Genomic DNA, 246512 nt, shown 5'->3' on the forward strand with positions numbered 1-246512 from the left:
TTCTGGAATGGAAAAAAATAATAATAGACGGCATATAAGAAACTCTATGGCCTGTCTTTCTAAGACAAGTGAAGAAAACCTTAATCTTAAAATGAATTCAGAGATTAAGCCAATCAGGAAGGCCAGCCAGAGAATTCAAGTGAAGTGTTCATCTACAGAAGAGGAACAAACATGCTGCTTTAAAAGTAGTAAATTAATATATGTATTTCTTCATCTTCTCTTCCAGAGCTACTGCTGCAGTGACCAATGTTTCATTGAAAGACATGTTAGAAAAAAAAGAAGAAGAGAAGAATGATTCACTTTGAAAACAGCAGAAAATACATAGTCAAAGTGATGTCTTAGAGGACAAGGAATCAGGTACAAAAGAAATAACCATCAAAAGAAACTCATTTATTATCAAGACATAAACTTGCCAATGTTTTTTTTTAATCCAAAATTAAAGTTCAGTTTTGTTGAAACTGTGAGGAAAACTAGGAGCAACTATGTTGTAAACTGTATTAAGGGAAAGCACACAAAAAAACCTCCACGTATGGAATATAATTATTACCAGTACAAACACGGAATAGAAAAATAATATATAAAAAAAGTACAGCACCTTCATCTCTGAATTTATAAAGATAGGAGCAAAGTTCAACGAATAATAGAACTGCAAAAAAGTTAATATTATAGCTGTATACATAACTTAAGCTAAACCTTAGTACAATTTATTGATTTTTGTCTGAGCGCAATATCTATAGCCAGCCTTTGTTGTTGTTTATTGTTCATAAAAATGACGTATTTAACCAACCACTGTTTAAACTACTGATTTAACTTAATGTGTGTGTTTGGCCATTGGCTATAAATATATATACACAATGTTAAATGTGGTTAGCAAACAATAGTGTTGGATCCCCTATAACCATAATGGATGAGTTCCCATGTCACACTAAAACCAAAATCAACAAACCACTTTATGATTTAGCTCTATGCTATCCTAATATGGAATTCAAAAACTATTTAATTCTTGCTAAACCAAAGTTTATAAACCTGGATGCCTTTGGCTAAACATAATCACTAATTTAGCTAAATTACATTTCATATGGGAACAGAGTTATCATGGCATTGCTTTATTATGTAATTTGTATATTTCTTAGAAGTTAAATCCACCTCTTTTTTTAAGGAAAGGGTTTTTTTTTTTTACTCTTCTGATTTTATTCCACAACCACAAAAAAATTATTTTCCCAAGTATTTTCTGGTGGGGGGTGGGAGAAACAGAGCATTTACTTTTACACTTTTATGCCTTCCTGTCTCGTGTGAATTATTAGGTGACAAAATTTTAAGTATTCGACATTGCAATTTATAGAAAGAATTTTATTTACGCGGGAACATAAAAAAATATATTACCAATTACAGAGTCTTCTGAATGCTTAATCATGCAGCTGAGTGGAACTTTTTTTATTTTTTTCAGGAGATATGTCCATTTAACCATCATGACAAGTTCCCTGGGAAGTACGTTTTTAATTTTTGCAACCTTGTTCCCAGCATCTAATCTTGCTCTGTGTGCACTCAGCTACTTCCTGTTAACCTAGAGAAATTCAGGTGAGGAAGCCAGAGAAGCTTAAACTGCATCTTTTAAATATTTACTCACTGATCTGCACTTAACAGTACATATTGTGATGCTAAAGTCAATTTCATCCTCCAATGTCTGGCAGACAATTTGGGCAGGCTTTACTGAGAGCTGCAGGATGCCTCCAACTTCTTTCAAAAGAAGTCATTCTCTTATCATAAGCGCATTAAGGTGGGCAGCTTCTCCTTCTCATTTGATATATCAGCAAATCACACAGACCTGATTTATTGACAGCTTACTTAGTAGTCTCCATAGGTAACTAGCAGACAAAGACAACAGGTGGAAAAGAGAGTGAAGTTGTGTTGAAACACTTCAACAGCAATACAAGAAGAGCAAGTCCATGGAGAGATTGGCCTTTCTTTTTCAACATGAGAAGAAACGGGTTATTAAGGATCAACAAAAATGGCAATAGCAATGGCACTTAGATTTATATACCACCCCAAAGTGCTTTGCAGCACTCTCTGGGAAGTGTACAACATCAGTATATTACCCTCAACAAACTGTGTCCGCATTTTACTGACCTCGGAATGATGGAAGGCTGAGTCAACCTTGAGCCCCATCAAGATTGAACTCCAAGCTGCAGGCAGAATTTGCCTGCAGTACTTCTATTCTAACCACTGTGCCACCAGGGTTCATTAAATTCCTTAAAAATAGATGCTGCAAGAACTTTTTTGTTCCAAACATGAAGATTTGCAGCCTTGGTTTCCCGGATCCTGTTAGATACCAATTCCATTTTCTCTGGCTGAAAGTTTCTTTGCAGTTTCTGATGATGGAATTTGTAATTCAGTATCTTGGAACTCAAGACTGGAAACTGACAGTGGATTACAGAGTTTATAGAAAGCCATTGTTAACTAGATTTAGTCAATGGTCAGCTCAGTCAAGCCAAACAATACATTATGACTTAGTGTGATAGTTAGATTCTACAAATGATTGTGTCTTAACAGTGAAAATTTTCAGGTATCAATTGAGAAGCAAGTTTCACCGATTGCTATATCACTAATTTAAGTATGTACCGTGTTTCCCCAAAAATAAGACCCTACCTTATATTTTTTTGAACCCCGAAATAAGCGCTTGGCCTTATTTTTGGGAAGGTCTTATTATTTTGGGGCACCTGGAGGAAACCAGAGGAAAGGCGGGGACCAGCTGTGCATGCATTTAAATATTTTCGGGGAGGGCTTATTATCAGGGAATGTCTTATTTTAGGGGAAACAGGATATTGTAGTCAAAGTTACTATAATCTTACCATGACTGAAGCATAATCAGAAACATGGAATATATAAGAAGGATATCCTACACCCCAATTAGCTAGAGCAGTGGCCACTAACCTTTTGGGAACCAGGGACTGGTTCTGTGGAGAGAGATTTTTCCACAGACTGAAGGGGACATGGTTTCACATGCTGCCTGCATCCTACAGATGGAGCTTCACTTGTTTGCGCAGCCCGGTTGCTGGCATGCCACAGACCAGTGCCAGTTCACAGATTGGGGGTTGGGGACTCCTGAGCTAAAGGTAGTCCTCAATTTATAACTACAGTTGAGACAAGAATTTCCATTGCTAAGCAAAGCAGTTGTTAAATGAGTTGCGTCGAGTTTTATGAACTTTTTTGCCATTGGACATTAAGCGAATCCAGCTTCTCCCATTGATTTTGCTTTTCAGAACCCAGCTGGGAAGATAGAAAATGGCAATCAAAGGACCAGCTTAGAAGAACTAAGAATTTAGACCAACTTAGAAGAGCAAATAAGATGATTAAAGGCCTAGAGACAAAAACATATGAAAAACGGTTGCAGGAATCAGGTATGGCCAGTCTAGAGAAAAGAAGGACTGGGGTGACATGATAGCAGTATTCCAATATTTGAGGAGCTGTCACAAAGAAGAGGGAGATCAATTTATTTTCCAAAGCACCAGAAGGCAAGACAGGAAACAGTGGATGGAAACTAATCAAGGAGAGTAACAACCTGGAATTAAGAAGAAACTTCCTAACAGTAAGAACAATTAACTACAGGTTGCCTTCAGAAGTTATTGGTGCTCCATCACTGAAGGGTTTTATGAAGAAACTGGACAGCCACCTGTCTGGAATGATATAAGGTCTCCTGTTTGAGCAGGAGGTTGGACTAGAAGACCTCCAAAGTCCCTTCCAACCCTGTACATTTAATGATACAAGTTGGAAGGGAACAACTCCATACCATTAAATATAAACCTCACAATCTATACAAAAGCTACGTGTGGCACAAAGACCCATGGAAAGATACATGTTCGGCATTACAAGACAAGATAGAAAGACCCACACATGGATTAGAGCACAAACGAAAGTATACGATATCCTCAAGAGAGGAAAAGAATTGAAATGGAAATGGGCTGGTCACATAGCAAGACGAACTGGTGGCAGGTGGACCAAGGCAGTCATAGAATAAATCCCACTTGATAAAAAGCATCCATGAAAGAATCCTAAAACAAGATGGTTTGATGACATCAGCCAACTATTGCGGGCCCAATTGGCAAAAGAAAGCTCAGAACCGTATTGGTTGGAAACATGCAGAAGAGGCCTTCATCCTGCAGTGGATAGACAAAATGTGCTGATGACTTGATTTCAGAATTAGGGAGCTAATCTCATTATAGAATCCTTCCTTATACAATATATCTTTTCAACTCTGAATGGAATGATGAAGGCCAAACTAGAATTTTTATTTTATTTATTTATTATATTTCTATACCGCCTTTCTCCCGTAGGACTCAAGGCGGTGTACAGTCAAGAAAAAATATAGATACACAAACATCATAAAATTGCTAATTAAAATTATTATTATAACATAGTTTGGCCCAATTAAATAGAACCCAAAATTAGATAACATTTTAAAATCATTCACAATTTTAATATTCTGTTTTAAGTTTGCAGTTATTTCTTTATTATGTGGGAAAGAATTGTTGTCTCTATCATTTTTTTACTTGTAAAATTTAGTTAGTTACATGGAAACTATTCATTACTTTCTTAGTTCTTTTCTTACTTTCTGTGGCCTATCATTTGGAATATTGCAGATCTTGTACAAAGATTTTATCCTAGATTTTATTACTACTTTCCTGGTTACATCAGTTTGAAATATAGTTAATCTACCACTTTGAAACTAAGCATGATAACAATAAAAAATATATATCTTCTTTTGAAGGAAGATTTCCAGTGCCTTGTAACTAGCTGCCCCAATAGCATTCCGTATTTATGGATAATTTTCTATTTATTACTTTCTGTAACAGTGGCTACACGTAAGGCATATAACCTGAGCTAATTAGCAAGCGAAAAAAGCTTTAAAAGGATAAAACATTAAATCTTTTTTTCCAGTTAAAATGCTCTCCCATTATTAAGACTTCTAAAAAAAATGCTGTAGTTATTTAGAAGAATTATTTCTGTAGTCCTGCTATCTGCAGAAATTGTTGTAACTAACTAGAACACAGTAAATGGCTACCATAAGAAAACAGCTTTTTCCCTAGTCCAATGCGGTCTTCTAAAACTACATATCTGGGGAACAATATATGTTCAATTATTTGTTGTTGCATGGCAACACACCGTACATTTATCAAATGGTATCTTAAGAATATTTAAAGATAAAGTTTCATCAAATATTTCATCAAGGGTGCCTTAGAAACACAACACACAATAGATATTGAATAGATTTGTAAGAGCAAAGGAGGAACAATTCTGAATAATCTGAAACAGATTATCCAGTTTCGATCAAGATATGTTAGGACATTTGTCCATGGTTTACTTGCAGGAAAATAGAAGTAGTTTAAGTCATCAGAAACACATTTACAGGTATTCCTTCACTTACGACCACAATTGAGCTCAAAATTTCCGATACTAAGCGAAACATTTGTTAAATGAGTTTTGCCCCACTTTACAATCTTTCTTACCACAGTTGTTACGTGAATCACTACAGTTATTAATTTAGTAACATGGTTGTTATATGAATTTGGCTTTACCCATTGTCAGAAGGTCACAAAAGGTGATCACATGACCCCAGGATACTGCAACTGTCATAAATACATGCCAGTTGCCAAGCATCCAAATTTTGATCATGTGACCATGGGAATGCTGCAATGGTCGTAAGTGTGAAAAATGGTCATAAGTCACTTTTCAACGCCATTGTAACTTCGAACAGCCACTAAACGATTGGTTGTAAATCAAGGACTACCTGTACTTGCAGGAAAATGGGCAGAAGTAGATTATAAGTTATAAGAAACACATTTACTTGTTGGTTTAAGGTTCCATTTTATTTTATTTTATTTTCAACATCTATTTTTCATCTATGAGATAGATGCCAAGCACACACATTTCACAGACACAGTTAAAGGCAGACCAGCACTTACAGAAACATTTAAGCTGCTTCTGTCCATGGCAAGAAGGCAAAACTACGCAGGTCTTAGTCAGAAATTGTGGTTTGAATAGAACCCACACCTTCTACAAAACAATAGGGTCTTTCACCAAATGTTCCCCAGCGCCTAACAATTTTAAATTTCTTCCTCCAGCATTAGCTTCTATTCTTAATGATTCCAAGAAACACCATATCCCAGTACAAGGCTTTTTCCTTTCTCATTTTGCATCTCAGAAATAATTGTCAAAGAACAGATGTGTAGCATTTTCTTTATGAAAGAAGTCCAAATACATCCCAGAAAAAGAAAGCAGGCAATTTGAATATAAGCAGCATTTCAAATATTATTTTCCCTTGTTCTGTCAAAGATACAGCCTATCGCTTTCCATCTCTGATTTCAGCTTTAAGACGTAATTAACATATATGCAAAAAAAATAATAATCTTACAGCCATTATAGAGGCATTCATAAAATGTAATTACTTTCATGTCAGCAGTCCTGAAAGTCCAGCCTCTTGCTTCTGGACTGTAAAAAATGCTGAGCTGTGCCCATATACAAAGATACAGATCATTTGCAGATCTTAGCCCAAACTGACTTTGAATGTTACTAAATATAAAAATTCTTGCTCAGAATTTTACTACCGAGACATATATGTATATGTATATGTATAAGTATATGTATAAGTATATGTATATGTATATGTATATGTATATGTATATGTATATGTATATGTATATGTATATGTATATATATAATTGCAAGTGATCTTCTCTCAAGGCCAGCTTCATTATTGTATTATGAAACCTAATAAATTTTGTTGTGCATTCTACAGTGCTGCGTAGCATCTAAACTTACCTGCAAAAATATATTTCCTTTCTTCTCAGCAGAATAAAAAACCAAAACATTACAGGTAATCTTTGATTTATGACTGCAATGGAGCCCAAAATTTCCACTGCTAAGCATGAGAAGTTGTTAAGTCAATTGTGCCCCATATTTTGACTTTTCTTGCAACGGTTGTTAATAGCACTATCAAAAGCATGCTGACATATATATCATTTGATAGTGCTTTACAGCCCCCTCTAAGCAGTTTGCAGAGCCAGCATATTGCCCCCAACAATATGGGGTCCTCATTTTACTGACCTCGGAAGGATGGAAGGCTGAATCAACCTTGAGTCAGTCAGAATCGAACTCCTGGCAGTCGGCAGTGAGTTAGCCTGCAATACTTCCTTCTAACCACTGCGCCACCAGGGCTCAGGGTTAAGTGAACCACTGCAGTTAAGGCAGTAACACAGTTATTGAGTGACTCTGACTTCCCCATTGCTTGTCAGAAGTTCGCAAAAGGTGATCACATGACCCTGGGAGACAGCAACCGCTATAAGTGTGAAAAATTGTCATGTTACTTTTTTCAGTGCCATTGTAACTTCAAATGGTCACTAAATGATAGTTGTAAGACGAGGACTAGCTGCAGACTAAAATATTATTGACGGAAGAATGCAGATAAACCACCCATCAAAGATAGCCAAAAGTGCTTTTTCAAGAGGCAATTGGACTTTCTGTTTTTTCTTTGAAGACTTTTCGCTTCTCATCCAAGAAGCTACTTTCATACACAGTATTGATTTCCTTGAGTCTTAAGTCAGTCTGTTGCAGATTTTTTTTTGAAACCACATCCAATCAGACTCAAGGCAGAGACAAAACCACCTAGTCCAGTGTCCAGGGTTTTTGTATCTCTCTTGAGTCTGCGTCTATGTATGGTTTCAAAAAGAATGCACTATAACACACCCACATACCATTCCCTGCCTTTACATCACTCACAGCTGACCATGAGGCCAGGAGTACCGTCCTTCCAGACCTATTGAGAATGTATCAGTCACTGCTGCTGTAACAAACATAAAATATAGTCTGTTAATCAAAAACAGCCCAAAGCAGTATGTTAATTTTAATTGCATATAGTCTACAACACTGTTTCTCAGGCTCAGCAGTTTTAAGACACGTGGACTTCAACTCAGCATGTTTCCCCAGCTAGCATGTTGAAGTCTATATATCTTAAATCTGCTGAGATTGAAAAACACTGGTCTATAGTGACTTAAAATACCGTACCTTCATAGCATCACCCAGGAATTGTTGAATGGTAGGTATTGTATAAAACCTGTAATCCTGACACCACAATGGTTGGATGACTCTAGATTTGGCCTGTGGAGTGCTTAAATCTGGCCCATGGGGGCCACCCTGGAAATAGTGAAGGACTGGCCCATGGTGCCTCACCTAGCAAAAATTGAGCTCGAGAGGGCTGCATAAGGCCCTCCCAGGCTCTATTTTCGGTCATAAAGGCCTTCTGTAGCCCTCTACCAGCAAAAAGGGAGCTAAGGAGGACCGTACGTGGCCCACCTAGGCTCCATTTTCGGCCGCGAAAACAGCAGAAAACTAGCAGAGGGCTGGAGGCCGTCGCAGCCAAAAATGGAACTTGTGCGGCCATCCCAAGCTCCATTTTCGCTGGCAGAGGGCTGTAGGAGGATCCCCCCAGCCCCACCCAGGCTACCACAGGTGCCCCCGACACAAGTGACGTTGAGCTGGCCACACCCACACTGGCCACACACACCCCACCTCCCCCAAGGTGAAACACAATCCTGATGCAGCCCTCGGTGAAATCGAGTTTGACAGCCCTGCTCTAGAAGATATTGCAAGTTACTCGAGGAAAATACTTTTTGTCTCCTTCTTGGAACCAAACTTGATACTTAAAACAGGATTCATAAATGACAGGCATGGAAGGAGCGTTCAAAAGGTTGCTCCACAATGCTAGAGGTAAGGAGATACTCCTTCCCATGAATGACCTCCAATGATCTCCTTTCATAGCATCATGTAGTCAACCCTGAGGTGATTTAAAGTCCATCTTCTTTACTATTATTTTGATAGAATAGAACATTTGTAGCTCAGGATTGAATTGTGGGGTCCTTGGTGCTCTTTAATCTTGCCGATATTTCATTACCAAATTAAATGATATCATCAGTGAATCATACATGTACTGGATGATGTTATCTAGTTTGGTAATGAAACTTCTGTAAGAAAAAAAACCAAGTTTAGAAAACACCAAGCATCCAGGGGTGAAATTCAGCAGGTTCTGACAGGTTCTGGAAAACCAGTAGCAGAAATTTTGAGTAGTTCGGAGAACTGGCAAATACCACCCCTGGCTGGCCCCAGAGTGGGGTGGGGATGGAGATTTTGCAGTATCCTTCCCCTGGAGTGGGGTGGGAATGGAGATTTTGCAGTATCCTTCTCCTGCCATGCCCACCAAGCCATGTCCACAGAACCGGTAGTAAAAAAAAATTGAATTCCACCACTGCAAACATCCCATGCTTGCTATTATTTTGGTCCAGCAATGGGAGGAGGGGGATGATGGGTAGTTACAGTAAAATACTAATGGGGAAATGACCTTAGAGTTTGTAGTAGGAGCAAAGATTTCTTCAAACAGCAGGTCATTTGTGGCAGCTAACCTGAGCAAAGATAAGGCAAAGAGGAAGAAAGAAGAGGTGTAAAGAAAGAGGCAGGGAAGAGGGGAATATGAAAGCAGTGCCCTCTCAGGCATTTTACTTTTCAAAGGCAGCGCAAGGGCAAAAAGCTTCCTGTAAAAGAGAAAATTACTTTGAAAGATCTGCATGTAGAAAAAGTCAAGTTAATTATTCAAAGCAGAGGCCCACAAATTCCCACAATTTAGTCATTCTAATCTGACATATTCGGGCCCAGTGAGCTGCTTCTTATCACTAAGACTTTGATAATTGGCTTAGACATATCAAATAAACTTTCTGGAGAATTCAGCAGTAAGCAGGTATGACATCCTAATAGGGGTTTTATTAGGCATTTCTCTGTGCAGTAATGTGTTAGCAATCAGTGTGACATTTTCTGCTCCGAGGGGTTTTGGCCTTGCTCTTTTTTTCTTTCTTTCTTTCTTTCTTTTTTTTACCTGGCTGAAAAAGAAATGTATTTACAGCCCAAGATCTAATCCAACTCACCATTGTTTACTCAAGTTTCTGAAGGTAGTGGCTTCTCAAAATTAATGAAAAGTGACGCATACATCATAAAATAAAATGCAGTATCTTCAGTCAGGCATAACTGACAGCAATAATCGTTTCTGATTCTATAGATAGACAAGACATTTAGACTTGGTCCTTCATTCCCTCCATTGGGATTGAAATAAAGAGACTGGACTAAATCAAAGGCTTCCCTCCGAGCAGCCCCATCCGTAACTTTATCTGATGAAGCAACCTTGCCATCCTTGTCTATGGAGATTCTCCTTCATCCAGGCCTTGGTTGTCCCTTTCAAAAGGGATTTTGTTTTTCCTGTGTTGTAAACACAGTCCTTTCAGCAATTCCAAAAAGGTTCCATACCTATTTGCACTATTCAGATGACCCCAAAGCCACAGATAAACCTTCCAGTGGCCTCAATGACTCTCAGAGAGAGTGCTAACGACCAGATGACTGCAAGGAATATAAATCCTTCCATCCTCCACCATTCAGTGAGAACTGAAGAAGCTTCTTGGATGAGAAGTGAAACGCCTTCAAGGAAAAACAAAGTCCAATTACGTTTTGGAAAAAAAAAAACCCACCTTTGGAACTTGTCATCTTTGATTGTTTCCCTATTGTATTCTGCTCCTCTGCTGAAAAGGCTATGGTGGAATCTGGCCTTTAGTGGCCTTGAAACCAAGTTCTCCTAGCCTCTCCTGGCCTATGGGTCTCTTCTTCATTCTTTATCCATTCATGTTACAAAATATGGATGAAATAAACAGAATATAACTAGGGCTATCAAGTCTAGGCTACAAAAATCTGGAAACCTACTATATTAAAACCCAAAATTTATTTTGTTTTGTTTTGCTATATCCAGCAGCCATCTTGATTTTTGCACCTAGAGCTGGGAGTTCTAATATAACCTGCATTTCAAAAGCATCTATTTTTTTCCTTTGGGAAAAAAATCCATCTCAACTATTAGCTAATAATATTATTTTATTCATATTTTTATTTCCTTAAAATGATCTACCCCAAAGAATCAGATGCACTGAATCATATCAAAAATGTGTGTGATTAACATAGAACAACAATCAGGAAATCACAGATAAAGTACTACAGAGAATATGGAGCTCCAACTGCAACAGTTTTTCACAAATTCTGAAAGTCAGTGAGATTTATTGCATGTACTGTATACACCCTGTAGCAAAATGGCTGCAGAGATAAGGCTTCAAGGCTCACAAAAAAGTGGTGAGGAGGGTTGCCATACTACCTATATTAAACCACGTATGTTGATTTAGACATACACATCGGTAATACAGAAAACATTTGCAGTACCCCAAAGATCCAAAAAACTAAAGTTCAAAAAAATATTTTCTGAGAAATTGTTTATTGAAATTATTCCCTTTCTTTTCCCCATCAATACATCAAGAATGATACAAAACAAAAACCTAGTTGACAATATAGGTAATTCTTCAGTAAGGAAAACGCCAAAGAATTAGTTGTCCCCATGCATACAGTAAATAACACAAACAAGATGTTGGATAGAAGCTTGACACCTACTACCATTCTACCTTGTGTACTAAGATAGTGCTAGAATGTGATTTACAGTATTTTTCACAGTGTAAATAAAGATCAAGGTAACTTGTATATTCATATCAAATACTATCTCTTCTTTTAGCATGGCTAATTCTGATTTTACAAATTCTCTGTTCCCCATAGGTTCTGTTACTAAATCCATGAATAAATTCTACCTAATCATGCCCATTATTTTGGAATCAGACCTACCAGCTGTCGGTACAATAGGGCTACAATCTTAAGCTATATTATTATTTTCTTAACAATCACATAAGACCATTGTTGCCACATCTGAGCTTCAAAAATCCAGAGGACCACTAATATATCAGCAAAGAGTCATTGGCCATCCAAGCAAATAAAGTAAAAGTGGAGGAGAACCTTAACATTTAGTCTATCAGGGGTGTCAAATTGGCAGCCCACGGGCCAGATGCATCATGCCCACACCATGGTCACCCCAGCTCTGTGAAGACAAAAAACTTGCAAAACATCATGTGATTGCAATATGACGCTGCAAATTTGACACCATGGTCTAGTGGTCATTCTAAAGTCATTCTTTAGCCTATAATACAGTCCTGAACCACAAACCCAAACCTGTTTGATGTGTCATCCAGTCTACATCCAGTCTATATCTATATTCATTTCTGGTATTTGGAAATTAGATAGATAGATAGATAGATAGATAGATAGATAGATAGATAGATAGATAGATAGATGGATGGATGGATGGATGGATGGATGGATGGATGGATGGATGGCTAGATAGATAGATGGATGGATGGATGGATGGATGGATGGATGGATAGATAGATAGATAGATAGATAGATAGATAGATAGATAGATAGAAAGATAGATAGATAGAACATACATACACATAAACACACATACAAACACACATACACAAACATACAAAGTCAATTGCCTGAAATCCAGGCTGCTGCTGTTATAATGGCTACTTAGAGAGCTGAAAGATCAAAAATACACCCAAGAGGAATAACCTTTTCTTGAATGTTATTTATTTCCACCAGTTCCCAAGAGCTATATCAGAAAGCTCAGAGCGAACCTTTCCCCATCTGCAAGATTATAGCTTAGCATTAACATTTCTTCATTAAGAAGAAAGAGTTATTGAATCCAAGATTCCTTGTTTTTGTTTTACTGAATGAACAGGATCAGAATATACGAGTTACTTCTTCACTTACGGTCCTGGAGTAATGAAAGGCAACAGTCGCCAGCTCTTAATCTGGAGACCAGTCTGAGCAGTGAATAAATTGTGTTTCGCATGTTAATTTGCTTTATGTCAAAGCAGTTGATTACCATTGTGTTTGTGTTTTTAGAGCTGACACTTTAAGAAGGCAGATATTGAATCTCTGTGCCTGCACTTTTGACCAAAGAGATAAAAGATAATCCATGGCTAAATAATTTGGCTCTTCAGATAAAAATCACCATTTAAGTATGCTGTAGGGAATAGGAGCAGTCAGCCCTGTCCTTAAAAATTAACTTTCTAATTTTGAAAACAGCTTTTTAAAACAACAATATACTTTGAAATATTCAAAGGGGGTAAGGTGCGTTTTCTAGCCTTAAAAAAGAATATGAAGCATAGCCGGGACTTAGTTTTATTTCCCTTTCTAAACGATGCAGAAAACTGAATAACAACAACTGCAATAACAGCAACGTCCATTTTGTTTCACACTTTGAATGCCCTATAGCTAAACCCACATTAGTACTAAAAAATTATTCAACCTGGATCTGCAGCCAGTTGTGGATTTCTGACAAGTACACAATCACAATGGTATAAACGAAATCAACTAAGAGCCCATTCACAAAACTCTTTTTTTTAAAATGCTGCAATAAGTTAAGCCTCAGGTTGTTGTTATAATATAGCCTGTGGCCAGAAAAAGCTGTCATCCCTTAGTATAACCCATAGCCTATGAATGTGACAAGAAAATACAATAGAACATCTCCAAATCTACACGATGATGATGATGTTTCCATTCAGTCGTGACTGACTCTTGGTGATTCTATGGGCCAGGTCTCTCCACATCTTCTGACCCTGCATTAATTTTTTGAGCTGTTCTATGCTCTGGCTGGTATCAGCTTTGTTAGTGTCCAGTCACCGTGTTCTTTGACGGCCTGGTTTCCGTTTACCGCTAACTCTTCCAAGCATAATTGCTTTCTCCATCAAATTCCCCTGCATGATTTGGCCAAAATAACTGAGACACAGTTTTGTGGTTTTGCCCTCCAGTGACATGTCTGGTCTTATGCGCTCCAGTACTTGCTTGCTCAAAGTTGCATCTAAATTACTGTATACAAGAGAGAATGGCTCTGATTTTATCGTTTGTTGGTCGATAGTTTAAACAAAGGAAGTTGATATGCATTTAGATTTGAACTTCATAGACAAAACATGAAGTGGAAATTAGATGGCAGAATCAAACGGTTCATTGTTCAGATGTAGATCAGGTCTTTTGAATGCTCCCAGATTTGAAGTTTCTACTGGGGCTAGAAACCTGTATTCCTTTTTCAACGTTTTTCAACATTTTAAACACAGAGGGCTGTTAAGATTGGAAATTCAGAAGTGGTGTTCCCATATGCAGGCTAAAATGGCACTATCCATATTTTCTTCATATGTACAAGCCAGGTTACGTAGGGGGTCTTGGAAGGAGTCAGCTAAAGCTAGACAGGTCCAGACACATGACTAACATTAATGTCAGGATTCAAAATCAATCTGAACTTCCCTCAAACTCATTTTAGATGAGAAGGTGAATTCAATGCAATATATTTTATTCAGTCCCTTAATAAGCTACCAGAAGGAACTGTGTTACCACAAACTATATTGAGCAACATAAATCACTGCACACAGCTATCAGATCATAATGACTTTGGGCTGCTACTGACAAGGGATTGATTCAGATCAATGACTTCGAAGTGAGAGGTTGTTCGTCCCATTATCAGCCCCTTGAGCCATCCTATATCCACAAAAGTATTTAGAAAAAGTAAATTACCTGTGGATATTGCGGTACGATTAAAAAAAAAACTGTTCTCATTTGTTCCTACAAAATTACATAATAAAAATCTATGAACTGTAATTTACTATGCTAATGCCAATATGAACTACGTATGTAAGTGTGTATACACACACACACATATACACATACCATAGAGGGAATGTGATTCCTTGTGGTTCATCTCTCACAATTACAATGTACTCTAACTAAAGAAAATTGGTACTTGAACCTGTAGTTAAACAACTCAAATAATTCCCCTGAGGTAAAAAGTCTCTGCTTAACCACCTAAAAAGAACTATCACTACTCAGAGAAGACCAGAAGAAGGCAATCAAGATAAAACAAACCCTGCTCATAGTCGCCCGCAATCAAATCACTTCCTGTCTTGTCTACTGCAATACGCTTTACATGAGGTTGCTCTTGAAAAGTATCTGGAAGATTCAGTTGGTTCAAATTGTGGTGGCCCACATGGTTTTGTACAAGTCTAGATTTTCACATGTGTTACCTCAGTTGCGGGAGCTGTATTGGTTGCCAATTTGCTTCCAGGGCCAATTCAAGGTGTTGGTTGTACCTTTATAGCTCTACATGGCTTGGAGCCAGGTTATCTTTTTCCAAGTTACATCTACCCAGTGGTGGGATTCAGCCAGTTCGCACCACTTCGGGAGAACCGGTTGTTAACTTTCTGAGCAGTTTGGCAAACTGGTTGTTGGAAGAAATCATTAGGGCAGAGAACCGGTTGTTAAATTACTTGAATCCCTCCACTGCATCTACCCAACCCATCTGAGTGGGAAGTGGTGAGGTAGGGCATGTTATTAAGGAGATTCATCTGAAGATGAATGAAGAAGAAAGGCCTTTGTGGTGGTTCCCTCCTTGTGGAACATCATCCCTGAATGCCCCCACCTTGATACTTTTTTGAAAAGCCCTGGTTTTGCCAGCAGTATTGGGGACCCCCGTGTGATATAGAGCCCATAAAGCTTGTTTGATTGTTGTTGCTGCGTGTGCATGTGAGGGTTTATTGGGTTTTGTATTTAGGGTTTTACTGACCAAGTCATCGTGAGTGGGTTGGGCAGCCATATAAATGTTCAAAATAAACAAACACAGGTGGGCCTCAACATATGACCATAATTGAGTCCAAAACTTACGTTGCTAAATGAGACAGTTTTTATTTGAGTTTTGCCCCATTTTGCAACTTTTCTTGCACAGTTATTAAGTGAATCACTGCAGCTGTTAAGTTAGTAACACGGCTGTAAAGTGAACCTGGCTTCCCCACTGACTTTGCTTGTCGTAAGGTCACAAAAAGGGGATCACATGACCCCAGGATACTGAAACTGTTATAAATACATGCCAGTTGCCAAGTGTCTAAATTTTGATCACATGACCACAGGGATGCTGCAACGGTCATAAGTGTGAAAAATGGTCATAGGTCACTTTTTTCATTGTAACTTCAAACAGTCATTAAATGAACGGTTGTAAGTCAAGGACCACCTATAAATGTGAAGAAGTGACTACCTTTCTGTTTTTAACAAAATTCACTAGATTCTTAATAATATTAAGAATAATATTCTCTTTAGCAGGGACATGGTGGCTCAGTGGCTAAGACACTGAGCTTGTCAATCGAAAGGTTGGCAGTTCAGCAGTTCGAATCCCTAGTGCCGCGTAACAGGGTGAGCTCCCGTTACATATTTCTGAGAAGCGAATTGTTTGAATTGTGTAGGTTTCGTTTTTAATGAATGCATTGTTTTCCAAACAAGTCTTACATGAAAACAAATATAAACTAATTTTATATTTCCAAAACTAATAAAAAAACGTAATTCTAATCTCTATGAGTAGGGACATGGTGGCTCAGTGGCTAAGACGCTGAGCTTGTCGATCGAAAGGTCGACAGTTCAGCGGTTCAAATCCCTAATGCCGCATAACGGGGTGAGCTCCTGTTACTTGTCCCAGCTTCTTCCAACCTAGCAGTTTGAAAGCACTTAAAAAATGCAAGTAGAAAAATAGGGACCACCTTTGGTGGGAAGGTAATAGCATTCCATGCGCCTTTGGTGTTTAGTCATGCCGGCTACATGATCACGGAGATGTCTTCGGACAGCGCTGGCTCCTTGGCTTTGAAACGGAGATGAGCACCGCCCCCTAGAGTCGGGAACAACTAGCACATATGTGCAAGGGGAACCTTTACCTTTACCTTAATATTCTTTCTGCTCCTGATTGGGTGAGCTGCTGATTTACTATATCAGTGGATACACACAATCATCCTTCTTTACTAAACTTTAGTTATATCTGATTATATCCAAGGTCAAAGATGAGGACAAGCTTGTGTGGTTGATTAGACATGGACATGATTGTAACCCAAGAGATTTTGTTACAGTGCTCAAGCCAGAGTCCAGCTGGAATCTCTTTCTTTTAAGAACTGTCCTACCACATTAAAAATTGTTGTTTTATCTGGCAGGCCTAAATTACTGCCTTTTTATGCTTCTTCATAATAATGCAGATCTCTTTACCTCTGCAGGTAACCCTTTAAACAGTTAAACGACTAATCTCTAAAGAGTTCTTCAGTGAGATATTTTGGTGGGGAAAAAATGGAAATGAAATGTAAACAGCCAGAAGCATATGTTCGTAGGAAATGATTCTTTTCCTTTTTGCATCATAAAGCTAAGTAATTATTGATTAGTGTTCCTTGAGTTTGTTTAAAAGCATGATGTTAATTAATCAACAATTAATTGTTGAGGATTTTTTCCTCACTTCAAAGTTCACCCAACAACTTGGCAAAACATGTTGTTGCCCACTTAATGAACCAAAAACAAATGTAAATCACTGAAAAATGATCCTGTTGGTACATTCCTCATATGTCTTCTCATCAAAGGAAAACTAAAATTGATAAGAATAGTAGGAAGGGTATAAAATGAAAAAGAGGATTGGGATAAGAAATTTTTGCTTTCCTTTGTCTCACAGCCTGATTTCTTGGCCAGCCACAACAGGGGATATTTTTTAAAAAATGTTAAATATTTCTTGGCCACTTTTCAGTCAATGGGTTTTTTCAAGGCAGGGTTTGACACAAAGCATATTTAAATACCACGAGCAAAACAAAAAAAAAACCAAAAAAAACAACAACAACCAAAAATGGATATGTAAGTCTTAAGACATGATCACAGATAAAACCACTCCAATTACAGCCTCATTCTTAATAGGATTAAAATGAAATAAATAAGCAAAGGAACGTGATTTATTGCTCGCTGACAAATGCCAAGGTAACAAATGTAATCTCTCCAGAGAAAGCGTTCCACAGAAAGGGTTCAGCTACAGGGAAAGGTGCTTCTGCGTTTGTATCATTTTGGTAATGGCTAGATGAAGAGTATAAATTGCCAGCCAGGCTCATTATCACTGGCTGGCAGAGAAATTATAGATCTAAACCTGCCAGATAACCAAATGTGATCCATAAAAAAAATAATTTGCCGGGAGGATAATTTTTACATATAGGGAAAAACCACCCTGGTCTCTCAAATGGCCAAAATAAATATTAAAGAATTGCTTAGCAAGAGCAAAGCAGAAGCAGAGTGTGAAGGAATGAACAAAAATAAGACGTAATTGGTTAGTGACAGTCTATCTTTTCAGAATGGTATTGCAGCTTACGGCAGAAGAAAAAGTCTTAAGTATATATTAGCCTAACTTTCTACTCCCATTTCAGAGCCGCTTCTCATGTAGGGCTTGTATTTATTGCCAATTAACCTGGGGTGTGAAATCATTTGCAAATCCCAAAGACATAGAAACAGGCCATCTTTGGCATTTACCCACCTGTAACTCAGCAGGTCTAACTCGGGCAATCCAGAGCCCATGTGGCAAATTATACACAGAGCAAATAAGCTTCTCTAGGGAAAGGGCAATATATGAACAACGTAAGAAAAAACAAGGATTAGAGCACCTTCAGTTAAACATTTTTAGAAACTTGCTACAAAGCAACCAATTTTACTTTTTAAAGGATATTTAAAAAGTGGGGGTTCTGAAGAAAAGCCTCAAAAATCATGCGGCTTCTGTGTGAAAAATTTCTGGAGTTGCAGTGTAAATGCATAAATACGTATTTTTGTAAATTACATAAATACCAGGGGTGAAATCCAGCAGGTTCTGGAGAACCAGTAGCGGAAATTTTGAGTAGTTCAGAGAACTGGCAAATACCACCTCTGGCTGGCCCCAGAGTGGGGTGGGAATGGAGATTTTGCAATATCCTTCCTCCAGGAGTGGGGAGGGAATGGGGATTTTGCAGTATCCTTCCCCTGGAGTGGGGAGGGAATGGAGATTTTGCAATATCCTTCCCCTGCCACGCCCACCAAGCCACCAAGCCCACAGAACCGGTAGTAAAAAGATTTGGATTTCACCACTGATAAATACATAATTGTTACAGAAACTGAGAATGAACTGAGCTCTTTTTATAGGTCACATTTCAGAGAAATCAGGAGAATCTATTCTTTTTAAGATACACATGTTCTTCAGAAAGGCAATTTTATTTTATTTGATGAAAATGTAAAGATGTAGCGGCTTGAATCCATACTTGTTTCTCAGCAAACATGAGATGAAATGTTTTCATGAACAAACATGAAGATGTTTCTGGAAAATGAGCACAATTCTCCACCTGTGAATAGTAGCAAAGGTTAGGATTCAGTCAACACCAATTGTAGAAAATACCAACTGACGAACATATCTGGAACTATCTGGGTGAAATAATGAAAATGTGATTCCAAATCCATCTAATGTTTTTCAATTGATGCATTTGGAAAGGTTTAAGTGAGCTCTGGATGGATTACAACAAAATAGAACAGAAAAAATAGCAATGAATCTGTCAGATGTAAATGCCTTATTCCCTAATGTGTAAATAATGTATATATGGGATATCAGGGGTTAACTTATTCTTTGGTTCTTAATGTATTCATAATTCACCACTCCCACTCTTGGCTCCACCCTTTGTATATATAAGGAGCCACCTTCACCATTTTCTTTGCTTCTATCTGTGAATATTCAGTGAATATAGAATGCCTACTATAATTAAAGAGAAATATATTTAAACCTCTAACTCTCATTATTATTATTGAGTCTGATCCTAAAAATATTGCAACAAACTGGTAGCAGAGGATGGTTAATTGACTCAATAAATAACTAAAAATGTCTAAGAAAGATAGGCCCAACACCAGGGCCTACAGCAAAGAAATAGAAACTGAACAAGAAATAATCAACGAATCCACAAACGCGATTTCGAGAGAATCCGAAGAGTACACCACTGAAGAAGAAGAATTAATAAATGAAAATGATGGCCAGGAGAAAATCGAAATAGAAAATAACGAACTCAGGTCAGAGATACTGAAGCTATTAAAAAGTCAGAAGAATGATGAAAGCCTCATCGCGAACCTCCAAGAAATGCTGAAGAACAGCGGAGCAGCGAGAGAGAAAAACATCGCTAAAGAGAAACCCAAAGACCAAAAAACTGTGAGTGATATGACTACAGAGAAAGTCGTTATGAAAAAGAAAAGATGTGATCCCGCGCGAAATTTTGAATGGCAGCCATCTTGGTTTCAACAAGCCTCCAAAGTGAGCGAAGCAGAGCCAATCAAAATGCTCAGTTCAAAATTTCTGGCGCGAAAAACGTTATCAGACAACGAAAGTGAAAAGGAGGATTCAAACTCTTCGGAAGAGCCAGAATCAGAAAATGAAGACGACTTAACGAAATCCCAAGTAAAGTCAGCAATGAAGACGCTTTTTGCTGCATTTGGGCCAAAATTAAAAATTTCCAAAGCGCCAACGAAGAAGCAAGCGAACAAGCCGATACTTCAAGACCTGCACGCTCCCATCCTGACTTCGAGAACGACGACGCCCGAGCCCAGAGAGCCATGTCGATTCCGCCCTACACCGCAGACCGAAGCAAGTGCCAACGCACCCAAAAGAAAGAGAAGAACAGTCGCCGCCATCAGAACTCCTAAGACCGAGCCAGAGACCGACTCGTCTGAAGAGGAGCGGAGCGAGCGAGCTACAATGGAGAGAACCTTCCACGACGACGTCAAAGAAGAAATGAACAACGCGCATGTGCGAAACTACGTAGACGGTCTGGAAAGACTTGAACTGGCCAGAGAACCGCGCAGACTCGTTGCGAGCATTCCCATGCCGTTTTGCAATTTCCTACACTTGCGAGACCACGGACTACCTCAGGTTGTAAGTAATGGACAAAATAATGTGGGTAACTTACCCAGTGACTTCCCAAAACTTAGGGTTGATGGCATTAATTTACAAGAATGGTATCAACAGCTCCAGGTTGTCTTTATGAAAGAAAATTTACTATTTTTTATCACTAGTCCCCCAAGAAGACCTTGGACTTTAAAAATAGATTGTTTACACCATAAGGCATTTTTCTTAATAATATCTAGCGTGTCTCCTGCAATGTATCATAGCATCAAACCAAATCTAACTGTTTCAGAAATAATTCAATGCATGTTTAATTTGTTTCACAGCGATAGTGTAGCTACCACCACAAGAATGTCTAAGGACTTCTTTTCTTCCAGAGTAAAACCAGGGGTTTCCATAAGTGAGCATTTAATATCTTTAAACAAAATAAGAGCTGAGCTGCATTTGAGGGGGGAAGTGATTTCAGATCAAACAATGAAAAGTGTTATTATCAACTCACTTGATTCATCATGGGATAGTTTTATGTCACACTTAGACACCATCAATCTAGGATATTTGTCAATAGAAAGTCTGTCTAACAAATTGATAGCAGAAGACAATTCAAGAAAAAATCGTTATAGCAATCACACAGAACACAAATCTTTTAGGAAGGTAGCTTTCCAAGAAAAATATAATGAAACTTTTAAATGCCACAATTGTGGGTCCAGAGAACACAATAGAAGAGATTGTCCCAAAATTTCAAAGGAAAGACATAGGTCAGAATATAGGAATAAATACAATTATAGACAGTCTTCCACAGATAGACATAAATATAGAAGCCCACCAAATTACAGAGAAAGTAGAGGGGGCAGAGAAAATTCAAAAGAGAGAAAATCTGGTTCACTGAATGGACTAAATAAACAAGACAGCACTAAAACGCAACAAAATGAGAACAATAATTGGCTTATTGATTCTGGAGCAACTAATCACACCACTAATAACAAAAATATATTGTCTTCATTTACAGAAGATAAGTTTGTAATAAAGGTAGCTAATCAAGAAAAAGTTCAAGTATTAGGCAGAGGGAATGTGACCTTGCCTGGTCTAGGAAAAATAGAGGGGGTATTGTTAATACCAGAAATACCTCATAACATACTAAGTGCCATAAAACTAAGCAGAGATTCTGACATCAATATAGTTTTCTCAAAGGGAAAAGCAACTTTAGAGAAGAATAAAACAAATGTAGGCACTGTGATGATTAAAGGAGGCCTACCCTATCTGATAACAAAAGAAAGATGGTTACATAACATTGATTCAAATATGGAAGATTGTATTGAGGCAGATGATGAAAATATTAGTAACAGTGACAATGATGAATGTAAAATATCTCATGATCACACAGATACACACAATGAGAAGAAACCAAAAATAGGTAAACCAATTCATGACGAGTGTGCTCATATCTTACATAGGAAGTTAGGACATGCAAGTTTTCCTGTAGTACAAAAAATGACTGAACACGCAGAAGGTGTCAAAATAAAAAATTGTGAAAATTATTTGGAATGCTCAGTATGTAAATCTACTAAATTAAAAACTAGTCCCAGGCCAAAAAAATCCACCAGATCAACTAACAAAATTTTTGACTTAGTACACATGGACTTAGTTGGCCCACTAACTCCATCAATCACTTATAGAAAACGTTACTTCCTAACAATAGTAGACGATTACAGTCGCTATGGTTTTGTTTACACATTAAAACACAAGGATGAAACCTTTCAAAAATTTAAGGAATTTTACAAACGCATAGAAACACAACATAATATCAGAATAAAACAAATTATGACAGATAGGGGATGTGAATTCATGTCTAAAGAATTCTCCCAATGGTTAAAGGATAGAGGAATGCTACATTACACGTCTAGTCCATTTTCTGCGTTCCAGAACGGGATTGCAGAGAGAAAGAATTCCACATTACAAACCATGATTAGATGCACATTAGAGGATGCTGGTTTAGGCAAACAATTTTGGTCAGAAGCCCTACATTATTCAAATTACACTCAAAATAGAACCTGGTCCAGTATTGTGAATAAGACACCATATGAGGTGATGTATAATAGGAAACCAAAATTAGCACACATGCACATATTTGGGGTCACTGCAGACGTACACATACCCAAACAGTTGAGAAGAAAGGGAGAAAACGTATCCAGAAGACTAAGATTTATGGGATATGAAACTGGCACCAAAGGGTACAGATTCATTGATAATAATAATAAATTTATAGTTTCCAGAACAGCTGTGTTCCATGAACAGGCCAACTGGTCTAAATTACATCTTAATGAAATATTTCCGAATAAATGCAAAGATACCAAATCTCGTGAGGAAGGGACAATAGAAAATCAAAATGTTAACAAAAATAAAAACAAAACCAAAACATGGACAAATAGTCAACACAAAATAAAGACAGACACATTAACAAAAAAGGAAGCAAGATATTTGCATGACTACCATAGCAAACCAGAAAGAGCTATTAGGAACAACAGAAATCAAATACCAAATAAATACAGAGATTACATAATGCATATGGATGGTGAACAAATAACACCTAATACATATGAGGAAATATTAAAACTACCTCGTGAAGAAAAGGAAAAATGGGAACTAGCTATGAAAAAAGAGATGGAAAGTTTGCAAGGATTAAATGTATTCACACCTGCGATTGCACCCAAAGATAAAACAATTATTGGTACCAGGTGGATTTATAAAATTAAGAACCTAGAAGGAGGCAATACCTTATACAAAGCTAGATTGGTTGCACAAGGTTATGCACAAAAATATCCGGAGGACTATACTGACACATACTCCCCCACAGTAAGAACAGAGAGTGTTAAAACAGCTCTAGTAGTAGCATCCGCACTCAATCTTGATGTATTTCAATATGACATACAGACTGCGTACCTACACGCAAAACTAGATAAGGAAATATATGTAAGAGCACCTCACAGTCAATACACTAATAAAAATGAAATTTGGCTATTGAACAAGAGTTTATACGGATTAAAGCAATCTGGCAAAAGATGGTACGATTGCTTGGTAAAAGTACTTAAGACCATGGATTTCAACGCTACCACTGCTGATAACTGTTTCTTTGTCAAAAAGAGTGATGATCACATTGAATTTGTATTGATTTATGTAGATGATATTTTATATATAGGAAAACACAAAGAGAGAAGAGAAATCTTTGTAAACAAGTTAAATGAACATTTCTCGTTGAAATCTCTAGGTAAAGTAAACAAATACCTTGGTGTACAAATTAACAAAACTAGAAGGGGATTCAAACTTACTCAGAAAGATAAGATTATTGAACTTCTAAACAAATGCAATTTAAACAACGCCAAACCCTGTGACACTCCTATGCAAACTGATTTCCTTAGAAATACTGATGAATCTTCCCCTGAATTCAGGGATAATACATTTTATAGATCAGTCATAGGTTCACTTCTTTATATATCTAATTGGACCAGGCCAGATATTGCATTACCACTCAATTTATTATCAAGGCACGTTAGCAAACCAACAATGTATCACTGGGAAGCTGTCAAAAGAATTTTAAGATATCTGAAAAGTACATTAGACTTTTGCCTAGTATTAGAACCTAATGATAATAAAGAACCAAGACTTACATGTTACGCAGATGCGGATTGGGCTGGAGATATATCATGCAGAAAAAGTACTTCTGGTTATATTTTTCTGTTAAATGACTGTCCAGTTTACTGGTACACTGGTAAACAAGAACTGGTAGCCACTTCAACCACAGAAGCGGAATATGTTTGTTTGTCCAAAGCTGCAAATAACCTTGTATGGTTTAATGATTTAATTTCAGATGTTTGGAAAAAACCTGCTTTGCCTTTTGTTATGCATGAAGACAATAAAGCGGCCATTGAAATATCTAGATCCGATGCCATTGGACAAAGATCCAGGCATATAGATATAAAATTTAAGCATGTGAGACAATTGTCTCAAGATGGATTTATCAAAGCAGTGCATTGTGATACCTCTGAACAATTAGCTGACATATTGACGAAGCCTTTACCTTCTAAACAGCACAAATACTTAACTTCCAAATTGTATGTCTTATATTGTCCTGAATCTGAATGTAATTGGTGTTGTATAGCGAACCGGCATTTAGAGGGGGATTTGTCAGATGTAAATGCCTTATTCCCTAATGTGTAAATAATGTATATATGGGATATCAGGGGTTAACTTATTCTTTGGTTCTTAATGTATTCATAATTCACCACTCCCACTCTTGGCTCCACCCTTTGTATATATAAGGAGCCACCTTCACCATTTTCTTTGCTTCTATCTGTGAATATTCAGTGAATATAGAATGCCTACTATAATTAAAGAGAAATATATTTAAACCTCTAACTCTCATTATTATTATTGAGTCTGATCCTAAAAATATTGCAACAGAATCAATCCAAGATGGATGCTTCTAACAATCAATTTCATTTGAGGTCTGTTTGGAACAGAACTGTTATATATTCAGTGAACTTTACAATGAAATGAGCTGCCTTAGTCCTTACACAGCACTCTGATTGGTCACTGCAGTACTACAAAAATGCACATGCAGTGCGTGGGTTTACACACTAGATGAAACTACGGTTTGTTATAGCCATAGCTTGTTGAGTATATCACCCAGGTTGATCCCCTACACTGTAATGGTATGGGATTGATCTTGGGGGAACAGGAAGTAGAAGTTCATTACATTCTGTATCAGACTTATCAAACTGGCGGTCCGCTGGCCAGATACATCACACACAAACCATGCCCGAGCTGGCTCCACAAACGCAAAAAACATCACGATACATCAAGTTTGACACCTATGCCTTACATTAAACATAGAGCTGGTGTTCATTGTTATTGCTTCCTGTTTGAACTACCTCAATGGGATGGCATCAATCTTGCAAGTCTATTGTAAGGTTAAATTAACAGAATCTTGCAAGTTGGAAAGTGTTTCTCCCCTCCTTTTCTTTTACTCTGTGTAAAGCTAGGGAGCATCCCTTCTGAGATGCTTTCCACTTCCCTTCTGCATCTGAGGACTGAGATTTTTTTTGTATGGTAGTTGTCTAGTCTACAGCTATTCTTCCTGTTCCCCCAAGGTCATTCCATATACCACTGCATGTCCAGTTTTAAGCAATGAGCCATGGTTTGCAAACCATAATGGTTGAATTCACACAACACTTCATGCCAATCCCAACAAATCAGCATGAACTCAAGTAGAGGCAAGATAACTATCGCTTGAGGATGCTTTCATTTGGATTTCTGCATTGCTCAGGTGGGAAGCTTCCTCCTAATTATGTTTTGATGATTTAGCATCAAATCTGTGCTACCCACATTCGTGCACAATGCCTGGGTCCACACATTGGGCTATGCCATTCTGTCTCCTTTTCCCCCTCCAACCAGGCGTTCATCCTCCAAATGAGCTAAGGTTGCGAGGAGGTGGGGGGGGAGTGCTGGAAGAGGAAGGGAGGATGGAAAAGTTTATTAGAAACTAAACTCAAATGGTAGAAAAGTTGGAGAGAGTTAGGAAATAGAATGCAGAGGAGAGTTTTGATCTTCCTAAGACCATCTGGCAGGTTGCGTAAATAAAATATAATTTTGCTAATATAAAATATATCTTGGGCTTTAATGTACATCCTCCCTATGATGTATAGAAATGTTTAAAGATAAGCCAATCTCTTTGCTATCAGCAATTCAACTTCTAACAGCAACCAGAAGATTCCATAAATGCTCAAAGCCGCCAGTGATATAACAGTTCAAACTATTTAAGTCAAGGAAAGGCGGGGTGACCACCTTAACTGATATAGCATCTTTCTTCATCATCTCCTCCTCCTCCTCCTCCTCCTCCTCCTCCTCCTCCTCCTCCTCCTCCTCCTCCTCCTCCTCCTCCTCCTCTTTCATTTTCTTGCCAAATGCAAATATTTAACCATTCAGATAAGTTATTACTCTCCTGCTGTTCTGGTTGAATTAATTTCCCCAATATTAGCTGGCAATTCATTTTATCCCCCCCTCCCCATATCACAAGTCCAACTGAAGAAGATAAGTGGCTGATAAAAGATCTTTGAGAACAGTTACAAATGATTCACTTTCAAAAGAATAATAAAGCAGCTGCTTGGAAGAGTGCTGTAGAGCAGCCATACATTACATGCAACTAATCTCCTTTTAAAACTTCAAGAAATTAGTCAATAAGCTTCAGAGTCGCCCTGCTGTTTGCCCAAACTTTGATGCCAAAACTTAATGCTGAAATGCAAATATTTAATTAGTTTTTAATGACAGGGTTTATTTTTACTAAATCTGGTCATCTGTCTCCATTATTTCCTTCATTTTTTATAGTTAGCCACTAATTGTCACTCTCAGGATTGTGCTTCCCACCAGCACCTCTGCTCTCGTTGTTGTGTGTGCCTCTTTCAGAAAGAATGGGGATTGTCAACAGCTTTGCCTTTCCTGGCAAAAAGGACCATGCGAAGAAAAGGATGCTGTCCATGCATCTGAACTGTAGTACTAATAAAACATCAGAGTTCACCTTGAAAGCTCTTCAGGCCTACTTTGCCTCTGAATTGTCCCTCGGTGTGCTGAAAGCAGCTTTCTTCTCCTACTTCAGCTCCCTTCACTGAGAACAAAACAAGGGTCACTAGTCAACCACTCAAGTCAGGGGTGGGTTCTACTTAACTTTACTACCGGTTCGCATCGTGCCCACGCGCTCTTCTCCCGCATGCAGATCAACTTTGATGACGTCCGGGTCAGTGGGAGGAGCCTCCTGCCAGTTTTACCACTGGTTCTTGCAAACCGGTCCGAACCGGGGACAACCCACCTGGAGTGGGGAGGGAATGGAGATTTTGCAGTATCCTTCCCTTGCCATGCCCACCAAGCCACGCCCACAGAACCAGTAGTAAAAAAATTTGAATTCCACCACTGGTTGGAAGGGACCTTGTAGGTCATCTAGTCCAACCCCTTCCTCAAGCAGGAGACCCTATACCATTTCTGACAAGTGGTTGTCCAGTCTCTTCTTGAAAGCCTCCAATGATGAAGCACCCACAACTTCTGAAGGCAAGCTTTCCATTGGTTATTGTTCTAACTGTCAGAAAATTTCTCATTTCTAGGTTGAATTTCTCCTTGATCAGTTTCCATCCATTGTTCCTTGTCTGGCCTTCGGTGCTTTGGAAAATAGATTGTCCCCCTCCTCTCTGTGACAGCCCCTTAAATATTAGAACACTGCTATCATATCACCCCTGGTCTTTCTCTTTACTAGACTAGCCATGCCCAATTCTTGCAACCATTCTTCATATGTTTTAGCCTCCAGGCCCCTAATCATCTTTGTTGTTCTTCTCTGCACTCTTTTTAGAGTCTCAACATCTTTTTTATAGTGTGGTGACCAAAACCGGATGTAGTATCATAGGTGTGGCCTTACTAAGGCTTTATAGAGCAGTTCTAGTACCTCACGTGATCTTCATTCAATCCCTCTAATGCAATTTAGGATTACATTGGCTTTTTTAGATGCTACTGCTGCTGCTGCACACTCCTGGCTCATTTTTAGTTGATTGTCCACTAGGATTCCAAGATTCCTCTCACAGTTACTGCTACTAAGCCAGGTTTCACCTAATCTGTAGGTGTACTTTTAGTTTTTCTTGCCTAAGACTTTACTTTTCTCTATGTTGAATTTCATTTTGTTAGATAGGGCCCAATGTTCAAGTCTGTTGAGATCCATCTGGATCTTGAGCCTATCATCTAGGGTGTGGGCTATTCCTGCCAGCTTAGTGTTATCTGCAAATTTGATGAGTTCCCCTTCTATTCCCTCATCTAAGTCATTTATGAAGATACTAAAGAGTACTGGGTCTAAGATGGAACCTTGTGGTACCCCACTGCTTACTTCCCTCCATGTAGATGTAGTACCATTAAGGACTACTCATTGAGAACAGTTTGTCAGCCAGTTACAAATCCATCTGGTGGTGATGCTATCTATCCCAGATTTTTCCAGTTTACCAAAAAGTAGGTTATGGTCTACTTTGAAGGAAGAGGGATGGATGGATGGATGGATGGATGGATGGATGGAATAAATGTCTTCTCTAATGTCCGAACATGCAACTTAACTATTGTTTTGCTTAGCAACAGAAATTTTGGACTCAGTTGTGGTTTTAAGTTGAGGACTGCCTGTACAACAGATAACGTGCAAACATCACTGTTTAGAGAAAGCAATTTAGAGGAACAGGTTAGAGAAACTAGTTTGGGTGGCCAAAGTATAGCCGAGGGCTGCTTGCAACATCCTAGAGGCCAGGTTACAAATTCGAGCCAACCTGAGATCATGCTGTTGAAACTGAACAACCAAATGACCCATTTTCAGTGGCACCATTTATCTATTTTGCAAAAATTCCCCAAAATTCTTAAGGGAGTTATATAAGCAGTCTGTTGACTCATAAACTGCAATCCCCTGCTATGTCAGAGGATTTTAGATTGAAAATTATCCAGCGTCAAAGTTCTCTTCCCCTTTATTGGTGGCACAATGCTGATCATAATAGTGGCATCTTATAATACATCCATCTGCAGAGCCCTATAGAGGTTAATGTTGAGCAGTTCAACATCATTTACGTGAATCTCCTTACTGGCAAAATTTAAACTTAGTTGGTTATCTTAGTTTCATCAGATTGCAACATCAGCTCCAGAGGACCAAAATAAAATAAAATAAAATAAAATACGGTCATGACATCAACGCTGGAATACAATTAAGGGACTTTGGAAAACAGATGCCGTGTTGATTCACATTGAACTGGGGGCGGGGGTGTTTGTTTATTGGCAAATCTATTTTATTATATATTAAAAGCCTTTCTGCCAGTATCAACATCTCAAGTTATCCATAATTTGCACTGCATTGATACTTGTGACCAGAAATTTTGGTATCAGAAAATAACACATTGCTTATGCATCTTGTATTACTTATTGAACAATTATTTATAACTAGCTGATAACTCGGTGTTGCCCGGGTATTTATTTATCCCAATCCTGTATTAGACAGGAAGAGCAACTTCACCCTGAGCCCTGATTTCAGCAAGAATTAAATTAGTTAAAAATGTTTTCCCTGTGCCCCCAGAAGCGTCAAGTAAAATGATACCACCTTGTTGTATTGCTAGCTGATCCACGATCATTTGGTATGCTTTTTTCTGATCTTGATTTAGAAGTGGCTTCTTGTCCGTGATATGTGCACTAAGCTGTTCAATGTTGTAGTTCTTTTCTCTTATGTAATCTGCGTGAAATACATTGTGTCGGTCTCGTAGTGGTGCAGGCAGGCCGAGTTGCAGTAATGTTTTATTGATCATCAAAGCCTTGTTGAAAATGTCCAGATCAAACGTAATTTCTAATGTTGGATTTTGCCCCTTACCAGAGGGAGCCCCCTGTGGAGTACTGTGAAGCCTTACCATGGCAATTCCACTGTGCTGTACAGTAGTAGCCATTTTAAGGCAGACCAGTAGAAGCCATTTTAAGGCACAACAGGCTGTATCTTAACAGAACACACACCCCGAGGGGTGTTAGGGGTGTTTTATCCCCACAGTATTTCTTTCCAGAGAGTAAGTCTGTAATTAATAATTAAGTAATTAATTATTTGGATTAAATTATGATTTTATTGTACTTGTTTCTTAACTTGTGTTCGCCGCCCTGAGTCCTTCGGGAGAATGGCGGCATATAAATACATGTAATAAATAAATAAATAAATAAATAATAAATAAGTCATCTGTGTAACAAGTTTGGTTGAAATTGCTCGAGGGGTTCCAGAGTTATGCTGGAACACACACACACACACACACACACACACACACACACACATCCATTTTTATGTATATAGATTGTAGTCTTGTTAAAAAATTAATTCACCCTAGCCTGTTTTTGCCATACAGTACCACAAGTAACCAAGGCTAAATCAGCAAAAGTGTCTCCAGTTTTAGACTTTGCCATGAGTGTTTCCTCTCTCCATTTAATCACCCTAAAAAAAATAGGTAACCATTTTATGACTAGGAATTGCAGAGTTCTCCAAAGTTTGTCCTTCTTTTGGTTTACAAACATGGAGGATAGTAAAAAAGAAAAAAAAAGTCAAGTTGGAGGCCACAACCATGGAATTGAAGTCTTGCCTCTTTTTAAAGTATGTTTACACATGTAAAAAAAAGGGGACAAGGCTTCATTGCATAATTCTAGTTGCCATCATTACATTTTTGATCCATCTCATCCTCCTTATAGGTATCTTGCTTCCAAGGGCTCCAATGGAGCAGGCATCAAACTTTGACATAATTTGTCTGTTTGAGTTGGCTTTATTTTTCAGCAGAACTATGAAGCTCTGATTATTCAATGACAAAATAGGTAAAAATTCAGAGAATCAGAAAAGGAGGGAATACCTTTTCAAAGAACTGTAACGGAAGAAATAATTACAAGATTTGGAGAATGTAACGGGCCTTAGAGTAAATCAAAAAGGCAACTTGACTTACAAATTTAATTTTACTATTATATACCAAATTCCCACAAAAGGATTTATTATGGTTCCTTGAGCAGTAGATTTTCTGCTGCAATATTGCTCCATGGTAGAAATAGTAATATATATATATATATAAGGTAATCATAATCAACAACCCAGGTATAGGATTCCATCTTGCTTTGATGGTGAGGCTTTTGTGATCCAATAACATTGAAAGGTATGGTACTATCACATAGCCATCCAAGCAGATTCAATAGAAGCAGTGATAATTACCCATATTTTTCAGATTATAAAATGCTCCAAAGTATAAGACACACCTAGCTTTTGGGGAGGAAAACAAGAAAAAAAATCTGCCTCTGCCATCCAGCAATTTGCCTCCTTGCAGCAAACAGCAAATAGCGTGGTCAGCTTCAGCACAGCCTGATTTAGCACAAGCAGCTGATTGGTGGTTGGATCTGCCTCCCGGAGTACCTATCAGCTGTTCCAGACTGTGGGGATCGCCGCTGCCCATCGCTGCTGCCACCTATCGCCGCCCATCGCCGTTGCCACCTATCGCCGTTGCCACCTATCGCTGCCTCCACACACCCTAATTTTGGCCTCCATGCATCCCATTTTTGGCCCGTTCCAGGAGGCGGGGAGCACTGGAAGGACCACTTCTGATGCTATAGCTCTTGGGCATCAGATGACAAGTAAGTCAGGACAGCATCCTTAGTTCCTCTACTAGACAACAGGGAATAGAGTTGCAAAGGGACAAGAAGACATATAAAAATGGAAATTCTGGTCAACTGATGAATACAGGATGCATATAAAATGCTATTTTGAAGCAAAACTCATGTATAGGTAGTCCTCGACTTATTACCACAACTGAGTCCAAAATTTCTGTTGCTAAGTGAGACATTTGCTAAGTGAATTTTGCCGCAGTTCACAACCTTTCCTACCACAGTTGTTGAGAGAATCACTGCATTTGTTAAGCTAGTGATATGGTTGTTAAGTGAATCTGGTTTCTCAGATTGACTTTGCAGAAGTTCACAAAAAAATTCCATATGACCCCAGGATACTGCAGTAGTCATAAACATGAGTCAGTTGCCAAGCATTCGAATATTGATCATGTGATCATGGGGATCTTGCAACCGTCGTGTGAAAAACAGTCATAAGTCACTGTTTTCAATGATGTAAATTTGAAGGGTCGCTAAACGAACTGTTATAAGTTGAGGACTACCTGTACAAGAGTTGGGGAAAAAAAGAATCAAGATTCAACCATTACTGACCAGGATTGTGGGTAGGAGTTTTCCCAGAGATGAAAGAATAAAAATGAAAGCTAAATCCTACAATGAACAATTGAGGAAACTGGGTATGTCTGGTCTTGTGAAGAGAAAAACTAAGGGTGACATGATAGCAGTCTTTCAATATTTGACGGGCTGTTCCAGACAAGAAGGGGTCAACCTATTCTCCAAAGCACCTGAACACAGAACAAGAAGCAATGGAAAGAAACTAATCAAGGAGAGAACCACACTAGAACTAAGGAGAAATTTCCTGACAATGAGAGCAATTAATTAATGGAATGATTTGCCTCCAGAACTTGTGGGTGCTCCAACACTGGAGGTTTTCAAGAAGAGACTGGAGAGACATTTGTCCAGAATGGAATAGGATCTCCTGCTCAAGCAGGAGGTTGGACTAGAATACCTCCAAGATCCCTTCCAACCCTATTAGTCTATGTTATATGACCAATGTTGGTTCATACTACAAACCAAAGTCTTTGCTGAAGCAGAATTAGAAGCTTTGGGTTGTGTGTTGTATAAGGAGTTGGAAAAATCTGAACAACAACAACAAATGCACAATAGAGGTTTTGTCAATCTGTCAGTAGAAATAAAAAAGGAGAGTCATGATTCACAAGGGAAAGATCTCTTTTAGGTAAGAAAATGCAGCAATTTGCAGAAACAACAACCAGAGTTAACTGAAAGTCAAAAATAATTGACTGCAAAAGTCATAAAAGTTATCTGACTTGACAGCAAGAATGAGAGCGCTTGTCTTCAGTAAGAAAGTGTTATCTGAAATTCTTTAGGACATAAGCAAAATACTGCAAACCATTTCAACATCAACACTTGGTGAAACACTCCAGCTAATATATTGTGCTGATTACACTGTCATCAAAGAACTTGAACATGAAATTAAGGAACAAAAGCAAGAAAAAAAAAAGCTAAGCCTAAAGGAAAAATGAGCTTAGAACTGAAAATGGGAAAAAACTGCTTGTGGATCTAAGCAAATTAAAAAAAAACAAAAAACCTAAAACTAGTAAAATCAAAACATGAACAACAGAAAGTGGATTAAAAAGTTATATAACTTCAGAAGATTATGGAGATTTGCAGTCATCCAGATCATGGTTGTCCCAAAGGTGCTTTTTGAAGAGGCAACTGGACTTTCTGATTTTTTTTCTTTGAAGATGTTTCACTTCTCATTCAAAAAGCTTCTTCAGCTCAGAGCTGAAGAAATTTCTTGAATGAGAAGCGAAAAGTCTTCAAAGAAAAATTAGAAAGTCCAGTTGCCTCTTGAAAAAGCGCCTTTGGGATAACTTTGGAACTAAAACCATAGCTGAAGTCCAAGAAGAATCAAAACAGAGCATTTTGACATTATCAGGAAAATCGAGGGATATGATGCTTGTTTAAGTCAATATGTTCAAAGTTTAAAAATTAGTATCACTTCACTATCAACTGCAGCTTTATTCGTATATTTAGTTATTTAAAAGACTTACGTCTATGGAGATTCTCAGTTATCCAGGTCATAGTTGTCCCAAAGGCAATTGAACTTTGTTTTTCCTTGAAGAGGCTTCACTTTTCATCCAAGAAGCTTCTTCAGTTTTGACTGAAGGTGGAGGATGGAAGGATTTATATTCCTTGCAGTCATCTGGTCGTTAGCACTCTTTCTGAGAATCATTGAGGCCACCTAGAGGTTTATTTGTGCCCTCAGGGTCATCTGAATAGTGCAAATGGGTGTGGAACCTTCTTGGAACTGCTGAAAGGACTGTTGTAAATAGGAGATAGGTGGCATCATATTCCTGGCCCTCTGTTGAGAGAGGAGTTAAAAGACTTATATTGCAAAATACAACAAAATTAAAACCAACACCAGTAATAATAAGTTTCTGACTCTCCATTTCAACAATTAAATCCTTGGACTTGGAATATTGGCTCCAATATTGCCAAAAAGGAGGAAAATGAAAATTGGCAATGAATTTATTTCTGGGGGGAGTGTAGGATTTATCCATAAGATGTAATAAGAAGACAGAATCAATTTACATTGCAGAGAATTAATTAAAAGGAAAAACAGTGGAAAAAGTATATGAAACATGAAGAAAACGGAATGATTCAGGAGTAATGAAAGAAAATCAGGAATTGAAGTACTTCTGGAAGTGATACATAACATAAAATTTTGCCTGAATGTCAAACCAGAACAAATTAAGATTAGATGACAACTGGAAGATCCGTTTTAATAATGAAAAACATCTATAACTGAAAACAACAGGTCAATGCCTTGCTTATTTACCAGATTAAAAATGCTTTTCACAATAATCAACAATTTCGGTGCATGGAAAAAAAGTTCTTTTATTCAACCAAGGAAAATGCAAACATTAATTTGAGCCAAAGATCCATTATTTGTTGATAAAGCAATCCTTTAAAAAAATCAAAACAAAGAAAAGTTAATTTATCAATGACTTTGATTGGTCAAAAGAAAATATTTGGCTCCCTTCTGCATGGCTAAATCCTGAAAAACGTGGACATTTTTGGTATCAGTCAAAACATCTGAAGTTTTGTGGAAGTCTTGCAAAAGCCCAGAAGACAAAGTTAATGCTTAATGGTGATAAATTAGGTGAACTCCAAATAAAAAGGAGGATCTTTCAAGGTGATTAATTATCACCTTTATTATTCAATCTGGCAATTTTCCCATTGACATAGATGCTAAATAAGACAAAATATGGTCACCAATTTTCAAAGCATAGAAAGAAAAAGATCACCCATCTTTTTCTCATGGATAATCTAAAATTATATGCCAAATCAAAAGCTGATCTGGAATCATTACTATATACTGTACTGTTCGGATATCTAGGAATAATATTTCAATGCAATGTGGATTTGATAAATGTGTAATCATTGAAGTAAAGACAAGAAAAACCACTAACTCATAAATGAAACTATTATCAAAGGTCTAGTATCTAAACAAGTTTATAAATATTTGGGAATGTTGGAAACATCAGATATTTTACACAACCAGCAATGATTAAGGAAAATCCTAAAATCTACCCCAAATGGTGGCAGTTAATCAGTATCATCAATTCATAGCCAATACCAATGATTCAATATATTGCAGGAAGTGTTAACTGGACTCAGAGGTCCTTGATAATCCTGACCAGCAAGCAAGAAAATTGATGACTATGAAATAATGACTTATATCCTTATAATGATGTCAACACATTAATCTTCAAACAAAGACTGATGAGTAAAAAAGAAATTGTAGAAGAGTTAAACAAGGGTTTAAAACAAGTAAAAAAAATGTTACTGAAAGTATAACGTTGGAACAATGTTATACTGACATTTATATAAAAAGTACAGATTGACAATCAGTACGAATAACTTGAAACAAAATCACAAATAAAGTCAATAGAAATGATAGGAAAATATGAGTGTATGTATGTATATATATATAGTGTGTGTGTGTGTGTACACACACACACACATATATATAATACATACATACATCTATATCTATCTATCTATCTATCTATCTATCTATCTATCTATCTATCTATATACAGAGAGAGAGAGAGGGAGAGGGAGAGAGGGAGAGAGAAAGAGAGCATATTATACAAGCCATCACTGTATTGAAAAGAACCATATTTGACTGATGTAGACATTTCAAGAGTTAGTACTGTAATGTTGAAGATAAATAAATGAAAAATATTACAAAATAATTTGGAGGAATTTGACTCTGATACTAACTGTTATAGGGACACTAGATGCAATACTGCAAAGAAAAAATGTACTGCCTAAATGTTCAACTTTTAGTCCAATTACAAAGAATTGTTTGGCACTTTACACTCAATTACACTTATTATTTCCAAAATCTTTGGCTAGGGCTAAAATCTTGAAGAAAATCAGCCAACATCAGCTGTGGCACATTAGTGGAACTAGAATTATTCTTATTTAGATATGAATTCAGTCTCCAGAAAGATTTTGAGAGTGTGAACTTGACATTAAATCTGAAATGCTGCACAGCCTTAATCATAATAGCAGTAATAGTAACCTAGAAATGGATTACAATGAAGGATAAACATTTCCTAAACTAATATTGAGATAAATAAATTTATTTATTTCTGGCCAATTATTGGAGAGTGGGGGGAGGGTTACTCTGAAGGAAATTAGTTTTTCTTTCTCATTAAATTCTGTATAAATAGACAAAGAAAACAAAAAACAAAAACTCAACAATCCTTTGTCATTACTTTGCAAATTATTTTTTAACATGAAGCAGTTCATCATCAGCAGATACTGTCAGGACTTGATGTTTGAGTCATTATACTTATGTGACTTAATTTTTAATGATGCAGAACTTATGCTTGGTACACAACTCATCTTCTTTGCACTTGAGAAACTAAGATCTGGCTGTGGCCAAACTATAATTTAAATGGAAGATAACCAATTTGTATATTCCCAGGACTTCTCCATTCTGTAAACATTAGTCCTGGGACCAACATAATCTGATCCCATGAATGAAAAGTGATGCTAGTGAACAAGCATAAAGCTTCATATTAGAGTTAAGATACTTCACACACCTGGCTCTCCAGATATTCCTGAACTATAGTTTTCCACCTGTGTCACCATCAACTATTCTAGACTATATATTGCTTGGAATGCTATTTCACTAGACAGATGGATGAATTGTTCAAGCTCCTGCTTCTGCTAAGGTCCATTTCTATCATGGGAAGGATAACTTTAGGCTGAAGACCACTATATTTGGAGTGAGTTGAAACATCGACAAGAATAGTCAACAATGTTTAGAATTCAGTAGCATCTGTAATATTCAGTATTTTATACTCCCCTTCTCACTGTCAAAACCAGCCTGGGAAAGTGCACTACCAAAATTAAACCATTGTGTCACAGCCTTTTGGTGTTACAATCAGAGGTGGTATTCAGCTGGTTTGGACCGGTTTGAGTGAACTGCGACTGCGGATGGACCCGGCCACCCGCCCAGATGTAATGCCTTCCTATTAGCCATGTTTTTGAGGCTGGATGCCTGCGTGGAAGGCGCATGCCAGGGGTGGGTTCTACTTACCTTTCCTACTGGTTCGCAACAGGGCCGCACACGCGCACTTGCTTTGCTCATGCATGCATGTGCTCTTCTGCGCATGCGCAGAAGCGTTCTGATGATGTCGGGGTCGGTGGGCGGAACCTCCCTCCGGTTTTACTACCAGTTCTATAGAACTGGTCTGAACCAGGGGCAACCCACCACTGGTGCATGCGTGAGCAAAGCACATGCACGGAAGTCCGGGTCAGGGGTGGGTTCTACTTACCTTTACCATCATTTCACAACGGGATCGTGCACATGCGCTTGCCTTGCTCATGTGCATGCCTTGCTTCTGTGCATGCGGAGAAGCTTCTGCGCATGCGCAGATCGCTGATGATGACATCTGGGGTGGTGGGCGGGGCCTCCCGCTGGTTTTACTACTGGTTCTTGTGAACCAGTCCGAACCGGGGGCAACCCACCACTGGTCCCAGTGCAACCATAGTGAGCATGCAGAAGGCTGGACGCATGCGTGAAAGGCGCATGCGCAAAAGCGAAGAAAGCTTGCGCACACAGGGCGAACCGGTGGTAAGAATATATGAAACTGGTTACAATGTTGGGAATACAGAGAGGAACATGAAGGGCTGATTAACTCTGAGTTTTTTTCCAAAATCATCACCAATCTATGTCAGCACATTTATGAAACCAGGACTTCATAAATTTAAATAAAGTTGTAACTGTAGTTATTTGGAAGGGAAAATCTTCTCTGTCCTTTCAAAGGCAAATTTTGTGAATTATCATGTAGATCTTTCAGGCATGAGTTTGCTGCCTCAGTGTAAATCTCTTATCAACTTTAAAGAAGAATGTATCTGTTGGCATGAGGTGGTCAGGATTTTTGTACTGACAAAAGGAGAGTTTTCAGAGAGTAGAAAAGCCCAAAGTTTTCAAGAAATAAGCCAGGTAAGAGTTTGTAAACTACAGTTCTTCTAAAGAAGTTTGGACAGTTTTCTTGACCATTTTCCAAAAGGCCTGATATTTCTATTCAGCTATCCTGAGAAATAGACTTTTCTCTTTCAAAGATTCTGAAAACTTTGGGTCATCTTCCCTGACCCAAATATTAGAACAGAGCTTGCAAAGGAAGAACTCAACTTTTTATAGCTTTATTCATAGAGGTATATCTAAAGTACAAAACCATTTTTTGATCAAACTACTAGCTTCAGATTTTCTGAAGTTCATCATCTTTATCAACAACAAAACAATCACAACCAAGGAGAACATTTATTCTTAGAAGTTACTTAATACTGTTTAATAATAGTATGTGTGTATGTACCCTGTTTCCCCCAAAATAAGACATCCCCTGATAATAAGCCCAATCAGGCTTTTGAGCGCATGGCAATAAGGCCAAGCGCTTATTTCAGGGTTCAAAAAAACATAAGACAGGGTCTTATTTTCGGGGAAACACAGTATGTGTGTGTATTATATATGTATCATTCCTAGCAAGAACCAGCTAAAACAATGGTCTTTTTACTGACCAAAGTAAGATGAGATGTGGTTATAGATATTGGACACTGGCCAAAAGCAAGACAAAAAAGACATCTGTTTTTCAATTATGGAGTTTGAGATACTTAACCAGAGTCTTATAACCATCAAGAACCTTCTATCAGTCCTGAATCAAGTCAGCTTGGCTGATTCCATGGGACAATGACAAACAAACAAAAACTCAGTATTTCAGACATGTGAAGTCAGTGGATCATGCACTAAAAAAAAGAATTAAATTTGGCGAAGCTGAGAGAAGTAGAAAAAGGAAAAGTTAAAGGATAAATTGGATGGGCAATGTAAGAGTAATATTGGAGAAAACATTTGTAAGAGCTGAAACCAGTTGTTTTATCAAACAACAACTTCTGTTTTCAAGAGTGAAAAGCCCAAAGCAAAATCTCCATGAAGGCACAGGAATAAGCAGGAAAATGGATTATTAAAATGAAACTTAGACTAGTTTAAGAGAAATCTCTAATTCATGTTGACAGGGGGAAATCACCTATTAAGGTAGCTACATCCTAATAAGAAGATTCTTATGTAGGTATGCCATATTATATCAGCTGTTTGGGAAGCTTTTGCTGAGTTCAAATCGGGCAATCTGACAGATAGGATTGAGAACATTACTGGTATATCCTTAGAGGATAAATTATTCTTGAAGTTATTCCTGAAGACAAAAGGAAATTACTTGTATCTGAATCACGTACAGGCAGTCCTCAATTTACAACCACAATTGAGCCCAACATTTATGTTGCTGAGACATTTGTTAAGTGAATTTTGCCCCATTTTACAACCCTTCATGCCACAGTTGTTAAGTGAATCACTGCAGTTGTTAGGTTAGTGACACAGTTGTTAAATGAATCTCGCTTCCCCATTGACTTTGCTTGTCAGAAGGTCACAACAGGGGATCATGTGATCCCAGGACACTGCAACCATCATAAATATGAGCCAGATCCCAAGCACCTGAATTTTGATCAGGTGACTTTGGGGATGCTACAACCATCATAAGTGTGAAAAACAGTCATAAGTCACTTTTTTAGATGCTGCTGGAGCAAGAGCACTTAAAATTTATATATCGCTTCAAAGTGCTTTACAGCCTGCTCTAAGCGGTTTACAGAGTCAGCCTATTGCCCCCAACAATCTGGGTCTTCATTTTACCAACCTCAGAAAGATTGAAGGCTGAGTCAACCTTGAGCCAGTCAGAATCGAACTGCTGGCAGTGAGCTGAGTTAGCCTGTAATACTGCATTCTAACCACTGGGCTACCATTGTAACTTTGAACAGTCACTAAACGAACTGGTTTAAGTCAAGGACCACCTGTACTTACTTCTTCTCCATATGACATTTCAGGGAAGTCTCGATAAGACTGTTTGAATCAGTAAAACACCAGCTCCAATTTACTCTTTCTCTTACTATTCACTATTATAACCCTTTTTTCAAAGAATCATTTCTGACCATCTACATTTATATAGACTTTTAATATATGAAAGGTTTGTATATATCTTCCCCTAATTTAGGTAGCAATTAATTTAAATTGTATCTTAATACTTTTTTAGATGCTAAATTTTTTGCTTTCCTTCTTTGACCAGACCAGAGGTGGGTTTCAGCAAGTTCTGACCAAACCGGTAGCGGAAATTTTGAGTAGTTCGGAGAATCCCAGATGATTGGGAGGAAATGGGGATCTTGCAGTATCCTTCCCCTGGAGTGTGGTGCGAATGAAGATTTTATGGTATCCTTCCCCTGCCATGCTCACCAAGCCACGCCCACCAAGCCATGCCACTCCCACCAAGCCACACCCACAGAACTGGTAGTAAAAAAAATTTGAAACCCACCACTGGATCAGCCTTTCTAAAGTGTATGTCCTTACTGTAGATTTCATTTTTAATGCATGTATGACTATCTATGCATCATTTTCAGTGCTATTTCCTCTTTTTAGATTTGATTTTGCTGGAAATCAAAGAAGTTGGAAAAAGATGGAAAATAAAATCTACAATCTGTTCCTTCTTTTAATTCGTCGTTTGTCCCAGGTCTCGTATGGAACCCTTGGCAACATTAGCTTTTCTACTTTTCCTCCACTCTTCCCTTTATTTCAATCCCAATAATAAAATGTTTACTTTATGAAAGCTTCTGATATATAACATTTAATATTCTGCTGAAGCTTATGAGGCAATGCATTATTTCTCTGAAGGCCCCTGACAGGCAAAGAAAAACAGCAATCCTTTTGTGACAACAACCAGACTGCTATCAATTTCGGTCCCTTCGGCATTTATATTAAGCAACTGAAGCAATATTAGGTCACTGACCCTATATCTTTCCTTGCCTTTATTGAGTTGCCTTTACTGGGTCTTTCCAATCCTCTAAATGAATCTATCAACAGAAATGAAAAGGAAAGTCTTCCTCTTTTTTTCCTTGAATGTTCTTATAAAAAAAATGCTTGTATCTAAGTAAAGAAAACCCTTGGATTTAGCAGATACTGTTTTTATAGCTAGAAGGCATGAAGCTGTCACATTCTGATTGGTCTATATATACTTAATAAATACATGTCGGTATATCTAGCAGCTCCTTTAAAAGCAAGACATGGACCTATTTTTTGCTCTAAAATGATACCCGACAAGAATAAAGGAGAGTAAATGACAGCTGCCACACATTCTAGATAAGGATACGTGGTTTACCCAGAATGATACAGAATGCATTTCTCTGGTGGGCCAGGGCAGGCAGAATCATAACAAAGTACAGATAGTCCTCAACTTATAAACATTCATTTAATGACCATTTGAAGTTACAATGGCACTGTAAAAAGTGACTTATGACCAGGGGTGAAATGCTCCTGGTTTGGACCGGTTCGAACGAACCGGTAGCAATGGCAGCCGGTGGTTCAGAGAACTGGTAGCGATGGCGGCATGAGGCTCCGCTCACCCGCCAGTTGTGAAGGGTTTGTGCATGCACAGAGGGTCCGCATGCGCACATGACACGCGTGCATGCACTTGATGCGGCGTGTGCACTTGACGCAGCGCGCGCACTTCTGAACCAGTTGGGAAGGTAAGTAGATTTCACCCCTGCTTATGACCGTTTTTCACCCTTCCAACCACTGCAGCATTTCCCATGGTACACGTGACCATAATTCAGACCCCGTAGCAACTGGCATGTACTTGTGATGGTTGCAGTGTCTTGGAGTCATGTGATCACTTTTTGCGACCTTCTGACAAGTAAAGTCAATGGGTAAGCCAGATTCACTTAACAGCCAAGTTGCTAACTTAACAACTGCTGTGATTCATTTAATTCTGCCAAGAAAGGTCATAAAATGGGACAAAATTCACTGAACGGCTATCTTACTTAGCAATGGAAATTTCGGGATCAATTGTGGTCGTATGTCGAGGACTACCTGTAATGTGGCTGGCACTGTGCTGATTGTTTCAATGTACTATTCCATGTGCTGATTTGCTTTATTCCCTATGCCATCCGTCTGGTAAACTTGCAAGATTTGTTTTACTCGCCATGTACATGTTTACATCTGAATTAGATTGTGTTGTTTCTCTGTGTCACATAATATATGTGGTTATATATATATGCCTAATTTTGTGTTTATTTATTTTGTCATGTTTTATGTAGTGTATATTGGAGATGGTGACCCTTTGAGAGCTGCATGCAATTAAAATTTCATTTTAATGTATGCCAATAAGTGTACATTCAAAGTGACAATAAAGTTACTCTAAGCCACGGTGGTGCAGTGGTTAGAGTGCAGTACTGCAGGCTACTTCTGCTGACTACTGGTTGCCTGCAATTTGGCAGTTCAAATCTCACCAGGCTCAAGGTTGACTCAGCCTTCCATCCTTCTGAGTTGGGTAAAATGAGGACCAAATTGCTGGGGGCAATATGCTGACTCTGTAAACTGCTTAGAGAGGGCTGTAGAGCACTGTAAAGTGGTATATAAGTCTAAGTGCTGTTACTATTGCTATTGCTAAGTCTAAGTCTAAGATTCTCACCTAAAAAACCCTATGTAGCTTAGCGCCTCAGTATCTTCAAGATTGCCCACTGTACATAGACTTGAGCCAGGGGTGGGCTGCTGGGGGTTCGCAGGGGTTCGGGAGAACGTCTAGCTAAGATTCTATGCAGTTCGGAGAACCCCCAAATCCCACTCCTGACTGGCCCCACCCACCCTGCCCCGCCCCTCGCAGGAGTTCCCATGCTGCCCATTTTGGATGGAGGTAAGTGCAGGGCATGCACGGAGGCTGGAGATGGTGAAAAATGGGCATACTGGAAGTTCAGGAAGGCCAGAAACAGGGCCTCCAGAGCCTGGGGAGGCTATTTTTGCCTTCCTGGAGGCTCGAGGAAAGCCTTTGGAGCCCAGGGAGGGCAAAAACGTCCCCCCCCGCCATGGTGCAGGAGGCCGACTAGGCCACACCCACCATTGCCACGCCCATCCAGCAACCGGGCAGAGAACCCCTTGCTAAAATTTTTGAAGCCCACCCCTGACTTGAGCTATCAAGCATATGCTTTCTGTCTAAGAGTGCCACCCCCCATGTAAGATTCAAGGAAAGGGAACAAGAAACCAACATTTCTTATTAATTATCTTGCACTTTGGGGGCTCATCCCATTTTATTTCTTATAATGCCAAGACTGCAAGGAGGTTGTGTTGACAAACAGTGACTGCCCCAAAGTAACTCAATCTATTTCCATCAGGCTTAGACTTATCTCAGGCCAGGATCTTAACCACTCTATCCCATGCTCACCATATGGCACCTTGATTTCTGATGCACCCTTTCAAAATCTGAAAAAATGATTGGAATTGATGAGTGGGAAGGAGGGGGGGAAAGTCTCCAAACTTTATGATAATGACTTTTGGTGCTAAGCAGGCTGCTTTCTGATTATTTCCAAAGGCAATGAACAGGTTCAAAGTCTTACATTACTGAACTTTAATTAGGAATGCAGCTTGCATATGCTTTAAATGTTAATCACTGTTCAGGCAGCTAGGGAATTTTGATGGGTCACAACCTGCCTGTGATAGGAAGAGTTTGTATCTTTCAGGTTTCAACTGGTACTTTGTGACCACAGCGAAACAGAATAGTATGTGCAATGGATTCTATCAGGAAGGAAGGAAGGAAGGAAGGAAGGAAGGAAGGAAGGAGGGAGGGAGGGAGGGAGGGAGGGAGGGAGGGAAGGAAGGAGGAGAGAGGGAAGGAGGGAGGGAGGGAAGGAAGGAGGGAGGAGGGAGGGAAGGAAGGAGGGAAGGAAGGAAGGAAAGAAGGAAGGGAGGGAGGGAGGGAGGGAGGGAGGGAGGGAGGGACGGTTAAGATAGAATATTTTTAGATCATAAGTATTAGTTTTTAATAGAAAATAAACTTCCAGAAATAAGGTTGTAGATCAAAGCTGAGCTTATTCATGTTCAACACCAGGCTATTCCCAGTTGCTGTTTCCAAATATATATTCTCTTGTTTACTAATATCTATGTTTCTCGTGATCTACTGGAAGCACCATAGAGAAAACGAAGAAAACTATCTTTGATTATAACGAACATATATAACAGGTTGTTCCAGTAGTGATTTAGTATTGGGGCTTGGCTATGATCAGAAGGAAGAATAAAATGTAAGATCTAAGAAGTCATGTGAAATTTGTTATTTTTCTGATAGTAAAATATTAAAATGAAATTATACTGATGGACAAATAATATTTTTGGTTTTCGCAGAAGCAGAAGTTCAGATAAGTGAAAAAAGTTAGGAGTGAAAAATATGTATTAACATATATGCACGACACGCATACACCTTTTATAATTACCTCAGCCATACGCTAAATAAATAAAATCCTTCAAAAACATCAAGGCAGTTGAGAGAATGAAAGAATTTCCAAAAACTTTCACAGCTAAGTGTGAACTTGCCTTTAGGTACTCAATGAATCACAAATGGAAATGAACTGACTTTAAAAAAAAAAAAAAATTAAACCCCATACCTAGGGACTAAAGTACAGGTAGTCCTCGACTTTCGACCATGATTGAGCCCAAAATTTCTGTTGCTAAGTGAGACATTTGTTAAGTGAATTTTGCCTTTCTGACCTTTCTTGACACAGTTGTTAAATGAATCGCTGCAACTGTTAATTGAATAATATGGTTGTTAAATGAATCTGGCCTCCCCGTTGACTTTGCATGTCAGAAGGTCACAAAAGGTGATCACATGACCATAAGACACTGCAACTGTCATAAACACGAGTCAGCTGCCAAGCACCCGAATTTTGATCACGTGACCTTGGGGATGCTGCAATGGGCATAACTGTGTCATAAGTCACTTTTTTCAGTGCCATTGTAACTTCGACTGGTCACGAAATGAACTGTTTTAAGTTGAGGACTACCTGTAATTCTTCAGTGTTTTTCGAAATAGGTCAATATTAATTATGCCCAGATAGATAGGAAGAATAAGGCCAAAAAGGATATGAGTTTCTCTGTGAGTTTGTGGTTCAGTTTTCATATAAGGAATACTCAGTTCTCATCTTCACCCATTCCACCCTAACAGAGGACGCTAATATTTTTTTTTCAGTGGGCATTATAATTAAAGCATCACCAAAAAAATTGTGGGGCTGACAAAAATTAATATACTCATTAATTAGCTATTAAGTGCTAATTAACTAAAAAAATTAACAACAATTAGAAGTGAACAAGTCTAATCCCTCTAAGAGCCTAGGATTTCCCCTGGGGCTGGTCTAACCTTACTAAAAAAAGCCCTATTCGACATCTTCCATTGCCAATAGTTTTCTTGGAAGTGGAACTAGTTGATGTGTTTGCAGGAGATGATAATATCTGCATTAGACTTTTGAGATGGTTTGTTAATAGTATTGTCACACCGTGGATTTCATAGTCAAGAGGGTGAATCTGACGATTTTTTTTAATGAATGGAATGGGTTTTCTAAGGGACCCTAACATGGATTTCCAAAGAGTAGGGCAAAAATAGCAATAGCAGTAGCACCTAGATTTATATATCGCTCCATAGTGCTTTTTAGCCCACTCTAAGCAGTTTACAGAGTCAGCATATTGCCCCCAACCATCTGGGTCCTCATTTTACTGATCTGGAAAGGATGGAAGGCAGAATCAACCTTCCAGTAGGATCAAACTCCTAAATTGCTGGCAGCCGGCAATCAGCAGAAGTAGCCTGCAATACTGCATTATAATCACTGTACAATGCATTCTTAAATGAACAGTGCAAAGAAATAGAAGAAAACAATAGAATAGGGAGGACCAGAGATCTCTTCAAGAAAATTGGAGATATGAAGGGAGCATTTCATGCTAAGATGGGCATGATAAAGGACCAAAATGGCAGGGACCTAACAGAGGCAGAAGAGATTAAGAAGAGGTGGCAAAATTACATAGAAGAACTATACAAAGACAAGCTTAACATCCCTGATAACCACAATGGGGTGGTCATTGACCTTGAGCCAGACATCCTAGAATGTGAAGTCAAATGGGCCTTAGGAAATCCGAACAACAACAAAGCTAGTGAAGGAGACAGTATTCCACCTGAGCTATTCAAAATCTTAAAAGATGATGCAGTAAAAGTGCTACACTCAATTTGCCAGCAAATTTTGAAAACTCAAACTCAAGGATTGGAAAAGGTTAGTTTACATTCCAATTCCAATTTACATTCCAGTTTACATTCCAATTCCAAAGAAAGGCAATGCCAAAGAATGTTCAAACTATCGCACAATTGAACTCATTTCACATGCTAGTAAGGTTATGCTTAAAATCCTACAAGCTAGGCTCCAGCAGTATGTGGATCGAGAACTACCAGAAATACAGGCAGGATTATGAAGAGGCAGAGGAACTAGAGATCAAATTGCCAACATACGCTGGATCATGGAGAAAGCTAGGGAGTTCCAGAAAAATATCTACTTCTGCTTCATTGACTATGCTAAAGCCTTTGATTGTGTGGATCACAACAAATTGTGGCAAGTTCTTAAAGAGATGGGAGTACCAGACCATCTTATCTGTCTCTTGAGAAACCTATATGTGGGTCAAGAAGCAACAGTGAGAACTGGACACGGAACCACTGATTGGTTCAAAATTAGGAAAGGAGTCTGGCAAGGCTGTATACTGTCGCCCTGCCTATTTAACTTATATGCAGAGCACATCATGAGAAAGGCGGGGCTAGATGAATCAAAAGTTGAAATTAAGATTGCTGGGAGAAATATCAACAACCTCAGATATGCAGATGATACCACTCTAATGGCAGAAAGTGAAGAGGAACTAAAGAGCCTCTTCATGTAGGTAAGGAGAGTGCAAAAGTTGGCTTGAAACTCAACATTAAGAAAACTAAGATCATGGCATCCAGCCCTCTCAATTCCTGGCAAATAGATGGGGAAGAAATGAAGGTAGTGACAGATTTTATTTTCCTGGGCTCCAAGATCACTGCACATGGGGACTGCAGCCAAGAAATTAAAAGACGCTTGCTCCTGGGGAGGAAAGCTATGGCAAATCTAGACAGCATTCTAAAAAGCAGAGACATCACCCTGCCAACAAAAGTACGTATAGTCAAGGCAATGGTTTTCCCAGTTGCAATGTATGGCTGTGAAAGTTGGACCATAAGAAAGGCTGAGCGCCAAAGAATTGAAGCCTTTGAACTATGGTACTGGAGAAGACTCCTGCGAGTCACTTGGACTGCAAGGCGATCAAACCGGTCAGTCCTAGAGGAGATCAACCCTGACTGCTCTTTAGAAGGCCAGATCCTGAAAATGAAACTCAAATACTTTGGCCACCTAATGAGAAGGAAGGACTCACTGGAGAAGAACCTAACGCTGGGAAAGATTGAGGGCAAAAGAAGAAGAGGACGGCAGAGAATGCGGTGGCTGGATGGAGTCCAGGAAGCAGTCGGCGTGAGCTTAAATGGACTCCAGAGGATAGTAGAGGACAGGAAGACCTGGAGGAATGTTGTCCATGGGGTTGTGATGGGTGGGACACGACTTCACAACTAACAACAACAACAATCACTGTACCACCACAGCTCATGATGGTGGTTTCAAACTTCTTTTCTTTTTTATGCTTCAATCTCATTGTTGCACTTGCCATCTTGACTTTTTTAACTTGTGGACAAGCCTGTGAATATGTGAAAAAAATCTTATGGCTTAAACAAAGAGTGAGCTCTCCATCCCGATTCTTATACTTGTACTGCTGAAATCACATCTATGCAAATATTTTCCAGTAGAGAGAGCTTCAGTACACTTAATTATAAGGTGATACTTTGCAACAAAACATTTCCATGGTTCTTACCGCAGTCTACCCTACTCAAAGATTATATTGAAGGACAAACACTCAAAGAAATACAGTTACACAAAAAACTTGAAGCTAGGCACAATTTCCTTAGAGTGGCTAATCATGCTTTCAAAAATTTACTGTACCTGATGACTTAATCACATGAATCATAGCAAAATGTTAAAGAAGAAGTTCAATTGCACCAAATTATATGGGAGGCTCCTTCAAAATGGATTAGTTCCCATTAAAAGGAGCAGCTTTTTTTCCCCCAAAGTATCTCCATTTTTCACGAAACATCAAGGACTGAAAGCCACTACAAGTTAAATCAGAAATGTAAACAGAAAACCCATCTCTGATCCTGCCTAAAATTATTTCAAGGATCCTGCACTATTTTGCTATAGTTATTATATTATAAGTGCCTAGGAAGCTGCCATAAAGGGATTAGATCACTGAGCCTTCTCAACATTAATTGTCAACATTTCTCCAGGATTAGTAGTAAGAGTTTTACCAGTCTTCCCTGGACAGGACAAAAGTTGGACCCGCTTTCTATACACGTAGTCCTTGATGTACGACCTCAATTGAGCCCAAAATTTCTGTTGCTAAGCAAGACCATTGTTAAGTAAGATTTGCCCCATTTTAGGACCTTTCTTGACTTGGTTGTTAAATGAATCTGGCTTCCCCCCCCCCACATTGATTTTGCTTGTCAGAAGGTTGCAAAAGGTGATTGCATGACCCAGGACACTGCAACTGTCATAAGTACCTGCCAGTTGTCAAGCGTCCAAATTTTGATCATGTGACCTTGGGGATGCTGTGTGAGAAATGGTCATAAATCACTTTTCTCAATACCATTGCAACTTCAAACGGTCACTAAACGAATGGTTGTAAGTTGGGGGCTACCTGTATCTTAAGGTCCCTGCACTATTTTGTTATGGACATGTTTCATTTTAGCCATTCTGCACATTCTCCACAAGAGTTATTATGTCATAAGCACATAGGAAGCTGCTGTAAAGAGATTTAGACCACTGAGTCATCTCCATTGATAATGTTGACATTTATATGATCTGGATGACTGAGAATCCCCATAGACATTTACTGTCAACATTTCTCCAGGATTAGAAGCAAGAGTTCTAACAGTCTTCCCTGGATGTGACAAGACTTGAACCTGGCACCAGCTCTCTACATCTATCTGTAATCCAATTCATTCTTTCTCTCTACCTAGCCCTCCCTCGGTTCTGCTGTCATATTCCAAAGATTGGTTAGAAACCATGAAAACGCTTTCTTCCTGATGATGCATTAAATTTGCCAAACAAAAGCTTTATAAAAGTCATGTTTACAGAGATTGCTAAACTCAAGAGCATTAGCATCTATTTATCTACCCTACAAGAATGAAATACGGCTTCGACTTTAACGTAGCAAAGAAAGCTATTTCCGGATTATATTTATATATTTTTTTCAAGTTTAGGAAATTTCATGCTATATTTCATAGGTTTTTTTTTTTACAAGCATGGACTTTGCCTTTCATCAGAACAGAGAGGGAAAAAATATTTACCAAGTCAGAGGTGGATGGCTTATTAAAAGAAAAAAGGTTCAGAAAACAAAATTAGATTTCAAGAGGGCTAGTTTTAAATTTTATAGATCTAAATAGCCAGGCCCAGCTGACTTTAAAAATGGTGAGTGATGGTGAGTGATGTATTCATTCTATATATTTTTTGCTTCAAGCAAGTCGTTGGATTCACTCAGTCTTTATGATTCTGCTATCAAGTCCCTTCCAGATGTTAAAATCTTCTTTATATGAAAAATAGAGAAAAATCCCATTCCAAGAGGTTCAAATATGAAAGAGTTAGCCCTAAATGACAGCAATATTTTTGGCCTGGTGTGCATTAGATCCAGGGATGTCAAACTCAAGGTCTGGGGGGTAGATCTGGCCTGTGGGGTGGTTAGATCTGGCCTACAGGGCCACCTAGAAACAGCAAAGGACCAGCTCACAGTGCTTCTGCCAGCAAAAATGGAGCTTGGGAGGGCTGCATGTGGCCCGCCCGAGCTCCATTTTCACAGGCAGAGGGTTGCAGGAGGCCAGTTTTCCTCCCCCCTCACTTCCAAGAAAGTACGAACTCTTGAGATCTTTATATTTCAAAAGGAACCATTTATGGAAAGGGATGAAAGCAAGTCAAAACTCAAAGCAGGCTTTGGCGTCCCTCAAGGCATGCAGTTCAGGTTAAAGGAAATTAGGAACCCCCTCCCCACCTTCCGATGTGGATTCCAACCAATCCGCCGGTGTGAATGCGAATTGCACCAGCCTCTCTGAGAAACAGATATGAAGAGCTTCTCAGGGTCATCTTACAATCCACTCCTTCCCCCAACTTCTCTTTCATTTCCAGAGGTGTGAGAATTCTCCAGGCATTCCTGGTGCCAGGCAACGATTATAAATCAGGGTAAAGTTTATACAAAGAGGATCAGGCAAGAAATTACTTAGGACACATAGGAAAAGAACTAAATGTGACAACTCCAAATCCCCCCCCCTTCTTCCACGAAGAATGGCAAATACACGGATCTGACAATCCCAGCCAAAAACAGAGTTTGGGAGCCTCTTTTTGCTGGCAGAGTACTTGGGCCTCCACAGGCGCCCCCAACATCAGTGACGTCAAGCTGGCCATGCCCATCCTGGCCACACCCACCCTGGCCCCCCAAGGTCAAACACAATAAAATAACAAATAAAGAAAATAATAAAATAATAAAATAATAAAGCCCCTCTAACACCTATCTAACTAACTGCCAGAGCAGTTTGAAATAGGTCCCTACAAGAAGACTGAGCGAAAACAACTGGGGATCTAGGAGGCAGAGGAGGCGTGGCCTACACAAATTTAAAGAAATATTACACTCAGTCCCTGACAAGCAGGCGACGAAATCCCACACATGAATTGACTAAGCAGCGCAACGGAAAATAGGATCTAAGCTGGAAAGGTAGATCCATATATCTTTATTTATGCATAAACAAGGGAGACAAGTGAGAGACCGATGAGAAAGATTGGGAATCACTTTATATGCAATTCAAAGATATTGGATTTGGAATGTGTTCTTTCATTTGTTAGTATCATTTAATCCTCTGTGATCTAGTAAGCTTGCTCAGGAGCCCTATATGTACAGGTAGTCCTTGGCTTATGACCACAATTGAGCCCAACATTTCTGTTGCTAAGTGAGACATTTGTTAAGTGAATTTTGCCCCAACCTTTTTTTTTGCCACAGTTGTTAAGTGTGGCAACTTAACAACTGTAGTTGATAAGTTAGTAACATAAGTTGTTAAGTGAATCTGGCTTCCCCATTGACTGCTTGTCAGAAGGTCACAAAAGATGATCACCCCAGGGACACTGCAACCGTCATAAATATGAGTCAGTTGCCAAGAGTTTGAATTTTGAACATGTGACCATGGGGATGTTGCAATGGTCATAAGTTCATCAGTCACTTTTTTCAGTGCCTTTGTAAACTTCGAACGGTCACTAAATGAACAGTTGTAAATCAAGGATTACCTGTACTATGTAACATTTCTTATTATCCCCTAATATTCTTAGCATGATCTTGTTAATGCCCAATTGCATATTCCGGACGTGTGTTTGCCACGTTATAATGAATTTTCAGGCTACTAAAACTTCAGGTCTTTGGGCAATTCTCGTCTCTGGCCAGTCTGAGTCGTTTCTTATCAGAATTTCACATTTGTGCTTGTTACTTCAAAGAACTGGAAACATTAATCAAAGACATTCCCAGTTACTGAAGATAGTTATTCAAAGAGGACCTTCACTCCTGCTCCTATCAGAAGAGCTAAAGGAGCATTTAAACCTAAATCTGCCAGTTTAGATAGTGGGCTGAAACCATCAAAGACCAGGAGAATCCAGCTATGAGGAACCAATCAGGAGCAGGAAAATTCTTCCTTCAAATGGATGGGACAGGTTCATTTTGTCTATCTTCTACACTTGTCTCTCATGGAAGAAATGAGCATCCCTTCTTGAGCAGAAAACACGGATTGGAAATCTAGTTGAAGTAGAAGAATTAATGGAAGCTGCCGTGTTTCTCAACCTTGGTGGCTTGAAGAGAGTTGGACTTCAGCTCCCAGAATTCCCCAGCCAGCTGTGCTGGCTGGGGAATTCTGGGAGTTGAAGTCCAACCCTCTTCAACCCACCAAGGTTGAGAAACACTGAAGCTAGATGCAAAATTAAAATGTTGACATGAATGTTGAATGTTTTCTGGAAACAAAATTGTGGTGCTGTTGCTAATCTTTTGTTTTTTAGTTTATTTATTTATTTGTTTGTTTGTTTGCTATGCTGTGTTCGTAGTGTTTTGAGCTGATGAAACAGTCATCCAAGAAACCTTTTTTCAAATTATTCATTTCTCCTTTTTGGTTTTCCTTTTGCCATTTATCAAGCACTCCTGTTAATTTGGTAACCCTGATATACAGAATGAAAGCCATGACATTCTTTATTGAATCATCTTACTCTTTTTTGAAAGGATTAACTTCAGCAAATCCTTCTTCCTCATTATGTTAAACGTTCATTGAAGCAAAGTATCCCCTTGAAGGTTTTCAGACTTATTCAGTATGCAACTATTTTAATGAAATTGAAGCTATTATACGCTAAACATATACATATGAACAGTCTTAAAGATTAGCAACTGACTTCACAAAAAATATAATAAAGATAAACTAATGCACATGTGAAATGTTATGAAACTTCTGCATTCTGCTTTTTCAATCCAGAAGCCACCATTTCAACTTTCTAAGAAATCCACTGACAAATATATATATATATGTGTGTGTGTGTGTGTGTGTGTGAATCAGGCCAAATGTAGGGCCATTCATTTCAACTGTTGGTAGGAATCTGCATATCGTTAAGTATTGGTTTGTTTTACTATCTGCTATGACAATACAATTTTTCAAATTGGCTATTTTTTCTTTAAGAAACATTGGGGAAAAAACATGATAGATAGATATGTTTTATCCATTTTTCACCTAATCACATTATTCAGATAAACAGGCAAACAGACAGAAAAATAAACAGGCAAGCAGGCAGACAAAAAGATAGACTTGAGATAACATAACTTTGGGTGGGTGCAAGGTATTTTCATGAAACGCTAAAAGAGGGATGAAATCAGTGGTGGGTTGCCCCTGGTTTGGACCGGTTCTCAAGAACCGGTAGTAAAACTGGCGGGAAGCTCCGCCCACCGACCCCAATGTCATCAGGAAGCTACTGCACATGCGCAGAAGTGCACACACGCACGATCAAAGTAAGTGCAAGAGTGCGGCCATGTTGAGGACCAGTAGTAAAGGTAAGTAGAACCCACCTCTGGATGAAATCTATGACAGAATAACCATTTCAGCCATCTTGCATATTTTAATGGTAAGTGCAGCCTCTCCTGTTTGTTTTCATTTTTAGGATAAAGTTAACATAACCTGGAATTTGCTTTTTCTAGTGTTCATGGCACAATGAATGAGCCACTGTGGTATAGTGGTTAAGGTGCTGGCCCAGAAACCAGGAGTTTGTGAGTTCTAGTCCTGCTTTTAAGCATGAAAGCTGGCTGGGTGACTTGAGCCAGTCACTCTACTTTGAGCCAGCCCAGCCCTTACAGATTTGTTGTTGTAAATAAAATAGGAGGAGGAAATTGTGTTAGGTATGTTCGTTGCCTTGATTTATAATAATTAATAAAGGTGAGATAAAATCCTAAAAAAAAAAGAAATCCTTCTAGGAATGATAGATAAATTTGCTTTCAGAGTCAGAATTCTTTAAATCCTTGAATATGATTACTGATATTAATTCAAATGTAGTGTATTGGTTCAAGTATTGGATTAAGAGTGGGACAAAACTGGTGACTTTAGACCAGGCATTTTTTCTTACCCCAGTTTGTTTCATATTTAGATTGGTTATCAATTCCCATATAAACCATCTTGAGCTCCTGAAGTAAAGGCACACTATTAAACTCTCTAAAAATACATTACAATAGATCAAAATAGGAAAAAATTGATCTAAAAAGGAAAGAGGGAAAGATTCATTTAACTTACACCGAACTTTTCAGTTGTGATACCTTAGCCTTGTTAGAGATTCCAGATAAATACTCAATTTCTCTCAGAATTTTGGAAAAAGAAAAGTAAACTATTTCACTAAACAATTCCAAATCTGTTTTGATAATCCCTTTAGAAGGGCTCAGCAAAAATGCCACTGTGTTTGGTACAAACCATAATCATGGAAAAGCAAAATGACAAAGTGTGTGTTGTGATATCATAATACCAATTGCACTCTTTTCTACTCACACCTGATGTGAGTATTTAAATCATGTGGTTTGCATCACAATATCACATCTTACTTTTTGTCACTTGCCTCTTTGCTTTCCCCATTGCAAATGACCTATGAATGATAGAAACAAATGTGCAGGCTTTTGAGTTTTACATAACACTTCATCAAAAAAATATTCCCCCCCAAAAAACAGACAAGGGAGAAAAAACAAAAATGAGACTAGATAGTCTAACTATAAGGTCTATTACTCAGATTCAATCCCAAGACACTGTTTGTAGATAAATACATTTGTCAGATGAAGGTTTCACCTAATAATTAAGGCCAAAAGAAACCGTGGCTTCTTGCCAGCTTTGGAGACATCAAACCCATTAGATAGTGCTCGCGCTCTCTCACTCACACACACACACACTCTCTCTCTCTCTCGCTCTCTCTCTCTCTCTCTCACACACACACACACACACACACAAGTTGAGCAAAATATGCATAGACATTTCTAGAGTACTTTAAACAAAAACTTTATCAAATGAAAGAAATGTCTCAACAAGGTTGCCAATGAAAAACATACACATATATGCACCACAGTGGCAGATTCAGGATAACATATTTCAAATGTTAGCCACTATGAATGGTTAAAAAGAAAAAAATAAGCTTTTCAGATTTGTTTTTCACACACCAGAAATACCATTGTGGAAGTAACACTACAGATTAAATGTTAGAAAGCAAACATCTGCTAAAACTGGGTGATCACAATATGCCGTTTTCCCTCACAATATGCTTCTTCAATTAAAAGAAGCAACTTTCCCTTGGATTATTCTCACATTTCAAAGCTGGAAGGAGGATAGTGAAATGAATTCTGCAAGTGTTTCCCACTCAGTCGCCATCTTGGTCCCTACAAGCTTTATGAGTGACCTTATCAATGTGGTGAGCTCTGAATCAGCAGGCCATCTGCATTTAAAAGACACAGGCCACTCTTTTGAAGACAACAAAGTCCATATTTTGGACAGAGAGGATTGCTGGTTTGAAAGAGTGGTTAAAGAGGCCATCTTTGTCAAAATTGAACAGCCCCCTCTTAACAGAGAGGGGGAGGGATATGACATCATCTATCTCCAATCTACAACACAGTCCTTTCAATAATTCAAAGAAGACTCCACACCAATTTGCACCACTCAGGTGTCCCTGATGACACAGATAAACCTACAGGTGACCTTACCAACCCGCTAAAAGAATGCAAATGTCCAGCTGTCTGCAAGGAGTATACATCCTTCCATTCCCCACCATCCAGTCAGAGCTGAAGAAGCTTCTTGGATGAGAAGCGAAACGTCTTCAAAGAAAAACCAGAAAGTCCAGTTGCCTCTTGAAAAAAGCACCTTTGGGACTTAGTTCTGAATTATTAAGTAGAGATAGTCCTTGACTTACAATTGAGCCCCAAATTTCCTTTGCTAAGGGAGACAGTGGTAAAGTGATATATATATATTTGCCCCATTTTATAACTTTTCTTGCCACAGTTGTTAAATGAATCATTGCAGTTCTTAAATTAGTAACACGACTGTTAAGTGAATCTGGTTTCTCCATTGACTTTACTTGTCAGAAGGTCACAAAAGGTGATCACATGACTCTGGGACAATGCAACTGTCATAAATGTGACCCAATTGCCAAGCATCCAAATTTTGATCATGTGACCATGGAAATGCTGCAATGTTGTAAGTGTGAAAAACACTCATAGGTCACTTTTTTCAGTGCCGTTGTAAATGAACAATCATTAAATGAATTGTCGTAAACCAAGGACTACTTGTATTATCACTGTGGCGTATGAAGTACCAGAGAGTATCAGTTTATTTATTTATTTTTATTTTTATTATTCATATTTCTATGCCGCCCACTTTCTGAGGACTCTGGGTGGCTTACACCAAAGACAGTATACTAAATAGCATATTGCCCCCAACTGCAATTGCCCCCAATTGTTCCCACTGTAACTGCGCTACGATTTAGGAGAATAATTTTTAAGGTGGAGTACCGTATTTTTCGGTACTCCAAAGTCAAACAAAGTCAAATCCATAGCACTTTTTATCCAATTTGAACCTTTTTTTCAGTTGCTGACAAATATGTTTGTTTTGATAGCTACGGGAGAAGTGGATGAATTACCATATTTTTCGGAGTATAAGACGCCTATTGCTGAGCACATTGTAAGCCGCCCTGAGTCTTCGGAGAAGGGCGGCATATAAATCAAAAATTAAAAAAAAAAAAAAGACGCACCTTTTCCCCCCCTAAAAGGGGATGAAAATTTAGGTGCATCTTATACACCGAATGTAGCCCCGCCCACCCACTGGCCCCCACCCTTTGGCCTCTGCCTTGCAGCAGTTACCTCCTTGCAAGCAAACAGCAAGAAAAAACAGCTCCTTTCAGCTTCAGCACAGGCTAATTAGCACAAGTTGATTGGATCGGCCTCCCAACTCTCAGCTGATTTGCTCTCAGCTGTTTTGCGAAGGGCTCTGCTGCTTGCTGCAAAGAGGTAAATGGCTGGAGCAGATTTTTTTTTCCTTGTGCTAATCAAGCTATGCTGAAAACGAAAATGAAAGTAAGCAGGCTGTTTGCTGTTTGCTGCAACGAGGCAAAATTGCTCAGAGACAGAGGCAGAGGGAGATTTCTTTTTCTTTTTTTCCTCACCAAAAAAGGTAGGTACGTCTTATACTCCAGTGCGTCTTATACTCAGAAAAATACAGTAATTTTCAAAGAGATGGCATGATTTTTTTTTTTAAGTTCTCTTGTGTAAACTTTCTTTTCAAAAACAGTAATATCCTGGAAGCAGTTCGCTACTATTGACCCAATCTTCTTGCATGTCTTCCTAAATGTAGATTTTTTTTCCCTTCTGAGCATTTCCCTCAAGGTGTCATTACTGTATCATCAGATTAGGTCTTGTTTAAATGTGTTTCTTTTGCCTTGCTACAGGAATCCCCAGAAAATTTACAGTTCTCTATGAAATCCAATTGTCAGATTGATTAAACCGAGTTCTGCCATTTTGCATATCAGAATCATCCCGTCAATGTGGGGTTTATGGGCATTAAAAATCTATATACATTACACCTTTCAATTTTTGTAGCTCCTGACCTGGGAATTGCCTGCGTTTAATAGTTTAATGCATCTTGCAGCCACTGATGTAGAAAAATTAATGTAAATGAAAATAAATTGGGTATTATGCCCAGTAGGAAAAGCCCCCTAAATGATATCCCTCATCTAATTTATTCCTCCAGCCAAAAAACAGCATTCTAATGCAATGCAATTTATTCTGGCTACTGTGCAAAATATATCTTCCATTAACTACTTGCTAAAGAAATAACCAATAGCATCAGCTCCATAAGAGGGGAGATCGATGTCTTCTTGATAGAGTTTTAAAATTCTTAGTTAGAACATATAGAAAATACTAATCTTAAGGGTTGGATCATCTGTACCAAAAGCTACCAAATCCCATGGTCTTAAGCAGCAGATATCTATAGGAAACAGCTTTTGGTATGAAGTCCATACCCTCCACCAACAATCAACGCTCTCCAACTTCAATGTTAACATTAACATCAGCTGCCTGCAATTACTGCGAGTTCAATTCTCACCAGGCTCAAGGTTGACTCAGCCTTCCATCCTTTCTAAGGTAGGTAAAATGAGGACCTGGATTGTGGGGGCAATAAGCTGACTTTGTATAAATATACAAAAGTATGAAGGCTATTGCTTAACACATTGTAAGCCGCCCTGAGTCTCCGGAGAAGGGCGGCATATAAATCAAATCCAAAAAAAAAAAATGTTTCTACATATCAATTTTTGGTATTCCAGGCCAACCTGGCTTCTAGATGGGAGTTCATTTTTGCTACATATTCTCATATGGTTAATAGCCAGGATTTCTACTACAGGTGGTCCTCAAGTTATGACCACAACGGAGCCCCAAATTTATGTTGCTAAGTGAAACACTTAAGTGAGTTTTGCCCCATTTCACAACTTTTCTTGCCACAGTTGTTAAGTGAATCCTTGCATTTGTTAAGTTAGTAACATGGATGTTAAGTGAATCTCGATTCCCCATTGACTTTGCTTGTCAGAAGGTCGCAAAAAGGGATCACGTGACCTGGGGACGCTACAGCCATCATAAATGTGAACCAGTTGCCAAGCATTTTGATCATGTGAGCATAGGGGGTGCTATGCTCACATAAGTGAGTCATAAGTGTGAAAAACGGTCACAAGTGCCATTGTAACTTCCAACAGTCGCTAAATGAGCTGTTGTAAGTCAAAGACTACCTGTATTGTTTTAGGAAATTTAATACAGTGGTATAGATAGAAAATGGTATTGGAGAAGGCTCCTGTGTATTCCTTGGATAACAAAGCTCACCAACAAGCAATTACAGGAGCACATAAAACACTAGTCATGTCACTGGAAGGCAACATCACAGAATTGTGTCTCTCTTATTTTGGCCATGTTGTGTGGAGAAATTCACCAAATAAAGCATTTATGCTGGGCATTCCTTTTAGTGATAAAAGGAAACCAGCCCATCAAAGAACACAGTAGCTGGACACCATCAAAGCTGACAGCATAGAAAAAACTCAAAGAAATAGTGCAAGATCAGAAGATGTGGAGAGACCTGGCCCATAGAATCACCCAGAGTTGGATATGACTGAACGGATAACGTCGTCATCATCATCCTCAATAGAAAGGTAGATATGAATTTCTTGAAGTGTTGATCTAGGCTCAGGAAAACCTAAGTTTAAACCTACTATCACCGTGAAGCTGTTACTTCATAGACCAGTCTCCATCACTCAACATAATATACATCCACATGGTTGCTGTGAAGACAAAATCAAGAAAAAAGAAGCTTGTACCCCATCTTGAGCTCTCTTATGAATGGACCTATTAAAATGTGATAAATCAACAACCAAAAAATGGTTATCCAAACCGTGCTGCACCTAAAAGGAACCATATATTGGGAAGAGAAACCAGCTAATCTGTTCCATTCCATGAAATAATTATGGATTATAATTTCATAATATCACCTAGCATGGCTAATCCAAGGTAATATAAGATTTAACGAAAAATGTCCGAAAGTACAAAGGTGGAAAGAAGGCTAAGAAACGCTAGTTAAAATTGTTTATCTTCAAAATAAGAAGGAAAATGACATAAAACCAACCAGATATCATTTAAAAATTCACTACAGCAAACATTCTAAAATGTAAATATTTCTTCATTAACAATATGGTGTATGGCGTTTCAGTGTACTCTGACCATCCTCTCCTTATCGGCTTTCATTTACTCTCAATTCAATTCCTTTAATTAGCTCTCTTTTTACAGCAGAATTGAAATGCTAGTAAATCTCCACAGCTTCTGGGTTTTTTTTTTTTTTTTAATTCCCTCACAGCGCTTTGAAGTCCATTTTCCTGCCATTATTCAATGGCATTATGCAATTCTTTCCACCATTATTCTCTTCAAAATTAATACTTATTCATAGTGTGTTCGGCGACACATTTATTCATTAATTATTCACTCTCCACTGTGCAGTGACGGCTAGAATACCTTTTTATTTAGCTTCCGTCTCAGACAGGGAAGATCTATGTATAAGAACCTTCAGTGGAGCTTATCATTGTAGATTTCCATCAAACCAGACAATTGTGTGAGGGTTTAATATAGAGCCAAAATTGGAGGCATATACACTGCCCCCTAAGTTGTTATTGTTGTTATCATCCTTTTCAAATATAATTCAAGGCAGCAAACTCTTCTAGAGATTTCTGCCTTCTCTTTTCCTCACAACAACCCTGTGAGGTGGGTTGGGCTGAGAGACAGTGACTGATCATCCAGCCAGCTTTCATGTCTAAGGCAGGATTAGAACTCATGGACTCTTGCTTTCTAGGCCAGCAGCTTCACCATTACACCAAACTGGCCACACATCCAAGTTCCACATCTTAGATATAGTACAGGTAGTCCTTGACTTACAACCACAATTGATCCAGTGGTGGGTTGGCCCCAGGTTCGGACAGGTTCGCAAGAACCAGTAGTAAAACCGGCGGGAGGCCCCATCCACCGCCCTGGATGTTGTCATCGGCGATCTGCGCATGCGTAAAAGCGAGTGCGCGGGCACGATCCCGTTGCGAACTGGTAGTAAATGTAAGTAGAATCCACTCCTGAACTGAGCCCAAGATTTGCTAAGCAAGACAGTTATTATGTGAATTTTGTCCCATTTTACAATCTTTCTTGACACAATTGTTAAGTGAATCACTGCAGTTGTTAAAGTTGGTAACATGGGTTGTTAAGTAGATCTGGCTTCCCCATTGGCATTGCTTGCCAGAAGGGCTCAAAAGGTGATCACATAACCCCAAAACACTGCAACCGTCATAAATATGAGCCGGTTGCCAAGCATCTGATTTTTAATCACATGACCACGGGATGCTGCAACAGTCATTAAGTGTGAAAAATGGTCATAAATCACTTTTTTCACTGATGTTGTAAGCAGTGGTGAGTTTCAAATTTTTTTACTACCGGTTCTGTGGGTGTGGATTGGTGGGCGGGGTGGGGCTTGGTGGGCGGGGCTTGGTAGGCAGGGCAGGGGAAGAATACTGTAAAATCTCCATTCCCTTCCCAATCCAGGGGTAGGTTACTGCAAAATCCTCATTTCCTCCCGATCAGCTGGGACTTGGGAGGCAGAGAATAGATGGGGGCTGGGCCAGTCAGAATTTTTACTACCAGTTGTCCCAACTACTCAAAATTTCCGCTACCGGTTCTCCAGAACTGGTCAGAACCTGCTGAAATCCACCTCTGGTTGTAAGTCGAGGACCACCTGCCCAACAAACTGGCCCTACATCTAAGTTCTACATCTTAGTCATAATACACCTGAATTCTACAACTGCCTCAGGATTCACTTCTCCTGACCTCCGAGTTGGGATGGGGCATCTAAGAAGGAGTTGTCCATGCCTTAACAAATGTAAATCAGCTCACCCAGTAAGCTAAGGGCACATTAGCACTGCCAAATTGCCTTGATATGAATACAAGTAATCCTCACTTACCAACTTCAACTGGCATTGGCAACTCCATTGCTAAGCAACAGTCATAAAGTGCAGTGTCCTATGACTGTGCCGGACTTACCATGCCAGTTCCACTGCAATTGTTAAACAAATCACCATTGGTTGTTAAGCGAAATATCACATGACTACAGCTTACAATTTGCTGCCGTCGTCCCCATTGGCTTTCTTTGTTGGAAACCAGCTGTGAAAGTTGCAAATGGCAATTATGTGACTGCAAGAACACTGTGACTGTCGTAAATGTCGGCCAGCGCCCAAATCGTGATCTTAACGACTTGGAGATGCCATAATGGGTGCACATTTGAAGAATTTGTCTGAAATGTTTCTTGTCTGAGTAGGGGGTTGGACTAGAAGACCTCCAAGGTCCCTTCCAACTCTGTTATTCTGAATGCTTGTAAGCCTACTTTTTCAGTGACATCATATCTTTGAATGATCACTGAATGAGGCAGCCAATAAGTGAACCTGGAAGGGGACTTTAAAAAAATTAAAAGATCCCTGGTGCACCATTTTATCATCTTAGTCATTTGCGGGGGCTAACTCAAGAAAACAAAAGCAGTAATGAAAAAAGGCAAATTTCAGCCAGGTTTCAAACTGCTTACCTTCTGTATGGTAAAGCAAGTATTTTAACTACAGATAGTCCTTGACTTACAACAGTTCATTTAGTGACCAATCCAAGTTACAATGGCACTGAAAAAAAATAACTTATGACCATTTTTCACACTTATGACCGTTGCAGCATCTCCATGGTTACGTGATTCATGATACATTCAGATGCCTAACAACTGATTCAGATTTACGACGGTCGCAGCATACTGAGGTCATGTGACCATCTTTTGGCAAGCAAAATCAATGGGGAAGCCAGATTCACTTAACAACTGTGTCATTAATTTAACAACTGCAGATGCAAGGATGTGATTTTCACTTTAAAACAGGTTGTTCTGCCTACATATTTATCCACCCTTTTCATTTGAATGTAAAAATTAAATTTAACTAGGTATACATTTATCTTTATGTATGTGTGTATGTGAGTAGATATGCCCAGTGAGACCTGCCCATAAAAAGCGCTTGCTAGTTGCTCTCCTGCAATAAAAAAAAATTGAGGACAGCAACAAGGAGAATTTTAGTGAAGAGCCATAAAGTCGTTCAGCCCATCTGGACTAAAATCCCTTCAAGTTGTTGCCCGAGCATCTCAGTCCAGGCGGGTTTTTCTTAAGCCAGTTTGAAGCCAACAACAACACAGGTCGGGAGCAGCTAAAAGACGCAGTGCAGATCTTTTCTAAGCCTCTACTTTACTGAGGATCAGCCTTGTGTGCACAGAGCTAAGCATACGTTCAAGTGAACGCTGGTACAATTCCCTTTTAGGCCTCTGCTCTCGAGGCAAGAAAGATGGTGATAAAAACAGATAGCAGGTACAGCTATGAAGTGCACCTTCTTTGCCTGCTTTGCTTTCAACCTTACAGCATTTGGCACACATAGAAGCAGTTCAGACCAGTTCAGGTGAATTGGTAGCTCCGATGATCAGCTGGGAGCGAACCGGTTTGCTCCGACGATCAGCTGGGCCTGTTCACCCGCCCCTACGCTTTACTTACCTTTATCTTCATAGCTGATTAACGCGGCAGAGCGGATTGCCGTGTTTCAGTTGTTTTAATTCCCTAGCGCTAACGCAGAAGGTAATTTTTCTCTGAACTGCGCATGCACGCACATGCAGCGAAGCACGCGATCACCGAACGGGTTGTTAAACCGGAAGGATCCCACCACTGTGTAGAAGATTTAATCTGGCAAACTAGTTAGGTATAGAGACTAAGGTACTAGCCTACAAACCAGGAGACTGTGAATTTTAGTTCTGCTTAGGCATGAAAGCTGTCTGGGTGACTCTGGGCCAGTCAACCTCTCTCAGCCCAATTAACTCACAAGGTTGTTGTTGTTGTTGTGGGGAAAATAGAAGAGGGAATAGGATGTACACTGCCTTGGATTGTAAAAACTAAAGGCGGCATAGAAATAGAATAAATAAATATGGACATTTCAAGCAACCATAAGGTTGAAAGCAGAAGTCTGCCTATTTCTTCATGAAGAGATCCTTTTCTAGTTCTTGCACTGCGAAGTACAGAATGTCTGTGGGAACTTCTGTTGAGAAAAGTCTCTGGGCTGGCATCCTTGCATTTTAAGGCAGTGTTTTTCAAACTTGGCAGCTTTAAAATGGGTTGACTTCAACTCCCAGAATTCCCCAGCCAGCATGCTGGCTGGGGAATGCTGGGAGTTGAAGTCTATTCATCTTAAAATTGCCAAATTTAAAAAACACTGATTTAAAATAATTTCTTAGGATTTTTTTTTTTAGTCATTAGTACCATTAATTTTGATGTATGGAGAGTATCTTTGTATCTTTTTAATATCTCTATTTGAGCACAGGGCAGCACCGAAGCCATCTTTGGCCAAAATGAAAAAGCCAAAATGGAGACCTGATTAATATTTGGATGGGCGAACCCCAGGAACCCCAGAACTGTAAATATAAAATTGGAACTTGAAAAAAAAAATCTGAAGGAAGGCAAGACCAAACCATACAGCTACCGAGAAAACAATAGGGAGCTCTCTGTGTCATCCTCAGCAAAAGACACTTCACTTAACTGAGACATCATGTTCACACTGAAATTTTGTGAGCCAATCTGAGAATTTTAGTGAAACAAGCAAAGGTCTACAAATGAAAGTAAAGAATTGAAATAAGAATTGATGAACCTGCATACAAACAGAAACAGACTTAGATTGAGAGAGAGAGGGAGAGAGACAGAGAGAGAAAAATTACTAAATATTAAATCAAGAAACTTTGCAAGCATAGTTGTTAAATTATAAGCATTTGGGGTCAAGAATCTGGATAGTGGAGAGAAATATTTTTGCCCAAAAGAAAGTCTAGCCATGTAACAGGGATGTAAACCACAAAACTGCTCTGGTTCTATATCAGGGGTGTCAAACTCAAGGCTCGTGGGCCAAATATGGCCCATAGGGTGCTTAGATCTGGTCCGCGGGGCCGCCCTGGAAACAGCAAAGGACCAGCCTGTGGTGCCTGTGCCTGTGCCAGTGAAAATGGAGCTCAGGAGGCCTCCCAGGCTCCATTTTGGGCCGCAACAGCCTCCTGCAACCCTTTGCCAGCGAAAACGGAGCTCAGGGGGAAGGAAACTTGAGAGGGAAATAAAGAAAGAGGGGAGGGAAAAAGAAAAGGGAATGAAGACGGAAGGAAAAAGAAGAAAAGGAAGGAAGGAAGGAAGGAAGGAAGGAAGGAAGGAAGGAAGGAAGGAAGGAAGGAAATTATGAGAGTGAGGGAGGGTCTGAGGGAAGTCCTGCCTTAGCACTTGGTCACCACAGGTGCCCCCAACATGAGTGATGTTGAACTGGCCACATCCACCCTGACCACACCCACTCTGGCAATGCCTACCCCAGCCATGCCCCCCTGCCCCCCCCCGAGGTCAAACACAACCCTGATGCGGCCCTCAATGAAATCAAGTTTGACACCCTTGTTCTATATGAACAACTACAGGAATTTTTTTCAAAGCTTACCCCCTTTATTCAATTCACAACATGATATCCACACAGGCACCCCACCCCGCTCTTCATATACATCTCTGCAGAGCAGAAATTAAAGTTTTCCTTGATCTCCTATGTTGTTAGACTCCTTCATTAACATTCCAGTCCTACAGAGTTTAGTGACCTTCTCCACAGGCATCTTATTCAATATTGAAATTGATTTTCTTCACCTTCTCATACGAAAACCCAGGGGCATATACTACTCTCAGTCATACCTGTGTAAAACTGAGAGAAGCATCCCTGTTTACCCTGGTAATTAGAACCGAATATGGCCTTTGGTGCAGCCGGTGATGTGAAAGGTAGACCCCCAATGGGACTTTTCTACAAAGTGATACAATAAATAATACCAGCTTGTATTTCAAAAGGGACAGTTTCTTCTTTCGTGGTTTTTTTTTCTTTTCCCCACCCCATGCCCTTTTAAAAAAAACAATAAAGGTTTCCCCATCCTGTTTATTGCCAAAAGCCCCAGAAAGGAAATAAAATGTAATATGCCGGAAAAGTTTTGTGTTTGTGGTCAACAGCCAATCTGTATTGGTTCGAAAGCGCTGCAGCAGCAATTCTATAACTATGGGTAAGGAGACCATTTTCTTTGAATCCACTTTTTTCAGGCTCTGGGCATTTTGCAGGAACACAAATAAATACAACTGAGGTTAATTTAAAACAAAAAGTGAGCCCAAAGGTGAACAGTTTTGAAAACGGAGGAAAACAAGCAGGCAAAACCAAATATCTTTGCAATGATATGTCTAAATTTATTTTAAACATGCATTTGGTGGGAACTGATTGTTTTTCTAGATATGCTTATAGCTCTGATTCATTTTTCCTTCGTTTCTGAGGAAAATAATGATTTATTGCACCCGTGGCAGAATAGTTCAACAGACCTCCAGAAGTAGAAGGGAATTGCCCCCATTCTGTGGGAAATATTCATGGAGGAGCAAATGTGACAGACCATGAGATCCAATAATATTTAATAATTGTAATTGTAATATAGAATAGTTGTAAGCTAGAAGATAGGTGTGAGATGGATCTCACCCCACCCCTGTCCACTTCGCCCTAACCTTCCTGCCTTCATACAATTTCTAGCTATGGATGATGTAGTACTTTCCTATTGCCATCATCCACCCATTCCTCCTTTGTAATAGAAGTTTGTGAGAACAAAAGGATTGTCCCAGCCTGAGCAACCTACTTGCCCATAAACTCAACCTCATCACAATTAGAGCGATAATTATGATGATAACAAGAACAACAATAATAATAAACAAGGAAAATTAAGCTCTGTACCATCATCTACAGCCCTGTCTTTCATAGCTTTGAGGCGTGTGGCCAGAGAACAGCATCCCTGTCTCCTCTTCAGGAGACGAAAACAAAACCATCAATCATAAGATTCAAACATCATGTTTATTAAAAAAAAAAAAAAAAACCTCAAGAAACAAAGGAGTAAAACTTTATTTGGGCTTTTGTTAAGAGGAAAGAATTACGAGTGGATGGAAAAATATGGTCTTTAGCACTGGTGAAAGTATAAGCAGTATCTCAAGCATCCATCTTCCTCAGCATGCAATGAAAAGATGGGCCCAGATCCAGAAAGGCAGGATCTGATGTAGTTAGATAGAACAACAACATCCAAGAGTTCTGAGGGGAAAATCGAGAGGCAAATTTCTTGAGAATTTTACCAGACACTTGCCAAATATCATACAGGCATGCCTGAAGATAAAAATCCAAACACGAATCCTTGCCAAAATCTTTTACTTCACGGCAGAGACCCTAGATAATTTCTTCACTAGTTGTTCCTCATTCATCCCACATATCTTCTGTTTTGGAAGCTGAAGTCCACATATCTTCAGTTTGGAGAGTTGAAACACTGTTCTTGGGAGTCAAGAGAAGCTAAGAAGTGCTTTGAAAACAGATTGAAGTTTGCAATAGCAATAGCACTTAGACTTATATAGTGCTTCACAGTGCTTTCCAGGTTTACAGAGTTAGCATATTGCCCCCAACAATCTGGGTACTCATTTTACTGACCTCGGAGGATGGAAGGCTGAGTCAACCTTGACCCTGGTGATCAATAAAGGCAGTTCTCCACTTATCATCAGTTGCTCAGTGACTATTCAAAGTTCCAACAGACCTACTGGGTGTGTGTGTAACTACAACCTGATTTGAAGATCTGATGGTCAGAGAAACCCCCCCCAACCCCATAGCCACATGGCCAACTTTATATGCTCAGCAACTAGGCCACGTTTATGACTATTTGCAATACTGCAAGATCATGTGACTGCATTTTGCTATGTTTTTCATTGAAGATATGTGGACTTCAGCTCCCAAAACTGAAGATATGTAGACTTCAGCTCCCAAAACTGAAGATATGTGGACTTCAGCTCCCAAAGCTGAAGAAAACCAAATAGTTGTCCATTTGGGGAAACTTTTCAGGATTTTATTTCTCCATAGCTCCCAGTTTAATCCAGTCTATTTTCAAACGTTTGTCAGTTTCTCTACCCACACCAGATTTGGTCCTTTTCAATTTTGCGAGACATGATGCTCAGTCACTGAGAGACAGATTGACTCTGACCCCCTTTACACAACTTTATTTATTTGGTTTGTTTGTTTATATCTCACCTTTATTTTTATATATATATAAATAAATACAGGTAGTCCTCAATTTACAACCATTTGTTTAGCGGCTATTCAAAGTTACATCTCTGAAAAAAAGTTACTTATGAAGTTTTCTCACACTTACAACCATTGCAGCATTTCAGGGTCACGTGATCAAAATCCGTACTCTTGGCAACTGGCTCCTGTTTATGACGGTTGCAGTCATAAATATAACTGGTGTCATGTGATCACCTTTTGTGACCTTCTGATAAGCAAAGTCCATGGAGAAACCAGATTCACTGAGTGTACAACCATGTTATTTAACTTAATAACTGCAGTGATTCACTTAATAACGGTGGCAAGAATGGTTACAAAATAGGACAAAACTCATTTAACAACTGTCTCACTTAGCAAGAGAAATTTTGGGCTTAATTGTGGTTGTAAGTCAAGGACTACCAGTAACTCAAGCTGATAAACATACCTAATACACAGTCCTCCTCCTATTTTCTCCCCAACAAGAATTCTATGGAGTTGTTGAGACGACGTGGCGCAGTGGTTAGAGTGCAGCACTGCAGGCTACTTCAGCTGACTGCTAGCTGCAGTTCAGCAATTCAAATCTCACCGGCTCAAGGTTGACTCAGCCTTCCATCCTTCCGAGGTGGGTAAAATGAGGACCCAGATTGTTGGGGGCAATAGGCTGACTTTGTAAACTGCTTAGAGAGGAATGTAAAGTGGCATATAAGTCTAAGTGTTAGTGCTAGTGCTAGTGCTATGGGTTAGTGCTAAAAGAGGGTAACTGACCCAAAGACACCCATCTAGCTTTCATGCCTATGGTGGGACTAGTACTCACAGTTTCCCGGTTTCTAGCCTGATGCCTGAACTGTCTCTCTATTAATCAAAATATGCCAATATTTCGCATCTTTTATTGGAATCTTGGAAAGAATAACAAAGAACTGTCAATAACAGGGCATTAATCTGATGGCATTGAAATAAAAAGGGACTTTTGCATCAGCTTCTTCTGCAAATTTAAAGACATGGTTTCTTCCCTGCAACTCAGATGGGCCTGTTTTGATTCTTATAAAAGACTTATGATTTATCTGCACATCTGTGGCTGCCTTGATCTCTATTCATCTTGTGGTTTTAAGAAAGACAAATGAAAGACAAAACTCTCTCTTATTTTCATTTCTTCAATTAAAAGGCTACATCTGAGATCAAAAGATTCATAATACAAATATATTCAATTTTGCTTTCATTCTTTTTAGCTCTATGGGAGGCTAAGCCTTCTTTCATTCTTTCTTAACATTCTTTTAATAAAAAAAATGTTTCAGTCACAAGTAATGGATTGAGTTTTTTATTGCGATGGATTCATTGTGCCTGCTTTAATTCTTTCTTCCTGACTGGATAAACTATTTCTTTCTTATTTTTCATATACTCTAAGGAAGGAACAGTTCCAACTGACCTCTACAAATCTTGAACATTGTAATGATTGGTGGGAAAAGTCGCAAATCCCTCCTGAACAATGAAGCTCACAGGGCGGACATGGCAAACATAAATTTCTGAGCCTTACATCTCTCCCAGAGACACAATGGGGCAACTCCTGTCTCCTGATGATATGGGACTATCCTCCACCAAATTCTTTGGAGCAAGGGTCTCCAAACTTGGCAGCTTTAAGACTTGTGGACTTCAACTTCCAGAATTCTAGGAGTTAAAGTCCACAAGACAAAGTTGCCAAGTTTGGAGACCCTTGCTTTGGAGGAAGCATAGGAGTGATTTATTCGATCGTTATTTGACAGTAATTATGGAAAACCTTCATTTGAGGAACGCTGGTCATAGGTTGGTCATCTGTCAGTGATGCTTTAAAGTAGCAGACCCCAAACATTTTGGCAGCAGGAACCAATTTCATGGAAGACAACTTTTCCACAGACTGATGTGGGGTTCTTTTGCATGCGCAGATGAAGATCCTGCACATACACAGATGAAGCTTTGCTCGCACTCCTGCTGCTTCTGCGGCCCACTTTTTAACAGGCAATTGGAACCCATGTTCTAATGCAGGGGTGGGGAACTATGGTGCTTTTATGACTTGTGAACTTCAACTCCCAGAATTCCTGAGCCGGCCATGCTGGACAATCATTTTCGACAAATTTTAAAAGCCTCCCGTGTTGGAGCACCCACAACTTCTGAAGGCAAGTTGTTCCACTGGTTGATTGTTCTTACTGTCAACAAGTTTCTCCTTAGTTCTAGGTTTCTTCTCTCTTTGTTCAGTTTCCATCCATTGCTTCTTGTCTTGCCTTCTGGTGCTTTGGAGAATAGGTTGACCTCTTCTTCTTTGGGGCAGCCCCTCAAATATTGGAAGACTGCTATCATGGCTCCCCTAGTCCTTCTTTTCACTAAACTAGACCACAATAGTACCACAATGGATACCAACCTTCAGTCCAGGGGTGGGTTCCACTTACCTTTACTACCAGTTTGCAGTGGGAGCATGCACGCTTCTGCGCATGCGCAGATCACCCATGATGATGTCGTGGTGGGTGGGCAGAGCCTCTCACTGGTTTTACTACAAGTTCTATAGAACCGGACTGAACCGGGAGCAACCCACCACTACTTCAGTCCTATGGCAAAGATATGCAAATGGTTTTCTACATGAAAGAAACCTACATTTTTCATTAATTAGCTTTGTGACAACTGACTACAATCTATTGGTGTAGCAGCATAGATACAGATACATTGAATTCCTTTATAGTACATGTTGTATATGCACACAATAACCTCTCTTTGCACAAAACTGTTCTATGGTACCGTCAAGGCATAAAATCAAGCTGCAGGGATGATTTGGTTCCTTGGAAGATGACACAGAGAAAAACACAAGACATGTAGCTGCTGTTAGGAACCGATTGCTGGTTTAAATTATCCTTCTGTGCATGCTTGGTTGGGTCATCAGCCTATTAAGACATTAACAGGGTCTTAGTATTTAGCATTACTAATTTTGTACAGGACCAAAGATATGCCCAGCCATAAAATTGAGATATTTGTAGAATGTTAATTCACATCTAGTGAGCTCTTTTCAAAAAGTATTTTCCGGTACGTGAGACATTTCAACATTTTATCAATCAAAGCAGAATGCCTGTGAAATGCCAGGGTAGTTTCTGCTAATTGAACAAAGTTCTTCTGAATTTTTTCTCCTGATTTTTTCCCTTCAAAATTATTAAAATAGTTAGAGGATAGAACACGGGTCATAATAAGATTACATTTTTGCCCCAGTTATCTTCCATATATCTGAGCTGCATTGTTCTCTCCTCTAGCCAGCTAGAAATCTAATTATTTTTTTCTCAGAATGGTATTGCGTGGGATCCTTGCTTGTGGTGCCTGAGCCATGAAAGCTTCTGTAAAGATAAGTTTGTTAACTTCTAAGGTAGTACAAGTTTCTTTCTTTTTGTAGTTTTCTTTGAGGTGCATAACTCATCTCACTTTCGTTGCTGATAACAAGTTTCTCAGTGGCTTTGTTCTTTAGCTGTTGTGAAGCAAAAAAGACCATGTGGGAGGCCATGAAGAAGGTACTCCAGACTTCAGTGAAGCCAAGAGATACCTCCTACTCCATCAACCGAATCGACAAAATGATATTCGTTTTTGTCCCTTTCTCCATCTGGTTTTCTTAACTGAAGTCTCTGGGTAAAGAAAATAACTTGTACTTTTTCCCCCCCCACCTTTGAAATGGAAATATTACCTCAGTGACATTCAGATATCAAGTTCCTCCATTCTGATATTTCATTTGGTAGCTGAAATATCATTCAGGCTGTGAGAGATCTTATCTGTTTAAACAAAACAAAACAAAAAAGAGAGGCTCCTTTCAAATGATAAAGAAAGATGGCATTCTTTCAAAGCAATAATTCAGAATATGTTTCATTTCTGGTCTATTGAAAAACAGAAAGGGGCTAATGTTGGAATGAGAGAAAGATCTTCATTTTCACTTTTTAAAGCAAGTCCTAAAGTAAGCCACGTTGTTATGGTTGAGTGCACAGTCAGCCAGATGTTTAGACTGGATTTGGCATTTTTGTCCACCTAGGACTGTGATGTGAACCTATGGCACGTGTGCCATAAGTGGCAGGTGGAGCCATATCTGTGGGCATGCAAGAGTTGCCCTAGCTCAGCTCCAGCACTCATGCCCCTGCTGGCCAGCTGATTTTCGGGCCTTCGGGGCCCACCAGAAGTTGGGGAAGGCCGTTTTCACCCTCTCCAAGCTCCAAAAAAGCCTCTGGAGCCTGGGGAGGGCAAAAAAACGGGCCTTCTGGGTCCACCGGAAGTTGGGAAACAGGCTGTTTCCGGCCTCCAGGGGTGTTTGGGGAAAGCCGTTTTTGCCCTCCCCAGGCTCCAAGAAAGCCTCTGGAGTCTGGGGAGGGCGCAAAAACAGGCTTACCAGGCCCACTGCTAACCTTTTTGCCATCACGTGCCAAAAGCGGGGGAGCATGGGGGGTCACACACGCATTCACGGAGGGCAGGGGACATTGAATTATGGGTGTGGGCACCCACACGCACGACCACCCCACACTCCTTCCACTTTTGGCACGCAACGGCAAAAAGGTTAGCCATCACTGACCTAGGACCTGGGATACTATAGGGAGATGCTGCTTGGAAGTGTTAAAGGTACCATTACAGGATGTAAACTGGTCCAACCAAAATTGCCTTTTGAAATTGACTGGTGGTGATATTGTCAATACCGACGGTATTCAAGTGGTAGTCCAGATAGTCTGGAATTACACCCAAGGCACTTATTACAGTTGGTACTATCCCTGCTTTCCTTTGCTATAGTCATTGTATTTCTATTTGCAGGTCTTTATATTTTATGATTTTCTCTAGTTTTTTTTTTCTTTTCTATTCTACTATGTCCAAGTATTGCAATATCTACTATCCAGAATTTTTTTCCCCCTTTTTTTTATCCACAATGACAGATGATTTTCTGTTTGAATTCTAAAGTCCCGGATCGCTTTAGCTTCTTCATTTTCTAGTCTATATTGTGATCCCATCAGTCCTTGCTTGCAGAGAAATGACGTTTCTCGATATTCCAATGAACCTTTGTTGCTATTCTGTCATGCCATTGTTGGTACTCAATCTATATAATCCTTTGGCAACAGATAACTAGGTGTTCCACTATTTCTTCAGCTTCTTTGCAGAGGCAGCATTTGCTGTCTGCTGCTGTTTTCTCAATTTTGGCTTTGTATGTACAGGTAGTCCTCAACTTACCACAGTTCATTTAATGACCGTTCAAAGTTACAATGGTATTGAAAAATGTGACTTTTGACCGTTTTTCACAGTTATGATCTTTGCAGCATCCCCATGGTCATGTGATCAAAATTCAAATGTTTGGCAACTGGTTCCTATTTATGACCATTGCTGTGTCCCAAAGTCATGTGATCTCTTTTTGCAACCTTCTGACAAGCAAAGTCAATGGGGAAGCCAGATTCACTTAACAACCAGGTTACTAACTTATCCACTGCATTGATTCACTTAACAACAGAGGCAGAAAACGTTGTAAAATGAGGCAAAAGTCAGTTAACAAATATTAACAACAGAAATTTTGGGCTCAATTGTGGTTGTAAGTCAAGGACTACCTGTATTTGTTCTTAAGGCTTGGTCTTGTGCAGGCAGAATTACCCTCTCTGTCTCCATCTTCAAATGTCCTGCTTTTAGCCATTTCCAGGTCTTGTTATCTACTTGACCTGCTATTTTATTTTATGTACCAGCCATGTAACTGCCTTGCCTTGTCTCTTTTCTATTTTTCATTTGATCTTTCTTGTAGGCCAGTTTGGTCTCTTTGGTATTCAGTAAACCTTCATGGTGTATTAGTTTCACTGCATCTTCTTCACTGTCCTTCAGATATTCTTCCAATGTCCATTTTTCTTCAACTGTCTGGTATACTTGCAACATTCCACAGCTACCGATTCTCCTTGGTAAATAGTGTCTGTCAACATTGCCACGTGGATGAAGAGCAAGATTCATTGTCATTATTTTTCTGGTCTTCCTATCCAGGGCTTCTACTTCAGCTTGAGTTCAGTCCACTAGTCCAGCTATATATCTAATAACTGGAATTGCTCCAGTGTTACTCCCCTTGATGGTATTTCTGCCACTAAATGTGGACTTCACTTTTCTGATCTATTCACTACTGACCTTATTATTCACTTCAGTGTGCTTGATGCTCTCAGCCTGAAGGATGCCCAGGTATTTGTAGGGATCTTCTTCAACCAGATTCATCCAACAAATAATTACCTCAACACTGTCAAACTAGTTACTAAGTCTGCATTACTATTAATCTTCTCATTGTTCCTCCCAACTTATGACTGTATGACTGTTACATGTTGCTGGTATCCTTAAGATTTATATTGACTGTTTCCCTATGACTATCATTAAGTGTTGTACCTTATGATTCTTGACGAATGTATCTTTTATGTACTCCAAGAGCGTATGCACCAAGACAAATTCCTTGTATGTCCAATCACACTTGGCCAAAAAGAATTCTATTCTATTCTATTCTATTCTATTCTATTCTATTCTATTCTATTCTATTCTATTCTACTCTACTCTACTCTACTCTACTCTACTCTACTCTATTCTTTATATTATTTCCATAAGATCTCTTGATTCCTTCCATTTTTACTATTTTTTCCTGTTGATGGTAAGATGGTGGCACATTTGTCCAGGCCAAATATCTTGACTGTATTTTCAAACAGTGGTTAGCAACTATTCTATTTCAGATGTTTTTCTATGCAGATTCAGATTGTCCATGTAAAGGAGATGGAATGACCTGGCAGATATATATTTTTTGATGTTTGATAGCCATGGTCTGATTGGTTCAATATTAATTGATGTAATGACAAACTGTAGGTCAACTCTGGCTTTGTGGAGTGCTCGCTTCTCTTGTGCTATAGTTGTTCTTCTGCCTTCAGATGTCTGGCAGCCTTGGTGGATTGGCGTGCACCATGTCGATCAATCTTGTGCCAGGATTTCCCAGGAGGTGGTGTCGATATCCAGGGACTTGAAGGAGGCTTTCAACATGTCTTTGTATCACTTCCTTTGTCCCCCATGCGATCGCTTTCCTTGAGACAGCTCACCATAGAGGAGCTGTTTGGGGATGCAATGGTCTGGCATCCTTGCAACATGACACTATCCAGCATGTCTGGGCTTTCATTTGCAGGGTGTGAACTGATGGCAGGCCTGCTCTGGAGAGGACTTCTGTGTCTGGCACCTTGTACTGCCACCAGATCCTCAGAATTCTACGGAGGCAGGTCGTGTGGACGTGATTCAATTGCCTAGCATGCCTCCTGTATACAGTCCAAGTCTCACTGGCATACATCAGGGTAGTCAGCACTACTGCTCGGTAGACTTTGAGCTTTGTAGCAAGGCTTATTCCACGGCAGTCCCACACGTTGGTCAATAGTCTGCCAAATGCAGAGCTTGCCTTGGCAATTCTGCAGTTGACCTCAATGTCAATTGTCACTGCACGGGAGAGGGTGCTGCCAAGGTATGTAAATTGGTCCACTGCTTGCAGTTTTTGTCCCTTCACTGTGATGGTGGGCTCTTGAAAGACTCCTCTCTTGTTGTTAACCTCTCTCAGTTTGTCACCGTTGACTAGCAACTGTGCCTTCCACTGTGCCATTGGTGCCACAAAACGTCTGATGTTTCTACTGACTCCATTTTCTTTATCCAAGCTGCATTCTTATATTTCTTTGGATTACCCTCTAGCTGCACCAAGAATTGCACTATTTCTTCTTTCTCAGGTCTTCGGGACAGCATCCATTGTCCCTAGCCAGTGTGACCATAATTTTCATTGAGCATGGCCTCTTAATCATCCCACTATTATGACAAACAAGACAACCCTGTGACCCATGAGAGAAAGGTCATGTAGTCCCATGAGACAAAAATGAGCATTAAATTTTCCTGAATGATATTGCTATCCATTTGCTTTGAAAATTAAAGAAAACGTCACTGTATTAAAGAAGAAAGATACTTAACTTGAGGAATAGCCCTCCCACGGCCACATGATCATGATTTTTCACTTCCTGCATGCTTCCCCATTGACTTTGCTTGTGGGAAGCTGGTAAGGGTGTTAGAAATCATGATCACATAACCTAAGGTGACCAGATTTTAACATTGGTAAAGAGGGACATTGTGGACGTGGCTTATTTTGTGGGTGTGGCTAGCTGGTCATGTGACTGGGTGGGCGTGGCTAGCTGGTCATGTGACCCAGTGGCCATGGCTATGTGTATAGGGTAAGGTGAACAGATTTTAACATTGGTAAGAAGGACACCATTGTGGGCGTGGCTTATTGTGTGGGCATGGCTTGGAGGCCATGTGACTGGGTGGGCGTGGCTAGCTGGTCATGTGACCGGGTGGCCATGGCTATGTGTATAGGGACTACTCAGAGGGCTGAAAAGTCACTTCTGACAGGTCCTCACACTTTTGACTGGTCTTCACACTTATGACCATCCTCACATTTATGCCCGTGCAGCATTCTTAACAACCATGTCACTCATTTCACAACTGCTTCTCTTCACCATGGTGACAAGATAGGGCAAAAACGTAAAATGTGAGGACAGTTGTAAGTTCGAGGACTGGTCAAAAGTGCGAGGACCAGTCAAAAATAACTTTTTCAGCCCTCCGAGTAGTCCATATGCACAAAAGGACTAACCAGAGGGCTGAAAAAAGTCATTTCTGACAGGTCCTCGCACTTTTGACTGGTCCTCACACTTATGACCATCCTCACATTTATGCCCGTGCAGCATTCTTAACCATGTCACTCATTTCACAACTGCTTCTCTTCACCATGATGACAAGATAGGGCAAAAATGTAAAATGTGAGGACAGTCGTAAGTTCGAGGACTGGTCAAAAGTGTGAGGACCAGTCAGAAATAACTTTTTCAGCCCTCTGAGTAGTCCATATGCATAAAAGGATACAGTAATAGAGAGGGATGAAGGAAGGGAAGGGAAATTAGAGTAGGAGTGACGGTAAGAGAGGGAGGAAGAGAGGAGGAGAAGGAGAAAGGAAGAGGAAATAGGGAGGAGAAGAAGAGGGTGGGGGGAAGAGAAAGTAAGAAGGAAAGAAAAGAGAGTGGTGGTAGGTTTGAGGAGAAAGATTGCTGTACAATAAAAAAGATGAAAGGGAAGAAAGCCAACCCCAAACAAATATAAAGATATTAAGATAAAGAATGAATTGTTAAACTTTAAAGAATAAAAGAGAACAAATATGAATAAATAGCAATAATTAGAAACACACATACAAACATACAATGTATTTTCTTTGAACAGAATATTTGGCTGGTTCACAAATTTAAACAGTGTTTAGTCATTTCAATTAAATTTACAATTTCTATATTTCCTTTTTGCCATATTTATTCCTCATCTATTTTTTAAAAAAAACAATATTACCCTTCATCCTCATCTCTAATCTTAATCAAATTCAATTTTTCCCTTCTATTCTATATTATACCCCTTCCCATTGTCATCTATTCTTATATCCATCCTCACATTGGTTAATTATGTAATTATGTAATACAGTTGTTTAATACAAATTCAACATTTTAATATAAATCAATTAGTTATATAACTATCTTTTTGTATATTAATCAATATGAACATGAATATTCCAATTATTTCCATGCAATCCAATTTCTTACAAATCAATTAATTATATTTACCAATAATAATAAACCAAATAATTTCCCCCATATATTCCTCCAAACCACAACTTAACCATTTCTGCTTTCAACACAGTATACAATTAATAGTATCTCAATTATTACAATTCCCTAGTTAAAAAGAGCTTTTTTTTCTTTTGTGTTTTAAAATCTTGAATCTAAAATCTTGAATTTAAAATCTCTTTTGCCCTAAATAATTTCCCATTGTTTGCACCTACCTTTTTTGGTGAGGAAAAGGAAAATAAATCTGCTGCCTAATTTTCCAACGTTGCAAGCAAACAGCAAAGCCAACAGCCTGTTTTACTTTCAGTTTCGTTTTGAGCTTGGTTTGCACAAAGAGAAAAAAAAAACTGCTGAGCAATTTAGCAAGAGCAGAGCCCTGCGCAAATCAGCTGAGAGGGGGAAGCCGAGCTAATCAACGTAGGGCGGCCCTTTGAAGCCCCGCGGCAAGAGTTTAAACAGGTTTTTTCCCTCTAGCCATCAGCGGGGACTCAGGAGGCAGAATGAAAAATCGGGACTTTTTTAAAACGCCGCGGGACGCGGGACAAATTGCTCAAAAGCGGGACTGTCCCGCCAAAAGCGGGACGTCTGGTCACCTTAACATAACCACAGAGACACTGCAATGGCCATAAATTTGTGAATAAAACTCATCTGAACACCCTGGAAATTTTAGTTCAATTGGAATAATGAGTCTCAGATTTTTTTATGCATTCTTTAAATGAGTGGATTTGGGGTTGTGATATAATGCATTCTCTGGGTTAGCTTGAGGGTACATATAGACAAACAGATAAACACAAAGTGATTTTGTAGTATATAGACCAGTGATGGCTAACCTTTTTGCCACCGCGTGCCAGGAGGAGGGGGAGGTTCGCGCGCATGTGTGCCCACACCCATAATTCTATGTGTCCTGCCCTGCGCATGCGTGCGCAACCCCCCCTTCCCCGCGTGCTCCTGGCATGCGATGGCCTGGTAGGCCCATTTTTCTTTCTTACCTGGCTCCAGATCCTCTCTATGCATCTGGGAAGGGCGAAAACAGCCTTTCCACTCCCTTGGAGGCCTGAAAGGGCCCATTTCCCAACTCCCGGTGGGACAGGAAGTGACATTTTTTGCTGTCCCCAGCCTCCAGAGCCTCTGGGTACAGCAAAAAACGAGGGCTTTCGAGGGAGTGGGAAAGGCTGTTTTCGCCCTCTGGAGATGCATAGAGAGGATCTGGAGCCAGGTAAGAAAGAAAAACGGGCCTCCCCTCCCCCCCTGGCCCTCCGGAGGCAGGAAACAGCCTGTTTCCCTACTTATGGTGAGCCCAGAAGGCCCGAAAATCAGCTGGCTGGTGCGGGCATGCACGCCAGAGCTGAGCTGGCGTGCCCACTGATATGGCTATGCATGCCACTTGTGGCACGCATGCCATAGGTTCGCCATCACAGATGTAGACTATCAGTCTCTATTGTGATTACAGGATCATATATATGTTGGTTTCTTGGGTGTCTTGACATACCCACTTCAAACCCTACTTGTTACCTATTACAGATTGCATTGTTTTCTGCTTCAACAAAGCACATTGCTGTATCAATTTTTATAACTCTTTGATTACAATTTCAAGAGGTACAAAGGAAGACAACTGAAAGTGAAATTTTATCATCCCGTTTGTCTGGTAGGCTACCAACTCCACAAAATACACATTTGCAAACTAGTAAAACTCTTGCAGTTAGATGAGGGCTTTTCTCAGACTTCGACTGGGGTCACAGCTACAATGGCAAGCCAATTGAATTGGCCTTTCGAAATTTAAATTGAGAAGTGCTGCTTCATTTCAAGAAGCCATCAGTCCTCCTGCAATTCCTTTCTCTCCGCCCCCATTATTTTCCTCATGGGTCTATGAAAATGTACCAGAAAACAACGATTAAATGCCACAAATGCACAGCTGTAGCAAAAAGCCAATTTGCAGAAGCCTTTGCCAATTCAAAATTTGCCTACAGCAGCTCTGGGGAAACCAGGTGTGATACTCTGACTCTTGGCATCCCCATACCTTTCTCAACCTGTATTTGCTTTCTTTGTTAAGTGTCATTTATTCATTTAAAAAAAAATTGTTTCAGTATGGTACCAATGGGTGCAGTTCACAGAGATATCAGAGTTGCAGCTTATCATGTGGGCAAGCCATCTGCTACAATCTTGAGCCAAACTGCTACAGGTAGAAAAGACGAGGAGTATAGCAGACAAAAGAAAGTCACAAGGAAGTTACAGCTTTACGGTCTTCTCTAAACGGTTTACAGAGTCAGCATATTGCCCCCAACAATCTGGTTTCAACCTCGGAAGGATGGAAGGCTGAATCAACCTTGAACCAGTCAGGATCAAACTCTGGCAGTCGGCAGAATTAGCCTACAATACTGCATTCTAACCACTGTGCTATCACAGTTCTTTGGCATCATGCATGCCTAATAAATTTGCTCACAAATCTCCTGCACTTATCAAGAGGGGAAAGAATATAGAGGCCTGTGGAGAAAAACACAATGGCAGAAACATGGCTCTCTTTATAACGGTAAGAAATCTGCTTAATCTGAAAACAAAATCAAAGCAGAAACAAACCTGGGATGCATCTTTTCTTCTCTCCTTCCCTCAGTCTGTCCCTCCTTCCCACCCTCCCCAAAAAAGGTCTAATAATATTGGCAGTGAGGGATTCTTAGTGCTCTCTGAGCTTGCTTGTTTTCTTGCAGACATTTTATTATCCAATCAGTGCTAACACTGAAGATGTTACCTAGTTTTGGTAATGAAACATCTTCAAGAAAACAAGCAAGCTCAGAGAGCACTCAGGAATCCTCATTTCAACCCTGAGCTACAGATATTTTCTTTTATTGGTAATGTTGGCTGTATTATGACACTTGGGATTCAATTTACATGACTGACCCGAATCTCTTACTCTGCCCTTGATACACAAAATGCAAGTGGTTGATTAATCCTTGGAGGCATTGATCCCTTCAGTGTTTCTTAAATTTGGCAATCAGCAAGGGAATTCTGGGGATTGAAATCAATGTGTCCTCAAGTTGCCAAGTTTGAGAAGCACTGGGTCTGTATTTCTACTTCTATATTAGACTACAGAATAATCGGCATAACACATTTACATAAACAGGCTTTAGATAAAGGAAGTAACATTATAATAAACGGCTGTAGAAGAAGTTTTATTAAAAGGCATTCACTTGTATGAATGGCAAGAACCAGATTTTTTTCTGAAATAACTTTGCTTGATTTCAGTCATAAGGTTTTGTAATTTCCAACCTGTCAAATCCAAGATGTAATCCTTAAAGCACTCTTTCCTTTCACTTTAAGTGTTAACAGATATTTAAAAGTGAAACCATGAAAAAGAGGGAGAAAAGGAAGAAAAGAGAAGATCTAAAAAAGTTGTACAAGCTGTATAAAACTGATAAATTTCAAATAAAATTAGATTAGCGCTGCATATAACAGTGACCTTATTTCAATTCAGCACTTCAAAACCATTGTCAAGTTCAAATTAATAATCACTCATTAGCAGCAGCAGCCAATATAATAGGAATCATCAATCAGGATAAACAATTAATTGTTTAATTAATTAATTAAACACTTATCTAATCTGAGAAAGCCTGGTTTTACTTTAACAAATCAGCCAAAATGTAATATTCCCTTTGCTGTTGAAACTAGAGAGTTTTGGATCCAACTACATTCTGTAGATCACATAGCAGTGTAGGAAGTTAGCACCCACCCCTCTCCTAGAAAAATGAAATATTCTAGGAAATATATAAAAAAGGCAGAATATTTCCCCTAAAAGAGCAATAGAAATCTTAAGATACAAACTCAGCCCCAGCTCCCTACCCCTAGCAGATACTTTGGTTATTTACAAGACAAAAGGCTGGGCCAGCTTATCTACAACACAAAAGACCTTCACCCTCGGGACATAATAGGATTAGCCCTTTACCCATCTCATCACATGGCCCCATGGGAGTCTGACAACCAATCAAAATACATTTCTTAGACAGGAACAGGAAGCTCCAAGGCGGGGCCCAAGAGAAGGTATAAATCTATCTCTCTTTCTCACCCATGTGCTCTTTTTGCCCAGGATCTCAAATGATGTGGTCCTGTCCACCATTAAACCATCTTTCCAAGCAGTCTCCATGTTTCCAGTGTTTTTCTTCCCACTTGGAACTGAGCCCAGATGGACATTTCTTCCAACAGCAGCTTATCCAGGCCTTAGCTACTTTAGCTAGATAAATTGGTTATTTTATCTAACTATTGATTGTAGAGCCAAGGATCAGCTGTTCCAAGCCTCATTAGAGACCTTTCACATGTGTGACTTGGACTTCTTCTTTGTCCAAATTGCCACTTGTATTACCAACTTCTGTTTTTTTCTATGGACAAGCATCAGACATTAATCCGGCAGGGAGTTGGTGAAATTATTTCATTAAAATGATTCGTGTTGATGTTAAAATTTGGCTTTAATTTTTTAAAAAAGGAATTTTTGAACCTTTCAGAATAATGATCCATGGATACGTTCCTTCAATTCTTCACTGATATTTTGTTTTCACCATTGATTTATAAGTCTGGTGGCCTCCAATCATTGTGCTGATATAAGAGTAATAGAGACAGGCTTTATATTGCCTTAATGATGGGTGGGTAATGCTATAAAATGTTATAAGTCTCTAGTGAGGATGAACACTAAGAATCACAGATGTCATCATCTCAATTTTTTCTTTATCCTCCCTCATGTACTGTAATCTGTGAAAGAAATTGCCTGGTGAAGATATGTGAAGAACCTGCTGGATAGTTCAGCAAAAAAAACCAATAAACGTGCAGAGAAGCCCTTCCAGATTAAGTACTGCCTACTACAGATCATCCTCAATTTATAACCACAATTTATGTTGCTAAGTGAGAAATTTGTTAAGTGAGTTTTCTCCCATTTTATGACTTTTCTTGCCACATTTCTCAAGTGAATCACTGCCGTTGTTAAATTAGTAACACGGTTGTTAAGCGAATCTGGCTTCCCTATCGACTTTGCTTCTCAGAAGGTCGCAAAAGATGATCACATGACCACGGGACACGTCATAAATGTGAGTCAGTTGTCAAGCATCTGAATGTAAATCACATGACCATAGGGATGCTGCAATGGTCGTAAGTGTGAAAAATGGTCATAAGTCACTTTTTTTCAGTGCCGTTGTAACTTCGATCGGTTACTAAGCAAACTGTTGTAAATCGAGGACTTATAACTCCCAGAATTCCCAACAGGGACCCCAAATGGGGATCCTTTATGTGGACTTTTCTTTTTCAGATTTCATAATAATTTTCATAAGGAATTACAGAAACAAATGCATAGAACACATGAAGACTGATGATGTAAACATGCCAGGCGCAAGGAATCAAGAGTTAGGATAGAGTTCAAAAGGCACCACAAGTTTATTCCATGTAACCTATTCACAAGAATCTGATCTACTAACTATCAAGGCAATTTGGTGCCAGATACAAGCCAAAGGACTTCAAAGCGGGCTGGACTTAGGTCTTTTACAGAAGCGTAGAGACTCCAAACTGACAATGCATTTGACCCTGCCCTCAGGCTCTATCTGGTCATCTCCTATAAAACATTGACATGTGCAGTTGTTTCAAGGGCATTTATTTGGATCTGCAGGCAGATACTTATTGAAAATATGAAATAAAAGGTATGCCCAGCTGATTAATCTGAAAAAAAATATTTTCAGAGTAGAGAATATATATAGCTCACAGGCCACCAACACCTAAAAATAAAATTGGTGTGCACTGCTCTAAAATGTTATGTTAACATAAACAAATAAGTCGCTGCAAAAATAGAGAATATACTGCATAATATTTAGAAATGTTTCTGAATGTTATACAATATATTAATCTAATTAATAAAATCCAGTTAAAGACCATTCAAGATTTGGTATAGTCAAATGAATAAATTCCTCAAGCATGAAATAATCTCCTCCAAATTAAAAATTATCTATTATTAGTAATTACATTTAGCAGATTTTGCTTGTTGCAAGGAAGTTTGTGTCTTTGATGATCCTGCTTACCTGCCTCTGATAGAAAATCCAGAGCCCTTCACATTTTAGCCCTAGGAATGAAAAAGAAATTGCTTTAATAGAATTCCTAGAACTAAAACGTGAGAAAATTGATTCATTTTTCTGGTAGCTACTACCTGAGAGGTCATAATGCATACGCAAACAGCAATTAAAATGGCTTCTTAGTAAAAGCAGATGTCTTAGTAAATGCAAATGTTATGCAGATGTCAAAAATGATTTGGAACCTGGGCTTGGAACTCACGTAAGCACAGCACCTTCTTCCTGATCATTAAAGCAGCCTGTCTTTTTTCAGCCTTCCAAACAAATTAAGGGGAGAAAGAGGATGTTTTTGGAGTAATACAGCCTCTGTACCTTAAAGCAGCCGCACCTTTTCTTGGCTTTCAGCAGAAGCTTGAAAAAAAGATGGCTGCTTTAATAAACAGCAGAGAGATCTTGTGCTTGCACTCATATGAGCTCTAAAGCACATCTGATTCATTTGAAAGCATGCATAGCCCCAGCATACATTCCCAACCAAAGAGAATAAAGGTAAAGGTTTCCCTGTCCAGTCATGGGCACAGTACTCAACTCTGTTTTTTAGCCAAGGGAACCAGCATTGTCTGAAGATACTTTCCCAGTGGTGGGTTGCTACCAGTTCGCCCCAGTTCAGGCGAACCAGTAGTAGCGGTGGCGGGAGGCTTCACCCACTTGCCCGGATGTCATCAAATATGGTCTGCACATAAGCTGAAGTGGCATCCAGAATTATAGGCTGGGTGGGGAATTCTGGGAGTTGAGATTCACTGGTCTAGACCAGGTGTGTCAAACTCGATTTCATTGAGGGCCGCATCAGGATTGTATTTGACCTTGGGGGGCAAGGGTGGCCAGGCTGGACTGCATGTCACTTGTGTGATCAAATGCCACTTTTGCTAGTAGTTTGTTTTGCTAGCAACCCGCAAAAATGGAGCTTGTGAGGGCCACACACGGACTTCCTGGGCTCTGTTTTTGGCTGCAATGGCCTCCTGCAGCCCTCTGACAGCAAAAATGGAGCTCTGTTATTTCCCTCACGAGCTCTGTTTTTGCTGGCAGAGGCACCAGAGGCAGGTACTTCGCTGTTTCCTGGGTGGCCTCGCGGGCCAGATCTAAGCACCCTGTAGGCTGGATCTGGCCCACGGGCCTTGAGTTTGACATGCCTGGTCTAGACCGTTTCTTGATTTACAATGAGCAACTATTTTTAAAGATTCCTAGGGACAGAAGGGAGCTCTATCAGTTCAAATCAATGTGAAACCTAACTTTAAACATAGCCATCATAGGATCCCAACACCCTCCGTTCCTTCCCTAATTCAGTTCTTATACACGATATAAAGCATTTTCTAGAAATAACTCTGCTAATGAAAATTTCAAAAGGAATGCCATTTGTTATTCACCATATTTCTGGATAGAAAGGGTTGTGAGCTGTGGCTGGGACAGAGTGACTTACAACAGCCCTACAAGGGAGTTCATATTAACTAACACAGCACAGGTTCTGAACACATTATACTCTATACCAGCAGTGTCAAACTTGTGGCGTCATGGTGTCGTCACATGATATATTGGGAATTTTTCCCCCTTTGCTAAACCAGGCATGGGCATGACCAGCACGTGATGCATCCAGCCTGCAGGCCACGAGTTTGACAGCCCTGCTCTACACACTTCCCATTACAAGTTGGGAACTGATCTAAAACAGAGAAGTTTTATTTAGATTGTAATATATTACTTTTATTCCCACACTATAGTAAAATAGAATCAGTTTGGTGTCATGTTTAAGGATAGAAATTGGGAGTGAGCGTAGTAGAGCTAGGCAAAGTAGTAGAACTAGGCAAAGCTTCTTGGAGTTTTTTTCTGTTTCGTTTTTGTGATTCTCTCAAATTCAGTTTGTCAGACTTGATATTTTTTCTAAAATTTCCAGTAAAAGTTTAAGTATTTTGATATGCATTTCTGCAACCATATTGTGCATTTTTGTTCAGAATGGAGATACTTTCTGGAAATGATTTCCCCTCAGTACTGATTTGTATTTACACACACACACACACACACACACACACACACACACACACACATATATAGCCCAGAAACTAGTGAATTGTGATTTCACTGAACTAGGGCTGCATAATATCTTGGTTTACGTAGGTAGAACCTGGCTAAAGAGAAAGACACATAAAACCTACGAAAAAGAAAGAAAAACAAATATTGTACCTTTACAGGGAGGATACATGAGATGAGTGTGGCTAACTGATGAGGCCTTATAAGGCCGAAATAGATCTATCTTAGTCTCCCAATGGGCAGCATTGGTGATTTCACTGAACTAGGACTGCATAATATCTTGGTTTACGTAGGTAGAACCTGGCTAAAGAGAAAGATATATATATATATATATATATATATATATATATATATATATATATATATATATATATATATATATATATATATAGGTCTTTGGTTATTCGGGTCTTCTCCCACGTAAAATTGGAAGTGTCTTGGCGACGTTTCGACGAAGTCTCATTCGTCATCTTCAGGCTGGTGTTCTCGGCTTCGTGCTTCCAGGAGCAATGTGAGATCGCAGCTGTCTCTTCCTTTTAACTGCTAGTGGGGGTGTGAGCTGATTGGGTGGGAACTTGGCTGTGTTCTGATTGGGTGGAGGTGTGTTCTGATTGGTTAGGGGCTTGGCTGTGCTCTGATTGGATGGGGGGTTGGTTGTGCTCTGATTGGATGGGGGTGTGTTCTGTTTGGGTGGGGGCTTGGTTGTGCTCAGCTTAGTCTGAGTTGCAGGGGGATTTGAGCTGGTGAGCTGCGTTGTTGTTTGGCTTCGTGTTTGTGGCCGTGCGAGCTCTTCATGGTGGGTGTCAGTCTGCTTCATGTATGGATTGGAGGGGTTTAAAGTGGCTAATGATGCAGCTGCAGTCTGGCTTCTGGTCCTTGGTCATGGCTCATTATCGGGGTGGGTTTGAGTCTTTCTGCGTGGATGTGTGGTGGTGACATCAGGTGTGGCACTCGTGAGTGTGGGTCTGGTGTCATTCGTCATGTTAGGGACTCGTTTGTCAATAAGGGCGTGTTTCCAAATGGCTGGTAGGCGGGAGGTATCGTCTCGTTTGTTCATGCTGTGTGGGCGTTTTTCTATCTCGATGGCTTCTCTGATTATTCTGTTGTTAAAGTGTTCAGTTTTGGCGATAGTTCTGGTCTTTTTAAAGTCAATATCATGTCCTGTGGCTTTAAGGTGTTGGACCAGGGAAGAAGTGGGTTCCTCTTTTCTGACTGAGTTCTTGTGTTCTTCTATGCGTGCACTTATTCGTCTGTTGGTTTGTCCGATGTATGTGGTGGGGCAGGCGGTGCATGGGATTTCATATACTCCTTGATTTTCTAACTCAATTTTGTCTTTGGGGTTCCTTAGGATGGTGGATATTTTTCGGTTTGTGCAGAATGCTGTCTTGATGTTATGTTTGTGGAGGATTTTGCTTATTCTGTCTGTGGTGCCTTTTATGTATGGGAGGAGGGCTTTGCCAACTTCTTCCCTAGTCCAACACCTTAAAGCCACAGGACATGATATTGACTTTAAAAAGACCAGAACTATCGCCAAAACTGAACACTTTAACAACAGAATAATCAGAGAAGCCATTGAGATAGAAAAACGCCCACACAGCATGAACAAACGAGACGATACCTCCCGCCTACCAGCCATTTGGAAACCCGCCCTTATTGACAAACGAGTCCCTAACACGACGAATGACACCAGACCCACACTCACGAGAGCCACACAGGATGTCACCACCACACATCCATGCAGAAAGCAGACTCAAACCCACACTGATAATGAGCCACGACCAAGGACCAGAAGCCAGACCGCAGCTGCATCATTAGCCACTTTAAACCCTCCAATCCATACATGAAGCAGACTGACACCCACCATGAAGAGCTCGCACGGCCACAAACACGAAGCCAAACAACAACAACGCAGCTCACCAGCTCAAATCCCCCTGCAACTCAGACTAAGCTGAGCACAACCAACACACACACATATACATACATATACATATACATATACATACACACATACATATACATATACATACACACATACATACACACACACACACACACACATATATATATGTGTGTGTGTGTGTATGTGTGTATGTATATGTATATGTGTGTATATGTGTGTGTGTGTGTGTGTGTGTGTATATATATATATATATATATATATATATATATATATATATATATATATATATATTAATGCATTTCTGCAATTGTGTTTGTTTTCAGGAGCTTATATTTTTATTGGGAAACTTTGACAAACTGTGCCTAAAAATTAAACATTGTTTTGTACATTGATTAAAAATGCAAATTTTTTAAAAAAACAACAACAACCTTGCCTTAAAAAATTAACTCAGCTAATTCTCCCCTGTCTCTACATTCCTTTATTCCAACTGGTAATTCAAATACCATTGTAATTTGGAGGGTTGTGTTGATAATTTTTAGAATACACTTTTTCCTGAAATGTAGGGTAATGTGAAGAATGATGCCTACAAAGGGTGAGGTAGTGTGATGGAGTACATTTAAGCAGTAGTTCCTCATGAAAGAAGGAGCATATTCCAAGGAGGGAGGATAAGACAAGAGGCAACACAGCCCAGAGCTGAATAAGAGACAGAGGACAAGAGTTAGGATAGCTACTGCCTAGAATCTCCTGGGTATCTCCATTAGGGGGAGAGTAGTAAGAATTTAGCCTGGCAAGACTCTGTCTACTGTGTACAAGCAAATAAAGAACTGAACTTTGACTGGATTGTTTTATGTCATGCTTGGGCTGGGCCTGACAGATAGATTATGTCAACCAGTGTTGTGGTCTGACTTGTGGTCTGCAGTAGTCTAAGAATAATGAAATTCACTCCACAAATTGGGACAGAGTCCACAAAAAGTAGAGGGAAGCAGAGAAGACAACCAGAACTACCCATTTCAAATAAGCTGAGACACACACACACCCATATCTGGGACTAGAGTGGCATCTGAACAGCTGGGACTTAGAAGCAAAAAGAATTGTACCAGTATTTTTTTTCTACCAATGAGCTTTCTTTCATTACTTTATTGTACTTTTGGTTTGGGTTTAGGGGAAAACTGCTCTGACAATCACCAGCATTGCATCATCCCAAGTTATTTGAATCATTATTTATTGATTCATTATTTATACTCATTGTTTAAATGCATTTTAATTAGATTTAGGAAATCTAGCTAGTTAGCTATCTATCCCTATCTCTATCTCTATACCTACTTCTCTCTCTCTCTCTCCCTCCCTCCCTCCCTCCCTCCCTCCCTCTCTCTCTCTCTCTCTCTTTCTTTAAAAAGAGTGGATTTTTTGCTTCTCTCTTGATGATACCCAAGTTCTTTCATAAAGTGATTGGTGGGACTTAAGATAAAAAAGTTATATAATGCATCTATTTATTTGCCTCCAAACAGTTCCTCCTGAGACAAATCAAGCAAGTAGCTACACACAGAGGCATCATACCCCATTGATTTATATGCAGACCAGTTGCATTTGTCAATGTTAAAAAGACTAAACAAAAAAATAAAGATGAAGTTACAGCAGCAACTTTTATCTTTTTTTTTCAACGATCTCAGGAACGTGGGTTTTTTGCAGCCAAACACACCTACTTCAGAGATGTTTTGCAAGATTTTATTGCTGACATTTCCCACTCCCCAGGTAATTCTTAAAGAAGCTTTTGCTAGGGTTCCAAATCTAGGCTGCAAAAAACCTTGATGACTGTTAGAATGAGAATAAGAAGTTAATCTTCAATATCTCTGCTGCCAATGGTCATATGGATACCTGCAGCCTGGATATGTTAACCCTGTAGTTGTTAGCCAGTAGCTTAGTTTTAATACCTAAAATGTAGGTATTACAAGCACAACACTGCAGGAGAGCTGCATTGGCCGATAGCAGCCAAAAATCAGAAGGAGTCTGTAGCATGTTTTCACACTGACACATTTTATTAAAAGGCCTAGACTTTTGTGAACTAAGGCTGACTTCATCAGGGCACGCTGTAGCTCATGAAAGCTTAAACCTAACACTCAATGTTATATTTCTGCAAACAAGCTTCATCTGATCATTTTTGTAGCTTATGCTCCTCAATGGCACCTTTATTTTTTTTCCAAGTTTTTATTTTTTATTTTTATTTTTTATAAAGGTATCAAATCAATGCGTGAACAGTGTGGCACCTGGGTGTCATACATTCTAATACAAATAAAACTAATCAGGTTAATAATAATCATTACATTCAATCCGCTTATGTATTTCTAATAATAATACACGCTTGTATTAACTTATAGTCTATCATTGTTCAATTAGTCCATGTTTTCTCTTGTTATTACTTTCATTTTATGATATAAAAATGTATACAGTAATATTCCCCCTCCTCTTATTTCTATCAATGGCACCTTTAGAAGCCCTCTCATTCTTCCCAAAGACTGATTTTGCATTGATTAAGTCGATTCAGAGACATACATTTGCCTCTGTAAATGACATCCTCCCTTATTTTACTTCCTATGAGAAATAAAATGACAGCCCACATTGTAAATGCATTAAATCTCTAATGGATCTTATATTTACTAGGGACAAGTTTCCCCAGATAAGTACAGTCTCACAGGACTTCAATGCTAATAAAACCGTGAAATATTCAATGCTCATTTTAACAGATTTAACAGATTAACAGAGTTGGAAGGGACCTTATAGGTCATCTAATCCAACCCTCCGCTCAAGCAGGAGACCATTTCTGACAAATGGCAGTCCAATCTTTTCTTGAAAGTCTCAAGTGATGAAGCTCCCACAACTTCCGAAGACAAGCTGTTCCATTGGTTGATTGTTCTGTCAAAAAGTTCTTCCTCATTTCTAGGTTGAATCTCTCCTTGGTCAGTTTCCATCTATTATTCCTTGTCTGGCCTTCAGGTGCTTTTAGTTGCACAGATCTTTTTTTTTTTAATTCACTGTCAGTCTTTTTCCTAATAAGATAAGAGCTAACAACTTCCTTGCCTGCTGCTCACCATGAATGATTCCAGGCATAGGATCAGTATTATTTCTGCATTTTGCTATTTATTTATTATTAAATTTGTTTGCGGCCTAGCTCACCATAAGACAACTCTCCAGTCACTGGGCAGAGAACACCTTAATTAGCAATTTTTTTCATTTACAAGATTTGTATGGCCACCTATCTTAAAAGACAATTCTGGGCACAACCCTTAGGAGGCAATCAGAGCCTAAGGATGACAATTCTCTCTTTGCTACCATTTTGTGATTTTCCGCAGCCAAATACATTATCCCTAATCAATTCATATGGTAATTTTAAACACTGAAGCGTACTTGGAATGACTCCTGCTTCCCATGTGGAAACCAATATATCACACCCACACCCACACACGCATGCCCTGCAAGAAGCAACATCTCACTGTTTTCACGTCTGTGTTCTTCTCAACAATTTCGAATTGCTGCTGTTGTATGAATTCAATCGTTCTTCCAAGCAGAAATGTTAGTTCAACAAAGGAAGGGCTCCTAACAGTGGGTTCTATGTCAATCTTCCATACTTCCGAGATGCTCATACAGCTGGCTACAGGAGGCATCAGCTCCGTCTATGTTTCTTCATCTTTGACCCAAAAAGCTGAAGCAAAATAAGAACGCACTGCGGGGAATGCAAAGATAACACCAATCCCTCTGCAGGTACATAAAAAAAGAGAAATGCTGGGAATGTGATGGCTCAGTGAGCAGCCACAATGGAAGGGAATCCTTGTTCCCCCATTCATTGGGTCCTATTGTTGGGGAGAAGAGGGGGAGCAGCGAGTGTTTTCCTGCCAGACATCCAGCACTAAAAGTGTTAAACTAAGAAAGCCTGAATGTTTAATCTGCCAGAAACATATGAGAAGAGCAATCATATCTGGGATAAGTAGCTCCGAATGAGGTATGCCTGATTGCTTTGGGCCATGCTGTTTGTCAGTCTTTTAAAATTCAAGTCATTACCAGCTGCTGATCTGCTATAATATTGTGATATTTTATCTGATTACACTTATCTGATTGTGCCATATCTGCTATTTGCCTTCCCATTTTTCCATGTATATTAAATGCAGGTGGTTTTATTATTCCGAGAGCTAGAAAGTGTTGACTGCTCTGAATATAAATGGGGATATTATATCATTAACTTGCTCTGAAAGCCAGGCCGTTCAGTGTGTAAATCACATCCAAGGTAGCTTGCAGAGACACAATAAACCATAATGTCTTGAGAGAGAAAGCAATGAGGAAAAGATAAGGAGATAAAAATTTAAGGCATTGTTAAAGAAGGATAATCTTCATAATCCTATTTAGTTCTTTCCAGCTACTATTTGTTGATAATAGAACCTTTTCTATTCAGAACCTTTTTCTTCTCTTTTTTTTCAAAGTTCATTAAACATCTCTTGGCAAAGGTGGTGCGAACAGAATGTTATCAACCAGATGACTGAAGAAAAGTCAGTCTTGGTAGAACGTCAAGTGGCTTTTCCAGCTGAATAAGGGGATGGCAAGAATATAAAATAGGGCAGTTCTTCTTACCCAGAATGTGGACCTCAGCTACTTGGAATCCTCCCGCCCTATGCTAGACTACACTGTTAAGCAGGAATCAGGTGTGGCTTGGTGCGTACAGAGAGACAGAGTTCAGATCTCGCTTGATAAATGGACGCGCTTATTCAGCTGAACAAAGATGGGTCCTCCCAGTAAGATTGGAAGAACCTTGAGTGCAGTTTGAAGCAAGCATACATAGATTTCTCATTTTTACTTAGTTATATAAGATGAAGCCAGCACACAGAAGATAAGGTATAGAAGTTATTAAAAAATTCTTATGTATGCCTTCTGTGGTTTGGATCACTTGTCTAACCTACAGGCTTGGTTACGTAGGGAAAACCTGGCTAGAGGAAAGTGAGCACTTATATATATATCAGTGATGGCTAACCTTTTTGCCATCATGTGCTGAAAGCGGGGGGAGTGCGGGGGGATCACACGCATGCGTGCCCCCACCCATAATTCAATGTCCCCCCACGCCCTGTGCATGTCCGCATGACCCCCTTGTACTCCCTCCGCTTTTGGCACATGACTGCAAAAAGGTTACCAGTGGGCCCAGTAGGCCTGTTTTTCACCCTCCCCAGATGCCAGCAGCTTTCTTGGATCTGGGAAGGGTGAAAATGCCCCCCCCGGAGGTCCCCACCACCACTGCATAATAGGATAAAAGATTGTTTATTCTACTATTTAAGCCAGGGGTCTCCAACCTTGGCAACTTTAAGATTTGTGGACTTCAACTCCCAGAATTCCTCAGCCAGCAAAGCTATGCGAGTTGAAGTCCACAAGTCTTAAAATTGCCATGGTTGAAGGCCCCTGATTTAAACTAGTTCTATGACTCCTGGAACAGTAAGTCAAGAGACAGGGGATTGGTGAGATTTCCTCTTCCAAAGTCAGTGAAAGACTCCATCTTGGGAGATGAAAATCCTTACTTGGATTCCCTTTCCATATTCCTCATAGCAGTTTTCAGAAACTGCATCGGAAAGGGAACATAGAGAGGTTCATGCAGAAAGTGGAATGGATGGATGAGGATATTTCCACCATGCCCACATGGAAAGTTACAGGCAATGGAAGTTGAACAAATGAGCATACAGAGTGAGGAAAAGGCAAACAATTCATATCCCTTAATCCTCATTTTTACCATATTAAGTTATCACCAGTATGGCATAATATAAAAGCTCCGGCTTCAGATCTTTCTAAGACCATATTTTTTGGATCATCAAATTGTTTTATTATGATTTTATTCTGATATCAAGAAGGTGGAGATTTAATTTCTCCAGGGATAAAATGGTTTGGCTAGCCTTGGGTGTTATGTAACTTAATATACTGCTCAAAAAAAAATAAAGGGAACACAAGCAGAAGACATCCGAGATCTGAATGAATGAAATAGCCTTTTTAAATACTTTGTTCTTTACATACAGTAGTTTATACGCTGCTCAAACAACTAAAGGGAACACAAAACTACTGTATGTAACAAACAAAGTATTTAATAAGGCTGTTTCATTCATTCAGATCTCGGAAGTCTTCTGCTTGTGTTCCCTTTATTTTTTTGAGCAGTGTATATAGGGCTTGGGGAATTCATTATATCATTCCAACAGTGGTGGGTTTCAAATTTTTTTACTACCGGTTCTGTGGGTGTGGCTTAGTGGATGTGGCTTGGTGGGTGTGGCAGGGGAAGGATACTGTAAAATCTCCATTCCGTCCCCACTCCAGGGGAAGGTTACTGCAAAAGCCCCATTTCCTCCTAATCAGCTGGGACTTGGGAGGCAGAGAATAGATGGGGGCGGGGCCAGTCAGAATTTTAAATGTTAGAAGAGGATTCGTTTCAAACTGAGTTTATCTTGTAAAAATGTTCACTAACACATTGGTTTAAAAATCCAGATGAATGTATCAAGAGATTGAAGCAAGGAAGCGCTACTTGTTTAAATGGGCCAGGCTTTTATGCACTGTTTTTCCAAGAACTGGTATGTGATCTTAAAATGCCATTATTGTGTTCCATTGTGTGGACATCAAATGTATAAGAGGATTATTAACTGGAGTGAATGCCATTTTTCAGTAAGCACTGCTAAGAAATGTGTTTTCAAAAACATATGGCTGAGTAACCTATTTTAAATTCATATTAGAAATAAAACCTTACTTTTTCACCTATAGTCCTTACAACACCATTTTTAGTAAGGCATTGACAAATATCTAACTTTACTTCATTGGAGGAAATTACATTAGCTGCCGAAATATCTGCACCTTTTAACTCCATTATCTGTGTTTATTTATATGCTAATGTCCTTCAAAATATATTGTAAATACATTTATTTTTTTTCATTGTCAGCCATGAAGTGGGATGCTCATGAAGTGAGCTCACAAGGAAATCAGATGGCGTGACCAAGCAAACATTCACTGAAACAATAATACTTACATTATTACGCTTCTACAACAAATCAGATGCTATCATTAGTTAGTGATATAAGCAGAAAGTATCGAACGTAGTTCAAATGTCATAATATAAGAGACAGCTTTTATAATTTCATTATCAAGCTTGCTACCTGAATTATTTAATGACCCCTTGCTTTCTGAAATATCACAGGAAATAAGGATTGCTGCTTGCAAATAATGCCAGCAGTTGATAGTTAAATAGAATGGCTTTGACCAAATTTTACCCAGTCATTTGATGGCTCCGCCATTATGATTGAATGAATTCTACCAGCTGTATAATGCATTGCACTAAACGGTTTATCTAAACCAGTGCACTTTATATAAAACAGGCTGTAGGTGAATTATAGTTAAAATTTAGAAAAAGAAATTATCTGCCTCCCAAGGCATTATTTTTTTTTAAAAAAAATGTATGGCCTTATTGATCATATTGCTGTACACAGATAGATTGGGATGAGCAATCTATTTTGAATTGCAGCCATATTTGCCTCGTGAATCAGGTTGGGGTCTGCATTTCAAAAAGTGGTAAGGTGAAGTGTGGCCAGGGTTCAGAATCGTTAATATGCCAACAGTATTTCAGCAGTCATAGTTGCCTGTCAAGATCATCATGAAACTCCCACACCAATGAATTATCAGTATTCTGAATTGTTGTTATTGTCTTTAGTAGTAAATAAAGGTCAATAAATAAAGGAAGAAATAGTTGAGGGGTCCTTGGTGCTCTCTGAGCTTGGTTGCTTTATTGCAGATGTTTCATTATCCCAACTAAGTTGAGATAATACCTAATATACCTAATTTGGATAAAGAAACATCTGAAACAGGGGTCGGTTCTACTTACCTTTACTACTGGTTCGCAATGGGATTGCGCGCACACCGAGATTCTGCGCATGTGCAGAAGCTTCTGCGCATGCGCAGATCGCCTATGATGACATCTGGGGCAGTGGGCGGAGCCTCCCACCGGTTTTACTACCGGTTCTTGCGAACCGGTCCAAACCGGGGACAACCCACCACTGATCTGAAAGAAAACAATCAAGCTCAGAGAGCACCAAGGACCCCTTATTTCAACCTCAAGCTACAAATATTTTCCTCTAACAAGTAAGTAGTTGTCTCCTGAAACAAAAAGTCTCCAGTAAGTAAATGATTAGAATAACTGTTAGATATAAGTGTTGTCTGTTTTGGTTTTTAAGTGGATATGTTCAGTGGTGGGATTCAGCCAGTTCGCACCACTTCAGGAGAACCAGTTGTTAACTTTCTGAGCAGTTTGGCAAACTGGTTGTTGGAAGAAATCATTAGGGCAGAGAACCAGTTGTTAAATTACTTGAATCCCACCACTGGATACAGTATGTTGCATAATATCTTAAATCCAATATGATAATATAATATGAAGGATATAAAACATTAAATTAAATTAAATTAAATTAAATAATTAAATCAAATTAAATTACAGCTGGACATCAGCTGTGTGACATTGCAAAAGAAATGGTTTAAATTCTGTTCATAAGACATTTATTCTGTATTGGAATGGATGGTCAAGCATATAAGTTTAAAACAATACACACCACTAATACTGTAATCAATGCAGGAAGGAAAAATGCTGCCTGAAGAAGAATATCAGGGAATTGTGGCATCTGCTTCTTTCCTCCCCACAAAGCAGCATTTTGTGATCTCCCTTCCTCTTTTCCAGGGGTTTCTGAGAAAGAGTCCATCCCTCGAATTGAATCCAGTTTTCCAATCCTAGCTAAGAGGGTGTACGAATCAGGGCATGTACAAAAGCCACACCTTGAAGCTTCTGAAGACATGGCTGTAACTCTCCTGCAGGCTTTGAGACTGAAAAGGCTGATCTCTATAGAAGAACATGATTTGGATTCGATTTATATGCAAGCCCTCACTCCCATTCAACCCCTACATGCTTCTGAAATGAGGGAAACGATCTTCCAGAGCTGGAGTAATGATTAAACAAGCTGGCTGATATTTAATCACTGTCCGGCCATTTTGGAGAACAATGATTTTTTATTGCAAAATCAAAAGCCTGATTTTCAACCAATTTAATTGTTTTCCATGGGGAGGGAAGGGAATTTCCTTTAGTCTTTTTCACCCAAGAAAATCAATGGGAACCAGCTCATCAGTTCTGCCATCCTTCCGTCACTTTTTCCCATGCAGAAACATTCTCTCTCTGTAGAGGTTTCCCATATCACCTGGAACTCTCAAAAGATCGGCATATTTCATCGCCTGGGGAATCCTCCAAAATTTAAAAGTGCATCTTACTTTTTATAATTGCCCCCCTGCCACATGGAGTAAGAAGGAGAGCAAAGGAACACAATCACCCCTGCTATTCCTTCTCTCAAAAGCTCATAAATGGCTGAGTATCTTGCGAACGGAGCGACGGTGAATAATTTAGCTGCCGTGTTTCTCTGAAAAGAGCAGGTGGCCTTTTCAAACGCCATCCTGAATACTGTTGTGAATCACACATTAGACTGATGGACACTTTTAAAAGCAACAGTTGATGGATTTGTTTTGATTTTGCTTTCTATCCTGAACCAGCAGAAAACCAAAAATTCAATCTTCAGAAAATAAGATTATTAGATCTGAGGACGCACACAGGTTTTACGATATATAGTTAAAGCGGGTTTTTTTTTAATGGAGGTTTTGCAACCTACAGAAAATTGTGGTGTTCGAATTTTTAGATGACCAATTATGTCTTCCAATATTACAACTCGAACTCGGTTTGGTGCAGAGTCAAGGCATAATTTTCTTTATTGAAATTGATCCTGCATTATATAGCTAATCCTCTCAACGTTCAGAAACTGATAGCCCTTTACCAGCTAGTTTGACTTCCATTCTTTTTTTCTAGTATAATTAGGACTATCGTTAGGTTACAGTTATACTTGAGAAACATCTACTAAAAAGGTAATATTTATGGATCTTATTCCATGTGATCTCAGAAAATGTTAAATGAGGAAATTACATTTGATTGATTCCATTGACTGAGCCCAGAAATCCAGATTAATTAATAAAATCCCAAGCTTTCACAAAAACTCAAAGGAACGGAGAGAATCACCACTTTTAAGTAAATCAGATTTAAGTCTGCTTGCAAAGGGAGAATTAGACTTGGGCAAATCAGGAAGCACCTAGAAAATGTACCCAAATAAACAATATGTCACAGGCATAAATGGTGATGATGAATGTCTGTTCAGCCCGATCACTAACTTCATACAGTCACATGGAAACAGGATCCCCCAGCTTAATCAAGTCATTTGTACTGGATGTACTGAATGCTATGGCTATGAGATATCAATAGGTAACTTAATACAAGTAGTCCTTGATTTACGACCACAACTGAGCCCAACACTTCTGTTGTTAAGTGAGACATTTAAGTGAGTTTTACCCCATTTTGCAGTTGATAAGTTATTAACCGGTTGCTAAGTGAATCTGGCTTCCCCATTGACTTTGCTTGTCAAAAGCTTGCAAAAGATGATCACATGACCTTGGAACATTGCAATAGTCACAAGTATGAACCAGTTGCCAACCATGTGAATTATGATCATGGGGATCAGAGGTGGTATTCAGCCGGTTCATACTGGTTCGGGCTAACCGGTAGTGGAGTTCGGGGGTGGGCCTCTATGCCGTCCTATTTAGGTACGTTTCAAGGCTGGGCACATGCACGGAAGGCGCGCGAGCGAGTAAAGTGCATGCACGGAAGGCCAGGCACATGCACGGAAGGCGTGCGGGGTGAACCGGTAGTAAGAATATTGAAAACCCACCGCTGATGGGGATGCGACAAAGGTTGTAATTGTGAAAAATGGTCATAAGTCACTTTTTTTCAGCGACATTGTAACTTTGAATGATCACTAAATGAACTGTTGTAAGTTGAGGACCACCTGTAGCTGAGCTTTCATTTTTCTTCTTTCTCCATGCTATATTTTTAGTAACATCTTGCCTGAGGAAGTCTTATAGAGATCTCAAAAGTTTATTTTGGGTGGATCTGGGGTTAGTCTACGGTTAACCATAAGATATTTTAACACAATGGGTGAACTAAACAACTACAAAATTCCAGTTTAGAGAAGGGGGGGGAAATCTCCAAAAGAGGAATACGCAACGGGGGAAGTTCCTGTGGTGAGCTGCCAAATGGATAGATGTAAATTTGCCCATTAATTTTTTTTTTTTAAATGTAAGCAGGATGGCGTCACCACCTATTGTGATCATTTGGCTTCCATAAAACAAATATGCAAACTTGGAACGCTCTTCTTTATTTCCTTTTTAATTTCTTGCTAGTAATCCCAGCAACTTTAAAAGTCTGTGGCAGCTTCAGTGGAAAACAAAAAGATGGTTATACTATTAAATATTTCTCCTAGTAGCTGACAAAAAGCTCTCTCTTAACCTGATGGCAATGAAAGACAGAGAATGAATCATTGCTCCAGGAAACCAATTTATTTAGTCACTCCGTTCTGCTGTTATTTATTACTTGTCAGCACATGCTGTTAGTTCAATTAAATATAAAACTCTGATGTTCTCTTCTGGCCCTTCCCTTCTCCCTCCACAACCCCCTTATTTTTTGAAAGCCCCCACAACAAAGAAGAAAAATGACAGAAATATGCAACACTAAAACAAAAACCTTTTGGGTTTATTGTGCTTCTCTTGTTTTAATTAAGCATTGTTTATTAAACCTTTTGCAGCAAAGGTAAGAGGATTATTAATCTTTTTCACCAGCTGAAGATAAAAGTTTGCAGGGGAAAAGGACATTATAAAAATATAGTTTAGAGTTCCCCACTGAGATAAACACAGGGGGAAAAAATTAAAATGAGGTAGCAAGACAAAGTGTTGATTATAACACTTTATCAATACCAACATGAGAAGCCACAAAGAGCAAACTGCCATAGTAAAATATTTCTATTGCTTTAGGTATACAGCATCTTGGGGAATTGAGAGAGACACAGTGAGGGAGAGGGATTATTCGATTTTGCTTTATGTTGGCTGTGTACATCCATGTGTGTAGATAAGGGCACGTGTGTCACATATGAAGGAAGAAAGACAGGCAGGACTAAAAGCGTCTTCCAGCCTAGATATATTTAGCTGGCAGTAAGTCCTATTGAAATAAAGTGAGTTTATCTCTGAGTAATCATAGATAACAATACACAATTAATTACTTAGATATCTACCCTATGGTCCTTGGGACGCGGTGGCTCGAAAGGTTGGCAGTTCAGTGGTTCAAATCCCTAGTGCCACATAACGGGGTGAGTTCCCATTACTTGTCCCAGCTTCTGCCAACCTAGCAGTTCGAAAGCAGGTAAAAAATGCAAGTAGAAAAAATAGGGACCACCTTTGGTGGGAAGGTAACAGCGTTCCGTGAGCCTTTGGCGTTTAGTCATGCAGGCCACATGACCATGGAGACGTCTTCGGATAGTGCTGACTCTTCGGCTTTGAAACAGAAATGAGTACCGCCCCCTAGAGTCGGAAATAGCTAGCACGTATGTGTGAGAGGAACCTTTACCTTACCTACCCTATGGTGGTCTTTCCCCCCCTTCTTAACAACTCAGAAGCCAGCTGAAAGTCCACTACGGCAAGTGTTGTGACCCTACAATTCTCTGATATAAGTCATTTCTTTATAGAGCAGGAGTGTCAAACTCACATCGTCATGGCGGCCTCATGTGGCATATCGGGACTTTTTTCTCCCTTCGCTAAACCAGGCATGAGTGTGGCCAGCCTGTGATGTATCCGGCCCACGGGCCGGCAGTTTGACAGTCCTGTTATAGAGCATTGCTATTTTGACAGTTCTTATGATACACACAATTGAATGATTATTATACCTGTGCTCTCCAGGAAGTGCTAGTGAAAAGGGAGATTTCTGGAGAGCTGCTTGACCATGTGTTTTTGTGTGTGTATGTTTTGTTTGCTGGTGCCTTTGAATCAGTATTGACTTCTGGACTAGTCCCAGCAGTTTTCTTGGCAATATTTTCAGAAGTGGTTTGCCCTTATCTGCTTTTTAAGGCTGAGAGGGAATGACTGGCCCAAGATCATCCACCTGGCAGGACTAGAATTTACAGTTCCTGGTTTCTGGTCTGGTGCCTTAACTGCTACACCAAACTGGCTTTACTATTGAAGAAAGTTAGCACCCACCCCTCCTAGAAGAATGAAATATTCTAGGAAATATTAAAAAGGCAGAATATTATATTTCCCCGGATGAGAAAAGGAGAAACATGTTTTTAAAGACAAAGCAGCTCCCTGCAGCTCCCTGCCTCCAGCAGATATTTTGTGCCCATTGAGGACTGGGCTAACCTATCTACAAAACAAAAGACCTCAGCTCCAGGCTGATGAGATTAAGACATGACCCTCAGGACATAATAGGATTAGCCCTCTACTACCCATCTAGCAACAGAATTCACCACATGGCACCTGGGGATATTACATCAGCCCAAGGTTCAACCAACCTTAATTCAGACAAACATGGCTCCACATGGGAGTCTGCAACCAGTAGGATACATGTCCTTGCCACAGGAACAGAAAGCTCCAAAGAGGGTATAAATAACACTCACTCTCCACTCCATGTGGTCAGCTACCCAGGACTTCAAACCCATGTGGGCCTGTTCACCATTAAACCATCCTTCCAAGCAGCCTCAATGTCTCCAGTGTCTTTCTCCCCACTTGGAACTGAACCCAGATGGACATTTCTTCCAACACTATGGAGGTGGGAGAGGCCAGAGATGAATCTTCCTCAGCTTTTTCCAGAAGCATCGCAAAGTATGTGTTATATTTTACATAAGCCATGCTGATGAAGGCTTATGTAACCTATAGTCTGCTCTAGCTGACAGGAACCACTGCTGAATGAACAATGCTAGAAAGTGGTAAATATCAAGCAATGATTTATGCTCTGTATATTACTTACGTTAGCTAATAAGTGGAGAGGCCATTCTTCAGAGTTTAATTCCAACATCTGAAATTCGGAGATAGAATGCATCTATACAAGGAGTTACATTTAGCTACAAAGCATAACCCAGGACTCCTTTTTCTTTTTTGGGCATATGTGTATGTGTGTAGGAGGGTGGGAGGGGCAGGGCTACAAACAGAAATTAAATATAAGCAAGTACTGTAGAAGAAATACCGCAGTCGTCAAATGTGCATTTACATGTACGAATCACCGTCAGATTTTTTGCAAAGAATTTACAACTTGGAATTTAGACTTGGTCTCTTGTAATGTACCAAGCTGTATGTTAGGAGGAAAGCAACACTTTTTACATTTAAAAAAAATGATTTTCAGACTTAAGGCTTATACAGAAGGGGGTCGGCTGCAGATCAGGACAAAGACGCTTGCTGTGATTATTCGTGCACACGCAAACTTGCCTGAATAAAAAATCCAACACAATTTATGGCTTGCAGAAAGTATTCACTGTTCACATGGAGCCGTTTAGTTACACTAAATGAGAAAAGATCCTAGAAAATTTGTCTGCATTTACATGTATTACAGGAGCAGGAAAAGGGTAGAATAGACACAGTCACCCTCCCTGTCTGGTCTGCATTTTTGTCCACTTTTTTTTTTTTTAAAAAAAGTTGCCTTTTAAATTAAAATTGTTATCATCTTTATATATCCAATGTATCAAACTCAAGCCTGCTGATTTTTCAGGCTGATTACGGCATTCAGAGAGAAATATAGATTATATCTTCCAAAGCCATTCTCCAAACAGCTTTATGAGACAGCTCTTCATCGACTATAGATCTGACTTGCATCAGGTTCCTCCCCTTCGGCCTATTGATATTTAATGAACAGGAGTGACAACGTTATCGGCCTTGGCAGCAAAACGGGAACAGAAAGGCCTCTAATGGCTGCTCAGTTCTCCCCTCTCCTTCTCCTTTCCTTAAAAGAAGAGGACAGGATTGGACCATGGCCAGGTTTTCAGAGAGTCTTTACCTATAAATCCTCCATGAGGAAAAAGTAAGGTTTGGAGCCCTCCCTTTCAAAGCTTGTTCAGACAACAGGGCTGGTAATTGTGGAGCAGAGGGCTCAGTGAGTAAATTATAGATTTCATTAGATGCCCTTGTACAAGGCCGTTAATTGGAAGTAAATGCTATTACAGGCTTCTCTGTCTCCAAGCTTTAGGAAATTCCTACAGCAGCCTTTTAGAGGGTGGTTTTCTTGCAGAGAGAGAAGACTGCCTCCTTATTAAGTTTATTGGGTTTTGTTCTTTTGCAAAAACAAAGGAAAGCTGAGGAGAGCAGGCAAGCAATGGTCAAGTTCATCTGACGTGGCAAAGCCTCTATACCTGTTGAATAAACTCATCGCATCGGCAGTGAATCAGTCAGAGATATTTTACTAGCTGGCCTAGGAGACATTGAGACCATTTTTCTCTCTCTAAAATTTGTCACTTCCTCTAGCATTGTGGTATGATCCAGTTGGATGGAGGCAAGGCAGCCTTACTCACTCTTTTCCTAATGGGGCCCCAGTGGGTATATGGGAGTAATGTAGGTAGCCACAAATCATCATCATCTTTTTTTAATGACCCCATAATCCTTTGCGGGGTGGAGTCTGGGCAACTGAAAGGAGCTGAGTGTTTACTGGCCGGATGCCTTTCCTGTAACCAATGCGGAGTTATATTCAGCAGATATATTCTCATCCTGCCCAGAGAGAAAAATATCTGCCTTTACCTAGGATCAAACTCACAGCCTCCTGATTGTGAGGCGAGAGCTCCACCTCTAGGCCATCACACCACTCGCAGGTAGCCACAACTGAGATCAGAATTTCCATTGCTAAGCAAGGCAATTGTTAAATGAGTCATGCCCAATTTTTACAATCTTTTTTGCTACGGTTGGTAAAGAAACCACTGCACTTTGTTAAGTGAATCATGTAGTTGTTAAGCAAATCATGTTTCCCACATCAACTTTGCTTGTCAGAGATGGCTGGGAAAGTTGCAAATGGTAATCACATGACCTCGGGATGCTGCAAACATCATAAATGCATGCTGGTTGCCTAGCGCTCAAATTTTGATCACGTGACAAGGATCCAGTTGTAAGTCACTGTTTCAGTGCCGTTGTGACGTCAAACAGTTGCTAAATGAATGGTTGTAAGTCAAGGACCACCTATACTATAAGATGATAACTGATATGGAATGCTAGAGTAACCCCATTCTCATGAAGTTTTGCTAAGCTTGCATTTTGATCGGAGATGTCATCAAGCATCAGGATGTGATGGGGAGAGGTAACTGACAGTGAGGAGTTAATTTAGTAATTCCTGGATTTTTCAGGCTAAACATAACACTCTCAGTGTTAATTATCTAGGACCATGGGAACTATGGCCCCTTTTATGATTTGTGGACTTCAACTCCCAGAATGGCTGACTCAGGAATTCTGGGAGTTGAAGTCCACAAGTCATGAAGGGACCATAGTTCCCCACCTCTGATCTAGGCCTTTTAACTGAGTAGCATTCTGTCACCTTCCTGTTTTTTGAGAAGCAATTAGTGGGCCATCTCTGAACTACAAATAAAGGGAATCAGCCAAATGTGAGCAAAGTCAATTTGGCAACTGGTGGCACATCGGTAAAACACAATTTTATGAGGATTGTTTTTCCACCATTTCCACCTTATGGGTGAGATGCCATTTACACATCAGTTGTTAACAGTTCCTGTGGATTGTGGGCAAACAAACAGATCGCCCATATCAACCGCGTCATTCCAATTTAAAAAATCTAGCAACATGCTTCCAGAATAAGAACGGAAGACGGATACATGGTGTTTACAAAATGCAGTTTGGAGCCCAATCTGGAAAGCAACCAGTTTTGTTTTGGATTGATTCAGAGGCTGCCCAGTCCAACTTGGCTAGAATTGGAAATTAACAAATGGCCATCATTTTTTTTTTTATTTATTTATTCCATTTGGTGAATAAAGCCTTGATAAACTACAGGCGATCAAGTGAAAAACGTTTGTGTTATAAATACCCCTTTAAGTTTATTTAGGCAAAATTGGAAGACATTTGCAATCATAGTTGCCTTTTGCGATAGGGTCAATTTTCAAACAAATAGTTTGGGAGCTTTTGACATTGCAAGAAATGTTCCAGAAAAGGATGTAGTTGTTCCCTGCTTGGAAAAATCTTGGAGTTTTTTTCCAAAACGGTTTTGCTTTTTAAATTTAGAAAAGCTGCCAGTTAGGAAAACATTAGAATTTAAGGTTTTATTTTTTTTTTTCATTTGACTATCCAGATTAAATAGACTAAGCATTATCTACATCTAAGCCAGGGGTGGGTTCTACTTACCTTTACTACCGGTTCACAGTGGGACCGCGCGCATGCGCAGAAGCCTTCTGATGACGTTGGGGTCAGTGGGCAGAGCCTCCCGCCAGTTTTACTACCGGTTCTATAGAACCGGTGCGAACCGGGGGCAACCCACCACTGATCTAAGCCCACTAATTTATTTAATGAAATGTATTTCAATGCTTAACAATAAATACTTAGAACTATAAGTTTGCGTCAAGCACCTTCTTAACTTCCCTGTTTAAATCAATGCCTGGAATCTGTTCGACTGCCTGACTTTGACTGGCCACATATGCCAATTCACTGAAGGTTTGCACCAGATTAGAGCAATGAAGTCTTTAATCTTTATTTCAAAGTCCTTACATTTAAGTGCAAATGAATGAAATTAGAGAAAGGAAGTTGAGATAGATGTGACAGTTGTATCTTTCAAAGAGCAGGAAGCATTTAAAGATTTCTCAAAGCTTGCCATTTTTCAGGGATTAGCCATAAAAAAAAAATTGAGTATGGGCCAAATTGGACCGTGCATTTGTAGACAGGGTTGTTGGACCATATGACGATGCATTTAAAACTAGAGATGATAACTTGTCCTCTACAGTTTAATAACCATGCAATATTTATAGTTACGCTCTCTGGTTCCTTCCCCTTCTGCCTAGAGAGTCACTTTGATTAACTGGTATGCAGCAAAAACCTTTTTACGGGCTTCAGACTTTTTCTTCACCTTTTATGTATCCTGTTTACATATTTTAATATTAATGGAAAGAAGCAACCATAAAACACGAGTCTTGACAAAAAAAATGGCAGTATTTTAACATTTAAATTTGGCCATAAATAAGGTAAACATAATAAACAGGGGTGGTTGGTGGGGGTTTTTTTTTCCCCTCTCTACACATATTGCAGATTGAGTTAGCCATAAACACGAAGCTTTATATTATCATGACTAAACTGCAGGGTTTAATAATCAGATTTTAATTTGGGACCTGCACTCCTAAAGTTATCTATGTTTTTTTCCCCCCATTGTCAACACCTCATGCCCCCTTGCAGGCAGTTCGGGAGGCTTCAAGTCCCAACTAATCTTCTGTGCAAGTTCCTGCCTCAGAGTCCAGCTGCTATCTGCAATCCTCCTCCCTCCCTCCCTCCTTCCTGATTTCTCCTACAACTTCTCCCATCTTTCTTTTCTTTCCTGGAGAAAAGAAGAAGAAAAGAATCCACCCAGGAAAAAGAATGGACCGACGGGTTCAAATATGTCGACTGGCAATGTTAATCAAACTGAAAGTAGGTAGTAAGGCAAAGATTGGTGACAGCCATGATTCTAGGTATACTGATCTTAGTATATTTGGCTGATCTTAGTGTCAGTAAAGGAGAATATTTGTAGCTCAGAGTTGAAATGGGGCAGTGGTGGGTTGCCCCCAGTTCGCACTGGTTCTATAGAACCAGTAGTAAAACCGGCAGGAGACTCCGCCCACCGACCCCGACATCATCAGAATGCTTCAGCGCATGTGCAGAAGAGTGCACGTGCGAGCGAAGCAAGAGCGTGCACGTGGCTCCATTGCGAACCGGTAGTAAAAGTAAGTAGAACCCACCCCTGAAATGGGGAGTCCTTGGTGTTCTCTGAGCTTGCTTGCTTTCTTATTTATTAATTCATTAATTCATTTATTTGTTTGTTTGTCAAACATGTACAAGATAACAAGTATAGGTATGAACATAAACAAAGGAAGTACAAATAAATGGGGACAGTAAAACAGGAATGGTAGGCACGCTGGTGCGCTTATACACGCCCCCTTTATGGACCTCTTAAGAATGGAGTGAGGTCCACTGTAAACAGTTTGAGGTTTAAACTGTGAGGATTTGAGGCTGTAACAACGGAATCGGGTAGAGCATTCCAGGCGTTGACCACTCTGTTGCTGAAATCGTATTTCCTGCAATCGAGTTTGAAGCGATTTACCTTGAGTTTATATCGATTGTTTGCCCGTGTACTATTGTGGTTGAAACCGAAGAAGTCGTTGACAGGCAAGACGTTGTAGCAGACAATTTTGTGTACTATGCTTAAATCGGACCGCAGGCAGCACAATTCCACATTGTCCAAGCCCAAAATTTTAAGCCTGGTGGCATAGGGGATTCTATTGTGAGTAGAGGAGTGGAGTACTCTTCCCGTGAAATACCCCGAATTAAATGCTTTTTTAAAAAGCATTTTTAAAAATGCTTTTAAAAGCCTCTGACGATCCCAGCTGAGTTGCCTGATTGTCAGAGGCTTTTAAAAGTAAAAAAAAAAAAAGTTGGCCATGCCCACCCAGTCACATTACCCCCACCACCAAGCCCTGCCCACAGAACCGGTAGTAACAAATTTTACATTTCACCACTGATCCTTACCCTACCACGCCCACCAAGCCACGCCCACAGAACCGGTAGTAAAAAAATTTGAATCCCACCATTGATGTGACAACATAAAACTACTTTAGAGGATAAGGGAGTCGGCCCAATGGTTCTGTGGAAATGCCTAGAAATTATTTCAGACTAGCCATTATCATCAATATTACCCAGCTTCATAACTGAATAGTTTTGTATGGAATTTGAAGAAAAAGGATTTGCAGATTTGGTTCAAAAGTATTTGCATTTTTTAATTGTTGGTAATATTTTTATTATGCAGTCTTTAAGAAACTTCATCTAATTCCTTGTTCATGTGTATTCTTTGCCACCTTTGCAGTGACTAAATACCTCAAAAACCGCAGAGATGGCAAAAATCTCAAATGTATTTGGAAGAAAGTCAACCAGGTCTCTAGTTTCCTAAAACAATTTGGGCAAATTTTTTTTTTTTTTTTTTGAGAAAGCAAAATACTATAATGGGGGGGGGAGGGTGAAGTTTTCGAAACAACCTGAAGTGTATGGAAGAGTTGTCTATAATTTGTCTTTTAAAGTAACATTCTGATGTTTAATTATTATTCTCATCAAATCACCATAAAAACAGCATTAAAGCCTCTTGCCAGCAATAATTGGTACTTTCAGTTCGCAGGGTGTCACACCATTTTATTTCAATAATTTCAGCAGCAATCATGCCAATAATGAAACAGCAAAAAAAAAAAAAAAAACCATTTCATGGATTGGTATTCCTCTGCTATTTGAGAGGTGTCAACTCACGGCCTGCGGGACAGATGCATCACAAGCTGGCCACCCCCACCCCCAGTTTAGCAAAGGGAAGGGAAACTTAGTCATATGACGGCAACGTGACGCCGCAAGTTTGACATCCCTGTGCTAGATGATATGGGATGATTTTCCTTGTCACTTGATCAGTACTTAAAGCTGCTCATTCCTTAGGTCAGTGTTTTTTTTCAATCTTGGCCACTCTTAAAGTATGTGGACTTCAACTCCCAGAATTCCCCATCTGGGATTGCTGGCTGGAGAATTCTGGGAGTTGGAGTCCACATGTCTTAAGAGTGGTCAACGTTGAGAAACACTACCTTAGGCCATTTGCTATTCTGATCCTAACCAACTACTGGACTGGTGTTTGGATAAAATTGGGGTGGGGAGAAGATAAAATAAGGAAGAAAGAAGGATTATAGTAATCTGAGCTGAACTCTCCAAGTAGACAGATCTAGGTATGAATTTATCTGGACTTTATACGAGATGCCTCATGGTCTCCCAATGGGATTGGGAGTTCTATACAGGTAGTCCTTGATTTACAACTACAATTGAGCCCAAAATTTCTATTGCTAAGCAGTGCAGTTGTTAAGTGAGTTTTCCCCCATTTTATGATTGTTTTAGCTACAAATCACTGCAGCTGTTAAATTAATCATGTGGTTGTTAAGCTTACCCCATTGACTTTGTTTGTAGGAAGCCAGCTAGGAAGGTCTCAAAATGTGATCACATGACCCTGGGACAGTACAACTGTCATAAATACATGCCAGTTGCCAAGCACCCAAATTTTGATCACGTGACACAGGAATTCAGAATCAGAATAGAGCTGGAAGGGACCTTGGAGGTCTTCTAGTCCACCCCCTGATCAAGCAGGAGACCTTATACCACTTCAGATAAGTGACTGCCCAGTCTCTTCTTAAAAATCTCCAGAGATGACGCACCCACAACGTCTGAAGGCAAACTGTTCCACTAGTTAATTGTCCTCACTGTTAGGAAGTTTCTCCTGAATTCCAGGTTGAAATAATTCTTAATTATTTTAATTTTAATTAATATTTTAATTAATTCTTAATTCTGGGAGTTGAAATAGACAATTGCACTTTATTCATTAAACTCCTGCTAAATAAACCATGGTTCTTCACAGCATCTGAACCCAATCACTATTGTGCCACATTCCCGAAAGCTGACAAAGTCTGACATCAAAATAAATGCAACAATCGTTAAATTTGAAAATCGGTCATAAATCACTTTTTTCAGTACTGTGGTAACTTTGAACAGTCACTAAACAAGTGATTGTAAGTTGAGGACTACCTTTATTAACAAATCAATAATTAAATGTTACTAGGTCTATTATTGAGTTTTGCCCCATTTCTTGCTATAGTTGTTAAGTGAATCATTGCAATTGTTAAATTAATGACCTGGTTGTCATGTGAATCTGGCTTCCTCATTGACCTTGCTTGTTAGAAGGTCACAAAACGGGATCACATGATCCCCGAACTGTCATAAATGTGGATCAGTTGCCAAGCATCTGAATTTTGATCACAAGGATGCTGCAGTGGTCATAAGTGTGAAAAATAATTACAAGTCATTTTTTTTTCAGTGCCATTGTAACTTTGGACGATCACTAAATGAATTGTTGTAAGTTGAGAACTACCTGTAGTTTATATTACAGCAATTGTATTCATTACTGGCCACTAGAAGGCGCTATGTGAGTGGTTTCATTCTTGTTAGAATTGGTTACAGCATTATCCAGAGTTTTCTGGGGATTTTTCAAAATAGCAGTAATGAGAAAAGCTTTCAATTACTGATGCCACGGGGACTCTATAAGTCACTAATGTAGAAAGGACTTACCAGAAATGCACATCAACTGAGAAAAAAAAGACCAAAAAAAAAAAGGTGACCTTAATGCCATCCCTTTTGGTCAGCTTTAGTTTATGGGCAAGCAGCCTTTCTTGCTAAACTACGGGTAGTCCTCAATTTATGACCATAATTGAGCCCAAAATTTATGCTGTTAAGTGAGAAATAGAATAAGTGAGTTTTGTCCTACTTTACAACTTTTGTTGCCACATTTGTTAAGCGAATCAGTGAAGTTGTTAAATAAGTAACATACTTGTTAAGTGAATCTGGCTTCCCCGTTGTCTTTGCTCGTCCGAAGGTCGCAAAAGGGGATAACACGACCACGGAACGCTGCAATGGTGATAAATGTGAGTCAGTTTTCAAGCATCCGAATGTACCGTATTTTTCAGAGTATAAAACACACCAGAGTATAAAATGCACTTTAGTTTTTGGGGAGGAAAATAAGAAAAATGCTGATTGGTGAGTGGATCGGCCTCTCGGAATACCTCCAATCAACTGTTTCCAGAGGTGAATTTTAGCAACAGGTTCGTTGGTTCTGAGCGCTGTGCCTTGCTTTTTTTTCTGCCTCTGAAACTTCTGAAACTCTGTTTCAGAAAAAACTTTTTTTTCTGCCTCTGAAAGCCGGGGGGGGGGGGAGAGGCTTTTTTTCTGAAGCTTCTTTCAGAGGCTTTTATTCTGAAGGACTATCTGTACTCTGTTCAATCTCCTTTCTTTGGTATTGGTATGTAGATTAACGTCTTCAGATCTGTTGGTTATTGTGTCATTCTCCAGATTTGTTAACATAGTTTGGTTAGAACCTTTACTGATTCTTCTTTTGTTGCTTGCCATATTATTTTAGATAAAAGCCTTTCAGAGGCTTTTTTTCTGAAGCTCTGTTTTGGAGGCTTTTTTTCTGAAGCTTCTTTCAGAGGCTTTTTTTCTGAAGCTCTGTTTGGAGGCTTTTTTCTGAAGCTTTTTTTCTGAGGCTTTTTTTCCGAAGCGTCTTTCAGAGGCTTCTTTCAGCCTCTGAAATATCCGTTTGCGAGGCTGGGCGGGCTACATTCAGAGTATAAGACGCACCCAGATTTTCACCCTCTTTTGGGGAGGAAAAGGTGTGTCTTATACAGTAAATCACATGACCATGGGGATACTGCAAGTGCAAAAAATGGTCATTAGCCACTTTTTTCAGGGCCATTATAACTTTGAACAGTCACTAAACAAACTGTTGTAAGTCGAGGACTACCTGTATAGCTTATAATGTCCCATGGGGAAAAAAAAGAAAATTAATGGGATGCTATCAACTAAAAGCAACCACAGCAGCAACAGAATTCGCTTTCAACTGCATCCATCTGTTTTGTAACCAAACTCATGTTTATACTTCCAGATCAGAGATACCCAATGTGATAGCCACATTGGGACTATCTCAAAGCTTTAATTATAACTCCAAGAACCTATGTAGTCAGAGAGGTGCTGACTTGAACCTGGGAGACTAAGTTTGGATAGCAGAGGTGGCAGTACCTGAAAATAGGAGAAGAGAAGAGGGGGAAAAACCTGCATATAGGTTAGTTTTTATAGTTGATTACACTGTCAGCCAGATGTTTAAACTGGATTGAGCATTTTTATCTACCTATCGAGCCCTGCCTATCAATTTGGAGAAAATCACAAAATATAAAGACCTGAAATAGAAGTAGAACGACAGTGACAAAAGAAAGCAAAGATAGTACCAATAATAATAGGCGACTTGGGTGCAATCACAAAACATCTGGAGCACCACTTGAACACCCTTGCATTGACAAACTCACCACCAGTCAATTGCAAATGGTAGCTTTATTTGGAACAGCTACATCCTGCAATCTAGAACGCCATCAAACAGCATCTGCTTATCCCAGTCCTTGGAAAGGACTCGATGGGTAGATAAAAATGCCCAGTCCAGTCTAAACATCTGGCTGACTGTGTAACCAACCATAAAAATGTCCCTAACTGCAGCTCAGAAAAAGTCAAGTCTGTTTTCCAAGGAAAAATTGCCATGTGAACCCAAAAATTATAAAGAGTTATTTGTGGCAGGCAAAGAAGCAATTTAAATCTAGCTCTCTAATTTGCATCTCCAGTTTTGTTATTACTGTATATTCTTGGAACAAGTAAGCGCACTAACGGATTGCTATCAAAATTAAACATACTTGTTTCTAGTTACAGAAATTTAAATAGTTGTATAGGGGAACCTGCTCCTATTTCTTTTCCATTAGCAGATACTTCTGCGTGGGGGAGCTTTGTAAAATTTTTAAAAATGTGACTGGCTATTTTATTCATACGATGTTTGGAACTTTTCAAAAGCTATTCTAATTTGCTCGTTTTTCTTTACCAAACGGAAATGAAATGTCCAGACTGTTTGATTGACAGAATCTAATTTACACAATAATACCTACAATACAGGGGTATTGGCATATTTTTGCTTGATTTATTAAATAATATTTTTGCTCACAATCCGATGTATTAAAAAGAAAAGGCACAGCTCAGCTTTTAAACATTGGATATATGTTATGGGTTTTAACCCCAGATTATTTTAATACCTGTTTAATGACATTATTTTCATTAAGTTTTTTTTTTTTTTTATGTACCAGTTTTCATCCTGTCGGATGCAGAAATGGTGAAAAGAATAACCATACAAATAACCAAAAAGAGTGGATGGTAAATATTCTAACTCTTCAGCTGTTGGTTTTAAAACAGTATAAGCAAAAATACCTAATATTCAACTGATAATATTCAGCCAATTACCAATGAATCCTTAGATTATTCCTAAAATAAGAGGCTAAATATAATTAAGAGGGGTAAAGTGGTCCTGTGGATTTACAATTAAGCTCACAAACAGCAATTTAAATAAACACTGCACGAGATTGGAAAGCAATAGAAATGCCTACATTTTATAGATTGTTGCATGGAAAGTAGGAATTAGCATTGTTAGCAAATTAATTCCTTTCGTTACAGGAATTAATACAAAAACTGGTCATCGCTTAGAAACGTTGGGAATGAGGATCATCAGGACAGAATACAGCACTTATTTTCCTTTCTTAGTGCTTATTTTCTTCTCATCTTTCCTTTCTGTACGCATTTATAATATTTGTAAGATAAATGAAGGTGTTATAAAAATAATTAGTGCAGAGAACAAAAGCCAAGGTGGCTCAATTTTTTAGATGGGGCAACATATTACAAAGAATAGAGTAGAGTAGAGTAGAGTAGAGTAGAGTAGAGTAGAGTAGAGTAGAGTAGAGTAGAATAGAATAGAATAGAATAGAATAGAATAGAATAGAATAGAATAGAATAGAATAGAATAGAATAGAATTTTTATTGGCCAAGTGTGATTGGACACACAAGTAATTTGTCTTAGTGTTAAATAAATAATATCAACCAATCCCAAACTTTTCATGGTATGGAGCAGTGTTTTTCAACCTCAGCAACTTTAAGATATGCAGACTTGAACTCCCAGAATTCTCCAGCCAGCACTGAGCATCGCCAAGATTGAGAAACACTGATCTAGAGGAAAGGACAAGCAAGACAGTGAAAAGCTATGTCATTCTAGACTGAAAATACCTGCACAAGAGGACTCTAAGCAGCCCTAAATTTCTAGAACCCATTCAGTTGATTTCAGCAGCTCAATCAATATCTTTTGGTTCAGATGTGGTGTAAACCAAATTGTTACACCCCCCCCATTATTATTATTATTATTATTATTATTATTATTATTAATAATAATAATAATAATTAATTATTATTAATTATTATTATTATTATTTTGACAAGGATGTACTATAGTTCTACAAAGCTCATGAGTCATTTGTTTCTACCAGGGGAAACTCTCCATTTACCTTCTGAGCTTCAGAAGATGACAGGGTTCTGTTGGGTTCTGCCTCCTGGGATGAGGACCAGAAGATTTGCAAAGCACCAGTTTGCTTAGATTTTTTTTTTTCATTTCTTTCACGTGGAATGTCTCTGTGTGGGTGTGGGTATGTGGGTGTGGGTGTATTGGGGAGAGGGATTTGGGTTATTCCAGTGAGTAAACGATGACAATGCAGTTGGGTTTTAGCCATGAATTGTAGTTCCTAGAAAAAGCACTTCTAGAACTATGATTGTGTAGAATTGTGTAGAATTCCTATACAATTGTATAGATCAGTGCTTCTCAACCTGTGGTCCATGGATCTCTGGTGGGGCCACACAGGGGGAGTCTCAGAAGGCTTGAAGAAATGTTATGATTTAAATTTTGAGTTAAGTCTTGGGGGTTGATGGCCACAAAAGGTATTTAAAAGGGGGTCCATGGTGAAGAAAAAGTTGAGAACCACTGGTACAGATAAATTGTATAGAACTTATCACCCTCCACTCTCTTTCTTCTTCCACTACAGCCGACAACCATAATTAAGCAACATGAGAACAGTCACTTTTTTCAGTGCCTAAATGTCTGTGGAGATTCTCAGTCATCCAAGTCATGGTTGTCCCAAAGGTGCTTTTGCAAGAGGCAACTGGACTTTCTGATGTTGTTTTTTTAAAGACATTTCGCTTCTCATCCAAGAAGCTCCTTCAGTTCTTTTTTTAGTGCTGTTGTAACTTCGAACAATCACTAAATGAATGGTTGTAAATCAAGGAGCCTTGATAGTACAGTGGTTTAGTGCACCCTGTCATTAACACAGCTGCCAGCAATTTCTGCTGGTTCGAATCTCTCCAAGGCTCAAGGTTGACTCAGCCTTCCATCCTTTCTAAGGTAGGTGAAATGAGGACCCAGTTTGTGGGGGCAATAAGCTGACTTTGTATAAAATATACAAAAGTATCAAGGCTATTGCTTAACGCATTGTAAGCCGCCCTGAGTCTCCGGAGAAGGGCGGCATATAAATCAAATTAAAAAAAAAAAAAGGACGAGCTATAGCCCAAGACACTATGAAAGGATCCTTCCTAGATGTTTGCCGTGCTCCCATTCCTGCTACTGGCTAAGCCAGGGGTCTCCAATCTTGGCAACTTTAAGATATGTGGACTTCAACTCCCAAAATTCTTCAGCCAGCTTTGCTTTTATCTGACCTTTCCCCTGGCTGTGGTTCTTCCTCTAATCTCCCAAGGTCATTCTCATATACCATTGCAGATAACTTTTTTTTTTTTGGCAAGCTCTTCCCAGCTGTCTTGGATTGGCTCATATTGCTCCCAGGTTTCTGAGATCGGCAGGAGTAAAAAGGCATTCAGAAAGACCCTTCCAAACTGCTTTATCGAGCTTATGGTAGTGTCCAGAGTGTCAATTTTGACTTCAGTGCTAATGAAAGGGCAGAATCCCCCACTGTGTGTGAGAACAGCAGGCTATGGGGAGCCCAGAGCAAGTTGTCTGGCACACGATCTGCAATCTGTCCCTGAGCACCTTATGCTTGAGGCAGCTGTCTTGTTCTGCCTAATAATAGAACTGTCCGAGCCATGGGAGAAACAGCCCATTTAGCGAGGTCCAGAGGCTCATTAAGTGCGCATTGCCGCCATTTAAATCCCCAAATAGATAACGGATGCATCTTGCCATTTGCATACCTCCACTGAAACGCACAGGCCAAGGTTATGCACCGCTTGCCACTCCGCGCGTGCTGGTGGGACCCGTTTTGAACAATTCATGATAGGCTAATTAAGTTACTCTAGCCTATCTTTTTCTAGAAAGGAGGGACAAAAACCTTGGCTTCAGAAGAGAGCCGAAGAACCTATTACAATGAAGAGTAAATAAGGCAGCAGATGGAGCGGAGCCTTGCACAGGGCGAATGGTTCCTCGGGGAAGATTGAAAACGGAGCACTGATCTCTGATACGGGATGATGTGCTTTCGAAGCAGATCCCTGTTTTCATCTGCAAAATCAGAGGCAGCGCGTCTCCCAATTCCAGTTTATGGGCTGAGCTTAGCATCTGGTCAGGTTCTGCAGAAATAGAGTGACTTTAATCTGATCCTACACATGATTTATTTCACTTTCGGGGGGGGGGATACGTGCATATCAATTGAGACATGCAGCTTCAAAACTGACTGCATTAAACTCTGCTGGAATTTTTTTCCCCCTGGTCCCGAGCGTCTTACGTGGCCACTCAAAGCAAACATCAATGGAAACTATCAACTTCTATGGGCCCAACCCTATCCTTAATACCTGGGCCTGCCACTCATTAAATAGAAGAACGAACTGAAACAAAACACAGGTAATCTTCGGCTTTAAGAGCCATGGTGGCACAGTGGTTATAAGGCAGTACTGCAGGCTAATTCTGCCCACTGACGGCCGTTCAATCCTGACCAGCTCCAGGTTTACTCAGCCTTCCATCCTTCCAAGGTCAGTATAATGAGGACCCAGATTGTTGGGGCCAAGAGGCTGACTCTGTAAACTGCTTAGAAAGGGCTGTAAAGCATTGTGAAGCAGTTCAGGGGTTCGAATCCCTAGTACAGGTCTCCTACGTGAGCAGGGGGTTGGACTAGATGACCTCCTAGGTCCTTTCCAACTCTGTTACTTTTACTGAAGTGGTATATAAGTCTAAATGCTATTGCTATTACAACCATTCGTTTAGTGACCATTCAAAATTACAACAGCACTGAAAAAAATGACTTATGAACATTATTCACATTTACGACTGTTGTACCATCCCCATGGTCAGTCAATCAAAATTCAGATGCTTGGCAACTCGTTCATATTTATGACGGTTGCATTGTCCTGGGGTCATGTGATCACCTTTTGCAACCTTCCGACGAGCATGATTGATGGGGAAGCCAGATTCACTTAACAACTGCAGTCAATCACTTAACACCTGTGGCGAGAAAGGTCATAAAATGGGGCAAAACGTACTTAACAACTGTCTCGCTTAGGAACAGAAATTTCAGCTCAATTGTGGTCATAAGTGGAGGACCAGAGGTGGGTTTCAGCAGGTTCTGACCAGTTCTGGAGAAACGGTAGCGGAAATTTTGAGTAGTTCGGAGAACCGGTAAATACCACCTCTGACTGGCTCCGCCCCCATCTATTCTCTGCCTCCCGAATCCCAGCTGATCGGGAGGAACTGGGGATTTTGTAGTAACCTTCCCCTGGAGTGGGGAGGGAATGGAGATTTTACAGTATCCTTTCCCTGCCACACCCACCAAGCCATGCCCACCAAGCCACAGTCACAGAACTGGTAGTAAAATAATTTGAAACCCACCACTGTGGAGGACCACCTATAGGCAAGATCATACCTCCATGTGGCTTGGAGTTGCTTTTTCAACAATGATTCGCCTTTGCCCATGCTTGGCCTGAGCTGGTGGGAGTTAGTCCAAGTCTTGCTGGTTGTGATGGAAAGCAGTGATGTATGACTTTGAAATCCTAAATGTTTCTGGTGGCCTACATGCAGAATTCCTGTTAGTCCTAACCAGTGATGGGATTCAAGTAATTTAACAACCGGTTATCTGCCCTAATGATTTCTTTCAACAACCACTTTGCCAAACTGCTCAGAAAGTTAACAACCGGTTCTCCCGAAGTGGTGCGAACTGGCTGAATCCCACCACTGCTCCTAACCATTGGCCATATAGTCTAGGGATGAGTGGTGACTCAAATATAGAAAGGGTAAGTTGAAGAGACATCGGTGGGATTCAGCCAGTTCAAACCGGTTCGGGTGAACTGGTAGTAGTGACATGCAGGTGGGCCTGCCCACTCGCGCTCATCCGCTCTGGTGCTATGCCATCTTATTTAGCCACGTTTTCTAAGACGTGTGCATGCGTGCAAGTCCCGTGCGCGAGCAAAGCGCATGCATGCTCATATTTTCGGTGCTGGGTGAACCAGTTGCTAAATTATGTAAAGCCCACCTCTGAGAGACATCCAAAACTGAAAGCAATGAAAAACTGTCTGGAAGAGGGGGGGAACTGATGCAGAAGCTTGCAGAATGATGATGGATAAAAGCCTCAGCAGTGTTGCTTTTAAACAAGTGGTTGCTGGTAAAGCCTCAAGCACAAAGCAGAATCAGTTAATGTATTCTTTGATAAATGTCTTTATTTTTTTTAAAATTTGATTTATATGCCGCCCTTCTCCGGAGACTCAGGGCGGCTTACAATGCGTTAAGCAACAGCCTTCATACTTTTGTATATTTATACAAAGTCAGCTTATTGCCCCCACAAACCGGGTCCTCAATTTACCTACCTTAGAAAGGATGGAAGGCTGAGTCGACCTTGAGCCTTGGCGAGATTCGAACCAGCAGTAATTGCAGGCAGCTGGATGTTAATAACAGGCTATTAGTCTGCTGCGCCACCAGGCTCCTTATTTATTGCCCTGAAGGTAATTTATTTTGTTTGCACAATCAATTTGTCAGTCATACATACATACATACACACACACACACACACACACACACACACACACACACACAATATGAAGGAAGCCTACACCTCTTTTTAGTAGGCTTTGCTAGTTTTAGATTACTGCAGGTGAGATGTCATTGACTTTAGTTTATTAAATGCCAAATGCCAACAACAGAAAATCAACTTCAGCTTTGCTGCTGGCCTTGGAATTCTGGGAATTGTAGTTCCAACACATCGGAAAGATGCCAAGAAGTGAAAGGCACATCTGAGCTCAATGCCCTGCCAACATTTTCAAAAGGGAACTGCAATGGTAATCCCTTTATTGGCTCTGGACTGCATAAATGCCTTAACCTCCTGCATTCCCCCTCACAAAAAAAATCACTGTAAACATTTATATGAAATGGGTCTTTAAAACAATTTACAAATACTTGGATTTTTTTTTAAAAAAAATTTTTAATGTACCGTATTTTTCGGACTATAAGACGCACCAAGATTTTGAAGAGGTAAACCAGAAAAAAAAAATTTTTTTTTGCCCTCCCCTGGCCCCAGGAGCACTCTGCAGGCCTCCCAAACTCTCTGTGCGTCCCATTTTTTTGCAAAAACAGGGCCTGCAGAGGGTTTGGGAGGCTTGCAGAGTGTTCCTGGGGACTGGGGAGGGCAAAAACATCCCCGTTTGAAAAAAACTGCCCGTTTTTGACCTCCCAAACCCCCCATGCATCATGTTTTTGCCCTCCCCAGCCTCCAGGAGCACTCTGCAGGCCTCCCAAACCCTCTGCAGGCCCCGGTTTTGTGAAAAACAGGTCTGTTTTTGGCAAAAATGAGATGCGTGGGACGGGGTTTCGGGAAGCCAAAAATGGCTGTATTCAGTATAGAAGACGCACCAACATTTCCACCCTCTTTTAGGAGGGAAAAAGTGTGTCTTATTTTCTGAAAAATACGGTAACTATCAATATTGAATTGCTGTAGAATCTGAACTAAAAATAATCCAAAGGAAAAATCCCAACTCTGAGATTGATCCAATGGCAAAAATACTAGCAGGGAAGAAGTTTGCAAATACTGCTTTCATATTTAATCAGGTCTTCATATTTTGAGTTTTTCAGGACTGGAACAATGAAAAGTGATGTTGCCGATTTCTTATTTGAATAGAGTAGAGTAGAGTAGAGTAGAGTAGAGTAGAGTAGAGTAGAGTAGAGTAGAGTAGAATAGAATAGAATAGAATAGAATAGAATAGAATAGAATAGAATAGAATAGAATAGAATAGAATGGAATGTTATTATTCACGATTAATGTCAGTATTATTTTTAATTTATTGTATGTCTATTGCTGGTCGATGACCGTAATAAAGTTTATATTCTATTCTACTCTATTTTATTTGAATTCTCGGTTGGTTGGCTGGTTGGTTGGTTGGTTGGTTGGTTTGGTTTACTGACATTTATCCTGTTCAGCTTCTGTTTAATCAACAGGTTTTAGTGGAACATTGAAGCTTGTACATTAGAAAACTGGAAATCTCACATCTCACAAAAAGCATGGAAAAAGCATGGTGTGTCTCATCCTTCTGGTGAGAGAGAAGTTCCCTGAGGATGGACTCTAGCACGAGTTCGAAAGCTCAGAAAACTAAACCTCTAGTTCCGGTGACAGATTGGATCCTGTCACATCCTTGTCCTGATTCCTGCTTTGAGTTATTGGTATGGTAGTTCCTGCAGCCAGTTCTGGCTGAGGAACTCTGGGAGTTGAAGTCCACAATTCTTAAAGTTGCCAAGGTTGGAGACCCCTGACCTAGAAGCATTCATTAGAGTTTTCAGTTCTTCTTTTCCTCCTTGGTAGGCAGAACAATCTAACTGGTGAGAAACATCAAACTTTCTTTAAAAAAAAATGGTGCAGTACAGGTATGTAGTCTTTGACTACAATAGAGGCCAAAATTTCCATTGCTAAGCAAGACAATTGTTATGTGAATTATGCCCCACTATATGATCATTTTTACCATGTTTTTTAAGTAGATTACTTACATTTTTAAGTGAATCAGGTGGTTGTTAAGCGAATCTCGCTTCCCGATTGCCATACATTAAACGAATAATAAATAAATTCTCCCATTGACTTTGCAAATGACAATCTTGGAACGCTGCAACCATTGTAAATACATGATGGTTGCCAAAGATTGATCACATGATTGTGGGGATGCTACAACAGTCATAAATGTGCAAAACTGATCATTAAGTCAGTTTTTTCAGGGTTGTCGTAATTAAATGAATGCTTGTTATGTCAAGGACTATCTGTACAAAAGGTAACTTATGCAGTTCCAGGTAGACGACTAGATTAGTGGTGGGTTGCTACCGCTTCACCCTGGATCGGGCGAACCGGTAGTGGCGGTGGCAGGAGGCTCCGCCCACCTGCTCAGATGCTTCTGCGCAGAAGCGTCGCACGCGCCCACAAGTGAACCAGCAGCAATGGATTTTGAAACCCACTGGACTAGATGGTAGCTTTCCACATATGAATTGCAAATTAATATACACATGACCAGAGGATTATAACTAAAGTTAAAGTCAGCCTGAAGGATAGAAGGCAAGGCTGGAATACACTCAATTTTCTAATTTGTACAGAGGAATAAAAATGTTAGACTTTAGCACAGACAATTAAAAATAAACTTAGCACAAGGTTCCTAGTGATATGTTTTTACCTATTTTTTTTTTCCAGAGATAACCGTTTCATGAAACAAATATTCTGTCTGCCTTAATTATTCCTGGGCTTCCCATTTCCTGAGAATTCTTATAAATTAGTACTGAGACTGCTGAAGAGATAGACAGCATTTTTTTGCCCTATCTGTAGCTGCTGTTCTTGTTTAAAAAGACGTCACATTTTTCTATTTCCAGCAAAGAAAGAAAGGCTTGGGTAATTTGTCTCAGCAAATGACCAAATGACATCCCTGACTCACTGAAGGTTGAATAACTAGCTGGCATGAGGCTGGCAGTTTGAAGAATTGTTAATGTAGGCTGGTATCCACAGCACATGTACAAATCTCTCTGTGTGTGTGGTGCACTTTTTTAAAAATAATTTTTATTAAGGGTTTTAGTTACAACAGTAAGAGATAATAGCAAACTAAAAAAGGAAAAGGAATCCCCTCCAAGGAATCAATTTCCCACCCTCATCACATTGAATATAAACAATTTCATAATCTCTTCACCTGCTCTTAATTAACAAATATAAATTTCTTCATTCCATCACTCATCTCTTAACTGTAGGCAAATCCAACATCTTCTCCAATCCAGGTGCCAGCAAAAAAACTCCAAAGCCCCAAAATCCAAACAGACCTCTAAAATATTAATTTTAATAAACATATATAAAACTCAACATTCCACATCTGAACTCTTAAATGTAAGCAAAATCACATTTAAAAGGCATAAAGTGGTCCTGTAATCCTATTGTAAATAAACAAACAAACACCTACAGTTAAAAATGACAAAGAGGGACCATTTTTCCTTTTAAAAAATCTCATAAACATCCTTTTCTTCTAGAGCAACTGTAGGGAAAACACCATGTTAACTGTAAACAAACTCAGTACACATTTCTTTCATTCCAAATGCCAACAGTTTTGGAAAAGAATCCCTCCAGATAGCAACATATCCCGTTCAGGTAATCATTCCATGTCTTGGTTCCTAATTATAAACACATCTAGCAAAGGTAAAAGTAATCCCAGTGCCCTAATATGAACAAAAACCCTAACATTTAACGTAACAAAGAAGGATAATTTTTCCTTTAGAAAGAGCAAGTTCTCCAAATTTCTTTACTTTTTAAATGCACAGCCAGTTTAAATGCAATCAAATTAAGATATATAAAGTAACTGTAAGGGAAAATGTTAAACACTATATTAAATGTAAGCAAATCCAGTACACAACATATTTGTAGCCCAGATATCAGCAAATCCAAAAAGAACAGCCCAAATAGAACATGTCCCACTTTAATTCTGGTTAAATAAACCAATGTTGTGTTCCTTCTTTTTACAACAACAGTCTTGGTCTATAATTCCATTCAGATGGTTTATCCTTGTTACGAATTTCTCCAATATTTTAAACAGCCTCTTTTGTAAGTCCAACAAAACAAATTCTTCTGATGGAACCGTTTTGATTTACTAGCATGTCCTCATGGACATTACAGCACCTTTAGAGAAGAAATCTGCTATATTAATTAAAATGAGTTTGGCTAAGAGTGACTGGCCCAAGGTTACTCAGCTGGCTTTCATGGCTAAGGTAAGATTAAAACTCACAGTCTCCAAGTTTCTAGCCTGGTGTCTTAACAAATTGGCTCTATATTATTGCAATTCCATATTTGAGAAAGAAATGAAGAGCAGGCCTGCTGAACCAGCCCAATATCCGTTGCAATCCAGAATTTCATTTTTCACAATGGCTAAGCAGATGTGTCTCAACTGGTGATAAATAAGAGATGGATAAATACTTCCTACTGATATTGGGAGGCACCCTGCAACTAATATTGGGAGGCACACTGCTCTCAACCACAAAGTAAACCTGAATCTCAAAACTAGTAGTCCTTGATAGACATGCTCTCCATGAATTTATTGATCTTTTCTTAGAGCGACCCAACTTAATGGTTATTTATCAAGTTTTGTGATGGTGAATTTCATAAATTAATTTTGCCCTGAGCGAAGAAATACTTTCTTTTGTCTGCTCTCAACCTCCCTCCAAATTACTCCATGGATGATGTTTAGAGAGGAGGCAAAACTGTCCATTTTCACCACAGCATGTATTATATTATGCATCTCAACCATATTCCCCCTCACTTGGCTGTTTCCTAAACTAGAGTCCCAAACATTCTAGCTTTTTCTCACAGAAGAGTATTGAGCCTTCAGTCACTTTGCTTGCCCTCTTCTGTACTTTATTTCACACACACACACACACACACACACACACACACACCCAAATGTGGTATCTGAGAACAGCATACAGAATTCTGGGTGCAATGTATCATCTCTTTTTGAAAAGGCATGACAATTTTGACAATTTTCTAGAGCAGAGGTGTCAAACACGATTTCATTGAGGGCTACATATGGGTTGTGTTTGACCTGGGGGGGCAGGGGGGCAATGTGGGTGTGGCCAACTCAATGTCACTCGTGTTGGGGCACCTGTGGTGGCCCGGGCACTCTGCCAGCAAAAACGGGCCCCTGGGCTCCGTTTTCAGCTGCAACAGCCTCCTGCAACCCTCTGCCAGTGAAAATGGAGTTCGCAGCCCTCCCAAACTCCATTTTTGCTGACAGAGGCACCACGGGCCGGTCCTTTGCTATTTCCATGGCAGCCCCATGGGCCAGATTTAAGCACCCTGTGGGCTGGATCCAGTCCCTGGGCCTTGAGTTTGATGCCCGTTCTAAAGACTCCTATCATGGAATTTGCCTTTTTCACAGCTGCCAGATATTGAGTTGATATGTTGTGCCATCCATTGTAACCCTAAGAGCTTTCTCCAGGATGACAAAAAGAGAGCTTGGACCCCGTCACATATGTGTATACCATTAGGGCATTTTATTTCATCAATCATTTTTCACACTTACTTAAATTTAACTGTATTCGCATTCGATTAACCATTCTTCAATTTAAATAAGATTGTTCTAAAACTCTTCTCACACACGTTTGGTTTTTGAGATCTTGAATAGTTTAGTATCATCTGCAAACTTGGTCAGTTCTGTTTTCCCAGGTCAAGATCCATAGCTGTATCTTCTGCTATGTGATACACTGTAAAATAGATAAGATGCACTGCGTGTAATTTTTCTTTAATTAAATAGGAGCCAATCTGGTTCCAATACTCTTTATAATACTACTACACATAATGATGGTGGTTATGGGATGGAAAAAGCGATTTGTTTCCTCATAGGAACAAATGATGATGGTGTTATCCATTCAGTTGTGTCCAACTCTTGGTGATTCTATGGGCCAAAACTCTCCACATCTTCCAATCTTGAGTTCTTTCAATTTTTTATACTCTGGCTGGTGTCAGCTTTGATGGAGTCCAGCCACCGTGTTCTTTGATGGCCTAGTTTCCTTTTACAACTAACTCTTCCAAGCAAAATTGCTTTCTCCAGTGATATAGAAACAAAATGTAAATGTAAATGTAAAAGTAGGAAGCACTGTGAGCTAGGAGGAAAAGGTTACCCACTCATTGTATTCTTTTAGACATCAGTGAGTCTAAACCTGACTTTTTGAAAAAACAAAGTCATGAACTGTTTAATATACAGTTGCATAAAAGAAGATGCTGCAATAAAAGTACTTAACAATAACGAGCTTTAAGGCTTAAATATTATTTAGATGGTTCATTAAAAAAAACTTTCACGAATCAGGTGATTAAGTACCAAAATAATGTTAACACTGAGCAAATACAAAATTAAATAGTCCTAAGCTCCTACTACATATTTCTAAGAAGCGAATTGTTTGAATTGTTTAGGTTTCGTTTTTAATGAATGCATTGTTTTCCAAACAAGTCTTACATGAAAACAAATATAAACCAATTTTATATTTCCAAAACTAATAAAAAAACGTAATTCTAAACTCTATGAGTAGGGACATGGTGGCTCAGTGGCTAAAACGCTGAGCTTGTCGATCGAAAGGTCGACAGTTCAGCGGTTCAAATCCCTAGTGCCGCATAACGGGGTGAGCTCCTGTTACTTGTCCCAGCTTCTGCCAACCTAGCAGTTCGAAAGCACGTAGAAAATGCAAGTAGAAAAATAGGGACCACCTTTGGTGGGAAGGTAACAGCATTCAGTGCGTCTTTGGTGTTGAGTCATGCCAGCCGCATGACCACGGAGACGTCTTCGGACAGCGCTGGCTCTTTGGCTTTGAAACGGAGATGAGCACCACCCCCTAGAGTCAGGAACGACTAGCGCATATGTGCGAGGGGAACCTTTACCTTTTACCTAATCTCTATGAAACCATTCCAATCACATATGCTTATGTGATTCCTTCTATTGTTCACAAGGACTAGCTGAAATTCCCTAGTCAGAGGTTTCTACTTTTTAAATTTCAAATGTTGAAACCAACGTTACCTAAAACTATAGTCCATAAACGTGGCTTCTAAATGCCCCTGATATGTTTGGCTCCCTGATCATTTCTGCAAACTAAAGGCAGGATTTGCTGAAACACCAGAGGGTCAATTTCTATTCATTCCTCTCCTAGATTTCTCCCTCGGTCAACTGCCCTACACACTTTAGGAGAGAAATAAACCTATTTCCTTCTTTTCGACCCATCTTTGTCTCTTTACTCCAGTTTATGATGTTTACCTGATTCCATTATCTTCATTTTTCCCCTGTAAGTAAAATAACCAGGCTTAAGAAGATGGGAGAATACAGGGTAATATAAAATGGGTATTTCCTGACCAGTCTGTCTTCATTCCTTCTCTGTTTTGCAGTAACATAGAGCAGCTAGACCCAAACATTTTTATTGGGAAAAAAAGTCCCGAATCTGCACTTAAGAAATCAATTTATTGCCAGTCATTTGTACATGTTGATTTTCCACCTGTGTTTTCAAACTGTTGTGCTTCATACCCTGAACAAAGAATTACAAAGCATTTGCATGTTCAAACAAAATCACTTCTTTTTTTTTAATATTTCACATCTAGCCTTACTCTTCTCTATAGTTCACAATAGCCAAATATTTAAGAAAGAAACACAACTCCCTCTAAACTAAGTGTAAATATAATTTCGCTTTGCCAAAGAGAAGTTCCAAAACATTACTGATAAAGAACAGAAAAGAACCTTACAGGTCAAGAAATTAAGTACTTCTGTATCACTTGTTCTAACAGTCAGGTGCCTCTGTAGCATCCTTTGAGTTTCAAATTTTACTTTCATCATATTGATTATGCAATCTAAGCCATGCTGAAAGGTTTATATTTAACTATCAATTTATATTCTACAATTTACACAGTTATCTATTCTCAGCCACCAAAAGCTGCTTTATAGGGTTATGACAGCAATTGGGACTGGTATTGCCATCACTAAATGTGTGACATCATGTGACATCATTTAGGATGACAATCCTAGTAATCCCAGTTGCCCTTGTAACCCTATGTAACCTTTAATGACTATGCAGGTCATTCAGTGGGAAGAGGCAGGAGTCCCAGGTAAGGAGCATGGAAGGTACTGCAGGTGGGCACCAGAAAGTAAATGGGCTGCCTAGCAGGAGCTAGGAGCAGGCACTGGAGAGGGTGGTTGGGGGAATGCTATGGAGTACAAAATCCCTGATATCTCATACTCCCTAGTGGGGTTCCTCAGGAGAAAAAGCAGCAAGAGCAACTTGCAAAATTATTTGTGACCTTCCCTGCCGGCTTCCCCGTTGACTTTGCTTGTGGGAAGCTGGCAGGAAAGGTTGCTAATGGCGATCATGTGTGACTGCAGCTCGCCCAGGTTCTTGAGCACCCACATCATGATCACATGACCACAGGGATGCTGCAATGACTGTAATTTCATGGACTGGTCATAAGTCCCCCTCATTCAGCACCATTGTAATTTCGAACAGTCACCGAGCAAGTGGTCATTATGCAAGGACCGCCTGTATAGAATTTAAGATAACACACAGATTTCCAAAGTCACCATTAAGAGGGACATGAATTAAATTTAATTTCAAACCATAGAATTATGAACATTTGTTGCTGGTACCAAAGCAATCACAAAGCATCATAAATGATGATGATGCAAGATATTCTTGTGGTCTGTACTCTCTTAAAAGTGTGGTGCTTCTACGTTTTACTTCCCTGCAGTTATAGCTACTACCTAAAAGCAACCAAAGCTTCAACTTCTCAAAAGCTAGAGCTAACCCTGGGATTATTATGATCTGTAAAGCAACAGGGCTTAGCTGCATCCATACTGCCTCTGACTCTGGTTTCCAATTCACTTTGGGAAATAATCTAACCTGGACTGGAAAAAAAGGACAGCTGGGAAAAAAAAAAACCCAGCATCAAACCAATCCATTTACATAAGTCACACAAGCAGACTGATGGCCCTGATAAACCGCTGCCAACTATTTCAGCTATGAGCTAGAATACCCAAAGGGCTTGAATGAGGAATGTCAAAACTAGTCCAAATAGACCGTAGAGTGGAAAGAAGCTGACCCTACACTCATCAGAGCAAATCCAACTATCTAACAAATGAAACAGCCTTGCGGCTATTTTTTTACATCTCCAGCTTTCATAAGGGCCTTAATAGCCCTCGCTCGCATCTCAAGCTCCAGGAGTTCCAGCTGCTGTGCTGATGGCTGAACATCATCTGTTGGAGGAACTGCTAAAGCTGCTGCCTTGGAATCCTTTGGGGAGGATTCAGCAAGTCCCAGGATTTCGTTGACGCTTTTCTCAATGTCTTTCTGAAGGTCATCTATCTGACCATCTCCGCTTCCAACCGTCCGTTCTGGCACATCTGGATTATCTTCTTCGTTGCATGGTCCTTCGATGTCGCTGTCATATGCATCTGCATTGATGCTGAGAATATCACTATCTTCTCCTTTGCCTGCAGCATAAAATGAACAAATTCAGAAGGCTCATCAAAAAAAGGATGAGCTGCTTTTCACCACCTTGCAGTTGCTTCTGCACACAAATATTCCCTTGCCCAGATTTAAAGTATAAGAAAGGTCATCTATAAATTAAAAACAAGTTTCTCTCTTTCCGGCCCTCTCCCTACCTTAAGACTGATTTAATTTAGACGAGTTTAATGCATTTTTATTCCAATTTACAAGAACATGCAGTAGTCCAAAGCAGCAGTGCTTGGAAAATTTATTCCATCGTATGGAATTGCATGATCTATTTTCCTAATTAAAATGTCATAAGGTTTTATATCATAAGGACGCGTCTGCATTTCAAAATGAAAGTTGATGTGGGAAGCCTCTGGGACTGACTACTGTTTATTATTTTAGAAGTAAATTTAATTCCTAAAGTGCAGTTTAAAAGTACTCTTAAAATTACTTTATGTACTGTAACAAAAATACAAAAATAGTCAGGAGGGCTTTTGTGCAATGGCTAGTTGTACTCCTGTTACGTCCTTTCTTGGACCAACAATCTCTGCTCATAGCCACCCATGGCCTAGTCACCTCCCATCTGGACTATCACAGCACATTCTACATGGGACTGCCCTTGAAAAGAATCCAGAAGCTTCAGTTGGTTCAAAATGCAGCAGCCCACATGGTTTTGTGCAGACCTAGATATGCACATGTGTCATCACTTCTGAGGGAGCTGCATTGGCTACTGATTTGTTTCTGGGTCCAATTCAAGGTACTGGTTGTCACATTCAAAGCCCCATATGGCTTGGGACCAGGTTATCTTAAGGACCATCTTTTCCCAGCCACATCGACCCAACCCATCACAGCAGGGAATGTTACAGATCCCATTTAATAAGGAGGTCCATTTAGCGGAACCAAAAAGAAGGGCCTTCTCCATAGCCGCTCCCTCCCTGTGGAACATCATCCCCATGGCATAAGATCGGTCCCCACTTTGATACTCTTTTGCAAGATCCTGAAGATCCAGTTTTGCCAATGGGCCTGGGGTTCCCAGAATGGGACAGAGCCATCAAACAGTTCATTTGATTGTTGCCACCGGGAGGGGGCTTATTGCTTTTTTTTTTTTTTTTTGGTTTTGTATTGGACTTTTATCCTTGTAAGCCACTGAGGTCACTGAGAGTGAGTTGAGAGGCCATATACAGTTTCTTAAATAAATAAATAAATGAAGTACACTAAAATTTTACCCCAGATATTCATAAGGCCATTACACCTTGCTCCTACAAATGTCTATTTTCACTTCCCAATCTTTAGTTAACCTGTATGTAGTGATCCATGGTTTGATAATGTCTATATTATTGTAAAATGGGATTGTTTTGGATAGTCCAAAAGCATTAGGTAATATGGAACTATGTTATATCTATTCTTGGTTACTTGTATTAGTCAGTTATTGGTATGGATTTACAAAATCCTAAACAGCATAGTGCCAAATAATTTGTTGGAAAGCCTCTCTCCTCTGATATATCATCTTATTAAGATTTACAGTGACAGTTTTCCTGTGGTGCTGACAGTGACTGCATATGTTCCTGATTCTGTTCTATAGTTTTAATATATTAATGTTTTACAGTTCGTATTTTAATTGTTATAAACTGCCTTGTGACTGATACACAAATGTAAACAACTGCAGGGTGGGCTTAGCCCAATCTGAGCATGCACTAAGGCTCAGAAATTTTAGAAGTGATTTCTATAAATACTAGAGTCCCATTTTATAATTCAACCTTCTCCAGTATAGTACTTTCTGTTACATAGGACTTCTGATACTAATTGAGGACACCTGTTTGGGCAAATCTGTTTAAGTTATACCGCCTTTGACATTTCCACTAGGTTTAAGAATAATGCAACAAGATAACTGAGGTACTAAAAATGTAAATCCCAAATTCTCTTGGATGTTCAAAACCAGCTGTGAGGATCTTTTAATCCAGAGAAACTGATGTTCTCAACGTCGGCAAGGTTAAAATGTTTGGATTTCAACTCCTGGAATTCCCCAGTCAGCAGTTGAAATTCACATGTCTTAAAAGTTGCCAAGGTTGAAAAACATTGATCTAGAGTGTGGATTTTAAGAAAGTTGAACAGGATATGTACAATACAAGAAGTACGTATTCTGACATTACTATGCTTTGATACTAAAAGAAAATATATATTTATATGATATTCAGTCATCAGGTACTACGAATGTAGAGTCATTTATACTTTGAAGCTGTCTATTAGTGGTGGCACAGTGGTTAGAGTGCAATTACTGCAGGCCACTTCTGCTGACTGCAGGCTGACTGCAATTTGGCAGTTCGAATCTCTCCAGGCTCAAGGTTGACTCAGCTTTCCATCCTTCCAAGGTGGGTAAAATGAGGACCCAAATTGTTGGGGGCAATAGGCTGACTCTGTAAACCACTTAGAGAGAGCTATAAAAGCACTGTGAAGCTGTATATAAGTCTAAGTGCTATTGCTATTGTTATTGCTATTAACTATTAACAGAGCAATTTAATACTATAAAACAGTACAATGACAGGTTTTGTAAGCAGTAAAATACAGAGACAAAGAAAGAATATCTTTTGCTGGATCAGGTCAAAGCCCCGATTAGTTCAGCATTAACAGTACCATCTACAGAAAGCCAAATGTCCTTTTGAAGCTACTAATGAAGATACTTTCAAGGTCTCATGATTCTGTTCATAGCTATTATGGTTAAACATCATAGTTTCTGCTGTGAATTTGTTAAAACAAAGTTATTTAAACACTTTTAGAAGTTATTTTCACCCTTTCTGATATAATTAGGCATTATATGAAACTTTTTTTTTTTTACTTACAATGAACTTCAGCAGGTTTAAACAGTTTTATGACGTGTATAAACACTTCTATAACCTTGCTATAAATGTTATACGCTTTCTACCTTTTTGTCTTAATCACTTTTAAATTATTCTTTCCTGATTTTTTTCCGGCACAGAAGTTTCCTGATGACTTTCTACTCAAGGATCCAAGCTGGCTTATCTTTTCTCAATGCAGCACCTCTGACTGGCTGTTCGACTTGGTCAAAGAACAAATAATGAATTGCAATACTTAATTGTTAATACTTAAAAGAACTGGCAAAATAATCATGTCAGGGTCAATGTACCTCCATTGACCTACTTCCCCAAATTAGAGGCTGCTATTACTTATCAAGGAAGTAGCAGGACTTTTATGTACCTTGGGGAATGTAGATCTGTATGGGGTACACCAGGGCACCATGTTGCCAATTCTCTAGAATGATTGTAAAATTGCTGTGACAATCTGGACTCTGATCTAGTAATCTGAAAATTAATTTTACTCTTCTACAAAGTAACATAATTGCTATGTAACTAACAATGATTGTAAAGTTATTGATAATCATTAAAGCAACAATACCTTAACATTTAATTCCTTGACCATTCTTTAACCAATTTATTCCTGACCCTATTTGCAGATTAAATTGTAAGAAAATATGGGAAATCCTAACTAAGGTAGTAGTAGAAATGGGCTTTGTCCTGCATCAATCCAGCGAAGCAACTCTTCAAGGCATTTTGAGTGAATGATGCAGACAACACAGATTTAACTTTAGTACCACACACTGAAGGAATTTCATCTTGGGTATCAGCACATATCTAAGCACTTCAAAAACATTCCCACAAGCAGCATATTTTGTAAGATGGAGGGAGGAATTTTTAAAGAAAAATATAGCAAGATGAGACAGAGAGGTGAGAAAAAGAAAAGAAAAAAAGTGCATGTGAATGGATGCACTTGACCATGTATGGAGATTCTAAATCATCCAGGTCATGGTTGTCCCAAAGGTGCTTTTTCAAAAGGCAACTTGTCTTTCTTTTTTCTCTTGAAGATGTTTTGCTTCTCATACAAGAAGTTTCTTCAGTTCTGCCTGAATGATGGAGAATGGAAGGATTTATATTCCTTGCAGTTATCTGGTCATTAATCCTCTCTCTGGATTGAGGCAATTTGGATAGTTTCAACCCATCCTGAGGCCACTTGGAGACTGCTAACAATCAGATGACTGCAAGAAGTATAAATCCTTCTCTTCTCCATCATTCAGTCAGAATTGAAGAAGCTTCTTGGATGAGAAATGAAACGTCTTCAAGAAAAAACAAAAAAAGTCCAATTGCTTTTTGAAAAAGCACATTGGGGCAGTAACAATCCCAATCTCAATAATCAGAATGAAAATCCCAGATATGTCTATCTAATCAGACTTTATTGGGACAGGTACATTAATTCTTAGAATTACCATACTTTTTGGAGTATAAGACACACTTCCCCACCCCCCCAAAAGTGGGTGAAAATTGCGGTGCGTCTTATACACTGAATGTTGCTGAAGCCCCACCCACCCGACAGCCCCTACCCTTCGGCTGTTTTCGGCTTCTGTACATCGTATTTTCGGCCGGTTCCAGGTGGCGGGGAACGGGCCTTGCTGAACGGGCCGCAGCAGTGGCAAACAAGTGGCAGTGAATGGGCTGCGGTGGTGGCAAATGGGCCGCAGCAGTGGCAAATGGGTGGCTGCAAATGGGCAGCGGAGAATGGGCCACAGCAGCGCCATATGAGCCACAGTGAACGGGCCAGATGAATACCGGATGGATGCTGGGAGGCAAAGGCAGATTTTTTTCCCCTTGTTTTCCTCCCCCAAAAAGGTAGGTGCATCTTATAGTCCGGAGCGTCTGATACTCTGAAAAATACAGTAAATGGTTGGCATTATATGTGGTGGTACAGTGGTTAAAATACAGTACTGCAGGGCTAACTCACTGCCCAAAGCCTGGAATTCGATCATGACCGGCTCAAGGTTGACTCAGCCTTCCATCCTTCCAAGGTCGGTAAAATGAGGACCCAGATTATTGGTGACAATATGCTGACTGTGTAAACCGCTTAGAGAGGGCTGGAAAGCACTGTGAAGCGGTATATAAGTGCTATTGCTATTACTGGGCTCTTCTCAAATTACCCAGATACTGCAATTTGAAGGTTGCTTGTCATTTTTACATAATAAAAAAAGGCCTGCTAAGCACTTGCTCTTTTCCCACGAGTGCTAATCTCTGTTCATTGAGAAGGTTTCAGAAACCAAAGCTTCTATAAGAGAGTTGCTACCCTAACTATTCCACTGTTTGGCAATAATAATATATGAGTTGGCAACATGAATACTTCTTTTGGAAAATGGGATAGAGAAATAAAAACTTTTATACACACACAAAAAAACTTAATATTCTGCATTTGATCTTTATACCAATTACTTTCCATTCACATCAAAGTCTGTCCGAAGACTGAGCAGCAGAATACATATTACTGAAATTAATCTACAGCAGTTCCAAACAACTTAAAGCAAGACTACTTTTTTTTTCTCTCAAGTCAAAAGTAGAGTGAAAAAGCCTTTAAAAAAACTATTCTGGTTTTAAATCTTTTCTGAAAGGAATGCCATAACTTTCATTGTGTGCGTATGTGCGTTGGGTCTTGTGTTTATGAGCTAGGAAGAAAATCTTTAGAAAAACATACTTTCTTTGACTTTTTATGATATAACTGGTATCTGGAGGGAGAAAAAAATCAATACTGAACACTAAGAGAAATGTATAATAAATGCTCTTGCCCATAAAGTAGGAAGTAGCTTTTCTTTTAAAAAAAGACCCTGGAAAGTAAAGCATTGCACAAGTAATTTTACAGATATTAGAAATATAGATAAATAGACAGCTGTAGTATATAAATATTATGATTTCATCAGTAATATCAAAATGGCAAAACCAAAATAATCAGTTATGCCTATTCAACTGCACAGAGCTCTATTTGCAAGTTCTGATTTCAGAAAATGTTACTTTAAGACTATTTTTTTTGTCAAACTATATACCTTTCTGATATATTTATTTTGTGTGTGCGTGTGTGTGTGTATCAGGTTTAGCAGAACCAGGAAAATCAGATGAAGAAGACATTAGGTTACTATATTAAATGCATCATACGTAAACTGGGCATAGAACAACACTTGCAGTGTAGGAAATATAGCTATGATTGTGATTTTCTATTTCTTAGTTACATCTGATTATGTGCCATCAAATAGTCATGGAACCTTAGCGACCACACAAATAGATATGCTCCAAAGGGATCCTTCCCAATCTGGCCCGTCAAATCCTCCAAAGGTCAACCTATTGTTTATCTGCCTTGCTGATAGATATCCACTTCTCTTTCGTTTTACCATTAACAGCATTATAGACTTTTCTAGAGAAAAGCTTCACATAATGGGTCTAGTTTGATCATTTGATCCTGGTCCCTTGCATCTTGAGGGATAATTGTGGGTTGATATTTTTGATGATCTATTTGTCAGTTTTCTTGACTATCTACAGCAGGGGTGTCAAACTGGCAGCCCCTGGACTGAATGCGTCACACACAGACTGCTCCCACCCCGGCTCCGCAAAGGCAAAAAATGTGATATATCACATGATGAGTTTGATACCCATGATCTACAGTATTCTCAAGAATCTTTTCCAAAGTTCAAAACTGTGAATACTCCAAAATTGAAAACCATGAATACTCTTCCTATTCTGTTTCTTCAAAGTCCAACTTTCACTTCCCTACAGTATCACATGTAAAGTCACTGCTTGTATGATTCTTGTGGGCATACAAAGCCCAGCATCTTGCTATCTTTTTCAAGGTCTTCATTGATACACTACTAATCTGTTTGGGCAATTTGAAATTGAATGTGATCATAAAAACTCACCAACCTCCTTCTCTTCTACATGAGTGATTGGAGCATAAACTTTAAAACTGCCATATTAAAGTGTTTTCCATAAAGTCTAATTCATAGTACTAGGTCGCTTGTTGGGGACGCGGGGGCTCAGTGGCTAAGACACTGAGCTTATTGATCGAAAAGTTGGCAGTTCAACGGTTCGAATCCCTAGTGCCACGTAATGGGGTGAGCTCCAGTTACTTGTCCCAGATTCTGCCAACCTACGTTCGAAAGCACATAAAAAATGCAAGTAGAAAAATAGGGACCACCTTTGGTGGGAAGGTAACAGCGTTCCGTGTGCCTTTGGTGTTTAGTCATGCCGGCCACATGACCACAGAGACATCTTCGGACAGCTCTTCGGCTTTGAAACGGAGATGAGCACTCCCCCTAGAGTCAGGAACGACTAGCACATATGTCTGGGGGGAACCTTTACCTTTACCTTTAGGTTGCTTGTTGAACTGTAGTCACGCTATGGTTAGGAATGGCTAAGTGAACTGTTAGCCATTCCTAACTATGAAAGCAATGTTGTTCCTTATTTTTCATGTCTTGAGTAGTAAATAGTATGATGCTCTGACTAAAAGTATTCAGTCCCAATCCATTTCCATTTGCAGATGCCTAAGATGTCAATTTGTAGTCATTTTATTTTACCTTTCATGGTGTTGGTTTTCCTGTGTTCATATTTTTTACATTCTATATTCCCACTGTAATTCTATTTTTGCTTGTTTGGGGTTTTTTTTTTTTTTTTGTCTGCATGGCAACATCAGCAACTAGACATCCTGAAGGCTTTAATCTAACCATGTCATAAACACCACTGAGCTCTTCCTCAATAGCACATTAAGTGCATCTGGCCTTAAGGGCTCATCATCTGGTGCTGTATCATCAATCACTTTATCTTACGCATCATGTGCATATGTGGAGGAGGGAGTTTTGGTAAAATGCAGGAGTCATTTTCCATTGCCTTCTCCTGCACAGCCTTTGCCACTGTCACTAAAGGGATCATCAGATATCTTCCTATATTACTGCTGCCCAATATAGCTGCCTGCATGCTTTAACTGGGCAGCTGGAATGACCTTCATGCTCTGATGACCGTGTTGTGATTATATACTCTTGGTGTATATTCCCAACATGCTTTGCTCATTCATGAACTGACACCATAGAGCAGTGCAGCAGGATAGGCAGAGTGTAGGGTGAATTATAACTACTACAGTTATAAAGCAAAAGTTCAAAATCAGTAATTTGGAACCTCTGAAAAATCTAGCCATCGATATTGCCTTCTGAGAAATAGTTGTCAACATAATAATCAAATATTCACCTTGTACCTACGAGATGCAATATTTAATTTTCTACCTAAGAAAAGCAACCAAATATCATACAGCCAGAAACAAATGAGAAGTGTGAAAGACCAAATGAAATGGGAATCAATAGGATTAAGGAATGGAAATTTTTTTGCCTTGCTACAGGGTAATAGTCCATACTTATTTAATATATTGTTCAACTAATCAGAAACTCTTCAGTGAGAAATCACGTTCCCCACTGAATAAGCCTAGGTCAAAGATCAGAAGTTATGTTCTGGCATACTCATCTCTTTTTGTCAAAGGCCAACTATTCCAAGTGAAAGAAGAACTGACCTGAGGGACTGAGGCAAAAGTATTTTTTAGAGAAATCATTTCTCCTTTTCCTCAAGAATGGGAAGTTATCTGACTCTGAAAAGAAGTGTTATCAGCCTGGGTTTTTTCTTCAGTGCTTGAAATCTCCACAGATGTATGCTACACAATAATGACGCGGCTATAATGGCTTAAGAAATGTTTAATTAGTTGAGCTGCTTTATTCTCCTTTTTTGCATCCGTAATTTTATATAGTAATAAAAGTCTCTGGTGGTATTTCTCTCATTATCTTTTGCATTTATACTTTCAACTAAAATGGTGAAATTTATTTCCGGGTTCTTAATTTCTCTCTCTGAATCACTTTTTCTTAGATTTTGTAATTTTCATCTTCAGCATCACAGTGTAGAATAAGAACAGTTACTAAGTTCTGCCATTTTATGCTTGCACATTCTCCAAAGCTCCTTAAAACCTAACATCCTGACTAGCACTGTTGTCATTGCCTAAAGCCATCATGAAACGGTGGCTGATAAAGTCATAAAAAGGACAAAGAAGTAATCATCTGCAAGAAGTCATCAATCCCCCCTGATAGCAGAAAAGAAAGGGAGCAAATCTGCAGGAAACACGTCAATTCAAAGGTCATACCAGAGTGCAAAAAAGCAGTATTTAAACTATTCCTTAGAATGTCACAGCATTTTACTAAAGCTTGATTGCCTCATAATTCTATTCTATTCAAGTCAAATTTTCTTTATTGGCTAGTACAGAAAAACAAAGCATTTGTTTCTGAAGAAATAATTAGTGGGAATATGTATCCTAATAAGATCTTATTTGATCAAATCCTATAGTTTGTTGCACATACCTATCATCATCACAGAATAGATGGGGAACTGTTGAAATTCAAACAGACCCATAGATGGAATTTTTCATTGAATTCATAGCCAATTTTTTAAAAAAATTTGATTTATATGCCGCCCTTCTCCGAAGACTCAGGGCGGCTTACAATGCATTAAGCAATAGCCTTCATACTTTTGTATATTTATACAAAGTCAGTTTATTGCCCCACAATCTGGGTGCTCATTTTACCTACCTTAGAAAGGATGGAAGGCTGAGTCAACCTTGAGCCTGGTGAGATTTGAACTTGCAGTAACTGCAGGCAGCTGATGTTAATAACAGTGCTTTAGTCTGCTGCGCTACCAGGGCTCCACCAATTGCCACCAACAAATAAGTTATCCTGTTCCCTACAATTTCTAACGCACATTGTTCCTGTCAACTTTCCAAACTCTAGGTCAGCCTTCTACAAATCGGAGGTATCAAATACGTAGGCTTCAATTTTAAAATTTCTACAGGAGATAAGATAGGTCATCTGATGAAAATTCTGGGTGCTGAAATCCACACAACTGAGGGACAGAATAAAGTCGGACCTATGTCTATGAAGTAGTAAAGGATGGAGTTTATCTTTATCACAACTGTGAGTTTAGGAACACCATTTTCCTTTTCCTGTATGGTTGAATGAAAACCATTCATTAATATAAACCGACAACTGTATGAACTCATAGTCAAAACCATGGTTAAAGAATTGACATTATGAATATTGAGTTTACCTGATGGGAATGTGCAATCCATCTATGCCTGTTCTTCTCCTTACCTGACAACTAAAAACTAATTCAAAGTTTTATATCATATAAATATATTTTTCCAAATAAATATGTAGTTCTAATGGGTCTTTACAATATATTTATATACACGGATGAAAATTCCCCACCCACCCAATTTTCAGTCACATCATATCAGGATACTTAACACAAAACAGTTCGATTTTCTCCAATCCCTACCTTGTTTTGAATCCAGCCCTTCCAATTTGTTTTCTTCCTTCAAAGAAGACGTAGAATCTATGCTATTGTCTTGCCTGAGAACAAGAACACATTTAAATTAGTTTGTCTTTTATAATTATAAAATAAGCACTTCAAATATATCAAAACCTGCTTAGCACTCTATTTTATTGCTTGATTTATGTAATGACATAATCATAAATAATAGTAATACAATGAAGCATATACGGTATATTGACAGTTTTCAGAAAAAATTACATTAGTTTCCCTAGCCTGCTACTTTTCCCTCTAGATCTGATAGGGCAAGTACTTTCAGAATTCCAAGCCAGCTTGAGAATTAGGAATTTATGGTCCCAAAATACCTGGAGGGAACCAAGCTGGATAAAGCTAAACTTGATGCAATGAATCTAAAGAATTATTTTAGAGGTTTCTGAAGGCATAATATATTTTGATATTATTTGGGCATAAGAAGAAGACCCTATGTCATTGAAAGTGCACTATATGAACTATATTATAAAATAGCCCAAATTTGTAAAGCCCAAAATAACCCAAAATCTGTTAAGAAGGACAGGTTCTTGTCTTTTTTTTTTTAATAAATATGAAAAAGAAGGAAGTGTGGCTTCCACTCAAAATCTTTATTTCAGATAACAGTTAAAAGAGAGGAAAGTTCGCCTTTCTTTGCAACTACACAACCTAATGAGTCCAGGAACATAGTAAGCTTATTTTACAACTCGGAGTATTGCCTGGTTGTCCATACTCCCTGCAAGGGATGACAATCAATACTTTCAGTATTTTCTGCATAGAGTAATATGTGATATATTGATCATTGGCCTCACCCCAAAGATATGTGCTACACCTATTGTTGATTCTCTGAATGGGTTATGACCCTTTCTAGAAAAAAAAATCCATCTCTGACTTCTTAATAAAATGCTTTCCCAGCTCCATCTTCCCAGAATGGCCTTCAGCATTTTAAGTCCTAAAGAAGTCTGACTGAAGAACTCAGAAGGACTAATAACCTACAAAACATCTGAAAACAATTACCTTTATGAATGGCAGGCCCACAAAGCCTCCAGCAGTGAATCTGTCTAGTGTTACTACCTTCAGAAGCAGAATCTGAAAGTTAATTCTTTCTACATTAGATAGGATTAAAAGGTTCCCCAGCAAGCAGTTTTAGGATCAAACTAGGATGCCTCAAAATAAGCCCACAGTGTTGGATAAGAACTAAATGTAAAACACACTTGAGGGTTTATTCTCAGAGAACTGCTGCATAAAGAACCAAATTCAAACCTATGCAGTGCTGCTCAATGCTACATTTGCAATTGCTAAAATCATTGCTACCATCACAGTGATGATAAGAAATATATTTTAACAGTAATTTAGCCTATATTCTCAAAACTGAAAGATGATTTCAGGAAAGACAACTATACAATCTGCAACAAGGAATAGCCTAGCTCAAAACTGTGGCAAGGACATCTCTTTAAAATAGCCATATACATTTGACAGTTTATACAGAACTGAAAGAAAAATAACACATTTTCTGAAGAGTTGATGAGAGGCCAATTTAAGAGATTTTTACATGCTTTCACCTTCATGTGAAAATGTCTACTGTACACTGAGGGGAAACTGCTAAATGGAGGCACCTTATCTGTTGTTTAATTGTCTTTATACAAAGCAGTAATGGAAAAGAAAGACTATAAAACTCACTTGAGAAAACAGGATACAGCTCTCCACAGGATTTTGAAATCAAGGCAGACTAATCCAGTTGCTGAGCTTAATGAGCATTTTAGTCATAAAATTATTTTATATTTATATAAGTAATTTCACACCTGAATTATTTTGTCTAACAATTGCAAAATACATATTATGTTAATATACATACACAATCAAAACACTCAATGACACTGCAGGTCAGAGTTAAACAAAAACAGCAAAGAGTCTTCTGCTCTTCAAACAACTTTATCATGAAATAATCTTGTACCATAATATTTCTGGCAATGTTTTAGATGTCATAGGATTCCTTGTTTGTAAAATAACAATATCATACACAATACCATACAATTCACAGGACTTTTACCTATGTCTACCTATTTTAACTATGCAAAACATCAATGGTACATACAACGTTGAAATTATCCCACAGCTGGACATGCAAACAGTTCATTAGAATTAAATTCAAATTGCAATGTCCTTAAAATTGCAATACCCTTCCAATACAAAGTTAAATACCAGCTTTTCAAAGTATATTACAATCAGACTAAAAATAGATTTTTCATACATGCTGGCAAACAGGAGAAGGGTACTTGACAATTATACCCCTAGTTTTTTATATCCTTTTTTCTAACTGAACATAGGATAAAGACTTCAGTTCCTGAATTAGATGGTAATCCTATAATCAAGCACTCCTCATCAGCAAACTAAAAGGATGGTTGGCCAAAATCTACTTTTATTGAGGAAGAAACTACCCAAGGGTATAGGTTTCAAAATAATACAATTTTTTCTTCCTTGAAACTTGCTGGCAAATTTCATTTGGGACTCAAAATTGTTGTTCGGCAGGAGCTACACAGTAACTTCTTTAGTTCTAATAACATGGCTTGTAGTAGAGGTCATGGAAATGGTTACAGCCAACCTATTTAGCTCTGTCATTTTTCTGACAACTGAAGAGTCTGATACAAAACCATCTGGAAGAAAAATGTAGTACCTGGTTTCTATCAACCACTTCAGCAGAACAGAACTGTACATATACTAATAAGACAATGTGTTGTCCAAAACACTAACGCTGAGCAATTCTTTGCTGTCACATACAGAATTTCTGATGTAGGGCTGCAATTGGTCTTTTAATATGCATGCATTTTCTGCCATCTTGTGGCTAAATAGTATAAATTTTAGGGACCACATTTCCCATTTAATTTTTATTTTAACCAAACTACGCCAACTGATAAAGTCATTATTACAGCATACCTTTTTACATAAATGAAGATTGTTCGAGATTTAAAGGTCATATCGCACAATTCATTTCTAACTGATAGAAGATAGAGATTCATTACATATATTTATTTCTGGGAAAACGTTGCTTTCTCACAACCTACAATATTATAAAAATATTATCCCCCATTACCTATTTACTATCAAAAGACTTTATTAAATATTGCCTGGTCGCTTTTTTTTAAAAAAAATAAAAAATAAAAAAACAGATCATTTCGAAGTCACTTATGGAAAAGCCAATGAAAGTAAAATGCCCTCGATTAGGTTGATTTTTCTTCCTTTCCTGCTATGATTTTACAATAGCATTATAATTGTCCTATTAGCATATGTCTGTATCTTTTGAAGTTTTATAACTCCCACTAAACAAGTCAACTATAAGTTTATATTAGATTTGGGGGGGAGCAGAAAGAAATATTAGATCTACAAAAAATGTATTTTAGCAAGGACCTCAGATAACTCAAAATGATTACCATCTGAGAAGTAACACAATCTCTTTACAAGGGATACTGTTGGAATGTACACCTTTCTGCCTCCCAGGTGTATCAAAGCAGGTTACAATTCAAGATCAAGTCCAATACTTATAATGCCATTCCCTCCTATGAATGCAGTTCAGAATGCAATGACTCTCAATTGAAGCCTGCAATTCTACGTACGTTCAGAGAAACAATATTAAAGATTAGGATTTACTTTGAAATAAATAAGTTCATTGTATACATGTGCAATCAAGAAAAAAAAGTTGTTCTTAAAGGAAAAGCATACGGCATACATGAAGAGGTGATTGATGTATTTATCATATTTGAATGCGGCCTAATTCCTAACAATTCTGGACAGCTGATTAAAATACCCATGAGGAATATCTGAATTCTAATATTTGAATCTAGTAGATAGGCAATTTTACTTCTTGATTTAATAGTATCTGCTCAAAGTTCAATTAAAAATCACTATTGGAAATACCATAAAAATAAAAAATATGCAAAATGTTAGTAGGTAGGGCTCCATTGTGCAAGATCAATATTTTTAAAAGTACTATTTTAACTGAATCACAGCAAATACTCTCAAACTTTTACTATTTCTCACATTTTAGAAAATAACAGAAAAAAAATTACTGTATAGAATTAACCATCATTGCAGTCTTTTATATTTTAGAGTATTTTCATCTGGGTTTCACAATATTTTGTCATGCAATATTGTGTTTATTTGCACATCCCATAGAGCCCACTGAGGCTTTTTATGGAATTTTGCAGGCTTTCATTATTTGATTTTTGCAATATCCACAACAGTTGTTCATTTGTCATATTGCAGCAAGATTTCATACATTTTCACCAACATTTCTACAGTTCATCCAATGTTTTGACAAAGTTTTAGCTGGAATTTTGCTGACATTTTACAAGTATTTCCAACTGAAGTTTTAGTACAAGACAAAATTAAAACAAGCTATCTAAGAACAAATATAATTAATTTATGGAAATTACTTACTGACTGGCTGATTCGACTATTGTCTTTTCTTCAGCACCATTGGTCTCATCATCACTGTCAGAATCCACCCCACTCTCACCTTAAAATAAAATGTCAATATGAGATGTTATGTTTTGGTAGCATTTTTCACCAATGTTATTCACCAATATATACTGTTATTACTGTCAAGGAAGAAAAATTGTTTCTACTGTTTCAGAAGGGAGCTTGAAATAAGCAATCTCTAATTGTAGTCAGTAAAGGAAATATCTGCATTTTATAGACAGTTGGCAATAAAAGCCACTGCAAGCTCCAAAGGGGTATTCTTTCCTAGAAGAGTAGCAGGCTGTTTTAAGATAAGCATCGTCTGTCTAGAAGTTGCTCCATATTTACACACAAGAAAAAAAAATACTCCACATTTATGTTAGGAGCCCTGGTGGTGCAGTGGTTAGAATGCAGTACTGCAGGTTAATTCTGCCAACTGCCAGCAGTTCGATCCTGTTGGGGAAAATATGCTGACTCTGTAAACTGCTTAGCAAGGGCTGTAAAGCACTGTGAAGCGATATATAAGTCTAAGTGCTATCGCTATTCATCATGCACAACAGCTCTATTATCTTCAATGTGGAACCCTGCAGAACCATTGCTAATTAGCACAGGCAAAGTTTTATCTTTGTGTAAGCTATCATCTAACACTCAAAACCTGCAGCTGGTCCAGAATGTGGCATCATGGGAAGTTATGGGCATACTTTGACATGCCCATGTTAATCCACCTCTCTATGAGCTGCATTGGCTTCCAATAACCAATTTCGTTGTATACATGATGTACAATGACAATAAAAGCTATATATATATACAATAAGCTTCCAGGTTCAATTAAAAATGATGCCATCTGTAAACCTCTTCATAGCACAAGGTTGAGTTATATGAAAACCACCTGTCTCTTATTAATTCTGTCTGTCCCATCATCAGTGCGCGAGCTGCACTGGCTCCCTGTGGTCTTCCGGGTGCGCTTCAAGGTCTTAGTTACCACCTTTAGAGCGCTCCATGGCTTAGGACCGGGGTACTTACGAGACCGCCTTCTGCCACCAATAGCCTCTCACCGCCCACTATGCTCCCATAGAGAGGGGCTTCTCAGGGTGCCATCAGCCAAACAGTGTCGACTGGCGGCCCCCAGGGGGAGAGCCTTTTCTGTGAGGGCACCCACCATCTGGAACGAGCTCCCCCAAGAGATACAGAAGATTCCGGATCTACGCACTTTCCGCCGTGCCCTCAAAACATTCCTGTTTCAGCAGGCCGGCCTGGCCTAACTTTCCCTTTATATTGCTTTTTTGATTTTATTTTAAACTGGGATGTCTTGAATTATCTAGGACCAGAGTGTTTAGTATATTTTAATTGGTTTTTTTTTTTTATTAACGTTTGTATTACATGTATTTTTATCGTTCACTGTTCACCGCCCTGAGTCCCTTAGGAATACGGCGGTATATAAATTAATTAATTAATTAATTAATTAATTAATTAATTAAATAAATAAATAAATAAATAAATAAATAAATAAATAAATATAATGGAATGCATTCTTGAGAAAAGGGGAGAAGAGATGCTGCCTGGGAAACTATCAGACAAGAAAGACAGAAGCCCACAATCATTGAATGGTCAAAGAAAGAAACTTAGAAAAGACTTGCCCTAACAGGTCTAGCAGTTAAACGTGGCAGGCAGGAAGTCTGCATTTTTAGACTTGCAAGATTCTGTTAAAGTAGCCTTACAATAAAGTAGACTTACTCATCTAGTTGTGCTTCATGTATGGTTTACCTGGGAAGTCCAACCCAACAAATCCAACAGAGTTGGCAGATACCAAGTCCTTTCCATCAAGCAATGCTATATGATGGACTCAGAAAGAATGTTTTCCCTGCCATGGCGCCTGCTTACCTCCTCACCCCACCCCACCCAATAGGGAACAGCTTATCTCCCAAAATACAAATGGAAATCCTGTTGGCCTTTCAGAAAGCATTGAAGAGCTGGCTATTCCCATAAAAATTGGGCCAGGACACCAAGTGAGACAAAATCTGAGACATCTTTAGAGTATGTTTTATGGCACTGAGTGATTGTCCCTTCTTGTTTTTAAGATTTGATACTGCACTTGGTTCTAAATTTGCTCTTAAACTGCCCTGGTATTTTAAACTGTGCAACCATGTAATTTGAATAAACAAAACCAATCCTCATTAAGATGAACATAACAACTTCCAATTTTTAATTTGCAAAGTAAGAAAAAAGTATTACATTTGTGAGCAACTCTGATTCTGAAAATATTAATCTTAAATATCCCCATATTTAGAGAGATCCCAGCTACATTTCCCTACACTTGCTAGAAGTGTCTTATTCTAGTTATATTATAGACAATTGCTGTATTTGTCTGCTGCATATGCAAACACACTTTTTTGCTTAGTGTTCATTGGGGATCCACAATTTCAAAAAAGACTCCACTGCTTTAGGAATATATAAATGTATCACACAACAAAAGCATAGTATAATTAATGCATGTGCTTCTTTAAATGCCCATATCTATACATTTGGGACTACTGAGCTATTCAATATCCAAACAATGTCTCAGTAATCACATCTACCATTAGTGGGAGGAGCTGCCCTTGATGCCAAGTAAGGGCACTGGCAAATCTCTATTCATACTGCAATTACAAAATAGAATTTATGCTTCCTTCATAAGGACAAAGAAAATGGATGTTTGATGTTTATATTCTAGTCCTATCTTGCTTTCCCTAAAATAACTGACCTTCTCTATCAACACCTGTCATCACTTCACTTCTATTCAGACTTTGGCTTTATTTCATCCAAATCATATAATATCTTCCTCAAATCCCAGCACTGGTTTCTCATTCTCTCCTGCAATACAATTTCCTTGTCTTTATCTGTAGGTCTGGCAGAAGATTGAGCTGGTTTATATACTTGAGGAATGAACTGAAAGGCTATTTTCATAGACAGACAATGTTGATGAACAGTTGGAAGATATAAAAAAATGGGAGTTGCTCTTCTTTCTGTAAGACACAGGAATAAGGGAGAAGACACTTTGCGTGAAAATTCAGTGCTTTCTGCATACTTTGCATGAAAAAAAGTCCTAGGTTTCAATCCCTGAAATGATCAGTTGCCAAATCTTGAATTAGAAATTGTAGGGATAGTTATTACATGTCAGTACAGGTAGTCCTCGACTTGCTACACTTTGTTTAGTGACTGTTCAATGTTACAACGGCACTGAAAAAAGTGACTTATGATTGTTTTTCAGACTTATGATCGTTGCAGAATCCACATGGTCACATGATAAAAATTCAGACACTTGGCAACTGGTTCATATTTATGACAGTTGCAGTGTTCCAAGGTTATGTGATCACCTTTTGCGACCTTCTGACAAGCTAAGTTAATGGGGAAGCCAGATTCACTTAACAACCGTACTACTAACTTAACAACTGCAGTGATTCACTTAACAACCTTTGATAACCTGTGGTAAGAAAAGTCGTAAAATGGGGCAAAATTCCCTTAACTTACTTGTCTCACTTAGCAACAAGTTCTCGCCCGTTAGATGTATGAACAACTTCAACTCCCAATGACTAAGCTGTCCAGATAATTCTGGGGATTAAACACTATAAATATGGAGGGCATTCATGGTGGAATAAACACCACTAAGATAGATAAAGTAGAGGCTTAGCTCATAGGACAAGGCAATGCTCTAGGGTCCCATCTTTAAAATTTTCTATAATTAAAAAACAAATGACTTATTTGATAGTTCGTTCCTTCTACTTTTCTCCAATACAGCATAAATAGTTCTACTTCCATTTCACCAAATCAAGAGACCATGGCAGTTTCCTAAACTTACATAAAAGATAAAATAAATAAAAAACAACTAATTATTAATAAAAATGCACAATTAAAATAATACTAATCATAAAAATGAATAAACTACCGCATTTCCCCAAAAATAAGACCTTGTCTTATATTTTTTTGAACCCTGAAATAAGCGCTTGGTCTTATTGCCATGCACTCAAAAGCCCAATTGGGCTTATTATCAGGGGATGTCTTATTTTGGAGGAAACAGGGTAATAACAAAATCAATACTAAAATAACATAATTAATCAACTTAAATAATTTGAAGATAAACTAAAAATGACAATAGAGAACTATTTACCAATCAGTCTTCATAAGAGTTCCATTTTATTTAGTTTCTGGATTGTTACAAATATGAAACAAACCTCAGAAAGACTATTCCAATAACAGTGACAGAAAAACATTGTCTCCTGGCCTCCATTTCTCTAATTTCACTTATATCCCCTGCCATGTGACATTTGTTCTTTCCATCCAAAGTGCTAAGCTCCTACACAGGATAACTGAGCTTTTGGGCAGGCAGATAGGATTTGCTAGGTTTTTCATATAGCCAAGCAAGAACAATGATGAAGCAGAGACAGGATTTATCATCAAGCAGCAAAATAACTCAGCAGAAAAGAACAAGATTAGTATACAAACCACATTACAGGTCCAAGTAATCAGTCTTAGAAAATGAGGCAAAGATTCTGATAACTTGGTCAAGAAAAGAAATTATTTCAAACACTAAGTTACTTCCAATTCAAGTCTCTTTCCTAAATCAGATGGTACATATTGGCTCATGTCACAGACCCAGTTCAGCTGGGAACAACAGTGGGGTCTAGGACAACTCGGTGTGGGCAATTCGGCATGGCCAACTTCCCATGACCAACTTGCTGTGGCCAACTTGCTGCAGGACAATTCGCCACAGTCAGCTTGCCGCAGGAAAACTTGCTGTGAGACAAGAGTTACACTAATATTGAAGAAATGGTGGAATAGAATCATTAAAAAATGGATGCAAATGGAGGGACAAAACGAAATGTGAATTTCAGATATTAAAATCTTTTTTTAAATATTTAAAATATTTAAAATTGAATTGTTGAATTGTCCCTCAGCAAGTTGGCCCAGGGTGAGTTGGCCACGGCAAGTCATCCCGCCATGAATTGGCCATGGCGGGTTGGCCACACCAAGTTGTTCTAGACCCCCCTCTTGTTCCCAGCTGAACTTGGATTGTGACATGAGCCAATATGTACCATCTGATTTAGGAAAGAGATTTGAATTGGAAGTAACTCAGTATTTGAAATAACTTTTTTAATAAATAGACCCCTAAATTCCAAAGAAAACTTATCTGCTCCTTCACCTGCCTATGCCTTTCAGTCTCACTCTTGCCATGGCTCACATGGACTTGGAAAGTGCTTGGAGGAGCCCTAAGCGAGATCAAAAGATAACCCAGCAGTAGGAGCCACTTCTTTCTCACTTTTCCTGCTGCTGTTCTATTTTGCGGTACCATCAGTCTCCAATTCTCTTCTAAATCTTTTTGTTCTTCTTCTGCAGGAAAGGTAGTTTATATGATCCTACCTATGACTTGACAAAAACTAAAGATGTTTCTTTTTTCAGATGATGCAAATGTACCTAAATACTCATAGAGTTAAAATGATCAAACTTTGTAAGGTTACTGATTCCTTTTGGTATGAATTACTCCATAGTTTGAAGCGCAATAATTAATCTAATGGCACCACATAAAATAGAGGGCTTTAAACTCTTGTTGTCTCTAATTCAGATATTTAAATTCTGATTTTAGTAGCTATAATTGATGTCTAGAAAGACACATAGGTTTTAATCATATATGTATATTTCCAGACAATATATATGATTTGCAAAGAAATCCTGGTGAAGTCAGTAAAAGTTACATCTTAGTAAACATACATTTATATATTTATTTATTTATTTATTTTATTTATTTTCAATTTATATACCGCCCTTCTCCCTGAGCACTCAGGGCGGTGCACAGCCAGAATTAAAAACATGAAATACAAATATTAAAAACAATTAAAATCTATATAAATTTATATAAATCTATATAAATTTATAAAATCTATATAAATATAGTATTTAGTTCTTTACTACAAAAATATTTCTAATTTTCTTAATTGAAACAAAGCTGTGTCCTCATCTAGTCTTCAATAGTTGTTACTCTCAAATTTTAGAATAAGCAATCCAAATGTTAGTTCAGTATATATGTTATTTACCTTCAAGAATTTTCAGTAACTTCTTTTCAGACATAAGGTCCAATTGTTCAAGACAAAGCCTTTTAATTTCTTCTATAGAACAGTTCTAAGGAAATTAAATAAAAAAGAAATGTTTCTATACAATAATTAAAACAAGAGATACTTTAGATAAGCTAAATTTAAACATGCTTGAAACAAACTAAAATCTCATAATTAATTACTAATTAAACCTAAACTCACTAAAACAAGGAACTGAAAAGTTGACTTTGAATAATAGTATTAAAATGAAATAGTGTATAAAACAATGTAAAAATAATAGAAATCCAGATATGCATGATTTGGAACATGAATATTATGTTTTGAATAGAAGGAGTACAATTAAAATGATAACATACAAACCTAATACACTATTAAATCATGATAAATATTCATTAAACTATTGACCAAAAAGTTAAACATATATTTAAGTAATTATATATTATTTTTATCAATCTAAAATACATATATTGGATTAAATTAGAAAACTATAAAATATAGTGAACTATGCTCAGTATACTGGAACTCCACTTGTACTGCTGTTTTTAGATGATTTTAAAGAGTTTTCTAAAGTGGCTAATTTTTTAAAAAATATAGTCAATAATTTATATTTATTGGCATAAGTAATTAGCATTATGGATTAAACACGTTTTACATAAACAATCCAATAGAATCATAAGGCTGGAAGGTCCCTTGGAGGTCTTCTAGTCCAACCCCCTGCAGGAGTCCTTATTCCATCTCAGACAAATGGTTGTCCATTTTTTCTTGAAAACCACCAACAATGGAGTAGCCACAACTCTGGAATGCAAGCTGTTCTATTGACTAATTGTTTTCACTGAAAACAGAATGATCATGTGGAGTTATATGGAAAAATTGGCAGTTTATGTATCAGTAATATACAAAACAGGGATGCGGTGGCTCAGTGGCTAAGACACTGAGCTTGTCAATCGAAAGGTCGGCAGTTCAGCGGTTTGAATCCCTAGTGCCGCATAACAGGGTGAGGTCCCGTTACTTGTCCCAGCTTCTGCCAACCTAGCAGTTCGAAAGAATGTAAAAAATGCAAGTAGAAAAATAGGGACCACCTTTGGTGGGAAGTTAACAGCGTTCCGTGCACCTTTGTCATTTAGTCATGCCGGCCACATGACCACAGAGACGTCTTCGGACAGCGCGGGCTCTTCAGCTTTGAAACAAAGATAAGCACCACCCCCTAGAGTCTAGCACATATGTGCGAGGGGAACCTTTACCTTTACCTTAATATACAAAACAGAGAGAATGTGTTGGGATCCACATTTGATGCAAAAAGATACATGTTGGGATGTATCTTATATATCAATCGTTGATCAAAGAGAAAAAATGTTCTTGGCTAACTACAAAAATGAACTATAAATTATGTTCAGTTAAACTGTTTTGTGGTCAAGTTACTATTTTTTCAGCCCTAGTAATTTGCCCTTGCCTGAAATAGATTTGGAACTTGCAATCATCACCATAGCCATTTTATGAATGGACATCATAGGTCAGCCATTCTAGATATTCCATTGTGTTTCCTGGCCCCAAAGCATCTCCAATATTAGAGGTGTAGCTTTTTTTAATTGTGTGAACAGTTAAGGGGTCAAGAAATCCCACAAATGTCCAGCAGTTTCACTCATTGAAACCATGCCAACCATCTCAACTTTTTCCTAGTAGTCTTCTAGGAAGACTATCTCTATTGCAGTCTTCTAAACAGGCATTCCCCTTGTTTTGGGGTATGCTGAAAAAATTTACAATTACTGATCTGTCCCTTTAAAAAAAAAATAATTTAAAAATATTTTTGATTTTTTAAAAACAATTTTACAAAAGTAATTATTTTAAAGAAAAACAGAGATAGATTTAGGAAATCACAACTGAACATCAGTGCCTTTCTCACCTACTGAAAGCTTCATCAATATTCTTAAGAAGCACTGAATAGTAATGTTGTTTCCGTTTTATTTTTAAATCCTGCTTGCTTCTGATTTCTAGTTAGTTATTTCCAGGCAAAGATGTCAAAAATCCTTTGGGAGTAGTATGTTCTTTAATTATAAATGACTTATTTATAAACTGCCAGGTTGCCACATTCTTATCTGGTGTTATGTCCAATTAAAGAAAAATTTCAATATCCCCTTGGAAAAGCTGTAATTATATATTACATTATTCCATATGCCACAGTAATTAACATTATTTACATTTCCAGTCTGATTTATCCCAAGGACTGTATATCAGCATTTATACCACAGAATTTATTAATATACATCCATATACAAATATATAAACATTAGCTGCCTTTACAGCAGTCTTAATAGCTGAACTATTTAATCCATATAAACTACTACTCAACCATCTTACAATTATATAAGATACACACCAAATAACGGTGCAGAGTTTAATTGGCAGGTTAATCAATTACAGCTTTCTTGATGAATCAGTGAGAACTTCTTTAATCAGTAAAAAAAAGGCCTACTATAATTGGCAGGGTTGTAAGACTGAGATACAGATGTCTTGTTCTAAAGATATTCAAATGTTGGTGTGATATTGCAATAAGGAATAGAAAACAAACAGAAAACATTAATTTCCTTTCAAAAATATATGGTAGGTAAAACCTTCTCTAAAATGTGCAGAGTTGGGAAACAATTTGGAGGAAAATAAACTGAAGCCACACCTGACTTCAACTGAAAAAAGGAATGTCACTCACAGGCAGAGAATGCAAAAAGCTACTTTTTGAATATGAAAAATGCAATAATTTAAAGGTAGTCTTTCCAGATGATGATGGAGGTTTAAAACTGATTTAAATCAAATTGGCAAATCTTACATTCTATACTCTTAAATTCTGGCTTACTAAACTATGTTATTTTACCCAATTTACCATATTTCAAAAAGGTCCCTACACTAAGGTGACCAGACGTCCCGCTTTTGGCGGGACAGTCCCGCTTTTGAGCAATTTGTCCCGCGTCCCGCAGCATTTTAAAAAAGTCCCGATTTTTCATTCTGCCTCCTGAGTCCCAGCTGCCTCCTGAATCCCCGCTGATGGCTAGAGGGAAAAAAAACTCTTTAAACTCTTGCCGTGGGGCTTCAAAGGGCCGACCTACAGCTGATCAGTGTTAAAAAAAAAATGAATAGACCCATGCCTGCAAAAATAGAAAAAACAGCCCCTGTTAACAGCTTCCACTAGGTTAATTAGCTGCAAAAAGCTGCAAAAAGTTCCTGGGGCAGATTTTTTTCCCCCTAGTTATACTGAAAACAAAGGCGAAAGCGAAAGTAAAGCTGCAACGTGACAAAATGAGGCAGAGAGAGATTTCTTTCTTTTTCTTTTTCCCCACCAAAAAAGGTAGGTACAAAACTGCAAACAATGGGAAATTTTGGGCAAAAGAGGAGAGTTCAAGATTTTAAAACACAAAAGAAAAAAAGCTCTATTTAACTAGGGAATTGTAATAATTGAGATACTATTAATAATTGTATGTTGTGTTGAAAGCAGAAATGGTTAAGTTGTGGTTTGGAGGAATATATGGGGGAAATTATTTGGTTTATTATTATTGGTAAATATAATTAATTGATTTGTAAGAAATTGGATTGCATGGAAATAATTGGAATATTCATGTTCATATTGATTAATATACAAAAAAAATAGTTATATAACTAATTGATTTATATTAAAATGTTGAATTTGTATTAAACAACTGTATTACATAATTACATAATTAACCAATGTGAGGATGGATATAAAAATAGATGACAATGGGAAGAGGTATAATATAGAATAGAAGGGAAAAATTGAATTTGATTAAGATTAGAGATGAGGATGAAGGGTAATATTGTTTTTTTTAAAAAATAGATGAGGAATAAATATGGCAAAAAGGAAATATAGAAATTGTAAATTTAATTGAAATGACTAAACGCTGTTTAAATTTGTGAACCAGCCAAATATTCTGTTCAAAGAAAATACATTGTATGTTTGTATGTGTGTTTCTAATTATTGCTATTTATTCATATTTGTTCTCTTTTATTCTTTAAAGTTTAACAATTCATTCTTAATCTTAATATCTTTATATTTGCTTGGGGTTGGCTTTCTTCCCTTTCATCTTTTTTATTGTACAGCAATCTTTCTCCTCAAACCTACCACCACTCTCTTTTCTTTCCTTCTTACTTTCTCTTCCCCCCACCCTCTTTTTCTCCTCCCTACTTCCTCTTCCTTTCTCCTTCTCCTCCTCTCTTCCTCCCTCTCTTACCCTCACTCCTACTCTAATTTCCATTCCTTCATCCCTCTCTATTGCTGTATCCTTTAATGCATATGGACTACTCAGAGGGCTGAAAAAGTTATTTTTGACTGGTCCTCACACTTTTGACCAGTCCTCGAATTTATGACTGTCCTCACATTTTACATTTTTGCCCTATCTTGTCATCATGGTGAAGAGAAGCAGTTGTGAAATGAGTGACATGGTTGTTAAGAATGCTGCATGGGCATAAATATGAGGATGGTCATAAGTGTGAGGACCAGTCAAAAGTGCGAGGACCTGTCAGAAATGACTTTTTTCAGCCCTCTGGTTAGTCCTTTTGTGCATATGGACTACTCAGAGGGCTGAAAAAGTTATTTTTGACTGGTCCTCACACTTTTGACCAGTCCTCGAACTTACGACTGTCCTCACATTTTACGTTTTTGCCCTATCTTTTCACCATGGTTAAGAGAAGCAGTTGTGAAATGAGTGACATGGTTGTTAAGAATACTGCGCGGGCATAAATGTGAGGATGGTCATAAGTGTGAGGACCAGTCAAAAGTGTGAGGACCTGTCAGAAATGACTTTTCAGCCCTCTGAGTAGTCCCTATACACATAGCCATGGCCACCCGGTCACATGACCAGCTAGCCACGCCCACCCAGTCACATGACCAGCTAGCCACACCCACAAAATAAGCCACGCCCACAATGTCCCTCTTTACCAATGTTAAAATCTGGTCACCTTACCCTACACTGAAGTGCTAACAAAATGGATGCACATCTGAACAGTAACCAAATAAGTATCAAATAAAGATACTTATATTGCATTGCACATAGTTCTCATACTGAACATTTTGCTATTCATATTTACTATGAAATGGATATCTATGGATATTTTTCCAGAATATCCTACAAACACAATTATTATATGATCATATAAGTAACATTTTTGCTCTGATTATGTCATGGTTATGACTCATTAAAAGAATCATACATAAAATTTGATGTGGGAATCTTTTACCCACCCATCACCAAAGGATGAAAACCAACATATCCTACAGACCACAGATTACCTGCCCAGTCCCAGATTTGCAGTTTAGTCATAGTAAACTGATACCATTTCATTTCTACTCTTCTTCTTTAATTTTTTTTGTAGCAATGCCATAAGCACTGTAATTTCATCATTGTGATAAAACGATATAGTAAGAGTTTTAAATTATTACATTTAAAATCAAACTGTATTTAAATTTTTATTAACTTGTCATATCTCATTCATGTGTTTGAATATTCACACATACATACATGCATATACTCAGTCTTCTCTTAAATGTGATAACATAGATATTCACATGAAGTACTTTTTTAAGAACAATTTTAAAAGCTACATCTTTTTCTAGGCTCCTGAGGCTAATTTCAGAAGTTATTCTTGGCATGGGTATGCACAACTAGTACACTTCATGGATAAAAACATATTTGCTTTTTAATCATTTTTTTAAAAAGTATTTCATGTGTGTTCCAATGTATTGTGAGGCACCGTTTTTTAAAAGAATTTGCACAGCTCTAATTGATATACTTCAATACCTTTAAAACATCAGGCAACATCTTCTGCAATTTCTTCTCCCCTATGATATAAAAGCATTGCTGAAGCATTTCCTTCTTGTCCGTAATATAGAAACTGACAGGCTTTAATTGCACAGTCAGATCTAGTCCACCTTCTTCTATGTCGCTGGGCTCTTCTACCACATCTTTCTTTTCTGGAACCTGAGCAATACACTTGGTTTCCTAAAATATGACACACACAAAAATAACCAATATATACTTGATCGACTATATGGTATTCTCAGCAAATAAATTATGACAAAGAACTGACAGTTCAGTCTCATGGAGTTCAGTATAGATTACTCACAAGTGAATCCATATAGAATTGCAGTTTGAATCAATGAAGCTTCTAAAATTGCTTCCTACTGTTGTATAGTCTAAACATCATAACACTCTCTAAGTTATGACACATTCAGTGACAATATTTTAATATGGTTCATTAAGCTGCTCAATTTTGCATGTCAACATTATTTGAAAGATCATAAGGCCAGCAAAGGAGTTTACAAATGAATGTTGGAAAGGAAGACTAATAGAATAAGGTTATCATTATATAAGACTAATTGGCAGAATAAAAAAGCAATAATAGAAACCAATAATGTTTTATATATAGTTTTGTTATATTGTTGCATATACTCCAAGGAACAATTTATATGTTTTAAGAAATAAATGAAGGATAAAGTATTGGGTCATTTAAGGGAGACACAATATTTTTGAACATCTAAGGAGATGTAGAGAGAGTCACAAAAAATCAGACCTATGTCTCAAAGAAAATCAAACTCTTTCAAAGTTCCCTGAGAGAGGAAGAAAAATTGAACCAGATATTGGAAAAAAGAGGAACTGGAGAAAATTAAGGAGAACTATTATATTATTTGTTTACTAATTATTTTGATTATCACAAAGTGAAAGATTTTCTGCAGAGAAATGCTCCATACAGAAAGATAAGGCAATGAATGTAAGATTAGAGAAGATTATAAAACTTGAAGATGACCAGGATAAAAAGATCCAAAGATCCATTACTAGAGGTCAGAAAAAAGTCACAAACTAATAACCATTTTAGCTCCATAATTTAGCAAAGGACTGAACATGCAGGACAAAGCAAGCAAGCCACTAAAGGAAAAGCATTTTAAAACATTTGAAACATGAAAAGCATACATTTTAACAAGCATTGAAATAGGGTGAGTTGACCTCAAAACAATAGTAGCTCACACAAGCAAAAATAGCAGAGGGTAGCATAAAATGTAGGACTGGAAGTAATTACCACTGGAAGTTCTCAGGTACAGTATTTTCAATATATCAATACTGAGATCCATAAGATATGATGAAGTCATTTGGAGCAATGTGTTTTATAACTTACTAGCTGGACACTCGTGCTTCGCTACGAAACTATGTGATTGGGCTTGATAAATTGACACTTAAAGCCTGAAACTTAATGTAGAATATGTAACTCCTTAGCATCAGAGCATATGAATATAATATTGTATATGAAATACTAATGCTCTGATGGTCATTTGGAAAAATACTTTCTTAGTGAGCACTTAGAAGCCAAGAGAAACATATGTGGCAAATTTCAAGTTGGTAGGCTTTACTGTTCTGGAGATTTTGTGATTATGGCATGAGTGGTTTTCACTTTTATATACATAGATTTTGGAATGCTATGATGCTTAAAATATGTTTTTTCACTGATACTTAGAATATAATTGTTGGATATAATATCATTCCAAAATGTAATCTAGATTTTGCAGTTAAATTTATTAAAAAGTCACAGAGTTATTAACATACTGCATAACAATATTCATTCCTTTTTTAATGATGTACAGGTAGTCCTCAACTTACAGTTCATTTAGTGACCGTTCAGTTACAATGGCACTGAAAAAAGTGACTTGACCGTTTTTCATGCAGTTGCTGCTACAACCATTGCAGCATCCCCATGGTCACATGATCAAAATTCAGATGCTTGGCTACTGACTCAAATTTATGACAGTTGCAGTGTTCCTAGGTAATGTGATGTGATCTTCTGACAAGTAAAGTCAATGGGGAAGCCAGATTCTCTTAACAACCGTGTTACTAACTTAACAACTGCAATGATTCATTTAAAAACAGTCATAAAGTGAGGCAAAACTTAAGGCAAAACTGAGGCATTTCACTTAAGAAATGTTTCACTTAGCAGCAAAAATTTTGGGCTCAATTGGGGTCATAACTTGAGGACTGTTTGCAATAACACAAATTATATGTGCTATTACTTAGACATCACATCATGCTCAGTGGTATTCTTTCCAAGTAGGAAGACCAAAATCATAATTCAAACATATAGAAAAGGCCAATAGATCATAAGACTATGAATGAATACACATGGAACAGGGATTTGCCTCCCATTAGATGTGTATTATTTATTATTAAATAATAATTTAAATTATTAAAGCGCTCCATGGCTTAGGGCCGGGGTACTTACGAGACCGCCTTCTGCCACCAATAGCCTCCCACCGGCCAGTACGCTCGCACAGAGTGGGCCTCCTCAGGGTGCCGTCCGCCAGACAATGTCGGCTGGCGACCCCCAGGGGGAGAGCCTTCTCTGTGACGGCGCCCACCCTCTGGAACAACCTTCCCCCAGAGTTACATATAATAACAGATCTCCGGATTTTTCGTCGGGCCCTGAAAACCTATTTATTTCAACTAGCTGGGCTGGCTTGAGCTAAATTTTAAATTGATTTTAAATTGGGTTGTTTTAATTTACGCCCAAAATATTTAATTATTTTAATACTGTTTTTTAAATTTTGTATGCTCTGTTTTTACTTAGGCTGTGCACCGCCCTGAGACCTATTTGGAGAAGGGCGGTATAGAAATTTAATTAATAAATAAATAAATAAATAATAAATAAATTTGTTTGATTGTTTTTATTTATTTACTTACTTATTTGATTTATTTTCTGCCCATCTCATTTAGATGTTATGCTGGGCCGCTTACAACATTAAAACCATAAAGGATAAATATTTCAAAAATGGTAAAAATGGAATTATAATGGAATTGTAATCAAAGATAAAGTTATAATTAAAAGATGGGGAGGGATGGAGCAGGATGCGCAAGGTGGGGAGGTGGATTGTCTCTTAATTCATCAACCACCTCCAGTGTGGCACTCCCCCATTGGGAGCCAAATTAGTTTACAAATGTGGCCACCACTCAAAAAAGACAAAGTAAATTGGAGTAGTACAGTAGGATATTCTGCAGAGACAGCTCTCTACTTGCCTTGCAGGATTGCTTCTACCAGATATTAACTTCTGCCTCTATATCCTAATCTCAAATTATACTACGGTAGTAAAAACACAGTAATGCAGACCCCTGCCAGTTACAGCCACCACCTCACATTTGCAGGAAGACCGTGTTTTTACAATTCTTAAATGTTTTCCTTTTGCGCATTCCTTGCTCAAGTCAAACCACCACATCCCATCATTCGATGTTCAAAAGTTTTATTTGAGGCATAAGGCAAAAACATTGGGAAAGGTTGCATAGACGTTTTCTGAGTAAGAAATGCTAATTGATGCGGTGAGCATACTTCACAATCTAATCACTTATTTGATTGCCACCCCACTTTTGATTTGATTGAACTAAAATACGGATTTTCCCTTAGTGGCTTTTCTGCTCCCCCCCCCCTTTTATGTGATGCGAGTTTTAAAAGAGGTAAAAAGGAGACAGCCGTTATCCCGCCAAAACAGGCGCGCGAAGGGAGAGGCTGAAGCCACGCCTCTTTGTCACGTGACTCCGCTAACTGGACTCCGCGCCTGCGCGATTCAGCCGCTCTCCCCTCGCAAGGCTGATGGACTGTTAAAGATACCTCCGCGAGGCCGCGGGTTGCCTCGGTACTCCGCCGTTTTCTTTCGCTGCCACCTCCTTCCTCTGGGCCGCTTAAACGGGAGCGATGTCGCTTCTTCTCTTTAGAGAATTTACGGCCCGTCATGGCGCCCGCCACCCCGAAACGGTGGCAGTTCCTTTTAAAGCGTCTTGAAAAATAAATAACCGCATCAAACAGCCATCTCGCGGACTGGTGGGGGTCAGCGTTACGCTCAGCTGGACACCTGTCGCAGTTTGCTTACGTCATTCTTGCGACTTGTTCGCCATAGAGATAGAAATCTGACAGAGAGAGAAAGAAGCATCTTTTCTTTGAAAGCAATTGGCAAAGAGGTTTTGTTTTTTGTTACTGAGCCTTCATGTATGGTACGTTACAGGTAGTCCTCGCCTTAGAGTTCATTTAGTGACCGAAGTTTACTGAAAAAAGTGACAAGACTTTTTCAACGTGACTGAAAAAATGACATTTTTCACACTTATGATCATTTCAGCATCCCAATGGCCATGGGATCAAAATTCAGACACTTGACAACTGACTCATATTTATGACTGTTGCTGTGTCCCAAGGTCATGTAATCCCCTTTTGCAACCTTCTGACAAGCAAAGTCAATGGGGAAGCCATTTTAATTTAACAATCGTGTTACTAACAACATCAGTGATTCACTTAACTGTGGCAAGAAAAATGGAGCAAAACTCAATAAATATCTCACTTAGCAACAGAAATGTTGGGCTCAATTGTGGTCATAAATTGAGGACTACCTGTATTATCAGTCCAAAGCTGACCTTAAAACTATTCGGGCTTCAACAATTGCTCAGGTTGCTCCCATCTAGCCCACATCCAGTACTCTGATTCATCCTAAATTCCCCAGGCTCATTGGTTATCATACAAGTGAAAAGAATAAATGCCAGCATTTTATAACGAACAGGGATCTTTTTTGAAGATCTGAAATAAGCAGTCGTACCATGAAAAGGGAGCCTAGATAGGATAGATAGAGGGTCTAAAGAAACATGCAGGTTAATAACAACTTCCGTAATATGATAACCTACAAAAATTAATAAATTCTGCTCTTCATGGAACCATCCAAATATATAAAAGCCTGACATTCTTTAAGAATCCATGTATTTATTTAAAATGGGTATCTTCTTGTGTTTATGTGCAGTTCAGGGCAATCAACAAAAACCCTGTATCAAATTTGATTTCACTTAAGTGATTTAATGAAAATAAATACTCTTCCTTGGGTCAATTTCATGGTGACAAAGCATGAATTACTTCATGGATTCAAATATATTCTGTGAATTGATGGTAGTTTCATCTGGAAGCAGTATAAAAATAATGAAAAAAGAGAGATTTTGTGGGTCAGACTGAGGTTTTGGGGCTCAGTGAAGCCAAAAATAGATCCTTGATTGTTATAGTACACTCCCCTTGGACAAATCTGATTTCTGTACTTTAACAATCATGGATGATTAATTTTTCCCACTGTCTCACCTAACAACTGATCTTTTAAAGTCAGTTATTAATCTTGAACATAATTATGAAAGCTGACATTTGTGTGTTCCCCTGTAAAATATAAAATTTTATGAGAGTCCTCGCTTTGATTTATAATTTTGCAATGTTGGTATTGTGAAAAGTAGGGTTCTACAATTTGTATGATTTAGTCGATCACAATTGTGATCTATAAATTTCAGTGGTTCCAGTCTAAACAGTATTTGAATCTATGAACACCATGCTCAGATCTGTTATTTGTACTTGTTGCATTATAATTGAAAACATAAATGTAATGGTATTTCCTTTCAATATAAATTGCTCATTTTTGAGAAAAATCTTTGTAAAAATCCTTAACACTCAAAAAGATTCATGACTGCACCTTTTCTTTCTTTCTTTTTTTTTTGGGCCCAGCAGTTAAGAGGTTGGCTTGTTGACCAGGTTGGTACTTCGAGACCCAAGTACCATGTGATTGGGTGAGTGCCTGTTCTTGCCCCAGCTCCCAATAACCTAGCAATTCGAAAGCATTCGATTGCAAGTAGATAGAAGAAGATAGAATAACAGAGTTGGAAGGGACCTTGGAGGTCCAACCCCATGCTTAGGCAGGAAACCCTAACGCCACTTCAGACAAATGTTTATCCAACATCTTCTTAAAAACTTCCACTGTTGGAGCATTCACAACTTCTGGAGGCAAGTTGTTCTACTGATTTAATTGTTCTGTCGGGAAATTTCTCCTTAGTTAGATAAATAGGTACAATTTTGGTAGGAAGGTAACGGTGTTCCATGTGCCTCAGTATATAGTCAATGCCAGCCATTTGACCATGGAAGTGTCTTCAAACAATGCTGGCTGAAGGAACTAGGAAATGGAGATGAGCACCATTCCCTAGAGTCGGATACAACTAGGTAGGGCAAACCTTTACCTTTTCAATATTGTTTAACAGAATATCCATGATTTTAACTATATAGTCCATGAGCTCAGATGTATTCTGTGACTTGATAATACATTTGGTAAGGTCCCATAAAGTAGCACAGAGCCTGCTGGCCGTTAGGAAGTCCCTGGAGACTTGGTTATGTTTTCTGCCCATTTCTTGTAGGGGAATGCAGTATTCAAATATTTTTATAGGGTTGGAAGAATGTATCTGCCAGGTTCCCAGGTAGTTGCTTTGGCCCTCCAATGAGAGTAAATCTATTCTGCTTGAAGAGCCAAAACATCTGCCTACAAATGTTCTCTCTTAATCCTAGTAGCTTTCTAAAACTATTTGCAGAGAATATTGAAACACTTTGAATGTGGAACTGACAGCAAGGCAAGAGGGCAATTTTATAGCAATCCAAAGCAAACATTTGTACCTTTAACTATAGATACAAAAAGGTAGATACCAGCAGTCTCTCTTAAAAAGAAGAGAGGTGAGTGTAATGTGTTCATCTTAAATGTCTATGATTTTTAGAGTCAAAGGTCCCATCTTCATCATCATCTGATAACTGTATAAAGCAAAAGAACTACAACCATCTAAAGCAGTAAGATATACGCCTGCTGAACCACTCACATTTTTGTTATTTCCATAACTTTGAATGCTCTCAGCTGCATTATGCAAACCAAATCAATTATAGATTAATATCTGATGCTAAGATATTATTTGTTATTCAAACTTAACCTATGACATTCTGACTGTTTTGCATATAGGCACCAAATCCAAGACAGAAAAGTTTGAGAACACTCCTTTTATACCACACTGAGTCTAAGAAAACTTTCTGGAATTTAGGGAAGTGTATAGACTCCCAGTGATGATAAGCACGGATGATGTTTACTGAGTTTGGGTAATGAAACATCTATAAGAAAACAAACAAGTTCAGGGAGCACCAAGGACCCCTCTGACGCCCACTCACATAATTTTTTAACTACTGTCTTGTTCATTGTGATCAGAATTAGTCAATTTGGTTGTTTCAAATATATCACATTCATATGGTAGAATGATTTGGGGGTTGTTTGAGTACAGGGAAGCAAATACAACATAGGAATTGTTGTATTCCTACACTAAGCCATAATGGCTGGAGCTACTTTTTATGCTACAGTAGATAATTGACACATTTTCTCAACCCCCAACATTGTAGTTTGCAATCTGTTTATGTCTTAGCAGGATATATGAAATTTTGAATAATTTATTAACCCTGTTAAATATGATATTCAGACTTTGATTTTTAAACTTGATAGGTCTCACACAAAATTTACTTATAATTTCCATTTCAATAAAAAGCCACCTCCTATAAAACTTCCCAAAATAAATTGAGAACATTCCGAATGGAAATAATTATTTGAATATTTAGCATTGCAGCTGCATTTCTAAATCCACAAGAAATGATAAGCATAGGAGCTGCATGTTTCTGATAAGGAACTAAGAAATAATGCTGACATTTAGGTATAAGGGCTTAGACTTTAGAATGAGCATTTCATCAATATGAATGAGACAGCTCATACTTTGCAGCATTATTTTTGCAAATCTGGCTGGCTGAAGATAACACTGCACTCAACACTGGGAAGGTTATCACTGAATTCAGAGAAAGATAGCACTATATGTATTCTGAAGAAACATTCTATAGAAAGACAACTAAAAATGAAAAAGAGCACAGTACACCTGGAAATACAAAAGACTTATTTCCTGGTGTGCTAGATTTTTCTGGAACAGTGGTTAAAAAGACATTTTCTGTGTGTGGGAAGTCAACTTTCTGATATATCCCAGTTTCTTAAAGAATCAAGACCACTATTAGTAGTGTCATACAATGTAAAAGCTCACAGAATAAGCAAGGAACTAATATCAAAACACATTGCTGCAATTTCTTCCAAAATAGAAAAATTAAATGTAGTTAACTTTTCCTTCCAGTGCTCTCAATGGATAGTGAGAAATTTTTTGCTTGCTCAAGAGAACTTTTCAGTCCCCTCTTCTTTGCAGCCCTGTGGATCTAATCCCAGATACAAATAGTTCTAGATGGTTTTACCAAAATGGAGGCACTTAATGAAACACGAATCCATTCTGCAAGTGATTTCTGCCTGATGAAAAGCAGCAGTAAATGTGTCACACGTCAATGAATCAAAATTTCCTTAGTAATTTTTGTTACTATTAACCCACAGAAGCTACTAAAATTATCTTTAAAATAAGCACGCACTTAACAACTTCGAAGAAAAACACTTTTAAAATCAGTGCAAAAAAATTTATTCAGATCATTTCACTTCCAGAGAGTTTGTCCACAATATTCTTTTTTCTTTTTTTATTTGTAAAATACGAAAATGGGTATCTTTGATATAGTCCTAGACTCCCAAGTGGTTTGTTTTTTTTAAGGGAGGGATTTACAGCAAATTAAGAACAAATCTACAGCATTCATTTACTTTAGCTGGTTCTGATACAGAGGAATACTTTTTAATTTGAGAATCAACTCCTAGGGACTTGGCTAATTGTACAGCATTTGAATCATCACTGATCAATGTCCCAAGAGCCACAAGCAATCTAAAAATAGCTTCAAGGTCTTGCACTACCTCTATGACTGTGCTGATCACTGACAAACACTGAGCTTTGCCCTCAATGTTGTTACTCTTATGTAGACAAACGGCATAATTTAAAGCCAACGTAGCCAGTGCAATGTGAATGTTCTTATTGCTGCTCAGTTTCAGTTCTATTGCTTGTGACATTATGGAGTCCCCCTGTGCCATCATGAGCTTTTGGCCAACTGGGTGAATAAAACAATTGCATAAAATTCGCAGAGCCAGCATCTGGTTGGCTTGCTTTCCTCCAGTGTTCAGGAATTTGATGAGATGACTACAGAACTGAAGGCCATCCTTTTCGCCACAGAAGCTTTCGTTCACGTTGGGGTGCCTGATTGCTAATCGAAGAATATCTAGTGCTGGAAAGACAAAGTCTAAAAACAGAAATATAGAAGCAGTTAATGGTTTTCCTATTAAATTATACAGAATTGTCAGTAAATTAGTAACTCTCACTATTCCAATAGCTGAGCAGAATTAACTCCCCAAAGGTTAGGAATGAAATGGTTTTCTCAGGAACACATTTCATATTCTCACTGGCAAAAATGGAAAAACTAAACATTATAGATATTAAAATGAACTCATACACAGGGACTCCATTTAGAATGTCTAGGCTGATGACCATGTTTAGGCTCAGAAGCTAAGCAGCACCAGGCCTGACTGGAAATCTATTCCGCAATCTGGATATAAAAGGGAAGCAATGGTTTGAAATACATGTGGTGCGCACATAGTATCTCCGTTATTTAGTACCCATACATACTCTGAATCTAAGTCTTATTGGTTAGGAGAGCTATTAAGGAAACACTAAACTAGGCTGGGAAATTAAGAAATATTTCATAAGAAAGCTCTGGCAAACTACTTCTGTACTGTTGCCAAGAAAATTAGGTATGTCTTCATGAGGTCAACAGGAATCAAGCTCAACTTGTAGGAGACTTGAATTTAATAAGTAAGATAGTTGGCTAACCAGAAATTAATCTATATATGTTTGTACTAATATCAAAGTCACAACATTTGCAACAATGGACTGAATATAGGATATTATGAAAATCTAAGTTAACCTGTCTGTAAGATGATATAGCAGTATACTGAGTTCCCTGAGGATGGGCTCCAGCACGAGCCCAAAAGCTTGGAAAAATAAACCTTTGGTCCCGTTGACCAACTCAGATTGGATCCTGCAACATCCTGGGACACGTATATTTGCCTTACTTCACTTGAAAATTAAACAATTCTGAAAGATGGCTTAAATAAGAGCCAAAAAACCCAGAATGGATATTGCATCATAACCCTCAGAACTTTACTGTTGCTTTCCATTCTTAAAACATATTTCTTCTCAAATAAATATCAGCAATGGAAAATTTGAGAATGTCACCCCATCACCAACTAATTCACCCATCTGCTCATTCTTGCCTACAGAAGATGGGTTATGCCTTGAGCTTTCTAAATTGTCCAACAACTGATTGCAACAAGAAGCAACTGTTTATAACAACAGTCACATTTCGGAAGATGGGCAGCTGCATGAATTTCCTAAACAAATAAAACTATTCATGAGCAGGAAGCTCTTAGAAGATAGGAAGAACTGCAAAACTGGATACACGATTAGGCAAGAAATGGAAAGCACACAAGCGATTCATCTTGTAAGTGAAACCTACATCCTAGTGGCCTTAAGGACATAGCCATATAATTTTCTTGACAAAAATACAGACATATGCCACTGCTGCTTTCTGCTTTTTTTCTTTTTAATTACCCTAACCTTAGAAATCACAGATAAAGAAAAGGCCCCAAACATTTTTTTTCCCCTAGAGGAAAACAATACTAGCATTATATAAACATAAACGTGTGTTCATTGTGTGCGTTTTCAATTAGTCAACTACGTAGCTAAACTGAACTTCCAGCTTTTAGTTAGTTCTAGTACATGGATTCCCCATTTTTCTTCATTGGTAGATATGCCATGAATTTTGTCAAGCAATTCTACGAAGTGGAAAGATTTATGCAAAGACCTGCATATTCACACAGTGGCAACTATGGAATATAATGAATAATAAAGTACCCATTTATCAGAATAGCAAAACACTGTGCTACAACTACCATCATTCTTAATTTCTAAGAAAGTTTATGGCATCCACTCTTATTTGAGAACTATAATCAAATTTTTAAAAATATGCATTATAAAAGCTTATATCGCTTCATGAGAATTCGTAAGGCAATTCACATTTCTATGTAGCTTGTATTCATCATCATCTGAAAGTAAGATTAAACTCTTATCAGAAACCAGTGATGGTTATCAGAAACTGATGAAACCAGTTTTTGTGATTTGAGGAAGGAGGGGCTCCTGGATTTGTGGTTCCCGCTGGAGCAAATGGTGGAAATCATGGCTAGGAGGCCCAGCTCTAACAGATACATCAGTTACAAACCTACCTGGACAAGGAAGTCTCAGCAACTGTAACTCCTGCCTTGATCACCATGAATGGAACCTGCAACACATCCTACATGGGGCTGCCTTTAAATACAAGGACTTTGTCTACGTGGGATTAGTTCTAACTGCATCCGAATATTGCCAAAATGGTGGTCCTATTAAATGACTGTATTCTTTTGAAGTTTGGCTCATGGCTCATGAATTAATTAGGGCATCTTTCAGAAACTTCACAGACTTGGAAGGTACGACTTGTATAGAATGTAGTGGCCATATTTCTAATCAGGAACATCAATTATAGTAGAGTCACATTTAGCAGGTCATCTGCTAAGGATGACCGAATCAGGTCATCTACGGAGGGCTTGCTGAAGGCTCCAATTCTGGAAAGACCAGAAGGCGCATTCTTTGGTAATTATCTGTACAATATGTAACAGCAGCCCTTGGAGGCATGCATGGCTTCTATCCCTCCAATGTTTTAGGAGGTATTTTAATCCATTCTTTTTTTAATGAAAATTTGGTTCATGATGAAGATTCTGAGAGGCAATTTTATCCAATATAATGTGGATTTTAATTGTTCCTTACATCTACACTGCTTAGAGTTTAACTGTATATATTTGGGGCTTTCTGTAAATATTATGAATGGAGAAAGAGTTGAGAGGAAGGAGAAGACTGAAAACAATTATGATTGGATGGAGATCACATCCTCCAAAAGAGAGAACTAAGAATTTTAAAGGGAAAAAAAAAAAGCAAGGTATGAATCAGCATATAATATAGTAGAAACAAGGATGGTTTGTAAGGACAGGAAGATGTGGAGGGATAAAATGAATGGCTTTAGGGTAAAGTAGCTTTAGCTAGATTCTCTTTTCTCCTTTCTCATGCTTTGAATTTCTTTTGCATATTATTTTTTATTCCTTTTTTAATACTCCGCATAATGTTGTTTACTCCAAAAGGAAAGAGCATATTGAATATGCATGTAGCTATACAAAAAATTCTCAACTTTAAATACGGAGTGTACCGATCTAAGGTAAGTGTGGGATAAAAATGGCTTACTTAAAAGGATGTATTAAGACACTGCCTTTAGTCCATATAATTTGTGAGATCTGTCCTCAACAATTACTGCATACCATTTGGCCAGTTAATCGCTTTCCATAAAGTTTTCAGCTGCTCTCGTGTGGGTGTTTCCATGGATACACTGCACATTATAGATAGCATCTTTTCTAAAACATCGAGATCATCTTCAGTTAACTGTTGTTCTTCAGGTACATCTCCATTTAGTTCTTTCATCTTACCTACATGGGAGTTATGAAATAATTTGAAATGAGTTTCCAGTTATCTCTACAATGCATTTAATTCCTTGTTATAAAAACATTGCATTATTTTTCTTGTAACTATTGAATGGATCAAATTCAATCTGGTATGAGCATTCCTTAACATCAACCTGTGTGCATTCATTATATAAGTTAATGATTTTCAGTTTATAAAACACATTTTACTAACTTTCAAAAAAAAAAGTTTAAAAACTGAGATAGCCTAGAGACAAACCCATCATACTTCATCCATGCATGACTTGTTGGCTTTTCCATCGTTATGTTCAAATTAGGTGTAACTTTAGTAATCTCCACACACTACGAAACTGCCCACAAGCAATAAATTTGCTCTAGATATGGAATAGTAATATATCTACAGTCTATCAACAGTTTCTAATCCAAAATAGCTTATAAATTGTCAGGTGTTACATATGTAGATGCTTGGTCCCAGGCATACTTACCAGGGAAAATAAGACCCAGTAGAAAATATTTTCAAACAAATATATTTAAGATTAAAGTACAAGTGAAAAATTATGAAAAGTAATTGAAGAAGATTTATAATTGCTTTAAACTTGTATTAAATATTGATAGAAAAACAGGCTTTGGGTTCCCGAGTACCAGCAAGGATCTTACAAGGATCTGGCAAAAATTACTGCTAGTCAAGGCAGTCTCTACTGGGATAATAAATTATGCTGGTCAAAAACTGAAATAAAAATGTTTATTGAGCTAAAGCTATGACTTTCAATGCAACGCTTTCTGAAATCCTGAGTCCTTGAAAATAACTTCATAAAGCTTTGATTTCAGACTTTGGTATTGTGGCCTTGAGATACTTTCCACTATCTCAAAACTCTAGATCCATTCTTAATGTAGAAGGTCTTATGAACACTTTGGAAACTAGGAATGGTTATAAGATCAGGGACGTAATGAGTAAAAACCTAGACAGCTTTTGAAAACCAATTTTTTACCATTAGCATTGATATTTTTGAATATAACTGATATATCAGAACCACAATCTAAGTTGTGATGATGCAGCAAATAAGTGCCCCACCTAAAGAAACTAGTTGTGACAGAGAAGATATCATGAGCTGGCTAATTCAGATTTATTGGAATCCAGGATTTCAGAAAACTATTTGAACTATTTTTTGCAATAATTAATGCTATTCATGTGGTAACATAAAATTAATTAACTTTGATGTTTCAAGAACAAAAATGGTTTATATTCTATTGGTTGTCAGATAAGAACTCATTTGATTGTAGTTCACCGCGTGCACACTTTAGCAAATATTTCAGCTATGTGTCAGGTGGCACCTTTCCAACTAAGAGATTTTATTAAAAGGGACAAACTTTCAAGAATTGCCACTCACTTTATACAGAGAGTGCACAGAGAGCTAGTTTGGTACAGTGTTTAAGGCAGCAGGCTAGACAACGGGAGACCGTGAGTTCTAGTCTTGCCTAAGGCAAAAAGTCTGTCTGGGTGACTTTGAGCCAATCGCTCTCTTTCAGCCCAACACCCCTCAAAGAATTGTTGTTGTGGGGAAATCAGCAGAGAGGAGTTTTAGGTAAGTTTGCTGGCTTGAGTTATATGTAAAAAATAAAGGCGAGATATAAGCCTAAAAACTCAAGGCATCTGATGAAGTAAGTGCAACTCACAAAGTATTCTCTTTTTATAAAACTTGGTAGTCAGAAAGGCTGCTCCTTTGGAATTTTTTATTTTATTTTATTTTTGCCACCATGAATTAACACTGCCCTCCTCTTACAATGTCTTCAGCTTTGTAGAGAGGAGAAAATAGGCAGCGCTTTTAATGCTGATAACAAAACAGTTACCCAGGGAAGATTATGCCTGATGCCTTATCAGAAAGACAAAAAAGTAAACACAACAAATTTCGCATTACTCCAGTCCAACATTTTCTCCAATAGGAGAAAACAGAGCATTGTTGGGGAAACAGAAACTCTTGGAAAAAACTGACCTGCAACACCTATACTTTATGTGACGCGAAGAGCAGCTTCATTCTATTAAAAGCATAAATTCTCTTTCTATATTTATACTCAGACATGTAACTAAAGTGAAGAAGTTTATAAGTACCAAGGGATTAAAGTTTTTTTTTTCTTCAAGGCTAATATGCCAAAAAAAAAAAAAAAAGATTTTTGCACAAATTGTTGAAGGAGGTCATTACAAATATACTTACCCAGTATTAATGAAGGGTTGGCCTGATCAAATGTAACAGCTTCTTTCTTTGGAAAGTAAATATTTTCAGTGTTAGCTACCACAGATTTGGGACCTAAAGAATAAAGGTAAAAAGAGAAGGAGAGATTGCCACCAATTTAGCAGAGAATAGATTATTGCTGATATACTGAATGAAGAGTAAATTACTTGATTGCCAACCACAGGGGTACTTAAAAGTTTCTGAGCTTTTTTGAATTTTCAGTATTTTAGTAAATATGACCTAAAATGTGATCTATTCTCCACCTTTTCTCCTAAAACTAGATAAAGAGAACACATTTAAGCAAATGAGACAAAAAATATTATACTACTTCATGGAGAAAAATGATCTAAAGCAGGGGGGTTAAAGTCAAGGCCCATGGGCCAGAAGGGTGCTTAAATCTGGCCCGTGGGGCTGGCTGGAAATAGCATAGGACCAGCCTGCAGTGCCTCTGGCAGCCAAAACGGGGTGGGGGGGCATGTGTGGCCCCCTTTCCCCTTTTTTGGCCTGGATAGCCTCTTGCAGCACTCTGCCGGCCAAAACGGGGTGCAGGGGGACGCACATGGCAGGGGGCCATGCTGCGGCCCACAGAGGATAAGTACAATGCTGATCCAGCCTTCAAAAAAATCCAGTTTGACACCGCTGATCTGAAGCTACAAATATTCCTTGTGTTCAACCGTTTGTTTAATGATGCTTCAAAGTTACAATGACCAGATTTGTGACCTATCTTTGAAGTTATGACTGTTGTACCACCTCCGTGGTTATGTGATTGCAATCTGGACAGCTCAGAGCTGTAGCATTCTGCAGTCATGTGGTTGTGATTTGCAATCTTCACAGCTGGTTTCCAACAAGCAACATCATTTGGGAATGTCTACAGGAAAATATCAGTGTTATCAGTCCATGAACTGAAGCTCAAGAGAAAGTGGCTCATGCAGCAAGACAATAACCCAAAAGATACAAGTTGTATGACCAAAGAATGGCTAAATCAAAAGGAAGTTAATGTTTTTGGATTGGCCATGTCAAAGTCCTGGTGTTAATTCTATAGAAATTTTGTGGAAGGACATGGTGTAGGCAGTTCATGTCAGGAAGCCCACCAACATCCGTGAGTTGAAGCTGTTCTGTAAGGAGAAGTGGGCTTTTAATGGACTACAATTCCTCCAAACCAAACTTAATGACTGATCAACAGTTAACAGAAACATTTAGTAGCAATTATTACTGCCCAAGGGAGGGAGACCAATTACTGAAAGCAAATGTCCAACTACTTCTGCCATAAATATTGTATTTTTCGGAGTATGAGACGCACCTTTTTACCCCCCAAAAGGGGGTGAAAATTTAGATGCGTCTTATACACCGAATGTAGCCCTGCCCACCCACTGGCCCCTACCCTTTGGCCTGTGCCTCGCAGCAGTTACCACCTTGCAAGCAAACAGCAAGAAAAAACAGCCCCTTTCAGCTTCAGCATAGGTTAATTAGCAGAAGTTGATTAGATCGCCCTCCCCACTCTCAGCTGATTTGCTCTCCGCTGTTTTGCGGAGGGCTCTGTTGCTAGCTGCAAAGAGAGGAGCAGATTTTTTTCCCCGCTAGCTATGCTGAAAAAACGAAACTGAAAGTAAAGCAGGCTCTGCTGCAACGTGACAAAATGAGGCAGGGAGAGATTTCTTTTTCTTTTTGCTCACCAAAAAAGGTAGGTGCAAACAATGGGAAATTTAGGGGAAAAGAGGAGAGTTCAAGATTTTAAAACACAAAAGAAAAAAAGCTCTATTTAAATAGGGAATTGTAATAATTGAGATACTATTAATTGTATATTGTGTTGAAAGCAGAAATAGTTAAATTGTGGTTTGGAGGAATATATGGGGGAAATTATTTGGTTTATTATTATTGGTAAATATAATTAATTGATTTGTAAGAAATTGGATTGCATGGAAATAATTGGAATATTCATGTTCATATTGACTAATATACAAAAAAGATAGTTATATAACTAATTGATTTATATAAAAATGTTGAATTTGTATTAAACAATTGTAATATTACATAATTAACCAATGTGAGGATGGATATAAAAATAGATGACAATGGGAAGGGGTATAATATAGAATAGAAGGGAAAAATTGAATTTGATTAAAATTAGAGATGAGGATGAAGGGTAATATTGGTTTTTTTTAAAAAAAATAGATGAGGAATAAATATGGCAAAAAGGAAATATAGAAATTGTAAATTTAATTGAAATGACTAAACACTTTAAATTTGTGAACCAGCCAAATACTCTGTTCAAAGAAAATACATTGTATGTTTGTATGTATGTTTGTCTAAAAAAATAAAAAAACTTTAAAAAAAAACAACCACCAAAAAAGGTAGGTGCGTCTTATACTCCAAAAAATACGGTATGTTGTTTTGGACAATCAACTATAAATCAATGAACAAGTATGTGTTTGACTCATTTGTTTAATTGGGTTCTGTTTATCTAGTTTCAAGGCTTGTATAGGGAACAGATTACATTTAGATCATATTTATCCAGAAAGAACAAAAATTCAAAAGAGCTCACAAACTTTAAGGACCACTGTATGAACAATATAAAAACGACAACAAAATTATAGCTTTAAAAAATTCTAGGCAGTAAGCTTTATGAATCCCACATAAAAGTTATATACCTGAAATGTAATAATATTTAGAAGATTAGCATGAGTGAATCCATGTGCACATAAACACATATACCATTGTTATTGATGTAGCCTACAAATGTCAAAAGTAAGTCCATTAAGTTTATTTTTATAATTTGCTTTATTTGCCATTGCCTACCACCTCTGCTCGTCATACCCTGATCTGCCTACTACATTTGTTATAAACCTCATTTACTATTGCAATAGAATATGAGTTTTAGTTCCGCCTTAGGCTGAAAAGCCAGCTGGGCCAGTCACTCTTTATCACTCCAACCCACCTCACTTTGTGGTTATTGTGGAGAATATAGAAGAAAAGAGTATGAGGTATGTTCACCCCTTGAAATTTATAATATCAAAGGTGGGATATAAATAAACAATAATACGCTGATACATAACATCTGAGCTTCTTGGGAAGAACTTGATGCATATGAAAGCTAATATCAGCTGAAGAACTAAGAGCTGTGACTTCCACTGCTGTGAACAGATAATAATAATATCCCAAATTCTTTGATATGATTCACACACTGCTGAAAGCAATGTGGTTTCTCGAGTTCAGGTTTAACATGTAATATAAATCCGATTGCTGTGGTTTGTAAACCATCATTTATAACAATGAATGAAGCCAGTTGCACCATAATATAGCTACCCTTCTCAATATATATTTTTAAAAGACCAATAATATTTCAAAGCCTGGAGAAACTGTAAAATAAAACATGATTTATATAAAATAAGATTATTCAGTGATATCTTAGCAGTGGTTCTAGCTATAAAAAGGTAGCCAAATAGGTAAATGGCAACAAAGGAATTGTATTTGTTGACTGTGACAAATAAGGAAGAGAATAATGAATACAAGTTAATCTCTTAACTGTGAAAACCTGTCCACTTACCTGAAAATGGATGAATTCCACTTTGAGGAGTTGAAAGATCAGATGTAGCACCTGGGACGTAACGACCAGTACCTTAAAAACAAAACAGTAACAAATAAAAGTATATTCACAAAGCTTACATAGACATCTATAATAGAAGCTATATATATATATATATATATATATATATATATATATATATATGTATGTATGTATGTAGGTCTTTGGTTATTCGGGTCTTCTCCCACGTAAAATTGGAAGTATCTTGGCGACGTTTCGACGAAGTCTCCTTCGTCATCTTCAGGTTGGTGTTCTCGGCTTCGTGCTTCCAGGAGGGAAGTGCTTCGTGCTCTCCTGGAAGCACGAAGCCGAGAACACCAACCTGAAGATGACGAATGAGACTTCGTCGAAACGTCGCCAAGACACTTCCAATTTTACGTGGGAGAAGACCCGAATAACCAAAGACCTACATACAAACACCCACGAAAACCTGAGAAAACATATATATATATGTGTGTGTGTGTGTGTGTGTGTGTGTGTGTGTGTGTGTATAGTTAATATTTCGGGTTTCTTCCCGTGTAATTGTGGATATATCCCTAAAAGGGTAGAAGCGACGTTTCGGCAGAATCCCATCTGCCATCATCAGGCTTATGCCAGTAGTGTATATGTGTGTGTGTGTGTGTGTGTGTGTGTGTGTGTGTGTGTGTATATATATATATATATATATATATATATATATATATATATATATATATATATAGAGAGAGAGAGAGAGAGAGAGAGAGAGAGAGAGAGAGAGAGAGAGAGACATTCAATTTTGATCCCCAAAAAATCAAATCCATATTTCATTCTTAATACAGTCATCTAAGTTCGTTGTACTTTCTAGACTATGAGTTCTAGTCCATCTCTCAGCCCAACTCACCTCACAGGGTTGTTGCTGTCAGGAAAATAGGAACAGGAAGGAGTACTAGGTATAATCACCACCTTATTTATAAAAATAATTAAGATGGGATAAAAATAAAACAAATAACACCACCAACTGGCAGTAACTTCTGAATAATATAAGGAACAGCCTATTGACTGATATAAATGAAAGAGGTATGAAGTGAAAACAAAGCAAGCAACAACAAAAAAGAGAACAGCAGCAAACAATTCTCATTCCCTTGGTTAATACTATATTTATAGCCTAGTACACCTATTGATAGGCACAATTACAATAACGCCACTAGATGGCAGTCAAGAACCTAATTAAATTTAAAAGCTAAAAAAAGGCCAAGAATTTACTAAAATCTTGCAGGATCTACAGAAGACCTCATAAGGTTTGAGCTATTTACAAAAGCTTGTGGCTCCCGCCCTTTGGAACATCATCCCCTGAAAATCAGATTGGTTTCTGGCCCTGAAAATATAGTTCTGCCCAGAAATGGGATTCAAATCCCAGTGCTACTGGTAACACACGAGCGTGCGGCGCTTCTGCACATGCGCAGAGCGTTTTTGATGACATCTGGGTGGGTGGGCGGAGCCTCCTGCCGCCACCGGTTCGCCTGAACTGGGGTGAACCAGTAGAAACCCACCCCTGGTTCTGCCACAGGCATGGGGACTCAGGAATGTGGTAAAGCTTGTGCTGTGTTGATTATTATTGATGGATGTTAAGACTACTACAGCTATAAATTTGGTTGCATGATTTTTGTATTGTTTTTATTTTTCTTATATTGTTTTGGTCTTTTAGATTGTTTTTTTATTTGTGAGCTGCCCTGAGTAATATATTTGAGTAATGAAGTTGTAATGAAATTGAAATAATCAATAAATACATAATAAATATCTAAACATTATACCTGATGTACCATGTGTAATTGACTGAATTACACCGATTCTGGCACATTTCTATCTACATTTTTAAGCTGAATATAGGCTAATAGTGTTATTCATAAATATGAGGACGAAATATAATCCATTATCTTTTCTGACTTCAGTTACATAAATTTGCATCTGAAGGTATAAAACACTGCTTTATTAGGATGGGTTTCAGCTGCTCAAATTGTATACATTCATGCACACATTTAGCGGTATAGTCTCTTCCTTTTTTGTCAGGAACGTTTGTCTGACCCCAAATGCATGGAGTCAACACTGTATTTTTCATATTGTGAGCCATTTTTTTAGTGACTTGGAATAGAATCATACCTGTAAATGGATCTGTGGCAAGTCTTTCATTAGATTCTGAGGAAGAACCTGGAACATAGCGACCACTCCCTGTGAAAAGATGTACCCAACCGAAGAAAGAGGTCATTATCATATTGAATGATTGATCATGCACTACCAAGCTAGCATCAATTCTTTTTTTCTTTTTTTGTAATAAGTTTTTATTTTATTTTATAACATACAAAAATTCCAATTTCAATTGAACAGTGTGTTGTCTGGGTGCAAGTCATTTTAGGAAATAATAATCAAAGTGTTTACAACAATATTCATTGCATTAATATCAATTATAATAATATTAATAATAATCACCATATTTGTTTAACCAAGTTAGTATACCTTCCTTATATCACTAATCCTTCCATAATCCTTCCGTTTCTAGCTCCTGTTTTTATCAGCTAACCATTGATAAAATAAGTCCAAAGTCAAGAAATATTCAGGTTTTTTCCTTTTCAGTTTTACTTATCCATTTCTTCACATTCTAACATTTTTCTAATCAGATCTTCATCTATTGGGATCTTTTCACTTTTCCATTGTTATGCAAATACTATTCTAGCTGCAGTCAATACATGTAAAATCAAATATACATTCCCTTTGTTGTACTTGTCTGGTAAAGTGCCCAACAAAAATGTCTCTGGTTTCAAATCTATATGTTGTTTTATCATTTTTTCCAGCCATGGATGTATTTTTGTCCAATATTTTTTCACTTTTTTACATGTCCACCACATAGGATAGTACAAACCAGGTGTTTGGTGGCATTTCCAACATTCTGCAGATTTATCCTTCAACATCCTTGCTAACCTTGAGGGCAGAAAATGCCATCTATAAAGCATTTTATGAATATTTTCTTTGTATGCAGTAGACATTGTTAATTTATAATTTCTATGCTAGCATCAATTCTTAATGGCCACAAATTATGGACTATTTTGAGATAGTCTATCTTCAACATAATCCTTCAGGTCTTCCAATGAAGCATCTTATCTCTCCCTTAATTCCTCTTGCTGCTGGTCATCAACTTTTTCTCATGCCAGCATCATAAACTTCATATGAGAGCAGGATCTTCATGCACAATATGTCCAAAATATTATCTTCATTGGTGTCTTGGATGAGAATCTTGTATGTTCTATTATCTGATTGTTTTAATTAGGCAGGGCACTATATATTTCATAAAAGACATATTTTACATTAGTGCACTTTCTTTTACAATATTTTATCATCAGAGGTGGCATGGCTTGATTGGTTCAATCTAGAACAGGGTAATTTATAATAAAAAGTGTTATACTAGTTTTCTTTTTGTTTGTCCCTTGTTATGAAAATCAAGGTAATTGAATTTTTTGGCTGCTAAATTCTGACTACACACTTTGTAGAGTCTCCGGCAGGCACATATTTAGGGCTACACAGACAGTGAAATGGTTAATATTTTTGATTAAGACCAAGAAGTACAGGTTTAAGCCCATATTATTTTATAAAGTTTGAGGCATCATTTTATTTTCAGGAAATCGCTGCTTGGTCAGGTCTGGATTGAAATTTGAACAAATTAGTGCTGGCTGAACATGGCTGAAGCAAAAGAATGCCAAGATCTGCATTGCTTATATAAAAACGAGTCAGACTTATAACTCTGTCATGCTTTTTCCAGCAGTTCAATTTTTTCCTTACCTGTGAAAGGATCTGAAAAGTTAGCCTCTGTGTGTCCCAGCGTTTGCCCTTTGGTGTTATCTATTATGAACTTGGCCACTTGATCCAGGAACATGGGATTCAGATCATTCTTTTGCAGGAAGTTGTATGCTGTCAGCCATGGATCGTCAGTAATACTATATGGCAGCTTATAAGAGGGGCCACCTTCATTTACGTCAATAGTGAAAACATAGTCGTATTCCTTTCAACGGAAGTCAAAATAGAAACAATGATTTTCCTATATTTTCCTTCAAAGCACACAGTTGAGTACACTGAACAATTAGTCATTTAGGAAAAATGATTTACCTTTCCTTCAAACAAAACTTTTCCAGATGTCTCCTGGGTAGCTCCAGATGAGCCAACAACATCTCCAATTTTGATCCACTTGCCTTCACTACTGCTCCATTGGTAGGCTTCAACTTTTCCATCGTCTTTAATAAGTCTCGTTTGCCCATCTCTTGTACCTTAAAATGTATAGAAAAGAACATTCACTGTATGACCACAGAAAATAATTTAAGAACCAACATGTTTTCCTGCATTAAAATGTGGTAATTCTGGAAGGTTTGTCTTATCCTAAAATATAGTAACATGTATAATTTGCCTTAGACTCTACTCATTCATATCTTCCTACTATGTATACCTCCTAGCTTGGCTTACAAATTGGTCCAAATCAGCCTTTCTCCATTAGGGTTGAGGTTACTAGGGATTCCACAAGATGTCAAGATGAAAAAAATGTATACTTCTTGAACTTTGCAGAATGCCACCACTTGCATTGGTGGAAATTCTTACCTGTTATTGTTATAAACATTGTAAAATGTGGATTAGAAGTTAATTGTATAGTGACATTTTTGTAAAAAAATTTCCAGTATTATGGAGGAGCTCTCTTGAGGTCTAAAGATTATTTCAAGGGTTCCTCTGGGGTAAAAAAGGCTGAGAAAACCTGCCCTAAATTAAAATTTCTATCTTGCACAGTATAGTGTGAACATGTTTCAGGGTAAAGTATTGATTATGCCTCTGGTATACCCGCCAATAAATGTGATTTTGTACCATTTGTACTGTGGAGAATGCTGTTAATGTACAACTAAGCCTTGTAACTTAATCTATACCCTCTTTAGAAGAAACCGTTATACGAAAGCCCTGATTGACCAAAGACCAAATAGTTCTCAGTGTCTATGGGCCCATACTGAAGTGCCATATATGTTGTTGTGGATGCATATGGGGAGGGAGGAAACCATAGATTGGTTACAGTTTTCTTTTTGAACGTAAAAGGCACACCAATACCACTGCTGACTGCAACAGATAACAAATAAATAACCGGCAAAGAGCATAATTTAATAACTTGGCAAAACTGGCCCACAGCAAACCATGTCATAACTCACTAATTCGCTTAGCGGCCAGTCGTAAGTAGAGGACTACCTGTATTCATGCCTCTTGATTTCCTTGACTATTTCTTATTCCTTTTTTTTTTTTTTTTTGCATTCTGCATGTTGCTTATATCAAAACAAAACACTCCTGTGATCGTATTCAGATGTCTGTAAGAATTCTGTCATAAGGAGTTCCAATAAAATTCACTGATTCATCTTCCCAGAGTTTAAGGCTTTAAGGCTTCTAATATAAAGTAGCATGCTTAATGCAAACATTTGATGTAGCTTATGACAAACCCTTGATTATTCATCAACTAGAGGCAGCTTTAAAAGCAAATAAATACGTATGTACAAAGTGCTACACAATTAGCCAAATATAATGCATGCATATATAATAATATTAAGTTTCTGAAAATGTAACTGAACATGACTGATTTGAAATCAAATTGGAATTTGTGGCACATTCTCTTGTCACAAATTGGAACTTGTGTAAGAGACTCTCAGGAGTATAAATTTCCACATGTCTCTAATCCTACACAACTGACATGTATCACAAAATACTTCCTACTTCAAAAATGTATGTATGCAAATGCACAAATCATCTTGGATCGGTCTACATGGGGAGGGAGGAGGAGACCATCTACTCCATTTCTGTAAACTAAAAAAATAGCAGCCAGTTATATAAATTAAAACCATTAAAGTGTATAAGCCATGCTTTACAATTTAGCTTTATATGTGAATTGGGTTCCAATAGGTTGTTCAACATGCCACAATTCAAAACAAATTGTGGGTTTGCCACAATCTGTGAACTGAGATATAGACTCCAAAGAATAAAGATTTAATTGTTTCTATTGGGACTGGTTGCAGCATCTTTTAAACATTAGCTGAATAATAACTCTAACTTACTAAACAATTGCTTAAATAGTAGGCAATCATGCAGCAGCAGCAAAGAAACCAACAAGGCAGTAAAGAAATAAAAAGTTAAGTTCCCATTTTTAAATAAAATATATTTAAGACTGAATACTTTACTAGAGTTAAATTGGTTCCATCAAAACTAAAGATAAGAAAGAAGAACAGAACAAATCAGAAAGACTAAACAAAACTAAATTTCAAGAATAGCAACCTTGCTATCCTTGTTTTATTTTTCCATAAACATGCTTAAGTTTCCAGTCTGCTGTAACTCTGTATATGCTGGATTACAGAGAAGCTCTCTTCCAACTAGCTGTGTACACATAATGGAGAGAATGGTATTACCATAGCTAGGCAAAAAATAATAAAAATAATAATAAAGCCTTGATCTCATTATCTTGTAATAGTGTTGACAAATAATAATGACAAATCCAGACTTAAATGAATTCAGAGATTTTATTTCAAGGATCGAAAGCTATTTTGTTATCTGACCTTTCTTAAACTAAGGGGCTATTCCCTAAATTTTGAACTCAGCATGTGAAAGTTACCTCTAAATGCATTCAGTTGATCACATTTCTATTTATTTTTTATTCCATCATTCAGCACTTCACTATAGCATACAACAGTGCCATACCAGGTTCATCCAGATGTTCTCTACCAGGAAGCTCTTCAGCATTGATGTCCCCTAGGTCACCAGTTTTAGACTCAATGGTTGCTTGAGAAAGCTCATTTTCAAAAGCACGAATCTCCTCCAGGCTGGCTGTGCGCTCCAAAGATTCTGTGAACACTCTGATAATTCCATCACTGAAGGAAGAGTCAAAATTGTTCTGGTTATCCAACAAAGTAGTTTCCATCATTAGTTTTCCATTTACTGCTATGTTTGTGTCTAAAAGGTCCAGCTCACAAAGAACCCCATTTTAAGATTTTTTTTCCCCAATGAATTCAAAATAAGGCAATGAAATATCATAGAAACTGGCTTATTTTAACATTTCAGTCTATTTTTTAAAAACATGGAAACATTAGATTCCATGAACCCGACGATGTGTCCTAAAGTCACAAAACAAAAAATTCATTTAAAAAAACCCTGTGTTCAATGACTTCTTTGATTAATATAGTTTGAACTAGAATGAAATTCAGAATAGCTGGTAGAATATCTCTAAGAACTTTGCTGATTCAACTATAGAAAAATTTTCTCCAGTATTTAGAGTTCACTACTTTTGAATATTGAGTTTCTGTTTTAAATTGGGATGATCAATGGCTATTATAGAGTTATTACTTAGGGAAAAAAGGAAGAAGGCTAAGGCATGGTGCATTTTTCAAATACAAAATATCAGCAGGCAGTGCCTACTACTAATTTGCTCTTTAAGAATTACTGTCCATTCTGCTGGCCACTGAACTTTCTCAGCAGTTTACAATTAAAACTTAATTTAAAATCAAACAAAGTAATTAAAATAAACCTAATAAAAACAGGCAAAGTACATAAAATAATTAGATGTAACAATCACCATTTTTTTAAAAAAAATTAAAAAAAATGAAGATATTGGGGCCCTCAATATGGGTTGGGGCATATTCAAAAGAACTATGGTAGCAACAGAGAAGGCCCAGTGCCAATCTATTGCCAGAAATTCTCATGGCGACTATAGGTGAACCTCCCCAGATGATCCCTGCAAAAGTGAAAAGTTCACAGAAAAGGGACATTCTCTCCAATGGCTTGAAGGCTTTCAACACTTTGGGTTTTGGCCAGAACCAAACTGACAGTCTGCGGAGTGCTTTAAAGCCTGTGCATAATATGGCCTCTCTGTTTCTTCCCAGACCAATCTGGCTGCTGAGCTTTGTACCGGAGGAAGTTTCCAGATTAGATATAGAGGTAGCCCCATACAGAGTGCATTACCATTATCAAGCCTGGTGGCTGCCAGCACACACATCACAGTTTTGACATCATTTTTTTCCAGAAAAATCTGATATCAACTGAAATTGATCAAAGGCATTCCTGGCGGTTGCATCAAACTGGGAAACCAGAGAAATTTGGGTCTAGAAGCACCTCCAGACTGCGTACCAGCTCCTTCTGGGAGAGGATAATTCCATTCAGAACAGACATATTTACATCTCTCTGGAATTATGGTCCCTCACAATGAGCATCTCCATCTTGTTTGGATTCAGTTTCAATTTATGCTATTCTTCATTCAGCACATTATTGAGAGCCACACCATTTCCTGAAGATGTTATTGAAAAAGATTGGGGCGTCAGTAGTCTATTGCAGGGGTCTCTAACCTTGGGAACTTTAAGATTTGTGGACTTCAACTCCCAGAGTTCCTCAACCAGCGAGCCAGCTGAGGAACTCTGGGAGTTGAAGTCCACAAGTCTTAAAGTTCCCAAGGTTAGAGACCCCTGGTCTATTGGTGGCATCTACTTCCAAACTTCCTGATAATCTTCTCTAGGAACAGCACCAAACACCTCATCTGTACATTTTATCATGGAGCCCCGCTGAAGGTATGATCCTTACCAGTGTGGGATTCAAAATTTTTTACTACCGACTCTGTGGGCTTGGCTTGGTGGGCGTGGCTTGGTTTGGTGGGCGTGGCAGGGGAAGGATACTGTAAAATCTCCATTCCCACCCCATTCCAGGGGAAGGATACTGCAAAATCCTCATTTCCTCCCAATCACCTGGGACTCGGGAAGCAGAGAATAGATGGGGGCAGAGCCAGCCACAGGTGGTATTTACCGGTTCTCCGAACTATTCAATATTTCAGAACTGGTCAGAACCTGCTGTATACTACCTCTGGTCCTTACCCTCATGTCACCCATTCAGTGATTACACAAAAGGGCCCCCAACACCCTTAATTACTGCCTTTCCCTTGAAACAGCCAATAGCTGGATAACACCACTCCCAGGGAAGGGCCCTCTAGCTGGTACTTAATTACCAGCTATGAAACCCCTGCCTCAAAGTCAAGCAGGTTGCTGTCCAAGTGATGGGAGAGGAAGGGAGTGAATGTGGTTCTGGAAAAAAATGATGTGATGTCTTCTGTTTCATGTGATACTTTGCTGCTAAACTTCGCCTTGCTATTTAAAACTCACACGCTCCCCAATGTATTTTAAACTCTCACTTAATGTGATACTGTACTTATTTTCATATTGTAAGTTTCACCTATTCCTGCTGCAATACGACTGAAGCTCGAAACTTCAGTTTTAGAATATTGGAAGCTTACCATAGTAGCTGAAATAGTGACCATAGTAACTGAACTCTGACAAATTGTGACTCTTCTTATTTATGGCTTCTTGAAGCCAGTTTAGTTGATCTCATTAATCAAAAATGGAAACAGAAGCTTCCAAACACTTCTCACAGCGAAGCTAACTAAGAGGACAGAGTGTAAACCTAACTGTGCTAAGGATCATGAAGTGATACATAACTGCAGCCAGTATTAGTAAATACAGCAAATTATTTAATTACATTGTATAAAACTGATAAATCTTGTTCTTGCCTAGTGCTGTTACTAATTTATCTATTTGTGTGGCCAGATACCTTGTTCCAACCACAAGATCTCCATTGTCTAAAATACAGCAACACCAAACAGACTGAGCTGGAAGCCTGATTGTTTGTACACAATCTCCTTTTCTCCAAATTCTGAGTGATCGATCTTCACCACTTGTAACAAAATCTGTAACGAGGCAACAAAGCATGACTATATAAAATAACTCAATTTAACAGTTGCATTATGTCCATACGAACATTAACATATTGCAGATGTACGATAATCCCACCTTAATATTTTCTCATTTGAAGCTGTGATTTCCTACACTGTGTACAATGGCGTACAAACCACAACACCATTATACAATCAGGAGCATTTGTTCTCTTACAGTTAGATTTACATAGTGGGTATAATGTGTTTGAAAGCATGACCAAATCCCTTCACCTAGCAGCAACTGCTGTGCTACACATATTAGAAGAGGTTCTCTGCAGCAAAGTATTAGGAACAAAATTCACCACAATTGAAGCAGCACTGCACAAAAGAAGTTCTTTGGAGCCAAGCTATTAACCTGAACAAACTCAGGGAAAACTACCAAGAAATCTGATAATTAAACCACACCAAGCTTGCTTAGCTAACGAAATTTGTTGGTATCGTATTGCATGAGAATGAAGTATAGCATCAATTATTAGGCCTCTAACTTAAATGCCTGCTTAGAGAAACCTTCAAGGACTGTGCTGTGCTATGCTATGCTATGCTATGCTATGCTATGCTATGCTATGCTATGCTATGCTATGCTATGCTATGCACATTAACATTAGTATGAGCCCAACATTTCTGTTGCTAACGAAACGTTTGTTAAGTGAATTTTGCCCCATTTTACAACCTTTGCTGCCACAGTTGTTAAGTGAATCACTGCAGTTGTTAAGTCAGTATGATGATGTTAAGTGAAACTGACTTCCCCATTTGCTTGTCAGAAGATCACAAAAGGGGATCACATCACCTATTGCAACGGTCATAAATATGAATCAATTGCCAAGCATCCGAATTTTGATCACGTGACCATGGGGATGTTGCAATCATTGTTAAGTGTGAAAAAATGGTCATGTCACTTTTTCAATGCCATTGTAACTTTGAATGGTCACTAAAGGAACTATTGTAAGTCAAGGATTACCTGTAATTCTATAGTATAGAATTTTATCAATCTTATCAAGAAGGAATGAAAGATGTCTGTCAACAGTCATCATTAACATACGATACATATAGGATAGGATAGGATAGGATAGGATAGGAGAGGAGAGGAGAGGAGAGGAGAGGAGAGGATGAAAGATGTCTGTCAACAGTCATCATTAACATACTATACATATAGTATAGTATTAGTATAGTATTAGTATTAGTATTAGTAGTGTATAGTATAGTATAGTATAGTATAGTATAGTATAGTATAGTATAGTATAGTATTAGTATGAAAGAAGATGTCTAATAGTCATCATTAACAGTTTTTATTTATAAATAAATAGCAGTCCTTTGTGAATTATTAGCTCAGGTGAGTCAAACAAAAGGTGAATTATTAGCTCAGAAGAGGTAAATGAAAGGACTAGACAAACCCAGACAGCACACTGTGAACACTGCTAGGGCTCACACGTTAAACTGATTTATGATCTATTTATTTATTTGTAGCACAACTGGTTGAATAAATCATGATGACATAGTTCACACAACATTAAATCATAATCACTGTGCTCCCAAACTGCTAAATTAAAATCAAACCGCATTATTACTTGGCATTATGTATTCATTCCTCAAACTCTCCCACTACAACTCTTGCTGCTTCAGAGTTTGTGACAGGTGGCCAGGAATGTCCCGGCAGATGGAAGAATTCATATTATATTAAGTAATAAACTTGAACTATTATTCTAATGCTAGGGAAGGAACCGAGATTTTATTCAATAGTAATTCTATCCTAACGTTGACAATAATCTAGAAAATAAAATAATGATGTCGCCATTTGTAAAAGGAAAAAAAAGTGGAGAGAGTTATTTTGCAGCCCATGTCTTACCTTTACTTTCAGGGAAGACAGAAATACAATATATATAATTGGTGTGGCCATAATAAACTTGAAGACATTCACCAGATGTATGCCATCTTCGAATGCTGGCATCGTTTGCACAGGAAAGAAATTCTGTTTCACTTAAAATAGCTAGGCCTCTTACACAGTCTTCATGTCCTTTGAGGGGAAAAAAAGATTTGATAGATTAGAAATCCATTTCTTTAATAACTTGTTCAAAAGTATATATTCTCCCTATAAAAGAGCCATGCCCCTGTGTTCAGCTCTACAAAGAAGGTGTGACTCTTTTAAACGACAGTAAGCAAGCTTTGTAATCCGGTTTACAGTAATTGCCATCAGTGCTCTTGCTTTCCTGATCATTTAGTGAGATCAGTCTTTTAAATACAGACAATATCCATAATATATGGTATATAAAATCAATATTGCTATTCTACCTGAGTTTTCTCTGAGACTAGAAGCTAAGTTGGCACATAAGCTGCAGTTAAATGGAGAACCATATACTGATGTATTATGTATACTACATGCATCTATGATGCAACTTAATACATGGAAAAGCATTTTTACTGATACAAAAATTACAGCAGTCCTTTCAACATGGGCATTTACGGTATATATTTTTTCCATATATTAATATAGATTGGAGTCTCTTCATATTCAAAATACCCAGCTAAAGCCACACTGGCTCATGAAAATATCAACAACATTGGACTATTTCTAAAACTTAAAGAAGACTTGCATTAAGTTGTAAATAGCAATACTGTACAACTTTTTATTATAAATGAACACAGAGGAAGAAGTTTTCTTGCTTCTTTCTTTTGGCAAGAAAAACTAGTTTAAAAGTTGACCAATAACTCATATTAAGAATCAATGCTGAAAATCAGATGTAAACTTCTATTATTGTATGGTGATTCTTATGACTCCCTCCTCAGAATAATTCACAATTTTTGATATTTTGATAGATTCCAAGTATTAAGCATAGTCAAGAAGAACATATGCTTCTTAACACACAGCATTAAGTTCAATCCATCCCTGCAGCTTTCTATCCAAAATGTGGCAGTAACAGAATAACAGAACATGCCCAAACAATAATTGGCATCTCCAACAGAAAGTCAATAGTCCTTAACCATTATCAATCATAGAGTAGAGTAGAGTAGAGTAGAGTAGAGTAGAGTAGAATAGAATAGAATAGAATAGAATAGAATAGAATAGAATAGAATAGAATAGAATTGAATTGAATAGAATAGAATAGAATAACAGAGTTGGAAGGGACCTTGGAGGTCTTCTACACCACTTCAGACAAAGGGTTATCCAACATCTTCTTAAAAACTTCCAGTGTTGGAGCATTCACAACTTCTGAAAGCAAGTTGTTCCACTGATTAATTGTTCTGTCAGGAAATTTCTCCTTAGTTCTAAGTTGCTTCTCTCCTTGATTAGTTTCCACCCATTGCTTCTTGTCCTACCCTCATGTGCTTTGGAGAATAGCTTGACTACCTTGTGGCAGCCCCTGAGATATTGGAACACTGCTATCATGTTTCCCCTAAGTCCTTCTTTTCATTAAACTAGACATACCCAATTCCTGCAACCATTCTTCATATGTTTTAGCCTCCAGTCCCCTTATCTTTGTTGTTCTTCTCTGCACTCTTTCTAGAGTCTCAACATCTTGTTTACATCGTGGTGTCCAAAACTGGATGCAGTATTCCAAGTGTGGCCTTACCAAGGCATTATAAAATGGTATTAACACTTCACGTGATCTTGATTCTATCCCTCTGTTTATGCAGCCTAAAACTGTATTGGCTTTTTTGGCAGCTGCTGCACACTACTGGCTCATATTTAAATGGTTGTCCACTAGGACTCCAAGATCCCTCTCACAGTTACTACTACTGAGCAAGGTACCACATATCCTGTACCTGTGCATTTGAGTTCTCATAGAATTTTTTTTTTTAAAGAACTTTGCATGGTAATCTAAGATAGTAGAAAACTATTTTCATGTTATTTAAAATAACTTGTTAACTAGTCTACCAGGGTAGGTCAAACTCAATATTTGACAGGTTGCAATAACTAATTATTATCATCAACTTCTTCCAGCTTCCTATAAAAGGCATTACTGCCTTAGGGAGATTTTTTGCCGGCCACTAGGGAGCTTCTAAAGCAGCAACAACAGCTTGAACCAAACAGACTAAATAACAAGTGATCAAGGTGAATAAACCACCAAGAAGTATTCTTGGTGATTTTTTTAAAAAAATGGAAAAGTTTTAAAAATATTTTTTTTCAGCATTCCTTGTCGGAACCCTGATTACATTGATAGGGATATTGATTAAGCTACATAAGAGGCAAATCAGAATTTTAAACTACAAAAACTGAATGCAAACTAACTCACAATAGAGCGGTTAAAAGACCTTCTATGCATCACTGCAAGGAAGTATTTTAAATTTATCTTTTAAATTTTATGTCATATACCACTCCTCATATGTTAATTGTGATGCTTCGGACATCAATAACAACAACAACAACAACAAACCCTGCAAGGAAAAACAATAGTTCTTCTTTTCCTCCTGCGGTCATATAAAAATGTGAGAATTAATAGCTTTCGCCAGCAATCTAATGCAAAATACAGAAAGGAACAGTCATCTTCCCCTAATAAGCCTGCCCAAAAACACAGGATATAAAATAAGCTCAGAAACAACTGGTGTGTCCCATTGATTGAAGCTCTATACAAGGTAGTCCTTTATTTACAACCACAATTGGGACCAGAATTTCTGTTGTTAAGCAAGGCGGTTGTTAAGTGAGTTGTGTCTGATTTTATGATCTTTTTTTTTTTGCCATGGTTCTTAAGCAAATCGCTGTAGTTGTTATGTGAATCACGTGCTCATTAAGTGAATCCTGCTATCCCCATTGACTTTGCTTGTTAGAAGCCGGTTGAGAAAGTTGCAAATGGCAGCCACCTGACCCCGGGACACTGCAACTGTCCTAAACAGATGCTGGTTCCTAAGCACCCGAATTTTAATCATGTGGTTGTGGGGATGCTGCAACAATCGTTAAGTGGGAGGACTGGTTGTAAATCCCTTTTTCTTTCAGCACTGTTGTAACTTTAATCGGTCACTAAATAAACACTTGTAAATCAAGGACTACTTGTATTCGAGCCAAATATCTGGTTTAACTGGTCAAGTAACTTTCATTTCTTCTTATCCCTATTAACTTTCCCTAAGATTATTCAGATACCTTACCAGAAAATCCTACCACCTGGTACCTTGGAAGCATGCTTTTTCCGTGGTTGCCCCTACTTTATGGAACAGCAATTGTCCTGCAATTTGGCAGCCCATTCTGTTAGCCTTTTGGAAGACCATCCAGACCTGTCTTTTTACTCAGGCGATGGGATGGGATGGGAAGAATAAACTAAGGATAATTGAATTTTGCTGTGAGGCATCCTAAGGGGGTGATTAAACTGCAGATGAGGTGAAGAATCCAGCTCTGAATCCAAGTCCTGAAGAAGCTTCTTGGGTGAAAAGCGAAACGTCTTCAAAGAAAAACCAGAAAGTCCAGTTGCCTCTTGAAAAAGCACCTTTGGGGCAACCATGACCTGGATGACTAAGAATCTCCATAGACATTAAGGTGCAGAGTTTTGGGTTTTTTAAAATCATTTTACTGCTTTATGATTTATAGTCACTAGTTTTATTGCTGCTATGAACCAACCAGAGTTGATTGGTAACATAAACAACCGTATCAATTTTTTAAATAAATTGCTTTCTCCACCATGCATTTACTTTCATTTCTTTCTGTTAGAAACATCCTGTATGATACCAACTGCCTCCCCACCCAATATGGAAAGACAGCTTAAATTGATCAATTTTAGAAAGGAAGGTGTTAACTTTTAATATCTGAGACTTTTCCATAATGGAGCATCATTCATAGGAAACTTTGCTGATAGAATAATTAGCTAATAGAATAAATTTGCCTGTTGCTGGGATGTCAGGCCCAGACCCTTTACAAAACAGAGACTTCAGAGATGAATAATTGTCATTCTAGTGGCAAAGTCAAACACGGAATATCCTTCCACAATAGTAGAAAGGGCTAGAAATCTTTAGATTTCTTTAGACGTCTTTAGATTTTAACCAAAGCTGTTTATTCATTTTCAATAAAACTCCAAACTTTTTTAAAAATAATTTTTCCCAAATGTGCATACAGACTTCAGCTAAATACAATTTAATTTTACCATAGCTCACAATATTTAAGATAAGCTAGTTATCCCAAGGAAAAACATTTTTCTAGTGCCAGTCACCTATTTTAACATTTTCCTATTCTCTGTTCTAACAGTGTATTAACAAACAATACATGAATTGCAAATAAGCTTATTCGGGCAGTAGGCTAACTACATTCAATGGAAATATTATCCTCATATGAAAGGACTCAGAAGTGAATTCTTGGGTTAAACTCACTTATATGAGAAGATACTTTGTTAAACTCTGAACTTTGTTAGACTTTTTTTCTGTAAATGTAACTCAGTGCTATCAATTCACTCATCAATCAAATAGACCCAATTATTTTCTTGCGCCTTATTCATTAAATGTAAAAAGCTTTTTTGATAACCCAATCAAGATTGTTTACAGTGCCTGTACTGTAAAAATCAAACATTGATATGACCAGTAGACCAAAGTCTCAACTGAAATACAGTATTTCTCAAGAATAAACAAAAGCTGAACCAGACTAGCAAAATAAAATATTCTGATGCTTGTATTTATTAACAAAATAAGATTTTTTTTCCTTTCTGTATCTCAACATTCAGGGTAGGGAAGAGTATCCATTTTTGCATACAAAAAGAAGTTTCTCACAATTTTGTATTTAGAAACTGTACAGGCGATTACCTACCAGTAAATGTTCTCTCGCATCTACCTGCCTTCCACAGTTTAATAGTTTTATCAGCTGAACCAGTCAACATCAAACCTTGTTCAGGTAGTATCTTCACAGCCCAGACTGCTGCAGTGTGGCCCTATAAAAAAAGGATATTTTCTCTGCCAGAGCCCATCTGTGTTTTCTGAAGCGTGCACATACACACACACATTATCTGTTGGTTCACTAATGGCAGCTTCCATACCTGTAACATCATCATGCATTTATCATTTAACCAGACTTTAGCTGTAGTGTCCCATGAGCCACTAAGAAGGGTGCCAAATTTTCCAGAGGAGAGGCTGCAAACTAGAAAAGAAAACAAAATCAGCATTGTCGAACTTAGAAATAGTGTTGATATGCTAGCAATCAGGAACAGCTTAGATGCAGCTTTTCAGATAACTACTGCAATCCTAAAGATACATTGGAACAAAATCCCATATTCTGATTTTCGTAATTATTTCATTTATGAAGTAGCAATAAAAATTATGCTAAACCATCATGGAAACTACAGCCAAATTAAATACGTAAACAAGCAACATCCTTTCCATACAGCTATTAACACTCTGTGTTAGTTTCCCCTGGCCTCAATATTTGTTATCACTCTTTCTCTCATTCCTACAAATTACTGAATTCAAACTGCCTTTTCCCCTTCCTTAAACATGTTGCTCTGGATTTTTCTAAGTAGAAATGTAAATGTAAAGATGCACTACATAGTGATGGAACTTATGGTCATAGGCAAAATGAAGTATCAATATAACATTGTTAGCTTAGCCATTCCCTAAGTATTTGCCCTATTTACAAGGCTAAACTGACAAATGTAAAATCCTTTATAAAACTATAGATATTAATATAAAATTTTGTATAAAGTACAAATTAATATTGACTTGTATAAATATTTAGCTTTGTTCAACTCAGAGCATCATAAAATGTGACTGGCACATTCATAATAATTCCCTGCCAAATGAATTATTAATTCAGAATAAGACAAAGCAACGTAAGTTTAAATATTTCTAACAAAACATGTTTATCTGTATATAACAGCTGCTAAAACAACTTATGCCCTTTTACTGGAAATCACATATAAATTGCTTAATTGTATGGTTAAAACAGACTTTTCTTACCAGTATCTTTATGACCTTTAAGGATATACAGTGGTGTAGGCTTGTCCAAAGTGAAGATACAAATATTGCTGTCATTACCACCAGTAGCAATTAATCCACGGGGGTAAAGGTCACTTGGAGGGATGACACACACACAAGAAACGAAATTGGAATGGCCGCTCAAGCAGTGCATTTCATGAAATCCTCTGTTTGGACTAAAAATAAATACCAAATTTACAACCAAAATCAGATCAACAAATCAAATAAAACTTCTAGGTATTAATATACTGAAGAGATTAGAGAAACCTTTTGAGACAGAAAATTAAAATACAGTATACTTTATTAAGGTGTCATAGTTCCTATTTTCTTCGCAATCCAAGAATACAATTTTCTTTGTAAATCCTAACGCTTTTGGAATACATTTGAAATGGAAACAATCTAAAACACAGGTGTAAAACGCGTGGCGTCATGTTGTTGTCACGTGACATTTCACAACGTTTTTCCCCTTTACGGAGCTGGGATAGGCGTGGCCTGCGCGTGATGCATCCGGCCTGCAGGCCGCCAGTTTGACACCCGATTATAAACAGATGAACATCGGATTTAATTTGTTGTTTTTTTAAATGAGCTACGGAATCCCCCAGGATTTTCAATTGAGTTCCAGCTAGAGGTATAAATAAAGGTAGTCCTTGACTTACAACCACAATTAAGCCCAAGATTTCCTCTACTAAGCAAGACAGTTAAGTGAGTTTTACTAACTTTCTTGCCATAGTTAAGTGTATCACTACAATTATTAAGTTAGTAACATGGTTATTAAGTGAATCTGACTTCATTTACTTTGTCAGAAGGTCCTAAAGGTGTTTACATCACCCAGGGACACTGCAACTGTCATAAATACACGCCAGTTGCCAAGTGTCTGAATTTTGATCACGTGATCATGGGGATGTTGCAATGATCATAAGTGTGAAAAACAGTCATGTCACTTTTTTTATAACTTCGAACAGTCACTAAATGAATGGCTGTAAGTCAAGGACTAACTGTACAACAGGTTTGATTTGTAATTGTTCAATATATTTGTTTAAGCTGAAAGCATTATCCCATTCACTGGAAGGCAAAGACAAAAAAATGCACCAGACCAAGGAGATGTGAAGAAAAAGGATACATGTACTTTATTGCAAATAATTCAGTTATAATTCAATATATTGCAAATAATTCTGTGATTAACGTCTTGAAGAACTTATTTTTCAGGGGAACTATTATGACACAAACCACAAGGACCTAATTTAAACTTTATAAGCTGAAACATCTTCCTTTTCTTCTTCTCACTTCCTTAGTCAGCATGTTTTTCATTTCTCCAATGGCACAATGGTTTCTATTTCTCCAATGAATACATCAAATAACTTCTACTCAGGTTTTTCATATGTATATCTAGTCAAATGTAAATGAATTACATTTACAGTATTATTCTGAAAACCACTATTCTTTAAAAAAAAAAACCAGATTCAAAGTTTATAGAAGTTAGGTAACAACAGCAATAATATATTTAAGCAAATAGTTTGGGAAAATATTTGAGAAGCAAACCTGAGAATAATTTCTAATAATGAATTTATACTGACGGTGCATGTAACACAAGCACTGTATTTTTGTTGTAGGTTTGTAAGAAATCCTGAGACTGTCATTATAAATTTCAGAAAACTGGGCTTTTATATTACAACATATAAAAGTTCTGTCTTCCACTACAAAAGCCAGATCTGGTGCTGCTTCTGGTTGAAATCAAACATCGGTCAATTTCTTTTGGTGCGTTCATAAGGCGACTGAAAACATTGGTTTCTATTTCCATAAAGGCATCGATGATGCATATTTGCTGGGACTATCTAGATATGCACACGGATGAGCATCTAGACAACTTTTTTTTTTTTGCTTTTTTTTTTTTTAAACACTACGGCCCCTTTACGAAGACAAGTAAAGCACTATCCGTCCTGGTTTCTGGACCTCAAATTCTCAGAAGCACCTACCAATTATTACGCTGGCTACGTCTGATGAGAGCTGTAGTTCAAACTATCTGGGACCATCAACCTCTGATATAGTAAAAAAAACAGGAAAAAAGTAGTAATTTGGACAGATTTTCAGCCAAGACCCTCGCATATTGTCCTAACCGTTGAGGTCCCCAAACTTGGCAGCTTTAAGACTTGTGGACTTCAACTCCCAGTCCACAAGTTTTAAAGCTGCCAAGTTTGAGGACCTCTATTCTAACTTGGCCAATTGTTCCAACTCCCTTCCGATTTCTCTCCCAATGGATCGAATCACGGCTGTGCCATTTCAGAAGATGGTAGGGGGGGGGGGGGAAGCCCATCAGATCTCACACTGCACGCTGGCAAGGCAAAGAGCGCCCCCAACCCCTATAGGACGCCTTTATCCCCACCCCACCCCCACCCCGGCACTTTCTTGGGCTTTCCCTTTCTCAGTTACTACCGTACTAACCTGTTCGGAGCCCAGACACGCGCCGTCCGGTCTCGGGATACGGACACGAACGACCCTGTCGGGAAGAGGCAGCAACTGAGGCCCCGGACGTCCAGCTCGTGCCCAACCAGGGAGCAGCGGAGCCGGTAAACACCTACCGGGGTGGCCATCCCGCCCGCACTCAGGTATTATATACACTGACACAGCACCAGCAGCGGCACCACCGGCAGCCGTCACCACACCCGCTTCCCTTCCTCTTCCCACCCACTTTCTGCTTCCCTCCCCCCCTCCCCGTACAACGTCACCGCCAAGCGCCGGAAAACAACGACGAACCACAGTTCTCTGCGGCGAGAAACAGGCGAGGACTACATATCCCAAGGTGCCTTAGAAATCAATAAGGACGGAAGGAGATCTACCTAGAACTAGGGAGTGGGGGGAGTGAGGGCCCCTAGTTTTCTTATTAACGGGGCGGGGTGGGGGCGGTCTTGTGTTTAACATTCGTTGTATATCCCAAAGGTGCTTTTTCCAAAGGCAACTGGACTTTCTTGTTGTTGTTTTTTCCTTTGAAGACTTTCCGCTTCTTATCCGAGGAGCTTCTTCAGCTGTGACAGGATGGTGGGGAATGGAAGGATTTCTATTCCTTGCAGACAGCTGGTCATTTGCATCCTTTTTAGAGGGTCCTTGAAGCACTTATCTGTGTCCTCAGGGCCACCTGAGTAGTGTTCCTGATTCCTGTAATCTGCATTTCCCCCACACTCTGGAAATCCATTCCTATTCCCACACCATTCAAAGAGTGTTCATCTCAAATTGTATAGCTAAAAGTTTAAAATATTTTTTTCAGGAGGCAACTGGACTTTCTTGTTTTTTCTTTGAAGCTCCCTTCCTGGAAGGATTTATGGATTTATTAATGGATTTATTAAATCCTCCCATTCCCCCACCCTTCAATCAGAACTAAACAAACTTCTTGGATGAGAAATGTCTTCAAAGAAAAAACACGAAAGTCCAGTTGCCTCCTAAAAATGCACCTTTGGGACAACCATGACCTGGATGCCTGAGAATCTCTACAGACATTCCTTGTATATAAGTCAATAAGCACTACCATAACAAACCCAATGTAGGATTTAGGCAACGGGGAAAGGTAGTGCGTGCTGGTGGTTTGGTGGAAGCAGGTGACGGCAAACCACTTCTGAAATCTTGCTGGAAAAACTATAGAGACTTTATTCAGGCGGTCGCCAGGAGTCCACAACTGACTTGAAGTCATACGCACCTCCCAATTGTTTTGCAATGAATGGATCTTAACTTCCTTTCACTAGATTTAGGTTTGCTACAACTTTCTTGTGTGATGTATCATCTTTTTAACATGAGTAGTGAGTTTATTTTCAGAGCACTAGCTCTGACAATATAACAACAGCAGCATCATTAGGGTACCAGACTGTGCTATATAAATAAACAGGCCGTCATTAAAAAGTGGAATTGTGTATATGAAGAAACGGACACATTTCTACTCATATGAAAAGTGATAATTACATGAGCAGGAAGATACTAGTCCTGTGAATATTTATGTTATCCAATATGTAATATTGTTATAAATAATAATATATAATAAATAGCAATAGCATTTTGACTTATATACCGCTTCATGGTGCTTTACAGCCTTCTCTAAGTGGTTTACATGTAACAATGTAACATAACATAACCACATAATATAATATATGTGTAATATATAATAATATAGTAGTATATAATATAATAGTATAGTATAGTATAGTGTAATACAACATGTGTTTATTACTTTATTAGATTTATGTGCTCCCCATCTCACTTAGAGGCGACTCTAGTTAAAATATAATGTTATACTATATAGTGTATAGTATAGTATATTTTAACTAGAGTCCCCTCAGTGAGATGGGGAGCACATAAATCTAATAAAGTAATAAACATGTATTATGGGGTGGGGGGGGGATGGAATCTCGCGATAAAATACGTGAAGGAACGCGTGTTGTCTAAGTTCCGGAATGATGAAAGGAAAACGGCGCTTTAACTGATCTGCCTCCCGTTGCTATGATACGGGCGCCACGCGCTTGAAGGAGTTCGCAGGCAGCAACCGCTGCCTTGGCGTTTCGCGCGTGCTGAGTGTCAGGTAAGAAGCCGAAAGTCGAAGCGCGGAGCAAAAGGGGCGTCTTTAGATTCGTCTGCCTGACTCTCTTCGGGGAGGGTGGGAGTAATCGGACGGTCACCGACGCCCCCGGCTGCCCCACCGCAAGTCCGCATCAGCATCGCCCCGGTTTCCGCTCTGACTTTTCTTCGGCGTAGACCGGTGTGTAATGGAATCAGATGGGAAAGCCTTGAGGTGACGTGAAGTCCCATCACCATAAATCAGGTCATTTGTCTGGATAGTTATTCGACAAACCACTAGAGGCTTACAAAGTGCCAATTGTAAATTACAGATGGCAAAGCAGATTGATTGCAGACCTTAAGCCAAAATAAGCTCTGCCAGTGTTTCTTAAACTTTTCTCTCACTTTAAAAAGCAATGGAAAACTCCCAAAGAGCTTTGTTTGTATAGGATATATTCATCAATACAGGTAGCCTTTGACTTACAAAGTTCATTTAGTGACCGTTAGAAGTTACAACAGCTCTGAGAAAAGCTATGTTATGACCATTTTTCACACTTACAACCGTTTCAGCATCCCAATGGTCACGTGATCAAAATTCAGACATTTGGCAACAGACTCATATTTATGACGGTTGCAGTGTTCCAAGGTCATGTGATCACAATTTGTGACATTCTGACAAGCAGTGTCAATGTGGAAGCCAGATTCACTTACCAACCGTGTTACTATCTTAACAACTGCAGCCATTCAGCTAACAACTGTGGCAAGAAAGGTTGCAAAATGGGGCAAAATTCACTTAACAATTGTCTCACTTAGCAACCGAAATGTTGGACTCAGTTGTGGACATGAGTTGAGGACTACCTGTATTTACTATTGAAAATTAAAATCAATGGATTCGCTACCACTGCCCCTTCTCACAAGTGTTTGATGGGATTTTAATATTGTATTATTTTTGTCCATAAGGTGGCAAATAATTTTGATTTCATGGACCTTTGGAAGGGATCCTCAGACCACACTTTCATAAACCTGAAACTATGGCGTTTTCTGCAATAGCATACAAATTATCCAGTATGGAAGCTGGCATGAATGTCTGCAAGCTTAAATAACTTGTGACCAAATTTCTAACCTCTCTTTTGCCGTGGCAATGAAGCAGAATAATTCTCTACCAAATGAGAAGCTCAGTAATAAACACCTTTAGTGTCAGCTACTGGCAGTAGAAGACTTACAGGTTTTCTGTCAGTTATCTGATCATTCTGTTGGATTGAGGAACTCTCACCAAAGGAGTTATTTTCTGCCACGCTTCTACCCCGTCTTCTCTTGCCACACTTGAGAGGGAGCAGATTTTATTTTTCTTTATTGCAAGCATTGCTGACAGGAAGGGATAAGGGGGGAAATGGCTCTTTAGCTGGACACCCCCCCCCCCAATCTATTCCCCCACAGACCAAAACTGCCTTTACATAGTGGATAAATTTCTGCAGTGCTTAATCCACTGGGATGCTTTCTGACATGTGCTCAGTGAGTTTACAGAAAGCTACATGTTGTCAAAAAGTATATAGCAGACCCACGGGTTAGGTGTTGGTCTGTCACAGGTCTAGGTAGATAGCTGAGGTTAACAGAAGGGAAGGGAAGTTCCCCTCACACATTTCTCTTCCTCAACGGTTATCTGGTCCCATGGATGTATTTTTCTATGGGATAGGAGAATTGGAAGTTAAAGAGCCACTTCCCACTGCACCCCATCCCAGTAGATACATACTTGTCTTGCCATCCCTTCAAGTTTGGAAATCTGTGACCAGCCACAGCAGAATTAATAAGAGAAGCAGGAGAGCCCTGATTCTCCTACTGTCAAGACCAAATGCTATGAAATCATTTCATTTGTTCCCCTTGAAGATGTAAACAAGGTGCTTAGATAAGCTTGGGCTACCACTTGTCTGTTGACCCTGCTCTCTCTTGGTTGGTTCTGACTGGGACAAATCTATTAATGTTCTTAAATGTTATTCTGGTTGTCCCATAGATGCTTTTCGAAAGGGAACTGGACTTTCTTTGTTTTTTCCTTGAAGACATTTCTCATCCAAGAAATTTCTTTAGTTCTGATTGAAGGGTGGGGGAATGGAAGGATTTAATAAATCCATTAATAAATCCTTCCAGGAAGGAAGATATAATGTCAAATTCCCCTCCTGAAAATTAGCAAACAGCACAGAAATAATGCAAATCATTATCACTATGGTAAACTTAAGTGCCAGGTATACTGAATTATACAATATGGAAAATAACCACTTATTCATTAACTTATAATTTAAAAAATGTTCACTCAATATACTCCTTCTTTAATAAACCATGTTTTGTCATTTTGACAGCCCCCATGATTTATAATTATCACTATACAAGTACCCAAATATCAGCATTAATGTGCATCATTTTATCATTCCGTGCCATTTTTAATTTATTTTTAACTTTGTCCCTTTCAGTAATTGCTCTCAATGCAATTGAGATAAACTATTTCTTTTCCTAAAGATTGTTCTTTATTGCATATACACAAGATTTGTGATTCTTATTTAAAATATGGAGAGCATGTTATTATTTTCTTAAAAAATAATTGGCTTATTAGACAAATCAGAGTTATCTATTCATTAAGGAGGATTCTGGATAAAATGCAATTGTCTTTTTCTAGAAAGAAATTTGAAGAAAAGACTAGAAATGGCGAGTAATCATAAACCTCCTACAGCACGTCCTTCTTCACGAATAGGCCTGAGTGCCAGGCCACCTTCATCCTCATTACGACCTCCATCCGCAGCATTACTTGGTGGAGGGGTAAGTTAATATATTGAAAAACCAAGGAATCAGAGTTCCCCCTTTCCAATTTAGATATATAGTAGTCACTGATATGTTTTGCTAGGCAAATGATATTAAGGCAGTTCTACATATTTATTTGTGTCAAGGAGATTACTACCCTCTCTGTGTGCCAGTATTATGGGAATCTTCCATGCCTGGATAGAGCTTGGATGAGATAACAGCTTTACTTCTCTGGTGTCATACCTTTCTTTGGCTACCACGATCCCCTTTTTAATTCCAGCTAGCATAGTACTCTATACTGTATACATAAAGGTCTAAAATAGTACCTTGAGAATTGTAAGGAATAAGTATGTTTTTTGTCTTTGGTTGGGTGTTTATGTGAATCCTGCCAATATTTGTGAATCATGATCTACAAATTATGGTATATTCAGTAACCATAGTTTAACAAACAAATGGTTTAGTTTAATGGGTTAACACACTATCTTGAAGAGGTTCTAAAAGAAATCATTTTAATCATATGAACAGTAGGATCTTAGATTCTTTTCAATTCATTACTTGTTTATGCATATCATATCACTAGCTATTTCACACAGTGTAAAAGCTAATATACATCTTTGCATTTACACAATCTCTACCTGCCTATAACTGCTCTTTCTTTAAATAATCTGTTTTATATAACATTAAAAGCTATGCACTTTTTTAAAATTTCAGTGCCTTAGCCTGTTTATTCATAGGTTACCAATTGGAACAAACTGACCATCCTGTTCTTTGGGAGTGCTATTTTAATTATGTTTTCCTATTTATTTTGATTTCTGTATCAGATGCCCCCAGGTACATCCAGGCCCGGTACACGTGGTGGATCCATAGGAACTGGTGTGGTTTTGTCCTCTCAGATTAAAGTTGCAGACCGTCCAGTGACACAGCAAGGACTGAGTGGAATGAAAACAGGAATGAAAGGTATTTTGAGATATGAAAGTACAAGAACATTAACCTCGTTTATCTTTTTATTTCCATTCAAAGGTTAAAACCATTACAAGGTAAATTTAGCAACCTTCCTAGTTACTTCAGAGGAGAAGTCTGCTAGGTCCAGAAGGCAGTGGATCAGAATGCTACCCATTCCTCTAGAAGTGTCCTCCCCCTTTTTTATTGGCTCCTTCCCTCTTGGGAGGCTAGACTGTTTGTAATTACTTCTTAGTCACAAGATTAGGTTCTTTCACTATTATGAATATTTATACATTCATGTTCCAGAGGATGGAATAGAACATTTTGCCGCTGCCAGATCACTGCCACTGGCTCACCGCCATTGGCTTGCCCTGGCCGGCTCACCACCATGGGTCACCATGGCTTGTTCTAGACAGCTCGCCCCAAACAACGTGTTGCAGGACAACTCACTCTACAAGGACAAGGAGGCAGAGGGGTTGCTGGCCCCAGCCAGACCCGCAATGAGACCCCAGCACTCCAGTACAGTTATCTCACCTGTGGTTAGTTGTCCCGCAGGGTGAGTTGTCCCACAGCGAATCACTCGGGGCAAGCTAGTCACGGTGAGCTGGCTGGGATGAGCCAGCAGTTACAGGCTGGCAGCTGCAGGCCAGTGGTGGATACGCAGGGGCAGTGTACAGTGTATTTAGTTGACCATAACAAAGACTAAAATAGTGTAGATTTTAATATAGACTAAGCAATATCTTCAATGCTAGATTGAGTCTGGATTCTGTTATCCAGAACAGAAATATATCCAGGGCCTATACCATGTTTATCCCAAAATAAGCCCCAGTGTTTATTTTGGAGCCCCAAAAAATATAAGACCGGATCTTATTTTTGGGGAAACACAGTAGTTTTCTAATTTTATAGATAATATATTATCATTAATATTTTAGGGGGGAAATGCTACATTTTTATCATTAGTAAATAAATATTTTCTCTATATAATAATTTTGTTGTTTTGCAAGAATCATTTTGCTATTTTTAATCAAATCTTTTTGTCATATCAGAATAATATTTTTTTCCTTAGGTCCACAGAGACAAATTATGGATAAATCCTATTACCTTGGAGTGCTTAGGTATGTGAAAGAATTTATCACTAGTTAGATGAGATGGGGTTGGTTCAAATGTTGTATAGAAGTCCATATTTGAAAGAATTGCAGTATCAAGCGGGACATTCTTAATATCTTAATGAGGAGGATGTAGGGTTACAGTACTCTCTCAATATATGAAAATATATTCATTTTCTCATGAAATGAAAGAGGTTCTTGCCATCCTAATAGCAGCTATACTTTATTTGCTTCTTTTCTGTACTATATGATTTGCCTTCCATTTGCTTAAAGCTAGTTCTTTAGCTCATTTTAAATTGCCATCACTTTCTTACTACATAAATAGTGAGGTGGCTATACTCCATACCTGATCTCCTTGCATATTTTTGAGGCTAAAGCAGATTTCCTTCAAGGCATCTTTGTATTTCTTTTCCATGGTTATGTATGCTTATGGTTGGCCATAAATTTTGATCGAATATAATGAGTTTAATGTGTATGCAACTTGTGAACATTTGCTTTTCCACAAATCCAAATTATAGATAACTATATTTGGCTCAGATAATACAGTAAGCCTAAGAGAATAAAATAAGCAAAGGTAATATTATGGTATTATTAGCAAGCTTTTTTGGATTTGCATATCACATATTTACATGAAACTCCCAAACTTTGGATTGTCATAAAGTAAGATTGTAGCTAAACTGGATCTATTTAACCATAGTTGTGAAAACGATATTGTTTTCCAAACTATGATTAAATAGATCCAGCTTAGCAACAATCATATTGAGTAGATTCACAGATAGATTAGAAGTGAAGAAGCCTTGATAGTACAGTGGTTACGCACCCTGTTATTAACACAGCTGCCTGCAATTTACTGCTGGTTCGAATCTTTCCAAGGCTCAAGGTTGACTCAGCCTTCCATCCTTTCTAAGGTAGGTGAAATGAGGACCCAGTTTGTGGGGGCAATAAGCTGACTTTGTATAAATATACAAAAGTATGAAGGCTATTGCTTAACGCATTGTAAGCCGCCCTGAGTCTCCAGAGAAGGGCGGCATATAAATCAAATTAAAAAAAAAAAACCCTACAGTTTACCTTCCTAGTATGTATGAATTTGACTCATATTTCTTCTTTCTGTCCATATGCTCTTGGTAGCAGAGTCAGTCTAATTAAACACGCTTAGCTATGTTTAATTTAAGGATTTTCATTCTACCATTGTAATGGAAGAATTGATAACTATAAAAACATTTTTTAATAAAGACATCTATACAAAACTGTAATAGTTCTTACCCTAGGAAAAACTAGCTGACCCTAAAATAATACAATATTGTCAAATTGGTCAGTGATAAACATATCCTCTTGTATATTAAATTCATATTTCAGAACACTCACGTGGAAATTTTAAAAGGCCCTATTAAAAATCCTAACTATTTTAAAATTAAAATCAAGATTGCAGGTCCCTGAACAAATCCAATTTAGTGCACATTCTATTTAGTCCTTTATTGTCAAAATGAAAAAGATGTAGTACATTTGGTTCTCTCAAGTACCACTTCAACTTAAATTATATGAAATTTCAGGAATACCAAAGATTTAAGTATACATGTTAATATGATCACCTATTTCTTTTCTTATAGAGGCAAAATAAACGAGCTTACCGCAGAAATCAATAAGCTTCAGAAAGAAGTTGATATGTATAACCAGGAGAATTCTGTCTATCTGTCCTATGAAAAAAGGTAAACTGCACATCAAAATCTATAAATACACTTGTTCTTAGTGGATTCATATTTATGAGTAACTTTTGGATTGGAAGTGTAGAACGGAACTTGTTTTAAATTCCATTCATTGCTAGACTTTGTAATAATCTTGTGTTTTCTTGTGCTCTTAGAGCAGAATCTTTAGCTAGTGAAATCAAAGAATTTCAAGGACAGTTGGCAGACTACAATATGGTATGTTATTGTTTCATAGGTAATTTTTAAAATTTAGATTGAATTATTTAGAGTCAATTTTGAATTGCATTTGTAAATACCTTTCCAACTATTGTTTCTCTAATCTAGTTCAAACCAATGCATATTTAACAGTAACTATTCAAAGCAATAATGCCTTTGATTTTGTTCCTATATGAGATTACATAAAGGCTTAATTAACTTTTCTTTGTTGATTTAGTTGGTAGATAAACTTAACACAAATACTGATATGGAGGAAGTAATGAGTGACTATAATCTGGTAAGCATAAAACTGATGTTTCATTTCAGTATTGGTATTATTTATTGCACATATGATGATGTTACCAATTATTTTGTCTTTTTTAATAGTTAAAAGCTCAAAATGACCGTGAAGCTCAGAGCATAGACATTATTTTTACAGAAAGACAGAGGTAAGTACCTAAATGCATTTTTAAAAAAATGTAGAATGGAATTTTCATATGCGTTCCATTTTGCCCAATGTATATTTTCAATTATTTGAAGAAGTCTTTCACAATTTGCATATTTACCACACTAAAAAACAATCGTAGTCACAAGAATTGGCATAAATATTGTGAAGCAGCTCTTATTAAGTGCGGAGTAATTCAGAGCAGTCAGTGGCCTCTGAAGGTACAGTAGAAGAGAGCAGATTGACAAAAGCAGTGCTCCACAATCACAACCACATTCCCATGTACACAAATTTTTATTTATATTTCCTATTTCTTAACTCAGAGATTAATTATGTAAATAAATGCAAATAACAGACATCATAAAACAAATGTCATAAATTACTGCAGAAATTTAATTCATTGCATTAGAAATCCATCATATCAATAGCTGCTAAATCAAAATTGTAATGTTTTTCTTAATAAGTTTAGATCACATGAAATTGATCAATGACAAACAACACAGACTGTATGTATGTATTTTTGTCCTATATATAGGACAATGAAGGGCACAATTCTGTGCTAATAACAGTTTCAGTCTATAATATATATGATAAACATTTATGGATCAATATATTTGTCTTCAATAAATCCATCATCTTCTGGAACATATGGACGGAATTGTTCAAAAACAACTATAGACTCTTCTTCATTAGTCTCTGATGTATGTGAGGGCATGCATAATTGAGGTGTGAACGTTTCTTCAAACAGCTCAGATTCTTCTTTTTCTTGGAGACGTCTGTGATTGTAGCTTTTTAAATAACGGTACCACGTTGGAAACTTGATAGCAGCAATAATCAGTGCTGTAGTGCTAAGAATAACTGCTAGGACACCCATCAAAAAAGTCCAGCTTTTGCCAATGCGCCGAATACCTGCAGGTTGGAATAAAACATTTATAATGTGTAGTTATCTTCCATATCTGTCTTTTCTACACAAACTTTCTGAGAACTTGCTTGATTTCCAGAGGCCATTTATTAATGTCTATTGATCTGATTAAACAAACTGTCCTCTTCCTTAGGAGAAATATGGGCTTTAGGTTATCTGCCTATTGAATTATTTAAAAAAGATATGATAAATGCTGTAGATGTTTAAAATAATTTTAAGTGACTATTATATTGTAATTGTTATTTATTAAACTTGTATGATACTTTTAAATATCACATATGGAATTTCAACTGAATTAATAATAGATCGATGAATAATCTTGACTTTCTACATTGATCTCTGGTACCTGCCTAACTCATGGTCTAATTTATTCAAGACTAATGGCTCATCTAGTTTGCCCTTTGATATGAATATAGTGCCAATCGTACAACTTCAACTGGAATCTATTTGACTTTCATGAGAGGAAATTGTTGCCATATCAGATAGCCAGAGCCAAACTTTTATGCTCAAACGGACATATAACAAATAACTGGAATGTTGAACTATCTGGATTATCTGATTAACTGTAGTTTGCCAATATGCATGTAAAGATACTCAGTACATCTTGCAATTCAGCATGTTCAGTTATGTTCTGCTAGGAAAAAGATAGTTTCGGTTAAGTGGTGGCCATAAAATTATTTCAATATATTTCCTGGTTTAAAATTTAAAGCATGACTGAAATAACTAAGTTGGGAAGAGGGAAGGTTGAGAGTAAAACAGCCTTTTATGAAAACACTATGTAGTTGCCATCCCAGATACACCAGAGAAAAAGGCAGCTACCAGTCTTTTACAAGAACAAGAAAAAAATAAAATAAAAAATAAAACAGAATTGAACCCGGCATGAATGCATCTGCCCATCGATCTGAATTTTAGTTTGTAGAAGTTGCTCTTTGTCTCAGTTAGGTGGCTTGGAGCTTCATTTATTCAAGTGGACTACTAGATTTTTATGAATGTGCCAAGTTTCAGATAGAATATTGCAGGCATTTGAGGGCAACTTTGACAAAGGCTATTTTTAAATGGAAAGCAATATGTTGTAAAGGTTTTAATTTGTATGAATGCAGAACAGTCAGTGGAATATTTAAATAAATCTAAGTTTCCTCAATGAATATTGGTAAGTACTCAAGACTGTGCACATTCTTTTTTTCTCTCCAGTTAGCAGACCTACAGATATTGTTTATGTTTAAAAATATTCAGTGCTTCAAAATCAAAATGAATTATATTATTTTTGACATTTTTTTCTGAAACAATATACCCCAATATACACTTAATTGTTTATTTAAACTGAAATGTACCTGAATATGCTGGTCCATTTGTATAATTATATGTAATGCCATAGGTAGTATTCATAGAAGTAAAAGATGAGACAGGTGTTCCAGATATTCCCATTTGTTTACAGTTTAATGTATTTGTGTCCTTGATAGGATATTCTTTCAAAGTAACTGGAATAGGGCACATAGTATTGTTCTCATTTTCTGTAAATATATTCAGTATCAGCATTAAAATGTTTGGCTTGCACTCTTGTACAAAGATAAACTTTTTATATTAAAAATATTGTTTAGTTTATAAATTTAAAAAATGGATGAGGTAGCACAATATGATTGACAGAATGAAGCAAAATAAATAGTATGTAACATAATAAACCAAAATTAATTTATATTCATTTTAATGTAACAGAAAAGAAAACCAGCAGAACAAACAAACAAAACCATTGGTTTTTAGGACAGTTAACCAGCTAAACATATTGACAGAAAATATTTAGCATTCACAGAAAGCAAACTTCATTTGAGAACTTCAAGAAATGCTGTCCAGGTTTACTGATCTTAGTCATTAATAACTGGTTTGCATAGAATTTCGTAATGAAATGTCACTTTCTTAGCGCCAAGTTTAGTAAATAGCTAATTCAAAGATATATTCCATCATTGTCAGCCTCAGTAATGGAATAATTCATTAGATAGTCATCTGGAAGATGTTACTGTAGAAAATAAATTCTAGTAATGTACAGTATATCCCAAAAACTGGACATCCAAGGAAAACAATTTCTGAGTAAAAATGTATGAATATGCTGTTTTAACTGTATCATTATAAAACTGAATGACATATATTATTTTGTTAGTTATCTGTTTAAATTTCGTTAATTGCTTTCCTAGAAGGATATTCTTTAGAACCCAAAGTGACTCACTTATAAGCAGATACCTAAATGTAGGATTATCAGATCTGTGTTGGAAAACTCTGAACAACTACAAGATTACAGCAGTTGAAGTTCTCTGTATGCTATCATCTAGTGGTCCCCCTGATTTTTTTTCAGCTCAAATCTGGTAGACAGCCTTATTTGAAGTATGCAGTTATTTTACTGAAATACATTATTCTGAATACTTTTCTGGTTCGCTGTGCAAATCTTTTTTTCTAACCCACTTGGCTAAACAGATAACTTTTGAAATTGCTATTTTGAATATTTTAAAATATGAGGACTATATTTAGTTTCATATGGGGATGTTAACAAGTGTATTAAACTATACCTAAATGCTTCATATTGATTGGAATGAGCCCAAACCAGGTCCTGCAGTATTAGACAAAGAACCTTGCCAATATTTAGTTTCAAGGATACTAGCATGGTGCATAAATTAGTTCATGATAAAAATAAAAAAAAACTCAGTTATATAAGCTAATTTCACAATCCTGTTTGGAAATCACATTAATGTTGTATATAAGCCAAGTCTCTTAGGCTGTTCTAATATACAGTTTTCTTTTACAGTTTTTGGCTCCCAAATTAGAAATTTCAGAAAGCAATTCTGAAATTACTTTTAGAAATGGAAAAATAATCAAGACTAAATATATATTGACCTACCCGTTATCACAGTAGAGCTATTCAGCCAATGTTGTAAACTAAGAAGGTCACATGAACAAGTCCACACATTTCCATCTAATTTAATACATATTGACTTAAATTTTACCTCAACATCAAAATCTTTTAGAAAATTGTTTTGTAAATTTAGGACTTTTAACTTGTTTAGCTCTGCAAATACATCAGAATTTAATGTTGTTATTTTGTTATTTTGTAGATTCAGAATCTGCAATTCATTCAGACCAGCAAATGCTGCTTTTTCAACTGTTTTGATATAATTATTACTGACATCAAGAATTTTTAACTGTGAAAGTTTTCCAAAGCTGTAATTAGAAACAACAACAATAGAGTTGTTGTTCAAATACAGTTCTGAGAGATTATTGTACTGGCAAAGTATTACTGTGTCATTCTTGTCTAAAGTAATATGGTTACAACTAAGATATAACACAGAAATGTCTTTGTTTAGGTTAGAAGGAACAGAAGAATGGATTTTTGCCACTTCCTGACAGTTTACCTGTTAAATAGAGAGAAAAAACAGTTACGGAAATATCATAACAAATTACAAAAATCTTTTACAAATCTTTATAATATTTGTTGTTTAAAAAGTAACTGACAACTCAAACAGAAATTCACATAGTTTAGATAATAAAATAAAGAACCATGTGACAACAAAATCCCATAAGATTAGAAAAGGAGCAACAGAGAACAGCAAAATAAGCACTATCTAAACCAGAAACAAAGCAATGACATCTATATGCTGCTTCTAGTTAGGAATATTTTCATTCCAAGTATACTGTCTTGTATACAGTATATACAAGAAAGAAGTTGATCATGAATGTTGATTCCAGATACTTTAACATGTCCTTACTCCCAGTCTTTAGAAATCTTTCTGTAATGGAGTAGGAAGCATAACGCATGTGACATTTCCATATAACCTAGACCGAAAATTATCTTTTGGCATAAGGAGCTGTTTCATTCTAAAAATCTCTAGAGCTGCCAAAGGATGCAAGGGACACCATGTGTTGACATATGCATCATACCGACATGCTAATGTGACCATTTTAAATTATTAATTATTTGCATCAGATATCATGATGCAACTATTGCAAATTACATAAACTACAGGAATGCTTCTTCGCTTTTTGGGCTCATTTGACCTTGCGAAGGTCAAATGTGGTATATAATAGCATCTTCTGTAATAAATATATCATGACCCAGATCTGTTTATGATGTCATTGTGATTTGTAATGGATACTATATATGCAGCACAATAAGATACTTGAAGGAATTGAATCTGAATATTACAGTGCTATATTGAATCTCTAATCTCATACAGAATAAATATTCTCTAACAGGGTTTTAATCTTAACATCCTGAAGAAGCATTCCTTATTTTTGGTATGGATTGTGTGATATGCTCTGGGCATATATATGTTCATGAGTGGTGGAATGACTGATAGTATTAATAGAAATATGTTATCATTGTATTTTATAAATATCACAAATTTATACATGTTCTAAAACATATTTTTTAAAAAAACTGCATGGCATCATGAAAAAATGCTTTATTGGATCTAAATCTCATTCTCATCTGATTATAAATTGGGAGCTAACAGCTTCTTTAACAAGTGGCTAAAATTGATAACTTACAGTTTGAGAAGTATCACTGCATTCAGTATTGACAGGATAAAGAAAGAGAACTGCAACCAGTATTAGGAGCCAAGCAAGCTTCATGTTCAAAATCTGTTAATTTTTGATATAATTCAAATAATAACAAGAACTGAAGATTTAACATAGGAAACTAAGGAGCTATTATTTGTACTTTGGGTCATGATTTGTGGCCATAACATGTATGAAAGTCAATTGCAGAGTAAAATAAATGAATAGAATTCTTGGAGTTGAACTGAAACATTGAAATTGAAGTAATATTGTTTTCATCCCTAAATCATCCATTCAACCATCTGATGACCTATGTATGGAAGAAACTTTTATTCTGACTTTATAAAAGATAGATTACTGTGCATGATGTAGGCAAAAACACACATGTACCCAGATACCTACACAAAGAGATGCACACAGTAATCTTTCATACTCCCATATTCCCAAATTCTGCTTTTTGTTTGGAATAATGATACATGGAAACTTTTGCTAAGGTGTTTGACAAATCAACTCCATGCAGAATGCATATGTAGGAGGCAGAATCCTGGCCTTTATGTCTCAATAATGTAGAACTTTCTAAGTCATCTCCCCAATTTCAGAGTGTTGTTTCTTATAGAAAATGTGACTAAGTAGGAGAAAGCCTGTAAAATGTGTTCCCTCCATGTTTCAAAGTAGATACGATTTTCTCTCTAAAGCCTCTCTAGCTGGCAAACCAAACAGCAATTATTTTTTTTAAGAATTCAAAGGTTACATGCCAAGTCCGCTTGCTAAAGTACAAGCTCTTCACTTCATAAAAATGTATTGCTTCAGCTAATTAATATTTTTATAGATTTTTATAAAGTACAAAAATAACAAATATTCTCTAAATGCAACTTCAATAATTTAAAAGCATTGCTCCTTGCTCCCAACTGAGCTCTAAAATGGTTCCACTTTAAAGGGCAGCACAAGGCAGAGTGTCATCTCTCTTTGTCGTAATGCAATTTATGTGACCATTCTTTATAAAGAAAACTGCATAAATCTCTCAAGGATTGATAAAAAATACAGTTAATAAGATGTTTATTTTATATAGTGCAGTAGCCTGAGAAACAAAACCAAGGTTGTGGTAAAGTTTCGGGGTGAAAGCATCTCTCAATCTTATCTTCAGCCATATTTTTTTTTAAAAAAAAAATCAAGTATATCTCAAGGTTTCCTATTTATTGCCAAGGCAATCTTTGTTACGTTTTAGGTGGTTTAAAAACAAAGTACAGCTTCAAGGTAACAGTATAGAGTTAAATACGATGTCTCACAAAACATAAATCAGTATCTTTTCTGAATTTCATACAAAATCAGAACCAGACTGTATATATATATATTCTACTCTCTTGGATTATGAAGCAAACTTTGGTATCACACAATTGCACCATAATTTATTTGTATATATCATACCTTCTTAATTTTTCTCCGGAATATCATACTGGCATACCGGTATTTTCCTGTGATTGAAAAAGACAAGAGGAAAGTTGCAATGTTTCTGCACTTGGCTGCAACCTTTGTACCCAATTAGCAGGGAGGAAGTTTAAAATAAAGTGCAGGACACCTTTAGCAAAAGATTGACTATTTGTGTTCATCTATGAGTTAGAGGCTTGCAACCAATCAAGAAGACTTTTGAATATGATATGTGCAGTTTTGTGACATTAAATTGCAAGGTGAGGGCGGAGTAATCTAGAGTTTGCAATAAAACACGTTTGTATTGGATACAAAGAGCTAAGGCTAGAAAGGTAGACTTCATTTTTTAATGGGGATGGTGATTGCCACTAGCAGTAAAAAAAAATCATTCCTGGCAGACAGCATAGCCTGTCTATAAATTTTGTTTTTAAAAGGAAGCAGGCATAAACTTGATTTTAGATCAAAGGTCAGGAAAAAAGAGCTAACAAATACTAGCTGAGCTTCATAATAAGGGTCTGAACAATGTGAGAAAGTGCTGTTTCTATCATACTTTCTTTAATAGTCAGGTTCTCTTCCTAATCCACCTCAGCAGTTTCAGTGTTTTAGTTAGTATAAGCAAGTTGTGGCCTTCATGACCCTTTTTTTGTGGTCTCGAGAATCCTCCAAATACATTGTTTAATTTTAATTTCCTGCCATTTTTTGGCAAAATATGAAATATTAGCTAAAAATAGGCATAATATTGTTTAAATTATTTTTTTTAAGAACAGCTTGAAACCAAAAAATCCCCGTAATTGACAATGGCATTTCTATATGTTCTTTAGTAAACTGTATGAATATATCCATGAAATCACTAGAAGTCACAGAAAACTTTACTTTTTGTTGTTATTGCTTTGTTTTTGCTTTCACTCTCTTTAGTGAGAATGGAATGGAATGGAATGGAGTGGAGTGGAGTAGAGTAGAGTAGAGTAGAGTAGAGTAGAGTAGAGTAGAGTAGAGTAGAGTAGAGTAGAGTAGAATAGAATAGAATAGAATAGAATAGAATAGAATAGAATAGAATAGAATAGAATTTTTATTAGCCAAGTGTGATTGGACACACAAGGAATTTGTCTTGGTGCATATGCTCTCAGTGTACATAAAAGAAAAGATACGTTCATCAAGAATCATAAGGTACAACACTTAATGATAGTCACGGGGGGACAAATGAACAAGCAACAAAATTACAGTCATACAGTCATAAGTGGAAGGAAATGGGTGGTGGGAACGATGAGAAGATTAATAGTAGTGCAGACTTAGTAAATAGTTTGACAGTGTTGCGGGAATTATTTGTTTAGCAGAGTGATGGCATTCAGGAAAAAACTGTTCTTGTGCCTAGTTGTTCTGATGTGCAGTGCTCTGTAGCGTCGTTTTGAAGGTAGGAGTTGAAACAGTTTATGTCCAGGATGCAAGGGGTCTGTATTTTACACAGCCCTCTTTTTGACTCGTGCTATATACAGGTCCTCAATGGAAGGCAGGCTGGTAGCAATTGTTTTTTCTGCAGTTCTAATTATCGTCTGAAGTCAGTGTCTGTCTTGTTGGGTTGCAGAGCAAACCAGACAGTTATAGAGGTGCAGATCAGAGGTGGGTTTTAGCAGGTTCTGACCAGTTCTGGAGAACTGGTAGCGGAAATTTTGAATAGTTCGGAGAACCGGTAGTAAAAATTCTGACTGACCCCGCCCCCATCTATTCTGTGCCTCCCAAGTCCCAGCTGATTGGGAGGAAATGGGGATTTTGCAGTATCCTTCCCCTGGATTGGAGAAGGAATGGAGATTTTACAGTATCCTTCCCCTGGAGTGGGGTGGGAATGGAGATTTTACAGTATCCTTCCCCTGCCATGCCCACCAAGCCACGCCCACCAAGCCACACCACGCCCACCAAGCCACATCCACAGAACCAGTAGTAAAAAAATTTGAAACCCACCATTGGTGCAGATGACAGACTCAATAATTCCTCTCTATAACTGGATCAGCAGCTCCTTGGGCAGTTTGAGCTTTCTGAGTTGGCGCAGAAAGAACATTCTTTGTTGTGCTTTTTTGATGACGTTTTTGATGTTAGCTGTCCATTTTAGATATTGCGATATGGTAGAACCTAGAAATTTGAAGGTCTCTACTGTTGATACTGTGTTGTCTAGTATTGTGAGAGATGGAAGTAGGGAAGGGTTTCTCCTAAAGTCTACCACCGTTTCTCTGGTTTTGAGTGTGTTCAGTTCCAGATTGTTCCGGTCACACTACGAGGCTAGTTGTTCAACCTCCCGTCTGTATGCGGATTCATATGTGGATTCATTTGGAACAGCAGTAAATAAAATTTACTGCTGTTCTACATTTAAAAATAATTAGAATGCAAAAAAAAAAGTGAATCAGGTTTACAAAATATTTATTTTTTGTGATGCAGCAAAGAAAAACTAATTCAAGCTGTGGAAGATGACATCCGGCAGGAAAAACAAGCGGCAGAAAATATAATAAAAAATATGTCGGAAGAAGATCAAACCAAGTACATAGAAATGAAAATGGCAAATGAAAAGCTCTTGCAGGTAGTCTTCAATATTTTTGTAATTTACAGTTTGAAGTGTGCCAGAATAGTTTCAGACCAAGGAATTTTTAAAAAAAAAGTCCAGAAGCTTCAGTCAACATATCAAGGGAAATATCTTCCAGCCAAATCTAAGATTTTAGTCTTTTAAAGGGTGAATGGGTGTGATTAACTCTTTACCACAGAAATCATGTTACAGAATCTACCAACCTCTTTTTCTTTCTTATACCTTTAGTTCTCCAGTTTCTTGCCAGACGCATGATTTCTTAATTTTAAAGAAACTATAGATGTGTGACTTGGTAGCTGTCTCTCACACTGGAGGAACCAGCCATTGCAAGATTAATGTGCACATTAAGCATGCTTGATTGTTTAGTGTAATGTTTTTCTTTGTAGAAAAACTCCATGTAGGAATGAAAGATTTGATTGATCCCATTGAAGAAAAAAAATTGTTCAGAACAAGATAAATGAATCTAAGGTTTAAAGGAGAAAACGTATCTCTTTAACATCAGAACATTTACAATCTTGTCACATTTTGAAGCATGAGTTATAATCTAACTTTGCTTTATTTAGTTACTGGATTACAGCTATTATTTCTTACATTTTTATATTTGTTTCTATAAGAATCTCATTTTAGCTGTGCAGGAACCGAGTAAATTAATTTTGACTATAAAATAAAAATCCTGAAATCTGTAAAGCTTCCCACTCAGGTTTTGAGTTCATCTGTTTCAAAGGGAAACTGATTTCCATTATTTATTATCTACAAATGCAGAGAAAATAATTCCAATTATTTGTGGAATTATTATGTGCGAGAGATCTACATTTAGAGTCATAGTCTAAAACTGGTGGAAACTTAAAAAATTCAAGTCCAAACTGAGGATTTAAGAATGATGATGATCATGTTGATGATGGATTTAGTCCAGTGATTAAATTGTTCAAAGAAATGGGTGATATATTTATCAAGTATAAGATTGGATGACTTGAGGTTGAATCTGAGTACGAATGTACATTTATATAGGATATGGCCATAGCTGGGGCTGCCCGTAAAGCCTTAATTTTCAAAGTTTCTTTCAAGCACTAAATCTCTTTAACAGTTTTTTATTGTATGAAAACTTACTTCCTCTCATAGGAATTGTCTTCTTTACAACAAGAAATGGATGCTGTGAATATGAAAGAACAAGCTCTGGAAGCAGTATGTATTTTCCTATTCTCAAATTCATTACATAATGGAAGGATAAGTTAAAATGCGATAATTCATAAATAAGTGTCTTACATTCAATTACAAATAAAGTCAAAATCCCTGTCTAGTATCATTTTAGCTGTTTCTTATCTTCAGGACATTATCTGGTCCATGGGAAGGACTAGATAGGTGGATAAACAAAGTGAAATCCAGTTTAAACACCTGATTGGATATTGTTGTTCGATGGTTTTAAAGTATTGCCCAAAGATGTAAGTTGTTCCAAATAAAGCTGCCTTTTGCCATTGACTGAAGTTGATTTTGTAAATGCCATCGGTGTTCATGGGGGCTCCAGATGTTTAGGGATTTTTAGGCACCCAAAGCACCTATTACTATTGGTACTATTCCTGCTTTCTTTTGCCACAGTCATCCATTGCTGTTTGAAGGTCTTTATATTTTGTTGATTTTCTCCAGTTCTTTCTCTTTTACTCTGTTGTATTATTATGATTTGTCACACGGTCAGCAAGGTATTTTGAATGGATTTAGCATTTTTATTTATCTATCAAGTCCTTCTGAAGAACCTGGAATAAGTAGATAGTATTTAATTATTAATCCTATTATTATGTTCAACTCTCAGTAAATTTTAACATAAAATACTGGAAAACATAATTGTTTCATGAAGGAAACACTGTTTGCTTCCTCTGTCATGTAACATACTTCAGTAAACCATATGGCCAGATTCACATATTACATAGCATAATGAGTGAAGTTAGCCATTGGTACTTGCAAATCCGTGCAGTTGTGTTTTATTCAATAAATAAAAGTTAAGCAAACTATTTATAATGTGGGAACTTTTAAGTGGGCTCCTACTACCCTGTTTTCCTGAAAAACATCCCCTGATAATAAGCAGAATTGGGCTTTTGAGCACAATTTGCTCAAATTTTGCGCTAAAATAAGCCTCCCCAAAAAAATAAGCCCTCCCGAAAAATATTAAAATGCAGATCTGGAAATCAGGTAAGACAACAAGAGGAGCCCCATCTTGCTCCACGCACCCCAAAATAATAAGAGCTCCCCGAAAATAAGGCCAAGCACTTATTTTGGGATTCAAAAAAATATAAGATAGGGTCTTATTTTCAGGGAAACACAGTATTTGATTTATAATGTTAAACCACAGTATTATACTAACCAACAGATCTTCTGTGTAACTTTCTAAATACTTGTTACCCTCAGTTTAATCACTCCTACAATTTTATATGTACCGGTATGTATCAACTGTTCTATGAATTTTTCCATTTGATGCTCTATTAGAAAGTTACTATGTGGTACTTTAAAGGTTATAACTTTGATAATACTTCAATTTCCTTACTTTATTATAATTTGGATAATACATATGTTCTTAAATCAAGAATGATTAAGAAGGCTCAGAAATAGATGTGAAATAAGAAAATGAATCCAGATGTTAATTAGCAGTGTATATCTCTGCATGTGAAGATAGATAATGGCTTTGTTTTATCCATTCGTTTAGAAGTATTTAGGAGTGATAATCTATGAATCAATGAACATATATAATATAAAGAATGTATGGGTAGAGTGCTCAGTTTTAGCAGGAACCTTCCTATGCTACTCTCTAGTTGCTGGTTAGCCATAAAATAATGTGATTTGCCAGCCAAAACCGATTCATTGTCCCTGGTCTTTACTTTCTGTTTCAGTTGTATAAATATAAAATACCATATGCATGTATTCTGTCTCTAGGAAATTACCCACTCTCAAATTAAACAAGAGGCCTTACAGCTGTATGAAAAGCTCCATGGTCTTGAGGAACATCGAGATCAAATGATTGCAGAGGACAAGAACATGGGATCTCCGCAGGAGGAAAGAGAAAGACTATTAAAACAGGTAGAAAAATATTTCGTAATATTTGTAAAGCTCAATTAACAGGTAGAAATAAAGGCCTAGAGTACTTACATATCATGTTTAATGTAGAAAAGCCACACTTACTTTCACCATCATGACTCTAGGCCAGCAAATGTAATGATTGGAACTTGATGACCTTGACCAACAGAACTAACTGTGAGAGCACACTTTTGTAAAGAGACTCTATTCTCTTTCGTTTGGAAGGAGACATGTTGATTGTGACTTAGTATTCACATATCATAAAAAGAATTGAGAAGGCAATAAATAAGTATGTCTGTTATACAATTTATTTTCCCTTCTCTGAAATACTGAACTAAGTCTGAAAGATAATAAAATGTATTATATTTAGATGGCTGAAAAACATCAAGGGTGTAACTAAAAGATTATGAAAACCTGATTTAGTAGCAGTAGATGTGAAAAACTAGCTAAGCCACCAGTGCAATGTAGCTGACAAAAAATGTGAAATGAATATAGGATATCTCCAGGAATGACATTTGTGCTATCCTGGCTTTGGTTCTGTGTCCCTTGGATCCCAAACCATCATCAGTGAATATCTGAGCAGATATATTTCTAGCAGAATTTGGAGACATTTCTGGCCCTATAGGTAAGATTTACAATCCTATAGTCATTGACTTACAACCTGTTGCTTAACAACTAGTCAAAGTTAAGATAGTCCTCGCTCAGCTACGTACAACCTATTTTCAAAGTTACAACAGTTGCACTTCCACCCATAGTCATGTGATACATTTTGGGCGATTGGCAACCAGTTCACCTTTTGTAACATCCCATTTGTAACGTCCCATGGTCACATGAACCTGATTTGAAATGTTTTTTGCTGGTTTCCAGCATTTTCTTTCCCACTAGAGAAAATGGATTCACTTAACAACTGACATGTTTGCCTAATGATCATTGCATTCTCTTAACGACTATCACAAAAAATGTCAAAAAATTAAGCCCAGTCACGTGATGCCTTGATTTATGACCGCAATAACTAACGACTATAATTCTGGGCTTAATTTTAGTTTTAAGTCAAGGACTACCAGTATTTGTATATCACTTTTTCTAATATACACATATTTGTGCTACTGAAAGGTAAGATGACAGTATTTTATTCAGTAAATTTTAGACAATACAAGTAATATCAGTCTGTTTCTGTACTTTAGCCAGCATTTTTACCATTCTTTCCATAACACAGTAATTTATTTGGGTCACTAAGAAATATGTTATGTTAATGTTATCTTTCTAAGGTGAAGGAAGACAATCAAGAAATAGCAAGCATGGAGAGGCAGTGAGTGTTTTTGTATATTTTACTGTCTGCTATAAAATCAGTTTCATTTACATCCACATATTTTGGAAGATTTGTCAGTCATGTGAATTGTACCCGTTGACTAAAAAGAAGCAGGGCTGTTTTTATGACCTGCTTGTTGAAATATTCTGAAGAACCATATGTGAAAATGGAGTTGGAATTAAAGTATCTGATGACTTAATTAGGTAATACTACTGTATAGTAATAAGACAATAGTAATAAGTAATGCAACAGGAGAAAATCTAAAACAAATATTTGTCCTGTGACATTTTGATTGCTTATGAGACATGCATCATTATCATATGGTTATTCATATTGTTCAAAGAAAAAATAAAGGGAAGAGATTTTAAATCTCTTACATTATTGCATTTAAGTTTACATACGTTAACTGGGTTACTTTAATTAATGTTTTATCTACATTTGTCTCAGAATTTTGAAAAATTCTTATTTTGAGAAAGTGAGGTAAAGAAGCACTACTCTGTTGTAACATTATTGTAATGAATTTTTTTTAACCAGCAGGGGGACCCATTATTTAACATAAGAAATTCTTATGTTCCTCATTCTCTACAAAATTGAACTCGTTTAGGTAAAATTATGTAAACTCAATTAAAGAATATGCAGAAGCAAAAACATGCTAGGAGAAAAAGACATTGCTGTTTGATTGTTAGTCTGAAAGCTATTTATTCAGTACTTTTTGCAAAAAGCTAGTGTCTAAAGCTGCATATTTATAGTTATCACCATGCCCTTTACACATTGTTTTAGGCTAACAGAGATAAAAGAAAAGATCAACCATCTCAATGAAGGAATCCGGCAGCTTGACATGGATTTAGAGGAACACCAAGGTGAAAGAAGGCTTTAAGACCTGACTCTTCAAAACTGTATTTAAATGTTCTATTATAGTTGATTCAGAAATGGGGATTATTTATATTAAGGTAGAGTCTATGAATTGTGAATAGATATAAAAATGTTCTCATACATGCAAACTGCATGATTCTGTACAATATTTTTATTCCATACGCAAAGATGATAATAATTTCCATTTGTTACCTTCCTATAGTTTCTTTCCATTTCTATCTGTTTTCTTACTGCTAAAACATCTATAAAAGATATTTATAGTCTAACACTGCTTCATAGTGCATTGCACCTGATGGCTTGTTAGCTTTCTGGAAATATCCTTTTTCTCAAAAGACTTTAAAGAATGTGCTTCACTGTGAATGAAAAAAAAATGATGGTGTGGCAAAATAAGCAAAAAATTAATCCTCCCTGACTCTAACCCTAATGAGAGTTGTTCAAATTCTACGATCATGCAGAAAAACTCCAACATAAATTAATCCTTTCAACATATATGGGTGGTCTTCTGATTTGCTTTGGGTAAGCAAGATTATTTGGAAGAATGTGAATATGGGTAATTCTCTGCATATGTAGGGGGGAGAAAGCATTTCAACTAATAATGTAACCTTTTCCAATTTAGTGCTTCCCAAATCTGAACAGATTATTGTGGAAGTTGTAATCCAGTGACACCCAATGATGCTTCTATTCTCAACAGAGGGTATACCCTAGGTTGCTTCACTAAAACGGTGCCATTTTATGGAACCCAAAAGCCATGCCTTCTCAATGGCAGCAGTTGGGATCTGGCTCTTTCCTCAAATGTTTGGGTCAGTTGAATCGAATTCCCAATTTGAGGAGCTACAGTAAAATCAGCTTTCATGATTTAATGACCTTTGAAGTTTTTTATGTTTATTGGTTGATTATTTTTCCTTTCTTTTTTCCTTTTCTTTTTATATGCTGCCCAGAATCATGTTATTTGAGTTGGGCAGTCATTTAAATGCCCTTAGATCAATAAAATAAGTACATGTAGATGTATGTTTTGATTTAATATCTAAAAGGAACTAATTATTTTAATGCTATCTCATTAGAAGTATGATTTAAACAGTATTGTTTTTCTTTCTTGATTCTTAAGTTTGATCATATAATTAGTATTTGATTTTAGCCTTTCCATAGTAATTCCATCATTCTGCTTTTATCTGTTTTATTTTCATACACTTTTTGCATCGTTTTCCTATATTGCTTGGATGACTGTAGATGGTAAGAAATTGTTTTACTATTTATAGCTTGATAACTGAAGCTATTTTTCATAAAATATTTTTCAGAGATTTTTTTTGTTTAAGCCTCAGTCTACATCTCTGTTCATGGTCCTCTGAAAAGCAAATTAAATTCAATATTTAATTTTAATTTCAAAATTAAATTCAGTATTTTTTCCCCATCATGAAAGGGAGTATTGACAAGAAATAGGACCCTAGCTACCAGGATGTTTTTAAAAATGTCCTCTTAGGATAGTGCACATATTTATAATTTATAAATGCAAGCAGTGGGAATGTCAAACAATATAGCAGGGAAAAGAGAAGGCAGAAGTGTCTGTTCTAATATGATTTATTTTTAGCCTATGCTTTCCATTTTTTCTTTAGGTTTTGAAGCTGTTATCTACTTGTATTATATGCTTTATTTTAAATTTTTGAATCTGCCATTTTTATAAGTCAACAGATATTACAGTTATCATAAATAAAGTGTGGGTATCATAGGAGTATATTATGGAAGATATATATCATGTATTAATTCAAATGCATCTTATTTATCTTTCAATTTGTCCCCAATGCATTCAACAGGACTCTTAGTGCTTTACAATAATGTTCAATGATATAGTAAAACATCTGTGGTAAAAAAAAAGAGTCCTAAATATACAATGATTTATTTGATCAATTTTTAAGGTCACCCACTCCGTGACTAGATCACTTATAATGGGTTAAAAACAGTGAAAATACAGACATTGAAAAGAATGAAGGGAGGAAATAGATTCAAATATACTACAGCAGTGCTAGTGATTAGTGGCCACACACCAATGTAACATAGAGCCTGCAGGAAGAGCCGGGTCTTAAGTGCCTTCCTAAAGGCATTTAATACAAAATACTAAAATCATACATCATAGATCAGCATCATTTCTTTCACCATTTGTCCTTCAACATGATTCCATTTTTAACAGTTCTTAGAAGGCCAATAATATAGAGCTCAATCTGATATCAACAGGGAGGCTGCTCAATGTTGCAAGTGTGGCCATTAAAAATAGTTTGTTTGTTTAATAGTAATTTGAATAACCTATTTAAAAACTATTACAAATTAAACTAAAAGAAAAAGAAAGTGCAAAAAAGGAAAAGTAGAAGAAAAAAGACAAAAACAAATAGAAAGGAAAGAAAAAATAAGAATATTGCAGCAAAAAAGAAAATATATAAAGAAATTACTTCTCCCTTCATTGGAACAAATATAGACAATTTTAGGAACTTGCCTTTCCTTAAAATATAACTAATGGTTTCTTCTCCCTATCTCTCATCTCTTATCTATAAACAAATCTTTAAAACCTTGTTCAGTCTTGGTCACAAAAGTCTATTAAGGATTTGCAGAGATAACAATATCTACTTTAACTTTGATCATTAACTCACTTTGCATTCCTTCCTTTTAGTTTTAACAGTCTGGACCTTTATCCCTTCAAATACTATCCTAAAATTTGATTTCTTTCCATTTTTTTTGTCTTTCTTTTCCTTCTCACAAAAACCTTCAAAACTTTAACAAGACTCTTTTGTAAATTCAATATAGGAAAGTTATCAAGATTGTTCTCTTGATTTGTTATTTGTTTATCCCCTTTAATTATTATGACATCAGCCAGATTCATTCCTACATCCATTTGTATACAGCATCTTTTTTAATTATCATTTTTGTAGCCTGTAATTTTTAAAGCCACTCAATCTCAGGTTTGTCCAGTAAAACTTTTTCCTATTCCATAACATTTTTGAAACACGGCTTATTTATAATTCTGGGCCTATTGTTCACAAATATCCCTTAGTACTTTCACTGTTAACTATTTTGCTCCATCCTATATTTGTAATTCAAATGTATGTATTATTTTCCTTTAATTGTAATCTTTAGTACCTTCTGGTTCCCTCTAGTGTCCAACCTTCAAAGTCCCATCCTATAATTTTTTAAGACTTGAAGAGTATTTTCCCATGTAAAGAATTCTTATAATTAATTTTAAAATCTTATTTCAATCCATCTCACCTCTTAGTCCATCTATAGTCCATTTATAACTGTCCAAAACCAAAATTCTAATTATCCTTTTGCTTTTTATTCCAAATTAATAATATTTTTTCTGAATTCTTAAATTTGTATTTTTATTTGTATTTATTTATTTGTTTTGGTAAGGACTAAAGGAGATTCTCCCGGTACTCTGAATTAACTTGTCATTATAAAAATACCTAGTAACTAAAAAGCAGTCAAAAAACAATTTCTGAAAATAATTTAGAAGTGAGGCTAAACAGGAGGGACCAAGTCGGGAATGATTTGAATCAGGGTGGGCCCTTGCCTAACAACCAGTGGAATTTAGTTAATGATGGCAATGGGAACTAGCTAGATTTCTATTGCTAAGTAATAAGGTAACGTGACATTACACTCTGACTGCATCATTTAGTAATGGAAATTCTGGTCCCACTTACCATCATTAACCAAGGTTACCTGTACCCTAATCTGTCAATACAAAATAACTGCAGTATTTATTGTTTTATTTTAAATTGTTTTTTTAGGTGAAAAAAATCTGAAATATAAAGAATTGAAGAAGAGAGAGGAAAGCATGGATAGTAAGTAAGATTCATAAACATATATAAAATGCACATTTTGCATTTAGTGCCCTGAAAACATTCATTTTAATATTCATTTAAGGAGAGAAGCAACCTAGAACTAAGGAGAAATTTCTTGACAGTTAGACCAATTAATTAGAGGAACAACTTGCCTCCAGAAGTTGTGAATGCTCCAACACTAGAAGTTTTTAAGAAGAGATTGGACAGCCATTTGTCTGGAATGGTATAGGGTTTCCTGCCTAAGCAGGGGGTTGGACTAGAAGACCTCTAAGGTCCTTCCAATTCTGTTACTCTGTTGTTCTGTCTATTCAGAAAAAAATCTTATCAGGGTTTTATCCTTTAGTCTCAGGTAAGTGAGAACAAGACTGCCTCATCAGTCACTTGGTATGTATGCTAATCTCATTAGTAAGTCCAATCCTTTAAGTTTCCCACATGATAACTGGATTTATGGCAACACAGAGTAAAAATTGGTTCCCATTTGGGTCCTTGTAATTTCAGACAAATTATTGGAAACTAGAAGTAAATTGAAATACTTCTTATGTGTTGAAAAATAAAAGAAAACAGACATTTGGCAAGACTGTGGCTAATGAAGAATAGTAATTTCTTACGTTAATTTCCTTTCAAGAATTCTATAGATTTTTACTTTGCCAAGAGAAATTGATAAGGAAGCATTTGGTCTATTTTAACAGAACCCTTTTATGTAAGGAACTGCTCAACACATATAGGAACTCTGATACACATTTTGGAGCCCTATATGAACCAAAGCTTCCTACTGAATTCAATATTGCTGAAGTTCTGTGGTCATATTACAGTTGCACTCCCACAGCTACCTTCCATGTTGAACCTTTGCTTCCGAAAGCTCTCCAGATATCAGGGAGGTTTGTGGAGTTTTCAGGCAAAGTGAGACTTAGTTAAAAACTCAGGATAGGAAGATTCTTCTATTTAAACAAACAGTCACACAGTATTTGTAAATGTTGAGAGCTGTTGCCCAATCTTGGATGGTGGTGTGGATGACCTCAACTCTCCTAATTTTTACATGAATTGCCACATTTGCTGGAAGAATTTCCAGAGTCTGGAAGCAGCTAGTAAAGAGTTCCTCTGTTTGAACATTGGTATCCCCTAGGCAATCTTAAGGTTCAGGGTTTTTCATACAGTCGGTATATATGGTTATATGGATCATCATCAACATTTCCAGTTGGATTTGGAAACAGTATTATAGCCAGTGAAGCTATTGTTAGAAAAAAAATCAGTAATAAGGTGTAGCATTCTGCTTAAATTTTTGAATATTCTTCAGAGATTATGTTACAATAGATAAATAGATTGGGTTACAGGAGTCCAGATGGAATGTAATTGAGGCATTGAATATTTTAGAAATATCTTTAATTATTATTTGCTAGTTTGCCATATAGAGCTCAAGTATCAATTGAATAACAATTGAATAACTGATTCTCATTATACTTTTTCATATAAACTATTTTTTCGTTGAATTATTTTCTGATTTTAAACTCCCTGTTTATATATTTTTAAACTCTTTAACATTCAAAGTGCAATTGTAAGCAATGCTGCTGGACTTCTCTGCTGTTCCTATTGTAAACAATAGCTTCCTCTATCTTTTTTTTAAAAACCTTTAGACTTTCTCGAATCTTTTGAAGAGACAAAGAACCAGGAACTGGAACGGAAATCAGAGATAGAGGCCAATATTGTGGCACTTTTAGAGCATTCAAGTCGGGTAAGTAATCCCCCTTGAAATCCTAATTTACTATTAGGGAAATATCTCTTTCTCAAACAAATGAAACCCAGACAATTATTTAATTTTAAATAAAGTTAAAAATCGCCCTGTTAAATAATAAAGCTATTTGATAATAACATCGGTTTTTTATTTCTTTGTATTTGTATTTCTTCAGAATGCAAATAAGAGTAAATCTAGGAGGAATATATGTAGGGGGAGTGGAGGAGTCCTTGCAGGGTAGAGCTGAGGAGTTTGTGCAGTTTCTGTCGGATAAAGTCACTCAGATTCGGACGGACCTGGACTCTGATTGGGCAATTCCGACCGAGATGACGGGGGCAGGTCTTAGTCCTATTGTGTGGGATGAGTTTGAGCCTGTGACTCCTGAGGAAGTGGACAAGGCTGCAGGGGCAATGAGTTCCTCCACTTGTTTGTTGGACCCGTGCCCCTCCTGGCTGGTCTCAGCCAGCAGGGAGGTGACACGAGGCTGGCTCCAGGCTTTAGTTAATGCGTCCTTGAGGGAGGGGTCCTTCCCGCAACCATTGAAAGAAGTGGTCGTAAGGCCCCTCCTCAAGAAGTCTTCCCTGGATCCAGCAGAATTAAAGAACTTTTGTCCAGTCTCCAACCTACCCTTTGTGGGAAAGGTTATAGAGAAAGTGGTAGCATTTCAGCTCCTGCGGTCATTGGATGAAACGGATTATCTGGACCCTTCTCAGTCTGGCTTCAGGCCTGGCTACAGCACGGAAACTGCTTTCGTCACACTGATGGATGATCTCTGGCAAGCCCGAGATGGGGGTCATTCCTCCATCTTGGTCTACTTGACCTCTCAGGGGCTTTCGATACCATTGACCATGGTATCCTTCTGGGACGACTAAGGGAGTTGGGAGTTAGAGGTACCGTGTTACGGTGGTTCTCCTCCTATCTCTCTGATCGATCACAGTCAGTGTTGGTAGGAGGACAGAGGTCGACCCCTAGGCCCCTCGTTCGTGGGGTGCCTTAGGGCTCGGTCCTCTCTCCCCTCCTATTTAACATCTACATGAAGCCGCTGGGTGAGATCATCTGAGATACGGGATGAGATATCAGCAGTATGTTGATGATACCCAGCTGTATATCTCTATCCTGCATCAATTCAGTGATGCAGTGGATGTGATGTGCCAGTGCCTGGAGGCTGTGAGAGTCTGCATGGGAGTCAAGAGGCTCAGACTTAACCCAGACAAGACCGAGAGACTATGTTGATTGTCCATCCTTGGTTCTGGGTTGGGGGGGGAATTGTCCCCCTCAGAACGGGCTCGCAATTTGGGTGTCCTCCTAGACTCACAGCTAAGATTAGAGCAACATCTGACAGCTGTGGCTAGGGGGACCTTTGCACAAGTTCGCCTGGTGCACCAATTGCGACCCTACTTGGATCGGGAGACTTTCCTCACAGTCACTCATGTCCTTGTCACCTCACGGTTAGATTATTGCAACGCGCTCTACATGGGGCTACCCTTGAAAAGTGTTTGGAGACTACAGTTGTTCCAGAATGCAGCCGCGCGAGCTATCGTGGGTGCACCTAGATACACCCACATTACACCAATTCTCCGTGAGTTGCACTGGCTCCCTATTGGTCTCAGGGCACAATTCAAGGTGTTGGTGATTACCTTTAAAGCCCTACATGGCTCAGGGCCAGGTTATTTTCGAGACCGCCTTCTACCACATAGCTCCCAGCGACCGGTAAGATCCCATAGAGTTGATCTCCTCCAGGTCCCGTCAGCTAAACAATGCCGGCTGGCGGGCCCGCGGGGGAGGGCCTTCTCTGTGGCTGCCCCAGCTCTCTGGAACCAGTTACCTCCTGAGGTCCGGACCACCCCCACCCTATTGGCCTTCCGAAAAGCAGTGAAGATCTGGCTTTTCCGGCAGGCCTGGGGCCGTTGATCTCGCTGTTGTGATCTTGTGAGATCCGGCCATGAATGGTGTGAATGGGTTTTAATGTTTTAATTGTTAAATGTTTTTATAATGGTTTTTTTTTTAATACATTGTAAGCCGCCCTGAGTCTCCGGAGAAAGGCGGCATATAAATAAAATAAAATAAAATAAAATAAATAAAATAAAATAAAATAAAATAAAATAAAATAAAATAAAATAAAATAAAATAAAATAATAAAATAAAATAAAATAAAATAAAATAAAATAAAATAAAATAAAATAATAAAATAAAATAAAATAAAATAAAATAAAATAAAATAAAATAAAATAAATAAAATAATAAAATAAAATAAAAAAAAATAAAATAAAATAATAAAATAAAATAAAATAAAATAAAATAATAAAATAAAATAAAATAATAAAATAAAATAATAAAATAAAATAAAATAATAAAATAAAATAAAATAATAAAATAAAATAAAATAAAATAAATAAAATAATAAAATAAAATAAAATAAAATAAAATAAAATAAAATAATATAATAAAATAATAAAATAAAATAATAAAATAAAATAAAATAAATAAAATAAATAAAATAAAATAAAATAAAATAAAATAATAAAATAATAAAATAAAATAAAATAAAATAAAATAAAATAATAAAATAAAATAATAAAATAAAATAAAATAAAATAATAAAATAAAATAAAATAAAATAAAATAAATAATAAAATCTAATAGTAATTTAATGTCAAGAGTTATCAGACTTTATTGTGCTGTGACCCTCTAAAATAATACTTGAATTTGTATGACATTTCTCTCCCTATCATGAACTGCACATAAAAGAGTAACGAAGGAAGCCATTTCATGTGCGGAATGCTTCTGTGCATGTCCAAGATGGTGGGGGCTGTCTGAACCGCTCCCGGAGGATGGGGTGATTCTGGCGGCTTCGGGGATCCTTCGGGGCCAATTTGATCATCTCGGCCCCTGTCCCAGCCAAGGGGATTCCTTCCCAGGCTTTTGAGGGGTTTTTCGCCCTCTGGGACATCAGGGCTGTGAAGAAACGGCCGTCTGAAGGTGCCGTGGGGTGACAGCGGCAGCAGCTGACTGCAGCGGCCTTTCCCTTTGCCATGGGTTGGCGGCGGTCGGGGCGATGGCGGTGATGCTGCGGCGCCAGCGGCGCCGACACAAGGCTTCCCCCAGACCCCTGAGCTTCTTTGGGACTTCTTTGAGGCTCCTGGGGGCTCGAGAGTGTGGCAGGAGCCCTGGAGGAGGCAGCGACGATGGCTGCAGGGGCATCGACCGCCGCTGGACGGTGGTGGAGGCGAGGGGGCGGCAACCGGCGACTACTGATGAGGGGGTGGTGAGAGGCTGCTGGCTTCCATCTGAAACTACCTGGACCTGGCAGGGAGTTGGCGTATTTTCTGCTGGCCCATTCCTGCAGTGATTCGGAGGCCACGTTTTGAGACCGGGACTACAGACTGGGGATATGAATGGCCAAACGTTGGAAGATCTGGGGAGTTGGAGAGGTTGGAGGATGGCCGAGGGTTGGCTGTTTGGCTGCCTCAGGCCTTTCCCCCTCCCTCCTCCCCTCTTTAGCCTGTTTGCAGGCCTATCATGGTCACCACCCCAGCTGCTCTTGTCCCACAAGCCACCTCTTCCCGTGGTCCATCTATTCCCTCCCAAATCCAAATTTTTAGCAAAAGTTTTAAGTGGCCCCGGGGGGAAGGATTGGATTAGAACCAGGATTGTGGGTGTGGGGGATAACCCACCGAGGAGAGAGCCAGGTCTGGCGGAGGGGCGCAGTATGGGGGGTGTAGGACCCAGGGTCAAGGAGGGGGTTAGAGCTTGTTCCGAGGATGGACTTGTCATCAGTACTGTGGGTGGGAGGGGCAGATATGGCAGGAGCAGGGGGCCATATCAAGTTGTGGGAGCGCGCACTCGCTGTTTTCGAGTGCTGGCGCGCTCCGGCCCCCAATGCTCTGCTTGTTCCCCAGCTTGCACAGACCCTCAGGGCCCAGGCCTTCTGCTGATGTTGTGCAATGCCAGGTCTGTGGTAAATAAGGCCCCCTCATTCGTGATCTTGTTCAGGAGGGGGGAGCGGACCTAGCGGGTATTACGGAGACCTGGTTGGGCCAGGGGGGGTTCCCCCTCGTTGAAATGTGCCCACCTGGTTTCCGCGCATTTCATTAGCCGAGGTCACGGGAGGGGCGGAGGGGTGGCGGTTGTTATTAAAGAAGGTCTTGGGCCGAGGGAGGCCACTGTTCCTCAGACCGCCGGTTGTGAGTCCCTCCTTGTGAAGTGGGGTCATGGGGTACAGATGGGCTTGCTGATCACGTACCTGGCTCCCTGCCACATGGCAGCAGCCCTGCCTGAGCTACTCAACGTGATAGCCGCGGTGGCAGTTAACACCCCCAGGTTTATGGTCATGGGGGATTTTAACTTGCCATCCGCAGGTGAGACGTCTGAGATGGCTCGGGAGTTCATGGCTTCCATGACAGCTATGGACCTGACCCAGTTAGTTCATGGCCCTACTCACATGGGGGGAAACACACTGGATCTAGTTTTTGTCTCTGGACAGTGGTTGAATGATCTTGAGATAGAGGATATAGCGATTGAGCCCTTGTCATGGTCAGATCACTCCCTCCTTCACCTTGACCTTTGAACCGCCACACCCCGCCGCAGGGAGGCAAAACAGATGAGATGGTTCCGCCCCAGGCGCCTGATGGAACCTGATAGGTTCCAGACAAAGCTTGGGCCATTCCCTGGGGCTCTGGCTCACGCCTCGACTGGAGACCTAGTGGCCGCCTGGGATAAGGCGGCCGCTGGTGCTTTGGACCGTGTCGTGCCTTTGCGGCCTCTGACCCGGCGCCAATCTCGCTTGGCTCCCTGGTTTACCGAGGAGCTGAGGGAGATGAAGCGCCAGAAAAGACGCCTGGAGAGCAGTTGGAGGGCCAGCCGGTCTGAATCTGACCGAACACTGGTAAGGTCTCATATTAAGACTTACCTAGTGGCGATAAAAGCAGCAAAATGTAACTATTTTTCCGCTCTTATTGCGTCATCAGATAATCGTCCGGCCGCCCTGTTTAGGGTGACCCACTCCCTGCTCCTTCAGGAAGCGCGGGAGGACCCCTTGGAGGGTAGAGCCGAGGATTTTGTACAGTATCTGTATGATAAAATCGCTCAGATTCGGGAACACCTGGACTCTGACGGGGTAGATTCAGGAGGGAGGATGGAGGCAGGTCTTGAGGATATTATCTGGGAAGAGTTTGATTGTGTGACTCCTGAAGACGTGGACAGGATACTGACTAGACTGAATGCTGCCACATGTTTATTGGACCCATGTCCCTCCTGGCTGGTGCTGGCCTCTCGGGAGGTTACACGAGGCTGCCTCCAGGGGATTATAAATGCTTCCTTGAGTGAGGATGTCTTTCCCGCTGCCTTGAAAGAGGCGGTGGTGAGACCTCTCCTCAAGAAGCCTTCCCTGGACCCGGCAGTGTTGGCTAATTACCGTCCAGTATCCAACCTTCGCTTTGTTGCGAAGGTTGTTGAGAGTGTGGTAGCACGGCAGCTCCCTCAGTACCTGGATGAATCAGTTTATCTGGATCCATTCCAGTTGGGCTTCAGGCCTGGGTACAGCACGGAAACGGCATTGGTCGCATTGGTTGATGATCTCTGGAGTGCTCGGGACAGAGGTTGTTTCTCTCAGTCTCAGTGACTTTTCATACCAACGACCATGGTATCATGCTGCACCGGCTGGAAGAGTTAGGTGTGGGGGGCACCGTGTTGCGGTGGTTCTCCTCCTTTCTCTCCGACTGCTTGCAGTCTGTGTTGGCAGGGGGGCAGAGGTTGACCCCGAGGCCCCTTGTATGTGGGGTGCCACAAGGGTCGGTCCTCTTGCCCCTTCTGTACAACATTTATGTGAAGCCGCTGGGTGAGATCATCCGTGGTTTCGGGGTGAAGTACCACCAGTACGCTGATGATACTCAGCTGTACATCTCCACCCCAGACCACCCCAATGATGCCCTTGAAGTGATGTCCCGGTGCCTGGAGGCTGTACGGATCTGGATGGGGAGAAACAGACTCAGGCTCACCCCATCCAAGACCGAGTGGCTGTGGTTCCCAACATCCCGATAGAGTCAGTTGGTGCCATCACTGACTATTGGGGGCAAGTCGTTGGCCCCCACGGAGAGGGCTCGCAACTTGGGTGTCCTCGTGGACTCACAGCTGTCTTTAGAAGAGCATTTGACGGCTGTGGCCGGGAGGGCATTTTATCAGGTTCGCCTGATTCGCCAGTTGCGTCCCTTTCTGGATCGGGACTTGTTAAATACAGTCACTCATGCCCTCGTCACTTCCCGCCTGGACTACTGCAATGCTGTCTACATGGGGCTCCCCTTGAGGAGCACCAGGAGGCTCCAGCTGGTCCAGAATGCGGCCGCGCGGGTGATTATGAGAGCGACGTGGCGCTCCCATGTGATCCCCCTCCTGCGCGAGCTGCACTGGCTCCTGGTGGTCTTCTGGGTGCTCTTCAAGGTCTTTAAAGCACTCCATGGCTTAGGACCGGGGTATCTACGCGACCGCCTTTTGCCACCAGTAGCCTCTCACCGACCAGTATGCTCCCATAGAGAGGGGCTTCTTAGGGTGCCGTCGGTCAAACAGTGTCGACTGGCGGCCCCCAGGGGGAGAGCCTTCTCTGTGGGGGCACCCGTCATCTGGAGTGAGCTCCCCCCGGAGATACGGAGGATCCCGGATCTGCGCGCTTTCCGCCGTGCCCTCAAAACATTCCTATTCCAGCAGGCCGGCTTGGCCTAAGCTCTCTTTTAAACTGTTTTAAATTTTTTAAATTTTATATTTGTCTTATAAATTTGGGGTGTTTTAAATTTTGTTTTCTGGGCCAAATTATTTAATTGTATTTTAATGGTTTTTTAACATTTGTATTATATGTATTTTATCTTTTGGCTGTTCACCGCACTGAGTCCTTCGGGAGTAGGGTGGTATACAAATTCAATCAATCAATCAATCAATCAATCAGTCAATCAATATACAGGAGGGAAAGGAAAGTCCTCATTAGCAACTGCTACCAAGGAGATGTCTGTCTTCCCATCCTGAGAGCAGACACCTTAAGAAAGTATAGCACTTGAGGATATGCTCCAGAAAGGCAAGCAGCCAGGGCATGTCAGTCTCCTATCACAAAAAGGAAAGGAGAAGCAATATTTCACTGCCTGGAATGGGCATCCATGCTCAGGGTTAGTCCCTCAGGAAGAGTCACCTTGGCATAGAAGGAAAATGACCCTTGTGTTAGAGAGTACTCAGGAGTGAGTAGGGGATTTCATAGAAGTCATTATAGTGAGCACAAAGGCTATTGAAGAATGTCCCAGCAGCTGGATCCTGCATATGGCTTGGTCTGGTACCAACAAGCTCCATGTCTAGGCAGCGTAGGAGTGAGTGCAGACTCCCTTACATTTTTATCAGAGTTCCTTAAGGGATGTGAATTACAGTTGGAGAAGTCAAAAGAAGGCACTGAGATTTCTTTCTTCCTAATATAGATTTTCAAGTAAACACAGTTAACAAATGAAGAGTCTAGCCTTGCTTTAGCCTTTTTCTTCCTGAACTGGTGACTTCTATTTTTACAACAAGATCTTTCTGAAACACATTTTAAGCCTCTTTGAGATCTTAGCCACTAGAATAGCAGAATACTACTTTGGTTTGTTTAACATTAGTGTTAGCACTTAATTAAGGTAGGGTTACATTTTTAGGGGTTTTTAAAAAATAGTTCATAGGAAGTCAATGGGTTCCATAGAATTGATCTTGCTTCTGCTCTTTTCTTTTCCCCCATCACTTTTGTTTCTTCCTTTGATACCTTAGGCTTAGGCCTCAAAAAAGAAAAGTGATCTCAAATTGCAACTAATCGCATATGATGTGAAACAGAACAGTGGTTGTCAGATATGCTTTTTATGTTTCCAAAGCATTCTAGCACAACTTAAACTGTGTAGTAATTACACATTATATATTTGCCTAAAAACTGCCCTTACACCAAATTTGTCAATGTTTTATTAAGTCTTTTGCAGATATAAATCAATTCACTGGAAACATCTTAAGGTGCCATGTCGTAGTGAAAATAGCTTCCTTTAGAATTGGCTGTCTCAATTTCAAAAGTAGAATCTGATTGTCCCATTAACATTTCAGAGACAGTTTTCCTTTAGGATACATTGCCTGTGAAGATGTTTTTCAGAGCATAAGGGTTAGGGTTATTTTTGCAAGAAACAACTACGGGTAGTTTTACAACAGTTTATTTAGTGGCCATTCAAAGTTATAACTGCACTGAAAAAAGTGACATGACCATTTTTCACATTTACGACCTTTGCAGCATCCCCAAGGTCACATGAGCAAAATTCAGACACTTGGCACTTGACTCATATTTATGACAGTTGCACTGTCCTGGGGTCATGTGATCACCTTTTGAAATCTTCTGATAAGCAAAGTCAATGAGGAAGCCAGCTCACTTAACAATCTTGTTACTAATTTAACAACTGTAGTCATTCACTTAACAACTGTGGCGAGAAAGATCATAAAATGAGGCAAAATTCACTTAACAATTGTCTCACCTAGCAACGAAAATTTCAGGCTCAATTGCGGTTGTATGTCGAGGACTACCTGTATCCCTTGGTTAAATTTCCTCAAATTATTGTAAGCCTTTAATATTTTGTTTACCTTTAGCCTTTATTCATTATGTAAAATATAGTAATAAAGCTATTTGTATGGATAACTCAGCAATGCTTTATTTGAGATATATTCGCTAATATTTACATTTCTTAAGGCTATTTTCCATGACTGATAAAATTATTATGGAAAAAAGTTTTTTTATTGATCTGCCTCTAGGCATGGCAACACATTTGGAAAAAAAATTTTGTTTTTGTTGTAATGTGCAGAATGTAAGTCGTATGAAGCAGATATCTTCTGTAACAAACCAAGAATTGAAGATCATGCAGGAAGATCTCACTTTCAAATCAAGTGAAATGCAAAAATCACAGAGTACAGCTAAAAATCTGGGTACAGGTAAGAGATGTATTTATTCCATTACAAAAAACAACTCTTCCTCTTTTATATCTCAAGGACTCAGCTGTTTCATAGTTCATGCTCTCTATTCATCATTAAGGTTTTAGCACTGGGGAAGATTTTTAATTGGACGAATAGCTAAACTTAACAAATTCTATTAGGGAGTATTGAGAGGAAAGATTCATGAAAAAAAAATAAGAAGCTATTTGTGGAATGTTATATTTGGAAAAGAAAAAAAAATGCTTATAGTAAAGTTCTCCATAGATCTTTTAGAAACAGTGTCTTTGTTTTTCCCTGCTCCATAACTACACGGTGAACTTGTCTGATGAACTATGATTCAAGCAAATTATCGTAATATCTCAAGTTGACTAATTGTCTAGCTCTCTTTATTGAATTTTGTTTGATGGTATAAGCGGAAAGTGATAAAAAACAATAAAATGCTCAGATTGCCTATTAAAATTATATTTGCTTTCCCTTTTTCTGTGGGTTGAATGATTAGAGTTATGCTTTTGTATGAATTTTCCTTGCATTATATAAATAGAAACATATTTACCATATATATTTAAATAAAATTTTTGAAACTGGTATAGAATCAGGCAAATACTGCTGATTTCCCCAAACGTATGGATATATGGATATAATGTTTCAAAAAAAATTTCAAGTAGGAGTTTTATTTACATCTTTCAGAAGCCATTGGGCACCAAATAACATTACAAGGCATTGAGATTTTATGGATTGTGAATAAAAATAAAAGCACCATCAGTTTTAAGAAATATTCATTTAGAAACAAACCATTTTGAGAGTCAGATCTTGACACATTCTGTATACTTTGTGTGCATCCTGCATGGCAACATTTGTGGAGTTGATTAGATCATAGATTTGTTATATCTGAATTGTGAATCTGTGGTTATTCTCTCTTTCTTAGCCAGGTCTTAAAACCAGAATTGCACTGTAAACAAATATATGAGGTGCAATTTAAAGGGAAGGTGAAAAAGGCAGGCAAACAAGGCAATTTTTTATTCTGTTTTAGTTCTCTTAAATTGCTTACTCTATTATTGTGGTTGCTGATTTGTTTAACCAGCTATAAAAGGAAGGTGAGACTCTGCTGGTCTTGAAATCATGTATTTTACAATCTACACATTGCTGTTTGCTTAGTAACAAATCTTCCATATTTTGGAAAAGTTTTTCAAGGCTACAAGTTACCTCCTTGTGTAAAATACCACTGCAGAGTAGTCTGCCTTTCCCTCCTTAAAGGAAACTTCTGTGAGTAAACAGATTTGCTGATGGCAGCATTTCCCACTAACGTTTCCCTAGGTCAAAGCACAAAAGCAATTTTGTCTCAGAATTTGCTACTATGTACACACTGCTTGCTGAAGTCTGTGACTTAGTGGCATATCAGAAGGAACTGGACTGCATCCTCTTCCTGTCTCTTCCCAGAGAAAAGGGTTGTTTTTTTCCCCCCTTTTCCTTTCCTTTTTTTACTGTAGGAGGTATTTAAATGAAGAAAATGAGTACCTTCTCCAGATTGTTCAGCAAAGCAGCCTGTCTTATCCCAAAATTGTTGCTCTTTTGATATTGCTTATACTGTTTAGCAGGAGCTTTCTATGGTTTTAGATAGGAATCTGGAATTTGGATGTTCTTCACCAAGTGTGAACAATTGTTCAGCAGACAAGAAATAGTAAATATAGTACTATTTGTAATAGATTCTTTGGGTGCAATTCCAAAAGATTTAAGAGTACCACTTGAACACCATCAGCATTGATCATCGGCATTGACAAAATCACTATTGGTTAATTGCAAAAGGTAGCTTTGCTTGGAACAATTTACATCCTGAAACAATGTAGTATCTACCTACCTACCTATCCCAGGTCCTTGGGAAGGACTCCACATGTGCCCAAAAATGCCAAATCCTATATGAACATCTGGCTGACTATGTGACCATCCATAATAGATTTTTAAAATTTAAACATTTTAATTTAAAATAGCTGTGACTGTACCTTTTTCAGTTCCCAGACATTCCACAGTGCAGGAATTTGAATCCTTGAATCATTATTTTGGAGCACTAATCCATGTATCCTCAAAGCAGAAGGCCAGCCAGGAGAACAGGTTGACCAACTCTGAGACAAGGACTTAAGCCATATCCTAAGAAAGAAATTAACAATACACCATAAGGATTTTAAATGGTTATGATATGCACGCCTTTATCCCACTATGTTAATTTTATACCTCCGTATCTTGCATTGAAGCCTAAAAAAATATTTCAATTTACAGTATACAGTCAAGTAATTCTGAGATGTCAATATGTCTGCCTGAAATTCCCAGATGAGACCATGCACAAGAGGAAATGAGTATTCATATAAACTGAGATTCAGTTATTATTTTTGGAGTATCTAAGGATTTGGTGTTTTTAAAACTGGACAGGTATCAGTCTATTTTACAATAAAAATGGTCAGACCACAGAATGCACTGTGTAGCAGCTGGATGTAAGTTCAGTATTTAAAAACATTTTAAAAATATGGCCTCAAAGCTCTATACCAGATGGACTGTATTGTGGGTCAACAAAATTGGTATACAAAGGATCAGTTTTTATTTGAATCATAGTAATCTGCTTTCTTTTCCTTCTAAATTACCAGCACAATCTCTAGAAGTTTATAACATTTTGGATCGTTTAAAGCTAAGGAAGGCAATGGAATTATTTTCATTGTTCTTCATTTTAGTCACAAATATAAATGAAGAATAACAGTCTTAATTTCAGTTTGGCAGCTTTTGCTGCAAGCAGTAAACTATTTCAGCACCAGTCTTTGCCATATTGCTAGTTCATCAGATAATGGATATTTGTATGCAAAAGATAACATTTTTGAGAGCTTTGCTGGATCAATGCCAAGGTGAATAAGGCAAGCAGGACTTGGTTGTCTTGTTGGATAAGTAAATGTGTTCTGTGATGGAAAATATGTATGTCTGTAATTCATACTAGTCCGTTTTCCTTTGTTATAGATAGTCAGAGACTCCAAATGGACCTCCAGAAGATGGGATTATTGGAGGGAAAGATGGTTGATGAACTAAGTTCACTCAAAGAAAAAATTGAACAGATGACCAAGGACCTGGAAGTATATAACAATCTGCCTGCTCTGAAAACAGCAGGAGAAGAAAAGAAAAAGGTAATCAGCAGTCCAAGTCCTAAAACCATAGAGTTACAAGGGATATTGGGAGTCATCTAATCCAATTCCTGCTCAGTGCTGCATCTACTAATAGAGTATCTCTGACAGATGATTATCAAGCCTCTCTTTGAAGACATCTAGCAAAGGAGAACTTGGCACTTTGTGCGGTAGCCTATTCCACTGGATGATACAGTCAGGAAATTCCTCCTGTTGTCTAGTTTTCTTATATAAGTAGGCCTTATTTAGCAACTGCCTTGTTTAGCTACTATTTTCAGTTACAGTGGAGATGAAAAAGTTGCTTTGCAAACAATTCTCACATTTATGACCTCCGCAGATTTGTAAACCAAAGGAAAACTGAAGTAAAAAACATAAGTGCAGCCACAGTTTCACTTAGTGATCATCCTGCTTAAAGGCCAAATTGCCAGTTCCAGTTGTGGTTGATACAGGTAGTCCTCGACTTATGACCACAATTGAGCCTCAATTTTTTTGTTGCTGAGCGAAACATTCGTTAGGTGAATTTTGCCTCATTTTACAACCTTTCTTGCCACAGTTGTTAAGTCAATCACTGCAGTTGTGAAGTTAGTAATCTGGTTGTTAAGTGAATCTGACTTCCCCAAGGTCACAAAAGGGAATCACATGACCCCGTGACCCTGTAGTTATCATAAATATGAGTCAGCTGTCAAGCATCCAAATGTTGATCATCTGACCATAGGGAGGCTGCAATGGTTGTAAATATGAAAAACTGTCATATGTCACTTTTTTCAGTGCCTGTAACTTCGAATGGTCACTAAACAAACTGTTGTAAATCAAGGACTACCTGTAAATGAGGATTACCTATAGTTTTAAACACTGATTCCGATACTGCCTGCTAGGGCACTTTCTCTTTTTTGTGTGACAACTTTTTAAAAAGCAATTAGGAAATATGCTTGAGAACCAGTTCTTCAAAATGCAGACTAAAATATTTGACATTAAATTGTCTTTGGCCTGCTAAAACATATATATAGAAACTGCTCTTACTATATACCGTATTTTTCAGTGTATAAGTCGCACTCCCCCCCCCCAAAAAAAGTGGGTGGAAATGTCTGTGCGTCTTATACAGCAAATGTTGCCGAAGCCCCACCCAGCTGCCAGCCCCCACCCTTTAGCCTCGGCCTCCCAATAATTTACCTCCTTGCAGCAAACAGCCTGGTCAGCTTCAGCACAACCTGATTTAGCACAAGCAGCTGATTGGTGGTTGGATCGGCCTCCCGGAATACCGCCTATCAGCTGTTTCAGACTGCAGGGATTGTTGCTGCTGTCACCACCCATCGCTGCTGCTGCCTATCCCTGCTTCTGTGCACCCCATTTTCAGCCTCCACGCGTCCTGTTTTTGGCCTATTCAAGACGGTGGGGATAGGCAGCATTGGCAGCTATCCCTGCCACCTGGAATGGGCCAAAAATGGGACGTGTAGAGGCCAAAAACGGGGCACACAGAGGCCGAAAATGGGGTGCACGGAGGCCAAAAATGGGATGCACGGAGGCCAAAAATGGAATGCGCAGAGGCAGCGATAAGCAGCAGCAACAATGAGCGGCGATGGTGGAGACGGGCAGTGCAATCCCCACAGCCTGGAACAGCTGATAGGTGGTATTACAGGAGGCTGATCCAACCGTCAAGCAGCTGCTTGTGCTAAATCAGACTGCTGAAGCTGAGTAGGCTGTTTGCTGTTTGCTGCAAGGAGGAAAATTGCTGGGAGCCAGAGGCAGATTTTTTTTTCCTTGTTTTCCTCCCCAAAAGCTAGGTGCGTCTTATACTTCGGAGCGTCTTATAGTCTGAAAAATACGGTAATCACTTTTGTACAGGGGTGGGCAACTGTGGCCCTTTTACAACCTGTGGACTTCAACTCCCAGAATTCCTGAGACAGCCAAGCTGGCTCAGGAATTCTGGGAGTTGAAGTCCACAGGTCATAAAGGGGCCATATTTACCCACCCCTGCTTTTGTAGGATTATGCTCCACCGCTTGCACCCAATAGGGCTTGCACTGTTAACAGCACAATGAAATAATGCAGGGCTATTTCCCTCTATCTTATCTCAACTGAGTATGGCAGAGCCATTTGATGTGTCAGTAATAACTCAAAATAGTTGCAATACTCACATATTTACTGCTGCAACCTAAGATACAAGCCAGCTGCTTCAAATGGCTTCCCATTCTTCCCGGTAGAAGGTTAATAATCAGACTGGTTAAAAAAAATTTTAAAAATATCAGAGAATGCTTAGAAACCATTTTATGCCTAAAATCGAAAAGTCATTAAAAAAATTTCTTTAAAAAATAACATTTAACTTTTTCCGTATACAGCCAACAGTCTTGAAAGAAATACTGTGAAAATTAGTGATGCTTCCTTGTAGGAATGGATGTTTAGAATAGGCGATAAATAAACCCAAGCAAAACAGGCTCTCCTTCTTTTCTAGTGGGATCAGTTGTTTCCACATCACTCTCCCATTGCTTTGTTCTTTTTGTAGGAAGGTGCATTTTCAGGCTATCCCACCTATGTTTCCTTACCTTACAGAACTAAAAGTGCCTGCAAGGAGAAGGTGGTGTTGGTATAAATGATGATTTAAAGTGTTCATATGCTGCCAGTAATGCAAAACAGCTTGATGTTATGTTTGTTTATTGTTTATTCTTGTAAGAAGCATCACAGTTAAAATAAGGCATATTCTGATATAAAATTTAAAATATAAAATACAAGATTGAGGTTATGTTAAATGCTAATAGTATTTGGTATGGAATTCATCCAGCTTTTATTCACCTTCACCAGTGCTTGTATTTACTGTTTTTTTAGCTTAAATATGTTACCATAATTTATAGTACTAAATTATATGGTGAATTCAAATTCTATTTTTATGGTATTTCTACCTGGTATTATGATTGTAATAAACAGTAAATAACACATTTGATAATTGGGTAAATAAGATAAGGTACAATATAAAATAATGGCATATAAAATAAATATAAAATGTTGGAATGCCAAAATGAAGACACAATGCAAAAAAAATCCTATTCCTGCTAGGCAAATATCTGAAGGATGTGACACAACTAAGAAGGTTTCTGATAGATATAAGCAGGAAGGACTCTGATATGAAGTGGACATAATCCTAACCCAAATTCCAAGAAAACTCTTAGTAGCTTTCAGGCTATCAAATGTGTAATTAAAACACAGTTAAAAACATAGCATAATGAAATATAATTTCCTGGATAACTCAAAAACAATAACATTCAGAAAAGCTGAAAAAAAATCATGGCAGGGACTCTACAATCACCCTAACCCAGTTCCAGGAGCAGAACCAGATCTTAAGGGACTTAGAAAAGACTGGAAACTTATATCTGGGGGAATAAAGGACAGGAGCTGTGATAGAAAAGATGCATTTCCTTGGATCCATAATATGACATTTATAAATTTTATAGATACATTAAGGCTAAAGCTTTAAACGCAGTTAAATCAGCAGCTAGTACAATTCTTTCAACAAACAGTGTTCTGTGACAATAGCCCAGTATACTAGATAAGCAACCATGCCTATACTTTTTGCACTAGAATCTGTTTCTGAACCACTGTTCATCCTTTTTTGTGTGTTTTTCTTAACCTATACAACAGCAATGATTCCTATTTTCTGACTGCTCCTTTTGTTCTTAGCTTTAACAGATAAAAAGTACATATAGCTGTGATAGTTTTGTGCCACACTTTCCCCATGAGAAAAAAAATTGCAGATTCACTTCAGCAATTTTCTTTTAATATTTTGTAACTGATAAATGCAGTCTAGATTTAAATCCCTTCTGTTTCTTCTTTATGCTAAGAGCTGTTCCCCAGGTAAAGCTTTTTTGGATATGTTCTTACTGCTTAATTTGAGTCTTGAGGATTGGAGTTTGTTGTGTCCTCCTTCAATATGTTATTAACCATTCCAATTTTATCCTACTATATATCTTTCTGATAGATCTGGAATAGAACCTCCCTTTTTACAATCCTATAATCCCTTAGATCCTTTATTCTAATTGTGCATTATTTATATCAAGTGTTTCAGCATTTAAGTACCATTTATTACTGTGAACAAAAGATTTTATGAGAAGAGGAAATGGGTTAGAAAGTAAAAGCTAAGAAAAAATAGCAGAAGCCAATGTGTTCATAAACACTGGCTGGGAATCAAAATTAAATCTACAGTGAGTGCATGAGCACAGCGAAAGAGAAAGAAATAATTCACATAAAAGATATGAATTTCTAAAGAAATTAGAAGTCTGGATTCATGCAAATCTTCAGGTTTTTATTTTTCCCATTGCTAAAAATTAGAATAACTTAAAACTGAAGGCTGGCCACTTCAATTCTACTCTGAAAAATCAATTCTATATTATTTTACGTGCTCTTTATGGTAAATGCTGTGCTGCAAACTTAATTATAAATATAAATACTTTTTCTCTCCTTGAGTGGTTTGACTTTATATTATTTCCTCATGCTAAGAAACTGCAAGAAGAGAAAGAAAGATTGACCAAACATCGGGATGCATTCAAGAAAATTATGGAACATTTGAATAGAGAATATGAAGGCCTAAAGTTGCAGCTCCAGGAGAATGAAACACATGCACAGGTAAATTGTTAAGGATACACTAAATTGCTTCAAAAGTTCTCGAGACAAATGTTTTAACGTGGGCATACAGGATGTATTTTATAGTAAATACCTCTGATGGCAGATTTGAATTAAAAAGGAGGATGGAACGCAGCTTTCTGAAATGAACATAGACGCTACTGTTTTGCAATAATATAGGGTATGTGAAAGCTGTATAAAATTTTATAATATGAATTGATAACTTTCGATGCTGAGTATGTCACAGAAAACAATTAATTATAAAACATGATGCTTGTGGTTTAGTATTTTATATCTCAAAATGTATTGGTAAATAAAATTTAAAGTATTTTTCCAACTCAAATACTAATGGACAATTGTTATTTTAATGTGTACAATAGTTTATATTCTAATTTTCCATTTACAGTGTTGTAAATGTGTGTGTTCTTGAAGTAAACATGTTGACTTCCACAGAATGTTTTTGAAAGTTTCATTGTAAGGAGCCAACATGTTTTGATTCCAAAGGTTTGAACAGCAATATTAGGCAAGCAAACTGCTGCTAGTATTTTTAGGAAGCAGCCATAAATATAATAGCCATATAACCTTGTTATTTATGCTCAGCGAATGGCTAAAATTCCACTGTTTAACTTATTGTGTTAGACTATTCTCAGCACAGACCCGGTTCTTAATCACACATTCTGCCATCAGACAGGAAATTCAGCTATGGAAGTGAGGAAGTTTCTCCCTCTTAGTGCAGAGTATACTATAGTTTAATATGAGTAAAATATTTTGGAAGCAATTGTTGACTCCTCCCCCCCCCCAAAAAAAAACAGACTAGGAGAATTCTGTGCCTTATGTAAAGCAAATCTTCACTGTGATGGATTGTTATTTGAATAGTTTGTCACTATAAAAATAAGTTTGTGTTTATTTATTTATTTGACTTTTATTCTATCTTTATTATTTTTATAAATAATTCAAGGGGTGAACATACATGATATTTCTTCTATTTTCCTCACAATGACTACCCTGTGAGGTGGGTTGGGCTGAGAGAGAATGACTTAGTCCAAGTTCATCTAAAGCAGGACTAGAACTTGCAGTCTCCCAGCACCCTAACCATTAAACCTGTGTGTGTGTGTGCGCGCACAAACACACATGCATACATACACACACACATGTACATAGAGAAAGAGAAGATTATACTGCAATTAGTGTTAATCAGAATGCTTAATAGAAAGCAACGTAGCTAAACAGTTGAATAGAAGGGAGGTCAGTCTTGTGTTAAAAAGTGGAATTTCAGTATTCATTCCTGTTGTTACCATATTTTTTGTTTTCTACCTTCAGCTTACAAATCTGGAACGGAAGTGGCAACACCATGAACAAAATAATTTTGTTATGAAAGAATGTATCCTTTTTGTTTTCATAAATAGCATTACTGCTGTCAAATACTGCAAATTATTACTATTACTTCCTTCAAAGCACCAGTCTTTATTAAGCCCTTCTGACATTTATTCTGAATAAATTTGGTGCAGATATATATTTTTTTCTGAATACAACGAGGGCACACATCAAACACTTACAAATTGTACTGAGTTTAATAAGAAAGTAAATCAGATGCAAAAATTGAGGCTTCTTAAATATTGTCTACCTTCTCAGATCACAGTGAACCAAAAATATAACCTACTTTTAGTGTAAAGTAATATGCAAATATGTTATTTGATTAAATACAGTAGTCATCTGGTTAAATACAGCAATTAGTTTAGAGTGGTTGATGGTTGCTTCTTTGCTACAGGGTTTATATGTAGTTTATTGGGTTGATTTGACCAATAGAGGTTCCGCCAAGATTTTGAGATGGGTAACAAAAGTAGTTGCACAACTGAATGTTCTTTCCATTCAGCCATTTTCTAGGATGAAATTCCAGATAACCACAGCAAGCATGTGTTTCCATTGTTCCTTCTCACTGCTGAGTGGCACTTTGTGTAACAGTAATTTCTCTGTGATCATACCTATAGACTTTTTAGAGTTCCTTGGCCAAAAAGAGTCAGTGAGGTCACAGTAAGGCGAAGCTGTACCAATTTTCAGTGTAATAAGGGCCTTTAGGATGTTTAGCATCACTAGAATTCACCATTGGTTATACACAGTACACAAAGCAGAGAGATGGTAGTAAAATCCTGTACACAGGGACATGATGGAATTTAACATCTGTCCTATCTTAGTCTTACATCTGGCATCAGTAGTAAATCCAGGTGTGAACGCACTAAATCACTACAGGAAAAAATAACCTTACTGTCTGGGATTTTTAGGCATGCCTTTCTGTATTGTGTGAATGTACCTATTAGGAGGATCAGACTTATTTTCAACTTCTTGACCCAGGAGTATGATATGGGTGGGGGGGAGAGAAGCAGGCTCTTTATACAATGGAAACAAATTCACACTTTATAAAGTTATTACGACATGTATGGATGTTCTGCAAATATTCCTTTTCCCTCCAAAGAGATTGGATTGGTTCAGAAGTGGTTATTGATTGTTTTTAGAAAAGAATGGATTTTGCTAATTGAATCGTGTGAGGTTTAACCTGAAATCGAGAATGATTGAAACAGCTTAACCTGCTGCCATATTGTCAGTGGCAAAGTTGGCTTAATTCATGGTTAATGAGAGCGCATCTTGTTGAAAAAATTGCCCTGAGTAGGAATTTTTCCCCCAGTATGGCCTCAGTTCTTTAGGCATTAGGAGTTGATGGCGTTTCTTATTGGTAGTTTTTATATTTATTGGATAACTTTTTCCTTAATTGATATAATCAAGTTATAGCTACAAAAAGCCAGGAAAGTGACTACCGGCCCATAATGAACGATGTCATGAAGGAAGTTGAAGAATATAACAAAACTATAATAGAAGCTTTACAGAGCAGCAAGAATTGACCCTAGATCTGCCTGTCCTGGATGGACCAAATTAAGGATTTACATACAGTTATTTTGAAGAACGTTGACATTTGAAGGCTCTCCAGTTCACGTTAGTATAACCTGTGTGCCTTTTTTCCCTGTATTCTAGGGAGTATGATAGACCCATGCCAGGGACATTTGTTTGTTTTCCTTTGAATTAATTCTGTATTGTAAAACAATTGTTCAATTAATATTCTTTAATTTATATTTGTTTTGCTTTGTTAAATAAGCAATATAGTTTGATTTACATCATTTTACAAAGCAGTGTGATGGTAAGTACACTGTAGTGCTTAAGTTTCTTCTTAAAGTTGTAACTGCAAAAGCAGAAATGTTATTATTCTATATTTCTATTTATCTTGATATATCAGAATTGTTCTACATTGAATTGTGTTTAAGAAGCATAAGGATATTAAAATAAAGAAATTTAAAAAGTGAGTCTGTATTTTTCTCCCCAAAAAATTACGCAGTAAAGGTCATATGTAGCAAAATGAATATCTAAGTAACTTCTTTTTAGCCTCAGTATCTGAGGAATCCAGGGACTCCAGCTTGAAATAAGCTGCCTGACTTGAAAAATTCAGAGCATTCTTTCTATCTGAAGCATACAAGGTTCTTATGGAGTCACATTCTTGCTCTAGGAGGATAAAACTCCCAATGGGATCAAGAAAACAGCAAACCAGAAGTACTGTGTTGAAAAGGGAGTCATCGTGAATGAGCAAAAACCAAATCAGCTCTTCTTGTTGACCCATCTCCCTTGTTCCTAAGGGATCCTTCTGTGAGTAATGGTCTGTTTGTAAAACCCCATTGATAAGCCCGAATAAGAAAAGCAAACAGAGCAAAAATGTGTAACTAGTTTTTTTGATTGATACCAACAGGCCAGATGACTCCCTTTCCTCACAGTTATAATAACTTTTTCATGCTGCTTTATCTTTCCAATGGCTGGTCAGTAACCTGGTAATTTCTGAGGAACTCAGGAATAACTAAAGAACAGTTACACAGATTGGCTAATGCAAAATAAAAAGAATGTAATCCAAATTTTTAAAAAATCGAAGTATTTGGAACTGTATTTCTAACAGATTTTGGCTTTTTGTTCTTGTTGGATGGTTGCATTATTATTATATTGAACCTTTGCATCCTGAACCAAAGACCTTTGCATGAAATATTTATTTTTATTATTTCATTTATTTCCTGACTTTCATCCAAGTTCTCAGGATGGCACACTCAGAAGTCTCCATTTTGTCTCTGCAGTAGAAATGTTATGACAGGCATCCTGTAGCTCATTTCCAAATGGTTAGTCAAACAAGCCAATGGCTTCACCATCATGGATATATCACATATTATACTAAGCCCAAAAGAAACCACCTGATGATTTAACATTATGTCAGTGTTTGCCCAAAATCTTTCAAATGAGTTTCCTTAGACTAGAATTTGACTGTGGCACTACATTATTTCATGCTTGTGCTATATTTAATGAGGGGGGAGTTTTTAAGTGTAAAAATGTACAAAAATTAGTGATGTTTATCAGACATGCTAAACTGACTTGCCGTAGACTTGATAGATTGTATAAATCTGGAAGATGAAGAAGTTGGTTTATTTAGTTTTGCCTATATTTTTTGGCAGATTAAGATAATTTCTTAACCAGTCAGGTATCTGGGTGGCTAAACAAGCAAACAAACAAACAAACAAATGTTTTTATCAGAGATTTGCAGCAACCCTAAGAAAATGGCAGAATTTCCTCTGTCCCAACAGCTGATTTTTATTCGGCCTCAGAAAAGAGGCTAGTGGGAGATCTTGCCCTGACAGCTTTTAAAGTGGAACAAGTTAAGCAAAGTGGTTGATGGATAGATATCCTGCCAGCTCTCCTGAACATGGTTTGCAGCAAGGGAACAGATGTGTTTTGACTGGCAGATTTAACCAGCTGTTTTCCTCTCCTGCCTTACCAGGAAGTCCCCATTTGCCCTATGAATTAGAATTACAGTATGTATGGTGTCCATTGCACGGATGATCACTCTCTTCCTGTTTCACATTGCTGGGTTGTTTATCTTCTCTTGTTTCATCATTCTCATTCTCTCAACCATCACCTGCTCCTCTGCATCACTCTCTGTTGTTAGCTCTACCATTCTAACACTTGCTCCCTCATCAGTGCCACCATCTCAATTACTGGTCTCCATCACCAATTCCAACATCAACTATTATAACAGCTCTATAATTGGCTCTATTGCAGGTCCATCATAGCTCCATCATTTCATCTCTATCACTGGCTCCATCACTAATGCCACCTTGTCAGATCTGTTTTTGACTAGTTGTTGGCTCTTGCTGGTTCTATCACCTCTAGGAGCAACTCCACTGGTTCCATCACTGACTTCCCTGCCATCTCTTTTTATCTATTATAAACATTTATCATAAGTGCATTATTATCTGCACTATGATTTGGGTGGGGTTTTTTGTGTGTGTGTTTCTACACCTATGCGATTCATATATTTTTTGCTCTCACCTTTCTCTCTTACTCTTCTGCTTTTCATTTACTTATCTGTGTTGTCTTCTTTCTCATTCTGTGTTTCAAAAGTAGGTATTTGGGGGTACTATTAACAGATACCAGTGAGTCAGGGGTGAAATCCTACCGGTTCGCACCGGTTCAGGCGAACTGGTAGTGATAAAAGCTACAGGTTCCTCCAATCCGGTATTTCCGATGATCAGCCTTGCTGTGCAATTTAAAATTGCTAGAAAGCAGGAAATTCTGCTTTCTAGTGAATCTAAATTGCGCGACACAGCTGTTCCTCCCCCCACTGTTCTACTTACCTTCCCAAGCCTCCTTTTTCTGCACGAAGCATGCGTTTGGCACGTATTGTTCATGCGCATGTGCAGCATGTGTTTTGTGCGCAATGCGCATGCACAATGCATGCTTGGCACTCACCGTGCATGCACAAGCAGCAAACTGGTAGCAAACCGGGGAAGATTTCACCACTGCAGTGAGTAGATTCTCATGCTTCAGCCACTACTAGTCAGGAAGATGGAAAATAACACATTAACATCATATTGGATAGTTAGGTAGACTCGGCTATGGGCTGAAGATGAAATGAAGACTGCTGTCAGCACTAGAGTAAATGCAGGTTTGAAGTTGTGACCTTAGAAATAGTTGGTGCATGTTCCGCTACAGACAGGGCAACATGTTGAAGAGCTCTCAGTCTTTAAACCACTGCTCATATCATCAGAAAGTGAGGTTAATTCTCCAGGATCTGAACCTTCTTGGATTTATACAATGCTTACAGAACCAGTTAATTTAATCTCTTCTGATGATTAGAGTTACACTTCAAAAGAAATGAGTTTTCAGCTTTGCCTGGAGGAGAATTTTCTTTCATTTTAGAATAATGGAACACAATAGACCACTACCTATTTGACATTGTGCATTTGTTGATAGCCAGAAGTCACCAACACTTCACTCAGCAGTGTAGGTAAGATGCAGAACAGGATAGCACACCCATAGCTTTGGGAACTATTAAAGGAGCTGAATTTGTTCTTCTGCACAACTTTATAAAAGCTTCGTCTTAGCTTCATCCATTTTCTAGCATCTGGTTCCATTTTTTGCTCCATCTGAAGAGAAAACAAAAAGAAGATGCTGTTTATTAAAATGGCAAGTTTAGGGGTATCCTTGCAGAATTGCCAATTTCCTGCTTCAACCTAATAAATCTGCTTCATTCTGTTTTTCATATCGTAATATCTAACTAAGACAAAACAGGATTTCTATAGACCCAAGCCTATTATCTAGGGGAAATTCCCACTAATATCTCTTCCTTCCTTTTGGGGAAAGCTTTCAGTTATTCCAGTGAGACTTTCTTTTTTATTATTAAGATAAAAGTTGGTCTCTAATAACTTCACAGGAGTCTTTTTGTAGGTCACTTGGTTTATCCATTGAAATCCCCCATGCTACAATAACATATTTTGATGTACAGTGGACAGAAGTCACTCTCTGAGTAAACACACTAAATGAAATTTCATTGTGCTCTTCATATGGGGTCAGTTGTGACATGGCACTGATTTTGCAAAACAGCATGGGAAAGTTCCCCAGCCTTGTGTCTCTACTTCGCGGGGTATCTACAGTAATAAAATCTTGATTCTAAAGATACAACCCCTGATGTTCTCTCTTGCAAAGCTTATTTCTTACCTATAGACATCTCAATCATTTTTTTAATCTGTATCCCACTGCTTTGATATTTAATGCTAGAAACATTTTCTGCCTCGGAAGGTGAATATATTCTTCAATTTGCTTTTTTTAAAAAAAATAAGGCCTAGGTTGTAATACAAAAGACACAGCTGTATGAAATGATACTGCAGTGACCAAACCTGGAAAAGCAAGTATTTTGCACTAATCTAATGCTAGCACAACAGTTTCTGTGAGAATTAGAGAATTCTCACTATCTGAGAATTCTCACTTGCATGAGCTATGTACAGTTGTGTTATGTCTTTCTACTGAGCATTTGAATCAGAAGTAGGTTTTTCTATTGGCTTGTTTTATTGTAACTTGATTCCAGTATTTGAGAGGTTGCCATAAAAAGGATTATTTTCCAAAGCACCAGAGGGCAGGACAAGAAACAATGGATGGAAACTAATCAAGGAGAAAAGCAACCTGGAATTAAGGAAAAGCTTCCTAACAGTGAGGACATTTAACAAGTGGATCAGCTGGCCTTCAGAAGTTGTGGGTGCTTCATCACCGGAGGTTTTTAAGAAAAGACTGGACAGTCACTTTTCTGAAATGGTATAGGATCTCCTGCTTGAGCAGGGAGCTGGACTAGAAGACCTCCAAGGTCCATTCCAGCTCTATTATGATTCTAATTCCAACTCTACAAGATGCTAATCAAGAAGTAATAGCAATAATCCAATGTGCTACGGATGGCACAAAATGACAGCCTTTATGTATCAAAAGTTACACACACACACACACACTATTATATATTTAATTAACCATAATTTTGTCCACAATTACTATA

The 246512-nt window shown here is 38.1% G+C and overlaps 4 protein-coding genes and 1 long non-coding RNA gene across 12 annotated transcripts; 2 read left to right on the forward strand and 3 right to left on the reverse strand.

Moving 5' to 3' along the window:
• Nucleotides 1-125354: 125354 nt before the first annotated feature.
• Nucleotides 125355-158059, reverse strand: CAAP1 (caspase activity and apoptosis inhibitor 1). The gene is made up of 6 exons (XM_034410546.2): nt 157770-158059; nt 153926-154126; nt 148110-148194; nt 142024-142102; nt 137569-137642; nt 125355-127389 (listed from the first exon to the last, which is right to left on the reverse strand). The coding sequence occupies exons 1-6, from the start codon at nt 157890-157892 to the stop codon at nt 127052-127054; spliced, it is 900 nt and encodes a 299-aa protein (XP_034266437.1). The 5' UTR covers nt 157893-158059; the 3' UTR covers nt 125355-127051.
• A 5-nt stretch (nt 158060-158064) lies between these two features.
• On the forward strand, nt 158065-179039 carry LOC117661553 (uncharacterized). Of its 2 annotated transcripts, none has more exons than XR_015732288.1 (3): nt 158065-158149; nt 159681-159739; nt 178980-179039. It is a non-coding gene; the product is annotated as an uncharacterized LOC117661553 (long non-coding RNA). The 2 variants fall into 2 exon arrangements; XR_004590052.2 differs by lacking the exon at nt 178980-179039 and adding an exon at nt 160945-161029.
• Nucleotides 162453-192656, reverse strand: PLAA (phospholipase A2 activating protein). Its single transcript, XM_034410537.3, has 14 exons — nt 192374-192656; nt 189917-190110; nt 189001-189101; nt 188775-188895; nt 183903-184070; nt 181897-182032; nt 179011-179180; nt 176410-176567; nt 176086-176305; nt 174415-174483; nt 172258-172329; nt 168696-168788; nt 166327-166491; nt 162453-163169 (listed from the first exon to the last, which is right to left on the reverse strand). Exons 1-14 carry the CDS (start codon nt 192520-192522, stop codon nt 162604-162606), a joined length of 2382 nt encoding a protein of 793 aa, XP_034266428.2. The 5' UTR covers nt 192523-192656; the 3' UTR covers nt 162453-162603.
• IFT74 (intraflagellar transport 74) lies at nt 192630-241965 on the forward strand. Of its 7 annotated transcripts, none has more exons than XM_060690431.2 (20): nt 192630-192731; nt 197133-197272; nt 198076-198211; nt 199263-199311; nt 200910-201008; nt 201161-201221; nt 201439-201498; nt 201588-201649; nt 210959-211097; nt 212220-212282; nt 214020-214163; nt 215429-215469; nt 216250-216329; nt 220113-220166; nt 221798-221895; nt 230727-230853; nt 233848-234011; nt 238493-238618; nt 239936-239996; nt 241394-241965. In XM_060690431.2, exons 2-20 carry the CDS (start codon nt 197159-197161, stop codon nt 241507-241509), a joined length of 1794 nt encoding a protein of 597 aa, XP_060546414.1. In that variant the 5' UTR covers nt 192630-192731; nt 197133-197158; the 3' UTR covers nt 241510-241965. The 7 variants fall into 7 exon arrangements, with proteins under 7 accessions (XP_060546414.1, XP_060546412.1, XP_060546409.1 ...); XM_060690429.2 differs by lacking the exon at nt 192630-192731 and adding an exon at nt 194219-194492 and having other exon boundaries at nt 197137-197272; XM_060690426.2 differs by lacking the exon at nt 192630-192731 and adding an exon at nt 194330-194492.
• On the reverse strand, nt 202160-208638 carry LRRC19 (leucine rich repeat containing 19). The gene is made up of 5 exons (XM_034410545.2): nt 208532-208638; nt 207098-207190; nt 205452-205962; nt 203899-204078; nt 202160-202554 (listed from the first exon to the last, which is right to left on the reverse strand). The coding sequence occupies exons 1-5, from the start codon at nt 208556-208558 to the stop codon at nt 202244-202246; spliced, it is 1122 nt and encodes a 373-aa protein (XP_034266436.2). The 5' UTR covers nt 208559-208638; the 3' UTR covers nt 202160-202243.
• Nucleotides 241966-246512: the final 4547 nt, after the last annotated feature.

This window comes from Pantherophis guttatus, chromosome 2, assembly GCF_059756535.1.
Source record: "Pantherophis guttatus breed Tessera chromosome 2, ASM5975653v1, whole genome shotgun sequence".
Lineage (NCBI taxonomy): Eukaryota > Metazoa > Chordata > Lepidosauria > Squamata > Colubridae > Pantherophis > Pantherophis guttatus.

Bases quoted from the DNA above. Each gene is read 5' to 3' on its own strand.
- CAAP1 (XM_034410546.2), bottom strand. From the start codon at position 157,892: ATGACGGGCCGTAAATTCTCTAAAGAGAAGAAGCGACATCGCTCCCGT. The intron at 148,195-153,925 runs GTATTGAAGTAT...TAATTTCCTTAG, and splicing joins TGTTGCCTGATGTTTTAAAG to AACTGTTCTATAGAAGAAAT. The intron at 142,103-148,109 runs GTAAATAACATA...TTTTATTTTAAG, and splicing joins GTTACTGAAAATTCTTGAAG to GTGAGAGTGGGGTGGATTCT.
- PLAA (XM_034410537.3), bottom strand. From the start codon at position 192,522: ATGGCCACCCCGGTAGGTGTTTACCGGCTCCGCTGCTCCCTGGTTGGG. The intron at 182,033-183,902 runs GTAAGACATGGG...GCCTCGTTACAG, and splicing joins TGTCTTCCCTGAAAGTAAAG to ATTTTGTTACAAGTGGTGAA. The intron at 179,181-181,896 runs GTATCTGGCCAC...CTCTTCCTTCAG, and splicing joins GATCTTGTGGTTGGAACAAG to TGATGGAATTATCAGAGTGT.
- IFT74 (XM_060690431.2), top strand. From the start codon at position 197,159: ATGGCGAGTAATCATAAACCTCCTACAGCACGTCCTTCTTCACGAATA. The intron at 201,499-201,587 runs GTAAGCATAAAA...CTTTTTTAATAG, and splicing joins TAATGAGTGACTATAATCTG to TTAAAAGCTCAAAATGACCG. The intron at 212,283-214,019 runs GTATGTATTTTC...TTCTGTCTCTAG, and splicing joins AAGAACAAGCTCTGGAAGCA to GAAATTACCCACTCTCAAAT.
- LRRC19 (XM_034410545.2), bottom strand. From the start codon at position 208,558: ATGATATTCCGGAGAAAAATTAAGAAG. The intron at 207,191-208,531 runs GTATGATATATA...AAAAATTAACAG, and splicing joins TCCGGAGAAAAATTAAGAAG to ATTTTGAACATGAAGCTTGC. The intron at 205,963-207,097 runs GTAAGTTATCAA...TCTATTTAACAG, and splicing joins GCAGTGATACTTCTCAAACT to GTAAACTGTCAGGAAGTGGC.